We start from the raw sequence: 288,358 nt of genomic DNA, 5'->3' as shown, positions 1-288,358 counted from the left end.
GTATAAAAAAAAACCATCTTAGGCACAGTACCTAAATATTATATCAACTTGTATTCTGCTGTATATTTTTTTTCGCGTTAAATTATTTCTTGGCCCGTAATAAGTACGCCTACCGTTAAACTATCAAATTCAGGGCAATTTTTACCTAGGCCAATCCGTGTGAGTCATAACAAGAAATTGCCATTTTCACGTGTAACTAGACTTAGTATTGGTTATTTTCCTTCGTTTTTTTTTTAAATTAAAGAAATGAATTAAACCCAACGACGCTGTCGGTACGCATTATTATACATAGTATACAAAAACGGTTGCCGGTGCAATACAGTGGAAGACAACAGCAGCACTGGTGGTCCTTCATTGGAATATCCCAAGTGTGTCGCACTTGTGACAAAGGTACGTTGGAAGGAAAATTATTTTGGCTGTACAGCAAAATGTATGCTACACATAATACCAATATACCGATTGACTGAACCCAAAAGGTACCGTCATAGAGACTGAGTGTATTATATTACCATATTTTCTTCTAGAACATCATGTGTTTTATATCAAATAGAAATTAAGAAGCGTTCTAAAATGCTTTTTTATTGAGGTTTAATGGAAAATATGTCAAGCATAATAATTGTTTGTCGTTTTGCAAATAATTCAAGTGTATAATATTTCGGAAACATTGTTGAAACAATCCTTTTCATAGTAATATTTAATTTTCTGTCGAAAAAAAAAAGAAAAAAAACACTATCGTCTTGAACTGATCCCAAACCATCGTGAGAACTCAATGGGGGAACTTCACTACTATTTTGCACTGTTGGAAAGGTTTAAACGACAAGTAGATCCGACAGAGAGTATGGCGAGGTAAGGCGATTGCTTCGGCTGCAGGGAAATTATATTTTTAACATGGGCAAACAACATGATAGCCCTGAAAGCGCATATGCGTTTGTTATAACGGTAGTTTTATTATGAAAGTAAAATTTTAACGTTTTATTGTCCAAATTAAATATTATGTTAACCGCCGCTGCGTTTGTATATACTTGTACACTCGAAATACATTGTATTGTATAATATTATTATTATAGGTACAGTGTACACTGTACCCACTGTAATGTGTGTGTGTGTATAAGTGCATAAACGCCGTACATTGATGATGAGTTGAATAAACACCCTGTTGTCGGACAAATACCTACCTAACCCGGAGACAATAATAATAATAATTGTGACCCAGTCACAATAGTAATAAAATACAATAATATTAACCATTTTTTTTTTTATTGTAATAATAAACTACCAAAATATGTACACACAAAGAGAAATCTAAGGGATTGGAAGACATTTTAGTATTTTTTATAACGCTTTTAATAGCCATGGCAAACCTGCACGACCGACTCGGTAAATACTTGCAGATGATCTGCTTTTGAATTTATGACCAACCGTTTTACAATCAGTAAAAGGATTTTTTTTAATTCCAGTTGGAATCGAGTATGAGCGTTTTGTATTAAGCAAAGACATATTATTGTATAGTAATTACATCAGCTGCGTTTCCAACCAGGTTGGAAAAAAATTCAAAAGGAGGGCTTTGTGTAGTAAAAATGTTCTCGGCAAATGCATGATTCTATCTGCTGTCAAACCGTACATAATTAATGTGAATCAGATTTATATCTCGGTGCGTTTTAACCTCGTTTATCGAAACGGTTAAATCACAGATCAAAATTCTTGAAAACATCTGAATAACGGTAATAAAAAAAAAAAATTATTCGTAAAATTTCACCGTTAAATTGAAAATGTATAGTGTACATGTATTTAACATAATATCCAACAATGTAAAATTACAACGATTTCAACGAGAAGTCTACCGGCTGAACATTTTTAGGAAACTACCGAAAACAAGTACTATGTTCATACAAAGTAATGAAACGCTTTATGCATTTTTGAAATGTTTCAACAAATAAAAAAACAAAGCAAATTATTTTACTTGATAGTGTTTTTTTTCCTGACAAAAAAGTTATAAAAGTAAAACTAATAAATGCAAAATTATTTAGATAATTTACATCAGAATTTAATATCTGACAATTTTCAAGTTCAACGTGATCTAATTAATTGATAATTTCACAGAAAAATTAAATCATTTTATTCAAACTGCTACAATTTTTTATGTGAACTATACATGTAAGAAGTTAATGGACGATTGCATATGTTTAAAGAAAAAAAATAAAGGAACTATAGTCAAATAATTTAATATACCTGTATGGGTTTTCAACTATAATTAATCTTTTTGTTTTGTTAATCATTGTAATTTGTATCATTATAAACAGTTATTAATCATGTAAAAATTCACGAAAAGTGCACTAAAAAATTAGTTTTCCCAATTTTCCAGAAAATCGTAAAAAGTATATAATATAATTTTTAATATTTGAAAAAAAAATTGTAAACACCAAGGAATAACAGTTTTTTTGTAAACATTTTCTTATAGATTTTATAAAACAAACATGTTTATTTTTTTCCCAATCAAATTATATTTCTAAACTGGATCAATTTTTTTATTTTAACATAGATTTTTTTGGATCAAATTTTCTTAATTTTTTATTAAAATTTCTGACGTTTTAATTATATTGGTATTTAAAAACTGTAATTCTTTAGTTTAAAATAAATTATTAAAAAGTAGAACGAATTCTTATTTTTACAGAATTCTGGACTAACTAGAATTTGCTGACTAGATAGTTAAATTTTGTTTTTATTCTATCGTAGTCTGGAAGTAAAATTCTAGACTACGAGGCGTCGAATCTTTGAAAATGGATGAATTTGTTTGAAAAGAAAGCGCCTAGCACGGGTTGGGTTGATTTAGTTTTTTGTTTGGTTAACGACATTAAGTAACCTCTTATCATCTCTTATGAACTCTCGAGGTTTATCTATTGCTCGGGATAGCCCAGTTTCGGCGGCGACACTTGTCGTCAGAACATTCGAGTATTTTGTAATCATTTAAGCCGTGCACTGTTTTTGCCGGTTCATAGACCTCTCCGTATGTAGTGAATGTAAAAAAAAAAAAAAAAAACAGTAATTTAAGACAACAAAAATTAGTCTAATAATATTTATACTCTAATCGCGGTAGGTAAGACCGGTGTTGTAATATTGTAAATAAATAATGATATGTGTATATACATATATGTTGGTATTGTCTTAGAGACAGCCCAATAGGTACCTACCTAGTAGTCTTAAAAATGATTCAAACAGTAGGTACACATGAATGTTTATTATATTATATACTAATATTGTTGCTATTACCATTATGTTATGTGACGTACAGAGGTACGACCCACTCCTGGTCTGGCCACGGCGGCGTTTCCCCCCCACAAGGACTCTCTTCTGAGGTACCGACGAAAGGAGGTATCCGTCTGTCAAAGCCACGTGCTCGTCTAGTTCGCCACAGACACCGGCAGTCTCCCGCGTTCCGTTTGCCCGAACCGTTCTGCACTGACCAAAATAACATACATAAATAATAATATCGTATAAAAAAAAAAAAGTATAATCAAATGCTAAAAAAAAATTAATCATACAGTTATTCGCGGTAAAGTATTTTTTTTTTAATTTTATTCAATTTTATTATGCTCGGCGTCGGGTCGACGGTCATCGCCAATAGCTGTCGTAAAGTTGTAAATTTGTTTGCATTCGTTTTACTTAAATCCCGTCGATCGGCCACCGTGAATGTTTCAGTGTGTCATTAGTTTTAGGTATACAGTGTGCGAGATCGTTGTAACCGTTTTGTAGTAAATCGCGTTACTTTTTTTTCCCAAACTGTGTTTTGCCTATACTTGTTCAACTTATCAAACAAACGGTTCTTCTTCATGTATCCGCGACAAGTTCAACGCGGACTATGCGGCTCGAGGATATTGCACTGAGGGCACAACAGGCGCCGGACACACCAAGTCTATGCAACAACAACAACAATTGAAAAACTAAACGATAAACAGGTAAGTGAGTTTTGAAATTTATAAAATTTGAGTTTTTTTTTTTTTGAAAACGACCGAAATGTGCTCAAATGAAATTAATATTATTAAAACGTGCCAAAAATATGTTCAACGTATTATTATTGTTGCCTCTAAAAAGAGTTAAAAACGTTTTTACTGTATTTAAAAAACAAAATATTTATTTTGACGTGTAGTCAGTTTTTTTAACTCTAAAATAACTTGTACAAGTAACAAGAATAATGCAAAAATAATATTTGAATATGATAACACAGTATCGCACTTAACAATTTCTACCTAGTTTGCACTTCGTTAGAACTGTTCATTTTTACAGAACAATTTAAATACAACTAATGTTTACTACAATTTTAATAAATCAAAAACCATTTACATTTTCCGCGTTTATTAAAAAATACATTTTTTTCTTATGAAAGTTTGTTAAAAAGAAAGTATCGGTTTATGATAAAAGACTGTAGTTTTTGTATTAAAGTTTTTTCAAGTTTGTCAGACATGATATGTACGGTCATTGAAGTCTCCAAACACAGTGTGTCGTAAAAAGAGTTAGAATTTTTTCTTATAAAAAAAAACAATTGCCTATATTTTAACAAAATTCCTAAAAAAATGTAATGTTAAGTTAATATAAAAATGTAAATAGTATAGAGGTCACTATTTTTTATCAACTAAAATAAAATATATATTTGAGAGAGCAAAATAAAAATGTTTTTAATTTATATTCCTTCTTTTCATTGTAGTCAACAGTTTTTGGTTACGTACTAGGTAGTTTTTTATGTGTAGAATCTTTTGAATGCAAAATAAAAAAAATAATTACTTAATTTTTAAAACCTAACCTATCCAAAACCTCCACCTTTTAAAAGGTAATAAAAAAAGTATATCTCTGACAATCGAGAGTATAATCGTTGCAATCATGACATGACTCACAACTAATTCTGTACTCAAAAGCCAAAACTTAATAAATTTAAAGCAAGTTTGCAGTAGGTACAGCAGTTAAGTAAAGTATAACATTAATGTAAAAATTCACTATTAGATATGTTTTTCACCATATTTAAAAAAAAAAAGTTTGTTAGTAAAATAATATTTGGGGTACTATTTATTTTGATAAATAGTTGTCCATTTCCTAATCAACTTTAAAAATATGCTATAACTTGTGATACTGTTGAGCTACAGTACACTCGTTTGACACGAGTGAATTCGAATTCCAGCAATCACATATATATATTTAATTTAAAACCTTAAAATTTATTTTTTGCACTTATCATGTTGGGTCTCTCGAGTACTGGACTATTATGATTCCACAATACCGTTCCCCGTTTTGTTAAGATTAACAATTAACACTTGTCTTGGTTGGAGAATAGGTTTTTCTTTCTAACGAACTATAACGGATTTATTGCATTAAAAAAAAAAAAAAACGCTCAACATTAATAGAGAGCATCCGAAAAATGTAAAAAACAGTTTATAAGTGTACCTACTTTTTAACGAAACGGCAAATCGCGTACACGGATTGCCGCGATAATAAAAACGTCAAATGGTCGGAGAGGACGTGTGCTGTGCAGATCTACAAGCAAGAAAGGATTGATACACACACACAATCTACTTACGGTATAACTTATAGAGGAGAAAAAACCGATCAACCGGTTCTGGCCAGAGGCGAGTGGAATAAAACACCGGTAAACATACCGAATAAGAAAATAATATTAATATATTTATTATTTACTACGATACATACTATAGTCTTAGGATGGCACGTGATTGAAAAGGCTGACGCCACAATCGCACGAAACGCACAAGTTGCATCTTATGAGCTACAACAGGATTTTACCAGGCGGGGACGGCCCCGAATCTCGCTTGTCTGTGGACTGTAATTGATCAAATTGGTTTGGAGAATATTTTTTCTTCTTTGCTTTCTTTTCTTATTTGTCTTCCCCCGGGGTAGACGAGCCGGCACATATGCGTTTGGGCTTCGACTCGCCGACGTGACACCTTTTTTTTTCGGAGACTTCCTACCGGTCTCGGTCACGGACTCGCCTCCGGTCAGCATTACACAGGCCATTGTCGTCCCATGTAGGTAAGGACACGTTGTGACGGTATAGTGCACACTGCACAGTATTTGGTCGCCGCAAAGAGTCATAATAATAATCACGGTGTATGCCCTAAGACGTCGCAATGGTCATAATTCAAATCGGCTGTCGTTTGTGGAATATTTTAAGCTCGGAAGTCAAATTTATTGACTTTGGAAACAACATGTTGGCGATAAATATGTCAGTTGGAATACTTGAACTATGATGAAAAAGTAATATTCTACTACTGCCAGAGGCTTTTTCACATGCGACGTGGAGATGTAATGTGATCATTTAATATTAGGATACGAGTAAGAAAAATTCCTTAGTTTTCCACCGACTGTGATGTTGTACACTAAAACACTTGTACATTTTGGTCGAAATCTGCCCGAACACTTACTCACCGAAGAGTTAGTTGGATTAGGTTAGAGAACAGTCGTTCTAGAACATAATATTATTGTTGTTGTCTGTGTAACATGACGATGAAGATGATGCGGACATCAGTCTCCAAAAAGGATGTGTGTGTACACCTAAGGCTATATGGCAGATGATGAAGTATTTTGATAATTATACGACCGCTACAAGTTCTTTGTAGAAAAAAAAAAATAATAAAAAAAAACACCGAAACTAAAAATTGTAAATGATTAATAATGTATTTGGGATACGATCCGCGCGGTATTCTTTAGAAATCATTTTGCATAGACCACGTCGTTAATTATTACAAATTTTTATAACAACTATTATCATTATCCGTTTTTTTTTCTCGTGTGTACCTACCGGCTTAATTAAAACATTTAAAAAAAATAAAAAATAACCACGCTCGTTTGCACAAACTTTCATCGCCATTCTCACGGTCGTAAAATCGACAATATATTATTATAATTATTCTCATTCGGACTTGTGTCTGTATGTGTCCACTATTATAATAATATTATATTATGTATATTATACTAACTTGTCCGTGCACTTTAAGGCTTGGGTCGAATTAATTACCAGATTTATAATATCACGTTTAATCGTATACGGGTCTTTATCGATTTGTTTTATTCATTTGGCCGGTTCGTTTCATTAACGTCCGATGATTTATCGCCGTTCTTTTACGATGATTCAATAAAAATATCATAATAATAATATTACAATAACACTATAAAATATGTGTTTCGAGGCGTTTCTAACTGAGCACAGCTGCAACTCGCATATGTGTCGTTCATTGTAAAAGTGGTGTAACTCCAATTTTTTTCTGTACATACAGTCACATTTTAGTCAAATCTTTCATTATAAAAGAGCAACTCCAATAAATGCAACAAAAAAAAAATGTTAAAAATAGAAAACACCGAATGAATACTTGTATTTGGTTTCCTACACATTTAATTTACAAAAAGCTCGTTATTTCAAAATTAAATTACAAGCAGATAATTCACTTTTACAATAAACGACACATCAAATAATAATAATATGTCCAACTGTATGGTGTACGGTGATCATGTAATGTAATATTAACGTTTCTAGTAGCTTTCTGGACCATCCAAAGAGGAACGGTTTTCGGACAAGGCGTTTGTTTACGGTGTGAAAAATGTACATATTAATAATTACTATCATTTGTGTGGCGAGTGCGTTTAAAAGCCAGTACAAGACCACCCATGGTGACGTCGCAGTAGTAGTAGCGGTCGTTGGTCGAACCGTGGCAATTGGTTTCTCGAAAAAATTACAAGTATGCGCGTGTGAAATTGAACGGCCCGAGGCTCGCGGTCTGGTGTTGTAGTCTCTTGTCTATACCGAAATACAGTCGAAGATAGTGTTTGTCCAGAAGAAGAACTCGCAGTCGACGAGAAGACAACAACCGGAACTCAAGCACTCCTAACCTAGCACATATTACGGAAGTGCTTGCCATCAGTTAACCCCTTCGGACCCTTTTGTTCATTAGATTCATTTCACTGACACCTTCACCATTTTTGGACGTATCTGCAGCAAACGCTGTTTTTTTTCTTCAAAAATACCCCTCGCTTGGTTGCCAGGGAAATGTACCTAACTTACCTTTAGCTATGAAGGCTAGGCGTGCAAGGGCCGATGGCTTTTACTGAAACACATTTTAATATGATTCGTTCACGGGCATTAGCTCTCGTCGGTCGATGTGGTTCTGGTACAATAATATGTAAGATTTCACATGTCCGCGTGTGCGCCCAGACAGCCAATTATAACTATGATAATAATAAGTTTATGGTTTTATTTTGCCACTTATTAATAGCGGCGTAACGTCGTTTACTGGAAAGAGTTGACCCCAACGCGCAAACCGAATGCAAACCTGTATTCCTGCAGATAATTTGGTAGCTCTCGTGATTAAGGTCGCTTTGAAGAGTGCACACATTAAACGCGCACCCACGACACATGTGTATGTAGGTAATAATATAATAATAATAATGATAATAATTTTATTATTATTACATGGCTTCCAGTAAAACCAAGATGTATTAGAAACGCGTTTAATAAATTGCCGACCAATTATACCGGGTAGTCGGTACGATAGAGCGACCGTCGGCCATTAGTGAATAATAATAATAAAACCGCATGTTTCTAAAATTAGAATTAGGCTCGTGGACATCAGAAAATGTTGTCATAAAAACATGATATTTTTAACGCCGAAGGAAATACCACGATTACTTCCTCAATTATTATTGCAGTTAGGTCAGGAGCGAGTTTTTTCCATCACAACATTTAGCACCGAGTGGAAAAAATTACCCCGGAAGTGATCGGTGAAAAATCGAATCCTTTAAAATTATATTACTTTTCAACTCATAATTGTAACTTTCCAAGATAAGTAGAATCACTTTCAAATTTGATTGGCGTACCTACTCTTCAGTCGAATGCCAATAAACGTGAACTACTCGTTTCGCCGGAAAAAGGTAGAAGCTATAATTTTTATTAAGGTTTTTCGGTGGAGTAGTTTTGAACTAATAACCATGGAGTAAACAATTTAAACTTTCCTCACAGTTATTACAACACTGTACCCATTTTTTGGGTAACGTAGCATTTTTACTTTCCATGTAATTGGTACACATGGCCGCTTCCCAGGTCGAGACATTTTACAATCTGAATACGCGTTTCATATATCGAGCTCAGTGCGTTCAATGCAAATAAACATAAATTTTATATTACTATTTCTTGTCTGGTATTATTTGTACAATATATCTTTTCGAAATGCACGACCGTGTATATTGTAATAACAAACAAATTAGTTTTACCAGCGACCGAACCGTTTATTAATTCGTTTTTTATTTGATCGTTTTTTATTATTAATTACTTTTCTATTTTACTTTCGCACGATAACGCCTCGGGCTGTTGTCTTGTCTAATCTTGTAATCCGTTTAATATCGGTCAACACGCGGTCGCGGTGCACTTGCCCTTGAAACTGTTCAATTTTGATCACACTTTGCACAAGCCGCACCTGGACTGCCCAAAGCGAGACGGGATAATATAAATTGTGTTGTACGTGCGCTTTTATTTTCCGTTGTGTGCGAATATAAACTATATTAATAAAAAAAAAAACCTGTCGGGCACTCAGGTTTTTTTTTTTTTGGATTAGAAATTCGAATTTATCGTACATAAATATTATTATGGGCATGTTAACGATTTGGCCAAAACAACGATGTGACTGTATTATTTTACTACTATTATATGTTTAGTAACATCATATTATAAAACGTGCCAGAGTTCATTAACACCGCGACACACAACCCCACAAAACAGTGCCTTGCAGTCGTCATACTATACGGCCATTACTACCGCTGTAGTGTGAAGGTATTCATAGGAGAAAATAATAATAGGGTAATAAAGCGCATAATATACCGGTCGTTTTGCATTTAACTGTGTGCGCAATCCTCTACCGTCGGACAGGCCTATCGTTCGGTTAATTATAATTGTGTAAATCATCCTGGCACATACCGTCGATTGGAAATGCATATGTTATTGGTTTAGCATACGGCAACGATTTAGTTAATATCCTAGAAAAGAAAACACACATATTATTACCCACTGCCGTTTGTATCCAGTAGGATTCCACAGTGTGATTTATTACATTTGCAGCACTATTAGGCGGCAGCTACATTATAGTCATGCGCGCTCGAGTAGTCGTGTACATAATATTAAAATGCATATGTATTATGTAATTAATTTGAGGCTCGAAAGTCGATGACCTAAAAAAAATGCTAAAATATCGCTTCGAACGCAATGAATTTTTGACCTACAAATGCCTGTAAAAATATCCTAAATGTTGCCTATGTGTAAAAAAAAAAAGTACATATTTTTAATACTCTTAAACGGATTTTGATCTTAACAACCGAAATTTCGTTGTAGTTTTTAAACAGTATGCACAGAACATACATTTTTGAACTCTAGTAATTACCTATTTTGCACAGTGATAGTTTTTCTTAAAATCAATTTATTTTATTATACTAGTCTACAAGCACCTTCTATGGATATAAAATTAATGGTTTTATGGCTAATCGTGATTCTCTTGTTTTATAAGCTATTTGTAAAATATCAAACGTGAATTTTGGCTTTATGTTTTCATAAACACTTTTCACTTTATCGACATTAATTAGTTATAACAGCTTGCAAAGTAATTGAATTTAACCAGATGAGTTAACGACAAAGAGATGTGTGAGAGAAACCCACCTTTTACTAGTGCTGCCTTACATGAAAAAGAACTTATTGTGATAATAATTTAATACAATAGCATTTAAAAATATGTGAACTCGGTATTTAACAATTTTATTTAAGTACTATATTATAGGCGATTACTTATATAAAACGGGCTTGTAATTTTAGAGTAGATTTTTCATCCGAATTCAATGACAAACCGGTTGAAGAGTTTGCTGAGAAATTAGTTGGATAGAGGAGAGTTGCAGTTATTGATATTGCATTGGCGAAAATTGGGGGAGGGGGTTCCTTGGAATACTAAAAACCTTAAAACTTAAAAATGAGTGTTTTTGTTAAATACTTACATTTATTTTTTAATGAGAGATTTATTAAAATAACAATTAAATTTACTACTAATTATAAGTTTCAAGAATCCCAAGCCCCTTGATCTCTTTCAATGTTGATATGACGAGTGTGTCACCAAGGAGCTCTAACAATAATACACAGTAGTAAATCGTACAGTTTGGAAATATTCAATCGTTGCATTTGAATCGGTCATCGACTACCTGTATGGCTTTTAATTAAATATTCTACTCGTATAAGCAGTATCCAGTAACCAGGATCGTGGGTCATCTTTCCAACGCAGATATGAACTTCTCTCTCGGTATACTTTTGGCGCCAAGTCACTTTGGCCAAATCGGTTGTCAGCTGACCCTTGCTGTGAACTCTTGTGTTGTGTATTAGACCACCGCAAATGCCTTGTGAGGATTAGATAAAATAGTTAATGGGTTTTTCTTTTGTATCAGACTATAGCGGCTTACGGTAGCCTTATGGGCTGTGTTAGGTCTAGCGTGTAACGTGCATATAGTTCTGTAGTAATGGCGAATCAATGATCAACGTGCCAAGGCACTCTCGTGGGGTATTTAATTCCAGAGTAAGTACTCGCGGTGCACTGGAGCATCTTAAGGCAGCGAAAACCGGTCGTCGTTCCAAAGTGAAAACATTATTAACAATCCAAACTCGGCGTTTATCGAATATTATTTTCAAATTATAATAGTGTTTCCACGGTCGGTTGTCCCGCGGCGCGTTTGAATACATTAAATACCGACACATTATCATAATATACTTACTTTAACTACCTTACAACACGGGTACTCGACGGCTACTTCCATTCAGTAATTCGACGGTTAATATCCCACCTATAATCGACCTTACACACACAATAACGTGATATTATTATATGTTGCGAGATAATGTCATATCCACCGCAAACGGTCGGGATACATTAATAATAACACCGGTAATATAATTTGTGAACCGTAGGCTTTGTTGCTAATCGCGAAACGTCATGCGCGTGACATTAAATAGGTATATTTTATTATTATAATATGTATGTATTGTATATTTATTTTTCCACTCATAAAATGCTAAATACTTGTGTCGCAATGCCAAATCGATAAGGCACATTTAGCACAAGACCGCGCGGTTTTTTCTTAAACAAAATAATGGTGCGATTCGTAAAGTGCTTCTTGTGTTGCTCGCATATACGTCTTGGATATAAAAACAATATAATTGATGTATTTCTTCTTTTCCAAAATCCTTCCACTTCACTTCTTGGTCCGTCATCTGCTCTCTTGTTACTATTTACACTGAGCTGCAAAGTGTGTTGTGTCACTTGCCAGAGAGAGAATTAAACGAATGTAGAAAGAAGTCGCGAATAGTCAGGTTGACTTAGGTGGTTAGAGGCTATAGGAAATGTTTGTGTCAATAAAGTAAGAACATTGGAAGTAACTGCAATAAAAACTTCAATGTAAGGAATCATTAGGTTAGGCACTTAGGCGTGTGTATGTAAGCCGACGTTAGCGAGTTGAGTCTATAGCAGAGAAAATGACTATGAACAGATTGGGAGAGATTTATGAATCCCTCAAGAATACTCAGTAGAGGCCCAATTGCCCTGCAAGTTTCCTAATCCATGACACGTTTAAAGGAACACAGTAATGAAGCACTTTATCGTATTCCCTTTCCTGTTTGAGCATCTCGTGGAAAATCCAATCAGACTTCTTAGTATAGACAAAGACTCTTTGGGAACGACTCCTAAAAGGTAGTCTTATTTTGGCAACTTACAGGGCTTATAGATACCCGGCCTCGGCACCATATCGTTCGAGTTACACACTATTTGTATTAACTGTGATCAGTCGGTATGCTTTTAAACAACAGCTGTTCGTTTGTCGCCCGAAAGAAACCGAAAGTCAAGTAGGTACTTGGTGTGGTCAATAGAATGACAGTAAAAAAAAAACCATTTAACAATGCGGTTAAACGTGAATTCTAGTGACTTTGACTTCTTAAAACTGTTTTTTTTTATGTCACACGTTATACTCTAGTGACTCTATGCAAGATATACAATGTACACGATACACGATCATCGCCGATGGGCTGATACTACCTCTGCGATTTGGATTTTGAAAATAAGACGGTAAAACAACAGATAACTACATTGTCATCCGCTATAATATGTATATATCTTCTATATCACCTCATCGATCCGGTCACACGTTCACAAAAAAAATATAATATATCAACGTTTCTCCTGTGCCCAAAAACATTCATCAACGTTACCGACTGAGCCGGTTTATTATACACACACACACAAGACGTATCCAACATATATTATATAGATCGCTGTGCGACCGAATCGTTGTGATGTATAGAACATATAATATAGTTTGCGTGTGTGTGTTTGTCGAAAAGAAATTGAACGGAACACACTGCACGAGCAATGTTGGGGATTTGTAAATCAAATTTCCCGCAGGGTTCGAATAGGAAAACAGAAAAAAAAAAGCGCGCGAGGACTTAAGGGGGATCTACTTGTCTTTCCGCGGCGTTCCGTCCGACGTGCGATTTTCTCTTGCCACATTTCTTGCTCTCCTCTGCCTCAACCCCTCCCCCCTTCTCTCGTATATATATGTATATAATATTATCATTAGTATTGTGTGTTGTGTACGGCCCACTCCAATTTCTTTTTCGACAACCGAATTTTGATGGCGTTATTCACAAGAAGCGTTACTACTCGTTCGGTAAACAAATTCGCAGACTCGATACATTGATCGTGCTTTTGTGTATGTGTGTAAAGTGTACACGTGTGTGCTCGGGGTAATGCGAATGGAATACTTTGGGGAAAAAACGAGTTTTGTTGTGTCCCAAAAGCATCGTATAAAGTACCTGTTTTCAAAAAATGTATTACACGCGGTTTTTGTTTACATTTAATCACTACATTAATTACACGCGGTAAGCGTACCGTTAACAGGCAGCAAATTTACTTAAAAAATTAATTTGTGAGCCATAAAATATATAGAACTGTACAAATGATAGATTATGCACTACACTGAACCATAAATTAAATATATACTGTGTATATTCTATGACTGAACCAAAAATCATTTGTATAGTGAACAAATAGTATTTTACACATTTTTAACAATAAATTGCTAAATTAGATTATTCTATTTAACGATGAATTAAATATTTTAAAATGTTCATTGCCATTTAACAAAAATAATGTTATTATATTATTAAATTGATAACTATTTTATAATAATAAGTATATTTTCTGCGCCAAAAAAAATTGACAATCAACAATATTATGTAATAAATAAAACAATATTGTTAATTTAATGAATTTATCAATAAAGTCTATAATGTGTACTGTGAAATCAACAAAGGGTTTTATTGTTCAATTGTTTTTGAATCAACCGTGGTTTTTTTTTTAATGTTATGCAGAAATTCTCCAAAAGATGTTCAGCAATTAAATGTTTAACGCTGACTGTATTATGCACGACGTGTACCAAATTGTATAGTAAACAGTTAAAAAATACTAATATTTCATGATTATTAATCGAAAAAATATACTTAAATTAACCCATTAGGTCCAAAATTTTGTTTTTTTTGTTTTTCATAATTTCTAACGTTGACTCCTTTCTATTTGTTGTTACCACACAGTAACAACAAATCTCTCTTTACCATAATATGGAACTTTTGATTTAGGTTAGAACGAAGAATGGCCAAAAGACACGTTAATTGTTGGATTTTGCTCGGACAACGTTGCCCATACGTTTAACTCTTTTTCTAAAAAAAAAAAAATATTATAACTTCACAACACTCACGACTTTATGCCATATTAAGTATATAGTAATAATTATATATTGAGTTTTGTCCTCGGGCCTGACATTGTTAGCGCGGTTTTTTCTTTAAATTGAAAATTGGCCGTACCTAAGTTAAATCCGTGGTTTGCAATCCGTTTATCCGACCAATGATTTCTGCACATGCGAACCGGAACCGGGAAAAAAAACGACACGACCCATATAATATTATATATATATACTGCTACGACGAGCGAAGAAGAGCAAAGATACAATTAAAAAAATATATATATTATCCCAACAACATTCGTAATTGCGGTTTATAAGATTTGTAACAGATGGCTTTTACGTGGATCACAGATTGCCTGACAAAGCAATGTTAAATATATTAAAAAAAAAAAAATAATTTAGTAAAATTTCGTTGAAAAATTGTAACAGTTAAAGCGCGGTTTTCACAAATCACAACATAATATTATAAAAAATAAACAGCAAGACTAAAATTATTATCAAACAAAATATAAAGCTTACAATTGTTTGTAAAAAATTTTAAAAAATCAAGTCGTGTGAAATTTAAAAGATTTAAAAAAAAACCGGCAATTCTGGTAGTTTTCTAGTAGAAATGTTGAAATCATTAGAATAAAAAAATTAAGATTTTTTTTAGAATGCTCTATGTAGTTGTATTTAATCTGTGCTATTAATAAATAGTTTATATTTTTTTTTATTTTATTCCAACTTTCTCTAATATTTGTTTTATAAAGTTTTTTTTTTTTAAATACTTTTTTAACCCTGCCATTTTATATACAGCAGTTCTCCAGTAGTAAAATAACAGCCGCTGATGATTATTGCTAACCGTTTTATTTTTGCTATAATTTTCGAGTTAAGTTCAGACAGTGGGTTCGATGGTTTTTCTATGATTCCGTCTGCTGTGCTGGCCAGTGGAAGTGACGGTTGACGGACACATTCATTAAAGGCGTTCTTGTACGATAATAAAAGCGTTTGGCTCTAATAACTCTTGGCGACGATTAACTCTCTTATTGTTTTTCCGACTATAAAAAAAAAAAAAAAAAATAGAAAACAAAAAAAGTGAGAAGAAAAATGGCATAATTAACGTGCCACATATTATAACGAATATGTGTACATATAGCTGTTGTAGTAATAATGTTAAGCCAGCACTCTCACGTGCACGGCCCAACGAATAGATTACAAGAGTGTTGTCTTTTGATCTATTTTGGATTTTATTTTACTTATACTTCTTACTGGTTGTCGACTCGGCCGTGTCTTTTGAGTTTGACACTGTAAATATATAAGTATACACTATATTATTATAATACTGTAACGGCAAACGCGCTTTTTTTGACAAATGTTTAAAAAACGGTAAAACTTTTTTAGCGAGATTTACCGACGCCGATTTTTTTTTGCTCTGTTATCTACCGTAAGCACTGCGTTCAACTTTAAAGCGTTTTTACCGACCAAAGCGTGCTTGAACAAATTGTTTTCTAAGATAATCCAACGAAAACACGTTTAAAAGTTTGTTTTTATTATTAAGCCAAACATTATGACACAGTGTTTTGATTACAATTGGAAAACTTTAACGCGCTCCGTAGATATATTTTAATCCTGAATATCATTTTTTATTTTTTAAAAACATGATTGGGTTGGTTGATTATATTATCATAGTATAGTAGTGTTTAAATATTGGCAAATTGTGTGTGCAATCTCTATACAATGTTTTAATTAACAAATTCTAAAATATGTTTTTGACCAATACTGGAAAGTTAATTAATTATCTCTTTATCGTTTAATTAAAAAAAAACAATGCTGGTTTCTTCGGTTAAATACTAGACGCTTGTATAGTTTTCTCCAAAAACATAGTATGGCCTATTGAAGACAAACAGCTATTTTCATAACAGCATTATTAATATATTGACAACGTATGCGTCGTGCGCGGCCCATTAGAATGGACGTTTTACACGTACAATTACTATACAAGTACACTACTATATTACTATACAACCTATTGGGTTAATAATAGTATAACACTTTTTTATGGACTTGTATTTTTATCGGTGACACGACGGCCACGCGACACACGATATTGGCCAATGTAATCATTAGTGTACTATTATATGAGTTATCGTGACCAGACAATAAGGTACCGGAATTACGCATTTCTCGTCTACTTCAAATGTAACAAGAACGGTTACAAACACAGGCTACATTATGAAAATAGATAGCTTACTCGGCCGAAGACAAAGGACATTTTCAAAAAGACAAATTAGGGACAAATTATTGTGCGGTAATTTCGCAGTATTATTGTACAAACTCCTTATCAATCGTAAGATTTCTCATTTCGACGATAACTGCCAATATTGTCACAGATTATATAATTACTTTTTATCTATATATATATATATATTTATATTGTTTAATACACACATACGACATAAATCCCACAAAAATTGCCGTCGGCGATCTTAATTCTTAGCACTAGTTAGCAATCTAGTTTATTATATATCTGTGTGCCTGTGGTAATTTTAATCGGTTTCCGGAGCCTGGTGTAACTAAAAAATTGGTTCCATATAGTAAGCTTCCCCCGGGCGTGGTGTGGTCTCTCCAAAAAAAAAAGATAACACAATGACCGATAGAATTACCGGCGGGATTTAATAATTTAATAATATCGTATTATTATTTGTATATATGATTATACTATTATTATGTGAAAATAACCATAGATACTCACGAATAACGCACCACCAAGCCCGGGGGGGTGGTGATAAGTGATTTGTGAAATTCAAATACTTAACGAGACCGACAATCGCGGCAAACCCTGAGGACAACAAGGCGTTCGCCAAATTACCGGTTTCCACGACCGTCTTGGCGGATAGGGCCGGGAGATTTAAAAAAATGATTTGCAAGCTGTGCGAAAAGGCGGAGACGGTTCTTTTTTTATATTATTATTTCCAAAATGTGTGCCGTTGACCTAGGCAAAATATATATATATATATATATATATATATGTCAATGTGACGAGGTCAAAATAATTTTCTCTATACAGTTATGATATGGCATCGATATGAGTAGTAGAGAACGAGTAGAGTTACAATTGTTAATGAACAAAATTAGGAAAACGACTCGAAAAAAATGGTTTTGATCTTTAAAAAATCAAGACAAATAATCCCAAGACAATTGTAAACAAAGATATTAACTAATGTCGAGTTTATGAAGTTGCAAATAATTATTATTATCAACTTAAAATAGTTCTAAATTCTGTAGAAGTTTGTAGTGAAAATGAACTGTAAGTCGAGATTTTCAAGTAAACACAATTTTCAGTTTTTCTACTTAAATCACATAATGTTGTATCCAGGGAAAAAAATTCCGAATACAAAATTTCCAACCTAAAATTGGCCACGGTGTAAGAGTGCGCTCTTATTAGAGATTTGTTTCTTGTCAGGTTAGGTTGGCTGTGGTTAACCTGTCAATAAAAACTGTTACCAGTAATTAGGTATTACAAAAATGTTTCAGTAATATTTCTTAAATAATATATATTTGATTATTTAAACATTTTTTTTTTAAACATATAATTTTGACTTGTTGTGTGAGCTATTTAGTCCGATATTCCGGTTTTATAACCGTTCTATGGTTCTAGGAGTATTCTACTGTTATTATACATATTTTATATAATAATTATTTTATATTTTACACTCTCAGTTTAGGGAGCCATTCAGTTTTTATAATATATTATGACTCCGTTCATAGTATAATAATAGTACATAGGCGTGGCTATTAGTGTAATATATTATAATATGGAAATTATATATAATTTAGTTTTTAACATCTTACAAGCTGTATACTTAATAATATCATGACGGATAGAAAACTAGTATTCCTGAGGAAAATACTTAAACATGCATTTACTCTATAATTATTATACTTGACCGGTTCAATACATAAAAAAAAAATCAATTTTAAAAACACTTTATCGATACAATAAAAAATGAGATGAATGAGACGGATGAGATTTTTTGAAATATGATTTTAATTCATGATGAGAAGTTAGTATTTCACTGTTTAGACTTTAAAACAACAAATGAATTATAATGTAAAAACCGTATCAGTATTTTATGTGAGCTTTAGTCAATTCTGCTGTCATTTGTATAAATATTTGTTTACTGATGTTGCTGTATTGTTTTTTGTTACAGGTAAGTGAACAAGTAGAATACCAAATCATCTTAAGTAAAATCCAACTCTCAAATCAATCTACAATTGCAGATTTTTAAGGTAAACAATAAGCATGCCAATAGGCCGGAGCAAAAAGAACGAAATATCTTTTGAAATTTGACAGACTTACAATATTCTTGTTGTGAATATTTTTAAAGGAAATCGTCTTAATACAACCCAAATATAGTTTTTATTTGAATGATATTATTTGTTAACTTAACATAGTAAGAAAGTAAAACAAGATTATTTCTTTGTTTTTGTAGTTAGCTTAGAAAAAAAAATCAATGAAGATCAGTACTGTAGACGAGGAAGATTTCTATATATTTTTTTAAAAATAAATGGGGTATTCCCCTATGAAATCAAATGTTTTACTTAGCCTGCCTCTATTTACCATGTTGAATTATACAGATAGCGGGTTAACATTATTAGGCTACAGACACACATTGTTCACAACCGGCCAACTACATATTAAGCTGCATACTACACAGCTGTTTGTCGGGCAATATTTTTGTATGATATTTTTTATTCGCAGCCGATATTTAAAGAAGACGGTACCAACGACCTAGTGTTAAACCTGTTGGATAGGTTAGCATATTTGGCGGACCCGTTAATTTAATAGTTCATAAAAGCATTCGAAATGATAACAATCGTATGCACTCGAAACGTGTAAAATCCAACGCGGAAAAATATGGTTATTTAAATGAGGTGTGATAAATTTCACTTATCTCCAGCCGATCGGATCGTTAAACATGTAAAAAGACACTAACCGATGACACTTGTATAAATAATTCATGGAATATTCATTCGTTGGGGTTCAATGTTTTGTTTTAATTCGACTACTTATTGAGATTTTTAGAATGCAACTCAATAGGAATCGAAATGGTGGAAGTTACTACAATAAAATTTTGCATGAGAGTACATTTTTATTTCTATGAGTTCTGGTGACGATTAGTTTTCTCCAGTGTCATAAAAATGTGTTCATCAGTATAATAAAAAATCTAGTTTTAAAATTAAAAAATATGTCACTTTTATTCTTTTGGTTCTCAACACTTAATTTATGACCGATGACGAATCAGGCATAATCAAACAAGAATATAATTGCGAAAAAATCAAACAATATAAACGAGTTTAGTTAATTGGGAAACGCTAACCTAATTTATCCTTAACCGTGTAAGCTCAAGAAGTAAAACTCAGATAATAATGAGCTCGTGTCAGATCAGAGTGGCATAATATTTTATTCAGAAACGAAGACGTGGTTTTACCTGATTAGTTTTACATCAAGAAAACCTACTAAAAACGTAATCTTTACAATATATAATGTGGATCATGACACTTTTGCAAAGGTAGAGTATATTAGTCTTTGATGTGTGATGCATTGTATGAGAATGCAAAAGATAAGTGCTGACTGACACGCTGACTTGAGATTATTGAAGTGCACACCCTGGGTCTATGGTTAATCTTTGATAATATGAACTACTATTTTTGGGTACATATTATTATTGTATAATAATAATAGTTGTACACAACTGCAACCCGATTCCGAAGATGTGCTGTCGGTCGTTGTATTTTGGCGGTATATACATTTAAACAAACCCAATGTAAAATACACTTTGCGCGACGGTTCGAAAACGTTACATAGTCTCGTGATCACGAGCCACAACTGTACTATATTATAATATTGCTGCTGTGTTACCAGATATAATATTACTACATGGTATTTTGTACATTTTGCAGTACACCGGAAACTCATATTTTTACATTTTTATAATCGAATCACTACGGCGATGGACCATTATATGCTGTTTCGGTGAAACGTAATCTCTTAATCTGATCAGATCCGATTCGATATGAGTTCATGACACATCCAACGGAGGAATAACAACAACAATACAAAAACGTTACCTCGCGGCCTTCGGCCATATAAGTTTTTCAGGTTAAGAGAGCAACGAGTAGTCGTCGTTATGTTAACAACAATAACAGTAATACAATATTATTGCCAATAACAATAATAATAATATGGCACCGTGTCTAACACGGGCCGAGGACCGTGTCAAAACGAAAGACAGCTGATCCGGCGCAAAATAATAATATCTTACTACCGTTTTTTTGTATTAGAGAGACGTTCTCGTGCCGTTTTCGGTAATTGGCTAAACAAATGAAGGAACCCCCCCCCCTCCCCCCGAATAAAACACATCAAAATCGTGGTGATCCGAACAAAATAGGAACACTACGGGAAACGTTAGGTAAATTTTTTACTGCAACGATCGGTTCGATAACGAAAGTATTCATTTTTGGCGTTTACAAAAAAAATAGATTCTCAATCTATCCTGTTAATAATCTGGTCACATCCATCGCGCAACATTCCATACACACCATACAGTTTTAGCTGTATCCGTTTTCTTAAGATTTATATCATTTTGGGTTATGGTTTTCTAATTTTTTATCGCACTCCTGTGTCAAATCACCACGAGCCGCCACTGTTGTGCATATATAGTAAATAACAATATAATGAACATGTATTTCACTCACATATAGCAACCTAGAAATTGACTACTGTCAAAGAGTAATTTCCCCTGTCTTTTGGGTTTTCTTTAATAAAAAAAAAAAAGTTTGACTACAGACTTTTGAGATAATTAATTATTTTATAGCTCCATTCTAAACCTACCTTCTGTCTGATTTTCAGACCTCAATCCCAAAAACGTCAACTGAAAAAATGTAATAAAGAAAAAAGTTTCCATCCCTTCCCCATAATTCGACTTTTTTTTTAGAGCGCAGTAATTTTAGTCGAAAAATAAGTAGGTACATTTTTTTTAGTGTTTTTCTCGATTGTGATAAGTGAAAGGGTGAACTTTTTACATTTTTTAGCAATAAAGTTCATTCCAGGGACAATTTCTCATCAGCTGTTCACTGGCTCCACGAATAAATCGGTTAAATAAAGCTGATACTGCGGGTTAGGTTAGGTTAGCTCTGCAAAGAAGCTAAAACCATTGACTTTGGGGTGTAATGTACTTGACAAGAGGTGTATAATACAGTATGATTTTTTTTTTGATAATCAATTGTTATATTTTTTGTTTGTTGCCCGTGTGATTTGTGCCGTTTGCGGCGAGCCGGAGGTCAATTGTATTTTTAAGTTTTTTTTCTCTTTTACCGAAATTTCACTTTTTCCTAACGGGTGACCGCACCGCGGTGTGCTTTTTTTTCTTTTTGTCTCGTGATATCGTTGACAAAATAATTTCAACGGTTAATTTTCGAGATGCGTACACGACACAAGACGTTGCAATTGCCCAAGACGTTTTCTCTACAGTCTCTGCAAGTGTCCATAAGACCGCATTGACAACACGAGCGCGCGCGCGCCGATAATACACCGTTGTCTTTGCCGACCATTATTATTATTATTATTATTATACTGTCGTTATACGGTCGTGGTCACCGCACTGCTTAGGTAACGACCGACCAAATAATAAATTGTTGTCATCGTTATTCATATTATCATTATTATTGTTTTCCAAAAAGAAAGTGAATCTCGCCGGCGGTCGATAGGTCTTGTGCAAGCTAATACATTCAAAAAAAAAAAAAAAATAGCCAAGGAAGATTCACAACAATGCACATTTTGCCATTGTCATGGAAAGTTCATACTGTTCCCGTATAATAATGCAATGTTATATTATAATATTATTATGCTCTACACGTGTGCTGTCGGCGGGCTGTTATGTATTATGATGCACTTGTATACACACTCGCGGCCTTCTTAGGAGACGACGAAAATTTTGTTCGTTATTTTGGACAATATATGAATACAAAAAAAAATTAGAAAAACCAGAGAAACCTTTTCCGCTTACATAAGCCCGGCGGCGGGGACACCACGCATGCAATTATGCAATACCATCCGAAACCATCGTATCGTCATATCATTATTAAAGTCACATCTCATATACTTATTATTATTATTATTGTTGTCGTCAAAACGGATATAATAATATGTTTGCGAGGAAGCGTCGTTTGTTCGGCGGCGGACGTGCAAGACGCCGCCGGCGTCGCACAGTAGGTCAAGTATGTAAGTTTTTTTTCTTCTATTGTAGTAAGTATTACGGATGGCCAGAAATATTATTATCCCCTGGCCACCCTCTGATGAAAAAAAAATAAAATAAAAGAACGTAATATAGTATGTATAATATACACGTTTCGTCGACTTATCGAATTATACCTGCACAATAGTCTTGTTTTTTTTTTTTTTGCTATGTACTTACGCTTTTTTAAACGCATTTCCGAGTAAAAAAATATATTAAATTATCATTTTTTTTTTTGTCATCTTCTTCGTCTCCGATGTTGGTATACAATCGAATCGGTTATATCCGTATTACATTTCCAAACTATATTTTTATTATTATTATTATCATCATTGTTACGGTTCCATTGTGTACAAACATATTATTATTATACTTGGAAAATTCTGATTACTCGCACGCGTTTCGGATTCAGATTAAATTTTCTTCTTCTTCTTCTTTTCATAGTCGAAACATATAATAATAACATAGTAATGATGATAACAATAATATGAACCATCGAAGCGGCAAATTTAACGTGAATAACGTTGTATCAGTCGATATTTTGTATTGATGTTATTATATTAAATAGGAACCGACGGCCAACGTGTTCTTCCCGTCAAAATTATTTACTTAAGTCAACTGTGAATTAATTGGTCGCAATATCCATTACAAACTTTGTCTACAATACTAATTCAGGTTTCCGGTTTTGGGCGCCGAGACTTCTATCTATAATCCTGTTTAAAAATAAAACAACCAAAACGATGATTATCTTGAATATAAAAACAAGTACACGGAATATTTTTTCTGTGAATTAATATTGTCAGTTTCACATAATAAAATCCTTATTTTATCGATTAATCATCGGAGAGATTTATACTGTTTAAATTAAAAATATATATATTTTTACAAAGGTAGTTGTGAAGGGTCAAATATTAACCTGAATGGTCGACTTGCTAATTAAAAGAAGAATTATATTATTATGAAATAAAATAAGCTGGTCGATAACCAGTTTTGAAAAAATACCTGTAAAGTTATGTTCACATTTTAAAGATCTAATTATGTCTCAAATTAAATGATTTAGCCAATAAGAATCATTGTATAGTTAAAATGAACTCTAACTGTGTTTTGTTGTCGACCGGATTTATATTTTAATATTAAATCAAAATGTAATTAACTGGACGTTACAACGACTGTTTCATACATAGATTGAAATGAAAATTAATAACAGTTTTCTATATTTATTGTTACGCTCGTAGAGTTAGACTTGACTTAACGCGTTGACCTAAAAAAACAAAAGTATTTCTCATACTCTTTCCGCGTTTTTAATGCGCTAATATAATAATAAAACTGTGTTTTTTACTCTTCTTTGAAATGGAAAATAATATAACGAATCGGTTGTTTGCAATATGTTTTGTCCAGCACTACAGCTGTACAGTAGCTCGGTTTGCTGACAAAAACATAAATCTTCGACAGAGTTATTTGTTGTAAAATACCTGTTTATAATTGAAAGACGTTTGCGTTTGAATCACTTGACTTGAGTGCAATAATTACATATTACTGGCAGTGTGTGTAACGTTTGTGTTGGTCTTTAGAGACTTTCTTCGGCAACGCGTTAGTTGCGATGATCGTCTATAATAATGATGAAGGTAATATAATTATAACACTGTGTTATACACAATCGGTATGGACAGTAGGAATCTTCTTCGACCGAAACTCAATGTCTATGATTTATTGGTAACGTCCAATTATTATGAAGCCGGCAATCACGGTTTAAATGGCCCGTGGAAAATAATATATTATTATACACTCTTTTACAATACATATATAAACCTATATATATCCAATACAATCGTGTTTTCATAAACTCGGGTCAAGTGAATTATTCAAAAGAAAAGGAGATAATATTATGGTCTTGGGATATTTTAATAAGTGAAACGTCTGTATCTACAATATGGGTATATACCTAGGTAGGTCAGTATAAAGTCCATCTGGAATACTCTAGATGATGTGAAATAACAAAAATTTTCAATTAATCCGTCGGTTAAAATATTAACTATGTTTCATTTTTTTGTGTGCGATTATATTTTTATTCCAACAAAATATCCTACTAACGAATTTGGTTAAAAATTGCACAACATGATATTATTATTCAAGAGGACGTGAACTCTGTGCTTACCTGTTTTGAATTGCCATTATTGGCGGCACGTTTCTATTAAATGAAAACAAACTAAACCCCACGTTTAATGAACCGCCAGTCGGCTAGACACTACTACAATAAATAATAATAATATCAACACCTGGTGAAGCGCCAGTCATGTATTATTCATTGAACATAATATTAGTTATGCCTCAATCTATTATGTATATCTTATAATGCTATACTCACAGTATACTTCTATAAGTATACTGTGAGTATACTTCTACTTATACATACATAATATGGTACCTATATCTCGACGATATTATTATATGCTAAGTTTATTATCTTAATAATTTATTATATATACTATGGTGTGGGCAAAAATAATCACAAGAGCACAGTGCGAGAATCTACTAATTGGGTATATAATATAAAAACCAAATAGACATGTATTGTTACATCCATTTACAGCGGCGTGATTTACCGCATTAAAAATGAAAAAAAAATCACTAATAGATCTTAAACGCTGATAGACAATGATTTACGGGTTAGTCCCGGTATAGGCACTGCCATGCTTTCTCGCCGTTCGGTAGTCGATGCAACTTATCAAGACCGTATGTACTTACATTATGACTTGGGCAATTTGTCTACACACCAGTCCGTTGATCGCTATCCGGATGACGAACTTGGCTTATTAGTGTGTGTGTGTGTGCAGCCATTTAAGTACAAACCGACACTATATACCAGTGACTTGGACAAGATGATAATGAAAATTCGCATTACACTTTCCGAACGACATAAATATATTTAAAAATTTATCATAATATTTTATAATAACAAAGTAATTGTTTATATATTCATTTTTGTTGTAAAAAATTGTGTTTGTTTTTTTAAATTTTTATTTGGTTTGATTAACACTCAAATTGACCAGTCGGTAAAATTGTGTTTGCTAAATGTACTCACGTCACCTACTTTAGTATACTTATAATAATTTTTTCCACCAAATCTGAGCAAAACCTATTTTAGAAAAATATATTTAGATACTTAATGAAATATACGACATTTCAGAAGTATAAGTATTTCATATAATATGTTTTGAGGTTGAAAATTTAAGGTATAATAATATTATTGTTTTGTTAGCGTTTTGAAAATAGTTTTCATTAATCATTATTAGAAATATCTAATATATTTTTTCTAAAATGTTCATTCCACAAGAAGTCATGCTTAAAAAAATAACTATATTTCCATAAAGAAGCAGTATACAAATATTAAACTTTGCCTTGACTGTTGTTTTATAAGTAGATGACTTAAGTGTTTTAAAATGTCTTGTAAAATATTATAAGTATAATAAATAGTTTTTAGAGTTTTTTAGTCATGAGATATTATGAGTTAAAGTTAAAAAAATAATGGCTTGTTAGAGGTACACTAAGTGCACATACCTAAGTGTTAGGTATGTACCGAAAATAGTTGTGGGAGTTAATTAAGGTAGGTGTTTTATCTGTGGTGTAGGTCACAGCTCACAAATTTACATTGTGTGGTTGTGTTAAATCATTTTTGGAAATCATGAAAACCAAATATGAGCGTTATCAGTTGGGAACTTTGCCATTTTTTTTAAAAATATAATACTAATTTTGTTATTTTTGCTTTTTGTTACAGGTAAGAGGACGTTTTGAATGATCAAAGTGGTTGAAATGCGACACCCAAAATGTATAGGTACCATTGCATAATTATTCAAGTGTCAACAGGTTGGGGTATAAAGAAAGAAACAACTTTTGAATTCTTAAAAGATTCTTGTAATTAATTCGTTTTCAAACTTACTTTACTCGGGTTGATACGAACTAAATAGGGTATAATTTATATGTTATGATCGCTGTTGGTTTTCGATAAAATACCATCCAAAAATAGTAAGTAAATCGAATATGGTTAAAATTTAAAATGTATTGTTATATGACTGTCGGAAATAATGCTGACTATTTTATTGTGGAACTTAAAACACTTATACTTAGCAAACTAACAACGGTCTTTGTCAAGTCAAAATAAAATTTGTTCTGCTTTTATCGTCGGAAAAACAACATTTGTAAGCCGATTAAGTATCATTCACATTGATTGTTGTATTATTATTATTTTGTATAATTGTTTATTGAAATATTTTGTGGGTTGATAAAATCTCTTGTCCGTAGTGCATATAAGGAAGACATTATTTTCTTGAAAACGAAAACGTCTCTTACTGATTTTCCATTTCCTTTTTAATAATAGTACCTATATATATATATATATTATTGTTCTTTCACCGCGACCTAGTCTAGGTCGTATCGGGTCTGTATACACTATAATAAATTTATATACCTATATATTATTATTATTATAAAGTGGTGATGATGATAACGCCTATAGTCTATTGTCCTTTGGTTCTCCTAAAAAAAAAATTAATTGCAAGGCGTTGTCCCGTGTACATATACCTATATATATATATATTATTGACGCATGTATTTAATTTTTTTTTTTTTGCCAAAGTTATTATTATTATTCTGGTAGGAGTGTTTTTTTTTTCATATCGTTTTTCTTTGCACATCTATACAGTACCTTCGTCCGGATGAAAACACACTACACCATCATCGTCTCTCGGCAGGTTATATTCTATTGCGTTATTATTGAATATCACGCTGATTTGTTTAAATTGGGTCATTATTCACGGTTTGTTTTTAACGTGACCACAGGGCGGACGAGACGAAGAGACCGCACGGATTTCGTTATATGATATTATCATTATATTATATATATATACCTCTTACTCGTCTCGCGCCAGGTATACCAGGAGGCCTACTAACACCACTCGGGCCCTATATATATATTTATAAAAAACATATTTTATAAAGAAAAATTATATTATAATATAGTAATAATATTAATAACAATAATAATGACATTACACTGCGGCGATCATACGGTCGTCACACGAACGCTTCGTCACTCCAACCCGGTCTCGGTTTTTCTGTACACAATTATTATTGTAACGAGTTTTTTACGCGTTATTTTTTGAAAACACGTTCAACGTATGCTGTTGTTTAAAGTAGAGACAAAAAAAAAATTAAGGTTGTAAGGCGCTACGTTACACACGAGTGTAACGTATAGTGGGCCCCCGGGTAAGGTAGCATAGACTTTTGCTCTAAATTGTCTGTATCTCGATAACTATGTAAAACGTATACCTAATGTTTAAATAGGAACCATTGAAAAGCCCTCGAGTTGATGAATGTAGAGAAAAAATAAATTCAAAATCTCAATGAAAACAAATTACCTATCGCATCGTTAAATGATTGCCTTAAGTGACTAGAGTAGCCTATGTCATTGTTTTTCCTAGCAATAATATTTTACATAGTATTATAAATTTGTTAAATTGGAAAGTATTTCGAATTGTTGAGAGTATACTAAAATTCAAAACGCACAAGTTTATTGTGACATTATTGCTCACATATTTTCTTTTACTCTTTTGAAAGCATCTGAGGAGTATAACGTTGTATTGTAGTATCTTCGTCTTCCACCAGCTATTTCTTCTCACTCAACACGGTTCATCTCGATATTCTCATTTCACAACTTGTAATCAAATGCCCTACGCTCAATTCCGTTGACATCATTACTGGCCACATTACAGTTTGGTACGCGGACGGTTAGCTAAAGTTTGGTTCGGTCGAGAAGCAAGTTAAACAATATTATCTGTAATATCATTTATAAGACAATAAATAAATTCGTGTGGGCGAAAACGGTTCGGGAACTCAAGTGTGTGTAATGTGTATGTGATTCGATCTGGATGAAAAACGATCGGTTCGTTTGTCAGGAGTCTGCGGCAAAACAAACGGGACTGAGGGTGGTGTGGTTTGTAGGTACCTCGGCCGTCGTTACACGGTTTTGCATTGTAAATATCATATTATAAATTGTATTGTATTATCGCCCTGAAAACCCGTTGTCGGTGATTTCTTTCAAGAAAATAGTCGAGAAGCTCAATAGTGGCGCCTACCCTAGACGTGGATAACGCGCAATTTATAAAAGAAAAAAGGGTTTTATTTATTTTATTACTATTGATATATTTTGTTTTTTTTTTGTAAAGGCTACCGATGTGAAACGAATGGCGTTAGCGTATCCGACCGGCGAGGCTATTCCCTTATATTATTACCTATACGAAACACAATGTTTTATATTATAATATTCAACACATAAAACGTGACCCGTTGGTGTGAAAAGAATGAAAAATAAAAAAAATCTCCTTTTCCCAAACCTTCGAATTATTACCACTTCGGCAGAAACAAGCCGAGGCGCATTTAGTTGAAAAATTGATTAACATTTATACAGCTAAAACGGCGCGATAGGTACATTTGGTTTTCAATTATTGCCGGTCATTAGGCGCTATGGAAGCATTTGGGTTTGATCGTTTTGCAATAATTTTTACTTTTCTTATTTACCGACACCTACGCAGCTGTTGAGTCCGAAGGGGAAATCCACTGGGGGGTCGTTTAAGCCTACCGGAAGTCCGTCGGGAAAAAAAATATTATTATTTAAAAATAAATATGAACAGCTGTTCTTGCTTGTGAACAACGTTATAACAGTGTTGTAGTAGTTACTATAAAAATATTGTTATTTCACTATTATGCCCCAAGATAATATGTGCATAATATGTAAAAACATGAGGCCAGTTAAGAAAATAAATTGTATTATACATGTGAACCTAACAACACTCGTTCAAAGAGAGATTGCGCAAGCTGTAGGAGAACATCAGAAATTGAAAGTTCATAATAAACTTGGTCGATGACTTTGTGTCAAATTTATTATTATTAATATTTTATGTCCGAACACAGGACCGCACCATGTCAATCAGTCGGTCATGGGTCGTTCACAAGTTTGTGTTAGCTTAGGTATACAAATGAGTATTTATACCCGGAAGCTAATCTTGTATAGAAAGCGGATGCGTGTTTCCTTTAAGTTTCGGCGTTAATCGCGCAGCCTTTGACGTCTGTCAAGTTGGAATTTCGCTGAAGTCTTGACGTCCAGGCGTTCCCTGGGTGCCGATCGCTCACTCCTACCGGAAATGTATGTCATACACACAATGGACCTATACACAAAGTGGGCAGAGAGACACATCACATGCGCGCCGGTACTTACGAGGCGAAAAAAAACAATATTGTTTTTGCGGTCTCTCGAAAATCGTGCGAGGGACCGAGCGGGGAAGTCCAATTAAAACCGAGACCAGAAAACGATCCCGGAAAGACAAGAATTATTATTCTAATGATCACGATTTCTATTCGCAATCAAATTACCGATCAATACACTTACTGTTCATACGGTTAATCGCATTTCAGTATTTCTCATTCCCCATTTTCCCTAGTGTGTGTGTCTGGTCCGTTAACGTCCACACGTGGATTACTATTTTTCTGGTTCACGATTCGGCGGTGGTGAATGTGAAACACTAGAATGCGGTAAAAAAATAAAAATAAAAAACCTAACCCGGGTACTGCACTTGCGCCCGTTTCATACGTCATCTACATAATAATATGCACTTGGACGTGAGCCGCACAACTCAGCCGAGAATACTTATTGCATTTAAGATGTTATAATACATTATGATTTTACTTAAACAAGGCCAACTCGGAATAATTTCATCGTTCCAACACGGTATACAGTAAAATATAAAACGATATTTATCATTGTTATTGACCCGGACATGTTTGCAGCCCGTTTTTGTATTGTGTACTAGTTTTCGAATCCCAAAAATAAAGTATCCCACTCTGGACGGACCGGGGTTAGGGCCCGCGTTAAGGTATTTTAATTTAGACGTCCTTGCCTTGTTCCCAGGATTGTCTCGAGAGACCCCAAAAAGGGTAAATTGAAAACAAAAAGGTTGTAGCCTATTGGGGTTTTCTAATGGATCAGAAAGATGATCGTGTTGGGCTTATAAAGAGTATCTTTGAGGAATTTGTCACATTTGCATACGAATCCTCAGAGGTACAGAGGAAGTTTTTAAGTGCCAGTACATTCAATTAAAAGTATCTCGAAGAATTTAACGGAAAAAATTGGAAAAATTCGAATGCTCGTGTGTTGATCATCTCTTCAAAATCAAATGCTAACTTGTTTCTATTTTGGATTTCACTCGGTAATGATTCTTATAGGGACAACGGACATTACTCTTAATACCTACAGGTATTTCACTTGATTGTGAAATCTTTGATCATCACCCGCGTTGCCTTGTAGATCAAAATGTAAATTTACTGCAGATTCACAAACCCGTTTGAACAAACACCGTTTCAAAACCAACAAGATTGCTACTCGAGATTTAACCGATTTGGCGTACCCAACGTTAGGTTTTACAACAAGTCGCACGGACGGTATTGGTCATGAACGATATAAGATGTGAAAAAAAGAAAGAGAAACACAACAATAACAATAATAGTCGTTCCGACGACTCGTGTGCATTTCCCTATAAGAAAACGTGCTGCGATTGTGATCGGTTTGCACGTCAAAACTTAACGCGCCAATTGTGTGTTTTTGGCGTTTGCCACAACAGATTACAATAATACTATGACAACAAATGTGAAAACAAAACGTGAAAAAAAAAACCGATTTACAATACAACAAAGTAAAATATAATATGAATTCAAGAACGCAACAGCTATCGTTGAGAAATCTCAGCTGAGCAAAATAAAAAACATTTTAACGGTGGCGGCGTCAGCAGCTACTTGTTGCTTGCGGCCTAAACGTTGTTTGTTCACCGTTGTGGGTCAAAAAAAAAAAAAAATCAACTATTTGATAAAAATGTACATACAAATATACGTTTACATCTGTACTGCGCGCACTCTTATTATTATCAGTATTTGGTTGTATAAAATATTTTTTTATTTAGTATAATCATATACATAAGGGTCTACTGGTGAGTGAAGGCGATAATCCCACACAATATGGTTTCTATATAGCTTTTGGTCATTAAAATATATTTTATATACTACAGTCTATCAAATACATTACAATGTACAATACTACTCCAATGCTGTTGAATTGTTTTAAATATTAGGAACTAATAGATTTCAAGTGTAACTAAGTTAAACAAATTGATTTAAAATACTTTCTTCGCATTTAATCTATGCTTTCCTCTGATTTTTAAATATTTATCATTTCTTTCTTTGGTCAGATTAGTTTAGTAGTTTCATCGCGTCGATAAGTATATAACAATACCTTTTTAAGTGCAACGCATATTTTTAAATGTAATTGGCAAGATTTATTGTATGTTCAATGGTCGTAAAAAAAACGTGTTCTCTAAAAGCTATAACATCTAATTTATAGTCCAATTTTTTCATAAAACTTTTGAAAATCTACAATATTTATAATGGTTATAATGGAAATATAACTGATTGTCCTTTGCTGATAAACACCTTTTTTAATTTTGTGCCGTTCCTGGCAGAATGGTATAAGACCAAATTATAATTTTTTTCAACTTTCAGGTTATTTTAAGTGCTCGACTGTTAAAGAAAGTCATCATTTGTATTTTAAAATATACACTGTATTAATGTCAAACATTGTGGTTAAACGCTAAATCATACTAGTCTAGCTAAAATAAAGGGGGGAAATAATAAATGCGCCCTTTTTTGCTCAAAGTGTGCTTTAAGGTGAGGGCAATGGTAAAAAAAATATAATAATTTTTACAACTGTGGCCAAGTGGTAATAATAATAATTATACTCTATAAATTCTTGCGATCATCTCGTAGGCTGCATATTACATATGTGTATGTATATAATATAATATGGCATATATAATGACATACATAAATTGTATATAAGACATATATATATATATACATTACTTATGTTAAAGACCGTGCTTTCTTTTGACGTGTTTATCGAGCATGGAAACGTCACGTCGTATCAACCTGTAGGACGGACGAGGGTCACGATTATTCGCAGTTCCTAAGTCAATTTTGTCTTTCTTATTTATACATTCTCTATCTTTTTTTTTTTTGCTCTTTGAGGACGACTACAACGGTATTATTATTATATTATTTTGCGCGTGTGTTGTCCGGTTATGGATTAGTAGTCGGCACGAGATGGGGAGGGGGGCAAAAAAAATGGTTTTATACTGTTTTTTTGTTTGTTTTTTTATCTTTGAATCCTCTTTTATCTCGGCCCCGTTTCAAGGTATTCGGGCCTTTTTGTTCCAGATTGCCACCGGATACATTTATATACCTAATTATAATAATAATAATAATCAGAAACAACGACTGTGAAAGCCACAGTGACCGCCGCTTTGACGTTGATCGATAATTTACATACAATGTAGCGGCTATTATATGTAATAACGCATACACTATACTGTATACTTGAATCATATATAAATATATGCTGTGTACATTAGAAATAGTACAACTTGGTAAATAGGATACAGACGGTATACCTTTTTTTACTCGTCTGCGGTTAGGTTAGGTTCGGTTCCCTTTTTCTCACTACTTTTTTTTTTTTTTTACTGTTTCCGTAGGTTTTACCTATTTATTTTTTGCAGAATTCTTTTTAAGCCGCCGTATAGTATCTTTCAGTGTCTATATTATTAACGTATATACTGTACTACTATAGAATATCGGCCATTAAGGTCGGTTCTCATCGTCGTCGAACTCGAGTCGCATATATACATTACTGTATACAATAAGAGATGGGGGAAAAAAATCTTAAAAACTACTTTAAAGTAAAAACAAAATTACCACTTCATTTTTACCCTGAGTACGCTATTTGTACGCTTGTTTAATATTATGATCAGTATTAGTAATTGATATAATAACATATAGCTACTGTTAGATATCATCGGGCTGCCAAAATAAAAAATGTCTTTCATTGGTTTTTTGTAAGAGGTATTGAAGAAAACAAATGAACATCGCCTGAAGGAAAATCTACTGAAATTATCACTGTCCTATAACTTATTCATTTCGCTCTTCTTTTATAAACTGTATATAAATTACTTATTTCTTTTGATTCTCGTCACAAGACATGAAACGATATAAAAGATAAGTAAATCTTAAAGACTTGTGACCTCCGCGAATCCACTCGACTGGTTCCTATTATTCTACTCTAATTGAGACATATAAACAGGATGAATTTTTTTTTTTAAAACAAACATATTTTAATTTTCCCGGAAATGAGTTTATATTTATTACATTCGTTTGTTGTTTCTTTTTTTCGTGTAGTTAAAATAGCGTTGAAACAATTCCAACCCCACCCCCTCCCTTCCCCATATCGCATCCCGCCCTGTCCAGCAATTACCCGGTTATATTTATGAGTTTTCTCTCGGTGGAATTTCACTCTCTGGCCTGCGGTAAATTCCCCGTTGTATAAGCAATCCCGAAACGAGGGTTCGGTATGAAAAATGCATTTGGTCGCATCATAATATCATTTTTTTTTACCGGACGCCAAACGATCAGCAGTCGCCGAGGGTGCACTTAGCTGCGCACTTCCTAGAGAACTAATAACGCCATCATGTCTAGCACTTTGAAAAAAAAAAAACATTTTTAGCATAATATTTAGCTCTTGGCTGAAGCCTGTAACACTGATATATCGGCTGTGTGTGGAACCATACGTTTTGAAAAATACCTACACACTAGTATGATGTGAAGCGAAAACGCAATAAAAAAATACCCTGTCAAAACTACACCTGAGTTTCGTCGTTTCTTGATATTTCGTTAAGGTAAGTCCGTTGTATACATGTCACATCTTTGTAAAATATCGAAAGACTTCATAATACAAAAACACCGTATAAAAGCCAGCGTACTCTCTTAGATTAGGTACATCTAATCGTTTTTTTTTCTCAAGTGTCTGCCAGAATATTGTTTCGAAAAGAAACCGTTTTTTGGGTTAGGTATTATGTTTTTTTTTGTTGGACATGACTTTCCGCCGTTCGATGTCTTTGTTATATATTACCTTTCCTTCGGTCGAAAGTTCATTGCATTAATCTTTATTCCAGTAAAAAACATAATAGATCCGGTATTTCGTAATAACGGTACATAAAAAAAAATTGTCCAGCTGTATAAGATCAATGACTTCTATAAGCGACATTTTTTTTTTTTTGGTTTGTATTAGTTAAGCAGTTTTGTATTCGACAAAAAAAAATTAACGAGCAAATTCTAATTCCCATTTACAGCGTAGCATAAATTACTAACCAGTTGCGGTTATTTTAAGTTGAGATCTTTATAATATATTATTTATAAAATTCGTTTTTTATTCGATTTACATTTAATCGCCGTTTTTATTCAAAAAATATTCTGAAGTTTATTTATTTACATATTATGTACATAAGTATATATGTATGCATATTGATACAGCTTATTAAATACCGGTCGCTTGTCTCGAGAACGTTTAGGTCGTGTTTACCGTATCAATTACTTCTACTGGGAACGGATATCAGGTAGAACGTCGCTGTTTCATAATAATAATGTAATGTAATTATTTTTTACAATTACCCTCGGCCGTTAATGAGTATTCAGAGTGACATTAAAGCGTGTAAGACCCGCCGGTGAGGTTAGGTATAATATACATATATAGCCAGGCGATTAGTCCGAAGACGGGTGAAGTCCGATTTGAATAAATCAAAACCGTCGCGTCGCCATAAATAATGTACGGAAACGTTATTTTTTTAAATTGGCGATAAACCGATGTCGACTGTTGTCATTTAAAAAACACTGTTCAGCAGAATTGTCTTGCATCAAAAATTAGTCTCGGTCTCGACTCGGACTTAATACACAACCAGTGGAACACCAACCTGAATGGACTACTTGCCCGTCCCATTATGTATACTCAAATGAACGCAGACGACAAAGAACATAATCTACCGGCGATAAACTGCAACATGTTATTATTATATTATGATATTAGGACAGAAAACATGAACAAACAAAAAAAACATAAGTGGACACTGGACACCCACAAAAATGGGACTTCTTTCTCGTTCTTACTGAATTTTACCTTAAAAGCTACCTTCGGGTTGTTAATTTACATTAATCTAACCTAGCTTTTAGCCGAGTATGGAGCATCTGTAATACGGACAGCGAATCCGTCTAGAAATCATCAACTCAGGATGACAGCGTTCAGTGTTGGGCGTTAAAGGTCCGTTGATCCGATGATGAGATGGGCATCTGTAATATGGACTACCGACATTGATATTCATGTGTTGAGGATAAAAGTAGAGTTATTACGGGAAGGACGTGAAATCCTTTGCATGGGACAAAGAAAAAATAGAACTGATTTACAGTTTATCACTCTCTAAAAAGCCAACAGCCACAGCATAATAATGTATGAGCCGCTCTTTTTTAGAAGTGCAACTTTATATGTTCCGGATCCGAGAAGATATGGGTCGACGCGAAATTCAAAACGCGCCTAAGTCAATGTAGTTTTTATTATTGTGTGTACTTACATGTTTTTTTTTTTTTTACACGTATAGTAATATATTCTCATAGCCGTTCGTGGCTCGCGTGCTTGCCTACAACCGATTTGCGCGGCTACCCATCGAACACGGTGATTGCTATGTGGTATTGTTAAACCGCCCACGACATTGAGCTTCGTGTGCTGTGCTTGCAAAGTATCCGATTGCGAAGACCTCCACCAACGTCTTACGTCCAATTTTCTCCAGACTATACGAACACGGTCGTCCCGTAAAACTATACGGCTCCTATATATTGTAATGTAACGGCTCGACAACACGTGTTGTGCACAGCCAACGTGATGGCTTCTCGTTTAAGTTTAAACGGTCCGATTGGCGTTTATCCGGATTTCTCGAGACAATTGATTTCGAAGAGAAGCCATTTTGTGACATCACGGTGGTAGATCGTAGCTATATGCGGTACGGCGTGAAACCGCGAATGATATTATACAATTCTAACACATCTGGTGATGGATCATTCAAATTATTACCCTGGCATCGTTGAACGTATCAATGGTTAAAATAACCTAGTTATAAGAGTGGTGACATGAAATTTCTTCTATCCAGCCCAAAAACTTGTCCATGTTAAAAATAGTTAAAAACTCTCCGGTTTCGTACGGACTCTTGCAACCATCTATACTCTGTCTCGCGAGAGAACGGTACTGCGCAGACAAAGAGTAACGCGTAGTGGTGTCTGCGCAGTACCGTTCTCTCGCGAGACACGTTACAAGAACCGTTTAGCCCTCTCGTGGAATTTTCAAAAGACTTATGTTTCACGGACGGTGCTAACTCGGTTAACTCGATTTGTATTGTGTTTCCCAGTAATTGTTCCCAGAGTATCGGCAACTATTTTAATTACACCAGTTTCTTTTTCAGAATCTCTTGGAAAATACTGTAGATGAAAGTATCATCGTACATCGGTTATGCTTATAGGTATATTGTTATCTGTTTCGTAAACGCCATGAGGGCAATACTGTTTAGGCTTAGATATATATGTAATATACCTACTGCACACGTTCATCGTTCGATTTTCTACAGCTCGGATCAGGTTTTCGATCAACAATATTATTGCAATTACAATGCCGACCCGGTATCATTACCAGAGCCTAGTAGCCTAGTGATCGGTATCGTTGCTATTGGTCGGTCGTTACTTGCACGAATGCGGGTCACACACATACACACTCGAGTGTCTTGGGTCTGGTTATATACGTCTTATCAATAGTGGTCGTCGGTATTATTATTGTCTATCGGACAGTTTGTTCGTAGTGGAGTCGTTATTCAAATGATTTCAACAGTAGCAAAACGTTATGATGTACCCGAAGCTCGGAAAAGGTCAATAGGAAAGTATTACACTTCACTGGCGATTCGTTCGACCTTTTATTTTACTGACAAGCCACTTTATTATATGGATTTATGTGGCACCTAATAATAGATGAGATTAAAAATGCACTCGCTTGTTTTGTTGAGGATAAGGCATCGTTCCAATCAACAAATGACAAACGCAATCCTCTGTGGCAAGAGTGATAAATGACATTCATTTGTCTGGCTGTTAATGATTGAAAGAGTTCCTTTTTTGGTAAATTAATATCTTTTCACAGCTTTGTTTTTGTGTTACGTTACCACTATACTGTTTAATATAGGTATGCAACAACTACAGCTCGCCAAAAACAATTGAAAGCAAAACGCAATTAATTGATGTTATTCAAGTTATAAGTATAACTGACGATTGATGTGATTCGTGATTAAATATTTTGGTTGATTACATATTTTAAACTTTGGCGGCGATTGACAAACGTATTAACTTCAATTTTCGAAAGCGTTTTTTTTTTTGTTGGTGTTTTGTTTATATAATCAGTTCGAAAGGCATAACAAAGGGCCCTTTCCAGATAAAATTAAACGAGCGTATGAGGCAATATGTGCTATTCGTCGGTTGCCAGAAGGTACCCGTTGGTAAAATGAAAAAAAAAAAACAACAACAACTTTAACACCTAAATTTCGAAGAGTACAAACTCCTTTCTATAGAGCCGAGCCACAGGTGCGTGCACCGGAATTGAACAAACCGAATTGTCCGTTTTGTGTGCTTACAAAACTTTGCATTATAATATTCGAGCGCGTTTTTTACGGGATGTTATTTTAGGAAATAAATTCAGACGGACGAGGATAACCAGAGCCGTCGTATGCTATGCAAGGGCACACAGAGTTTGGGGACCTTTTAAGAAAACCAAAAAAAGCGTATGATGTAAATTCGGTCACAAAACTTCACAGAAAAATCGTTATCAGCTGTACAGATGAATAGAAAAATTTGAATTTCGTGTGATAATATGATAACTTAATAACAACTAAGATAAGTCATATGTACCGGAAAAGTTCAATCTCGTCATTCTGGTCACAACGCAGCTCGTCTTATCGCTAAGTTCTTAATATTTTACTTATTGCGACCTCCCGTAACAAGCTACACTATACCTACTATCACTGAACTCAGTATAATATGGAACGCGTATCGCCGGCGAGTCGGCTATAAGTTTCAATGGTTTATCATAAATCTGGAGGTGCTATCGCATCACCTAAGCTAACATTTTAATATGTATCATGGAAAAGTAACGTAGCATTTTTACTTTCCATGTACACACAAATGGTTGCCTGAGACATTTTTCAATCTGAATACGCGTTCCATATGATATTGAGTTGTTATCCTTCATAGTATGTTGTTGATTATATTACTTCCGGCCGGGAATCCCGGGCGGTGGTTACACATTTTTGGAGAAAACGATTCAAAGCAAACAGCAAAACAACTGCCTGCACGCATAATCCGTTGACATAGCTGCTGCTGTGTGTGTTGTTATTGTCGCTGTAGAATAGACGATGGTGGTCGCATGCCGGTTTTGCACGTACCCCGACATGTTTTCACGGCCGCCGTTTTCGCGTCCCAAAACGCATCATCCGCTTTGTCCGATGACCGTGCGGTTATCTATTTCTCTATATCTGTGCACAACAACGGCAGCTAACGACGCTCTCTTTGTCCAAACGGCAGCAACGCACGTGTACATACACAATTATTATCGCCGGTGGCCGGTGGAGACCCGTCACGTATCCAACCGCGGTATACTTTCACTTTGGTAACCTTATAGATCACGCGCGCATCCACGGCTGCTGTCGATCATTATCGTCGCCGGGTTATCGATAGGCCGCGGCTGCTGTCACGGCTACCACCAAAAAGGGGCCGAGACCTCGGCTCAGGTGTATACATACAATAATAATAATAATATATGCACACCAAACGCGTATTATAACGATGGTACACAGTGTCTCCGGGGCGCTGACACGTGAAAATCAAGAGTAAAAAAAAAAAATATTAAATAAATAACGAAAAAAAACAAGCTATCGCTTTTCATCTCGGCCGCCGCCACTCGAACGGCCTATTTTTTTTTTATTCGGTCGGTATATTTTTTATATTATATGTAATTCCAAAACGGACCGCGCTATTTCTTAGTTTTTTTTTGTCAGCCCGCACAATCGTCGGTCCTGGGAAATGTGGAAAATGTCGAATGTGCGATAGGAAATTAAATATAATACGATAGGGATACATCCGCAATAAAAACAACAAAGCCTCCCTATTTCCGATATGAAAACGGATCAATAAAACGTACAAACATAGTTTTGGCATGTTTTTTTTTTTTGACGTGAGAACGTCTTCATTTGTTTTCGTGCACGTACGCCGAAGGAACACTTGTAGGGATATAGAAAAACCGCAGATGTATAAAACACATTATTCGAAAAAAGAATACTTTCACGGAGCTGTGAATGCCTATAGCCGTGTGTATGTACACTTGTCGGGGCGGTTAATAATATCGTTATCGGTACAACCGACAAACACCGCACAACATAATATTTATAATAATATATGCACAATATTACATATTATTATGGACAAAATAAAATAAATTATAGCTAGACGGTAATATTGCTTTCTCGTTGATATTTACATTGCATTTTTCTTATTGTTGTTATTATCACCGTGTACACGGGTCGTTAAAAAGAAAACGTTATCGCTGTGTATTATCAACCGGTCTGGGAGATAGATCACGGATATTGCTTGTACAGGGTGTCTATGGAAACGAGTCCCACCGTATGTGGACACATGTTAAACTTGATGTTTTTTTTATTTTTGCTAAACATTATAATGTCATTAGTTTCACGGTACATAAAATTTAGCGATTGTAAACTGATTTTTGACAAATATTGGCTCTTATTGATCCGCAGCTGATAGTATATTCATTGTACTTTTTTATATATATATATATATATATATATATACTATGCGTATTTGGAGTCTGTGAAAAATATGAGAGTGATGTATTCAGATGTATTCAGTAAAACGGGTTTGAAGTAGTTGCCCGAAACAATGTTATTTGCAATCGGAGCATTCACAATGAAACTCACGATTGTTCGACAAACGTTCCCACGTTGACACAGTGTCTACATTTAAGTATACGATATATATTTGCTGTTATTTTTTACATTTTTTTTTTTTTTATTATTATTTACATCTATACAATTTGATACGCGTTTACTTTTCATTTCTATACTCGTCTCGTCGGAAAAGTCGTTGACGTTAAATTTTCTTATTTTCTATTTCATTTTTTCCTCCCCTAAAAAAAAATATACACAAGTAGGCGCCAATATAGAGTTGATATTTCAGCGGTATTCGTTTAATTTTGTTTGCGCAAAGTGTAAAGAAAAACATATTTTTTCCCCCAGAAATTATCACGGCCAGTATTGCAATATTGCCTACTAACCGTAGAGTTAGGAACAATCAATAGACAATATATCTGTTAAAACTAGACGAGTCAATAGATCTCAATATCGCCAAAGTCATTGCATACAAACGTGTCTTGGTTAATGTGTACAATTTATTCAGTTTTTGTACTTAAACAACGTACCTTATTTAACGTGGGTGATTAGATTCTGCACAGTCGCACCACTTGTCAAATCGGCTGTCATCAGTTGTCACTTCAATGCGGTTTGTTATGGTGATAACAATTTTGCCTCTAAAATTTGAAAACGACATCTCCAATTTGCGTCACCCTTGCTAGTTCCATCCCCAGACTTTAAGATTTTAAAAATCGGATGCACTGTGGAAATCAATAACAGCTAATCATCGAGTCGGGAACAATATAATAATTTAATGTACAATGTGTATACACCACCAACGAACAAACTACGCTCGTGTATTATACAATATGGGCACTAAACCGCAAACAACATACGATACGGGATAACGTTTTATTTTTTTTTTCTTATATATACACATTATATATTCCCCGTTCGTTTAATGGTTAGATCGTACGATTTTTTACCCCGTACATTGCAATGTGTAATATTATTATAAATAATAATAATATAATATAATATGTGTGTGCAGCCATTACACCGTGTACAAGCACAATCGGCTGAACACACGGCGGTAACCGGCTTATATTTCATCCGGCGCGTTAACAGCCGGCTTACCAGTGTATACAGGGTGTCTCGCGACTGACAGAGCCCTCTAAAGTATGAGTTCCAGGCATATTAAGTAAATCCCGTTGGTTCCCGTTTGGCAGATATCAACTGTGGCGTTTTACAACAGTTACTATTGATTCGAATAAAGTGTAGAAAATCTGTCCAGCTCAAGTTTCGGCCGAAAATTAACACTCGAGCGTAGGTCGAGAACTTAGGGCTTTTAGGTCGAATGTCAATGTTATTGTTTACCGTGGCACGGCGACTGCGAAAACACATATTATCATTGTCGAGATGCGTTTGACACGAGGCCGTCATAAAAAACGGATAGGAAATTGATTTTTTAGAAAGCAAGAGCGGACAAAATGAGTTTTTACAACCTACCTCTTCGGCCCACGCCGTTATAAAATCACATATTGTAAGTTCTCTGCCGGTTCGTTGGCCTAGCTAAGTTAGCTTCTGCGGGTCAGACGTGTGTATGCGTGTTGCTTCCTCAATGCTAAGTGCATGTCAATGCATGGCGATATCATCAGGAACAGCTGCAATGCACACGGTCATCCGTGACGGATCTGCCTGCAGGCGAGGTTTCGGTGGACGTGCATATAGGTACATCATAACGATAAACAACAATAGTTGTTTCGTTTATCACTTGTTGTGTGTTATGGCGCTACGTTTAACAGCTATCGCCAAACGAGCTCGGAAGATTACTTAAAAGGCATATTATTGCTTAATCCCCCGACATTGTTTACTCCGAGATCTTCTCGGGCACTTACTTCTCCAACTAAATTGAACATATTATGTTATTGTAATCTGGAGCTCTGTCCAGGCTTCCTAATCGATCCGTACGCAACCAGGTTTTGCATCAAGTCAATTGCTTAATAAATTAATAAAACTGCCAAAATGTCTGAACGCCCAACAGCTCATCCCAAAGATTTAGACCACTCCGAAAGCCGGTCCAACGACAAACGACGTACGCGAAATTCTTTTCCACCAAACCAGATTACTAGTACGTTTAAAAACAGTTGAGTGACTTCTCCACGAACCGTCTGACCGTTAGATTTTATAATTATTCACCGTTATGTTCTTAACGACTTGTTTGATTATTTTGAAATTAATCGGCACCGATGGAAATAATTAATCGTCTATTTAGATCAAACGGTTGGCTAATTTTAAAAAAAAATCGTTTTAAATGGTAGACTTGTGATGAGTTGTGACTGTGCACACTATTTAAATCTGGTCTCGACGCGACATCTCGTTAGGTACTACTACTACTTTTTGCCACCCGGTCGGTCGCAGATAATTAAATTATCGCCATTATCGGCCTCGAGTTATTATGTCGCCAACGGTGGTGTTCCGGTTGCCTAATCGGTATTACCGGCCGGCGAAAAGGGAAATCGTCGCCGTCGTCGGCCGCGGCTAACGACTTGCGCGCGTTTGTTCGGATCTATAATAGGTGAAAATGTCGACGAACTGAAGGGAAAAAAAAAATAATTAAATTAATCGGTCATTGTCCTTATGAGAGTGTCTAATATCTCAGTAAACACTAGTAGACGCGCGAAACGAGGTCAGACTTGTGTACTACAGGAACAGAGCAGGGATTGCAATAATTATTGAAATACTTGACAATTAGGACTCCTAAGATTGACCCGTTTGACGTGTGAGCCGGGAAGCAAGATAATTGCTGTCTGCCTTTTGCTGCGATTATTACAATCGTTTTGATTAACCTGCAAGCATATTTTGGACACGGAAAAACTTTGATGTGTAACGCGACGACAAGCCGAGAAAGTCCACAAAACCCTTCAAGCTCTCGTAGAAAATGATCAATAAGAAAAGAAAAAAAAATCTTATTCATTTTTGTTGCTAACGGTTAGGATTGGAAAAACGGCCAATAGAGACGCACCGAGACACAATTACATGGAATAAAAAATCACTCAGAATTGTCACTATATTACACCACGACAGACGGCTTTTACATGTTTCCCCCCTTGCAGTAATTGTATTTTTATTAAATTTCGGACGTCCGGTTTATTTGTCGGCTACAAAATCATCCGTCACCCTTTAAAAACGACTGTCCGGATCTTCAAAACGCCCGTTAAGTCTATATGATTGCTCTATAATTTCATTGCGCCAGAAGAAAAGTTGTAAACAGAGCAATTACACGAGAGGTTTTTATACATTTTATTTTCATACAGAGGTATCTGTATTATTTAAGGCGACTGACTATAAGATATTATGATCTTTTAATATAAATACTATATAATACTGCGGTGACAAGTCATGAAACACGCTAACAGTAAAACATTTTTAAACGCTCCCAATAAAAACGAAAATAAGAAAAACAAATTTATAATACACATTATGCATAGCCTATGGACGGGTTCTTTAATTAAGCTTGTCAACCAGCCGCTACATCACATTAACCTAACCTAACCGTTTGATTGTTTCAGGTCCGTGCCAGTATGAGAATAGCGACCTCATGGATCGTCATGTCTCTGCTGACCGCTATATTTGAATCGTCTCAAGGCCATGATCACCACAAAGCGCTCAATAGTAAGTTTCGTCCACAATCATGTATTAGATTTCAGTTTCTTTTGCCATAATTTGTATACAAATGTTATCTTCGTAAATACAAGATGGACAAAAATTCGCACAAACAACTAAACCCTAGTAATAAAAAATGTATTTATTTTTTGTATCTTTTTGAAATTTGTACGATTCACTCACAGCCTGAAGCACGCTCGCACACAATCAAGTACAAAAGTTTCGCCATTAGGATTTTCCGTTTGGAAATGATTTGATCAAATCCGGTTCGTTCGACTGGAAACGCTACAAGTTTACAGACGGCGTAGTTCCTTGTTAGACATAATAGGAGAACAAAGAACAAAAGAAATTAAGACAATTTCGTTATGAAATATTTTAATAATAATGCGTTACCGGGATATTCCATAACAAACATTTGATTGTTCGTTGGACACAATATTTGAATACTTACCGACTATAAAAAAAAAAAATAGAGTTTCATTATTACAAAATCGTTGTGCCGGAAGATACTAATTATTATTATTTCAGAGTGTTATGCATTGTATTTTAGTTTTAAACAAATACAATGTTTTATACCTAGGTACAATGAGCTGCGTGCAAAACATGAATTTTTTTTTATCACAATGGTTGTGTAATATACTTTATGCTATTATTTTTTTTTTTACTTTTTATTAAGCACTATACAATTAAAACGAAATTTCTTTCCGTAAGGATGTTATAATCAAAGAGTAATAACAATAGACTTTATGATTTTTAAAGGCAAAAACAAATTTAACAACAATATTATATTTTGTGCACATAATTTTAATGCACTATTAATTGATTTTATTTAATTTTCTCTAAAATTCTGTCCTTTTTAATTTACAAACATTTAAATATTATTATCAGTTGGTGGTCTTAAATTGTAACTTTACTCTCCTCCGTCTAATCTCTCAGTTTAACCTTTTTCCAATGATTTCACATTTTTTTTTTTTTTTTTAATGGACCTCGCGACTGTGATAAAATTTGGCGAATAAGATCCTTGGCAATTCCATTAATTGGATTCCATTAATCCAAGTTCCCATTTTGTCAGATTTTCATTTTGAAAAAGAAGTTTTGAACTCTCTTCTGTGGTTTGGCGTATCGGCTTTAAGCTGCTATTATTTTCAAATATTTAAGAATAGTTAAAAAATAAATTGTTTTTACAAAAACTATTTTACAATGAAAATAAATACCGCAAAAGAGATGATGAGAAATTCAAAACTTTTTTCAGAATTGAAATCTGATAGACAGGGAAATTTGGATTATTGGAAATAGAAACATAATATTTTTAAAAATATTGTTAAAATGCGTTATAAGAGTAAAAAAAAATCAAATATAAAACCAGATCTCTCTTTCCTGTGTCAATGTACATGTTTATAATTTTTAATTTAGTTTTAAGTTTTAAAGAAAAATTGCCTATACAATCCGCCTTAATAAACGAACTTTTATCACGGTCGCGAGACCCCTTTAAGTGCTCTTCCATACTTTCTTATCTTCTCTACCCATAAATTAGGTGTTGGCTATGTCCGTTTTTAAACGCTACCTAATCAACTGATGTAGCTTAATTAAACCTAATCTAGACTTAACCTGCAGCTATTTTTGACCCGATCAAAACAAAATGCTCTTACATTTAAAACACTTTTTGAAAGTGTATTCAAGATCACAATTGATGTGATCTTGACGACCAGCTTAAAACATCATATCTTGCAAATCTATCTCTACTATACTATCTCTGCTGGACCTTTGATGTTTATAACTTCTATCGTAACTGTTGTCCCTATTGTAATTTTTTTATCACTAGATCTTCTAAAAGCCCTGTCTCTCGAAAATGACATATGTATTTCTAAATGATTTGTCCCTTTTGCTCCTGTATGAATCTGAATCAAACTTCCTAGATTAAGGAGTTTTACTACTGCAATCATTCCTTTTCCTTAATCTTCTCCTCGGCTCCACTAGCTCTTTCGGTCACGTTGCTTTGTCGTTCTAAGCCGTTTCTCTTTTTCAGATTATAAGATCAACAAAAAGCCATGCTCGGTCAACGGTTTAGAGGGTACTTGCATGTTCGTGTACGAATGCATCAACAGCAACGGCCGGCATATCGGCATGTGCGTGGACACGTTCATGTTCGGCAGCTGTTGCGCGCATAACTTAACCGCCTCTCAGATGGCCATGCTGCCGGACTCGTCCGAGCCGGCCGTGCTTTTTACGCAGCCAGGAGGCAACGGGGTGTCGCAGAAACCCATACGACCGCACCACCGGCCACACAGGCCTTCGCAGGTGATGATGCGACCCAACAACATCGATCCGGATGCTTCGGTATCAGCGTCGGGCGTCGACAAAAAATACCATTATCAACCGTCGTCAACGCCTCAGCCGCATGCGATCAACAGGATACCGTCCACCAACTTCATATCCAACAGCCGACCCAACTTCATGTCCAGGCCGGCTGCCATGCCGAGCCAGCACATCACGACCACCACCACCAGCACTACCACTACGACTAGTCAACCGGCCTCCCAAGTGGACGACAGCGAAAACAAGGTTGACTCCATTTGGTCTCACAGGTATGCGTTTTGGGAGAAATCTCAGGTATTTGTAGAAACGGGTCGGAGTTTGGACAAAAATAGCAGAGAATAGATTGTCAGAAAAAGGATTTATGTCAATAACGGAAGCAACATTTTGTTTGTGCTATCCAGTATTGAAATATAGAGACAAAAAGGAATATACGTCATGTACGATTTTTATAGATAGAGACGGAGCAAATCTGATGAGGAAAAGCGTCCCTAGTGTGTGTATCAAAACAGTAGATTATATCTTTGAATAGGTGCGAAAACGTGTGTTAAAAATGTGTATGAGACGGATGAATTCATAAGCATGATGTAGCTATGGATGATCCATTTTTAAAATATGAGAGTACAGAGGTAAAATGTTTACAGTATAGTGGGGTGTTAGGGAAAAATGGATATCCAAAAAGGACAAGAAAAACGGAAGTACCCACTGTAAGTTCTTTGGACGGTCACAGAGGTATAGAGAGGATTTAGCAGGCAGATCCCGTTTGTATGGGACAAGGTTGCAATTGATTGTGCCAGAGATTTGCTTTTTGTAGCCAGTGGCCGCCAACGTATATTCCACCCTTGCATTTCGTTATAGGCCTAGTTGGAGTTCGAATGCCGGCAACCATCATACATTCATCACCAAACCAAAACCCCAGTCCCACCTTAAACCCTATTACTCGCACACCACGTCGACTTCAACGACCACCAGCACTTCGACCACGACACCTACTGCTCCTCCTCCTCCTCCTCCGACTACTTCTTCTACTACTACTTCTACGACTACTAGTACTACTACTATTCCTCCACCGCCTTCCACGAGTACGGTTGTCCCCTCGTCGACTTACGAATACAACGCGGAGACTACCGCGTCTGTGACCGCCACCTCGGCAAGCAGACCAGAAAAACACACTGCCAAGCCGGGCGTATCGGCTGAAACAAATCAAAAATCAATACGTACGTTAAGTCACCCTACTTATATCGTTGATCGTTGATTTTAATGTTTACACTTTTGGTTTAAAGCCTGCGGTTCGGCGCCGTTGCATCCGAGGCACGAAGTGCGCATAGTCGGCGGCAGAAACGCTGCGTTTGGCAGTTGGCCTTGGCAGGTTGGTTCAGCTCAAAAACGACATTACCCAGAGCGTCTTTTTGTAAAACGTTATCTTCTTTTCTTCAGGTTTCTGTCAGAAGGACGTCGTTCTTTGGATTTTCCAGTACTCACCGTTGCGGCGGAGCGTTGCTAAACGAAAACTGGATAGCCACAGCTGGTCACTGTGTGGACGAGTGAGTGTTATCTTAAAACGATTGACATAACAAAATATGCCAACGTGTCGTTCCTGGCCTTTGCTCGTTAAATAATACAACCTAACATTTGACGATTTGTTTTACTACAGCTTGTTGACTTCGCAAATTCGTATACGGGTCGGCGAGTACGACTTTTCGACGGAACACGAACCGTACAAATTTGCCGAACGCGCCGTCGCCAGGAAGATAGTCCACCCCAAGTACAACTTCTTCACTTACGAATACGACCTGGCCATGGTCAGGTTGGACTCTCCACTGCAGTATGCACCGCATATCGTGCCCATATGTCTGCCCGGGTCCGATGATTTGCTCATCGGCGAAAACGCCACGGTGACCGGTTGGGGACGACTCAGCGAAGGAGGCACTCTGCCGTCTGTCTTGCAAGAGGTCAGTGACAACACCGAAAAGATCCAATTTAAGTCATATGTACAAGAACTTTAACGTTTTACCGTTAAAACCGGACATTTTTTCGAGTTAACAATTCCCCTGCCGTTTCGACCTTTTGGACTTTTGACCCTTTGATAAAGTCATAGAAAATTCAAATTTTAATATTCTCTAATATCATAGTACAGTGTAAACAAAAATGTTTTCAAAAAGAAACATAACAAAATTGCATAAACCTTTTTACCCGTCATCATTCTTATCACTATCTTGATCGTTCAATCGTTGGATATTATTTCCTAGAGTTATTTTGCTAATACCTGCTGGGTTTGTTTTGACAGGTGAACGTGCCGATCGTCAGCAACGACAAGTGCAAAAGCATGTTTCTGAGGGCTGGCCGACACGAGTACATACCGGAAATATTCATGTGTGCCGGTTTCGACGACGGCGGCCGCGATTCCTGTCAGGTAAGTTTTGCGCGTTTCCCAAGTCGTTTACCGCTTCGACTTTGATCCCGGACGGCTCTGCGCTAGAAATCACATCTACATAATAATATTCTATTCTATGTGTATCTAATTAAGTTTCTGTTTTGTGTGCAGGGCGATTCCGGCGGGCCGCTGCAGGTGAAAGGCAGGGACGGCCGGTACTTTTTGGCCGGCATCATCAGCTGGGGTATCGGATGTGCCGAAGCCAACCTGCCCGGCGTGTGCACCAGGATATCGAAATTCGTGCCTTGGATACTTGAGACTGTCACGTAGGATTTATTACATACACGGGATTCCGCTTCTTCTTGCGAGCAACTCTCGCACCTCAAGGACCTTTCCGTCTTAGTTTATTAGACCGTTGTGCGCACATTACGACCTTACCGAGTCGGTGAACGTGTCCGCGAATTATATTCATCGCCGGCGTGTACTTGTATTGCATACTTGTAATATCGTACGACCATTGACAAAACGGCAGCTATACATACATATTATATAAATAGTTGTATATACAATTTACATACACATACGCTATATTATTTTTACTTTAAGTCTCTGTCTGCCGAGAGAACGGTACTGCGCAGAAGCCAATACGCATCACTCTCTATTGCGCCTGCGCCGACAAGAGTGACGCGTTTTGGTTTCTGCGCGGTGCCGTTCTCTCGCGAGACAGAGTACACTACTCTATACTATCACAGTATTATTATTAGTACGACCTTGTAATGAATCTATCTTCTGTACGAATATAAAAACGTATACTTACTAAAAAGAACTGTATTGTTTTTTGTGTGTATTCATTTATCACGTGTGGTTGTAAACACAATTTGTGCTATTAAAAAAAAAATTAAGAACAAAAACTGAAATATGTCAGATTTGAAGAATTTTTCTCAATCGATCATCGACCGTTAGGATTTAATCGCGTGTTAATGTGTTTGGAGTTTCTTGAAACTAAAAAAGTAAACCAAATTTATACATACATATATATATATATATATATATCATATTTTTTAGGCTTAATCTTCCCATTGTTTCTGTCCTATTTCCTACTTCTATTAACGACAGGCCCTAATGTACAAAATTTGATAAACCGATATATATATATATATATATATATATATGTATATTATATTTCGTTGAAGATTCGAGTTTGAAAATTATTATGTATTCAAAACCAAATCTGATAAAACCTATTTTTGTTGTATAATAAACAGAATTAAGGTCAATTTAAATTGTACAATTGTGTTTATATTAAGAAAATAATGAAGTGCTATTACCCTTGGACTTTTATATCGCCACAATAGTTGGTAATATAGCAAACTATATAAAGTACGAGCTGAGGATAAGTTGATAATAGATATGATAGTGATAAGAATGATGGCGGATAAGGACATACTAGGTGGTTCTTTCAACGCCCTACATTAGTTTATTCTTAAAATAATTGAATTTTCGTAGTTATTCATTTTGAAAACATTTTTATTTATGCTATTTAAAGTATAAGAGAATATTCAAATTTTAATCTTTTTACTATTTTTCATGGCTTTATTAACTTTTGAAACTTAAATTGTGACATATATATTTAATTGACTTTTTCGATTAAAAATAGTTTTGAATAAATTGTTTTAAAGCTATTAAAACATAAGGGCGAGAAGAAGGGTGGAGTGTATAATTACCTTTATCTGCATGCATTACTCAACCACACTTCACCTCCTGTCAAAATGTTCAGCAAATTATTTTTAATCTAAAAAGCCAATAAAATATGTACGTCACTATTTAAGTTTCAAAAGTCGACGAATCGCTAGAAAATACTAAAAAAAAGGTAAAAAGAATGTAGTATTGTCTAATACTGTAATAAAGAACCTATAGACAGAAGTGTTTTCAAAAAAAAAAAACTGCAGAATTACAAAATTTAAAAGAAAAAACTTGAGTGGGGCGTTAAGGAGCCTCTAAATTAATATTTTTTAAGGCGCATTGTATAGGCAATTTTTCACTAAAACAAATAGCCAAAATTTTTAAACCTCCACATTACTATAGAAAAGAAGTAACTAATTTGATATTTAATTCTTTTTTTAACTTTTATAACCCATATAGGATCTATTTTTGTATAAAAACATAATATGTTTTTACTTCAAACAGAACTTACCTAAAAATACTGTGATGTAAGTTTTGAAAAAAACATTTTAACTCTTCGTAACGTTTTCGAGGCATCGATCGTGGCACAATTTTAAAACGACTAAAATTGATTATTTCCATGTGATCAAACTGCTATTTTTAACTTTCTTAAACTGAAATAATTAACTAACAAAAAATAATTTTAAAATCAGAGTTCAAATATTTTTTCAAAACTTAAACCGGAGTATTTTCAGGTAAGTAGAATAAGTTGTTTTCGACCCAAAATACGCAGGTATAGAATGGTACCTCACAAGAATCTGCCGGTATATATTAAAAAAAAAAAAAGCTAAGAAAAATATACAGTTTGTCACAAACACAAAGTATGTTGTTAGTCGCAAACACACAAAGTATGTTGTTTGTTTGCAACTTTCCATAATATGTTTGAATTTTCTTCTGCTTTTTCAAATTGATATGAAACGACGAGAAATGTTTCTTGTGGATTTCATCAACAACAGTGCACAATTTCAATTTGGCTAACTCGCTGTGCGATAACACCGGCTTGGGCCGCATTGCTATTGAACTGTCCGATTTCAATTATGCGTTTAGTCTTATATTTATTCGTGGAACAATAATAGTTCACGTTCAGAGCAAACGGACAGGGCAAATTGGGTGCACGCGAACATAGTCATTCGGTCGAAATCGATTTTGGCCGCACGTTCATATTTTGTAGCCAGGATTAATTTTCCAAACCATTAGACTCGAAAACGCTGTTGGCCAAGAGATATCCAAGTTAGCTAGAGCTGTGTATGCTTTCTGAGCGCATCGCTCAAGTCCTAAATGCACCACAACAGCATATGGGCCGATTCCAATATTGTAAGTCATTAATCCGTTTACATCCGTTCACTTCCAAGGCGGTGATTATAATTTATGTTAATTACAACTACCGTAGTTATCGTTTAAATAGAGTTTTGTATACATGTTGTGTTGTTAACTTATTTCGGTTTAACATATTATTTAATTACTGTGTTTTCGCCTGGTGCTCAAAACGCTAAAATTTACATATTATTTGTTGAATAGGTACATAATAATATGTATTTGTATGAAATTATCAAACGTTTATATGTGTCAAGAACCAGTATCTAAAGCAGTATAGAGTTTTAACGATTTTTCAGTTCAATATTACAGGGATTCTAATCAATGTGTTGTGTAAAGTTGATGTAAGTTTTGGCTTTGTAAGGTTTTCGGTTCGTGATTTTGGAGAGTCGGTCAATTCGATATTGTTGCCTTTTTGTGGAAACGAGATCCGAAATAATTCTTGTGGATATTATCAAATTAGATTTAGTCGGTTAAGAGTTTTTTGCAGACACTATGATACGTATTTGGTCGGTTTCTGTGGCTGTTTGATGTACATTTAATAGGTTTATCGACATTATTGCTATTGGAATGTTTTGATTAATTGCTCTTTAACGTTAATATACTGTGGTAAAATAACAGTTGTGTTCACGCCATAATAGTGTCCTCTCTGACTTTAAACATTTCTTACTTACTAATGTGTTTTTTTGTGGTAATTCCGGTGACGAAAGCGTGGTTTTCAAAAATGAAAGGAAAGGTTAGATTAGGGTTCAAAAAAAAAAAAGATTTTGGAGCAAAAACCTGTCTGTATACGTTATAAGAAAATGGCACGTACGGGTCCACATATTATCTCTTTGCTCTCTGAAAACGGTTTTTTTTTATAAATTCGGTTCACTTGGGAAATTATTGGCTTCGCTCGTCTTACGTGAGAAATATTTCTTTTTTTTTAAGTTTATTATCTTTCTGCCATGTGTAATCAGTTGACAAAAAAGTCAAAAGTCAAAATTTCTCGTTGTGTTACCGCCCACGCTTATTTTTGCCATTTCAATGGTTCCATAATAATTCCAATTGTTAAAAAAAATAATAATATATAAACAATTTTTATATTTTTTCGCCATACGTTAATAATAACATTATTATTAAGATAAACGTTATTATAAATAAAATAACACGTGTTAGTTATGGAGCCGAAAAACACCAGCCAAACTGTTTGACGTGTTTTTTGGGCCATAATTTTAGACAAAGTTATAATTGTACTGTATTGTATTATTTATTATGTTGACAATATTCACACAAACGCCATGCTGGTGGTTTGTTTAAAAACGCACTAACGGCGTTCCATTCAGCGTGAAATTTGTCGTAAGAAGTCTATTAATAAAACTCGAATTCATTGAATGTATTATAAAAACCGTGTTCGTTTTGCCAAAAGTAATTATTGTTGTGTTCGGCGTATTCAGCTGTGTACCAAAAATAATATTTTCATTTTAACATTACGGTACGGTAATGATTAATTTCCTATTGAAAAATACATTTTACCGGTTAAATCACATTTAGATGGTCGACTGTGTATTTTTGTGTATTATATAATAGAATTGTGTGTACACATAATTACTTAGAATGAGGGGCTATAACATATACAATTTTCCCAAAAACGGTAAAGTTACGCAGTCCATTACCAGGTTGCTGTTGACGTGTGAGTGAATCTACAAGTCAATGGATAATGAAAATATGTTCATTATATTGCTAATTACGATATTATACGGATAGCTATGGCAGTACATTTTTATAGACATACGATCAACCCGCTAATTGGTGTCCACCCTACTACTAAAAATGAATTTCACTCAAGCACATCATTTTCATTTGGTACAATGATTTTTTTTTTATCGATACTTGTACTTTTTATCTGTGAACACTGGACAGGGAGTGTAAGTACTAACTACTAAGTGAATGAGTAAGGGAGTACTTATTCACTTAGTAGTTAGTACTTACTACTACAGGGGTGGGCGGCGGCCGTTTACCGCGCTTTGCCCGCCGTCAGCCGGCATATTTGCACCTATTATTTTTGTATATTTCCGCGTTTCGCGACGGCGGCAGTGGGGGCGGCGGCAAAGGCTGTAGTCACCCTTCGGTTAGGCAACGCGGCACGAGCTCAACAGTCGCAACGCGCCCGATGTGCCGGCCACACGTACGCCATTGTACACCCAACGACCGGGCAAGAAACCGCCGAGATCGCCATCGGGACATTTTTGTAAAAGCGCCATTTTTCGGCAACGATTTCAATTCTTTTCAAACATTTTTGCTCCAAAAAAATTAAAATGCCGACGACAAAAACGGTTAATTCGGTACGGTAAACGTTCGTTTTACTGCCGTCCACCGACCATGCGGGCCGTACACGCGGTGTTGGCCGCCCTCACGTTGGCCTGCTGTCCGCCCGCCCTGCCGGTCCGGGCCGTTTGCTTGCACACTTCCCGCGACGTACAGGCCCAGACTCGGGCCACCGAAGTGGTGGGCAAAGTGTTGGCCATGAGCGTGTGGCCCGAGCCCGGCGGCCTGGCCGGCGGACACTTTGCCGTGATGGCCGTTTACAAGGGCGCCAAGACGCTGAAACAAATGTTGCACATCAGCGGCACCGACCTGTTCAACATAAGCGACAAGTGAGTGTACATAATATATATATATGAACAGTATAAAACTTTTTACCAGTCTCTAGAAAAAAAAAGCCCCAACCGTTTCAAGCGGTTGATAAACTTTGCAAATGTCACGATTTTCACGAAAATTTGTTGTCAAAATTATTTTTTTACTAAAGAAAAACCAATAAGAATAAAATGGAAATATTGCCTAAACTTAAACCGTGGTAAATTTCTAAGTTGCTATGTATGAATGAAACGATAGTCAACAGGTAGATATTTAAAAAATAATTTCATTATAAAGTTAATATCGATGGGGTCAGTGGATAATGGTGTTAAGTGAAATTGTTTTGTAAAATAGTTTGAATGAATGAAAATGTTAGTATATTATATTACACAATTTAGCAAAATATAACGGTTTAATGTGTGTTGAATCCTAATCATATCCAATTTAGCACTTAAGATACATTTTTAAGCGCATTATTGTTATTGCGTACGATGCTTTTATCGATATTGGTAATTTTACCATTACAGATCCGCATGGAAGTATTTATTTGAAAGTGATTGGTTTCATCACTTTAAGCTGTAACAATCTCTACTGTCCTGAGACTCCACCGACCTGACTACGCTCCAAACAGCAATTTTTTTCTGAACAAATTTGAGTTATTTCGTCCAAATTTCGACGTTTTTTACCTAAATTAGTCCTATGATGTATTGTGTACATAAATCTTCATATATATTTTGTATAAAACACTTTTCAGGATTACACATTTAATATCTACATAAAGTACAGGACTTAAAATAATGTATTTAGTTAATTTAAGTACAATGTAAAATGTACCCTATGGCTTCTGTGGGACTTTTAGTGTACATGAAATATGTAGGTTTTAGTAATTATACTTATTCCATTTAAACCGGTTACTTTGATGTACGTTTTTTGCGGATACGAAAATTGAATAATGTTTGTTCTAATGAGTTTTATTGAAATTATGAATTTCAAATAATTGAGGCATCCAGTTTCACAACCAGCTAAAAGCAATTTTTTGAAAATGTCCACAAACAACAAATAATTTCTTAAGACGGGCGATTTTAAAACAAACCAAGATTTTCTCAACACACACTTCGAGTTGATTAAAATCTTTGTTTGATATTCAATAATAGTTTTACATACCGTGTACAGTGTGGCCACTTAAACAATTAAATCAAAACTATTTTCCTAAGCTATTTAAGTAGAAAACAATGCTTTATTGCAAAATGTAACACTTGAACGTGTGCAGAATATTATTATTGCATTTGTTGCAACGAAAGATGTATATTTTTAAATCCAGTGGGTTAGTCGGTTAATACACAAGCAACTAAAATTAGTTGTGTACATATGTTTGCGTATCGTTATAAGACTACCATGACGTGATAAGATGTAGTTTTTTTGTTGTAACCTATTGTGTTATTGTATTATCTACATAATTATACATCATTTATAAATCGTTACCGTTACTCTACAACATACACTAAAAGTGATTGCGGTCGATATTTGTTTTAACACGATGACTTCCTATTTTAAATAATGAAAATTTATTAGAATAAACAATTACTGAAGAGCGAATGATGACAGTAGACACGGATGGAAAAATGTACTTGACACAAAACGTTTTTTTATAAGTATATATTTGTATATTACACAAAATATGTTTTTAACACTTTACAACTGTTCTCTTGCGGATCAACTGCGGAACGTATTTAATGTCAAGCCAATTGTCATTGGTTTTCCTAATAGGTACTAATTTTTTAAACAAATACAATTTGACTTCATAATTGGTAACTTTGAGGGCGGGCAGTGTTTGGTCGGTGAATGTAGTTACCAAGTCCTGTAACGATTCGCGCAGCTTCTTAATCATTGTTAGCTCTGGCGCAAATTTAGCCTTCCACTTGTCATCGCAAAGCTTAATGATTCTATCCATAAGGTGGCATTGTCTCTCAACCGGTTATGCCTTTATAAATAACAGTCAATATTTCGTCTCTTTTAAAATTGGTTTTCGACCGTTGTTCCTCTAGAAGTTCATATTCTATTGACGGTGTAGTAAGAATGCTGGGCACCGGATTTTCTATTACCCACACCCACACTCCTTCGACATCCTGTTTCATCTCTATCAAAAAAATTTTAACTTGGAACTAGAAGACTATTCAAATCATTTTTTTTTTATTTAAAAATATTAACAGTTTTGTTAGCGCTTGTTTAATCTGAATCTACAGCGTTCAACAACCCTTTATACAGTACTGATTAGCATTGAAACTGTCTAACAAGTCTTGGTACTCCATTCACAGCTTACTTGTAATACCGAAAGGGTATGAATATAAATTATGTACTTCCCAAAGAGTTGTAGTATTCGCCATACAACAACTATAGCGTAGTGTCTTCTTCTTCGACTAGTGTCGTATGGTAAATATAATTACCTAAAGAAAATAACTACAACGATAATAATTTCAAATTTTTGTCATTCGTGCCGTGCACTGACCGTGACCGAACAAGTACGTTTACACGCTAATGGAATCATGGCGGATCCCGAGGCCGAGGCGGTTAAGGCTTGGGCAAAACAATATTATGATAAAGGATTTAACGGCGAAATCAATTAAGACGCTAAACGCGGCCTACCGGAGGAACGGCGTTAAGCTAATGAACGGACGGAATATATTATTATTGCGAGCCGTTAACTTGTTGGGTCGTCGGCAAGCTGTTAATGACCGGCCAGGTCGAGTATAATTCGATTTTATTATTCATTTTTTTTTTTTGTTTGAATTTTTTCATCCCCCTCCCTTTCTCTCCCTCTGCCGCGGTAATCGAATACACAAAACCGATACACATGTACACGTTTGCATGTGCACGTTTTTTAGCCGGCGTTAAACAAAAAAAAAAGCCCCCCAAGAAACTTTTGCGAATATCCTTTAAGCGGTAAAAACTATTTCGATTCCGCCGTGCACCGCCGTCGAATGAATAGCGTTTATTTACATAAGACTCGAGCAATACCCGTACACAACTCGCATGGTCGAATCGCATAATATACTATAATATTGTTATTGAATGGAAAGTTGACGAGATTGCGTTGCTTATACAATGGCAGAACAATAACAATAATATATTGCGCTGGCCACTTTATATTCAACCCGTGGATTTACCATTCTTTTCTACCAACAAGATGATACGATTCAGTTTGTTTGTTGTTTTACAAAACTCTAAATGTACCTACGTATTCGGCGAAGAAGAAAACCTAATAATAGTATATAATATTATAATATAAATATGTTACAAAAATGTCCCACGCAGTATATTTTAACTTCGACGAGGAGCCGAGAAATTTTGTTTTTACAATGCTGTGTTTTTGTTATAATTTTTTTTTGTTTTTGTGTGGCTGGACCAACGATATTTTTAAAAACCGCTGAACCGATTTCTCCGTGTAGCAACTATATTGATCAGAAATCGTACCTGAAAGGTACCTTATTGGGTCAAAATTCTCCTCAAAATCTAGAAAAACACCCAAAAAGTTTACATATTTTTCAACTTAAAATTGCGACGCTCAAATAGATTTTTTTTAAATAATCACATTAGATCCAAATGTGTACGGAATATTTTTTAAACACAGTACTACCGATAAACATTGACAAACCAAAAAAAAAATATCATAAACCCTTTCCCCTAGAAGGGATATGGACATTTTTTCTTTAATTCACTTTTTTAAGCAAAGTTTTAGGGATTTAGGTCTGAAAATTAGACCGAATAAAATAAGACAACTTTCTCAAAAATCTGTAGTCAAACTTTTTTTGAGGAAAACCCCCAAACGAGTGAAATTACACACCGACCATAGTCAATTTACCGGTTGCTAAGCGTGAGTAAATCAACAGTCAACCAGTTTCATTACAATGTTAATTACAAGATATGGGTAACTATGACAATACATTTTTCTAGATATAGAAACTTTACCCTGCAACTGTAGTATCGGGCGACTTTCTTCACTTATCCACGCTTTTGTTATCCATTAATCGCCAAAAGTTTTAATCAAGTTAATTATTTTAATTAATTAGGAAGTAAATTAATAATCTGTAACTAAGTATCACTAATAAACTAGTGTCAATATGAGATGTAATTAAAATTGAGTAAAAAATTGATGTCGAGTAGGGTTGTTTATACTAAAATGATGTACAGGTACCTAAGTAAATTATCTCAAACAGGCGAACGCTTTGATTAAGAAGTAATAATTAATTTCTAAACAGACTACACATGTGCATAACCTTTACATGTGGCCGACTTAACATAAAGGTGACGCCATGCCGCAAGAATAACTTCTTTAGAAATATATATGTATAATTATTATTGTTGTAATATTATCAATACACAATTTTCACGATGAAATTAATTTTCAAACAATACAGTACTGACACGCGTGTGTGCCCTAAGTATTTATTCCAATTACAGCTTTGGCGTGGTAATAACTTCAAAGAATCCAATCAAACGTCACAACACATTTGTTGCAGAGAGCAGATGTCGAATTGTTATTTTTCATTCAAGCACTAACCGAACTTGAAGCCAAGTTTTCGACAAAGAAATCAATTGCTCAGAAAATGTACAACGTTTTATTTTTTATAAAATATTTCGATAAATACTAAAAGTACATTTTTTAAGACTTCCGATGTTCAAAAGATATGCACGTTATTATGGTTTCTTCGGTCCATTTTCATACGAAATTATATTTTTTATAATATTATTTACATTTACATACGTTGGATACACAAACACGGTATGTGTTCAAAACAGAATTCAATTTGTATTTAAATAACAAAAATAATGTAATAACAAAAAAAATCCCAGTTATGCGTTTTAAATTACTTATATGTTATTTATTAAATTATCATAATAAGTGCTCATTCAATATTCAAAATGGTATTGCATTGAACTAGTAATTACATTCACTACAATGTCATTGGGTTGCCATCGTTTAAAACATTTTTAATAAATAATACAGTAAATAACTAAGTAAACATTTTAATCATTCCAATATTATTAGATAATGAACAAAAATGTGTTTATTACAGCTAATGACAATTTATACGACTGATAAAAACTTAATAATCAATTAACTAAAATAAAATTGCTATCTAGAATACAATTTCATACTAAATGACCAGTGACATAATCAGTAACTAACAATCATCAATGAATTAGTTTATACTCACATTGTTTATATGAGTATAATTATATAATAATTAGGTAAAATTTCTAAAAAAAATTGTGTTTGTTTTCAGAGTACTTGTCAGAACTCTGACAACTTTTGAAAGTTTTACTATTATGTGTATATTTTGTTTACTTTTTATAAGAACAGTAAACTATTAAATACTATATTACAAAACTTTTAGAGTTATTAGTATTTTAAAAGTAAAGAAATGAGAGAAAGACAATTATTGAAATAACCGCAAGATTTATTATCGGCCAGTCAACACGTCTCTTAGTAGATTATTATTCTAAATTAAAAAAGTTAATAAAATATATTATATTTTATCATTTAAGTTTTAAAGCTAACGGACAATATGATTGAGTTTTGTAAAATGTATTAACATGTGAAATGTTATTAATGTTATGAAAAGAAAAACTAAAAAATGTCAATTATGAAAACGAGTGAATATTATGAGTTCCTAACGTGGAAAAAGTAGTAGATAATTATTTCTGAGAAATTGTTTGAAAAATTTTAATTTTTTCACAATAATTTTCTTTAGTATGATGTACTAAGGTGAATGAATGGCTTAAAATTAATTTTACGGTTAATTCGTATACGTCGACTTCGACCTTTGAGAACAAAAATCTGCATTTTTTAACACATTGTTTTTTGTTAGTTAGATCCATTTTTTTATTTTTTTTTTTAATAATGTTTGTTTATATTCTTCCGGTAAGGTTACGCCCCGTAGTGCACATTTTTAACCCAAAAGACAACAATATAACGTTGAATAAACAAACAAACAAAATTTAAATGAAAAAGATTGCGTTTTTTTATCGTACAGCTCACATTTGGAATTTTAATTAAAAAAATTAACAGTCAACAAAAATGTCTTGGCTTCGATGGTTTGTACACTTTTCGTACAACGGTAATACGAATATTATATATGCACTGGTCTAGATTTTACATAGTGAAACGGATTGGAAATTTAAATCGCCCTCCGGCACGCCAAATCATTAGACGGAAGACCGTGTTATCAGCATAATATATTATTATAATAACGTCATAAGCCATAAGCTAAAACCCGGCAGGCAATTACCATATTAAATGGTACCAACCCTACTATGGGGGTAACTGCCGGTACAGCTGTATATATTATATATATATATAAACTCATTTAGGCGGACTGTGTTGCAAAACACGAGTGGCCATTACATATAGTAGCATAATATAATATTATACAAGTCTGTGTGTGGGAACCTTCACACTTAAGGTCCATCTTATATATATGCGCATACACACGAGAATGAAATTATTGTTGGCCGTCTTACTGTCGTCATGCTGTGGCACGGTGAAAATTTATTATTTTTGACACATGCAGTAAACCCTCGAGGGTTGAGTCCGAGATGTTTGCCCCTAGAGAACGTTACATTCATTCGGCAAGACGTCGTTTGTTTTTCGCCTGACCGTCTCGTTTTCGTACCAATAAAAGGTCTACGAGAGCAGAAATATGAGAAAGAGCATTTAACTACTTAAACAGGTTGGCACATAGCATTATAGGAGATCCGCTGAAAATAAAAGGGGAAAAGTAGTTTGGAAACAATTATTCTAGCTTCATAAATTTATCAAGATTTTGTCTAGGAAGGTGAAGTTAAAATCAAAATTCTAAAATTCATTAATTACAATTTTGCTTATTCACATAAAACTATAAATATAATAATAATAGCTACGATTGACTACGGTTGTGTCTTTAAATCTAATTTTTAACACCATTTTGAATAATATAATGAAAAAAACATATAAATACATTAGTCGAAGAAAGGATAACAGCTAAGAACTTAATTTTATTGCCCCGTGTATTATAAATTAAAGTAAAACGTTAAGTTAGGTTTGGAAGTATAATAATTTGTGCATCTGCCACACGAGCAAGGAAAACTTATTTTACAAGATTTATTGGTGCTAGCAATGTTGGCGTTTAGCTCCACTGCAAAGTCCAACTGCAATATTTATGAACGTTAAGCTGTTGTATTTTTATTATAAAAAAATATATATAAAAACAATAAATAAGTCTTAATACTATTTTAGTAATAAAACCATCGAATAAATATTATGGTGAATTAGGTGTAAGTTTTGGCAAATAAGTCAATCCAAGACTCAATCTCGAGTTTAAATCGTTTCAAGGTTTTTTTTTTTTTTTTTAATAATATTTCTTGCGAGATCGATGTCTATCGAGTGTTGAATTATGATTTATTTTACAAGAAACTATAAATACAACACCAAATGATTAAAAAAAATAATAACACGGTCTAATTAAGTGGCCATTCCGGAACCCGGCCGGTATCCGCAATGCGACGCCCATATTAAACCCCAGTGGGGCGGCTAAGGTGTTTAAGTTCAGACTTTTCGGCATAGCGCAATCTCTTCGACGCAGCCATTTATAGGTTTCAAACGAATAGTATTCCAAACGAACAATATTCAATCACAATATTAATCGACGCTGTGGCAGCCTATTTCCGGATACAAGGAGAATTAATTGAGAATTAAATTACATCAAATTTCACCTTATGCGCGACGTTTGGCTACAAGCAATAGCATCGAGCGAGGCGTTAAGTAGTAAAAGTAATTACAAGTCAAAGAAAACCAGCTGTCTTGCGCAAAACTTTTCAAAAGCAACATAATATTAAATACCTCGCAGCTTGAAATCAAAATGTTCGCGTTATAAATTGTACAGTAAGTATTGTACAAAAGAAAATTTGATGAAATATTTTTGCCAAGAAAATGTCTGTGATAATAATCGTCATTTATCTTTTTTTTTTTTTGTTAAATTGTCTTAATAACTGTAACTGTACTTTTTTAAAAGCATTTTACACGCAACATACCGAGTAGCATAAATTGTTTTCTTTTGGTTATAGCATAACGAATAAGCGGTGTGCACCACTTGTCTGTTTAAACATTTTAACCCCAATGTCGTTGTCAGGTCAAAATAAAATAAAAAATTGTATAAATACGTGTCTCGCCGTCCGGTAATTTGCGCACAGGTGTATTTGCTCGGGTACATTGAACGGTGAAGAAATATGTCGTATATCCTACAACAGGACTCCGGAGAGGACTTGATTAAATAAAATATTTATACCGTGTACTTAGGATAATGTTATGCGAGGATCGTTATATCCGACCGAAGAAAACCAAAATGTGTCAAGACTCGAGAGAATTGTGAGACTTGAGTGGGTAGCGTCTTGCGATTACGGTCCGGTGTGGTATTACACATTCACCACGTGTATGGCCTTAAACGTGATGAAAGTGAAAGATACTTATACTTATAAAATAAGAAAATGCGTATCTCGGTGGTAGAGCTACAAGGAAAAGCGTGGACAGTCTTACAAGTGTTTTTTTTTTTTGCCGATAAATAAAATTATTTTTTAATAATAATATATATTGATAATTGCAATCATATTGTAAGTGTATATAGTCTTTAACGCAATCACCATTATTTACAAGGTAATTTTTCCGGTACATTGGACTTGTATTAAATATTGAAATAGAGTTGATGAGAAAAATCGCTACACCGTTTTGCTCAAAAAGATTTCAAAGACCGAACGGTAAAAAAAAATTAATATAAAAGTATTTTTATAAAAAAAATGTATCCGAGTCTATTAAGTGACCGTATATACTTTTTTATTCGGCACAACGTCGAAGCTCAAACTCTTTAGAAAGTTAAAAGTAAAAACTATACTAAAGAAACAAAACATTTTAATTTAAAAACTATTGTTTTAAAAGCTGTGAAAACTTTTATCTCAATTTGAATACAAAATCGTATTTTAGTTTAATATTATTATTACAAAATCTGATTTCAACAATATCATTATTCATTCCTTATCATTGGACAATTTTCGGCTGTATATTCATTTTTCAAAATTGTTTTTCTTCAGTAAGTAGAGAAGATGCACGTCAGACTATATTACCCTTCGTTCGAATAACGATTTATGTGTTTGCATATTACCTAATAAAAATAATGCCCAAAAACTATTTACACTAGGTACTATGGATAGAAAGCATCTTACCTTAACTAAGTAAAAAAATCAAATCAACGATAAAGAAAAATTATATCTCCCACACGGGAATTTAAAAAAAAAATGTTTTGTTGAGGTTTGATGGGAATTATTTTATAAGTGTAATATACTTAATTTACTATAGTCTAAAAATTATTGATAAAGTACACATAAAATGCGCGCTTAAATGAAACTTATACTTATAATAGTCGTCTCAGCCAGTTTGGCTTAACATTAAATTATGGTTTAGTCAAAAATGATAATTTTTTAACTACACTTACAACGTTAGCCACACAACTGTGGGGACAACCGACGCCAATCAGTTTAATTATTCATATTACACTCAACCATTGGGCCGACTATTATTTGAAACGTCCATTTCAATTGCAATAATGTACGTTTTACCCAATTACTTTGACGTGGATGTGATTCCTAATGAATGTATCAGAATACTTATATTATATATGCACAAAATATGTTTATTTAATGTCGACAAACTACACAGTCTAATGATCCAATGAATGTGTGCATGAGTTATATCTGAAAACATTACGTTAACAATGTAAATACAATATACCAGTCTGTATGTAAATTACAACAAGAATACATAATTAATGTTTGAATCCATACAAATAAGTTGTCGTTTCATACATGTAAATATTACCTATTATTTGCACATTGTGTTGTCAACCAATTGTTAGGTACCTACAGAGTTAAGCACAATATTATAATTGCTGATATTTTATAATATGCATTATTTAATAAATTAACTCATTTTTTTTTTTTTTTTTGAGAAATAATAAGTAAAATAAATGAATATGTATTTAGTGTACTGAATACGAATATCAAAATTATTATTTTAATCTATATAATAAATAATTGTTTATGGAAGAAAATTTGGAGTGTACAAAGCTAACATTTAGAACTGGCTGATTATTCAATTAATAATTTCAGATTTTAACAGTTCAACTTTAATTTCATCTAGGTTTTCAATAATATTTCCAAATTTAAATACTATAAATACATTTTTTTTTAACAACAATCAATTACTTACATTACTAAATTTCTACAAATTATACAAAAAATAGTGTAAATCTATTTATTGCTGTTTGAGTAGTTGTTTTTTGAGAACAAATAAACTCAACACATATAATTGATTTCTGGTTTAAATTCATAATAGCTATATCTAATTGATATTTCTATTAAAAAATATTATAACTGTTAAATCATAGACAAATTCAATGTGTAAACAATTGGTTATTATAGATTAAACAAAGCATTTAATACTTATAACTTGTCATAAAAAATCAAGGAAAAGTCATTAACTCGCCCAGCCTTGTACATTTGACAAATGATCTAAGTATAGTTTTTATTGGAATTAATAAAAACCTCCAGTTTTTGGACGATATAATATTATATTTTGGAATAGCTTCTTACATTTTGAGAACACCATATTAATCATCGTTAGAACTAAGGAGTTTCGAAGTTTAATTATTCAAATCTTCTGGGGTTATTCAAATTGAACGGATCTATACATGTATCCAATCCATTGAGCTCTGCAAAACTTCAAACGATTCATCAAACTTGATTGCGTTGTACGTACTTGTTTAAGGGGAATTTTTATAGAGTCGCGCGGACAAATAATGTACATAATGATAGTGTTTTCTTTTTGTAGTTCGAGGCGTTTGCATTATTAATCAAATCCCTTCGATGGTATGATATTATAAGAAAATGCGCGTCTACGACGGACGAAGGAAAACGGGGTACAGCCGGTTTTGAGGTTCAAACCACACAGATAATGTGCCTGGCGTTAGTAGTCTGAAAATATTCTTGCAAAATACAATAATTTCCAACCGTAGCAATATTTGAATGTTAAGGCCGAGAAAGCTTTACAAAGGCATTTTTTTTTCCTGATAGCCCATTGTGCGCCTTCCGACCGGAACGACGACGGTTTCCCTGTTTCCACCAGACACACACACACACAAATCTTAATTACTATACACATAAAGCGCAGTAGCCGTATCATCCCCGGCATTTGTTTCTTCTTATTAGCAAAAATCAAAACCAATCCGAGCGTGTGTGTGGGTTTCTATTTTGACAAATACAGCATTAGCTATTAATTTTATAGGTTTTTGTCGTTTTCCTTTTGGACCCGCAGAAATCTATGAAAATTAATGACCCATGGGATTTTATGCGTTTCGGTATACCGGCAAACAACACAGTCTACCCCCGAGACACACACCCTCTCGCCGGCCTATCAGATCTGCCGCATTCCTTTAGTACAATACCGGCGGCGGTAAGGTACCCTATATTGAGTTCTCTGTACAATACAATGTGTTATCACTTATAGATTTATTCCGTATTGATTTTACGGGTAGTTTAACTTTCATCGAAACTGTATTCGCAAACTTTACTAAATCAAATAACACAACATTAAAAAAAATGAGAAGGGGGAGTGGAAAATAAGAATTATAGCTTTACAAAACACAGCATGAAAACTTTTGGCTTGTACCTACGATTTAGAAAATATTTCTATGACTAAAAAATTATACGACTCTGAACTTCATCAGAACTTGTATGTAGTTTGCTATACGCTTACAAAGCAAAAAAAAATGCTGAAGCTTCAACACATATTTTTCCCACCCCTACCCTCCACTCTGACATAAACTAGTTTGGTGTTTTATATTTTAAATAAAATAAATGATATTGTTGTGTTGGCGTTAACAAAAAAAAAACCTAATCAAAATACCGTTGCATAATCTTGATTTGCTTACCTTTAGTTTTTTTTTTTTAATTAAAATTTAACTAATTCGTTTTTGAATAAATTACTTTTGTTGAACTTAGTCGTACAAACTTTAGGTAACACATAAAACTTTTATTAAAAAAGTTTGCACTGTACCTCTTTATAATACTTAGTATATTATTGAACACTAATATTATGATTTGAGAACAAGTAAATCTATTGTTCATATAGCGATTACTTTTATTTGGTAATAACCAAATCTCAATAAACATTTAGAAAATATTTTGCTACCGTGTTGCATTCATACCTTTTTTAAACAAAATTTAATTACATATTAATGGTACCATTCTGCATATTATTATAAGAATTGTGAGTAATTGATATTTTCATAGAAAGTATTAAATTATTGTTTTAATTATTGTTCACTTTCAGTTTAGTTTAGTTTAGAGAGCACATTTTTCGATTCTACTCGCTGTGGCTTTTTTTTCTGCCTTTCTAAATTACATTTAAGGTCAAAAATTATAAATATTTTGAAAAAAATACAACTAAACAATTATAATTTTTTCCAAGTTTTGCCGGCTTTTGGCGTTTACTCGCCAACCGTAATATTCGTTTAAATAAACGCATAAAAAAAAAGAAACTCTTTTAAACTTTGCCGTGTACTCAGCATAAACTCGCGTCAAAGTAGTTTCAATCAGATAAGGACCAAACATATTGTATGGGGATTTTCTCGTTTTGCTTTGAATACTTTTCGTTTGCACAATCACACTGTACAGCGCAACCAAGTGCACTGCAAAGCTGTACTTACCAAATCTAGCTGTAAAACATTCGCGGGTTTTTTTTTTTACTTTATCAAAAATCGTTATGCGTTTACATATCTTTTTTTTCAGCGTGGAATAAAATAAAATTACATTGGCACATTATTGGCTACATCAATATAGTATATAGTATGTACTATATATATACTATTACAGTATGTCAGAAATGCAAATAAAATACAAGTTGATGGTATTCATTCAGATGGAACGAAATTCTCAAAAAAAAAAATATATATATATGTATATACATACAGGGTGATTTTTTTAACGCCGCACGCTAGTTTACTCTTAAAATAATTACAATTTTGTAGTATGTATTTTTGACGACATTTCTGTTTATTTTCTAGTAGAATATTGGACGGTTTTCAATGTTTTATCTATTTTAGCATTTGCTAGAGCTTTATCGACCCTTGAAACTTAAATGGTATCATATATATCTAGAGAAAATTTGAGCAACTTATATCATACATATATACATACATATTATATTTTACATATACATATTATATTTTAGTTATTTTTTAAATTAAGAATAATTTATTGACACTTTGTAACTGGTCGAAAGCCAGTAATCATGTTTAAAATTGTTTAAATAAAAAATTTAGGAAGTGAAAACTAGTATAGGGCGTTAAAAGAATCACCCAGTATACATAATATATTAAATTGTACAATTTAAAACTGAATTGCTATTCTTCGCATGTCAAAAAAATTTGAAAACACAATATTTTGAACAAGTTTAAAAGTGTAAAAATGAAAACCGGTATATTTTAGCGAACCGTCAAATATGATAACCGTTTGGTCGTTTTTTAATGATAAAAAAATATTAAAATTACACTTCTATTTTTCTATAGGCTTTAACCGAAAATAGTACTTGCACATTAATAACAATATTCGTGTAAATTCAAGTTTAGTGTATGAAACATGAGAATGTAGACTCGTCCTTGTCGCTTATGTGCTTTTATCAAAATCAGTTCCCAATGCCTAAGCGTTGACTTTCACGCAGTGACTAAAAATGGGCTTTTGCCAATTGGATTTTACAACCGGAAACTGCATATCGAACCTATACTTACTGTGGCAATGTACAGCTATACCGACTGCACTATAAAACGTAACGACCCATTATAATAAATGTTGATTACAGCTATAGCTTAACGTCGAGCAATGGCAGAGTTGGGGGGGGGGGGTACCATAAAACTTACAGGTAGTGCTTTTTAAAATACTAACATTTATTTTTTAATGAGAGATTTGTCGAAATAAAAACAAATGTAGCACTAATTTTTAGTTTTAAGGTTTTTAGAATCCCAAGCCCCCCTCCTCCTCCCGGATCTTCACCAATGACGTCGAGTAAGGGCTATAAGCGCGTGCTTTTGCTATTACAATAATATCATATTATAGAAGGTGTAAACTGTTATTATACTTATGCTTTGTGTCGTTAACTATAAGTATGTACCGTACACCTTTGTGCTGTTACACTGTGTACTTACATAATATCTCAGGTCTGATATTATGTTGTTGTATAAAGTTCCATAAGGGATACCATACGCCGTTTGTAATAGATAAAAAAATCCGAATATGCGAGGCCAATGACTTTATACATTCGGTATATTATTATATAATTTGAGTAAGTATTTTGTAAAATCAACAACAGCTAACAACCGACGTATAAAGTGACATTGTCACGTCAACTACATTATTACTTATTAGCGTGTTCCAACTTCCACTCTGTAATATAATTCGTTTCCGTTTCATTTGGTGCTACCCAAAAATAGACTATATAACTTGGGCACCGTTTATCGGGACATTTTATAGAAGAAATTATTTATAATTTCCAAAAAGGAACCGAATTTTGAATTTTATTTCAAATTCAATCTCAGTAATTTCAGGAGTTCCACAAGGAGATCATCTCTCTCCTTTATTATTCAATTAACGATATTGTTTTTTTTTCTATTGAATATTCAAATATTATTTTGTTGGCTAATGACGCAAAACATATTTAAATGTACCTATTAATAATGCGGTTGATGCTGACGGTATGTCGCTTTAATATAAATAAATGTCAAAGCATCTCCTTTTATAAAAAGCGCAATTTTATTGCTTTCAATTATACTTTATCTGGTCAACATTTTTATCGATCCACCCAAACTAAAGATACTCGAGTAATCTTAGATTCAAAAAGTTTATTAAATTTCCATGTATTCACACTGAAGAAAAATTAATAAATAACCATATATTATTATTATAATATTAGAAATAAAGGCTTATTTTATAATGCTCATTATTCCCAAAACTATATGGCATTCGTTGACTTGTCGATATTTTAAGTAGGCCAGCGTCAACGTGTCCGTGGGTACATTCCATTATTGTGTAAAGGTACGATGAAAATCAAATTAAATTACGGTCTGCATATTTCGTTTTGAATCCGCCGACTAAATGTAGCATTGACAAAATAGCCATTCTCGGCCGGCCACACCCGTTTAATCCCGTCTGCCTACAATGTGTGTTATTCGGTTCGATCATCGGTGCGACGACAGACTGATCCCGGGGACACACACTCCTTTCGGTTTCCTTAGGTAATAAAAAAACGTCCGACACTTTTTTAACGACATTAAACCCGTTTGGGCTGATGCCGGGGCCAACATCCGTGTACTGTATATATATATATATTTTGTACACATAAACGGGGTTGTTAAATTTCATGAAATTACCTTTTAAGTTTGCACCGTGTGAATAATTCAGCTGTTCAGTCAACGGGCCAACGACTTTGCTGATAAGTGTGTTGAGAAATGATCACCACTTAACAAACCAATAACTTATAAACTAATACAAAAAGAAGCAACGTGAACGCAAATGGATAGGATCGAATAATATTGTAACGAGTAGAATAAATTGTTTTTGAACGCATGATTGAAGATTTTATTTAGAGCGAAAATGAAAAGCCGACGGAGATGTGCTGGCTATTATAAATAAAAAAATGTTCTGTATAGAGCCTATTTTCAAAGAACTCTTTTTTTGAGAAAAAAAAACTAATGTAGCTATATCCATCCTAATAACATAATTGTATAAAAATCCTGTTCTTTTGAAAAAAAAAAATGTGTGTTTACAAAGGTCACGGTTGTGACCGAGAACAATATGAATAATTAACACAATTATGTTTTGTAAAGCGGAATATGCACTATAAAAGCATCATTTTTTTTTTTTGTGGTGTAAAGTTATCATCAAGACGTTGTTTTTTTAAATTAATTATTTGCTGTATTTTTATATGCGTACAAACAATTTCAGGTCGGATTCTCTCGGCTGTAGTCTGTAGATTTCTAAGGTTTTTATTTTTATTTTTTTGTATCCCGTTTCTTACGACGTCAAACGTGATGTATGATCTCTTTCGCACTCTTCCGCACCGACTCAAAACGTTTTAATCACCCGACGGCAATGGGAAAAGGGCCGCCTTCGTGACGAGGTCATAATGATAAATAAGAAAACCGTTTCTGAGACATTTTAATATTCCACAGCGTTGCCGGCGACAAGGATGCGATTCTCATGTAAAACTATTTCTCTGGCCCGACGATCGGACAACCCAATAAACACCACAGATACAATAGTTGATTTTTTATATTCGAAATTTACACTCAATATCAACAATATGACATTCGCTTTAGCTAACATTTCTACACCGTCTTCTTGACAATGCCAACATTGGCCATGAACTATAATAGCTGTTATTGCCTATTGGCTATATAAATGTCAAGAAATATATGTTAAATATTCTGAAAATTCTACCTCAATGTTTTGATTATTTTTAACCAAATTGTACAACAATTGTATTTTATATTAACTATTATTTTTTAGCACGATGTACCCGTGTGTGTTTCGTGTAACCTTTTAGCTTCGATGCGGAGCTGAGAAGGTATTGTTTTTACAATGATGTGTTTTTATTTTTTTATTTTTGTGTCTGGACCCACGATATCTCGTAAACCGCTGAACCGATTTCTTCGTGTAGCAACTCTATAGATCAGAAATCATACCTGGAAGGTACTTTATCAGGCCAAAAATTTAAAAAAGTCACCCCTACCCCATCAAAATCGAGAAAAACACCTAAACAATTTACAAATTATTCAACTTAAAATTACGATGCTCTATAACTTTTTTTTTAAATAGTCGAAAGTGTTCCAAATTTATATGAATTGTTCTTCAAACATAGTACTATCGAAAAACATTAACAAACCAAAAAAATATAATAAACCCTTTGCCCTAGAAGGGATAGAATTTTTTTCTTTTTTTCACTTTTTCAATCAAAGTTTTAAAGATTTAGATGTGAAAATTAGACCAAAAGTAGATCTAAAAAGGAACTATAACATATACAATTTTCTCAAAAATCTGAGTCAAATTTTTTTTTATTAAGGAAAAACCCCAAAAATAGGGTAAATTTACACTTTATCCGTAGTCACTTTCAATTATAATAAAATCTGTAGACCTGTGACTTCTCCGTCCCCACTATGCCCCGACCCCACTGTACTGGCTTTTTTTATATCATGGTGAAAAGTCGATTTTTTAACAAAATTGGTATTGGCACATTTTCTTTATCAGAATTAATTTAACTTGATTTACTTAGTTACTTGAATACATTAGTTTGGAGTTAAATTGTAATTACATTTTTAAGAAGTAATTTTATTATAAAATGTGATTTTCTTAATTTTTGTAAACCTAACCGACCAAAAGAAGCACAATAAACTTTATTCGAAGCGAGGGTTTGTCGAATAACATAAGATAGCCATTGAATTGTTTTGAGTTCTGACTGAAAACCAAAATGAGACAGCGTTGTCTCATGGTGTAGGTAAAATGAACCAAACCTTCACAGCGAAAGACTTGCACTTATTTACTTTCTGGTTAAATTTACTTTTTTTGCTAACAAAATCAATTCTTATGTCGAATTCGAACAATTGGTTTTTACACACATTTTTTGGTTTTTAGAAAATTTATTGAACACAGTTATCTTTTTAGACTACCAATCGCATACAGTTTCTAGAAATTGGCCAACGGTTAAAAATAAAATGATAAAGCATGGTTTTTCACGCCACTCATACTTTCTCAGCAGCGCCATAACAGCACTAGACGAATAAAGTAATTTTTTTTTTTTTTGAAAACTTTCTCTTTTCTCAGTAAAGGCAAAAATGTACACACTTATAATAATATTCTCGAGCTCGGCATAATTAATGAATAGCGAGTTAACTAATTTTCAAAGTTTGTCGAGAGACAATTATTTTTCTTCAAAAAACTTTTCACGGCATACGAGCGGCCCGTGGCAGTGTTAAATAACAGTTTCTGAGGAAAAACCAAACACAAAAAGGGACCGGCTAAAGCCAGAGTGTTCTGAATTAATGTATGTTTTTTACTTCTTCCAAATAATGATATTTTAATACATTTCATTTTTATTATAAAGTGATATTTCTGACATTAGACAAGTGTTTTTTTATTATTACCAAAACGTTATGAATATATGTATATAACGGTTATGCGATTGGCGTTAAATCTAGGTAAAGGTTTGTGGTATGTGTATCTATAGCTGTTGTTGTTGTTGCCGATGGAAATTCTCAAACAAAAAAATCATATAGGCTAAGATCAACAGCGGAGAACCGATATTGCCTATACGAAACGCCGCGTTAACGCCATTGTTGCCGTCCCGAGTTTTTAATTTCCTTTTCGCATTCGTTTATGTTTCATCGCTAGCTTGTATTAAAAAAAAAAAGTAAAATGGAAAAAAATAAAATAAAAGGTACTCGGGTTAATCCTTCATCTGAACTTGACGTTTGAAATAGAAAAAAAACATGACCGGAAAAAGAGGAGTAAATATAAATGCTTTGACCTTTGAAGCGAGTCAAATTAAAAAAATAAAAATACTCTGTAGGTTTTGATATATACATATGATTGTTTCAAACATAAATTGTTTTTAAAAGGTCCAATTTTTTTTTTTTGGTAGAATTCTATAGTACTTCAGGTGGTTAGAGACCGAGGTCTTAGAACTGCGAAGTCTACTAAAAACGGCTTCTAAGCAAAAATCTTCGGTTGCTATAAAAATATTTCTTTACTGACCTGAGGTTACTGTTCAACGGTGGTTGCTATTTTGTATCTACTTTGAATTAGTGAAAATTTCATCCTAAGTCGGCACCTGACTGTTTAATATACTTGGCTTTCGACTATATATTAACCATTGACGTTGGATTTTTCGCACGAGTAAACCATTCGAACCGACGACGGTTAAATTATTATCTGCTAAACGTGCCAATAACCATTCTGAACACGTTTATTTTTTTTTTTTTGGAATGTTTTACTTGAGCACTCTCGTCGACGTGCACTCGAAAATATTTAAATATATTTTTTTATGTCATTTGGATGTGTGTGTCTTGTGTTAATAGTCGCTCAACGTATGAATTTGCGCTAAAATAGAAAACATAATAAAACATTTTTTTTTGGAAAACTCGTCATACATAATACGAGTTCCGGTAATAATATCAATAATATTTTTTAAAAAAAAGCTATCAAGTAAAGTAATAATATGAAATCTTATATAATCTTGAATAGCTGAAATAAGCTAATGAAATCCAAGCTTAGCCGAGAACATTCACTTGGTCAACTACTATTTTTTCTTATCGCTTTTTTGATTTACTGGATTAAAAATAATTTTAAAAAAATATACTTTACAAATTTTAATACCTCTTGATTAATTAATATTCAATAAATTGTTATAATAGTTTATGGCTACTATCAACAGTTGGTATTTGGTCTAATAACTAATCGAATAATTAATTGTTGTCTTATAACTGCCTAAATTTAGAGGGGGAAATTTGGTTTCGTCCACAACATTTTTATTGATTTATTGACAGCCAAAATTTTAAAGTTAACTCTAAAGTGGACTTTACTAAATAATAAATATTCTCAACAATTTTAATGTCACATTTTTCTTAAGTAAGTTTAAATAGTTGACACATTTAAATTTCCTCTCAGATTCAATTGTTAGATTGAAAAAGTAATCGCTATCATAAAGTCATATCTTAATTGATAATTTGCTCGAGTAAAATATATTGAATAGTTTAATGCTAACAGCTCTGCCATGGACGCCATTAAGAAAAAAGAAAATAAAACCATCGCGTTAGACTGTTACTGTTAGGAAATTACAATTTTTTCCATTTTATTTCTGGAATTTTGCGCGACCCGAAAGGCGTGGAGGTATCTTATTAAATTTATAAACTAAGTTATTTAAATTTCCGCAATCGTTTCTTCTAAAATCTTTATTTATTAAATTCTTTGTTGTTAACATTTTAGTTTAATATAACTATCTCGCAGTAAACAAGTTCAAAATATGCAACATTTCTGAAAATAAACTATACAAATTACAAATTTAGAACATCTACAGTTGTGTTAACTAGTTTAATATTTTGTTCAATGTTTAAAAAATATAACAGTAAGCAAACTTGTTTGGCCCATGCTAAAAACGTTGTGAAAATTATTATAAAATCTTACAATGTTCCATTGGAACGTTATTCAAATACATTATCGCTATTATTATCAGCAATCTTTAATCGCAGGTTAGCGACCCATATACTAATGGAAAGAAAAGATACCTAGTCAAGTTTATTTTTAGTTTATTTTATGTTGCTGATAAATTCTGTAACGATTAGTAAACTGCCGTCAGTTGGTTTCGAAATAACGACTCCGCCACAAAAAGCGTTTTCTCTCTCAACGTTGGAATGAACGTAAAGGAGACAATGATTTGGGGATTCATCCATGGCCACCACGTTCCCCAGACCTCACAGAGTCTGATTTCTTTTTAAAGGGCTATGAAAAAGATAAAGTTTATACACCACCATTACCTACAGACTTGAAAGAGCTCAAAACTAGGATTACAGAGGCTGTGAATGCCGTGACACAAGATATGATCAGCAACAAGGAATTTGAATACCGTATAGATGTATGTCGGGCGGCCTGTGGGGGTCATATTAAACATTTGTAACCAATAACTAATTAAAACTTGATTATTTTAAGAATATTTTTTACTTCGTTCCACCCTTATATCTTAATTTTTTAAATAAATATACATTTTTGAAATCGGACGAAGACTTTTGAAACACGCTGTATATTATATTATTTTGTCCGACATGGCACACTATAGTTTTTCGACGATATTTTTGTTTTTTTTATATATATATATATATATTTATACATGTATTTACAAGTTGTATTATTTATTTGTCGTTAAATTTGGTAGAACGATAATTTATTATCCAGAGTTCTGCAGTTTGTTTGGTCATCTAACCGCGTAAATCACTTTGGTCGGTTTATTCCAGGACTCGGCCGAAGGAATAGAGTTGAGCTGAAAATCCGACTTATCCCCCGGCTACGGTGGGGAAGGCCGGCCAAATAAGGGATGTCAACGAAGCGTACACGCACTGAGGGTGTGACGATGAGCAATAACGGTCGGGGCACGCGCGTCCAGATAACGTTAGCAAATTTATTACACATAAAAAAAACTATATATATATATATATATATACACTATACGTTTGGTATAATGTCTGATTTTTTTTTTCAAAATTCTTTTTCCAGTCCACGCGACCAGTACAGTATTACAGTATATAATATAATGTGTAACGGATAAATTGTATAGAAGATATTGTTGTGTATGTGCCGGACGGGTGAGCCGGGAAAGACTTGGCCGTGCTTAAGGGTATTTATTTATTTATTTATTTTTTTTTTTACACATAAGCGCCTTTACGGTGAGACTTGAATAAATGAACCGTAATAAAGTTATAACGCCGTATGATATACGACTGTGTACGTGTGATGGCAATACACACGATATATGTATGTGTATATAATATAATATATATACACATACCGTACAGCGTATATACCAAGTAATATACTTTGCTGTCGGCGAAAACGCTTGGTCTCCCGTGTTTATATAGATATATTTTTTTTTTTGGGGGGAAGAAGTATAATTCAAAAAATTACGGCCAAGAGGAACGAGTAAGCTGCAGGAAATTGAACCAATCATCCTGCGGCGGCGGAACAGTCTCAAGAGAAATCCAAGACGACGACGACGAGATTGACCTCTCTTGGACAAAAAGATTTAACGAACAAGGGGGAAAAATACTTAGTCGGTCAAACTAAAACTATGGTTATTTTAGGGGGACACAACGCATTTCCAGTTGGAATAACTAAATAAATAGTTGACCCAACTGAAACATTTAGTTGGGCCAACTACTTTATGTATGGTTGCTTTAACTAAAAATGTTGGTTGGTCTAACTGTTTATTTGGTTATTCCAATGTCTAGAAATGTATGTACAACGTAGGCGGTTTGTCATTTAAGTCTCAAAAGTCTATGGTAAAATAATAATAACAAAAGAGGGGAATTGGTTTTGTGGGAATTGAGCTGTCTGAAAAGATAGCGTTACTGTTTTCTTTTTCAAACAAATAAGGGAATGATTAAGTCTGCCGTTAACAAACTCAACTTTTCAACAAATAAACTAACATTTGTGTTGTATCGGAAAAGGTAAATATTGTTAAACAACAGATGTGATAAGTATTATTGTAGCCGCTGAATTTAGTCAGAAGTTTGTGTAATAAATTCGATTTACTAAATCTTATATTGTATTCTTAATTTTGGAAGAAACAAAAAACTAACAATAATTTGTACAATTCTAATATTGTCGCAAAAGTTGCGGCCACAAATCTGACGTTACAAAACCGACTACTTACTGCGGTTTTTTTGCATTATTTTTGGAATGAAAAAACAAACGAAATGTTCGATTAAGTTTACCAAAGCCAGAAAAACAAAACAAAACAAAAACTCGTTTCAAACACTAAACGGTTAATTTATATATGAACACGGACGACACGATTGGATTATGTGAAAGTTTCGGTCGTTATGAGGCCAACCACGCCAACGGGTAGTATTATATATGTATTTGGACGGCAAACGTTTACTAGCCATGTTTTTTCACTTGGTCTTTAGAGGAATATTTATGGTTTTTAATTAAAATCCGTAATGTACGTGGCCGATACGGGAAAACCCTAGCCATAAGTCTGAGTTCGAAAATAATCGTTATTCACCTGTACGTACCGTCTGTGTATTAGGTATTCCCCCTCCCCCCAAACTTAATTGTGGCAATAAAGTTGGGCGAGGGAGAAAATTTGTGCCGCAAAAACGTTACTCGGCACCTCCAGCTCGTTGTCTACTTTGTTTTTCCTATTCGACCCATTTCTTTCTTACACTTGCACGACTTTCTTACTTCCTTCCTTTCAATGGGACGTCTTTTGCTACACAAAACAATCAATAATAATAGCAGCGATTCCGTATGGGATTTATTGGTATAACTATAAACAGTTTAATTATAATTTAGGTAGCTTGGTTACAACTGATTTTAGTTTTTAGTCGAACTCGAGCGTTTAAAATGAAAGTTTATTTCGAACTAATGAGTTCATTTTTTTTTATTTCACCTCAAATGTTTGTTTTATTAAACTTTTTTTGATAAAAAATACGATTTATTTAATATTAACAGAAAAAAAGCCCAAAAACTAAAATGATTTAATATGTTAATACACATATAGTTTTTGACATAAAAAACATAAACAAACGGTGGTTAATAACTAGAGGTAAGCTACAGTCAACATTTGTAATCAACTAAACTTAAATATAGACATCTTAACTGGTATTATCCGGTTTGCTATAATCCGTCCATCCCTGTTGAAGTGTTCGCATAATATAGAACATGATATTACCAACCACACATCAAATAGGTTGTGTACAAAAATAAATATAAGTACCACAATTTGTTTGCTAATAATAATTATTATCAGCCGCGTTAGGTCGTTTTCGGAACCCAAACCAATCAACGAGCTTCGTTTATATTCAAGCGGTGCATGACATTTTGTCGGTACTGTCCTTTTTTTTTCTCTAACAATGTATACATAACCTTCAGTTGCATTTTTCAGTCCTCTAGGGCTTAATTTTTTTTTGTACATATTTTCCCCGTATCCTATCCGATAATAAAAAAAAAACTACGGGCTTTATCCATTAGTATCCCAAATATCAGTCAAAAGGGATGGGTATAAAAAACACTCGGGGGTTTTTTTTTTGACGGATCATCCGGCTATCAACTTTTTGTTAAAATAAATATGTATATGATACGGAAAATTGAACGAATATGGAAATTCCAACTGGCCGGCTGACCTTCCTTGCTCGATAAAACTAATTAATTCATTTTTTTTTTCATTACCCCTTAAAAACAACGAAAATAATTACTAAACAAGTATATCGTTGCGTTTCATCGCAAACCTTTCTATATTAAATTGAAAATGAAAATGTCATTAAAACCAAATAACAGTTTTCACATTCAGCAAATCAAACGATTCTGCCTAAGGGTAGTGTTTTATATCAGAATAACTACAGAAATTATTGTATAGATTTGCACAAATGCTTTAAGCATAATTAAAGTATTTAAATTGCATTATAATTTACACATAATGGTATAAAACACTTAAAAATATAATACTTTTAAAAAGTTTATTTAAAAAAACGGTTGTATGATTCTTTAATAGAAGTTTTTTTATCCTCTTTAATTAATGTCGAAGGGTTGAGTGGTTAAAGATACCGAGAAACTCTGTGAGTAAGGATCACCGCCTTTTTTTTTATGTCAGAAGAGGTAGCGTTAAAAAAGTATTTAGTTCAAAATTGTTTTTTTGTTAATCGAACGGAGGAATAAACTGATATTAATTTTTTTAATGAAATAAAAAATATTTCTTTTATTTCCTCATTTTTATTTGACATAATAATATAAAGTATTACATAAACTACTTCTTACTAATAAAAAACTATGAATTTCATAATCCCTGTTTGACTGGATAATATAATATAATACTTTTACTAACCTATGTAAACGTCCAGTCTTCGTTGGAGAATAATTTCAAGTTCTTCTTTTTTAAAGGCTAAGCCTTGTCATAGCAAAAAAATAGACTTCCACTCGTCTCTCTTTAATGCTAGAGTGTTCTTACATAATTTCAAGTTATAAAAATACATTTTTAATCAAAATAATTACAATAATAAAAAATGAAAATAATTTTCCGGGACGAAGGCAAACATATTTTCATATTAGAAACCACAGTTTTTCAAAACAAAAACCAATCCCATGTAGTTGGGAGTGTAAGGCGATGATGAAAAAAAAGAAGAAGAAGATTTTTTCAAAACAAAATTATTTTTGGTTTTATTCACTGAATTTATGTATAAGATTGCATTTGTGTCGTTTGTTTATTTTCTTACTTCTTAGTTCCATAATGTATTAATTACCTAATAAATTCCATTTCTAAATCTGCCCACCTACTTTCATCCAATTTTTGCCGTCGACCACGTTTCACAGACTTGTAAGGTTACTGAGCAAGAAAGTTGCTCCAGAATCTTATAACAATATTTTATCTGATTTCTGGGATAGCTGCTTCGATTGGAACATTTTTTCTTATGGTGATTGTTATGGTTATTCTGGCCTTGAATCTCTTTTGGCTTACCTATCGCTTAAGTCCATTAATTTTTACCGTCGTGTACTTTGTGTTCATTTCGTGCATTATTAGTCCCGTGTTCGGTTACAATAACAGCTTTCGCGTTGTTTCTTTGATACCTATCTTGTTTATACTTGACCCTAATATATAGATTAGGCGTTACCTAGGTTCAATCCTAACGGTTACCTCGACCATTTTTCTGAGCGTGTCGACTTTGCACATTGATCAGCGTTCTTTGTCTATGTACTAATTCAATTATCGAATACAACTTTAAGGCCATTCCGAGGCAATGCGTTTATACGGTTATGGCGTGCAATTACAGCGCAATGCTGTCGCTGTACGGATAACAATATTTATACCTACTGTCTGTGCTGTAACTATATTATTGTGATAAAGAAAACAAAAACCGTGGGCCGAGTGAACAGGGGGGGGGGAAGCAAACCGGCGAGGTTACCGGCAATAAAAAACGACTTTATTCGGACCATTTAGTCGCACATACGCGCATACTCCATATAATATATTATTATTTTTTGATCCGGGTTTGTTTTGTTTTTTTTTTTTTAATTTTTTATAACCTTAAAAACCGTTGGACCGGAATAACGCAAAGTTATACGCGCGATCACATTAGTCGCTACATCGTTTTAATGTGGACGGGGAACGTGAGAGCTGGGGGTGGGGCAAGGGATGAAATAATACACGAATGTAAAAGGTATTCGCCTCTGTCTCTTATCCGCAGCAACCGACACCGCTGCTGGCGGCCTGTGCGCATATAAATCTTAATGGGTCTCCTCTCTCTCTCTCTTTCTCTCGGGCGGCGCTCAAATCCAAATTTACTGCTTTCCATTTGTTGCCCTAACCGTAAGTCCGACAGCGTTCGCCCCGCCGCGAAAAAACTACATAAATACAGCCGTAAGGTCCGCTAACGATTCCGTCCGCCCCTCGACGGACACTGCTGTCCGTCTTTTTTTTCAAACCTCCCCCCCCCCCCAAAAAGGCAGTGGATAATGCCCCATTTTTTATGCACACACACACACACACACCTATCTCGTTCTTTTTTCTTTTCTTTTTTTTGCCCATCAAATCCACGTCGATTCATTTGTCACCCGAACGTTTACAAAAAGTCAATAGTAGCTCTTTTTTTTTTCCTCCGTTGCACGCCCCACGCGAGAGACACAGGGACTCAAACAACGGTCGACGCGATCCCTAAAAACTGTCTTCAGATACAATATGTACAATAGTATTCGTTTTGTCTGTAGCTGAGAGACACAGAAACGATTAAATCTAACGAAAACCATTTTTTTTAATTAAGATAATCCTTTTAAAAAAAAGAGACCACCCTTTCTCAGGCGATAGTTTCTGTAAAGTTCTTGGGAAGATTTTAACTGTCGGATCTTATCTCTTATCGGCTTGTCTTTCAATATCAACTCTATACTTATCACGAAAAATTGCCCAACAATTATGATAGCAAAAGCAATAATATGGTCCGTGTTAAATAGGTTTTCTCAATTTGGTTATTTTAATTGCCTAGCACCGTAAGCCTTGTTGTTTAAATAATTAGACAAAGGGAACAAATTATTTGATTATGTTGTGTTGGTAATCTCGTTTATAACGTGTATATGAGTTGATTAAATACATCATAATAACGCATTAGGTTTAGTATCGCCGATATGATCTGACTTCCTGATGGTTGCTTCGTCTTCCAACCGGAATTGCTGTTTTGTTCAAAAACAAATGGTGCCAAAATACAGTGTGTGTGTGTGTAATTATACGGTTTTCTAACATGCTACCCCGATACTATTATAGTGGGGGAATACTTCCGTGAACGACGTTTGAATAATAAATTATTAGAACCGTTTAACCCTAATGGGAACGCCCGGCATCGGTGTGCGGACCGTCGTCAATGTCAAGCGTTATTCAACCGACGGTACATATTATAATGAGCTTTATACAACATTAAAAAAAAAAAAAAAAAACCACTAAACACTCGGCCTGCAATGGTAACAATTATTATTACTGGGTAAGGTAGTCATTAATTTTATAAAAACATTTTAAAAAATCATACTCACCTGACCTTTGCTGGTATCCACATCATCGAAAATGGCCCCGGAATTTCAACCGTGATCTTTAGGGTCGACTGAGAGTCGCATTGCCGATGGACCGAATTTTTTATTGCAGGAATAAAAATATACACAACTATATGTGAACAAAATCAATCGGTCTCGATGCGGTTAAAGCGTGCATAAAGTTAATACTATTTTCGGTGTGAACATAAATTTCGGTTGTACGACACAAAAAACAAAAATGGTTCTGTGTTCGGAGCGCAAAAAACATAACTCCACTACAAAGACTTGAGATTTATTAGTTTGCTTTTTTTTTTCCATTCTTCGGAAAATAAGCGGTTCGTTTTATTTTTTCCATTTTCCCCTCTTTTTAATATTTTTAGCTTTTGGCATCGCAGCCAATACGCGACGACCCGTTGAACCGACCGAGTAAAAAAAACAAAAACTCCAAAAATGACTGCCACGCTTCGGTTCGTTTGCAATTAACCGGTTTTTAAAAGTGTCTCAGGGCATAAGACTGGATAACTAATAAATACAAGGACGAGGTAATAACGTGCAAATGACAGCAACAGACGGCTATATTTATTTTATGTATACAATTTAAATAAATAAAGGAGAGGCTTTAGCTTACTTTGAAGTATGCAAACTTCAGGAATTATTTCTGAAAAAATATATTAAGTATGTTTTTTTAGAACTTTGATATAATTATGGACAACGCAAATTTGTAGGTAAACTAATATTATGTAATTCTTAGAATGTTTTCGTCAATTTAAAACAGAAAGGTGTGAAAATTCTTAACTCATTAAAGATTGTTTTGTGAACTAATCAAGATCCATACCTAATAATCTGGCCTTACTCTATATAATAAAATATAAAAAAATCGGCCTAGTCGTTGAACAACTTTTAATGGTCGCGTTGAAGCTAAAAAAAAGGTTATAAAAACAAAATATAATATTTAAAAAAACGCTGCAATTTTCGAAGACTGATTTTTTATTTTTCGATGTTTACTCAAACCGGACCCAGTTGAGAAATTCGTCTGATCCGTTTGTCTCTACCGTATCGTGGAATGAACGGTCACTACTAATAATTGTTTATAACAATATTGGAAATGACGGTATGGACTATATTTTAGGTAGTTAAATCAAACAATATGCCCAGGGTGAACACACCCGATTCTTTTATAGTCGACATTCTTGTATGAATAGCGATGGCCTCTATAATGACATGACACCCATTGTAAGCCAAGCCATTATTGATGTATATATATAGATATTGAGATAAATTTCGGGTACGGCCTGAGCTTGTGGTTTTTGGCAGTATAGTGACGGGATTCTCTCTTGGTGAGCGCCCGACAAAGCTGCGGTGCAATGTATACATGTATGTGTGAACGAAATGTGTTTTTAAAAGCCGGCAATTAGGCCCTTTTTCGAAAAACACTGTTTGCATGTGACTCGCCGCAGTTGTTGGTGTGCCGTTTAATTGCTTACAAACTGCCGAAATCTGTGTGTGTGTGTATATGTGTGGTGTACACAGCGAGCGGGAGAGACCCGGGTAAGTATAAATATTTTCACAGCGTCGGTGGTCGTCATCCCGTCTAAGCCGCTGAACTCACATAAAAGCTTCGCAAACAAGATTTCGTCCAAAAGCTCGCAGTTAAAGCACAACGTTAAATCTCCCCCCACGACAACGACTCGTCGTGCAGGCTAATAAGGCCGAAAAACACTTAGGTACCGTTCAAAATATCCTTACTGGAAAATATTATACTGTTACACGTATTACAGCTGTTCTGATAAACACAATTCAACAGAATGGTACGTTTCTAAATAATTTATGAAGCCAATTAAAAAAAATTCTTAATAGTTATTAAAACATAAAAAAAAAAAACACAATGGTCGTTTTGTAATCCGAGCTTATGTAATTGAAGTACTCGTCGAATCAAAAACCACCTGAGAAAATAAATATGGGGTGAATATCCAGCTATTTGAATAATTAGTTTTTGTTTATAATTGTATAAGAGAGAGAGAGAGAGTAACAAAAGTACCGTTGAATAATTATTACTGATACAAAAAAAAAGTATAATACTACACTTCTCTTCCGCCTATACTTTAAAATGCTAATAACTTTTGAGAGTATAATTATTCAAAACCGATTATCGTTTCGAGCAAACAAAATATTCAGCGGATTTTTTTAAATTTAAAAATGTAATAAAACGCTATGTAGGTTAGTTAATATTCAAATAAAAAAAAAAAAGGTTATAAATAAATAAAGTGGTAAATATTTGCATTTGATTTTATTCGTGTTCATTACAATCGTTCACAATGAGTCAGAACGTTCACGGTTCAGCGGTTTAGACCTTTTTTTTTAGATTTATATGAACGATGAGATTGGACGTTTAATTTTTAATAACCAAAGTTATCCGGTGTAATAAAGAGCTAAATTAACTGCAGGTACTAATATTACTGTTTAGTAGCCCAACTGTTTATAGTTTCCAAAAAAAAAAATGTCTTCGGAAAAAAAGTAAAAATGTATTGTATTCGCTGTGTACGATTTCTGTATTGTATAACAATAATTATTGCTGCTTGTAAAATTTGTAATCGGAGAGTTCAAGCGTTTCCCGTCGATAAGACATTTAACTGTATCGAACGTTAATCTGACATTATTCTCAGTTTATATATACATATATAAATTGATATCGATTTATCACAAAAAACATTTCCGATAATGTAAAAAATAAAAAGTCGTCTGCAAAAAGAATGACAATATATATATATATTTTTTTTTTATCTCGTTGGAAAAATAGACAAAGATAACGGGACGTTGAATAATGTAAGCTCCTTTCTCTCCCTTTTCCCGCCGTTACCGTGACTGTCATCATACCGAAGCAATTTTTCAAATTTTGCGTTCATCCATTTTTATTCTCGTGAAATTTATACGGAATAGGTACACACAGCCAAAAGTATAACAATATAACGTTGCAAGCCATCAAGTGAACGGGTACGAATGAAAAACGCTATTTATAGGTAATTTTAATTAAAATCGAAATAACTTTACTACAAAAATTAATAGGTTTTTTTTTAGACAATTATATAAAATAATATGTTGAACAAAGTATAAAATACAAAATGTAAAATACTCAATAACGACTTTATCGTTTAGAAACTTTTATAAATAATGAAAACCTGTCTTGTACAAAGCTAAGTATAATATTGGTACATTTTTAGAATTGTTTTTGAATTGAAATAAAAAATCTGAATTTTCCAAAGTTTAAAGCAAATTAGTTTCACCGAACAGACCTTAGAAGAAAAGTGTTTTTGAAAAGTATTTTTCGAAGTTGTATATATGATGATGTTTAAGACTTATCTTAGGTTTGGTGTATTATACTATGCTGCAAATTGGTGGGCGTTCTCTGTAGCATTCAATTTGTCGACTGAGAAAATAGATTTATTACTAAAATTTAACTAAACAAGATTGTGAGTTCATAAAAACATTATAAAAAATAGTTTTTTTCTTACACGAGTTGAAGAACAAAATGAAATAATAAAATTGTATATAGTTTTTATTATTTTCAGTAACAATTAAAAGGGTGAGTGGATAAAGGTGATGTCAAGAATTTTCCAATAAAATATATTTTTAACATTTTTGTTGCTACGTGGGAACTATAATTCACACCGATCACTTTCTAAACAAGTTTTTTTTCTTTTCTATATTTTTATGTACAGTTATAACGTGCTGGGATTCTCATTGCCGTTTATGCTTGTCACGGCGACCACGCGAGAGAACACTAATTGCTGTCCTTATAGCGATAAATTTTAGACTAACCAGTACACAAAGTGAGGTTAATGTATTCAAATATTTATTACACCGAAACTGAGATAGTGAATAAGTTGTATAGCAGATGCACAATATCAACTCGTACCTTCTACCTGATGTTTCAAGAGTTATGTTAACTTTTGGGAGTGCTAAGAACGTCCACTGATATCAGTGAACTTACATTGGAGCGTAAGATGCACAGTATAGCTAGTTAACGCGCGTACCGTGAAATTAGCATATTAAAGTGTCGCCTAAGTTTGTAGACAATGTTATATAAACACTGTTGCTGGCCGATAAGCGAATTGATAAATTGCTATCTAACGTTACATGTAATGTATTCTAATTAATCACTAAAATAATGCCGTGTCAATAATTTGCAGAATCAACTTCGGTGAGCGAGCAATCTGCTATATGAAATCTATATTATGCAATTATAGATATAAATCTATAACTTAAAGCTTACAATAATGATACTTATTTATAAGCTGAATTGATTAAACGATTAAAAACATGTAATATTTTTGTCGATAAATAATTAAATTTATGTTTGAAAAATTACAAAATTTAGTGAAATTATTCGCGAAAAAAAGTTATTCAGTGTTAACAATATTATTAAACTTTTAATTAAACCAAATATTTATAAATAACTAACCACGTTGTTTGCGCATCACATTCCCGTGTACGTTCTTGTGGTTATTATTTTAATATCATAATAATTATAAACCCTGAGGAACTCGGAACTTCTAGAATGGTTTCATAATAATTTGTATACAGGAATGCACCGAAATTGCATAACTCTAGTGCCGTCTACTCTGGTTTACATTAATTACTTGCTAGACTTGCTAGTATAACACGATACCGTTGTAGACCGCCTAAGTTAATACTATGCAAAATATCAACGTTATCAAATTAATATGTGTGTTAGTAATGATGTCGTACTTTGCTACGACAGCTGTTTATGTACATGGACCATTAATGAGAACAAAGGAGCAAAACTTCATACAAATAGACTGAAACGAGGTCAAAATTAATTTGAAAAAAAATTCTATTAAGCTTAACATAATTTTCTGGGAACCTTACTACATAAAAATGTTTTTTATATTTAGTTATAAACGTTAATAATTTAACTTTTGTTTAAAGTTTTTATAAAATGACGTAAGTGCCTATGACTAATTTTCTAATAACAAAATTATAAAATTTAATTAATTAAATAAAATATGCGTTTAATTCTTACACTAACCAAAATCCAAATGGAAAACGTAGTAAATTAAAAAAATATATTAATTGATATAGTATAAACAAAATTTAAGAATACATTTAGGTACTACATGATAAATTAATAAAATCCTTTGTTCGTTTCTCGGTAGATACCCAATGTTTAGTAGGTACTTAGATTTCTTATAATGGTAAATTAGCTAAGTCATAACCGGTTGCAAATTTAGCTGCGACTTAACGGTTTTGAGTTATTAAATTAATAACCATTTAAATTAATTAATTTAACAACTAATAAAAACGGTATTTTTTTTGCATAAATCTATCTATTATTTTAAGTTCAATAATAGTGTATTTATTTTTTACCAAAACGATAAACATGTTGTTAATTTTCCAAATTAATTTCGTTTAAACTAAAATTGTATATATTTTATATTGCACAATGTCCAGTTCTTAGTTTAATTTAAACCTTTTAATTTACTAATTTAACAAGAACGAAAAACAATTTGTGTAGGGTAATTGAAATAATTAAGTGGTCCTCCACAAGCCAACTATCCTTATTGTATTTATTTATACAATTATTTTTTATCAAACGTTTGCCAATAACGTCGGTAACAGGCACAATGTAAATTAATAGTTTTACATAAGTCGGCATATTCAAAACGGTTCTTCCGATAAGTATTGAAATTAATGGTAAATTTTTAATAGAACGGAAAGAGAGGAATTATAGTAAAAAAATATCATCCCGTTCATATAACAGTTTTTTTAAATTCCCGGAAAATTCCTGGGTGTCCACAAGAGTTTCTCGACGCCAAAGGATATGACTATAGACTTTATTTATCGTTTTAAAGCCCGTGCCTGATATAGCGCATTTATTTGGCGTGTCTAGGCGGCTTAGGTAATTTTAAATACCGAGAACTCGGAGATTTAATTTGAAATTGAATTGTCGTCGGCGAGAAAATCGTTTCGAATATTTCCACGTCGCCAAACGCACAGCCGTATTTCTCAATATCTTTATAACATGGGTACCTGCGCCTCTTTAAGTCATCGCCAAGTCGGGCCACCGCTCATTTTCCCATTCTCCGGTCGGTTAGATTAATGGCCGCGTCTCTCCGGCTGTCATCTCCTCTCTCTTCTTGCGTGTCTATACAACGGTTTTGCTGTAGGGAAAGACAATGATAGAGAGAGAGAGAGAGAGAGAGTAAGACATTATTCAATTACCGCTAAGGCCATAATTTGTTTCGTTTCTGGGATTCCGAAACCGATAAATCGTTTCCCCTCAGTCGCCAAAGTCCGACGGCCATGATTAGACAACCGCGAGCGATGCCACCAGCTGGTACACTCCAGGGAAATTCGGCTATCAAAAGACAACTTGTCGACAACTGCGTTTGTCGTCGCCGGATAAACGATGCCGGCCCGATAAATTATCATTATATACCACAGACCCGCGACGTCGTCGATGAAGCAAAACGGTAATTAATTGTATGTACTTTGTTCGTTGCGTCGATTCTCTTATTGTACAAGCCGTTTTATCGGTTAGAAAAAAAATAACCGAACACGTTCTCAGAGGTCGCCGCCTCACGTGCGCTATTTACGGTATAATAATCACACGAGTTGGTTTTCTCTCTAAGATTTTGCATAAAATTACCTCTACTTTTCTATTTCAAGTAGTCAGGTTCATTCATAAACTGCCGATTTTTTAAAAAAAATCCACTCCTTCCAAGTCAAGAAAAACCGCCTTGAAAATGATACATGCGAATAATCTTCAATATTTCTCAGTTTACCAAAAAAAAAAAACTAGTTTTAATTTTTAATGTTTTTAAAATCCCAAGCCCTCTCCTCCCCCTTCTCAAATCTAACCAAAAGTCATCGGCCAGATTACATAAGTCATAGGCATGTTGGCTGACACCGTTTAATTGCGACCCTTATAAGATGCCACGCCAAAACGGGTGGACCGAGATGGCCAAAACGGAACGTACCGAGGCCAAAAAAAGTTGATTGTCGCGAAAACGTATTGTATAGGTTTTTCCTCTTCTGCTATACTTCTTTGTTCCGTTGATGGCCCGCCGCCGATTAATTTATTAAACTTTGGCAGGACGCTGGCCAAATATCCGGTCCTTTCTCGCTCCTTTGAAAACCGAGAGAGGCAAAAAATACACACACACACATAAAATGAATTAAATCGATCCGTCCAAAGTGTAAATTAGGACTCTAGCCGTTTACGGATAGGCAAGGTAAGTGCTTTTGTCTGTAGCACGGGAGATCCGGTGCCAACAAATACCATAAAGTACCATAGGTACATATACTACCTACTACGTACACGCTTTAACCGTCCTTTTCTTCGATGAACCTTTTAGAATAATATCCGCCGTCGGACCTTTTGAATAAAAAAAAATAAAAAATACCTATCCGCTATCCTTGGTTTCCCCGTTCGGTTTTTTACAAACACCAGCAAGTGTCGATCCGTAATAATATATAAGACCGTCCGTGAATTATAATGCGGTCTAATGTTCAAACTTTAAAAGTGGTGTTTTTAAAAATAAGTATGTACTTCGAATTTATTACAAGCGTAAAATAAAAATATATACATTCGTTAATAACGCGTTGCATGTATAATTTGTTTTATAAGAGACATTCCTTTTGACCCAACCATTAATTTGTCATAATATTATTACAACTTACTTTTTGTAACGTCAAATTGTTTTATGTCTTCCGAGATACTTAGTATTTACTATTTATTTTTATTGTCGATAAAAAAAAAAAAAGACACTAATAACTATTTTTATTTTTATTTTGAAACGCGTTCAGAATTTGACGACTAAAACTTTATACAGACATGAATAAAAAAATTATGATATACTTAGATGGATTATCTTTACGCATACCTGCTACAAACATAAAAAAAAAAACACTGAACATTTTAGATTATTTTGCTTCGTTGCATAGCTAAGGAGGTATTTTTTATTCACAATAATGTTAAAAAATAAAGATTTTTTTTTAACCTTTTAGCTTCTACGTTTTAAGTTTTAACATAGATTACACCTTATTGTAAACATTACAACAGCTGTGTTTGTCTTAAGGCTTTAGCTGTACCCGTATATGCATACAATTTTACATTGAAAGGGCGTATCATGTTTCTCCTTATATTATGTTTACTATCTCGGTCGCAGTTATCCTGGACAATTAAGGCTGAATATTTGTCTGGACTTTTTAAATATTTTTTTCCCCAGAGATACCTAATTGAGCTGTTTAGTATTCTCGGAAGCATGGTTTATATAATAATAATTAATAATAAAGCTTACTCATACAAAAATTAAAAAACTATAAAAAATCATTTTTAAAGCTTTCAAACGGTTAACAGAAAACATTTGAGCAATTACATTTTATAAACCATACTTGTTAGTTTTTAATTGTTCACGGAATCTCTGGTCAATAAATCATAATTAATTATTTACATTTTTTAAAAATTATTTTAATTTTATTTATGTTTTGTAATGTATTGCGAAAAATGTTTGTTGTTGCTTGTGCGATTTTTAATGCTATATTTATTAGTATTGTTGATTTAAAGAACAATTTTATAGTTTTCATAATGACCAGTCTGTTCGCATGAGCCGTTTTTTTAAGATCAGTATATTATTGTGTTTTTGGTGTTAGTTCTAGACTACCAGTGTAAGATGGCGATGTCACTTATTTCGAAGGTCTAATCCATCGCGGACACACACATTATACAATAATATGGCGCTTCATACTGTTAAGCCATTTTTTACTGTATCGGTTTGGTACTTGTACGTTGTAGGGTTTGTCTGTGTATATAATATATATACACATTTGAGATAGGTACATGCTATGATATTTTCAGAGGAATGGTCTCTGTTTTCTTGTATCCCCCGTAAGTGTAGTGTTTTGTCAAACTGTCAAAGCCCACGAGATTGTGTACGGAAACAACAACGGGAAAGAGGGAAAAAATATGTCTGACTGGTTGATATTATTATTATATAGGTATGTGTGTGTGTGTGTATTTCGGTCTGTCGAGGCGTATGGAAGGGTCGGTGTATATTATGGCTTTGGTCTGCCTCGGGGTCCAATGGATGCAATCAATTTCCTGGGGCGATGACGGCCAAAAGGCAATTGTCATAAGCCGCATCTTATAACGCTGTGTGTGTGTGTAAACTATTATTATGTATCTGCCCATCGGCCTATTTCTTAGTATTTCACAGTAACATTATTTTCGTTTTACCCTAGCACACACACATATATATATATATAAATAAATGTATAGGTATACATGTGTGTAGTTTTGCCGGAGCTCGTTTCGGAGAACTACCTTCTTGTGATAAAATAAGGTGAGAAGTTTCTCCGGTTTTATATTTTATAATAATAGTATAAGACCGAAGGACAAGCGCGGAAAAAAGAGGAGAACCGAATGAAACTTTTAAAGGAGGCGTTCGGTGTTGAATACCGCGATTTATTTCCCAGATAACGTTTGCCGGGGTTATCCCGGCACGCCCGTTTAAGCGGGGGGCATTATCCATTCTTATCGGATGCCTGGGATTTTCCACGACTAGGATTTCTAACTTATTAGCACCTTTATCGCGCGGTTTAAAAGGATGAAATTTGTATAATGGAAGGGATTATATTGCGTTTCGTATGCACCACCCGTCAACCCCTATTTTGAACCGCGACCTGGTTGTCGGGGCCTTTTCGTGTCGTCACTCCGCACAAAGGTCGTTCCTCATTATTTACTTTCCGGTCGGCTTTGCCGTTAAGTCTCTCTCCCTCTCTCTCTCACTCTTTCCCTCTTTCTCTATTTCTCTCCTCTCTCTTAACTATCTCTCCGACTTCGTACGGTAATGGTTCATCGTTGGGTTAACATAAAATTACTGAAAACCGTGCAGTTTGTCTGGCATAAATTCCCTGCTTTCTAATTGGTGTGTGTGTGTGTCCTGTACTTGATCCTGTATCCGATTTATACAATTTTTTTATATTGAAAAGATCACCCCTTTTCTCTTTGAAATCGAAAAAACATGTACACGTAAAAATAAGGCGCGCTACAAATTTTTTTTTTTTTTAAATAGTCTAGTTAGTTCCAAATTTGTACGGAACTAATATTATTTAGTTGACAAACCGATAAAATATACATGTAAACCCTTTTCTCATCCCATAGGAGTGGAAAATTTTTCTTTATTTCGTTGTTTAGCCGTAGTTATAGAGCTATTCCGTTTTTTTCGTTTCTATAATAGAATTTTCTCTTATTATAACCAAAATATTTCAGAGTAGTGTAGTTGCTGTTGAGAAATTATGCATATTGTATTTTTTAGCTGAGAAGGTATTATTTTTACAATGATTTGTTTTTTTATTTATGTATCTGCAACTCTATAGATCAGAAATGGCCCAGAAAAATACTTTATTAGCCCAAAAAAGTTTCTCCTTAGGGACTATAAAAATATATCAATACAATTCTCTCAAAAATCTGCGGTCAATCATTTTTTTTTATCAAACCCCGAAAAAATAGGAAAAATTTTATCCATCCTAATATACTAAATACACATTTTTAAGAACATCATTCTTATTAGATACAATAATTGCTTATATCGATTTTGTATATTTTTTACCATTACAGATTGCCATCTAAGCGTAGAAATTCATAATATATAGATCTGTAACCTTTCCCGCCCAAATAGATTGCCCACTGTACTGGTTTTTTTTTTAAATTCGCAGTAAAAACGATTAGACATTAATAACTGTTGTTTATTCGTGAGATATTTAGATGACTTCCGAAACTACATGTGTGCGTCTAAATACACACTTTGACCGGTCTGCAGTATATATTTAGTGTAACCAAGTACTTTTTTATTTTTGCAGACGAGTAAACGTGACCGGATTTCGAAACGACAACTCGGGTGACGGACATCGAGCTTGTGGCGCCAGTTTAACGGTAGGCACGTACTTTGTGTTATTTGCGGACGTGGCGGACGGCCGTTTGGTCGCCAAAGAAGGGCAAGGGGCGCTGGTCGAGTGGACCGACGACAACGAGAGATCCGTTTGGCGTGGACTAGGTGAGTACACGATGGTGAAATAATATTAATATAGTGTATAATATACTCTAGCGCAAAACAGCGATCAACTGAAAAACAATAAATTCCCACGTAAAAGTTTTGGAATTCACCGGAACTACATTTCAGTGCAGTTTAACCGAGTTTGGATGTCTAGTCCAATACTAGCAGCATGTTCGCGAGTGTTCACCGCACGCATGACTCCTATTAAATAATCGTTAAACGTGCAAAATTACAACAATTTCAACTGCCAACATTGAGTAAATGTAATAAACCTTGTATAAATTAATAAATAAATAAGTGTCAGCCGTTGTTTTACTAAGCGTCGAACACATTGCAACATATTCGCTATTCATGATTATAGATTTAAATGAAAATAGTCTTTGCAAGAATATTTTCCAGTGGATGGAATTATTGGTTATTAATCTTGACAGAAGCGCTCAGAATTTAAAAATTAGTATTCTACTAGGAGACAATATGGCAACGAGCAAATAATTGCAGAGTAACAGGTAAATGATGAGAATTAACAACTACTATGCGTAGAGAATAAAACACCACGTGGATTACAGTGATAGTTAAGTACAAGTCGAAGTAGTCGAAAGGAGCTGCAAGAGACAGAATGAGAAATTTGAAGTAGAAAGTCAACTAAATAACATTAGCTTATGGTTTCTAACATTACGGAGAGTGCAGTTGTAGCATTCACTAGACTTTTTTATGTCGACAGGAAATCCAAAAAAAAAAAAAACCTCTTTGTCCGTTTACACGTTTAAGTATTGACTTAAACGTGAACTTTACCCGTCACCGCATTTGCACGAGGTCGTATCGTTAAGAGGAGGACAATGAACAAAATTTCGACCTTTTAGAAGCTCGCCGACACACTCCTAATCGCCGGACGTAGGTACAAAGCAAAGAAAGAAAAAAAAATAGCACATAACCCTCTTGTGACAATGGCGGCTAGCGTGTGGAAGTAGTAAGAACAAATTGACTCTTATATCTATTAAAAGCTGACGATTTCTGAGAATCTTTTCGAATCTACTTCGAAAGTAATAAAAAACGTTAAACCAACTTTCGAAATTCGCGTTATTTGCTTTTACTTTAGAAATAATAATATACACAGTGGTTGACGTCGCAACACTGTCATCCTGAAGTGACATGCCGCCAACATAAAGTCCCTGTCTGATATATATTATAATACTACAAACGAATCCACCGTGAAACGTCAAAATTTGGCATCGAGTCTGTCTGTTTTACTTGCTGAAGTGTTAGCCGACTTTTCGGAAGCTCGGGTTTATTAATTTTGAAAATAACATGTTTACAAGCGCGAAGTTGTCGGAGACCAAGGCACTAATGTGTGACACCTATGACTGCGCATACAATCCATCCATTGCCCCCATAAAAGGTTAGGTCGACAGCGGTTAATAAATCAAGTCGCAAGATAGATTTATCTTTAAAAAATATCAGAAAAACAAATAATGGGTTTTATTATACAATATACATATTTTAGTTTTAAAAACTCAACTGAAACGATATTGCCTTTTGACATTTATTTGCGTTTACCCAAACTTTATTGTACTTACTAACGGGTCTTTAAAGTTCATTGAAACGCTAATTATGTTTTTTGTGCCTTGCAATAATGAAAAGTTTACCACACTGAAGGACCAATCTCACTTTAATGAATAGTGATTGTATTTCCTTTTAGTGAACAAAATAATAGGAAAAACGTTCCGCCTTTGCTCACTGATCTCAATAGCTTAGAACTTAATGTCTACAGATAATGGGTACATCTTAAGAAGACGTTTAAACAGGAATCTAACTAGCTGCAGGAAATTACAAATGTAGCAAAATTACCAGAAGGCAATAATAGATTAATAGACAGTGTGTTCATGTGAAAATAAATAAGACAATACATACTTCGAAGTCACATTTTATAATAAGTTTATTTCCCAGAAGTCATAGTCAACAGAATTTAATAAAGATGACATTATATTTTATTTCCCTGGTAAGTAACTAGTAGTTATATCAATATAACAATAATAGTACAAATGTCATCAATCCACTAGCCAGAAACTATAATGTATTTATGTATATAATATTATCTTCCAGACAAAAAGGTCATATATTTCCTAAATATTTTCGTGGAAGTGGTTTATTATAAGAAATTTAAAATTACTTATAATATTACTTGCTTTAAGCTCCGACCCGGCCATTTGGGATATCGACCATATGTTCCTCCGTCCTTCATTATCTACTTCATGAAATTCTCTCTATAATTTCATCCGTTCTTTAAGTGTTTCCTTTTAATATTTTTTTTAAATATAAAATATAAAATGTCTACAAAAAGTACAATTTATAGTCGTATTTATTAACAGTACCATTTGGTATTTCCATACTATTTTTTAATTTAATATCAGTTAAGATTATAATAATGTATGTGTATTGTGTACACTAGAAAAGTGTAATTTAAAGTTCAGTTGAATTGATTTTGAATAATGTTTAGATTTATTAATGTTATTGACAAACAAACAAAAGTCAATAAAACTCATAGACCCTTGTCTTGTTTAACACATGACAGACTTCTAAAATAGCAACCAAAAAAAACTTATTTCTGATTTGGTTATTTTGTAATAAATTTCGATTTTTTGTTTTCAAAGTTTAATTTGTTTTGACAGATTTTGCAAGTTATGACACATAAAAGTTGAAAACCGGAAATATTTTGATATTTTTTTTTGATAGTTTTTTTCACAATACAAGGTGTACATATAAAGTAACATGGGTGGACTTTTAGCGCTTTCCAATACCCAAAATACCAGCAATATATTTTTTTTCTTTATCACCAAAGGCACTGAAGGAAAAATTGGTTCTATAAAAAGACACGACATTGTTAAACCTTCGTATTGAATCTAAATGGGATTTTGGAAAAGTAATAAAATGCGCTCGATTAAATTTTCTATTTCGAAAACGGGACTTAGCCAATATAACGGGGTTGTATAACACTGGAAACTTACCGGAGACTGTCGTTTATAAGTTTAAACGTTCTCTGATGTTAAAAAAAAATTCGAACAAACGTTTATTGCATAAGTTTTCAAATATTTTGTTTGCTAAAATGTCTGTAAGCTCGTTAAAATGTTCACGGACCAAACATAATTACTAGGCTAGTTTTGTTTTTTTAAAGTATACAACCTTAAACTGTTATAATATCAATATTTTATTAATTCAAATGGAAGTTTTCAACAAAACGGTGATAACCGTAAATCAGTAAGACAAAAATATATATTCTTTGCTGAGTTTTAAACTTTAAAAGTAATCATTTGAAAACCGATTATGGACTATTTATTTCTCTACGGACGTTCTTTTTTTCCTAAGAAATCGTTTCACCTTTGTTACGTGACAGTCTGGTGTCGCGTCGATCTTAGGTACACTTAATCTGACAATGACGATATGAATATTGTACAAGACTCCGAAAGGGATTACACGGAACCGTCAGTTTGTTAGTCTCTTCTCTCACTCCTTTGGCCGGGGCACCGGCAAAAGCGGTCGTCTTCACTGCCAGCGAAATAACCTTTAGCGCAGGATTGGATTAGAGCCAGAGACAAAACCGACTATGTCTCTCCTAAGTTGGCATAGGCTAAACACCGATTGTGTTTTGACGTTTTCGACAATTTATTGCGAACACTGCAACCGCCTAAAGTCGACGGTGGCTAAAGGAAACAATTGTTACAGGCTACAGTGTTATACACACATATATTGTGTATATATATCTAGGTATATAATATGTGAACACTATAATAAAACGGCATGCTTTTAAAACCATTGCCCAAAATACTTTTTCTCCTCACAAAACATTTTTACGCAGTGGTTTTGTAACTTGCCCCACAAAGTCTAATATAATACAATCATGGTAACGTTGGAAGTTCGTATAAGTCACGATTTCGAAAAAATCACGATACCTAGGCTACCTAAGTATATTTCTTGATTAAAAAACAAACTATAGTCACTTTATCAACAACAACCTTATCCAATCCATTTTGTCCACAAATAAATAGAGATTTATTATGTCCAAATCATCCCAATCTCATTGTCGCTGATTGCTTATGCTATTGGTCCTTCAGCTATCCCCAATCAATTTCTGTCTCTTTTATTATATGGTTTAAACACCATTTTAACACAGTTAACGTGCAAAAAAATTTTTTTTTATTGATCTTAAAATAAAACCCGGCATTTATGGCCATCAGTTTTGCAAAAAATTTAATTTTACTCTATAAGACATTTTTATATTAAACGACATGTTATCTATTCTCAACCAAGCACAGATTGTCTTGGTCTGACAGATATGTTAGCCACACATGCACCTTTACTTATAACTTGAAAGGTAACCCGGGAAGTAATCATTCAAAACTAAATGTCAACCGTCCACATACGGAAGTTAGGTTAGGTAAGGGTTTAAAACTTACCCTTTGAGAAATCACTTTTCAACTCGACCGGTTAACATTTTGTTTTACAATTTTTCTACGAAATTCTTTTTTAGATAATAACATTTTTTAAGAAACAATTACCATATCATAAATTCCTGGAGAGTGAAGACCCTGACCATTTTATTCAAGCTGAGTAGATTTATTTTTTCTCTACAACGATAATACCGGCGTCGATATATGAATAATACTAACAAGAAAAACTTGTAAAAAATGATCATCACTCTTGCGATGCCGGCGACCAGAACGTCATCTCGGGACCGGCTCGGCTCGAAAGTTTGCCGTTTTGTGTACTTCTAATAATAATAATCATAATAACTCTTTTATGGTATCGACGACAAACGTTTTTTTTTTTTTTAGTTACATCATCTTAGCATGTATATTACACGCTTCTTACCGTATGTGCAGACTATAACAATACAACATATTATTATTATATGTAGAAAGCGGTTGGGACACAGCGAAAAGACGTTCGAATTTCGGCTCATACGACGGCAGTGAAGGCGGGAAAAAAAAATAAAGCTTTTTGCCGTTGCCCGGCCTTTGATGAATGAACGGCGGCAAGCAAACTAAGGATCGTCCGGCCGTACTTCGAAAACGCATTGTGCCAAAAAGCGAACCGACGCCAACACTGTCTCGGCCATCAATCACCTCTCAATCTTTACAAAATGAATAACGCATTCCAATTTCGCACCTTTTCTGCCGGCCTTATCCCATTAGAGTCTCGGGCCTTTTTTCCGATCATTCGTATAGAACTTATTCAGCTTCCGTTTTTTTTTTTTATCTCCTTTTGGCGGGCAACCCGCACCGACGACGTCACGTCGCCTCGAGCGATGGCCGAAAACAAAACCAACACAAAAAACATCTTATTACCAATAATATTGACAGGCCGACATAACGACGACAAAGATAATATTTTTATGCTTGCATAATATTAATTTCACTCCTTTCTCTCGCTCGCCAAAAGATCCGATGGGTATTGTATTTTTTTTTTTTAATTTATTTGCAAAAAATAAATAAATTTGAATTAATCATAATCCACCGAGTGCTACGCTGCGGTTCGAGGAGAATTACTTTTTGAGCCGTACACCAACAAAAGAAAATAACAATATCGTTTGCGTTAGCGAAATTAGCGGGACGTCTGGGTTCCAGAATTTTGAGCACCGTGGTGTACGACTACCCTAAGCAGCAGCAATAATGCTGTATTTGCATTTGAAATTACTGGTGTACGTTCCGCAACAAGCTGTTGAATTATTAATACACTGTGTTTTTCGACGTACAAAGCACTGCGGAAGACAAGACAATAATAACATAATACGGGGAGACACAATATTTTCCTTTTGGAAACGCTGGGCCAGAAACCTTATACACAGTTTGAGGAAATAACAGCAATGTTAAAAAACAGATTTTTAATATTCCGTAGAACTTATGGAACATTCTTACACTCCTCTTGAAAGCTCTGTTCCTATTTTCATCACTATTTCTTTTTTGTTCACTCGACACCTCGGTATTTATTAATAACATCTACCCACTTCTTTGTCGGTTCACCTAAACATCTGAATACTGTTTTACTAATTCTCTACGCGGATCGTTCAAATTGAAAAGTCACTGTATTGACGTTGGAAACCGTTAGAATAGCAATAAGTGTATAATATCTTGTGTTGTAAATAACTAGTATATTAAATTCCAACAGCAATAGTAAGAAAACAATATTATACTGTTGCGACAACTCAATTTTTTTGTAGTTTAGTTTTTGGAATTTCCTCCATAAAACGGTGTCCTGTGAGTGTAATATTATATTTGAAAATAAATTAAAACTATTGTGTAGAATACAACACTAGCCAATAACCGTCTGTTCTTATTATACGAGCTGTGCAAGAAGAATCAAATTATAGTAACGAAGTAGCAATTTTTGTTAGAGAATATTATGTCAATATACAACTGCTACTGGAAACATCCAAACGGTGTCAAATTGTCATTTATTATTATGACTTGCCCGGGGAAATAATAATAAAATATTTCTAGCGACAACACAGTTGTTTGCACTGGATTTCAACTGAACGGTCCAATTGTTTTAATGGCCTCTCGAATAAAAAATAATAATTCTATGTACTTAAATACCTAGTTACCTGGAACATAATATAGCTGTTATTTATTTAAAATATACATCCTAATATTTGGTAGGTATAACCGACGTGAAATGAATAATAAAAACCGAGGGTAAATATTATTAGAAGTAAAAAGCCAACCGAAGAACAACCATTATAATGAGTACCGAGAATTGCGGCAACACAATAAAATTATTCTAATACTTAAAAAAAACAAAAAAAAAATATGTAGTGTGTAGTTCTTTTTTTTTCTTAAACAAATCGAGACAAACATTCACAGCAGTAATTTTGGTGTACAGGTGAAGATAATTCAGAGTAAAGGTATATATTAACGTCGATGCGGCACACTTTTGAGGTTTTTTATGTTTTTAACTCTAGTAGACATTTTAATAATATGGATTTTAATCTGAAATTCTCATTTTTATTTTTTATGTGATAAAGAACATTGAGCAAAAAAAAAAAAAAAAGAACAGCTACGTTAGGTTGATAGCACAATAATTAGAAACATCAGCAATATTAAAAAAAAAAAAACCTTCGGCTATAGAGAAACGTGGTATCCCCAAGTCTACGGTCTAGAAATTCTATTAAAATTACTTTTCCCCGTGGTAGTGTACCGTGCTTATAGCCGTCAAATCTTCCCTAAACTCAACTTCAACAAAGGTTGAATAAACTCTTTTTCCTACTATTACTAATAAATAATCAAAAACATCTAATGTCTTTGGGGGTCTTCTTAATCTCGCTTTATTCTATTCCATCCGTCAATATTGCTAAGTCTACCCTTGTGGGTCCAGATTTTAATCAACCATCTTTATTCATCATATACCCTATTGAGGCTGACAACAAATATAATGTAGTAATCATTCTCACTATGACTTTTAATCCGGAGACTATAACAGATGAACGTCTCAATTGTTTGTACAAAACATAGCAATATAAATTTGAAAATTTTTGTTTTTTACAATGAAGCTGATTGTGTAAACAAAACAAAAATAGCAAGCTTGATATTGTATTACACTTTTGCAATAATATAGGTACTTAACAGCCAAACCCGGCCCTTTTGAAATCATTCGGGTAAGCAGTTAGAGTTGAAAGTTAATAAGTACACTTACACTTTTTTTTTTCTCGACGTTCTTTTCCAAATTTTCTATATCTTAATTAGTGTTTAATGTGGCAATTGAATTGGCCGTCTTGAACCTTTTCGAACTTCAAAAAAGCCAAGAGTTAGCAAAATCATTTTGTTTTTTTCAATGCAAGTCAAAACGTTTTTTTGTCTTAATTGACTTGGGCACGTTCTGATGAGCTACATCATACTAATCAGAATAGTTATCAATATAACAGAGGTAGTGAATAGTCCTGGTCGATAAGGTGATTAGAAGGACGTCTACTCGATCATATTTTGAATAGTAACAGATAGTGCATCTCTATCAACTACCACAATATCAGCTTCTACAATACTGTCTCAGAGAAGATTTTATGAAGATTAAAAACGAGAAGTCGAGGTAGACGTTTCTTTTTCGTTTTCCTGCGCTGGCAACACGATTTTTTATCGTTACCTAATTGATTTTATCACTCGATAATTACTACTACGGACGAAATTGATTCGAACTTCAGTCCTGCGACGGTTCAGAACCGGAATGGCGTCGTTCGCTTCCAAAACGTTTCCGAGTTCTTGCAGTAGTTAACACGCGTGGATACACGATCGCGAGTATAGCTTAAATAACTTTTACAATCACCTCAGAAACTTTCTGGTATAGTTTAGGCGGAGACGGTGGACGGGGGGGGGGGAGATATAAATACCGAGTGTGTAATTGGCAATTTCCTTCGATTCGTGCGCTCCAAAAATTAGAGCTTACCGGAAATCGAAATGAATACCTGCCTTTTACCGTGTTCTAGAAGTCATTATTGATCGTGCGGAGGTGTATTCAATTACACACCTCTGCACGCAGTAGAGCATTCGGCGTTGGAAAACCGTAAAATAATACACTTCCAGTCAATTTCGTCCCTTCTCCGGTGTCCTACACAATCAAAGTTTCATAATCACTACATTCAAAATCAGCACTATCGATATTGCAAAATTACTTCAAATGTTTGGTCTTAGGGGAAATCCAAAGAATGAATGAAACTATTAAATTTATAAAAGTGTAAAAACGGTATGACCTTAAAAGAAAAAGAAAATTTTAGTTATATTTTTTAAGCAACAGGACGGACTACACTTAATCGGTAAAAATAATTATTTTGTTCACTTATTTTTAACTTTCTACAGATTCGAGTATAACATGAAATTTAAATGAAACTATTTTTTTTTTTTTTTTTAAGTAAAACTACAATTTGTATAAAATATACATTAAGCATTTGTGATAAAATACATATGACTTTGAAAAAATAACTTCTGGAGAGACCACCCAGTGGCTTTTACTTTAGTCAAACTTAAATAATACACTAATAGTTGGTGAAAAATGGCATACGCCTCATAATATTCCACGAGTTCAATAAACCAATTTATCTGGTTATTCAAATCAGACACTTGTAATCTGATAAGAGGTTGGAAGTAATAAAAGCAAAAATCGGATTCGTTCGTTTCAGAAAATTGACACATTTTCAAAAAATGCCATAATATAATATGTTAGTATATTATTTTCACAAAACAATATTCTGTGGCGTTTGGCCAAAAGGACATATGTCTTAATTAAGATTTTAGGACCATATAATATTAACTAGGTAAGTTTGGTTTAAAGGGTACGTTAGCATAAATAACACTTAATTATTCATAAAAGGGCGAATGTTAAACACTAAACCATACCGGTTTAACAAATAGAAAATTCAAAAGGTCAAGTGTAATTATACCCTTCTGTCCAAACAGAATTATCTTGTTATGTTTGAGCTATGTAATGAAATCTTGTATGCAGAGAGAGAGTGAAAGAAGCGGGAGTGAACTTTGAAGGTAATTAGGGATAGGAGACTAGGAAAATCCGTTTCACCGGTAAGAATATTGGAGAAGAAAAAGAAATTGTACGCACGTCTGCGGTCGGAGAGACTAGGGGATTAAGGAGACTTTGGGCTGGGGAATAGCCATGGGGAGAATGAGAGTTATTGATTCTCAACACAAGCGCACAAAGGAAGCATCTCTGGATCCTTTCAATCATGAAACTTTCATATCCAGTAGGGGAGTCCCATTGGACACTTTCGTATAATAGGACAGACTAGAGTGCAGTATAGGGAATTGAGGGGGGGGGGTGTTAACTAGAAAGCACCCGTGGTACGGAGAATGAAGCCCAAGAGCTCGAAGGCCTGGCAATAGGATAAGTAATAGTTTTTGCCATATTGGATGATGTTCGCTTTTTAGAACCTGAGGCGTCAGGCCCCCGACAGAAGCCAGTTGGTCATTGCTCTGACAGACCGTTCAAATCACCCGGTTTCCCAAACCATGTCATCACAAATTCATATTAATGACTCAGTAATTTATTTCCATCAACCATAGTTTATCATAATTCATATCAGCTGTCAATGTGGTGTGCGACCAATCATACTAACAGCTACAAGCATGAAACACTAACAGGGTACCAACAATCCCATATTATGTATTTTTCTTTACTCATATAGATATGTCCACGGTGGAATATTATTGTAATTAGAAAATACTTGTCTGGAAATAAGATCTAATTTTGATTAAGCGTTATTACTTGGTAATAATCGGTCATACTATACACATTGTTAGGGATGCATACTGTGCGTCCATTAAAATAACCCCACGGTCGGTAGGTATAGTATATAACAGCGTTTATACACTCTGTTCGAAAATATCGAGTTCATCGAATGGTCTGGCCGAGGGCGCGCGTGTCATTGGCTTTTTCCAAAGTCATTAGTGACGTTGATTCGATCGAGCACAGAGGAAATCCCTGTGCACATTAGGTTTATTCGATTGTGCGTGTGTGTGCCGACTTGTGTGTTTATTGAATTATCTCGTCGGAGAGAACTTCCGCGAGCTGACAATGCGAGCGACGGCAATAATTATACTTTACTTTGGAGTTATTGAAACGCGCCAATGATGATAATATTATGATCCGCACGCAGCAGTGCCTGAGCAACCGCGATTAATTCAGACCCGTCAGGCCGGAATTGCAGTATATATATATATATATATATATATGTGGGCCATTTAAAGTTGCCGTCGTGACTAATATGCCAGTTCAGAGTGGTTTTGCAAAATGGACGGGTTTAAAACTTACCTCAAACCGGCAGAAACTTTTCGCCCGATTATATTTTATGTTACGCCCCTCCGCCGTGTTGATTCGTCTGACAAACATTAAGACGTTCGCGCACGCCAAGGTAATGTCTGACTGTAACAGTTTCGAAGTTACCGAGCGCAATGAGGAGAGCACACAATGGTAAGATTGAAATAAACAGTATGAAACAATACCTTTACCCTCCTCCGCCACTGCCTATACACGTCTAACACGGCTTTTTAAGCTTAAGCGCCAACCACTTAATGTAAATGTGTTCATCAAACCGCAAGTTCCAAACTGAGTTGCCAGTGGAAGTGTGAAAAGCGTTAGAAAGTCAACTGGTTAGTTGGGTGCGCGACAAAGTAACGTGCCAGATATTCGAAGAAGTAATTATTTAATGTAATTTTTTATTAACTTCTGGGAAATTCTGCGAAAAAGCAGTGGAGAAAGAGCGTAGGAGTATAATTGGTATATAAGATGATCAATTTGGCTTTATGCCAAAAACGTCAACAATAAAGTTACTATTTTAGTGAATGAGAGTACAGAAAAGTTATGTGTTAAGTTTAGTAGTGAGAGGTGTCTAAGTAGAAAATAGAACAACTATTTTAGTTATTTTCCTTGGAGATCAACTGATAATATATTATAGAATAGAAAAAAATAAGTACTTGGGATCAGCTGTTGTACAAGAGAACAAAGGAATAGAAAAAAATTTAGTGAATAGTAGAAAGTATTGTATTGTGAATAAGATGGAAAGAGATAACAAGGGTGTAGTGTGACAGGAAAAATGCACGGTGCCATTAGGTTAGGCAGAATCAGCAATGAGTGTATGTAAGAAGAACTCTGGGAGTGAAGATTGGCGCTAGCAAGTAAAATAAAGGCGGTAAGGGCATAAGAAAACTGATCAACTAAATAATAATAGTAACGAGTTAGAATATTTGTTATTTTTTTTTGACATACTAGTCACAATGAATCTCAAACGCATTCGTTCGTTCTCAAAAACAGGCTCAACCAATTATATTATAAATATTTTTTATACTTCTATCTTATACCAGAAAGGATTAAGATGATTTTTTGGCTATCCGTCTACAGAAAAAATAGCTTTTGTTGAGGTTAACCTTGAAACAAATACCTTTCTTTCATCTGTATCTTAGTTGAAACCGACAACATTTAGTTGTTTCATGGCTGCGGGGTCGAATAATCCGCTAGTTTTTAAATCAAATAAAAGATACACAGACCGACGATGTTAAACAATTCGATTTAAGAATTAAAAACCAACTCGGTTGCCCTCACACAGTGTGGTCACGATTCTCTGTAACAATATACGTGTACAGAATACATGTGAGGAATGCCATTTCAACAAAAAAAAGAAATACTATCTTAACACAAAGTTCGAAATTAAGGTATTCCGAAGAATTAGACGAGCTACAAGGTAATCATTTTCAAAACCAAGATGGTCTTATTAACTGTTGCCTGACTACTGCAGTATTTCTGAAAAATTGTTGTCCCCACTATAATATATTTTATTATGACACTCACCATAAATTACCATACATCAACAAAATACACTTTTGGTTCCAAAAAAATTATCACTACTAAAATAATTTATACCCCACCAAAACTAGTTTTTGAGATGTATTTCAACAATATTACATAATAATAATTATAATATTGTCAAATTATTTTAACACAAATAATAATGTATATATTTTGATTATTAAAAACGAAAGAGGTATTTTAGAAAAAATATCATATTCTTTTCTTCTTTTTTTTTTTAATACCGTAGAAAAAAATTCTCACAGAAAAAATGCCTTTTTCCAACATTAATACTAAGCTAAATACTTAACATATTGACGAACGGATTTGTCAGTCCTCAGAAATATCATTATCTTGCTATTTCTTATTAAAAATATAACCATATAATATAATATTCTTTATGTATTATATCATAATATTTTAAAATATATATATTTTTTTTAATTATAAAATAATTTATTATAAGTTGCGCCTTTTATTTCAGTAAAATTATAATATCAATAATAAACTTAGCAGTTTATAGTAATGTTCTTTATTTATTGGAGTTTGAAAAAATAACTTTGAGAGGAGTTTTCAATTTCAGTTACCCATAGGTGCAGTTTAGAGGGTGCTTAGGCTTGCTTAGTACTCCGGATTTGAGATTAGCATTCTAAAAATTGATTTTGCTTTTGTACTCCAAGTAGTGTGGAGAGGAATATTTTTAATATTGCCAATAAGAGTAAACGCTGAAATAAGAGCAGCAAAATTGTGCCCCTCGCTTCTACCTTCAAACAAATCACATTTAAGATGAAGATTGAAACAAACGTGTCATTTTCAAAATAAATTTATTGTAAAACTTTTGGCACTTTGTTTAGCAGTTTTCTTTTGTTTCGTATACTTGAAAATTTGCGCTTTTTTGTTTTTGAAAATTACTTTTAATGGGTATTTTAATTTTTACTCTAATAATTTAAGTTTATGATATTCTTTAACACCAAACTTTTCCAAACTAGAGCGGTTTGGCCATGTTAGAAGGTTGCGTTAAAAATATTATCGAAAATAGAAAATGTAGTATTTTTAGTTTTCTCTCCGTGATGTAATAAAAAACATAACTGCTGTTCGCCTTGTAGTGCTTGCATAAAACATGTTAAATTAAGTCTTAAACGGGAAAACGTTAATAATAATAATTATCAATACTATCAAAACAATGCTATTGTTTGTACTGACGTCTACTGCTCCTTATGAACATATGAATCATTATGTGAATAACAAGTAAATTAGTTTTGCTCGTGTTAACATCAATAATATTATACTGAATTTGAATTGTATACAACGGTTTTGTCAGTTGTTGTAATTTACTAAACTCAAAATTCTAATAAAACACATTTGGATAGATTTTAACATATAAAATAACAATTTTTTTAACTAAACAATTAATTTATGTATTTATTCATTATTTTTTGATCCCAAAATGCTCAAATTGTCGTCAGTCGAGCAATATCTTTTGATATTTTTATTTGGGGGGATGAGGCATTATGTAGCTAATGAATTTTCAAAGTGCTGAACATAAATTTGAAGTACGAGTGGAAATTTAAGTTAAATCTGAAAGTATTGTAGGTATTATTAAAATAAAAATGTGTTTTTGTGCTGTATGGGATAAATTTATTAATACAATGAGTTTTCTTCTGTTCTCTTGCGAAACGGATCATGAGACCTATTTCCCTAGAAGGGTTCAAAGGTAGAATAGAGGGTGACCATCGTGCCACTTTTCACCGACATTGACCGGCTGTCGTCCAAAGTTATTTAACCCGATATAAGCTTTGACACATTTATGCCAAATTGTAAACTTGGCCGACTCTTGCACTTAGGTAGTTATTTGTTTCGTAACGTCTCAAATCAAAATATGTCCCTTTTTGAACGGCATTATAAGCTGTTATTTTCCCAGTCAACTGTCTTTTGTTGTTTTTGCCATTCGTTACTTACCAAGACGTGTTACTTGATAGTGGCATTATTGTGACACAGAACAACAATAAATACCTAAAAAAATTAATTGCTTCCAAAATACATATTATTTTTTACTTAAATCGTTATAAAAAAAAAAATATATATATATATGGATTTATTATTCATACCAATACACCGCAGTTATATAGGTCGGATTAGGTTAAGTCGGCGAGGGTTAGGTTAGGTATAATTGTAGGCCAAGTAAAACGGCGGAAGTTATTGTTGTTAAAAAATGCACCGGGATTGGTTCGGTGAAAAATGACCGGCCAAAAGGGTCAAAGGGTATAAGTAACCTCGGTCACGGTAAATGTTGTACTTACATTGACCGAGTTTAAATATTATAATCCTCGGGTCGGTCGGTGGTCGTTATACCAACAACACTGTTCCTATAATATAATGTTACACTAGCCGGTCTCTATCTAAGTGTCTTAGTGTAACCCAACCAAAGGCTTACCGTTTGAATTATTTTGTAAACGAAACGTCAGCCAAGCAAATTACACAGTGATGGTTTCGGGTAAAGGCACTTTGAATACATTTTAAGGCCGAGACCGAAATGGAAGCTATGTACAAATAAACGCATAGCAGAATAATTATTATCGTTGCGATCAAAGAAGTATTTTCAAAGACGCCGAGAAGTTTGTAACAAAACGGTAGACGAGTGTCTTGAGAGAGTACACGGTACGAAGCACAAACAAATATGTATATATTTTTTAACTCTTGATGATATACCATTCATAAAAGAGTTCATTGGCATTTTTATTTATAATAAAATCGAAAACACATATTTTAAATTAAAAAAAAATATAGAAAACGCTGTCGAATTTAGCGCCTTCCAAATTGCTTTTTTTTTTAAATAATTTAAATTTTTGAGAAACCTTATGGGAAATCTCAAACGCCGTAAACGCAAGAAAAAAACAATGTGTAATACAATATATTATATATGTACATAAATACTAATTGTAAAAACAGGTAAAATATGTTTTTTTGTAACTACCCTTAAAACTAAATATCTTCCAACTTTAAACACTTTAATAAATTCGTTTTTAACACTTAGCAGAACGAACATTTTTATTCCCTTTCGTTTCGCATTAAAGCTTTAATTGTTTCTCTCATTTTTTTTTTATAAAACAATTTAGATTTTTTTTTAGGAAAATTATAAAAAAACCTTCTTTTTACGTTACATTTCTTTATTATATTGAATATTTACATCTATACAAAATATATGCACAACAGTAAATAGGTAAACAGTAAAAAAAAAATAATAATATAGCTTGAATAACATGCAGTAGGGGGGCGCTCAATGGAGCTACCTACTTTGAATTTTGAGTTAGTTTATCTACTAATTCTTTTTAATTTTTTTTTTTTTGATTTATAGGAGATACCTATAATCTACACCATTTCCTTTTTAATCTTCTTGACGGATTATCAGGGATATGATTAGACTAGAGGTAGTGTATATTAGGGTTAGGGTGAGAGATGAATTTATTATGAAGTTTTTGGTAAGCAGTTTTGGCCATATCGTTCACATAACTGGTTTGGAGATCAGAATGCAGAGTTTTATTAGAAACATACCAAGTCGGTTTTTTTTTATGTTAAAAAATTATAAGTACATATGATTATATCTTCTTTACGTAGTAGCCAACTTAAGTAGAGCGGTGCGGTGTGGGCGGACTTGAGTGAAAAATTATTTCTACATAAATAAAACACCGTCTCAAGATGCTCACAACGTTTTCTTCCGTTTATTGTACTCCGGTTACATAAAAAAAAACCCCAAACATACCTCGGTTGATCGATTAAGTAAAAATATGCGGAAAACACCCGTCGGCGGCTCTAACGGATCCGCTTAAGTATTATATTTTTCTGCGAATTTCGAAACGTAAAATAACAGGAAAACCGTTTTTTTTTTCACCTAAGAGTAGTGCGATATTTGAAAATTCCTTCACTACCGCGGGGACGGTCTGTCAAAAAAAAAAAAACGTTGAAAAATATACGGTTTGTCAATGCGCGAGTGTGAGGGCAAAATTTATACTCGTCGGGGGACAAATAAAAAATATATATATACTCCCAAATGATCATCTTGTGTGTACCGCAAAATGTCTGCAATGTATTGGGGTTTTTTTTTACAGACCATAATGTAACGGGCCAATAGAGCTGGGAATTGATATTCCTTCATGTATTGTTTTCCATTTCTCAAGATATTATGTATGTTTTTGTCTCGTCCAGGACAAAATATTATAACCGTTTTGGCCTTTACTGGCGTTGTTTGTACACCGCCAATCGAATAATAATACTATATATTTTTTTCCGCATTGCCCATCATAATAATATAGGTACGAATAGAGGTCCCCCCCCCTAAGAGTCAAAAGTATGTAAGTACATCAGTTTACGGATCCGGTTTTTTTTACCATCTTTAGCGTTGTCTCAAGCAAGAACTCGTGCACGAGCAGATGACTGTTATTGTGTAACAAAAAGTTTAAAAAAACATTTACACCTCTCGAGAAGGGTTATGTTAGGCAAATTACTAACGACATAATTGTATTTTATAGTATTTAATTACTAAATGTCAATTGCAAACCACTTAATATATGAGTAACAAGCAAAAAAAAATTCTAGAAATTCAATAAATACAACTGAAATATTGTTGTATTAAAAATAAATTGTTTTCGTTCAATGTTAAAATGGATCATTTCACTTCATTAAAAATCGAAAAGAACGCCCAAAAAATACATAAAAAGATATCATAACTTTTGGGTTTAAATTTACAACAAAAAAAAACACTATAATACTTTTTTTATGTTTTGCAAAAAACGACACTGTCAGAACAATAATTGAAAAAGTTTTGTAAAAAAAATAATAAATGAACGCCTTTTGGAATATAAAAACGTCAAAGCTCAATTTTCATAAGTTGAGATTGACCTTTTATTACTCAATACATAGAATTAATTTTCGTACCATTTATAGAAAATATAAAACACCTTCTTAGAATATAGAAAATACATTGAATAATATAAACAAAACTCTGCGGTAACTAGTAAGGTCAAATTAATATTAATTTGCCATAGACAAATACCACAATAACTATTTCATGGTATTGCACTTTTGAGTTTAAGCAGAATTTGTTGATTGCGCTTCCGGGCTTCACTTCTTAAGACAAACTGCTGTGTAAAGTTTCAAACAAGTACTTAGTTTCTATAGAAAATTATGAAAAAAAAAAACACAACAAAGTCATCATTATAAAATAAATAACAGTCGCTAAATCAAACAAAACTGACTTTGTAATTGGTTCGGGTTGCAACAAGAATAATAAACAAAGACCCGGCGTTATACGCAACAAACAACTATTTTTGTTTATTTTGTTAGCTCAATAGGTAATTAACTGCAGAATAAAAATATATTGAAGGATTAATTGTTAAAAATAAAAATAAAAATGTAGTAAGTGGGTTATTGTTATGTAGATAATTGGCAAGATAAAATCAATAACATTCTATCGTAGACATTATACAATTCAATTGACAGAGGTATGAGATTCGCTATAACTGATTTATTTATTTAAGTCTATTGCAGTGTTCAGGAGTAATACTTCTGAAAAATTTGTTTTTTTTTTTTATATTATCCTAAAAAATATCACGATGTTTGAACGATGTGTGTTGAAATTTTAAGTAATCAAAAGTACTGTTTACATTTGAGCGCTGCGAGTAATTGAAACGAGCCGAGTGCAAGTTTCTGCAAATTAGGTGCTGTTTTCTTTGGCTGTGTTGTTTCGCAAATATTAACTTGTTTATCTCCAAACGGTTGTAATTGCTAAGGTCACCTTCAGGGTAATGCATTTAAACCAATCGACCGTTAACCGATTGGTACTAATCCTATACTAGTACTTTTATCAAACAAATGTCAAGTCAGTTTTGTATGTTGAACAAACTGTTGTTTGTAGACAAACCAGTTGATTAAACAACCGTGCGATTTTTTTTTCAATGTTTAACCGATTCGGTTTGATGATCGAAAACTGAAAAAGTAAATATTGTAGGTAAATTCTGATTTCACTAAAATATTTGCAATACAAAACTGAGTAAAAAAATGTTTCCTCGAAAAGATCAAGCTGTATTTTTTGTATTACCGTCGTTTTCATTGTAAAAAGGTTTAAAGATTTATAAAAATAAAAATATTGTAAAAATACGGTTTTTATCAATTTCAACCCGAAGAGGATTTAAAAAAATGATTTGGTTTTAATTTTTTACTACAAATTAAAAGTTAGTACAATAGGCCAGTTCTGACTGCACTTTATGATTTTGGGTAAAGAGAACACGTTTTGAGAAGAAAAAAATCGACATAAGTGCTACACTTAATTTGTTCCATTAATTATTTGTTACTTAATTAAAAAATGCCAGTAAAGTAAATGAATTCAATTTCACTTTAAATTTATTATTGTTTATTTTTTCCATTAATTTATGTATTAAACTGTTTTTAACATTATTAATTGTACAGTTAATCTTTCATTAACAACATCATTTTGTTTATAAGTATATTGAAATTAATAATATGCTACAACTAAATTCTACCTAGCTTTAGAAGTAAAATCATAATACAAATATTTTTAGGATTTATCCATCTAATTCTAAATCTGGTACTAAAACTTTGTCTAGCGCGTTTAGTTGCTTTTCGAATCGCAACGCAAGTTTAAAAAAAAAAACATTTTGTGATATTTTTGAGACGTTTTTAATAATTTTCTAATCTGTATCTGAAATAGAATTTTATAATATATAGTTTTTTTTTGCTAAAATCAAAACTACTTTAATGAACAGTTAATGTAGCATTTTCAATATTCTTTAAACGAACAAATGTATTAAAAAATTGCCTGTAACTTTGGAGGTAGTTAAAATAATAACTTGACGAGCTAGAAAAATCCTGAAGTCAGATTCGGGTTCATTGAAAAAATTCTATATGATGTAGCTATATATTTTGGTTCTTGTTCCAAAATCATTCTGTACAATATAAGCACTTATTTATTTAGAACTAAGTACAGTTTACATTGTGATAAAACAATTATAGATAATTGGATCGACCACTATAATCTGTACCTAATTTGAATGATATAATCATTCGATTGACAAATAACCAACTCTATTCAGTTCATCCAACTGTTTTTTGTGTGAGCAAGTCTTAACTTTTAATTATCCTCTGTTGTGTTTAGGTTGGGGCGATTGGAGTGATTGGTCTGCATGCAACGTTTCGTGCAACACCGGCTTACAGTTCAGACAGAGGCGATGCCTGAAATGCGGACAGGGGCACAACAAGGAATTAAGAAAGTGCAACGACTTCCCGTGCAACGGTAAGTAAATGATTAATGGTTGTTGTATTGGCAGTTTTGAATTCAAAGTTAATAATTGTCTTAAACTTCCTAAAGGCGCCATGGAGCTCGTAGCGCCAGGAGACAACGTGCGCACTGTCGGTGGCAATCTCGAAGGTCTCCACAGAGGGTTGAGCCTACCAAGTAGAACAAGTTTTCCTGACACGTTTTCTCTAATAGTTAGCCTCAGAGTACTGCCCAAAGTAAGTTCGAATCTAAAGTAATGTTTTTTTTTATATAGCTCATAGGAGGTACGTTATATATATATATGTTTTCATCAAATTAAAAAAAATATATGTTCCAAGAAAACTATTATTGGTTAATTCTTTTTTATTATAATTCGACTGTCAAGAAAAATTGAACCATTCATTGAAAACGAATTAAGTTTAACAGGTTAATACTTGCACAATCCCTATAGTTTTTATACTATGTTTTGTCTGTGCATACCACTTGATTTTATACCGAATGCGTTTAACCTCTAAAACAATAATAATAGTGTTCTATTTTTTTCTAGTTCTCATTTTTGGCAACTTGATATTAGTTTTTATTGCAATAATTATTACCGTAGTTGTAGCTGCTGTACAATATTAATATTGTTTTTTTTTTCACTTATCGAAAGCTCGTCCGGGACGCAGTAAAAGTAGGAATGGCATTAAAAAATAACAGTAATTCCGTTTTATTGTTTTCGGGACGAATCGACCGGGCAATACGACTTCCGAGGGATCGGCCATCATAAAATCGCCGCAGGACTACTTTCTTTGGAAATGTAAAAAAAACGACCGAAAAAATAGCGAACCTTTTCCGAGCCTTCGTGGAACAATTAAGTTTCTATTAACAACCGAATTCGAATTTTTTCAACTTGATCAAACCAGTATATTTTTCCCCAGTGTATCGTCTAGTGTAAATAAAAAAATTACGACCCATTTAACGGGTATCGTTTGGGCCACCCTCCCCCAACCCACATAAAAATAAAAACCGCTAATAATTTCACCGTTAGTCCTGAAATATCTCTGGTTACACAATCGTCATGACCCAGTGACCATAACTAACCCTCTCTACGAATCTAGACTTATTGTCCGGCCTACTGATCATTCAACTTGTTATAAAATGACTGCACATAAATTATGTAGTATAATAAAATATATCCAATGTCTCTCCTAAAACATTGGATATTATGATTATCATTTTTTTTTTAAATGAAGACTCTTTAGAGCTGTGTAAAAGTAGCTGATAAAGATTTTCTTTTTTGTAGTTGTTGTAGACTATAGTTATAAGTAATCTAGATAAAGAGGACTTGACCTTTCAAAATAAGCCTTCTTGTCATTATTATCATATCTCTTATCAATTTGTCGTCCCTTATCACTATTATTTCTCTTATCAGCTGATTTCGTCTTTAAGAGTTTCTTAATGTTAAATTTTGTTTCCATTTAAAAACAAATATACTATTTGAATTTCGGTTACGATTTCAGAACGATTTTTTTTGGAATGATTGCGTTTACTATTCAACATTTGGTAAACAATATTATTAAAGATTCGACTATTATTATGTGTTTACCGTTTAAAAGGGTTTCTGTTTGTAAAACAATTGATTTTGTGAAACGACCTTAAGCAAGCGGTTGTAATTGTCGTTGATATTATTTTCTAGTAAGTAAAATTCAAAACTTGCTTTTGGAAGTAGCATGTTGTTTTAAACATATTATGCGAAATATAATATGAGGAATAAAAAAATAATCCCTTGTAAAACCTAACCTATAACTCAACTAGGCGTATAACATAACAAGTAACAACGGTCATTAAACGAAAGGGGTTTTGTTAAGTATACTATATAATATAATATACCTCTATTTTTTTACTCCTGGGAAGTATAAATTATAACGAATGTGCCGTTTCCGTTAAAGCACGTGCCACTTGACAGAATGAAAGTTGTTAACCGAAGAGCTTACCGTGTCCATGATAACCACGCTTTGACATAAGATCTGGCGTGTAAAAAAAAAGGCGTTAAGGAACAAGCTTTTTATTCGGTATAATAATAGTAATAATGTGTAATCTACTAAATAATTTTATGCATCGGTAATTTTTTATCAGCACAACTGTAGCATAGCTTGTATACTCGGGTTTTTTTATACCCAACCAGGCAACTCGTTTAAGCAGGGTATCATTTTTTATTTATTATTCGTGGGTTTAAGCTACAAACCAAATTACGCCTTGTTGCCATAATCCAATCCGTAAACAGCTCATACAATATGTATAACCACGTTATTATGTCACAATGCTGTAGAAACATAATTTTATGTTAACAACATGCACACAACATAATAGTACAAAGTACGGTTACTGAACAGTTTTTTTCTAAAAAAAAATGTAACTTTAAATTAAAAACGTCATATTATCATAACATAATCACAGTATAAACAACAAAGCCGTTTTCAATTGTATCTATTTTGAGTTTTACCAAATATTTATCTACTGTAAACACTATAAATCAATCTTCTTCCTTTACTTGTACACATTTGTATTAAGTTTAACACCAATTTACTCAAAACTTAAGTATTACTATCAAAAGAAACTACCTACTAATTTTATGAATAATTGTATTGAAGACTGGTGAATAAAATAAAAACTGTTTTTTTAATGTGTTCTTATGGGCAATGTTCAATAATGTTTTTAATAACTCCTTCAAAAATTGTAAAACAAGCATAGCATAAAGATATCATTGAAAAATATGATTAGATCAAAAACTCATTTGTGAGAAAAATGTCACCTGTACCAGTTATTTGTTCTAATCATTTGAAATATAGCTTAACGAAATAGTCATAAATAAATAAAAACCTAATTATTTTTTAAAGAAATGTTATTCTGTATTTTAAGTAACTATAGTGTACATTTATTTAATAATTTATGATTAAAAATTAAAATATCTGTCCATTTTTTTTTTATCAGTCCTAATCAGTTATATAATGAAACCCCGTTTTTTTGTAAATAACTTTAAGAAGACATCACACACCCGTTATTTTCTTCAAAAAATCCGCCTTGCGCGGACTAATTTTACAGAGGCTATAATCAAAACTAAAAAACCAAATGTTTACATAATATAGACAACAACATTGTCTGTGTTCTACCATCGCCCTTTTTTTAATATTTCAACCAGTTAATGAATAATTAATTAAGAAAGGACTTTTTTTACTTTTTTAAAAATGATATAGCGTTGGTTGTATTTGGTATATCGAAAAAATACGAATGATGGAACACAGATAATTTTCTCATAAATAATATGTATGAATTTCTTTCCTTAATTATATATGAAGTCTGAGAAAAATTAATCCGCGCAGTTCTGATGAAAGCAGTTTTGATGTCAAAAAAATTGTATTTTATCCTATAAATTGCCTATACTTTACTTCTTAGAAATGGCCGGTGTGGCGTCCTCTTAATATATAAATAATTGAAATAAACTATGTATTTACTATAAAAACACAAAAATGTAGACGAGATATTTTTTTTGTAAATTTGTGATTTTTAAAGTTAACAAGTTCGTTTAAATAGAAAATCTTATTGATGTATGAAATTTCCTAAACTTTTTTATCCAAGCATTTTTAAACATCTTTGCAGTGAACTTAAAAAGTTATTCCAGTGATTATTAGTAGTATTGAAGCTATTTTGACAAAATAAAATTGCCCCCCTCATACCCCCGAAACAATAATACAATTGTATTAAGTATACAGGAAGAAAAACAGGAAAAAAAAACAAAAAGTACTTGGCCCATGGGGGGATCGAACCCACGACCTTCGCGTTATTAGCACGACGCTCTAACCAACTGAGCTAATGGGCCAGACGATTTCCACAGCTAAATCAACTATATTTAAGCATCGTTACGAATTCCAATGCAGTTATCAATTTTATTAAAAACTATATTTTTATTAAACAGTTCTGAAATAATTTATAATGTATAAAAGAAAAATTTAAGATGCAAATAACATTTTCTTTGTAGTATAAATTAATATTTTTCGACAAAACGGCAAAAGCCAAATTTAGTAATAATTTAGTGCACAATTATTAAATCAAATATTGGGTAAAAGAATATACTATAAGAATTTTATTTATTTTAATTAAGTATTAAATAAACAAAAAAAGAGTGTAAAAAACTAATTTACGGTGAAATAACAATAGAGTATTAATTTTAATGGGTTTAGTCAAAATCAGACATAGATACTACATTTTTCAATAAGTTTACTCGTGTAAAGATTTAATTATTGAAGAAATTATTCAATTATCAGTTATCAATTCTATTATGATTTATGCAAAACATAAAAACCCCGTTTAAGTATGATTATTATTGTTTATAATTTTTACTGGAAAATGTACAACACAACATTGTTTAGTACTTATAAAAGCAAACATGATCGAAAATCATTTATACAATATCAAATGCTAAATTGCATGTAAAATTAAACAGAATCTTAAATATCTATAATGTACAAATTATAATAATTACTTAGATAGAACCTTCTATCATTATAGTCATTATTAGCACCACGATGCCGCTACATTGAACCAATCAACGCTTTGCTTTAAGGAGTACGTTATGCAACTGAAATTACATATAAATGTATTATGCTGTATTTAGCTGGATGCGGATGCCTACAAAAGTATCCATAATACAATTATTGGAAGTCAACCAATGTATCTACATTTAAAGATGATGGAGAGGGGTTAGGTTAGATTAAGGAGTGAAAAGCGCTTACAAGATTTTACCTAAGAATTAGATACATTGGAATACACAACGTAGACAATTTGGAAAATAAACATGACACCAAAATATAAATTTTGTTGGGAGTGTTGTTATTTCAGTACTGTTCTTTTGGAAAAGTATTTATTTGTAATCAATTTATTCAAAAATAATATTAATGTAGACAATGTATTTTTCGATAAAGAAAAATTACTTAGAGTAACAAGCATTTTGAATAATTTTTAGGAAAAGTAATTATTACTAGCTAGGATAGATTATTTAATTGGAATAATCATAATGGTTAGGTTAGGTTAGGTCACTCACCTAAATAACCACCTTGTAACTACTCCCTTTGAATAATATCAGTCTCGTTTGATACCGGTCCTAATAATCACTTGCAGCTGAATAGCTTCCAACTTTTTACAATATCCCTTGCAAATTTCTATGTCAAACGTTTCTTCCCTGTTATTGCTTCACGGTGTATTAAATATCAAACAATTTAACTTACAGGTTGATTTTGGCACAGTGTTCCATTTGTCTTCGACGGCTGGTCCAACCAAGACCGTCATACTCGAAGTCAGTGGGCCAGATCTACTACGAGTGTCGGTCAACACTCAACAATCCAACAGGTCGGTGCTGATCGCCGCAGTTCTAGCCGATGGTGTTACTCATCAGCTGGGTTTGGGGTGAGCAATTTTTTTTTTGTTTCAATTTATACGTTTTATATCGTTCAGTGATTGTGATTGTAAATCAATTAAAAAATCATATTAGGTACATAAAATCGCAGTATATTTTTTTATAATTCGGTCATCAGTTCAATCGTGTTAATATTCTGTTAAAGAAAACACTCTTGCATTTTTTAATACATGTAATTAAAAATATGATGTAGGTATAAGTGAAAAGCGCAAAGCCCATTTAAAAAAAAACACAATTTCCTGCTATTTATCTTTAAACAGCCAAAAGAAAAACTAGTTGATTATTTGAAGAAACACAAAAAAATCATAAAATACTGTTAATATTGAGATTATTAGCTTGTTGGGCTCAAAATTGTGTTACAATATATTACCATTTTTCGCTGCGAATCATTCTAAATAATTGACAATCGCTATTTATATTAGAGTTTTGTGTACGTTAAAAACAGAAATTAACTTATCAAAATATGTAATGTATGTAATTTTTTAGTTTTCAAGACGATGAGGTTATTGCATATATGGATTGTCGATGGGTGACTACCGAGACGTTGATGGAAAATTCATTTGCCCCTTCGCCTGAGTACGACACGGACGTTTTTGAAGAATCGCTAACGGTATTGTTAACATTTTTTACATAACACACTGATACTTACGTCACGCTAGATACCGATTTTGTCTATGTTATTTATCAATTTCACAATAAACTCGGATCGACACGTTAATAAAACATGTTGCTAGAAATTAATATTACGGCCGTTTTGTACGGATTCATATTATGCAATAAACTGTTTTTAGCGAAAATAAAAAAATCATCCCCATTGTCATCCGCGGCCTAGCCTATAGTGTTTTGAGCACATCGGGGTAAAAAGTGAAAACCCCATAAATACTTATTATCGGCTTTGGCGAGGTCAGGGCGCGTGGTCAACAAAACAATAGATACAGCCCATTGAAACGGATTCTGACGCTGCCGGAGATTAATTGTCACGGACGTTATAGTACCGCCATGGTTTTATCGCATAGCAATAATAATCACCGAACGTTTATAAATCGTCGAAAGCTGCAGATATTTTATTTCCGCACAATGCCCACATAAAATACGGACCCGGCAATTGGCCTATAATAATGCAATTAGAAAAACAAACAAAAAAAACCGAACACAATAATAACAATAATATGTTCTAGGAGAGCTTCGAACGCTGCAATTATTTTACCGTTAACAAATAAAAGTGACAATTAAAATGAGTGAAAAGGTAATTTCGGAATTTCCATTACATTACAAAGAGCAAAGCTGTCAAGTTTGTTAAAAAAACGTCCACTCCAGACAACATGTTCTTGAATTCCGAATAATTACTGTAATGGAACTCGTATAGGGGTAGTGTTTTAAATTAAAAAAAAAAAATTACCGAGGGACAGTTGCCCAGTTAACTGTATTATCAGCTATATTGTAGAAAAATCGTTATTTTATTATTTCTGTGGAAATAATTTACACACTCAACCCTTTTTCTACGAATGCATCCCCTAAATGAATTTTCCCGAAGTCGACTCGGAGCTAGATCGTTTGATCTCTATAACAGAAATCATCATCAGAGTGTTTTTTAACATTTAAAACGTCGATAATAATTAAAATATGTCTATTACATTTTATTTTGTAAACAATACTAGTAAAACATTAATTTGCTGTCCAAATTCAAATATTAAAATAATAGAAACATTTTTAAAGTGTCAAAAAATCGTTCTGATGACTTTCTAAAAATAGTTTGCTGTGTCAAAACTGTGTTAAAAACTGTTTCTATTTGTAAACCGTGTTTTGAAAAAGTTTTACCAAATTTTCCTAAAATTATGCTTGCAAGTAAAAGAATTATTGTAATTGAATCTTTACACGAAGAAACTATTTTTTATGAACATTCGAAAGATAATAAACAGTATTTGACTATACTTTTTTTTTTGTTAGTAGATAATTTTTTTTTTTTTTTTAATTCGGAACACCCTAAATTGTTAAGATAGAAAACATATCTGTACACTATGCCATCGACTATTGTGTGGTTTAAATATTATATCATAACAATAATAATCGTTGATTGTCGTTTTTAAGGCTGATCTGATACAACTAATTGTCGTACCAGACTCAACGGCGGTTTCTGATCAGTGTACGGTATTCAGGATAGCAGAACTGGACTCGGAGCTCATCAAACCCAAAATAAGGTCAGTATATTTTATACAAGCAATGCCATTAATTCAAATAAAATATATAGTATAGTTTTCGTTTTGGTAATCAATACAGTTTTAAATTTATTTTGTAACAATATTATACATCTTTAAATGTTATATAAATACGGTTTACCAAGCTTTATATTTATACAAATTTTGTATAATATTTTAAAAAGTGATAGAAATTAAAAAAAAAAATGACTTAAAATAATTATGCATTCAAACAAATAAGAAATAAATAATTCTACCGAACAAAAAATAAATATAATTTTTTTATTTATTGCTTTTTTTTTTTTTGTGATCAACCCTAAGGTTGGTTTTGCAATTTTCCAAAATTTCTTCATAATTTCGGTTCATATTGCTTACTAGGAGTTCTAATGTGGTGGTATCCTTCTCCTTCCACATCGCAGTTGACAGGCCAGTGTTTGGAATATGCCCAAATTGCCTCTGTCAAATCCTTCCATTGCCGTTAGTTCTGCTGTAAAACTCGCCAATGGTCGGTAGTAGCGGTTACTGCTGCCCTCCGCTACCTCCTTTTAATCGCCTTCTACGATAAGCAGGAGTTACTGTGGGTCTATTCTAATCCCCGACCCCACAGGGGGAAATAAATAATGGTTGTTAATAATATGGTTGTAATATTTATTGCTTTATCTAGATAAAAAATGTTTCTAATAATGATCAGTCAAAAATGATGCGATCCCTTAAAGGTATGAGCATGTTTTACAAATTCACTTTGTGTGGGTTTTTTTAAAATTTGGTAATTATATTGACAATTAATATATTTAACGAGTCATTTTGAAAACATTAAATCTGAGAGACGAAAAACATTTGTCTGTTTTTACACACTTTAATACAGAAGTAACAGACATCATTTTAAGAAAGAAACTGTTTTTCTTATATACTTATTCTATCGAGTAGAACTCATGACGTTACAGACATAATATATATGTATGTACTTTTAAACATATTACGCAAAACTAAAATTCACAAAATTACTGCGAAATGTCTTGAGACTTGACATGATATGTATGAACCAATCTGAGTGTTCCTGGTAGAGTTACTTGTGCATTATTTATGTAGTATAATAAAAATGTAACCTTGTCGTTGAATACTTTTGTCACTGCCATAATTCCCGGGTACCTACTACAAGAAATACTAAAAACATACAGCTACAAATAGATACAGTGTATTTCCTTGACACATCGACCTGGATTATTTGAATACAATATATTATATTATGTTGAAATTACATCACCGGTGTTAAATTTGAACTCCAGAAGTTTTTCTACTATGCACATTTTTTACATCAAAATTAATTATTGTTTTCAAAAACTATTTTACCTTATACGTTTTGACAGAGTCGAATAGCTTCTAAAAATTGTGAGCTAAGGAGCTGAAATTACTAACATATAGGAATGCAGTCGATCACATAAACTGTGAAAATGTTAAGACGTCGAGTGCAATAAATCTCGAGAAGAATAAATATATTTTATAACTATTAAACACAAATAAAATTGTACTTGATATTTTAGTTTTTGTTTATGTACATTATTATTTTTAAGGATTATTTTAATTTGATTTAAATAACTGCCAAGACTAAACGCGATGAGAGGACCAACAAAAAAATAACAGCACCGGTGATTAGAAGTTTTATCTCACTAAAAAAAAAAAAATACTAAAAGCAAAAATTTTTAGCAGAGGAAAAGAAACATTCCCTGTAAAATATACATATAATAGACGCTCGTGTAATTTAACGTGTCCGACCATTATCGTTCTTTAATTAGAGCGATAAGCATAATTTACATAGCTAATACCTTCCAATTAACAATTTTTTTAGCTCTTAATGAATATAGACGCTAATAACAAAATTAATATGATTATGAATGTTTTAATATTATAATTTATAACGTTCAACGTCTATAACTTTTTTTTTTACTAGTGTTTCCACTATTTTTCTGTTTTCATAACTAGATGCTGTAAAAAAAATACAATTTTTCTATAAATTGCAAATATTTGTTTAAGTATAAAAACGATTTTTTAAGGACGGTAAAAACCGTTGAGTATAGAGTTGTATGTTTATGATATATGACCAGATTCACAGCAAAAAATATGTAAAAATCCATATCGTGATCAATACAAAAATCAAAAACAAATTTTATTACAGTTTTTCGTGGACGGCTGTTCGTTTTAAAATATTTTATTGAGATAGTATTCTGTTTGTTTCATTTACAGAGACAAATCTCATCGTGGCGGCAACGATTTGGGCAACGATGAAGTCCAATCGAAAAGACTATCAAAACATTTCAGTAAGTAATTTAACAAGGTTATTACAATGTAACATATTAGATAGTGTGTCGATAAGCTGTGTCACTTATTATACGCATATTCTATAGCAATAAAACATTTTAAAAATACTTCACTGAAAAATGGCATTATACATATTTTTTTAGCTATTGCTTCAGCCGAGTAAATGAAGCAAGTGCTGCCAAAGCTAACCTTAAAAAAATGACCAATTCACTTGAATTTGAAAAAAAAACAAATTTATATTTCTGTTATTTATATTACATATTTGAGTGTGATTTTTTCTCGAAACTTTGGTTGTAATATTTTATTGAAAAATTTACAAAATTATCTCAAAGAAGAAATCTTCTTCGAGAGCCCGTTTAAATATTTGATTTTTTTTCAAAATGCTAAGAAACCACGTTGTTTGTCTGAATTTCTCAGTAGGTAAATCTGCAATACTAGGAAACGATGGCGGTGTTTACATAATAATTAATTTTCGCTCAGAACGATGCGAAGTGTTGTCTGTATTGTCCAACGACGAAAAAATCTAACTTAGAGACGAATTTAATATATAATAAAGTCCCCTTCTCGGACCCGTAATTTCTTATTACAATAGGAAATGAAAACTTTTCGGTGCCCCATCTAGGCCACTTTTTTTTTCCTTTGCTTTATTATTATTATTATTCTCAGACAATTCTTCCGTCGGTCCGCCGCCCTGGTCTGGCTTTCCGTTGAAGAAATACACTACGACTACCTTTAAACGAACAAACTAGTGGGGAGGGGAGGGGCGGGCAGGTTACAGGGCTTTCGCAAATGTCAGGTAAAGGAAATATTTCCCCTCGCGCACCTGACGCGCTCTCCACGTTATTAAAAACCATAAATTCTGTGCATTTCAACAGCCACTCGACGGCTCTCCGCTCTGTCTCAATCCGAGTTTAATGGCAAGCTTTTGTTATACTTATACACATACATACATACACGGTACATACACGCGCAGTCGAATAAAGCACAGCCACCTTGAATAATATATGGCTTAATATTATGCACACGTGAAGTGCGATAACACATGCCTAGTTTTGCGTGTGAGTATATATTTTTATAAAAAAAATATATATATATGTACATACTTACGCGGAAACACGGTCGGTACCGATGTAGGCCGGAAACGCAAAGTGTTTTTCTGCTAAGAGTTTTCTGCAAAAAAAAAAAATGTGTTGCCCAAAAACAGTATAAGGTTATCGCTAGGTTTCCCTGAGTAGGTATCTGTGGATTGCATGCAGTCATGCAGTTTTGTAAGGGCAATATAGTTTTAATAAATTTCCGACTATGTTAATTTTCCGTCTAATTTGTGGTCCAGTTTCAATTCTGTAAAGAGATTTGAGTTTCTTGCAATTAAATTAATTCATTTTGCAATTTTTTCAATATTAAAATCCAATTTTTTTACATAACAAAAGGAAAATCTCAAAAATCCGTTTTCTACATGACCTAGTAAAGTTGCCAAAGAATTTGTATGTTCTTATAAATCACAATTTTCTTCACTAATAACTATCGAAAATTAGCGCCCGAGTAACTTGGTTAGATTATTATTTATTTATGCGTCAAGTTTTTAAAGTTTGAATTCTCTTTAATAAAGTGTCAATAATTAAGCGTACATTGTTGGAAGTGAAAAAAAGAGTAATTTTTTTCATATAAATAGTCTTTGTTGAATATTTATAGCCTTGGGAAAAATGAATACAAAAAATAAAAAAGACAAATATAATCTTGTTGTATTGTGTATATTTTGGTCAACAAAAAGAGATTCGAGACACTTTTGGATTTTTTTTTTTAAGATACACAAAAACGGTTATTTTTTAGTCACTTGTAATTTTGACTCCATACACTATTCCCTCCAGTGATTTTACAGGCGTTTAAAACTTGTTCATATTTTTGTTTTTATATTTTTCTCATGCGATTTCAAATGAAATATAACCATATTTATTCGAAAAAAATGTACTTGCGTCCTTTTGAGCAAACAAAAAACGCCTGTATCGACATATTACCAAACGGGTTTGACGATTTTTTGATAACCAATTATAATTTATGTGAGTGACGGTACTGCCAGTTTGATGATCAGGTGGAAAATTTCCTAAAAAATTGTAGTATGACCCTAAAATAATTTGCATCATTTTTTAACGGAAATCCGTCCAATTATTCGGGAAACGATGTCATTTAAGGCACCAAAAATGTCAACTGAAAATTATTGATGTTGCGAGGCACGTGCCTGATTGTCAAAGTCGTTGGCCTTGTGTCCCTTTGTTCGAATCTAAATGGAATCAAATATAATTTATGTTCCGTTAATAGACAAAGGACACATTTACAATACCCAATGGTCAAAACACTTTTAACGCTATTTTTATCGTTTCAAGTTCACAAAAGTCATGTGAATATGTGACTTTGTACTTATGCTTAGTAGTTCTTCAGATGCAATAGCAATGATCTTGTTTGTTGGTTAAAAAAAATTTAAAAAATTTCCCTTAAAATAAATTGTTTCGTCTACCGATAATAAAATACACAAAGCTATTAAATTAACTTTTATAATGGAAAATAATAACAGAGGATATTGGTTTTAAAAAGTGGGTATCCTCAGGCATGTCATCTATACCATAAAAAAATTGAATTTACATATTTCAATGTATTAGCTTTTAAAAAACAAACGTTTTTACTTAAAACCGTTTTCCTGTGTTTGTAAAATTACTTGTAACTACAAGTCGTTAAAAGCAATGAAAAGAACAAACACAAATAATAATAATTTTTACTTTTCGTTAAAATTGTATGATAATTTTAAAATTTCTATTATTTGAAAACTCTGAATTTAAGTACCTGTTCTTGTCAAGTTTAATAAAACATAAAAATGTTTTATAAGTAATAACAAAAATGTCATACTATATGAATATTAACGAATTTCTATGAACTTAACCAAAATTGGCGGCAGTGTCTCTTCGCCATAAAACAAGTTTGTTCGTAAGAAGTTTGATCAAAAGTGTAAGTACAAGTCGTCGGATAACGAGAACAATGTTTTAGAATTATAATAAAATATTAATAAACGCCCACAGCTGTGAATAATGAAAACTGCTCGTTATAGTACTTTCGCGACGCGCGAAACGAGGTAAACTAAATAAAAGTACGGTTTTTACATGTTAACATTTCATTTCATTTAATGCAATCGCTTAGAATATAATACTTAAGTCTTAAGTAATACTTAAGTCTTAGGTGTTTTTGTTTGCTTGGTAAAACGCTTGACACTCTCATTGTAATAGTGTTGTAATCATGTGGAATTTAGCTGATCCTTTATTGGTCAGATGCACTGTCAGAAGAATGAAACTTTAAAAACAATTCGAATTCCATTCGCATAGTTCTTTTTTGAACTTCCTGAGACATTGTTGCCTGTTATTTTTAATAATCTTAATGTACACTGCGGGTTAACCGAATGAATTTGTATCTAAATATAAATCCACTGGCCTGGAATGGCAAAAACCTTTTGGTTATAGCGAATGACCAACTTTGCCCCCTCCCCACTGGACGACTGTTACTTGAATTAGTACACCAATACCTAGGTAAACGTTTTCCGGGTAATTTCAAACCGAACAAATTGTATGTAACTAAAGTAATGCGCAAAGAAATTCCGTCACGGCCGTACAAGTTTGATGGGCCATTGTTGGAATAATCATTAAAATGCGGGGAAAAAATCGAATAGGGTTTAAAACGGATATCGACTACACGAGTGCGTACTACACAACAATGGTAGCCCTCGGTGTCTCTTAAGGTATCTGTCTCTATAGCTCACTTAAAATAGATTAGATAATACAGGACCTGAAAGATGAAAAAAAATAAAAATGTTTATACGTCGTACTCAAGTAAATTGAATGAACTTAGTAAAACTCCTTTTAGTACCCCTTTGTCTTGGTATATTGTACGGACCAAAGGTAGTTCAGCGTTGACAATATAATGTACAATACGGAATACGCAGAACCGTCCATAAAAAAATAGTCCATATATATATATACTTTATAGACAAAACTAAAAGACAAGTTTTAACTTTTACAAAACACTAGGAACTTGGATTAGAAATAATATCCGTACGTTATTTCATTGTCCGGTTTCAAATAGTAATAAAAAACATTAAAAAATAAATATTCTTTTTGTACGTCACTACTAAACTAATAATATTTTATAAGAAATACTAATATAGTTTAAAAACATATAAATCATTTGTTGTTAACGACCGATGCATAAACATGATGAAATTTATATAAATCACTAAGTAATTTTTTTTTGGTAAACTTAAAAATAAAATACAATGTTTTTTTCATATTGTTTTTGATTTTAATTACAATAGATTATTATTATTGATTTATTAACAGAACATGTGTATAAAAAAAATGTATTCGACTTGACTAATCTCTTTTCGTTGTACGATTTTGAACGATAAATATTTAACAGATTAATTATCATTCTCAGTGTATTATAATAATAGTATCAGTCGTATTGCCGATTTTTTTTTTCTTCAATCAAAGCGACATATTTTATTTCTAAGAATACTACATATATACATACATTTCAAATAAAAGTTTTTAATTTATTTTAATTTTAATAACAAACATTTGCCGAGTACCGATTGTTGTTTTTTTTGTATTATTATTTACACCGTTTATTACTGATGTTCAAAGACATCATATAATTTGCAGAGAAGCAACCCGCAAGTACACGCCGAGGACTTAATTAATGTGAATAACGGCCGCCGTGTAGTAAGAAATTGCACTTAGGTCATCAACGGAAGGGGTTTTATATTGGAAGGAACTCGGTAATATTTCAAAATACTATTTTGAAACTCTCACGATTTCCGGTCTATATTTACTAATACAGTTTACAGCTGATGACGTTTTCCCGTTTGCCATTATCCACAACGAAAACAATTACTATTGTGTCTTGGATGATTAGCCGTACAACGGATTGACCGACCATACAATTATCAAACACAATTCAACGGTTATTCCACCAGCTATATACTTTGGTTATCAGTTTTCGCCGAGTGAATATATACTGCTGAGAGATGAAAAAACACATGTCTAACAGTGATTCATCTGCGGGTTTCCCAAAAGCATTTATCGCTGAAACAATAATAATTATGCGTTATTTGTTCGAGGAGTAATCCCTTTTGGCACACACGATGAACACTTAATGCGCGGTTTTTGCGAGATTGACGAAAACAAGAAAGGTTTAAATGATGTGAAAACTTTGAGATTGTCAAACGAAAGTCTCGGAATTCCACAAAACTTTTACACCTCTCATACTATACGTATCATGTCGGTCGCGTTAAGTCTCGAAAATCGGTTAAAACAATTATAAAGAGTTTTGAATAGATTTCCAACAAATATAATAAACAATACACGTTTAAGTACGACGACGTGCAAGAATTTGAAGTGAACTTGCGGTTAACAACAACAATGTGTATTTGCACATTCTTTGCAAAGACTTACAACTTTTTTTCTATAAGTCGTGGCCGTAGTTTTGCTTTCTAAAAAGTGTTAATTGTATAACAGTCATAATATATCATTTACAGTAAGTTTACTCTAAGAAAATTTAAATAAACCATTTATGATAAAAAAAATATTTCACCTTAATGAGCCAATAGCCAACGAGAAAATTAATTTTTTTTTTTATTATTACGTTCCCATATAAATTACAAAGTTGCCGATATGAACCTTATGTGAATTTTTATGGATAAAATCAACAGTCAGCTCAATTAGGATTAGATCAAACCTTAGTTTGACATGCTATTGATTAAGTTGACCTCTAGTGGTAATACGAGCAACAGACAAGAATATTAACATTTTTTTTTTTTTTTTACTTGTAAAATAATATCAACAATGATAATAGCATAAGAATAATTTATACAACGACAAACAAATCCGGGTTATTTACATAAGGTTTTTTTTCTTCTTTATTAATTAACGGTTTTAATACTCTCTCTGCCGAAGTTCTTGTTTAAACCGAACTGTGAAAATTAATTAAAATGAACAAAACCCGTAACTCCGCATAATCCTTAAGTTAAACCCAGTAAAACAACATAATATTTCCGAGAAAAAATATTGCTCGAAATCGAAATATAAATTTCAAAAAAAAAAAAATACAGACCGTAGAATGTTTACCATGCGGTAAACCGCAATACATTAAAAAACAGTAACATGTGTTAAGAAGTATATTGGTTGTACATATTGTCATATAATAACGTCCGTCTGGCATTGTAATTAAAACGTCACGCACTCTTTGTACATTATCTACCGACGATAATTAATTTACTTTGATAGAGCAAAATGTACCGTCCCTGTTGCTTGCGTTGACATCTCGAGAATCACCACTTAAGAAAATTACTGTTCAAAGACTCCAAAGGTGGGGGTGAACCACAATACATAGACTTATGTGTATAAGAATGATATAATAAGATAAAATAACCGTACAAACGCAATAACGCGGCTTTCAATTAAAACGTTTTGCCGGTCGATAGACAACTTTAGTCGTTATTATCGTTACACCCCTCTGGGGAATGCGAATGGCGGTTTTCGTTTGGGCAACGCCGGCTTTAATCACATTAATATTGTTGCGGTACACTGTGCTCCTCGCCGATGGTAAACATGCATTACTCGCATCAAAATCATCGTACAGACAGTAGTAACGTACTCACTACCACACTGTTACTGCTTACGACATAACCGTCGAACCGTGTAAATTTCCCTATACAACGGTAGTTGTACACCTAAGGGTAAAATATTAGTCTAGAAATAACTAACCCCCCCCCCTCTCGTTTGCGGTCACCGCTAAAATCAGCTACAATTCTGACACTCGATAGTATAATAGTATGCCAAAAGCCAAAAGGAGGTGTACTCTGAAAACGACTCATCATCCCACTTCAAACGCACTGTTCCTAAGCATACTCCGATTTAAGATTGGGAAAAAACATTTGAATTCTTCATTACCTTTTCAAGGCATCGACTGTGGCACAGTTTTAAAATTATTTTTCGTTAATTAAATATTTCAGTTTAAAAAAATTTCAGGTTTTTACATTGAAACAAACTAAACATAATTTTAAAATTGTGCCACTATCGATGCCTGGTAAATGTCATGAAGAATTCAAATGGTTTTTCAAAACTTAAATCTGAGTATTTTTAGGTAAGTTCTGTCCGAAGTAGAAACATGCTTTTGTACAAAACTAGATCCTATACGCGTTATAGAAGTTAAAAAAAAATTATATTAAATAACAAAATAGATCCTTCTTTCCTATTGTAATATTATGTACGTTTAAAATTGTTAGCTAAATGTTGTTTTAATAAAAAGTTGCCAATACAATGCGCTTTAATAAAAGGGTATTCGGTCTGTTTTTAAGGAGTTTCGTATAGGCAATATTTAAGAAAAAAAAAGAGGTTAGGTAACCAATTTTCATTTAAAAAATGTCAGTTTCTTGTAGTTAAATAAATTAAATTCGCAAATACGAATGTCTTAAATAAAAATAAAAAAACCAAAAATCCGTTACCTACAAAACCTAGTAGAGTTGCCAAAGAACTTTATGTATGTCTTTACACAATTAAAATCGGACCATCCTAAGTAGTCGACATTTTGTCTGGCTTTTTGGTCTAAAATGTTTGCCCGGTTAATATACATTTTCCTAACCGGAAGCCCGCTCATCGGCCGTGTGCTAATAGCTCGCCGTAATTAATCGATGGTCACTTATAAGTCTTGCAAAGAATATATATATATACCTGGATAATCTCGAATAATTTAACATCCCTCTCACCCGGAAACCCTTGTCCGTTATCGTCGACTATTATTCTAGCCGCACCGGTGTGGGTCGGTTCAACCAGCGATATTACTTGAATTTGGCAACGGTTCTCGCCAAACTATCTTCTACCGACGGATAGTAGTTTCAACACTAATGATAATGTTTTCCAACCGTTTGGTTTAACATAATATCAATACTTACACTGGCAAAAACGGAAAGGACGTCTAGATTTAGAATAATATAAATGTATGTAGTTTTTTTTTTTGTTTAGCGGGGATGAATATTAGAGTAGACAATCAAATTAAGATTGAACAATGCAAAGCAAAATATTTTTATCGCTTCACATAAATCTGTATTTCGGAGCCGAGGCTAATTTAAATACAGCTGTTATTGTTATTATTTTTTTTTTTTGAATCGATAATCCGTAATAATAAAATATGCAAAGCTACAATATTTTAGAATAACTTTTTTACAAACGTAAGTACGGCAAAATAAATAAAAAGCAAAGTAGATCAATATTTGTACAGTTCACATTTTTATTTTCTCGATATTTGTCTTGTTTTTTTTTCTGTAGAAGAAACATAATAAAAAGAACGCTAAACCAAATAAAATTCACAAATATTCGCAATAACTAAGTTTTTTTTCTGTCGAGGGCTTTTATCATTTCAAACTTCTTTCCGTCCCGCTGAGTCGTTTACCGCGTTAACAAAGCGACGTTTCCAGCGCGTTATCCCAACTTTAATTGCACATTACTTGTATACCTACCTTCAATTTTATTTTTAAACTTGGGCGCAGTCTTGGTGAGTCCGGGAAAGAAAAGAAACTTGACTCGCTTCGCAGAAAACGGGTTTAGGTCCGTTTGATTTCGACCGTGCCCGGATAGAGACTTGTGTAAAGAATAAATAAAGAAAATATATTAACACAAAGGGTTTCGATTATTTCCTGCAAAGTTTTATAGGTTTTAAAAGTGTAAACTAGTAAAATCTGTAAATTGTTCGGGGAATTCCGGGGGAAACGATGGACTTTTATTTTATCAATACACCTTCAAAATACTTTCCGCATAATAGGACTTCCGGTCCATAAAAGATACCGATCGGAGAAACGGGTCCTGCGTAAAACGTTTGCAGAGTGAACGTACACGCCGACACACATACGGAAAACAGTTTTTACATAATAAATAACTTTACGGTTTAGCAATAAAAAAAAAACTACAGTTCTTTGTTAGCATATTTTTCATTGTATTTTATTAGAAAACGTTTCAATAATATGTATTAAACAAATCGAACATGATATTATGAATTATATCTGAATTGTTTTTTTAAATGTCAAAGAATACATTCGATTGTTTGAACCGCCACTCGGCTCATTTCTATGGAGTAATATACAAGCAATGTTTTGTTTTGACAAAATTGAACGGAAGCACCAAATTGTACACTAATATAGACTAAAACGCGAAGTCCCTTTCTGTGTCTTTATTATAAGCATTTATATTTTTACCTTTTTTCATGGTTTTTTTCTAATAAACTAACAAATTTTCTGAGAGCTAAATAAAAAATCGACATTTTAGTCCACACAGAGAAAATAATAAGCTTTACATAGAGTAAAAAAGCAATTTTCTATCAAACTTACGCCATAACTTGGAGAAGAATGACTTTTAAAGTTTTACAACTGGAAAAACTCAATATTTTTTCACATTACAATTAGTCGGCACGCTCAAAACGGCTACTAGTTCAATTTTTGTCAAATATTGCCGATCCTTTGCCCCTTAATAAATAGTGCCTTTGAAAAAAAAAAACTGGATTTTTTTCAGTTTTTCAAAATTCTGATTTACAATTTTCTGCCAATCCTATACTTCTAAATACTGCCGCGCGGAAATCAAACCCCAACATCTTATAAAATATCTTTACGCGGAAAAGGAAATAATAATAATTACCTATGTGCAAAACAACCGTTTTTTAGCGAAGGTCACGTAGGCCTGGTCGAATAAGAAAATGACCAAACAAGTTTTTTATCCCGTGGGAAATTTGATGTGTGTGTGGGTATATACATTATACATATCGTATATATATTTGTTTTTAAATTACTGTACTTTTTTTTTATTTTTCTCCTAAAGCAATTTGCATCTTTAGCCGCAAAGTACACGTTCATATTTGGACGAAGCTCACGTGAAATACGGTTTTTGATTTACATAAAGTCCCCCCCAGACCCCGGGGGCCGCCCCAGTGGGGTGGTGTATGGGAAATTAGACGCCGTAAACTTGTCTAGCCCGTGTTCATTTGTTACACATGCACCAGGCGTACCGTTTACTTTATTCATATTCTCAAACAAACATTCATAATAATATATTATAATAATATACTGTATCGTGCACAAAATAACGGTTAAACCGTCCGTAAAGCGAATAATCTTTTTTCTGTAGCGACATTTATCTTCTTGTTTTTTTTTTTATCCTTCAAACAGCAAAATATAATAATATCTTTCCCGCACATGTGCGCCGTAAGTCGCTTAAATCACTCTCGGGTGAATCGGTTTGCCGGGGCTTTGATTTAAATCAATTGCGCTCACTTAACAACGCATTTTGCAATATTAAACGCACGGAAACCCCCCTGAGGTGGAATCAAGTTTGCGGTTCTAGGCAAGTACCACTCGACGGCGATTAGTTTCCAAAATCCAAAATCGAATTATGAACGAATTAATAATCTTCTACGCTTCCGGTCCGGTAGCGCTTAGCTCACAATGCTATTATGATACTTAAGCAAATTAAAACCCTTCTCCAAAGGGGATAGCCTTGATTTTAAAAGTCAAATTGGATCGGGATAGTTCTATTTTATTTTTTTGGCAATCATCTTATTACGGCCGTTCTTGGCGTTACTACGGTACAACACATATACTAAGTTTGGTTAGGGCAGGGCTCTCAATCTTAAAACATCTGAACCTAAAAAAAACACAACTCTACTACAAGTAAAACAATGACCCGAAAAAAATCATATCAAAAATAAAATAACATTGAAAAAACCTAAAAAATATTACTTGTTCAATATCTGTTTCTATTTTCGTCTTTCAAGTTAGCTGCTTAAAAATTTACCTATAACATAAGACTATATTTTTAATATATATATATATAAAATCTTATTGTATGCATAATCTATTAAATATTATTATTTTTATTTTATTTAAAAAAAAAATTCCTCCTTTTTTATTACAGTTAAGGATGATTTATACTAAAAATATATTTAATTATGTTACTTGCGACTTAGTATTGGTAATAGTTAAAGGTTTGTTTTCAACTCACGTTTAAAAGGAATGTCTATTAATAAAAAAATACTCTTAAAAAAAAAATGTATTAACAAGATATTATAAAACGAGTTAAAAAGAAATTAAAAAAAACTAAGTGTTTTTATTTTCTTTAAACTTTAAACTTTTACTCTAACTCCGTCCGAGTCGTTTAACAAATTAAAAAATCGTCAGATTAGTATCCGTAGGAATTTTATGAATTAAAATAAGAAAAAGTCTTTGTAACTTTAAATGAACATTGTATCTAAAACGTCAGTAGAGAGAGTAAAAGAACATAACATTCAATTACAGTGTATTTCTATGGAAAATAAAATCAAAGTAGCATACACACGAATCCTCGATACGGTTCGGGTAATATAATTATTTATTTACAAAAAATAAACTGTGGCAATTGAAACATGAAGAATATGGAAAAGTAGAAAGTCAGTACATATATGTATTATAAGAGCTGCAGCAACTTGGCTGCTTCGTCTTAACTGTGCCAGCTTAGCTTGTTTTACTGGCCATTATTAAGACACTCTAAAACAAAAGATGGGAGGACTACATAAAATCAAGTGTGCAATCTTTATAATTTTCCAAAGTCTTTTGTTCTTTAGAGTAGGTATGTGCATTGTAAAACTCTGAATTGAAAAGTTTATACATTACCAAACTTAATTTTGGTATTTCTTCGAAATACATACATATATATATATATATATATACTCGTACTTAACCACCAAAAGAGATAATTACTCACGCAATAACGACCATCATCGTCGTCGTTTCACCGTATAATATTATTTTGAAAATTAATTAGTTTTAATGTAAAAAGGAAAAAAAAACGAGTCGACTCGCGTGCAACTAACCACATTAATTCAACACTTGTTGCAATTTTTTGTGTAATTTCTAACGTTGCAATTTTTTTTTTTTATAAATTTTATACTTTTGTAATGGGAAATCGCGTGTCAATGGAAACCCACGCAAACGTTAAGTCTTAGCTACTTAAGTACACCGACCAAAGATTATTATTCATTGGCCAGTCACATCGGCCGATATAAATCTTATTGGTCAGGACGTCTTGCGCTGGCTCTCCATCCGGTCGACCCAGCTTTCTGTAACCTAACCGGCCGGCCGCCATGTATATAATGATATTCATGACCTTGCAGTGAGTCGTAGATATTAGACAATTCAAAAGTCATACACAATACAACAGATGTTTTTCGTCGATAAATGCTCATAATCATTTTATGGTTATGACACAATAATACATCAGTATTCGCAAGCAAGCTTGCTTAACATAACGCCTCCTTCTTCTTCCGAATGCTTTGGATTTGAAATTATTTAAAAGTTAATAAACGACTTGGGCACGACAAACACAAGAAGGACATAAATACATACAAAATTAACTTTATTATGAACAAGAGTTTGACAAACTGTAGTTGACCTAACCAAACCAATAACCATTAAAATCTAAAACTAGTTGAATAAAATACTAACTTGAAATGATGAAAACATAATATCGCCTTCGATTAAAAACATTAAATGAATAAGTTAAAAAAATAGCATTCAACTATGACATTTTTATTAGAATGATTGATAAACTATAAATTGTATCAATCGTTCTGCGAATATGCCCAAATCTGCTTGCCAATAATAAAAATATATTCTCTGATCATTTTTTATGACCATTCACGTGGATTGTATTTTTATAATAATACTTTATTGTAAAATTTAAAAAACTGTCAAGGAAATATGATCAGCATAATTTATATTATATTCAACACTAACAATCCCCACGACTGCACTGCTACTAAATTGCATACACAAAACGCCTACCACCTTACGTAACCGTAGAATAATGCAAATATTCTATACTCTTAAGTAATTGTTTTTATTATACACATCTATTCAGCTATGTACACAGGGTTTTCAATTAAGTTAGAAAAATTACCCGTTTGAATACTATATATAAACCATTTTCCAAACTATTCGACCACCGCTATTGATAGTAGACATATTCAGTTTTAAGTAAAAGCTTTAATATTGTCTAGAAAATTATATTTTTAAGGAAGTAAAAAATGCTCATTTCTTTGACCATCTAACTTACTACAAGATAATTACAAAGCCAATGACTATGATTTTACAAAATGAGAATTATATATAAAACATGTATTTTTAACGTGTTGTTTTTTCATGTTATTTTATTTTATTCAATAATAAAATTAAAAACAAATATTATAGTCAATAAGCGGTTATTAATTTATTACTCGTCCAATTGCAAAACTTAAAACTTTAGTCAGGAAACACTTTATACTGCGTTTAAATAGTGAGCGCAGATAAAGAATATAATATATAATATAATACCATTACAGTGCACTCTCAGCGCCTTTCTCTAACAGTAACATAAGTCACAGTACTATTTATAATATTTTTAGCATAAATTATAGCATTTGTCGTTTCAGAGATATGAATAACCAGTAAATCAGGTGGTAGGATTTAATATATAGAACGAAATGGTTTAACTGTCTGCGTTTAAAACGTTAAAAGTGAAGATAAATAGGTAGCAACTTTTTAAATTAAATACTTTACGGGATTTATAATTTCGCATTAATCTATGTTTTTTAACGCTTTACCTACATAGTAGGTAATAACATAGTTTTCGTGAAAAACGGTCCTGAATATAAAAATGTAAATTAAAAAAACGAATAGTTTTGACGAGGTTAAGTAGTAAATATTATAAGGGTCATAATGATGATTGTTTGGTGTTTTAAACAAATTTGTAATTAAATATTTTAAATTTATTCTTGAAACGTTAATCGTATCATCAGTGCAAAAAAACTTTGGTCGTTAATTTAATAATAATTTTAAAAAATATATCTAGAAGTAAAAAACATTAATATTAATAAAAAAAAAAAATAATAACGACATAACTAATGGCTAGGCAAAAACATGATGTAAAAAAATAGTTGTAACGATATTAAAAAAATTGTCACAGTTATTATATAAAATATAATTGTCGTGTGGAAATTATTAGTTGCATTGTTTTTTTTTCTGTTTTAAGATTACTTACACAATTAATAAATTCTATATATTTTTTTCCACGAGTAGATATACTTATTCGGTTCAAATAAAAAAAAAAATCATAATGGGGAGTGGGCGGTAAGTTTTTATTAAAACAAGTTCAATGAGAGGCAACTACCTACTTTTAAACAGCTTTGTTGATTACATTAGAATATTAATTATTATTATTATTTTTCAACCGTTTACAACATATATAATATGATACGTTGACATTATCATAGAAATATGTGATTGCTTGTTTTAATACAGCAGTCGCGTCGCATACATATTTGTAGCCTGTAGGGGAGGGCAGTGGGGGGGAGGGACAAGCAAGTTTAGTAAATAGCAACCACTGTAGTGTACACGGTCTAATATTTTTCATAAGCTTGTCAGCTGTTCTGTGTGGGATTTTATTGGCCAAAACCTATTGTACCGTGTGAGCAAATAATATGTGCACAGAATTGTTTGAACTTTTTTTTTTTCGACAAACTCCAAAAAGTAACATTTCTGCCAAGCGAACCGAACAAAAGTCTCCCCGTTTTTTTTTTTTTTTTAATATTACCTTTATTATTTAAACACCAGTAATAAGTACGTTGTTTTTTATTTGTGTGTATTTTTTTTTTCAGAACTCGTGTGATCTGAAGCGAGGAATTCTACAGTCAACCATTAAGTATAACAAAGCTGTCGTGTGCGACTTTCATGATGTCTAAGTATAATCATTTTTGTAAACGCAATCCATAAATTTTATCTACACTCGTGTGTACCTACTTGGATACATACATATATATAATAATTAATCATAACAAGAACTGTACATGAAAATAATTATTATTTTGATTTTTTCGCTGTATAAGATATTTTGTACATAATAACGAACAAACTGCTGTTTGTGAATGAAATTCACGTCCAATCTAAACTGGTCTTATCTCGATTTACGTTTGTGCTATAATGTAATAACTGTAATTATAAAAAAAATTGAGAATAATCTCAAAACGGTTATTGCATCTATTTATTTCCGCACTTGATATTTCACAATACGGACCAAAAAAATAAAACCAAATAATCTCATATATTATTTTTTTTATTGTATTTAACATTAAACAATCGTTGGTAATTATGCAAAAGTAATCCGATATCGCTTCAAAAGAAATAATCCATTAGCATTCAAAGGTCAATATATACATGGACACAACAATCAACCTGTTGTTTAAAAGCTTATCCGACGTTATGTAATTGACAGCCTATAAATGCTGCTAGTGCTCATACTCAATTTATTAACAATAATTTATACTATAATATTATATTGTATTGTCAAAAACCCTTGAGTACTTTTTACGCTCTGTATATTATCTTATTATGTATATTATAATATTGTATAAACACTATTTGGTTTAGCCGAAACTCGCCGCTCGACAAGGTATACAGATTTAAATTCAAAAACGATTATGTTACATACTATTTTTAATGATTATTATTAAATTTATCACTCAAGTAGTTGACTAAACCACCGGTATAAAAAGCGAAACTTCATAAATATTATAATATTGTAAAGTGTATTATGTATTTACTATTGTTGTTAACTTCCTAGGCATAGCACTGCAACGGTATGACATAATTATTATTGTGTAGAATATAAATAGCGTTTTTTATTTTAGAAATGTCATTTTAATTTCCCTTTAATTTATTGTGTACATAATATAATACCTAATTAATAAAATATGTAAACCATGTTGACATTATCCAGTTTTTTTTTATTTGTTAGCTAATGTTGTACAATGTACACCTTTGGCCACAAAATTGGTAAAAATCCTTTTAAAACTATTCATTCTGTATCTTTAATTAAAAAAGTTTTCAGTACTATAACACACAATGTTAGTTTAGCAAAAACGATCGGATTGACACTGGGTTAGATAAAAACGATAGACGATAGTTTTAAATTTACTTTTCATTGGGAAATCTCACAGGAAAGTTTTTTTTTGTGGCGATTACTGTCGGAGATAAAGGCTAAGACCGAATTCGTTATTTATGAATAAAATATTTTTCAATTCTACCTTTGCAAACCTACAGGCTATCTATTACTACACTGTGATTCGAGTCTCGAGGTAAGATTTAGAGTATAATAATATACTCTATGTAACCTCTATTTTATGGTGTATAGTTATAATTATTAGCCAACTAAACAACTGTTTAATTGATAAAACAAAAATTCAAAATTGCTGAGGCGCCTATTCATTTTAACATAAGATTGTAAAGACTAAAATATACTATAATAGTGATTAGAACGGTGATCGATATTTTAATAGGACCTAACCTAAAAAGCTTAAAAATTAAGGAAAATTATAGTGAAAAAAATAGGATAAACTAAAAATAAAATAAAATAATTACTTATTTTTTGTGATTTCACCAGGACCATTGATCACAAACACTTTTAAACTTAAACACTTTTAAAACGTCAAGTGCTTATATCAAAATCAAAGTTACGACTTGCATAACTGCGGCGCCCATAAGTCTATCCTCCTGTATAATGAAGCGAAGACCAAATCGCACTTATAGATAGTTGTATAGACCTAACCTTCCAATATAACCTAACCTTACCATATCATTTTGTATCTGTAGACGTTTAATGGTATAAGTGTTAAATATCGATGAAAATCATTATAAAGGCAAACGTGTGTTTAAATTGTGTTTTACTTAATTTTTTGTTAGATTTAGTTGGGTTAGGTAAGGTTAGTTGCTATTGTTACCAATAGGCAATATCTAATCAACAATATGTTAAAATATTTTTTTAGTTGCCTATATGACGGTTGGTCCGCTCGCACATGGCAACCGAGAAATTTAATACGGTCAAAGTGTAATTTCCCCCTTTTTTTTAATTTTCTTTACACAAACAAAGTTTGACCAAAGACTTTTGAGAAAATCGTATAATATATTATAACCTTTGAAGTACCGATAGGGAATTTTCCCACGTTGTTTATAGCGGCATTGTAATGGCGTATGCCAAAATATAGGTTGAAAAATTCCGAACTGAAGCCTATTTTTCATATTCAAATTCGACCGGACTACAAGTTGAACTAGGCGGTTTTGCGTAACAATTTAATATCGTAAACGGTGGATTAAACGGTCGGGGTTTATCAATTTTGGTCGCCCATCGTTTTGGCACGTACTATACACATACAATACTATTACATTATACAGGATGCGATAATTCATCGATGCGCCCGTCAACAGCAACGGCGAAGGCGACGGCTGCGACAACCGCACAGAGTAGGGACACGCGTCCCACAAATACAGGGTTATGATTATTTTTAAACCCGGGGGCGCCAACGGATCTACAGCCGCCTTGGCCGGCCGGCGACCATTTCGACGGGCGACACGACCGAGCATACCGCGTGCGCGCCCGTTAGTAAGTAGTACCCTGTGGATACAAGGTGGAATCGTTCAAGTTCAAAGTTCAAGTTCAACACCGAGTGACCGATCGATCGGTATCGTTTTGGCGCGTCCGCCGACCGGTTTCGATTCAACCGGAAGGGTACAACGACAACGTTGCAAGGATATAGTGTGATCGTTTGGGACCACGAGGTAAGGGTTTAAATCCGATTTAATATGTATTTCAATAGAGGAACAATTAAAAAGAAATATCCAAATCCAAGTGTCCAATACCACCAACACTTCATCTTTTAGTTTATAAAAAAACATAGAACATTGCAATTGCCAAAGTTTTTCCATAAAGCTATGTTTTATTGGAACAATTCTGATGTCCGTATAAAAATAAGAATCAGTCGTAGAACAAATTTTATTTCAGTAATAAATTATTTTCTTAATATTACACATACAAAATCATTGTAATTGAACTAATTCTCAAACTTCATACAAACATAATAATATTGTTCGTCAAACTTCAACAAAACATTTAGGAAATATTATTTTGTTTTAAATTACCAAATCTAATCTAGTATAATAAACAGACTTTTCAATATAACAATTTTTGATCACAAGGTACAATTATATTAATTTTTATTTTAAGTCACACAATTTACCATTACCCGTTTAGATCTATTAGAATTCAAAACAGCGCTCTAAAATTAAAATTAAATTATTTTTTTTGATAGAGTGGACAGAAATGTAAATTATCACGGTTCTTTATTTCTAAAGATAAAATTAGTCCGGTTAGTCAGCTTGTCACTTAAAAGTATGTCTGCTCAACAACACAATGATTCACAAATATCCATGTATAGTAGACCGTATAATGAACAAATACATATAAACAACGTTTTACACTGATGATTTTAATATTTATTCAATTACAGTTTTCTATAATATACATATTTTTTTATGAGTTAAATTTGAAGTTTAGCCATTAATTTTACATAGACATATATATATATATATATATATATATATATAACATAAATAACAAGGCATCTCTGCGTATGTGTCCATCAAGTATAAAAAAACATGTATATTTATTTTCGATACTATTAAAAATTAATTAAATTGTAGATTTTTATTTATTCGGTAAAACAATATTATGATGTAATCGGTTCTCACAATCAGTTTTCTACAACAAAAATGATGAAAAATCTACGAAAAAATTAAAAACCCAAAGATATATCTAAAAAGGCAGCAGCTGTTGTTCTCATTAGTCACGATAATTTTTTTTTTCCATTTGCTTTTCAAACATCCGTTTTTATATTTATCGTTTCCGTTTTGAATCATGTTAAGGAGACATTGAAATCCGCTGGTCGTGTCCCCTTGATGTCCACCATGTTTTATAGGATATTTAAACGATATCGTAAAAGCACATAGTCTTACATAACATAATAGTATGCTATATGCATAGTATAGTTGGTACAGTCGGGAGGAAAATAGAAATAAAATCTGCCTAACGGTGTAGATTCGTGCTGAAATGTCATAAAATAAATTATAATCGTGTGAAGATGTGTGGTAAAAAAAAAATTAATAAGAATGCCCAAACAAGTCGATAAATCGGCCATATTCTCCCTAGCATTTATTACACTGTCAGGATAATGTTTTCCCTGTTTTATTGGATTTAAAACAGCGACATTGGCGTGTCTACAAGGTGTTGTCAGTGCGAGCAAACGTCTCGAGGGCATATAAATATATGTATAATGTATACACATATAATGTCGAATCGCATATAATTGCTTATATTACAAGTATAGGAATTTTAAAATAAAATAAAAACAGCTTGTATAATAATCGTTACATCTAACGCAACTTTAAGCATATAAACGTATAATTATTTATTACAATATAAAATAATAGCGCGAACGTGTACACGAGTATTAAATTTCTGTCCGCCAATACATGTATGCAATATTATATACAAGACTTAATCAGATATAGCCTATAAAGTTTATAGATAAAATCGTTTAAATATTTCACTGCGGTTATTTGTAAAAGGCTAATCGCAATAACAGTAATAATAATTTCCTATACAAATCCGGCAAAACCGTTACCAGTAGTTTTGAATGATAACAAATTTGACAAAAACATAAAAATTAAGCGTTTTTTATTCGTATACGGAACGATGAAATCACCCTAATTATTATTGTTTATTTTAAAAAAGTTTAGTGCCGAAAAAAATCTTCAATATATTCCTAATATGGCGCAACTTAAGTGGGACTTTCTAAATTAGAATAATTTACAAAAAGTTGGATGGTACTATTTTTATATATTGAAAAATAATCAAAACTAATTTGCCTAAATAGTAATATCGTACAAAAATATTTTTATAAACAGTACTTAAAGAAAATATTGGGTTTATCATTTAATTTTAATTTACCTTTTCAGATTTTTTTTTTTTTTAGTTTAGGTAACTGCCTACAAATTAAATTTTAAATGATTAACTACACGATTTGTATGCATTTATAAAAAGGTTTTAGTACAAATTCCTAATAGGAGGTACCAATTCTATTTTTGTAATATTGTATAAGTGAAAATGTGAAGTCGTACTATAAAGTGTTAATGTATAGTACAACATGGTTCATTATTTTTTTTAATTTTAAATCTATTAAACGCATTTTTCCACGTCTCTAGAAATTTGGGAAACATGGGCTATGTATTAAAATTATTGTTCGATTAACATTCACGGTGGCCGTATAATATTACGCATTTATTTGTATTTTATTTACAACTTACACCTATAATATACGTGCTATTATAATAAATGATACGAGTATTCATCTAGTATTTCAATAGTGTACTCAATGATTTATTGAGTGGTCTTCAGCTGGCCACATACACTATGATAATACACAGTTAACAAGTACCTATTCATAGGATTGCATGTTAATAACATTGTATTATTATACATATTCATTCTGTTGTAGTTAATTATCTAACAAATGTTCGACCTCAATAAAGTTCATATAATACAAACAATATACACTATTGACAATACAAATACAGAATGTTCAAATATTTTACACTTTATTTACATTTAAATGTATCAATAGCCATTAATTAAAATTACAGAAAACCTCCGCTTGAAATCATTTTCTCGGCCTATAATAGTGATTGCCATTTTATTTATAAAAATAAACCTACTAATGATTTTTTCAAGTTTCATAATCAGCTCTGTGATGTAACAATTCCCAACTTATTTGCGTTTTTTTTTTAATTTTGTTGGCTCACATTGTTAATAAAATCCGTCCTGACCGAAGTTTTAAGACTTATATAGTTTAAATTTTACAATAATGAAAAATGAGAGAGACAAAACTCATATGGTATACTATGAATTACTTCAAGTATTAAACAGTTAATTGACGCTTCTCACTTAATAATCTCTACAAAGTAGGTAAGACCAATAAGTGGACAACTCAGTTACACTGTAGGTTAAAAATTAGAGTTGATAGTTTTATAACTGTTGAGCGATTACATACGGACAATATCGGATGTTTTTAATATGGAACTGCATGTAGCTGTTGATGTTCTGACCATTATTTATTAGTTATTATTATAATATGTGTTGGCGACAATATCACTCGAGACATGCTCTACTGCCGTTTGCGTTTTACCCAAAAATATAAAACCGTGAAGACCGACTTTTTCGATTTCACTGTACATATAAGAAAAAAAAAACTATAGTTTCCACATTCAAGCCGTCGTTAATTTGTCGTCGGCAGAGACAATAACTACCGTAGTCACATTCAGACCTTATGATGTGTAAGAAGAAAGAATTTATTTTAACGTCTATGTACAATAATTATAAGCGGAATGTTATTTTTAAAACGCACACGAGTGGATCGGCGAGGCAAGTCGCTTTTTGGTATACTTAAATTATTGAAATCGTACTTACTCAGTGCGGCGTCAAGTTACTATTGTCCAGATGAGAGAGTAGCCTTCTTATCAGTGAGTCCTAATCAATCACTTTTCCCGTTACTTAATTCCTCGCTCATCATCTTCCTGTATCAATCGCATCAATGATAACAGTATCTCGAAAAGAACAATAACATTTTAAGATAAAGGGTAAAAACTTATTTTATTATACCGAGTACCAATCGCTTAACAATGAGGACTTTTTTTTCTTTTGTGTGGCCATACTGGTTTTACTTCTACTGTTTACTTCACTTACGCATACAATCTAGCATAAGTTAGTTATTATATTAATTAGATATTATTATTCAATTTAAATTTTTAATAATAATATCTCTTATTAGTTAATTTTCCCCCAATTATCATATTTCTTCCGGTCAAGTACTACTTTTATCTTTACATGTCGTTTTTGAATGATAAAATGTTTGAGGCTGAGTATCATACATTATCATTGCATAGGTAATGCGTGACGCTCTAATTACTGATAAAGGGTAACTGATAAGATATAGGAAATAGGTGATAAGGGAGTCGATTTCTTTCGATTGATTGATAATAATTGTTATATATCAAGACTAATATTCAGTCGGCGTCTACTAGTAAATGCGGTAAGTGAAGGGGTCCTGTGTTGAACCTGTGCCCCACAAGAAGTAAGAGATGCCATTAACTTAAAGATTAGATTGTTAATGGCTTTCAACAATAGTTCAACAATGGCGGCACGCAGTTCGGCGTGTAATTGCCAGTGTAGAACCGTTTCATTAGAATCACTGGGCCGCTTTATAGGTTTTGGTTTCAATATTTCATCCTATTCCCCGTTCTGTACTTCCTCGTTTTAATGCCGTTGAAAACTTTACCTGTAACTAATATAATAGGGTCTTTTCACGCTAAAAAATATCAAGAATGGGTAGTACAATGTGCACACATATAAAATTCGCATCAATATAATATTTCCGACTGTACTACACAATAATAGTATACTGAAAGTTCGTTCGTCTTATTATGCTTTCTTATTTTTTGCTTGCCTTTTTGATGTTTAGTTAGTTTATTTTCTACAACAAACCTAATCATTGGCATCGTTGTTTGCTGAACCGTTTGTACTCTTTTTTTCAAAGCAGCGGCAAGGAATTTCACATTGGTTTATCGGACACGAGTCTGAATTTCTACAATAATATGTTGCCGTTGAACCGACTTGAGAGCACCCGGACCTGACGTATAGGCCACCGTTCTAATCCGCACGCGTTTATGTATACCTACATGAAAAATTACTTTGCACGACCTCGGGTAGAAAAAAAAATACACATGCCTATGTGGAAAGAGAGACTACCCCTGGGATCTTGAGCACACACACACATACACATTGTGTTTAGTCTGCCGATGCCGTTCCGGTCAGTTGACAAACAACAGTATTGTCACGTACTCTGGCCGTGTGTCGTTAAGCCGGCGAAATGGTCCACTACAGTTGCCACGACTCCTGGGTTCGCCACTTTGCTGTTGGACACACTCAACAGTGTTACTATTCCTGACGCGTCCTGTCTAAGTCAGAAAATAATTTTCGAACACACATTGTTACAACACTATAGTGTAATCCTTTAGATAAATTGTACGTACAAAATCCCAATAAAAAAAAAAAACCATGATAACGTCACACGTTAAACCCAGGGATTTGGCCTCGGCTGTTCGAAATGTAAGTAGTCGAAAAACACCCCATGTAAATTTATCGGAAAGCAATTTCAAATCGTTTAGTAATTTGCCGAAAAAAAAATGTTAAAAATGTACAAAACCAATTTGGAGCACAAATTATGCTCGCACAAACAAGCAAATCGAAAAGCTACTAAAAGCGCATATTTTAAAAAACTACAAAAAATTGTAAGACAGAATATTTTACTTGATATTTATTATGAGAAATTTTAGTACTTAACAATTATCAAACATAACTCGTTAATGTAAATATTATTTAAAAAAAAATTAAAAACTACTTTTATTTTATTATATTTGGCAATGTCAAAAGACTACTTCATTTTACTTGATCCAATTATTCTCAACTCTAAAATGATAAAAATCAAACGATTCTTCTTACTTTAAGTAACTATGGCAACAATACTTACTAGTTTTTCATTAGAATAATATTTTTCTCTTGAATTTCATAATAAATATTATTAAAATATTGTAATTTAGTTGGAAAATGTTTCTTAATAATATTTTGACTTTATTTTACAAGCATGGTAGGATATTATTTTTCGGTATAGACAAAAGTTCTGATCAATTTATTTAAAAAATAGTGAATTTTTGGAAAACCAGATTTTTATCGAGTGTCGAAAAAATAATTTGTAAAATAAAAATGTCTAAGTACATCCAATTTAAATTACATATCATTTTTCCAAAAAACGCGGGTATTTTTAAAACGAATTTCTTTGAGAAATGTTGTCACAAAAGTGAACAAAACACTTAAATCATTTTTTATTATTAAAAAAAAATAGGATAGCGATAGTACCGTATAAGGCAGCTAGAAATAAATATTATATGAAAATTTAGCGTCCGTCATTCCGGCTATGATCTATCAACGGCGCTCTAAGATTCTAAAGGAACAACTTCGTATGGGTTTTTTTTATTATTTATTATTTTTTTTTTTATATACAGAAACACGAGCACGTTTACACAGGATGAACTAAAAATTGTTCCACGTTACACACACCGAGCCTTAAACACCCACCGGAAATGTACGGTCGTCGAGTAATGCACGTTAAAGACAAATGTATATAAATACTAGAGCACCCGAGCCGTATAGCTTCTCTATTTATGGACATGTCTGTCTGTGCGAAGATCATCAACCCTTTTTATTATTTTCTCCCAGAGCAGGGCACCCAAGTGTATAGTACTACCGGCACATGCACGGTGGCCGAGACGAAATCAATTTTTAGCGCTAGACGGCCGCCTTAAGTGTTATATTACACTAATACTATAATATATATATTATGTTTTAAGCAGAAGCACGTTGTGGTTGGTATAAAAAATACTATCTGTCTCATGGCCACATTCTGAGTATTAGCTTAGTTCTGAAATGAAAACGTTGTCTGAAAAACCGTAATATTATTATGAACAAGTGATAGTTTTTTTTTTTCAATTAGCGCATATTGTAACGCCACTAAAATAGACAAAAATGGACATTTTTAATTTTATTGTAAAACCTAAACTTATGTATGGTTATTGTTTATATTGCTCGTTTACAATAATATAGTTATCAATATGCACTTGTAGAAATTATGGATTTAAATAACTTCAAAAATTATTATTCAAAAATGGTTATCGACCAGTCAACATTTTCTGTAAATTATTCTTAATTAAATATATATACGTTTACCATTTTATACTAGAGCTCTAGGGAATACTAAAAAGATAAAAAGTTGAATATTGTCGAAATACCGTACTGTAAAATAAAGTAAAAATGTTTCCAAAAAGAATCACTATAAAATTATTGCAATTAGAGTTAAGATTCAACTCTTTGTGTTGGGCGTTAAAAGAATCTCGCCCGGTATAATTAGTGTACGCCTATGAATAACGTTAGGGACACCGTTGACTTGGGTTAACCGATTAATTTGTCGAGCAGAATCACCCGTTAAAAATCTTAAACGATTATAATATAAAAAAAAATCCTCTTCAACACGTGGCTTCTTTTTTTTTTTACGGAGATTATTTTAACGGTTATGTGAATACCGTGCCCACGACGGCGTTTGGTGGTGTCGCATGCTTTTAGCGGTTCGGCCGAGGCGAGAGGAACGGCAGGGCGACTGACATAGTTTGTCAGCTCCCCCGCAGAGCTTGTATACACACAGTGTACACGCACATGTGTTACACATAATACGGTTTCCTGCGTCACTTTTATTCGCCATTTTCCGCTTTCGACTTAGGTTATGGCATTCAATATTCATACGATATTGCGAGCCCGTACAATAATAAATAATAACCACGCCGTAGGTTCCGTTCTATAGCGTTTTCACTTTTGCACGAGACGTACGTTGCCGGTTTGACAGTTGAAAACGTTTAGCAAGTCCAAGAGAGAGTATAGGACTGGCCCCGAAGGCCCTCCTAAAGGGAACGTCAAAACTCAAAATGGTACGCCAATGCAAAGTTATAGTTTATATAATCGAGTAATAGTTTGCAAAATTAACTAAAAAAAAAAATTCATATAAATATTATAATTTGTCTCCTCATTTTTTTTTTATAATATTCAATTTTTTGCGATTGTTTGTATTAATCGTCAAAGGATTAGTGTCTTTAAACAATCTGTGATCTTTTAAAATTGCAAATTTCCACGTTCGAGCCTCGTTTTCGGTAATAGTGTCTTTATTGATGACGCTTTAACAAAATAAAATATATAGAATAGAAAAATATTCGAAAGAAACACTCCCAATACACAATACTATTATTATTATTATTATTATTTACTTTTTATTAAACCTATTTGTATTGCTGTCATAATAATAATACTAAATGTAGCCGTTGGCGTGATAGAGAGTTATAATAATTTTATGAATGTCTTGTAATGATAAAGTTAGCTCTGGGCAATCTTCAGGTCTAAGCCCACGCGCCGGCAACAGCAGCTTCCAAATTAGAATCGTTTATTTGCATTCGAAGAGTTATTGTTATATATTATATACAAAAGGCTGGCGTAGGTTTTGCGCAACACATCCGCTGTAAATTAATAGTGATTTTGCAATTTAAACATCAACAGTGACCCGCCATCGTAAAATGACAAGTTTTATGTTTTATCTGTCAATCATTTCATAGCTGTTAATTATTATCAATTTTATAGGTTTACACGGTAGTCACACAAAAAAACATTCGCACTTAACGTAACAGTCTATTATAATACTTTATTGCTGCTCGATGAAAAGTGAAGTTAAACAATAATTAGGGTTAGCGCAATCGAAGCAACTGTTTGAAGGACTTCACCAGAATGCTAACAGAGGTTTTAAACCAAAATAGATGTTAATATGGAAATCAGAACACAAACTTCTCCTGTTGGAGTTTTTTTTATAAATATATAATTATAGTTCAACAATTTGAATCAATAAAAAAATAATGTCTAGTTGATGTTAAAGTACAAGAAAACCATGACACGCAAACAATAACCTAACTATTGGTTTTATAACAGTTAAGGTTAATCATACCTTTCAAAGTTTTTATTCGAAAAACCAGTAGCTTGCTACTTCTTACTGTTACGATTAGATTTTGGAGATAGGTCTAAAACAGTTTTGAGAAACTCAGTGCCGACACTTTGGTTAAATATTAACACTGCAAATCGTTTGAACTATGGTGATGTTGGTACAATAATATTGTATAACCTACTGACAAATAATCGGTTAAGTTAGATCATTAGAACACTATGGAAAATAACAGCCCGGCGAACGAATTTAATAGCCAACTAAAATCCTATAAAAAGACAAAATGTAAATTACAAATACTAATATTATAAAAAGTTACCAAACAATTCTTTTGGGCTTCTTAGGGGGACAGAGTCCTCTACCTACCCGTTTGGCTGCTATCAATTTTTTTATATCGAATACAAAAAAAATATCTATATATTTTATTATTAACTATTGTGGTGTAATGCAAAAATATTTTCACAGATCGGTTGTTAACGTCTATAGCTGTTATAGTCATCGGCCGGTCATGTAATTGTTAAATTAAAAACGCTGTACAAACGGGGAATGTTATGATATTATAACGAATATTATTATTATCCAATACTCGTGTGTAATAATAATCGTTTTACGATGTACATTGTATGGTATATTATAAATTTATGTAAAAAAAAAAAAAAACAGTGCCCGTGTACACGTATTATATTATTATTGTCATTACGCGTATATTATCGTGTGCACTGTCGCCGCTGCCCACCACATCCTTTTTTACCGGTTTTACCTGAGCTGCCCACACCCCTTGCTGCATTATTTATAATATAATATTGTAAGACTCGTGCAAAATTTGTTTGTTTTTTTTTCATATTATTTAAATGTAGTCTGCCTGGACATAACGCGGACTACTGCGAAGGGGAGGAAAACGGGGGGGAGGGGGGTGAACAAAATACACAAGAAGAGATAAATCATAACGATATCGTATTATCGGAGCAAGGGAAGGGCTTGGGAAGAAAGCTTCGCGGTGGGGTCTCTGCCGTCTAGACGTTTTGTGGCGATGAATGAGTTAAGACGACGATGCAAGCGACGTTAATGAAACGGTCACCAGAAATAGAGAGAGAGAGAGAGAGAGAGAGAGACTTGCTGCGGAGACGATTGTTTTTTTGGCATTTGTACAGCCACAAACACGGTGACGATGAACTTGTATAGTCACTGTGTGTACACCGCATATATAATTATATTATCACGGCGAGGTTAACGGAAATAGCCGAGTGTCCGAACCGCGTACAGCAGACACAATAGGAATTCTTTTAAAGGTCTCACCGACTCTGTGCTTTCTTTTTCTTTTTTTACCCCGGCATTCGCGCAGATCGTCCGGTATTTTTTTAGTTTTTTTTTTATTTTTCCAAAATCCCCAAGCCAAATACGCGTCCTGCTTTAAATATCTTAAGCACCGTTTCCACTCGATCGGTCTGATATTGCAACGCGGTATAGGTGTACAATACAGGGTGATCGTTTTATCGCGAACCGCTCAATATCTCATTGATTTGAATAAGAAGTCAAATTTTTGGATTTGGCTATTATCATAAAATAATAACGAAAAATTAAAATAAAAATGTTAAATTTTATCTAAAACTAAACGCTGAAGTTTGGGGAACCCCCTCCCTCGTTTCCTTTGCAAGTAAATTATTTTTTAATTTAACATTAATTTAAAGTTATGAATGTACAATTTATGTTAGTTGTGTACATAAACAGTATTATACACTATTAGATAATCATAAGAGATATAAGACTATATTGTCGAAACGTAACGCTGAGCTCGAAGATTTGTGGTTATATGAATAACATTGTCTGCAGTCATGTGTTATTTTCAAAATATAATAGCTTTTGAGTCTAGACAAGCTACTGGCCACCTATAGCAATTATAAACAAATCTGAAGCCGAATGTATAATAATATAACGTTATCGCAATCGTCTCAAGTCATAAGGTGTAATGTTTTAAACTAATTTATGGACAGTAAAACACAAATAAACGTTATAAGACATACCTATAATTAGATAGTGCCGAAATTTAATTGTTAAACCGCAAATAAAGAGTCTAAAGAAATAAATAATATAAGAAAAGCTACTTTATTTAGGTATATTTTTTCAGCATTTTAAAACCTACAAATTCCTGTTAAGGTAATAATTACGTAATAAATAGTGTTGGGAATAAATTAAACCTAGATTTACTCTATTTTATAACTATATCACCATTTAAATCATACAATGAATGGTATAACTATAACATTAATCAATTGTTATTAAACACAAGGTAAAGCTTACATCACATTGGCTAATATGTCACCTGTAATAACAAGATGCGTACATACAGGATATTATATTTTATCTATATATTTTTTTTTTTTTTTGGAAGAGAGCGAGAGCACAAAAATAGGTTTTTTTAGCAAATTATTTGGTAGAAAAATGTTTGCATTCAAAGCGATGACGGTTTGAGAAGGGACCTCTCTCAAACTATCCACATTGTTACAAACATAACGGTAGAGGGAAAATACTAAACAAAATCTCAAAACCCACCAGTGATGTTGAAAATATTGAATAGAACACACAAATTAGTCTTTAGTGAACGGACTTTTTACGATTTCGTATTATTTATAAAAAAAAAAACGTAATAAAAATATCGCAGTGTTCAATATTTTGAAAATATAAAGTAATTTGGTAACTTGGGACCATCTTGTATATATATTTATATTAACTTGCCGGCTGCTTGGTACACAATTGGCTTAGGCAATTTCGTTTTTCAACTTGAAAGCCGCTTCCTCATTAGACGTATTTTGACAGAGAATAACTATGATGATTCCCTTTCCGACGGTCTTTGCTTCCTTAGGCTTGAGACATTCACTTTCATTGATTTTTTCATTAGTTCACCTCTAAACGGCATTAAAAAAGCGTTGGAATCATTATTTAATTTTACAACGATAATACAAAAATATATTTATAATAACATTCAACAGGCGGGGCGCCTTTTTTTAAGAGACGCTTAAGGAGACTTGACGGCTACCATCTTTAATTATATTCGGAATACTAAAGAGGTTTTTTTTTAATATCGAAAAAACATATACTTTATTGTGATTTACATGAATTTTTAACACCCGGCAATGATAGATTAAAATAATATTTCAATCAAAATATAACTCTAAACCCGCCAATCCTCGACAGGTTAGATCAACATTATATTAGTGGAGAAATGCTAATGAAACCGAAAGACGGTATAGCTGTGTATGAATAATTTCCATTCCATATTATAATTCGAGTAGTAGTAGCAATATTATAACTGTATATAGATAAATGTGCGTTGTAATACATGTACTTAAATGTTGTAGGCGGTATAAAGTTTTAACACATAATCCCATACGAATAGCTGTAACTTAATTTTCCTGTATAATGTTATGTAACCCTGTAGGGACAACATAGGTGACCCGAGGCAAAAACTTAAAACAAATAAAATTATGTTATTTTATTATGTGATATTAATTATGTTATGTCACACATATATTTGTCGTTTTGCAAAAACAAAAAACTTATTTAGTAACCGAGTCGACTTATTCGGATCTGGCCTGTAAACATTTAATATTGAAATTAATAAACTTTCCATTGTGCAACCAAAATCCATTAACCGGTAATATGAGATATTATTAATACATTTTTTAATTGATGCTGGGTAATTATAAAAAATTCATAAAATTGCTGTAGACCACTCATGTAGCGGCATTATTCATTCACCAGACTAATGTACCCGGTCAAAGTTTAATTTTGACGTTGTAGAGTACCAAAACTGAGCCAAAATATATCGTATTTTGTAAAAGTACTCGTTGTAATAACTATGATTTTATATAATTTTTAATTACACTTTTATAATAATTTATTCAAATACAAAATTCTAACCCGACTTTCGCTAAATTCGTCTACACACATATTTCCATACGAAAACAACCTCAGAAACTGTCGTGACAGATTTTAGTTGCGCAGCGCGTTGTCTCATATTGTGTTAAATGGTTCGCATGGTTTGTTTCTTTAAATCATTTTGAAACCAAACTCTATTACAGATAGAGCAAGCGTGTCCGATCTGGTATTAATTCATTAATTTTTTGTACATTTCGTTGCCAGGATTCTGTTTTCCCTTGGTTGATTTCTTCCCTGTGTCGCTCTCAAAATTTTCTATAATATTACTTTGTTTTATTATTAATAATAAACTAACCTTTGGCTCGAATCACTTAATTGTGTGTTGTCGTCCTGCAATTTATTATATATTTTTTTTTGGCAGGGCTCTGCGTAATGTGACTCATATTAAATTTAAATAATAAATATGTTTTTGAGAGTTATATGAATAAAAACGTACTAATTAGTTTGACGTTTAGCGTTAGAATTCATATAGCGACAGATTCCTATAATGAAGCTACTTTAATACAAATAAAAATTCATTTTTTTTATGCTAAGATTTTTAAAATTATAATAAGTGCAATACGATTTAAAACTTGGTATATTTTAAGTGAGACAATATAAATAAATAATATTAGGAAAACGCATCAAGTATTAACATCGGAACACGATAAATCGAGAACGTTCGTTGATATTTTGACGGAATCGAATAGGTTTTGTGTGAAAAGACAGAGGACTTATTAAATGCATCGTTAATTGCAATAATGATAATTGACACATATGTACAATACAATACACATAAGTTGTACACGAGAAGAAAGAAAAATAACTAACTATAACATCAAACGTCAACCAGAAAGTGCATTTTGATTGTGTCGCACGAAACCAGAAGAACGCACTGATAAAAAAACTTCGGTGATTTTGCACGAATTTAAACATAGTATATTTTAAGTGAGCCGATATAAATAAACCATATATATTAACAATGGAGGACTTGAATGCCTCGTTAATTGCAAAAATGATAATCGACACGTACAATATTATAATACGGTATAAGCATTATGCATGAGCATTTCTACACAAGCAGGACAAGAGACGCGGAACGCAGACGACGGTGGTCCCCATTATTGAGGCGACGGAGACGGCCAGTATAAGAATTGTAGTCGAACAAGCGGCCAATAGCTTGATGAACGGACGGGCGTGCACATTCACCGAAAGATGGTAAACTAAGGGCAGTTCGGCCGGAACCTTTGAAGCGTTTGGCGTCAACCAACTAGTCAACTTGTAGGACATGTACATATTTTCTACGTCGTTTTTGGCCGTAAATTCCGCCTTCGGTCCCTCCTGTAATCCTACATTAACGACGATCTTAAGGTCCTTTTTGCTCGGCCGAACCATATTTGTCCAACCAATCTTCAGCGGCGCCGCATTACCGACCGTGACGTCGAAAACCACCACCATTAACGCCAAAGCAAACAAACACATTTTGTACAAAGTCGAATTAAAGAAATACAAAACAACAACGCCGCAACCAACGCAAACTGCCGTTTTATTAGTATATTTGTTATTATCGAAAACGTTGTCGGTTGCTATCGGTAATAATATAATACTGAACAATTTATGCCGAGTGTATAATATTGTATTTATTGAAAAATAGCCACAGCCTATGGCCTATAGCAATAGCCTATTTCTTAAAATGTTATTATTTAAGAAATAGGTTCGGTATAAATAATTATAAGAGTTACCGATTACGATTTTTTTTTTTTTAATATTAAATAAAGTTTATATATTTGCTCAACGACAAAAACAGTTCTATTTTTTAATCTAGTCTTCTGATTTTCAACTCGTCCACGGTTAGTCCAAAATAGAAACTTTTTTTTTTTTACCAATGTCTAATACGTTGGCGATTCGGTCAGGAATCAATAAAACTATTCCAATTACTGAAAACTAAGTTACATTTTACTTTGACTGAAATTCTGAAGAAAAGTTTAAAAAAAAAAACAAAAGGAAATAGTAAAACTTTTAGTTGGAAAATAAAAAATGTATGATTTATCGAAAAAAGAAATAGAATAATCGTTTAATGTAGGTCACTAGGAAATAATGTGCAACTCTGACAACTAGTATACTTTACAGTGCATTGCATAACATTACATACAAATAGACACTTAATTTGAATTTAAAAAAAAAGCATCTTAATGTATTCAATAAACGGCTCTACAATATTAAACACGGTAAAGATTTTCGAATTGTGAGCAAAACCTAATAATAAGCTTAAGCTGTACATATTTCGTATTAAATCTTTGAATTTGTATTTATAACGTTTTATAAACCCATTTTAAACAAAACTGAGTCAATGAAATGAAATATGATTGAAAATATACAACCGCGATTTTGCTTGAACACTTTATTTTCGAACTCGCGATTATGATTATAACATTTCTATAACAAATCGCTTTTATAAAACAAGCTGAAGTATTTTTGTGTAAAAGTGGCCCGGTCCAGGAATTCAATTTAATTCATTAATAGAATAGAACATTTTTAATAATTAGGGTTGTAAAAACAACCGTGAAGTTTAAAACGTTTTTCAGACATATTTGCATGGATTTCTTTGTTGATATTATAACTCCTAGATTATAATTATTGCTGGTGCAACTTTTCGTTCTCAATGGTTTACTGTGACACTTTGAAACTATTACAATATGTGAAACTTCATACTTCGACCTCGGCCGGTGTAGGACAACACAAACTTGGGCATTTTCCTAAGCCAGTAAAGTCAAGACGAATACATACCGCCAACCACCGCCTTCAAGAAAATATAGTTCGACAGACGGCTAACTTAGTTTCGGCCAATTTTGGTATTATATAAAACCTTGGTGAGTTTTCTAGAGGAATTAAACAAAAAGCAAAAGTAGCCTTGACAATGACACGAGTTCACTTTGAATCCCATATCGTTTGGCGGTACTTAATGGAACTATTGACAAAAACAAATATGTCTAAACTTAGCTATTTCAAAAACTGTTTTGGGACTAGATTTTAGAGCTGCACAGCAAAGATAAAGTGTCGAAAAATTCGTGTTGTTTATATAGCTGGAGTCACGCGAGCCAAGTATAGTTGATGGGATAGATTTGTCGTCAACAAGACTTGTAGTAAGTTCACCGAAGTGGCGCATTTTTCAGTTATAATCGAACTGTCCACGAACACTAGAAATACACTAAACCTATCGATACTAAATCGAAGAACTTAAATAATAATAATAGATACTTGTATTTTATTTTTTCTGACAAATAATCATTATCTTTCGGCGTTAACTGCCAACGATTGTGAGTCACACGACAACTGGTTAGAGTTAGCAAAGCACTTTATTAATTTTGTGACGTTTCAATAAAAAAACGACACGCGTTTTGTAAGTATTTTTTGAGAGAACCGCGTGACAAACCGCAATTTATTTGTGTTAGAAAAAATAAAAGGGTTGTGGCATGGCTAATGTACCGTTCGCACTTTCCAAGGACCTTAGTGTGTGAGGCATACCTCCATTGCGTGCAGGAGATAACGAGGAAAATCAATGATAAATACTTACTTACATGTAGATCCATTTGAGTGCACGAACTCACTGCAAATAATACTATGACACCGCGTTAAAATTGTTGGCTGAAAGTTTCAAACTGTTTTCTCGATTTCAAGTGTATTATGCATATTATTTTTGGAACCCGTTTTCGGTCCTCGTTTGGGTCCTTCGTTAAGTGTAAACCAGCTTTGGTAAAGTATTAAGGCGCGATTAGAATGCTATTAATGTGCTTAACGAGCTACTCGAAGAACCGCAAACAGGGTTGAAGTAAAAAACTACTACTCGGCTAGTATCATATTAACCAACCAACACACACACACGCAATTGTAGTTACTGTAATATTATGTTAATAGCAATAAACAGTTATCTCACGTTGCAAGTATGAAAATTCATTAAGCGCAATTCCGTTGTAGTGCTTTTTTTTATGGACCGCCGTGCATAATATTATTATAATATAGTTGCGTTTGGCTAATTAAAATAAAATAATAACAACCAACATAATACAAATGAAAACGTCAACCGGCACCAAAACGCAACTTAGAACAAAACAAAAAAAAAACCCCAAGCTCGCGTTTAAGCGCTTCGCATTCATTAATTATATGCTTTTGCTTTGTACAACAGTTTAACGGTTTCTTGACGATGACTTTTGGCGGCCATTTTCGCGGTCTTATCGCACACCAGCGCTTTTATAATCAGTAAAATGAGAGGACACCTTCATTTGCATTGCAAAAATATAATAATTACACCAAAAAAAAAAACAGAAACAGATAATTACATAATATAATATTTCAACCGTGAAGTTAAATTCCCAAAAGAAAAAAGATTTGATCTTAAATATTATAATTAACGTTATTACCTTCGTTAACGGTTAATTTGTGTTTTTTTTTGTTATGCACTTTTTTTTATCAATTTTTTAAAAAAAATTTTATCGAAACACTAAAAAGTAATTAATCATATTGTTTTGTACGTGTAACCTCAACGCTTCTTTTTATCATTGTCCCGCCTACAGTGCACAGCTATTGTCACGTATCACGTACGCATCATAACTTACATGAATAATATTGATTTATATTTCTGGAAAAATGCCATACCCAAATAGATTCGATGTAATAAAAAAAATAATAATAAATAATGATAATAAATTAAAAATAACGTCGACGAAATAATATTAATATGCGATCATGTCGGCTAAGTAGTTGTTACTTAACAAATAAATCATATCGCTTCCTTTGGCAATACATTTTAATCAGATCTATAATATCAACAACTACAGGAAAGAAATGTTGTCTGTTTTATGAGATATTGTCACCACCAAAACAAATTTTCACACATTTTAATGTATTTTTGAATATTTAAAAATAACCGTCAAGACCAAAGTTATCTCGAAAAGTAAGCCACCACACTCTTTTTACACTTTCATAGCAAATCTATTATTATTGACCAAAAAATATTGTCTGAATAATTACACAAAATTGTCAATCTTTTTACAAATAACCGCACAAGTCAATGGACAATTATGGACTACTATAATATGTGTTATTACAAATTTAAAAACCATTATAAGCCAAATATTTGTCATTAGAACATTTGTTATTTATTTATTTTAATAAATCGGTACAACCGTTTAACGTTAAAGCTATTTATTAAATATTTATTACGTCATTTCTCGAGTTCACACAAATGGTAATTACCATTTAAAAGTTTTCATTAGAAAATAATCGTTTTTGAAATCAGAAGAAGGTAAACTCTGTGTCGGACGAGAAAAACTCGTTTACTTGTACAAAAGTTAAATATCTCGCCAAAAGCCTTTGAAGGAAAAATTCGAAATATAGTCTCTCGCAAAGGTAGTGCAGTTTTTAAATTAAAATAAACTTCGGATCGCTCAAGGATACACTTTCAAGTCAGCATATTATAGTATAAATAACAAAATTGAACTTCCCCTCGGCGGCCACTATGCTTTAAAAACGTAGCGTACAGAAGATGGTTGAACTAAACTTTTTTGTTTAACCTATTATGTTAAGTTTAGTATAAAAATAAAACATAATTGAATACCGTTAAAATTGAGCTCAGTAAAACGTGTACTGTCAACATTTGATAATATAAAATTAATAATAATATGGATAGAAAAATGAATAAAGGGCACATTCGTTATTTTTTTTCAACACTACTAATTAAGTATCCTAATGAAAATGATTTAACATAATTAAATATTGTCAAAGAAATGTCTTCATTTTAAGCAACTAAATTCTCTCTGAAAAAGTACACTTCACTCGGCTAATAAAACATATTTGGTCTACTATAGATCTCAAAAAAAAAAAAAAGGCGCTTAATAGTTCAAAAATAGTTTTTTAATTATAGCTGATTATTAAACGTTTTGGATATAATGTAGTCATATACTTTCTCAGGGGCTGATAATTTTAGTTTATAATTTTTTTAATTCTCTGCATTGAATCGTTTTAAGAAATTATAAAAAAAACATGTTTATAATAATAATTAAGGAATAGTACAGAATATAGTATAGATAAAATTATAAACTTTCTAGTAAATAAAGTATATTTAATATTTACTAAATTTTCTATACTTGATGTCTTAAAACAAGATTCCTTGACTTCTTACTGTCAAAAAAAGCGAGTTACAATCATTAATTGTGTATACTTACTTAAGAAGCTGTTTTCAATCAACACTATCGAAGATAAATACAATAAGGAAAACAATTTATTTAATTTTTTAGGACTCAATTTTTGTTTTTTTGTCTCAAACTTTTGACGTTATTTTCTTAAAAGTCTAACAATAATGTGTTTGTGATTTTATTTAGATGGGTTTATACTAATGTAATTTTTAATATTACTTTAACGGGAATAACAAAATAGAATTGGATAATATTTTCGAAATCCAACAGTCTATATTATTATGTACAACCGAGTGGAGGTGTGTAGGTCGAATTACCGATATGGGATATTCATTTGGTTTGGATGTATCCGAGACGAAAACCACAAATCGGAACCGCGTAATGTCATCTTGTTATTGTTAACTCTGTAAAGTAGTAGTCTGAGAATGTAGACGAAAATATGTCAACTTAAAGCATACATCAAGACGTTACACGTCTGGGTCATTCGATAGTATGTGCATTGCGCGGGCTGTATTGTAATACAAATCCACGCTGATTAATATTCATCCCGTCGTACGTTAAATTAGTATCTATCACACCGTCTTCTTCTCATACTATAACAGCGCAAAGTATGGAAAACGTGGACTAGCACTGCCAAACCGTAGCCTCGGCAAATTCCTAAGGGACTATATCGTTTACATAAACAAGGTTTATAAACAAGAGCGAATCCTGTATGTTAGGTCAGCTATGTAGTATGTATATAGTTACAAAAGGGGAATGTTTTTAATTGTTCTTAAATTTTGTCTATGTGTTCTTATTGTCGTTTAACGGGTCACATACTGACTGCTTGTTTCAGAAGATTGGACCGATTACGGACTACCGGTTTACAGGTTGAGACCGTAAGTATGGACAGCTACGTTTTAACGCCTCTGGCCGAAGGGGAAGATGCAGATTCTTTGGCAATGGATTCGGCTACGGCACAGTCGACAAATGCCGTTGCCACTGCCGAGGACTACGTCCAATCGCTGGTCACCATCGAATCGAATTGGGCTAACGGTAAGTACAAAAAAATACATTTTAACACTACTTCTTACTGACGTGCATGGGAAACCGTCGGGTAATGGCTTGTGTGTACGATAACAACATAAGTAATATCCGAATGACACGTGGACGAGTAAAACGAAATGCAGAATACAATGTAGTCTGTACATAATATTATAAAATACATATACTGAGAATATTGTATAAACGTTAATGGACACAATAATAAGATCTGACCGAGGCTGATAGGACGCGGCCATATTAAAATTATAACCGTTTTTTTTTCTCTTACGCTTACTTCGATTTCATAACAATATAATTGACAGCTGATGCTAAGTGGTTCGATCGAATGTGCCTTTGTGCCGGATATCGCCGTTGACAGCGTAAATAAGTCCAAGTAGATGTTGGCTTATTATTATTGTAGGACCAATCACGACGAAGCAAGAATAATAATTGCAATTACCTTGCTTTCATAAACTAGAGTCCGTGGTGAGCGGCGATCAATAGTAGATTCGTTTAATGAACTTTGAATATTTCACCATCAAAATATTTGTTTTATACGGTTACACCGTCTAATGTCGGTTTTGGAATTTCAGAGAAAACATAATTTACCGTCGTAATAATGTAGACATTACCGTCGCAGGTTGTTTAATCTATTCGAAAAATAATTAGCATCATAAAACATAATTTACATAGTAATATTATTGTGCGATTATAATTAGCATGAGCCCCAAAAAAAAAAAAAAAATTATAATAAATTAATAAAAAAAAAATATTTACCTCAGTCGTACAACACATGCAAAGTGCTCTGAATTCCCGTGCGATGCATATATTAGGTATTTATGCTTTAATAACAGTAATTACTAAATTTACACAGCGGTAATGATCGGACCACCTTCTACTGTATTAAGCTTTACAAACATGCAAGGCATTTAGATATATTTGCATACCGACTACCTTTATACATATTACAGGTTTACATTTTTAATTACATTTTAATGGGAATGCACTGCGTTAAAAATAATAAAGAGACTGGTTTTATATTATTCAATCATAATTCTATTGTTAAAATTACTAAAAAAACAATAGCAAAATAATACACAATAATAAATTTAATGTATTTAATTTGATATAAGAACACCGATTCAGAAAAAGTTGTCTCGTTGTTCATAGTTTATAGTCTTTACAAGTTATCAGATAGAGAAGTTTTCACCTTATATTTTCTTGATAGACAATTGGGGTCGGTTAGATTCGATGTCAATTAAATTATCTCATTATAAAATTATTGTTTGTATAATTGACCGTGGCAACCAGTAAGTATGAACGGTATGTGTAATTTTTGACACTGTTTAGTTTTGTACGTACTGACTATATACATTTAAAAAACTGTACTATACAAAGATCATGTTGTAAGTAAACGAATAAATACCATCTGATTTTCAGTTTATTATTGTTTTGCTATTAGGTATAGCAATATTTATTAAAATTGTTACAAGAGTTTTCTATTTGAACGTGTCAATTATTTTTCAAGCTATCATATGATTACATTTAAGTAATTGTCACTAGCTTAGAAAATTGTACATGATCACATTTTACAATAGCGATAATGAAAATTTAATTATGTGCAGCAAGAACAATATGTTGTACCTATAATAAGAGTTGCTAGTAAAAAGACATTTACTTAAGTTATTTTAATAAGTATGATAGTTTTATAGGTGTCCGGTGACTATATCACACAATGTATAATGCACTGGCAAAGTAATTGAATATTTTTTGAGTATTCTCAGGCGATAGAGTGTCAATTACCTTTATAATATTTCCTAATTATGCCTTTATATAGAGTACACAATAAAACAGTACCTCGCCTGGGGAGCAATATCTATTATTATAATTGTTTCGCTCGAGCAGTCTTTGATGTAAATTATAACAAACGTTTTTGCCCTTTTTGTACACTTTACCGAGATACTTTTGTTCAAAAAAGTGCAATTTAATAACTCTACACTGGTAGAGCGCTAAGAATTTCATTGGTTTGCTAATAATTGCATATTATTTGAATACAATTTCCATTAACGAAAAAAACTAACGGAAAACGAATGAATACTGAATACATTAAAAAAAGAAAGATAAATAAATTCAGGTTACTTTTTCCTATCATGCTGTCATCGTATATGGTTATTTTTTTACAAAAAAAAAACTGTAATAAGACTTTATTTGCATACCTTTATAATTGCCAGATGCATTACAAATACCGTTCCATAAATAGTGAGAAGTGGGTTAAGTTATTAATTAACAATACACAATGGAATTGTACATTTAATATTTCAGACGTTTTTTTTTTTTTTTTTTAATCCGATATACGCTATCTTGTTATTATAATTATTATCATGCATATTGAACATGTTCCAATGTTTTTGACCCACATTTTGGAGAAATTCGAATTGAATCCATCGACTATTTGACCGCTTAGAATTCCGAAAATGTAAAAAATCAAAGTTCAGCTCCATTAATATTAGCCATTTATAGACCGTCGATTCTAGATCTATGGCTAAAACTAGTAAAGATTATTATTATTATTATTTGTTTTTTTTATGTAAATCGATTTTTTTTTTAAATGAAACTATTATTGTCGATGACAAAATAATATTGAGTTATCCCGGAGGTCAAAAGTAAATGATAGGAAAAATCTGCTAGCATTTTTGATCCCTAGCAATTTGGTTCACCGGCAAATTGGTTGATTTACTAGTAATGAAAGTCACGGGTACTCAAGGACCACGTTAATCACGCCGTACAATCCATTAGTGTACAAGAAAAAAAAACCAAAGACTGCCGTTGAAGGCCAAAAATCATTAGGGACGTGTACAAGACGATGTCCTAGGACCTAACTGGCAAGTCGCGTCTATCCGATCTGCCACAATTGGGTTCTCAAAAAAGAAACGTGTTATAAATATAAACGTGGCGCCCCTTCACTACAGGGTTAGGTAGTTATATATATATATATGTGAATCTTGTGAATAACGACGACTCGTTAAGATTTAGGTGAGAGTTACACGGTCTGGTCGCTAATGAAAGTCTACCGTGCTGCGCAAGCATCGTCGTCGTTGGTAACATGTCGTTCCAGACACGTTCCAAGATAATTGTCATGTACACGGTTTGACATTTCAAAACGTCTTAGCAGGCCGTCCATCGTCCCTTGGCCATACCAAAAACCCGTAGAGTTGCTGCCGAAATCTACAGAGGATTCCTATTCGGTGAATTCGAGGCGGTTTACCTTTCTATGTAAAACGCCATAACGCGCAATTGCAACGTCTCCGAGTTGTGAACCTAAAAAACAATGTGTACAACAGCTGTTAAGCACTAGCTAAACAATTTCTTAGTAGGTATCACTTAGGTCACCAAATGTATACTGTACCAGCATCGTGTTAAGTCTCACGTTTCGAACTAATTTTAAAGTTCGTCTTTAGGGCATAAATAACGCTGAGGGGATTCGATACCGGCCGTTTTTATCAGTCAAAACACATCATTTTTTGTCCATCGCACAGGCCAAAGCAGTAGTCCGATAAGTAATTTGAAAACAGATTTAAATTCGTCAAGGCACTTTTTCAATTTTGAATTTTAACCCTTTACAAATTTGATTTCAAAATTTGAAATTTTATAAAATCTTCAACGTTTCTTATTCATAGTAAGAAAAAAAAATTTTAAAAGTACTTCGTAGGATCCCAAGTAAACTTCATAACAAATTTAAATCTGTTTTCAGATTACTAATCGGATTATTGGTTCGGCCTGTGCGATGGACAAAATAATATGTACTATTATATTAGCTAAAATGACTTTTACTCATAGACAAAATGATTTCAATTGAAAATAATACCATGAAGCTTATACAAATTAACCGATAAATTAATTGACATGGTCGAAATTTATTTGAACCGCTTTTTTTTTTAAATATTGCCTATACAAAACTTAAAAATGGTCGGTATCGAATCCCCTTAACGTTAACTGTTAAGCCATCCCAAGACTTTACAAGCTGTTTGCGAAAAAAACGTGAAACAAATATTTCCCACAAATTCGATTTTTTTAAATATTGTCTTTTTTAGCCTCAAGCAGCATTTATAACCTCATTACAGACATGATTCTGACGCCATGCCATTCACACTCTGTACACGTTATAGTTTTGTTGTTCACTATGAACCAGTAGTGCTTAGACTACATCATAATACAGAAATGTATTATGAGAGCACACAATCGGTTTCATTCTTATATTCTTTCTTTTTATTTTTATCCGTAACCGAGCAAACCGTTAGTAGGCGAATCGTGATCGGTTAGGGGATACATTTAGACAGTTTGAAAATCAATAAGTAATTGGTCTCCACGTCGTTCGTTGTACACAGAGCCGGATAACGCGATTGACCCATTTATACGGTGGCAATCAGTCGCCGGAATACAAATTTGATTGAGCCAACGCTACCCTTATAAACGAATCAACATTTAAATACGGTATACGTTCGGAAATGCACCGCGCATTACTATTATTTCGCAATAATTCGTTCTGATCATTAGCGTGTACAAGAAAGTCACATAGGACTTGTACAGGAATATTCTTAAGTAAACCACTGGACTAGGGTTCGACGACTTAGGTGCCAAAATATACGAACTCGCTCATAACGAATAATATTTTATAGACAAAAATTTCGAATTACAGAATTATTATGGTGATTGGGAACGTTTGGGAGATGAACATTAGCATCGGACGACCGTACTGTGGCGTGTAAAGGATGGCGAGGGATTCGCGGATACACTTGAGCACAATGCGGATTACACGTGCCGTATAAGTCTCCCTCTAAACAAGAGAGCACGTTCTTTTGGGGGTTTACCCCTCTACTCTATCCCTGTTTTTCTCTCTCGTCCGGGATAGTTGCCGCCGGCCAAGTATGACGGTTTTAGCGCAGAGAGAAAACTTGGGGCGAGCACAAGATCAGACGACGTCTTGTCGTTGTTTATTAAGCCCGAAGGTAGTTTTTCTCAGGTAAACTCTCACGGTTTCTTATCGTTTTTTATCCGTCAGCTCAGCTCAGCCGTATAATATCAACCGACTGCTGGCGGTATATCGTTCACGCCGAATGAACAAGCCGGCCGTCGGCCGTGCGATAATTAAAATCGCCTAATGGATCGTTTAAGTCACGATTAAGAATGTTTTTGGTTTTTTTTCGTCGTCGTCGCGAGTCTCGAATTAGAGGAAAATAACTCTGGAAACGTTCCAGCAACACCGAGAGATCCGCCACCGCCGCGGTATAATCGTAATTGGACGGGACTAATGGAATTAATCGTCCGGCCTTATCGGCGTCGAGTAAATTTTCTCAAAACCTTTTGCGGCCGTTTTACAGCTCACCGTGTAACAGTCTGCGGAAAGTTTTTATAACGCTATATTATTATATTCATTGTGTATATACATATATGTACTAGCGCGCATAATGATGTACAGGGTGTCCTAATAATGCTTATTTGACTTCTATCTCAAGTAATGTTGCCGAGTAAACATAATATATATTATTTTGACTGCATACTGACTATCCTCATCGTCGCGTTGGCCGCAAATCCAAAAAATCAATTGCAACTGATTTAAAATTTTGGATTAGTTTTTTTTTTTATATAACCGCCATTATCGAGGGACATATGACCGCTGCATCGTGTATGGCTCGCTAGACTCAACCCAGGACATCCTGTACAAAGTGTATTATAACGGAGTATAGGCCGATGGGGAAAAAAACTCTTGGTTCGTTACGCCGAAAGTACCCCGGAGGGGGCGCTTATTGTATATAATATTATTATGTAAAGTATATGACCTTCTTACCGGCGGAATATGAAAGTTTCTGTTGTTTTCCTCGGCTAAACTCTTTCATCTGACCGTATTTGTTTTTGAGACGCCTCGACTGATTAAAAAGTTTCAGTCTAACCAACTCGCCGGGGTCGCTGTATAATAAGTATATTTATATTTTTTTTAATTATCAATATATACATATTCTACCTCAGTTTTTGAAACTTTATACAGCAAAATATAATATTATGTATATACTTTCTTTGTTCTTTCATCCGCGAACCGATAAAAGTGAAACGTTATCAAAGAAATAAATTATACTACCTAAGAAAATAAAAAAAGAAATACTTTGCAGGCTTAATGCGCGTTTCGACACTTCAATTCATTAACAATTTATAAATATGTGACAAAAAAAAAGTTTTTCGCTGCTTTTTCTCTTCCGTTCTTTTTTTCTTTATACGAAACTACAGAGCTTCTCGATAGCCATTTTTATTTTAAGAACGTTAATCTTAACCGAAAATATTTTACCTCGTTAACGAACAAAGTCGAGCATAACTCATATTGTTTTTTGTGTAATTACTTATACTGCACTTTTTGAACTTTTGCACTCATGCATTGTACATTTTGAGAAAAAAAAATATTAACTATTCATTGAACAAAAAAACGGATTATTGTTTAGATTAGAACTAAATTGGTTTGGTCGAAATGGAGAAATGTTCTTATTTAAGGGTTTCCCGAATTTCAAGTAGTCACAATCTTATTCTTTAGATTTAACGGTCCATATAGAATTAATGTTTCCACTACGTTCCTCCAACTGTGTCGATTCTTTCCTAATGCATTCTACATTTTTTATTCATTGTTAAGTGCCAAACTATTGTTATTCGCTATTCAATAAGAATTAGACATCCATAAGATGTTATTTGATCTTATGAAATGCGTCTGAGTCTGCAATATTGCATTCTCTTGCCTGTTCCTATATGCATGCTTAGACTGTATGTATACAGTAAATGGATTCAAACGGCGAGGGTTTTATTGGAGTACTTAGTTTTGTTATTGTAAATATAATAATTTTCAATTTTGGCGCTTCTGTGCAATTCCGTTTGGTACGATAAATGGCATGAATATCGTTAGAGCTTAAAACCGAATTTTGCGCTTGCCGCTTATCCCGGGGTACTAATTAAATTCCATATATTTCCAAGAATACATAAACGTACTTAGGGGGTCGGTCGGTGCCGGCGAGATACTAACCATTACAGGGCCCCCCGTCCGTGTATAACCGCCGCTTGGATCCGTCTCCGACAGATAATATGAGACCATTGCTGTTATTATCGTTAGTATTATTACAATACACACACACAGACTTTAACGACACCGATATTGGATTTTTTACTGGTTTCGTTTGGAGTCGGCTTGTTGCACCACTGCGCCTTTAAGACATTGTCTAATACATAATTCCGGTTTCTTATTTTGTTGGCTGTGTATTAGTCATACGGTAAATCCTTCTACGGTGAATACCAGCTAGCTACTCAAAAAGTCATGCAAAAGTAGTAAGATGTTCGGAAAAAACGTTGTACCCTAGAACTAATTAATCTCAAAATGTCAACTCAAAGTGTTTCAAAGGGATGTATAGGTTTGAATAAGGCCCTGCTTGTCCGGATAAATTAATTAAACTAATGTTGTGTTCGATGCAAATCTGACGAGTGTAAAATGGCTGATGAAATTATCTACTACGTATAACTCGTGAAAATTACCAGGAAGTACTTTTACGGTCATTCGATTCACAACGAAAATAATTAGACAAAGTCACTTTTTATGAGGCGACCAAAATTAATTTTTAATTATGGTTCATTTTTTATGTTCAATTCATTTTTGTATACCTACCGGATCTATTGTTTGATCCAAACCACAAAAAACTGCTTTCAATCCTCTTAAAATGTTTTGCATACAATGTGTAGAAGATTACTGAGCGTGTGAGTTGAACCCTTTTCATAAATTCTACATGCATTGGTACATGCTATTTAACAATAGTATTTGACATCATAAAAAATGAATGTACATACCTAATACATTAGAGCAAATTACATCTGAAATATATTTTAAAAATTATTTTCTACATATTGTCTATGCTGGTACATTATAATTGTTTATTTATATTGCTTTCAATTAATTTGAATAAATTAAATTTCTCTAATAATTTGTTGTACACAATTGAATAGATGTAAAATACCTCATCATCATCTTTTCGAAGTCATCAAGTATCCATTGCTGCAAATTAAACTCCCGTCCAGTTTCTTTTTGTTTCTCCACCTCTGCACCTGTACTGTCTTCGGAGCCGGTGACTTCCTTTTGAAGTCGAGATGGAGTTTACTAGCTCGATCGCTTTTGTCGAACGCTTTAGTTTGTGTAAATCTCGGCAAACCCGACTGTATTTTATAAAATAATTTAATTCAACTGCTTCCTGCCCGTCACTCTATTGCAAGGTATACCTACGTTTCACTTTCAAAGGAAATTATCACTAAATAATTATAATAATATTATCGTCGGGTTACAATTTTCGCATTTTCTCTGTGGCCGGAAAACCGCTAAAGTTATCCGAGTAAAACTTTTAATTAATAATTATTATACTCCGGATATCACCGCGCTCGGGTTTCTCTAATTTAAATCGATATCCGGTCACAGAGTTATTTTCTATTTTACACGCAGGTGCGACTAAGACGTTTTACTTACAGTAGATCTATCGGATTTCAACAATACATAGTTGCTAGTTTTCACTTCACCCGCGTACGCATCGTTTTTCAGTCACCTAGCCGAAGTGGCTACCTATTCTTATTTATTCATACTTACTGATGACTCGGAAAGTGCAAATGTGTTCAATAATAATTGTTCCACCGACGAAGACAGGCATTGGTGAACAGCATACTTATTGTTTGACGATTCCACACTGTTTGAGTGTACTACATCCGTGTCGGTCATCATTTGATGTCTATTTCGTGTGACTTGTGTGACAAATCAAACGCGCATATACCGCCCTCTTTTGTTGGCAAATAATTCGACCAAGACCGAAACACAATTAGTCCAGTTTAATTATTGTCGTTCTGGGCCGTTGGTTTTAATAGGTGTATTTTTCCGTTTGGCCACCCGATAAACCCGAATTGTCAGCGAAAACAAAGAGGCCACTTTAAGCGGAAACTCCCCAAAACAATTTAGATCGGTATTAGGGGATTTGGCCGACATTTATACCAAACGCATCCCCGTGCAATTATATTATTATTCTAAAGCGTCTCCCCGTCTCTCTCTCTCTCTCTATCTATCTATCTCCATCTCAACCGAGGCAAAAGAGTTGTGGTTTCTAGAGGAAAACCGCACGGACGGATAACTTGCTGAACGAAGCGACTTATTTTTACTATCCGTCGATAATTAATGCGACCCCCTCAAAAATACCATACCTTTCCCGTAGGACTTGTGTAACTAATGTAATTGCCATATTATGTATTATGGCTCGTTGTTTTTGTTAATTATCGTTCGAAGTCATTCATTAAACCTAAGTTTAATATTCCACTTGTCAAAACTCAACACCGCACTCACACCATACGGTTTTCCCAAATGTGGGCGTCAACCGTCAAACACAAGCTTTTTCACTCGCCAACAGTTGAATGAAAATCAAACTGATTACTATGTTCGGTTAAATACCTAAGATCAAATGGCAAACACAATATTAGGCTTAGCGACGGCAAAATTGTTAATTTAATCTGTCATCTACTCGTGTTTTGAATTATGTAAGCAAACGCTTAATTTCAATGTAATTTAAATACAATGCACTATTAGTATCATACAATACTTTCTACTTTACTAATAGGTAGGATATACTCATTAAGATAATAATATCCATCGCTTACTACTATAACGGACTAATGAAAATAATGACTTGGCAACATTTTTAAGTTTTGGAAATTTGTTTTCATGATTTATCATCGTAAAAAAGTTTGTAATTTAATTATTTTTAATATATACTTTGTCCGATTGCGTCACACCTGATGCCAATAATCAACCGACTATTTTTTAATTACAAACCAAACATACATATGTATAAATATACATAACATATAGACTTAACATGGACATTATTAGTTTTTAAAAAAATCTGTCAAATAATAAACAAATGTGTGACCATAGATTTTTTTTTAATTCTGTTAGCTCTATTCCATAAGCAGCTCCCCGTTTGGGCGAATGTAACAATTTTTAATTTAATTAAACAATTTCGATGCATGATAAAATCTCATTAGCAAACACCCTACTAATGAGGCGTACGTTAAAAAGCTGTTGGATGCGGATCGGTCACACCGCCAAGTATTAATATCATTATTACCTACTATTATCGTGATCTGGGCTCTTGATTACCTTCACCCATTTTTTTTCTCCCTTTTTGCTTGCTCGGTTAGGGAAACTAGAAAGTGTGCGGTCGGCGGAAACGACAACGGTCGTGTACTTTGCTCGACTGTGTTATGTAATATTCCAAGTATAATATTTCAAACGGCGGCGACGGGCGTTTGTTTGGTACATATTTTTCACCGGAAGAACATAACAGATCAGCCCGCAATGTGTTTGTACCGAGAACTGTCGAACCGTTTTAATTAATCACATTTATTAATACACTTGATGGTATAGCCTTTAGCCTATACTTTTCTTAAAGGTGTAAAAAAAGTATATCCGTCGGCCGCTTTGAATTCATTAGATCTCGTACCCAAGTACAGATGTTCAACCGAGATAACCACACCGGCACGTGCGGGCAATGTAAAAAAAAAACATTATAATTGAATCAGTACAATTTTTTTTTAACTCATAATATTATACTTAAAAAAAATTGTTTATTGCTCTCACTACCGGATGAATGAATACATCATACCTACGCATATTAAAACGCTCCAACAGTCTAGAGGTTAATAGATGTAATCGCTTCAAGATTTAAAAAATGTATTTTTTTAACACATAATTGTAAAATGCAATTTTTTTTTTTTAACGATTTTCTCTTCTTTTGCACACGAAACAAGGCAATTATAAATGCGTTTGTTGTTCGGATGACTATTTTACCGAATTCACTATGATTATTGTTCTAAGTAGTTAGTGAATACACAATAACAGTATTATTATTTCGAGGTTTCGCGTAGGATTTTACATAAAAATGAAATCATTTTTTCATAATATAAAAACCATAACTAAAAATTGTAATAGACCGATCTGTCCGTTTGAAAAATGTTTGCAGTACTTAAAAAAGCTGGCAAAAAGTACATTTTGGGTTGTTCAAAAATGGTAATTGTACATCCACTGAATTTGATAAACCTCTTTAGGTTACGTCGAAAATCATCCTTGATAATTTAACGTTCCATTCGGTCAGTAATCTATTCGACCTAATTCGTTTTGACTATTAAATTGTTTTACATGTTGTGCATAGTTCTTAGAAAATTTGTTATATAACCCATTCACGTCATTACAATTCGAAATAGATGAATTGTTTGTAATAATTATTGTTATAATATATTACATATATATATATAAATATACTTGTATTAACTAGTGATGGCACGTTAGATTAATATTGAGTTATGTAACTGTCTGCCGAAAACTATGTAAAATCTAAAGATAAAACCTACTAAAAAAACTATTTGAAGAAGCCTCTAACGGATGTTAATAAATGGTGAATTAAATGTAAAACTTTTTTGAAGCGCGCAAAAATTGAACAACTTGAAAAAAATAAACTTAGCAACGTGAAACATCCAAGTAAGGTTTAGACGGTAAGATTAGGAGGAGTACTTTAAGTAAACATAATATAGTAATGATAAATATTGGCCATCCGATTTGTTTCTCTTGATATCTTTATATTATCTTAACGACGTGCCACATAAATCATATTATGCCCACGTTGTTTAATTTTTGAAAAATAGTATTGTTAACGGCAATTGGTGAAGGATGCGTGAAGGGAATAAATTGAAAATGAAAATTGCTTTCATACATGTTAAGCGCCAAACCGAAATTCCTCCGGTGTTCTGTTTAATTGACAAATTGTTATCCATAGTGATTTACCTGTCGTTTTCTCTTTGGATTTGGTACACACGGTCGAGATTGAATGAAGGACTTGCCTACACCTTGTGCTTTAAGATGTGTTTGAAAAAAAAGAAAACCAATATACAAAACCTGACCGAACGTGACGGATCATATTTTGCGTCTCTCGAAGTAAAAGTATAGTATTACAATTTATATTTATTGTGGTTTAAGAAATAAATTAAATCACGTTTTTGTTACTTTATGACCAAACATCATTCATTGGCGTTAGAAATAATAATTAATATGTTTTTCAATCGATCAACGATGAAAATATAAATAACCAAGTATACTATACAACCATGTTTTAGACAAGTGACAACTGGGCTGGGAGTAATATTGCTATAGATGGGTTATTACAATAATCGAAAAGTACATCCTCTTTATTTTCCACCGTACACGTCAAATTATATACAATATAATCTGTCTGTCTGTTCCATATTGAATTTCTGAAATTAAGACATTCACAATACCTGTTTAATGATATTTTGATAATTACAAAATGAACGCCCAATAATTTCGCTTTAGGTAACACTCAAATTAATTATTCCGCCTACTGTTTTGCCATGTAATTTTTTCAATTTTTTTTCAACAAAATAACATAAACACAAATGACAAAAACGTTTTTATTAGTCTGGTTGAATTAACAACGGTATTGATTTTAACTACAAACAATTGTATTATGTATGACCGTTGTACAAAAACTACATTATTGAGAGTATTGTCTTTTATTAATTTCAGTCAGTATAAAGAAATTTTATCGACATACAACTATCATTAATATCAGCTAATGAGTTTTATTTATTTACAAGCAAAAGGTGTACTTAATGTAATTCGATCTCGACGTAAAACAAAGGTTAATAATATATTCTGCTTAATTAAATATAGAAGCGTTCAATAATATTGCAATCGCTATATTTCTAGCATTTTAAAAAATATACATAATTTGACTGTAAGTACAATTAGTTTATACAATAAATTGTACGCAAAGAAAACAATGCAAGTGTTACAACATTCTTATATTATTTCCATAAAATGTCTTAAAACAAAAAAAATAAATATAAACAATGCCAAATATGTATTTTAATTTTTAAATCGGGTGTACGAGAAATAACAAACTCTTACATTTTGCATTTACATAAAATATCGTTATACGCTTTTTTTTTATTGATCTAAAATGCCTGTCAAATTCGCAATTATGTCATATTCAAGGAAATAACGGTATTTTATTGTTATGATAAAACGGTCGTTTATAATGGCTATTTTTTTTTTATTATTATTATTATTTAAATGAAAATAACGTCGGAGATTGAATAAGATAATAATATAATCATGAAGATTCATTGTAGTAATTTTATGATTTCGTTCGTTTCTTGTTTCGCGTTGGCAATCATAACTTATTTAACTACCCTTTTCATTTTTTTTTTCTTTATTAAAATTCAAATAAAAACTGTACGCTCATACAATGGACTGTATATAAAGGTGTTTCGAGTTTAATAGACGACTAAACATTTTTTTTTTTTTAATAGCACTGAAAGTTCATCGAAATAAACTTTGTTTTCAAATTTACATAAACGGCAACGGTACTTTTTAGTTTTATTCTCTCACGGTTTTCAAAAAGGAATATAAAATACCAAGCGAACGCCTAATATACTCTGATTAGGGTCTTATAATAGGTGTATTTCTCGGCCTGACTCTATCGCATAAACAGTGTCGTTATTTTTTTGTTTTATGGCTGTGGTTTATCAAGTATAGTAGATGTTCCTCGGCCAATAAGAACACTTTATTAAAAAAATCAAATAAAAACGACAAAGTTTATATAAACTGTTATCACCTTTGAAATTATACGCCTTGGTTATGGAAATAGATATATTTTTTTTCAAATAGGTTTCATAAGCGTTGGACCGGACTTAATTGCACGAGTAAATATACCCAAATCCAATAAGAAGTTCGCCATTATTGTTAAGGTCCTACACGTGTTACACGTGCCTTTGACAATTACGGTAATAACAATAAAGTAAAATGCACTTCAAATGAAATGTTAACGCGTTCAAGTTTTTGGCCTTTAGATTGCGTTAATAAAACGAATCGTGTCCTGTTGTTGACACATTCTCGTACAGCACAATTTTCGTGTACGTGCCCCCCCCCTGACCCCCCCTGGACTCTTTATTTTCCACAAAACATTAGTAGTGTATAATCGTGGTAAATCAACAAAAATTGCCATACAGCAAAAAAAATGTTGTCAAAACATTTTCAAAAAATGTTTGAGTATTATGAAAATATCTTCATAGATTTGGAATTATTGTACTAAAAGTAGTGTTAAATTTACTCAAATATTTAATGTTCGAGTGGTTACTTAAACTTGTTCTGTTCCAGAACAGTAGTCCGTCTACTATAGTACCTATACTATAGTAAGGGAGAGATGGGAGATGGGTCAGATTTAAACGAGGAGTAGATTTGCATTGTGTTTATACAAAAACTGTTTATAGTAGTTGACAAGGTTTAAGAAAAGTACAGAAGGTTGGCCATACTGTAAAATATGACCTTATGTATTTTTATGTTAAAACTTATCAACTATATTATAAACTGTTAATTTAATTTCAAGTCAAATCTACCCCGTCGCACAACCCCCTCCCCTTCACACGGGAACAATGTTTTTTTAGGAATTGTCCGGTGATATTTTTTGAAGAGATCTTAATTTAAAGACAGCGAATTTGACTTGGGTTCAAAGTTCAAACACACAAAACAAATCATTGCACAACCAATAGCTACTTGGCGGACGGGGACAATTGGAAATTATAATTAATTGCTAAACGAGTCGTGTTGCACTTTTGCATTTTAATACTGCACAATCTCCTCGTGTGAGCCTGAAATAAGTTTATCGCTATCTTTACAATTGTTTCTCCACACTTATCAATTGTAAAAATGTACCTATACAGCTGCTGCTGCCGCTTGTTGTGCATCGTCAATCATTTGACTGACGTGTCGGGTGGTGCCAAGTCATGGCTTCAGTAGACGATCGAAAAAAATCATTTTAAACCTGTGCAAACTGTCCGTCCACTATAGATCATTCCAGTGGCGGATATAAATCCGTTTTGGTCATTCGGACCGGTTTTTTTCGCCGTGTTTTTTTTTTTTTTTTATCAACATAACCGTCAGAACCGATCGGCAAACGAAGGGTTAAGTCAGCAGCACTGTACAATGTGCTTATGATAATAGGATATAATATTATACGTGATAAATGATAATATACATTTATAATAGGTACTATAACGACGGGAGCGGCCGAATAAATTATCGATAAATATCAACAGGAATGAGTCGGTCCAACGGCGTTTGTGTTTTTTATTATTATTCATTTCCAGTGCGTATTAGTTACTGTTCGTGTACAGAGTTAATAAAATAGCCTAAATTTATTATCAGCAGTGCACCGTGTAGTCGATTTTGTCGTTTATTTCCCTCAGACTGTCTAAATCATTTTTTATAAGCATCATAAACATTAAAATATTATCTTTATAACGCGAGATATCGTTGTTTTCTATATTTTCCTTTCCACCGTCTATATGGCCGTCTTTTTAAACGCCTTTAATTCGAATACAAATTAACGGTATTTATACGCTAAGGGACAAAAGGGACAGGTCGCAGGCGGATAGCAGTTAAAGAAAGCTAGACGGATCCCAACATTTTCACCTGGGTCCGTCGGGGAAAGATAAAACCAACGTTTTTTTTTTTTTATACTTACAGAAATAAAATTTTAAAAACCCTACTAGATCACATAGCAATCAGCACATAACCTTTAGTATACCAATACAAAATTTGTTTTGTAATTAACGCTACTTAATATGTTTTTTTGAACGGCAATAACAACCGTACCGTGCCTTGAAACACAGAATATTTAATTACTTTAAAGTTTAAATATTCACTTGATCATCGGTGCATATTTTTCGAAGTCTGCTATTTTTTACTATGTCTACCCACCTCAGCTTCCTAGGTCATCTTTTCCCATTAATATAGTGCCCGTCATTGCTTCTTTTATTATACCATTGGATCTCCGTACACGTCCCGTCCATTTCGAACGTTTGCCTCTTATAAATGACTCGATGTCGGGCTTTAGGTACATTTGGTAGACTTCGATATTGATTCTCGTTGTATGTATTCCCCATGTATTATATGATTATATTATACATAACATTGTACCTACTGTGGCTAGGTTAGGTTAGGTCAGGTTTTCGCTTACCGTGTGCACGATGATTCGCACGCTGTGTCGTACGGACAAAAAAAAAGAAAAAGAAAAATAGATCAACCGAGTTCGTTGTGTGTTCGCCGTTTCCTTCCACCGTCGACCGGCAACGGCGTCAGTTTCCTGTGGCCAACAATATCATAACGTGTGGCTGTATTATTATTGTGATGACGACGAACGGTTAGGTTCGCAGAGAAAGACCAACGTAGTTTGCGACCGATGAATCATCTCGCGACGGACTTGGCCGCAGCAAGAAGTTTGTTGCCAATTTAGGATGTGGTCGGCCGAAACCGGTTGCTGCCATGGGGCGAAGAAACCGACCGCCGAGTGCACGTGGCCCCAGCTGCAGCAGACAGCAGACATGACGAGACGGTCGAGGAGCAACAGAAGAGGAACATTATCCTAAGTAAAAGCAAACCGAGCACAGAGAGAGAAAGATATTGCGCACGCACACAAACGGGCCAAGCTATAATATTATTATAACTACGACGACCGGTCCGTGTTGTAAATAAATTATTACACCGAGTGTGTGTCACCTGGAGGTCAAGTTTGCACCCCCTTCACACCCCCACCCCTCTCCAAAATGACCGATCGCTTCCTTTACAGTGTTTCGGATCCGCTAAACGTCACACGTTTAACGACTCGGACCCCAACGTCGTCGGCCGGCAGTCTTGGAACGAAGAAATTATTATGTTATTATTACTATTATTTAACCGAACCCGTCAACGGCTATAAAAAAATATGTTTTTTATAGTTTCAGATAAACGTAGAGGAGAGCAAGCAATAAAAAATATATTATACATACAATATGCCCGTGGACGTTTAATGTGATAACATAATTATTATTTATAACCCAGTATACATGGATGTGTTTCTAATTTGTGTTCATCTAATCTGTGATCATAACATCATTATTACTATTGTCATCTGTTCAAATTATATTACTACACTCGTTCGTTGTTTATAATAATATGTGAAATCCCTTTGCACTAGAACTTTACGAGACCGAAATGTCAGAAAGTTTAACCTTTCAAATTCGACCAGCTCAAAAAATTAATCCAAATTTATTGGGGTGTAACACTATTATAGATATACATTTTAATAACCAAAAACATATTATCTTAAGTCCATTCCCTTGGAGTAAAAATATAAAAGAGGAAATTAGATGATAAGAGGTATGTATATTAGTTTTCTTAGACATAATATTATAAGTATGTGGATTGATCAGAGAGCACAAGTGGTTAATATAGATATGAATGTTATCTATATCATCATAAGAAGTAAGTGTTGATACTTGATTATAACATAAAATGCTTTAGCTAGTGTTAGCGTCAAAATAAACAACTATTACAAAGCCTCGAATAGCTAACAACAATTATTATTATTATTATTTACATCAGTTAAATTACTTCGGCAACCCGTTTACAAAGCGGTACTGGTTTGAGAAACGAAACGTCCAAAGTCATAATTCGGTTAATAATTAATTTGACTTCAGTTATCATAATATAAATTATTATATGTATTATTATCGAGCAACAATAAAGGTAAACGTTTAACGCTTATTAATAATATAATATTGCTCAAGTATCCGCTGGCCGCCAGTGAGGATCTCCTACGCGAGTTTCTCGAACAACTTGTCAGATCACATTAATTAGATAACACAATAAACTTTATACCAATATAATCCATCAGGAGGTAGTAATAATTAAAACGGCTCAACCTAACCGTACCGAGAGTGTGTATCGCATGTTATAGCGATTGTAATTTAATGTTTAAGGTTAGTTTTTTATTTTCGAGGTTTAACTCTCAATCCGGTAAGCTGTTGGGTGTTTTGAAACGTGCCTACATCGAGAACGGTATTATTATCGCGTTTGTGGATCGCCCAGCGTTTGTCGCAATTAAACCTGCCAAGTGGAAACCCGTTTTGAAACGACAGCAAATCCAAAGTAATGGAAAAAAAAGGCACTGGTTTTTTTGCGGTTACAGTGGTCACAAAGAGTCTTTAAGCAAAACGGCTCGCCCAACCAATGTGGGTCGGCCGGAGAGATCTTATCAGCGTGCAAATAGCGCACGGAACGACATTGTAAGCATTAAAATGACACGTTATTTTGACTCGAACGGTAAGGACAATCTAAGTGCTTGTCAATATTGAAAACGGCAAACGTTCATTCGTTACTAGTAAAATAATATTCGACTTTGCGCGAGATGAGTCAATCAGTACCCGAGAAATAAAAATAATAAAACCGAAATATATTTCACAAATAAGCAGCGCTAGCGTTTTTGGACCGCAAGCCAATTCTCTATGGAAAACTATCTCATTAACAATTCACAATCAATCAACACCCGTTAAATGTATTATATAATAATCGATTACTGATATTACCTAGTGCACAATTAGGTATTATACTTTGATGTTTCACAAAACGTTGCAGTTTAACTAAAATAATACTATTTATCGCTAAAGTCACTTTGAATATTATTCAACGTTGTGCAACTTCTCGGCGTTTTTGATTATGTAACTTGGTTGGCGTTTTCGAGCAGACCGACTTGTATTCGAAACCGTTTTGTGCGTCACTCGCCGAAATAATATGTGTGAGCGGAAGTTTTATACGATAACAATTTACTAACATAAAGGTAACCGATTGTTGAAGTCGATACATAACGGTAGACGTGAATATACAAATAAGTTTTAACCCGAAAAGTACTCGAAAATAAGCAAAAGAGGCGTCTCAAGTACTCGCACGGTCGGTGCTCGAGGCTGATTGACATATTATGTACAACGGCCGTGGTAAAAAATATATTAAAATATAATAATATACAAAAAGTGTCATGTTAGAACTAACAGAGTAGCCAAGAGGTGTTGGGATAAGCATAGGCGCAACTAGACCAACATTTTTAGGGGTTGCTAAAATAATATTGTACACCCGACTAAACATAATTCTTATCCTTAAACCGTTAGATATAAAATATTATATTTCAAAACAAAAATATTCTAAAACAAAAAGTGTGTACATGATTAAAATTGTATGCGTACAAATCAAGGATTGGGGTATGATTTTTTTTTGGGGGGTGGGGGGGTACTAATTTTGAGTCTGTGTGTGCTAAAGCCCCGTAGCGTCCTTAATTTTATTTAAATAATTTATAGATATGATGAGTTTTACCTGGCGCGCGTTTACCGGATTGTATAAAATGATATTATATTATAATAATAATGTGTAATTGCCCCGTACCGTCTTAATGTCATCATCGGGTGACTCGCACGATTAACCGTAGAATTTTATCGACTACAACATCAATCAATAACGGATGATAAAGCGTCTGTCTGCCCGGTAATTCCGATCGGCGGGTAAATAAAAAAAGAGACTCGGGGGGGGGGGGGGTGTAAAAAAATACCTAACCCCCAGAGACGGAATTCCTTCGAGGTATACCGTCCGTCGAAAGTATTTCTCAGCTTCAAGATGAATTGAAATGCTGAGGTTAATTGACCGTAGAACCTTAGGACATGCGCCATTAAAAACGGTCTGAGGAAATTAAAAAAAAAAAAAAAACAAACACTTTTGCGCTTTTGCTGTTCATAACCGCCGATTTCTTCAAACTATATTCTCACAAAGTATATTGTGGATTGTATTCGGTGCTTTTGTTTGACTGACATAAAAATAACATGCATTTTTCGATTGACCACAATTATTATTATTATCAATACACGGAGAACACATAGCATTAAATTTAAAATGCCAACAAATTAATATTATACAAGTGCTTTTTTTTTTTATCAAATATAACTGATTCAGCTGTTACTATAACGTGTAGATCTTACAGTACAATGTGTCCAGTAAATACGATTACCGTTGTACAACACCGGTATGCGTTACAGACTTGAGCACCGGCAACAGACGTTACCTGCTAATCTACGTTAATCATCTTAATATGGTAAACGTTAAACGCAAAGCAAACGCAGGTGCTTAGGACATACCACGGAGATGTCGGTATCAACGTGCATACGATACAATATACAGAAATAGCTATTAAGATATCCGACTCGGTGCACACACAATGCTACCTATGGTCTTATCTTATATCAGCAAAATAGGTATAAAACATATTGTACTCTGTAAAGATAATGTCATTATTTTGTAATGTTTATACATTGTACATTATTTACCGTCATTTAAGTATGACTGTGTATAGTATTAAAATAATACTAAGCATAATATACTGATATAAGAACAATGCGGATTACTAATAAACAAATGAAACCTTAAAGAATGTAACAATACTGGTTTGAATTGTAATCTATTTTATGAAATCCACAAAAATTCACCAATTTTCTACACGATTAATTATTATACTTGTTTTTAAACAAACGTCGAGATTGTAGAATATAATAAAATAAATACACAATAAATATCGCATTAATTGCTACTGTACTATGTACCCCATTGATGAACACAATATGTACTAAATGAACGGACAACAGCGTTATGTAACATTCAAACGTGCACTTTCGTTAATAGTTAATTATAACTTATTAAGCATTTTCAAACATCGCATAGTTTGATTAAAACTGTTTGTACAATTAAAGAAAATAACACAAATAAATAAACTTCTATAGTAACATTAAATAAATGAATAAGCAAGTAATTAGCTACAACGTCACACCGAAGCTCAAATGTAGTTTAAAGAAATGTATTTAAAAATTAGAAACATCTTAATTTAATTCGAACTACTATTTAACTTAAAACTTACCCAATTTTATTTATCTTTAATATTTAATAAAAACATTTTAAATTTAAACATAATGTGATAATAGTTTTGTAATATTAAAAATACCTCTACAACTACCGTATTCTAAAATATTTGTAATGGATTTTTTTTTTAAATAAATACTATTGTTGTGCGGGCAATAACTGCATAATATTAATAATTACCATAATATCATTAAAGTCAACGACTATACCTGAAATGTGAAACAACAAAAAAAATACTTTTTTGAGAAAAAAAATGTACTTCCAAATTGGTTTCTATTTGCTTATGGGAAATGTATGCTTGTTTTATCCCAAGTATATACATATGACATCATATTACAAATATAAAATACGTGACTCGAAACTAGTATTGTTCGGTTGGTCGTTAGTATTATTATGAAAAATTGTTTTTTTTAGACTTTTCAATGGCTAATTTATTCGAAATATTTCCAACGATACAACTATAGGTTTAATAATAATAATTGTAAAGGCTCGATTTCTACTGGATATAGTTGAGAGTCTAGTTCGTGCCTATTCAACACCTTATCGAGTACACGGATTGTTCAATCACATACAGATTAACAGGTAAACCTGCACACGAGCTAGACTATAGTATACTAACAATAAGTACTTATAGTGTACAACGCGGAAATTTTGGAAAATGACACGTCGCCGAGATTTTGGGACCCAATATCGCGCATTTCCTTCTTAGACAACCGACGTGCGACAATAATATTTTTCAGAACATCACGTTTTCGGTACTCACCTTCTTTTTTTGCTTAGAAATCCCAAACTTAATAAATACCCGTGTGACGCAGGTGTATTACTACATACAACCATGTCGTGTAAACGCCCACCGGTGGTCTTATTATGATACACACCGTGGTGTGGGTCACATAGATGCGATGAAAATAAAAACTATAACAATACTATTACCATAAAAATATAGCAGAAAAACAAACCCAAGATCAATGAGTCACGACTTGTGCCGGCACCTAACCAGCTATCCCCACGTACGTGGCCAAACAATGTATAATATATATATATATTATATATATATATATATATAGGCTCAGTCGTAGATCTCCATTCATGAAAATCTAATATTATACAAACCGACAGATAAGGCTGGCACATTATCACCGTTATGATAATTATTAGAGCACGTGCTTCCCCGTGTTAACGGCACGATTATATTATTATTATTATTGTTTTGTTTTTACTTCTTAACTTGACAATATTAACGCGAGACGTTAATTATTGTTGTTTTCCACGCGCGAAAATTGTTATTATAATTATTATTAATATACACAGCACCTCCAAAAACTCCGAACAAACTCCCATTAAAATATTATTATTATGATTACAATAATAATAATAATAATAAACAAAATCGCACCTTAAGACAATACGGCGACAACCGGCGACTTTGGAATTGGTAACATTTTTTAGAACTTTGTAATTTTACCAAAGATCATAATATGTAAAGTTCCTCTGTACAGAGTTAATTACCATCAATTTTTTAAATATTTTATTAAAATATGATTATTAAATACTCACTCAGTGTTATCAAGTGAGTTATATAATCATTTTTAATTGCTTAACCTCTTCAGTTTGAAAACTTTTTAATAATTACCAAAATTTGGACGAAATATAAAATTGTTAACCCATCTTTTTAGTACACATTTTCAAATGTAAACATACTTTTTTTAAGAATCGATTTTATTAATTAGAAGCTAATTTTTAATTTTAATAACTCTAATAGTTTGGATGTTTCAATTAAAACCAAGAACATTTTATATAAAATTCAAGTTCGGATCATTTTATGAAGCTAATCATTTCTTCCCTTTCAACTAAATGACAGTATTTATATAGATGTATAACATTTTCAATATTTTCTAGAAAAAAGTGTGTTGAGTTGTATGTAAGATATTGAATTTTGATGTAAAATAATGAGGTATGTAGAATTGAAAATATATATCATATTACACGTTTAAGCGCTCAAATGTAAGCCAATTTTTCATTTGCCCGAAAACTTCTCAAACGCGCGTTTTCCGGTAACTTGAAAATTAATCGCCAAAGCATTAAAATACTAAAAGGGATGTGTAATTCGTACGCCAGGTCCATTCGCTCCACATATAAACTTAACTATATTTAATCGGCAGCACTATTCGAAAGTTTCAATCCGCCTTAGCGAGGCGGCTAAAGTGTATTTAGAGTTCTGTACATTGAAGTAGTTTCGAACATAACGCTTTCCGGCCAACAACAACAATTTGAGGCATTTATTTTCGGAATTCATTAGAAAACGTTATCCCGAAGGGACAGGTGTAAGTGCACAACTCAAACGCTTATTTAGCCGGTCGATTGTCTTCTTGTTCGGATATACATACAACGGTGAACGTCTTATCGAAGGCATATCGTTCACCATTCAAACCGACAACAATATAATTCTCTTAAACGTTGGTAAATTTGTCGGTTAAGTCGTCCCACACGCAACGCTAACCGACCATTTTATAATTTATGTGTTAGGTGTATTATTACATTTCAGGTGTATTTGCTGACTCCTCCAAAGAGTCCTGGAAGTATACATAATTTATCCTAATGCATTAAACGCAGGTGCCCTCGACGGCTATAAATAAATTAACAATTAAAGCTTGTTATCGATCAGTCATTATTTCACAGGTCAAACGAGTGATAACTAAGTATACGTTGTCGTCGGTGCGATTTTTGTATTTTTATTTTCAAATTTGTAACAAAAGATTCCCAAATTCGGAGTTATGGTCCCAAATCCCAATTTGCCAAATAATTTAATAATATAATGTATGTTATAATATTATACATTGGCAACTGTTTGATTCGTAAAATGTATCCGAATAACAATTATTAACGTTTATTTAACAAATAATAACGTTTTTTTTTACTTTAGATTTGTTGAAAAATATTCTTGACATGACAAATTTCATTCAAGGGTTATCCATGACATAAAGATAGAAATGTGTTGTATAGAAATATGGTATTGTAATCAAGCAGTTTTTTTTCTACAATGTGTCATATTTTTTTTAAAGAATCTGATAAGACAATATTAAAGTAATCCAAATTGTTATCAATTCCTATTATTGCATATATTTATTGTAACGGAAAATAAAATAAATCCAAAAAACGATATCAATCAAAACTACGGATTTTAAAGTACATACCTAGTGGTCATGGGTGACCTTATATATACATTTAACTGCACTATACCAGTTCATAAGCGAACAATAGGCAAAAAGGCAAATGCAATATTTACAAAAATGCAAACGAATGTATGTGTAACACATTAACATCTTGTATTATATAATCTTATAAGATTATATTAGGTTTGTTCATTTGTTTATAATTTGCTCCATTTGACCTTGTATACACCGTTATTGGCGATGTACATTAAAATGTCGATGAATGAACGCTATACATTTGACAATCTTTCAAAAGTACAGTGCGGGGGCGGTGGGTAAACTACAATCGGGTTTGTTGTTTACATCAAATCACTCGGACTTCCGGTCGCGTTCGAGACTCGTTCGTCCGGATGACTAAATAGTAAATACCCGTTTTGCTCTCAGAGTATCTTGAACCCGCAACACAGCTGGAAAGTCGTTCATAGGACGGCGTGTGTGCGCCGCGATAAACGCTGTTAAGTCTCTGAAACAACCTTTTTCTGGTTTTTTTTTTCATTACCTTCACATTGGTTTCTCTGTTGTAGTATTAGAGTTAAACGTTTTATCGTTACATCCGGTGAGTACCGCCGCCGAAACAAAGCGGAAACGAATTCGGCGGAAAACGTTTTACTTGCTAAACGCACTTACTTTTGGCCAAGGTTGTCGCGGTATCTTATGAATTTACCAGCAGAGTGGTTTATCGAGCACAGACCTTGTTTTACTTATGACCTCAAAACACGGTGCGATATTATTCGATTGCACTTACTTTACTTGTATTTTTATTACAAATAAATGTTTTTCCCATTTCTAGTCAGGTATACGGTTGTGTTATTGTATAATGCAAAAAAAAATATATATATATATATATATATGTACAAAATATTATACCTACACGTACACGGTATACCTACTTATACTTAAGTTAATTTAAATAACAACAGAGTGGGTCGATTACATGTATGAAATATAAAAAACTCGGTCTTCCATTAAAAAAAAAATGAGCTGTCAAGCCATCTCAAAGATGCAAAAAAATACAATTAACTAGCTATATCAAGTTCAAGCAAACAAAAACAAAAAAAATGCACAAGTTAGCGACACATAAATGGATGTAAAATACCATTGAGACCAACAACACAAGAACTTTAGTCTGTTGCATGTATAATAGTTTGCAACTTTTCAATTATGAGCACACCGAGTGTATTTTAAATTACACTAAGCGCTTTGACTTGGTTCGCTTGTATATAGTTACACATTTTTTATAAAAATATTTTATACAACGAATAATTGTTTCTTGTCTATTAAAAGTTTTGATTAACGTTTACAACACAATAGCTGTTACTATTTATATATATATATATATATATATATATATATATATATATATATATATATATATTTATATATGTATTTAAAATACTAACTAAACTGGCTAACGGCTAGAGCAACTTATATTTTTTATTAACTACAATGAGAGTATTATCTTATTCATCTTCTCGTTCCATAGAAACGATGTCAGCCTTTCTCTGTTCGGCACAGTTTTTTTTTTATCAAATCCTCCATATCTTTATATTTTGTAACATTCACCTACTTCCTCCTGCAGTCTACTTATAACTTCAAAACTCACATTATATTATATTATAATACCTAATTTGGATTCTCCACTGCTAATCGAGAGATCTTGAACAATCAAGAACTATCCTGTAGAATATTTTCATCACATATAACGTTAAGGTAGAATTTGTCGATTTCTTACTAAGTATCAATTATTGTTCTTTGGACTCTCTAGGATATAGTTCATAAGATAATAATGACCTTAATTAGTACATATTATTGATCTCGCGCAAAAGTGACCTCTTGTCGGCCGTCTACAAAGTCTCAAAATCGAAAGCGCATCTCGACTTGTTAATTTTCTTAGCTATTACAATAAGACGTAGGTACCAACTACCACGTCTCAAATCAAATATGCAAATTTATTTTCTCTCCGACACTCGGTTACCCTGTGGCATGTTATTATATAAATGAAATAAATGATATAATATATATATATTTCAAATCTTCCCTGTCCGTTCTCCGGTATGATAAATATAATATTTTCTCACTTTACATAAATACACAGACGACATCATATTATTATTAGTCGGGTACTTTTGGGGATGCCTCTGAGGATTTGTCTGCTCTAAGTGTGAATTATTTGCAAATTCCAAAGTCGCACGCTTCCTTGTTCGTTCGTTATACCTAACTGAAATCCATCCAACGGACGAGTATAAAGCGAAAATCGTTTGCAAAGTTCTTGCCGTTGACTATATGTACTTACGGGCGGCGTAAATAAATGGATTCCTAACGCAAATTCGATACCGATCGCCGCCGAGCCGAAGAGCTTAATATTATTTTTTTCCCCCCATCTCTGCGACTCGCAACAGTATTTTATAATGAACCTATATAAAAGTAGACGTACCGCCGTTGCTCTCCCTATATTGTATCCTATGTTGGGTCGCTTCCAAATTGATATCGATTTATATTTAAATATTTCAATTAAACCCGCGTTTTGGATTTTGTCGGCGGAGGCGGCCCTAAGTCTGTATGTAGTCTGTATTCGATGCAATCTCCGCAAAAAGAAAATCCATTATCCGTCGATAATAATAAACAACATCAATATAATATACATTTCAGATCAAAGGCTCGATTCGACGATAATACGGTTATCGAAAACAAAAAAAAAAACAAGGTCTTCCGGCAATCGAAAACTAATGGCCACGCCAACGAAGAGAGTAAAAGTGTTGCGTGGGAATAAAAAATAAAACCGTCCAATATTATTATTTGGTCGGCAAACAAAAACAAACAAACCAATATTGTATTATTAGTAATAGCAAACTTCAATACCGGTGTAATGACCACAACACAATACCTATATTTGGTCCGATAACTTCCGATAAGTATACACCTACCCCCGCACATCCGGTTTACCGAGTGGGCACATCATATATGTATGTATGTATCATATTTACATCCAAGTACACGAGGAGTGACGACCGTTCAACCGCATAAGCCGGGCTCGACCGAACGACTGGAAAATGGGTATACCGTTTGTGCGGTCGACTTTCAGCGGTTTACAGTAATTTTTAAATGTCCCGACTAACTGTCTTGGTCACAGCTCGGACTTTGGAAGGTTATCGAGGAACACAAGAAACAACAACAACATTCAACACTTCTCAAATTAAATGACTACATGATTTAGATGTTTACTTGTTTTTAAAACTATAGCAACGCTACTCGCTAAATTACTCACAAAAATCGAACTAATGTTATTTTCAAATGTTATGTGTCCACACCAATGACCTAGTTCAACGACTCTTCCCTGTTCTTGTTTAGCCGTTTTCTTTAAATATACAGCTAGAGTAGAATTTTAACTGTACATTTATTACCAATAATATGAGCCATTCAAGTACAGTTCAGATCTGATAAAAATCAAAATATATTTATTTTTTTCCATATCTCAATCTGGACTTGTGCAGCTTGTCCAGTGTTTCCAATCCTTTTTTTTTAGCTACAAAGGATAAACAAAAACGTTCGGTTTTTTCACACTTAACCTCAGATGCCGATTGACAACAGCAGCTGAGATAACCACTAAACCACGCCATGGCTGTTGATAATGATTTGTTTGTAATCAATCTTATACAAATATACTGGTCACAATTATTATGGTAATTTATTAATTGAATAATATTAATGCAACTGTGATCAGTTACCACGGCCGTGTATTTGATTTACAAATATAAAACTATATTTTTATATAAGCTAATGGAAAAACAGGATCATTTTAATATTTGTTCCGTTTCCGTTAACAAACAAAAGCGATTGCTTTGTTAATAAGTGGGTTTTCTTAAATGACCTCTCGCACCTAGACGCGTTCAACTGCGGCACATGTAATACAATATTGTGATATATATAACACAAGCTGTTCAGCACAGATATGCTCTCAGAGCGTTTATCATCATCATCATCATAATAATAATTGTATTTAATGGACAGAACGTTTTAAGACTTGAGTGTAGTGCATCGCTCCGTGGTGTTTAGAGTCTTATGGCAATTAAGGCGCTAGAGGAAAATTGCCCTTTGGGCCGTATACTATCCATTAGAATATTATCACAGGGCGAGAATGTGCGTTTTAATTGGAAGCTTCTATACCATTGGCTATGTTCCCGGACGCACCACACAAAGAAATTCGGGAAAAATAAAAAAGTATTCAATAGCGCTTTACAATAATGTCGACTGAAACATTGTCATTATATTTTATTATAATAGGTTATATTGTATTGAACAGTTTAAGTGTCGTGAAAACAATTAGCTATTGATTTAAGTATAGCTCACCGTGTAAACAATGCGGTTAGGTAGTCAATACCTACGACCGGTAACGGTAACTTAAACTTAGGCTCTGAATTTTTCGGAAATAATTTTTGTCCCCGAAAAAGTGATCAATTAGAAAAAAAATTTCCCACGGAAAAAGTAACATTTAAAAATTTTTGTTACAGCATACATTTTAGATAAAAATAAACAGTCTAGTACACCAAAAACATTTTTCTTTCTGTAATGAGTATTACTATTTTCTTATAATAATAATTATTTATTTAATTTTTAAATTATATCTACTCATTTAAGTGGAAAACGATAATAAAACGAGTAATAACCTTTTGATAATTTATAAGTTGTACTAATATATTAAACTAAAACAAAAAAAAAAGTGTTGTATTTCTTAAATAAAAGTTTCCTAATTACTATAAATAATTTATGATAAGTATAATTCAATTTACTACTCAGATTAAACTGGTTTTATTTTATTTTTTTGGCATAAGAATTTTAAATACATCCGTTGTACAGGAACTTTCTCCCTGTATCCGAATCGGGATGCAAATTTTGTGCTTATGTATAGTTTCCACTTTTGAAGTTGTGATGAATATCGCGGTTTTGTGCTATTTTCAGCATGTTTCAACTACATGAGCCTCGGAAATATTATATTATAGTATTTGCAATTTTAATACAATCGTACAATGTACATATTATCTACTATTAGAGCTGATTGAACTGTATTTTGAATATGTTTTTGATCCTGTTAGGTTAAGGTATGTTAACTGTTATGCTAGACTTTGTGATCATCAAAATTTGTAAATCTAATTATTGTTCCTCGCTAATTTCCAAACAAATTCGGCTTCATAATATATTTTTGCGGATCACTTATTCCTGCGGGTACATTATTCTGGGGAATATTTCATCGAATCACCGGTTATTGTCGTCCCTAAATCAACTGAGTCGTTCAATCCGTCTTGTGTGGCAGAAACTAATAGATGTTAGTTGTTACAAGACGTTTGACTGACTATATACAAGCATTGATGCATACACGGATTTTGCAATAACGTGTGAGACACAAATCACAAACGGGAAACGCCGGCGACGTTACATCCGACGTTCCGTTTGTATATACATACTTTCTTAAACCAATGGCAATACTGAGTCCACGTGGGCGTTATTAGGTATAGCCGTGGCATTACTCCATACAAAATCAGCTAAAACGTCCGTTAACTTTTGCCGCAAACTTTACTGACCGGTACTGGCCTCGATACAGCAGTTATGCCAACAGCAGCTACTTAAGCCAATAAACACCGTTTATATTAATCGCACAACACGTTTATGAATTAACCACCGTGTTTCGAGCAAACACATATTCTACGCCTACGGCTTGCAACCGCTGACGTTGATGTTTTATAATGAATATATTATGATATATATAATATAATATAACCGCAGCAACTCAAAAGATGTGTTTCCAACCCGCGTCTTGTCAATGCCTGTCATTGCGCGCATACGTTATGAAGGAAACGATGTAAAGAAATACACGTGAAACCGAACGAATATCAAATGTATCAGCATCTTAGGATTACGGTCGGTCTCAAATGAATATGAATATAGTTAGTTTGGTTTTTATTTACTCGATCAGTCGTTGCTTGCACTTCGAAAAAACGTACATTTTTATGTCTACCGATAAACATTAAACCATGACAATCTATTTAATATATCTATAAACAAAAAAAATCCCAAGGAGTAAATGAAAAAAAAGAAAATCATCAAATATGAACTTTATTTTTAATGCGAGTTTGTCCAACCTGTTTTACGAATTTAATCAAATGATTATTTTTTTAGTTTTATTTTAACATAATTCCAACATTATTTGCCTAATTAGTTGTTGGGATATGGAAAGTAACCCGTCCGTAAACAATTATAATGGTCAACATTGCTTAAGACTCGGCAGTAACGATGGTCGGCTCTGACATTTATACAGCGTGCCACATCCTGCCGCACTTTTTTATTATTTAAATATATTCTTTCTATTTAATTAATTTCCCAAGGTAAATGTTATCCGGGCATTCACATGAAATAAAAAAATTGTATCAAAAAACTCTAGAATAACTGTTTTTTACTTTTCCGCCAACAGTTAGTGCCCAAAATATAATTTCGATTCACTCGATCGGTGCTTAAGTTATCGAAAAACTAAAAACGCTACCCCGCGGATAAAGTTGTTCTCTGTAAACATTTTATACGGTTACTGTGAATAATTACCGGTGCTACCCACCTGTCCTGTTGAAAAGACAGTGCGCTAATAATATGTACTATTTTATTATATTGGAACGGTCATATTTTGCACGTCATTGATGATTTTACGGGCTTTTTTTTTTTTTTTAGTAACACTAATTATTATATTCGTGTCGATAAAAAGATGCCAAAAACATAATAAAAACCGTATCGTTATGAGAATCATTTTCATAGCCGAGTGATAAAATAAAAACGGAGGCGACGCGGTAGGGGTCAACAGGTTGGACCGTCGGAAGCGCTATCCTCGTGTGTTTGTGTGAGTGCGTGAGGAGGACCGTCTGCAGTTGTGTGTGTGTGTTGTTAGTGTCGGTTTGTGTTCCAGCCAGTGCATATTGTGTAGTGTGTGCGTGGACCGGTGCAGTGTGTATGTATGCACAACGACCGTTGGACCGTCGTGTAGTGTGCGCGTGCGTTGCCCGTTTTTTGATTTTTCCGTGCAAGTGCCAACGTTTTTTTTTTTGGGGGTTTTTCATCGTTTTTTTGAAACTCGAGTGTCGTTTTTTAACCCTACCGGAGCGTGTGCAGACTCCGTCGTACGGTTTTATGTATATATGCGGTTTATAAACTAAGTGCCGACAAGTGCTCTACATACAAGGATTACAGCGCCGCTCATTAATTGTTCACGACCGATAATTGTTCTAGGTGCGTTCAAACTAAATGGTAGCTGTACTTTATGTGTACATATATATGTGTATGTATTTGTATTTGTATTGGACCTATGAGCCATTGGCGCAACTAGAGGAGGAGGGGTTGGGGAAGTTCAAATCCTTCTAAACTTGTCCAGGTTCTAAAAAAAAATTTCAGCAACCAATCGGGCACAGTCTCCAAGTAATGGTGATAATATTGTTACTGAAATTCTGACGGAGCTCTCAAGAGTTTCTAAAAGGTCTGAACTTCCTTAAACCCCCGTCTAGTTGCCGCCAATGCCTCGAACGCCGGCCGAGGATCTGCATACTTTGTATTTAGCGTGCTCGGGTAGGATTTTCAAGTTTTTTCTAACGTTATCCGATCGTTGTCTTGGCTGTGAGTCACACACGTGAGCTAGGCGTGGCGAGGACATGCGACTTAAAGGTTGCGACACTTGGAAATCGCCCACGGCCGCTGTTGGAGTGTCGTGATCGTTTAATGGCGCTTTTCACGGCCCAGTCCTCCTCCTATTCCCCCACCTCCCCGTTGCACCGGGACACGGTGTACCCGAGGAGAAGGCGAGACTTAACGCTAACCGCCGGACCCAGCCCAGCGAAATAAGTTATTCCGTCACAAAAATACATATGAGAAACTTTCACGGTCATGAATTACAGGTGGGTTGTAAATTTAAAAAAAAAATACCGGGGGTAATAAAGTTGCGTTAATAATCCTTGTACGGAAAAATCTCGAAAAACTACGTTGAGCCGAATGTTATAACACTTTTTTTAAGTTTTTACTTTTATATTTGCATATAGTAATAATAATATGTTCTTTTGCTAGCTGGCTATGCATTATCGTTTTTTTTTCCCATTGTTCCACTATTGGCTTTGCTCTGGCGGTGGGTCTGTATAAACAAAAAAGGGGATGTAGATCAAAAGGGGCAGTTGGGTTTTTTTGTTCGAGTTGATGAACTCTTTTCGTTTGTCGGATGGCGCGTGCAAGCGAATACAACACGGTCATGTTGGATTTACGCCCAGGGCATGTAGGCGCGTTTTTCGAATTTGGCGCATACAGGTGCATCTGGCGGGCGATAAAAAACAAATTTCAAAAAGGGTCGTCGGCTCGGGGGATCGATATTGTTGTGTAGTACGGCGTGCAGTTTCGACCGGAGGGAGAGATCTGTGTGCAGTGTAAATCACGACCAAAACCGGGGTTCCCAAAATGTGATCTGCCCAGGGGTTCATCGCGAACACACAAGGCGAGACCGCGATTTCGTTTGACGACCGGTTTGGCGACGATCATTCGTATTTGTTTTACAAGCCGTTGGTCGACCGCAAACGAGGCCGCCGACCTCTCGATGAGATATGTTCAAAAAACCCAGTTTTTATTTTCCTTAGTTTTTTCCTAACCATCGTTAACCCTGTTGATTAGGTCCAAGTCATATCCTTTGTCTCGGTTAACGAACATAATTGATAGTTATGACGACGGACGGGCAACAAACAAAAATTATAAAGCGTTTAATTTGTCACCGTCGGTATAAATTCAAATCCGCATGAATTGTCTTTCGATTTCGACCAGATGGCCCTATTATGGGTGTGTGTGTGTGTATGTATATGTGTTTTAATAGGTACACTCCAATGATATTATAGATAGATAGTTGATAGACTGAGATAAATGTATGTGGCCTCGCCGTACCTCTTAGGTATCAATTATATATGACTCCTTGTTTCGGTACGGTCCAACCGCCGACAGTAGTACACCTAATGGTTTTTTTTTGTTTTTTCATTTATCATATTTTTAACTCAAGTTTCTCAGCGCTCTCAGCCTCGTCTGCCGCTGTAATGGGTTTCTTACGAACAAAAATTGGTTTCCTATAAGATATTATTACTGTTATTAATTTATTCCCGCATCAGAATGAGGAAATCGAATTGCTTTATAATACTCGGACGACTTTCCTCCCATTGTTTTTGGACCGAGCCAATACCTACGACCTAACCTACCAGGGGTGGGCAAATTAATCATAACATATAGGTACTACTCATAATGCTCTAAAAAATTATATAATTACAAAATTGTTCTTAAAACAATTATTGTACCTTTATTACATTAATAACCATCAATTTCTCTCAAAAAATGCCGAAAAACTAATAAAATGTTGTTGCATTAATAAAAAAGTTTAATAAATGTTGAAAAGTTCCTCCCTCTTTCCTTAAAAAGCGATAAGAATACTCTAAAAATGAATATATTTGGTAATTTTTAAGTAAAGTACGTTTTAACTTTCTAAGAGATTGTCGAAATAGGTTTTGTATACAACCCTAACCTATATAATATAGTACCTATACATAATAATTAATATAGTCAAAAACCAAAGAAATATTATTAATAATTTCCACAGATGAGTTTTACCTTTTTTTATTTATTTTTTTTGGTTTTAAGGTCTATACAATAGACTGAAAATATATCTAGAAATAGAAAAGTTTTCAAAATCTTTATTTAAACTTTTTTACCAATGAAATAACTAAAATAATATAATGCTTATTAAATAATGTACCGGGTTATGTTTTATTGAATACGGCGTATTATTATCAATTCCTTAGTGGTTTCCGCCATCATACAACCCCCCCATATTTTTGTCTAAAATTTAAATAGTAGTTTGTAAGTATCGGCTAAACAATTTTGCAAACTAACTGTAAACGAATGCGTTTAATTACCAATTACAATATGTTTTTGCTTGACTTGTTCAATATGGTAACTCAAATTATACTGCCCACCTCTGTGACATAATATAACATATTGCACACTGACCTGTTTTGTTTTATTCTACCTCTCTCTTTCTGTCTTATTTCTTACGTCTTGTGCTGTTTGACGAATTCGGGTAGGCGGATCCTCGTGGAATATCGATTCGAGAAACGATCCCAAATGCGTTTACGGGTACACGAGTCCGGGGGATGTGAATATTATATTTTATCATTGTGTCTCTCATATTATAGTAGATATATAGCGCCACTATTACATGCTAACAACACCGTACACACACACACAGATGACACAATTTCATTGACAGCACATGTGCCGAACACACGACGAGGTCCATTGAAATCCGACGCCGGCCGACCGACCGGAAAAAGAGTGGTACACAATGTATTATCAAAAACTTTATCTTTGAGGTTTCAAAAACATAAAAAAAAACCGTATCGGCTGTGTTCTTGTCTGGTGTTTCGTACATGTCCGGTATAATATACAATATAAGCACAATACAAATATACATACATACATATATACATAGTTATATAAAGCATTCTATGTCAATCGCATCCGATTTTGCGGTCGAGTAACAACTAGTGTTATCTGTTTTGTAGCCGGTCTTACAGGACATAATCTGTCACGAAATGCCCGTGCACCAGGACGACGAGGACGATTTCTGGCCGAACATCTCATCAGGTACATTTTTTTTTTTTTTTTACAATATTTCATATTTTGGAAAAAGAAAAAAGAAATTCTCAACAGTCGGCTGTCGGCAACAGTGCCAGGCCACTGATAAAAATTAACTCGAAGAAGATACTTATCAGTTATCACACAAACACGCGGCTGCCGTCTTCTTAAGACTACACCACTATAATGTATATAATATCCGTCTAAGGGTCTAAGTGACCCTTCTGCCGCTTTCATCTATTCCGTAACAATACTTATCCCAGCTGCCCCCCCCCCCGACCCCGGCTCTGGGAAACATTGATTTATATTAATACACAAAATGTTTGTTTGGCAAATCACGTATTCCGTCACATATATTATTATTATACGTCACATAATAACATATAACGTACTATGTGATGTTATTATTATTGTAATAAAATCGGCGTGCGATACTTTATGATATTTGTGTAGGATATTTTAGTCTCGCGCGCGTGTCCGAACGTCTTAAGTTCTCTCCTAGCGTTAGGAATTTTTATTTAAAATTTTTTTTTTGTCAAGTCGACATCATTTGGAACGCGCTCCGAGACACGTTCCCGGCGGTTCGTGACCGACGACCGAGGGTTGTGAGAACTTTGTCAGACGTTCCCCTTCACCCCACCCTTCCACCTTCACGCCCCCCGTTTTGGAAACAGAGCCGTGAAAAAAAACGCACTTGTCGTTTTGTTAACAACCATCGGAAGGATTAACAACGTATATCTATTTTAATACTTGCACTGTTTAACGATTACAAATTGCACAGACTCAATATTGTTAAACTGTGTACAACGTTGTTATACAGCGCATATACGCGTGGATTTGCTAAATTACCGACTTTCATAATATTGTTATTATGTCGACCAAAAAACGAAGCGAAGCCACATCGGCTTATCTACAACAGAAGTCATCTTTATGCACAGATATATATATATACAATAAACTAGATTACCAAGTGTATATACCACCAACAGAGATAATCAATTCTTATCACTAATTACTTTATGGGATTTATGTGTCGTATTATCTCATCAGTTATCACTGATGATAAATTTTAAAAAAATAATGCCCATTTTTAACGCCTTCGTTAATATATTTTGTACACTCTGCAATACGGCGTGATAAGAACTTATATCTCATAATAATTAAAACCGGCTTAGTGGCTGCGTTCGTTATTCTCAGTTATAGTTTGTGAACACACACGAATCCGTTAGAAAATTATATTTTATCATCATAATCAAATGGGATAGTCGCAATAAAATTAGCTATAAATACAATTTTTATTTACAGACCTATATTTTTTATTTGCGAATAACACGCTTTGAAACACTTTACCATCACATCGTTAAAAAAAGGCATTGTTGATTGTTTATTATTTTTATGTAACAATATTGCATCTTTTATTATTTACCCCCTTTTATAAGTGCTAGAAGACACAGGCGAGGTCCACTGCTTCGTCGGGCACGAAGTCTCGACGTTGGAAGTTAAATCATTTAATGCATCTGTTTGCACACTCTGTTGGGAGTGTGAAACCGATCCAAAATCGTGCATCTGCACCGTGCTGTAGTTGAGCAATACTGCTTAGCATATATGTTGTAAGTACCCCTCCGATGATCTCAATACGGCGACGAGATTACCTAAGTTCTTGCACGTTCGAGGCACTTTTTTTTTAGGGGGGGGGGGGGTGGTGAGAAGACTCATAAGAGACAAAGGTGTTAGCACGCGACGATCACACCAGCCTCTCTCGTTCGGGTCGTATCGCGTGTCTGGATATTCTTACCAGATAGTATTTTTTTATGCAGACCGATACAACGCGCCTCATCGATTGACTCCACTTACTTTGGCTACCACGACGAGTCGTTTATTTGTTTAGAATATTGTTTTTCACCTCAGGCGACCGCGCCGGTGGTATAGGTTTTTTAGTCTGGTGTGTTGTTTTGCGTTCGATTGGTCTGTTACAATAATTCCTTGGCGATACGGTCGACACCATCGATAATAATATTATGACAAACGGCTCGAGGGGTGTCGTTGGACATGTTCAAGGTGAGCACACACAGATACTATCCAAAAGGATTTATTACAAACGCCAGAGGTTCCCTCCGTTTACGCAATTACTACATCCGATACGCGCATTGCAATCAGATACCTAAGTGTCGCTTATAAACGGTTGACAACGACTATAAATCCCACCGTTAAACGTTTCCTTCATTAAAAACAAAAAAAAATCCAATTAATTCCAGCTTCGACGCGGGTACGGATAGTTTATTAGATTTACAATGTGACGTGTGTTGGCTATTCAAAGCGAAACTGACAATCTATTAGTTTTACAATAGTATGTCTTTTCCTTTTTTTTTTTTTGTGCCCGTGTGCAAGACTTTTTATCTCCTGGCTGAAGCTTGACCGGATTTTCTCGATCTGAATCCGAAATCGAATGGTGCCGTCTGATCAATAGTAAAATGTAAACAAATTAAGATAAGATTCATAAGCATGAACAGGGAGTAAGTTGGGTCCAATTCTCTGAGTCTAGGAAGGGAGGAGATACTTTCACGGGAAAGATGCAGTTGATGAAACCGTGGGAAATTATTGGGGGGAAGGAGATAGGGGTGATAAACCTGTATTATTGGACGTAGTAATGAGGAGGGCAGACCATTAAGCTTGTCAAGCTTTGTATTTGCAGATTTCTAAATTTAAATCCATTCGCTACAATGGCAAAAAGGGCCACAATCATTAAAAATTAAGACAAGTCTACAAGAAGATTATTTGTGTTAAAAGAGGATAATAATTTTAAAAACATCGTCCAGTGTCACAACAGGCTCGCACAGAAGCGTTTAATTGAAATTGGTTATTTGAACTTTTATCACAATTTTCTATTTCCGACCTCACTGTTCTGACTTCTTCCAGAGTTGGCTGTTCTAATTTTTAATAATTGTTGCGTGCCAGTTCACAATAATATTGTAATTTAAATATTTAACTTATTATTTGTGTTGACTGGAAATGGAACGGACCAAAGTATTACAACGTTCCAATCGCGTTAATCGAATTTAACTAGACCATTCTGGGTGTTATGCCACGGGACAAAAAAAAAAAAAGAAGCTTAGCACTATTTGAAAACAACTTTTCTTTTAACAACAATTGGGTGACCCGATTTCGAATGCACCTACAACACTTGGCTTATTGTTATTGCTATTTAACAATCGGTCTGTGGTTTTCGAGCGCAAGTCATTGGCAAATATCACTGCCAATGTGCACGGTAATTACCACGGTATCACACGTCTGGCGCCTCCAGGCCGACATGGGACTTGCAAGAAGAAGAAAAAGAAAAAGTTTCCCTCGTCGGTCACGCGCGTTACGTTATTGTTATTTATTTGTATTTTATCAATCGCCACGGTTGACGCCTGACCGCTATTAGCGTAGCCCCTGGGAATCCCATAAGCTCCTCCTTTCTCTCGGGTCTGGCGTTGTGACGAATTAGTGTTGGTTACTTTAAATAATCATAATATTATGTACTACCTATATCGTATCGGCGACGACTACTCTACGAGCACACAATAAAGATGATGAAAACGAGCCATAACAACCACCGCTTTCCACAATGTCCAGTGGCGGTTTTTCGATTTACTTCTCGTGGACCCGGCCGAATAGAATGACGTGGTGTGTACTATGGCGTTATTATCGGAATCGTATTAACGATATAATGCTTGTATACCAGAAGCAAGACGGCGATGACAAGGACCGAGAAACGCGGTGCGGATGGCCCCGGGGATGCATTCCGGTGTGTTCGGCTATAATGCATGTGTATAAGTATTATAGTCAAAAGAACAATACGAATTCCGGTACGTTGTGTCCTATACCTGTGTTTGTGTGTGTGTATAACAAGCGGTCCGGCTATTATATATTGTATTATATAGTGTCGGTTGTATGACATTATCTATTCGGGTAACGTTCCTGCAGAGCTCGATCACACGCGAGTATACACACAAGACCGTGTCATCATGTTTGGGAGCCTGCGTTAACGGAGAAGAAAAAAGACATCACGGTATTTTCAAAGTCTTTAACAGTGTTAAAAAAAATTATATTATACCGTTGCCGGCACACACACAGGTTAGGGTTTGTGTGGGTGGCAACGTTTCCGAGAAAGGTAATTCGGTTCGTTTGCGGTCGGGAGGGTACGTCCGATTTTTTTTTGATTTTTTTATCTACCTGACCAACATCGTGATTACGACCACTGACCACCGGCCGACCGATAGCAATCATTTCGGCCTCTGATTTCTGAAAATCCGTGACTTTCTCGATGACCGCCGGAGTTTAATTAAACATATTATTATGGCGAGCGGAAGAGGGCAAAAACCACAAAAAAACGGTAATAAATAATAAATATACGGATGTAGGCATAACGTGAAATAATTATAAAAAATAAATAACGTTCGCCCTCTGAGTAAATATACCAACTATAGTAATAATTGTACATTCTGCCAGAACCGGGTTATTGAACCTGAATTGTTGTAATTATTTCTTGGGGTTCAACAACTAAACAAGAAGTTTGGCTAATTCACGAAAAACCAATACCTACCGTCTAAATGAATGTATTTCCTAATGAAAGAAATAAGTTTTTATGTAAAGTCGGGGAAATCGAGTTAGGTGTTGTTAGAACTCACATGACGATAATATGTATTTTCCTACATAATCCCCTTCAGGTATAAGTGTTGTTTGGTGTTTCCTCTAGAACAAGAATTTTACATAACAAGATTATTGATCGTGCCTATGGGATATTACTACCGACGTTAATATTCGAAGTGATTTCAATTTTTCCGTTTCTTTTTTAGTACTTTTTCTGGAGTTTTAACGAAAAACGAACAACTAACTGTTTACAGCGTCCGAGAGAAACCCGAATAATACCTTGCTCAATCCGAATAAAAATTAAATAACTCATACAAGTAGAAAATAATAATTATCATGCTCTTGTTGATATCGAATATGAGCGCCTCTCGAGAACCGATTTATCGGATTTTTATAGTCGGTGAAAGCCGGTTTCCGGCACGATTATATTATGATAAACTTGTGGCACTATTATTGTTATTATTATTATTCAAAAATTGAAAAAAATTCAAAACGAAACCAGTATATACTAAAAGGGCAACAACAGCGGACGTCGGCAATAATTTACACGACCTATGCGTTTTATACTTAGCAGCTGTGCAGTTCAAGTTAACCATAATATATTAATATATTATAGCCATTATCTCCGAATCCGCACTACCATAGTATAATTATTGTTAAGGACTCGACGATCACAGAACTCTTTGGCGATCCGTTCGAACGTGCCTTATTGTTTTTTTACATCTTATCCTATACGGTGTTTATTAATGTGTATACTTTTGTTCCCTACAGCGCTTCCGTCGTCACGGTTCTCACCTATGCGTACGCGGTCGTTTTTGATTTCTAAGACGACTATAGGTACCGTTAGATCTATACAGAAATCACACTTCGTGGCCGTCGTGATCGTTACCCAAACCGCATGGTGGCGATCGTCTACTTGGCTTGGCTTGGCCGAGGAACGAACCCTCGACATTAATTAGGCGGTTACACACACAGCCAGGCTCCCCTATAATGTAAGTTTCGCCGCGTTATTCAAACAAAATAATATGCCTCTGTGTCTGTGTGTACAGCAGAGCAGATTCCTAAGCCCCAAACCGTGTGTGCCCTCCGCGGTAGCAGCATATAATTACCGAGGACAATAAATTAACGTTGCCCGCTTCTGGGCAATACATAATAATGTGTTATCCATTTGTTTGTTTTTGTTTTACAATACACCACCGCGCGTTCAATGAATGTGTTGTTGAACAGCTATTGTGCGTTTCGGACTATAATTGTAGAGTTATAATCTCATAGTCGCCTTGATGTTATCCAAATGTATTGTTGTTGTTTATTCTGCTTCGATACTGATTCTGACACGGCAGGTGTCAGTGCAGTCACGATCAACCCTTTTGGACAGTCATCGTTGCAAGTCGTCACGATGGACGTCTGAACCGTATAGGTTATAGCTGATAACGTCATCGATATCCTAAAAAAATCATCGAATCTACAACGTTAAGCCAACGCGCGGGTAATCGTTTTGTTGGCGCAAATAGGTTAGGCGATATAATTGTATTAGTCCAAACCACTGGACCGGGTAATTAATTGTGCGAGCCCTCCTCTATGATTTAACGCCAGGGCATAACTATTTTCATATCGACCGAGCCTTTATACCGCAACGCATTCACACACCATCGTCACCATATTCTATTGATTTCTATCAGCACATTGGAATAACCCGGGATAGAGACGTAAGGTCGCCTTCAGGAACCTGGCATCTGAGGGTCGAGGGCAGAAGGGTCGGATCGTTGTCGAAGAATGCATTATAGGTCGAGTTTTCTATCTCGGCAGAGCATCGTTCGCCAGAGCAGTAGTATCGTTTAAAGGTAAACGTTAAAAAAACACTGTGCGAGCATGCAACACCTGATCCGTTACGAGCCTCGTCGAGTGTCCTAATAAATTATATACGTATAAAAAAATAAAGTCTGAACTATTAACACGTTTGCGCTCAAGCCAACAAGCCCGCCGGCAAACTATATGCAAATGATTAAACCCAAGAAGTAACGAGTTCATATTATTATCTCGGCTGTAAATGCAATTAAATTTAATATTGGCACGAAAAAAAAAATGGGGATTATTGAGTTTTAAAGGGAAAACCCCGAGCAAATGTCTGTAACAACAGCGCAACGAAGGGTCGGTGGAAAGCGAGTTCTACAGATTTAAAATGAAAAAAAAACTGTATTTCCAGCAGTTATACAACGTGTGTTTGATGATAGCCAGATTACTATAATATTTACCCACGACCATGACCACCTGTGGCCTCTCTCTGATGGCGTTTAAATACACTGACGTGAACCTTCGCCACCGACGTGTGAAATACCGTTTGGCCACAAAATAGTCTTTTTTTTTTTTTTTATTGTATTTTTGGATGGCGGTGTTTTTATTTTTTTTATGATGTTTACACTGTGCGCCGAGATGATCGTTACCGAAAATTCCAAAAACAAAATCGTGCGTCGGAGTAAAAATTACACATCGTGTATTACGGTTAATATTCTACCTATTCATTTTGGACTACCCGCAAACCGGTCAAAGTCAACGTGTTCGGGTTGAAAATGTTTTTTTTCCCGTCACGTTCACAAAATACGACGACGGGCCTGATAAAAATCTGTTGAATCCGTAATTCGTCCAGTCCAAGTGACTTTATAATACTAGACCACACACTAGACATGTGAACCAAAACTAGTTACACGACGGTCGACGCACTTTTGTTTTTTTTTGGTAACACAAACCGTTGAACATGATTCAAGTCACTAACACAACGACATAATATAATATTCACCCTTTGTTTTCAGAACTATATTTCAAAACTGTGTTCCGGAACAATAAAAGTTAAAAAATGTATGACGTCATATTACCCAATGAAGATTTTATAACCCGCCTACGGGGCACGGTTATTAAACAAAAAAATATAATATGCTCTTGTTAATTATCCGGTTATCAGGTGTTATATACAACAACAAAAAAAAAACAATGAAAGTCGAGGATTCCAAACGCGCAATAGCTTTTCACGGGCCATTACAATTATCCTTTTTTTTTTTTTTTTATCTAAATCGTACACACTGTTGTTACACATATTATATTTTTTAATATCTGTTGAAAACACACGGGCCGCGGTCGGCCTTTGTGCGAACTGCGTAACGGGACGTTTGTTTCGTTTATGGGAAATTTTAACTTGCACAAATCACATTTCCACGGTAAGTTACTACAAAGCAAACGTTTCGTATTATTATACGGCTATGATGAGAACACATTTGTCATGATTAATGCCCGGCAACTGCCGCATAAAAACCGCCCGTCGACATTTTCCACAAAAACCAATTTCAACGATCCCTAACCTAACAGTGCACCGCCGCCGCCGCCCGACGACCGTGTATGGTTTATTGTCGGCCTGCCAAATCTTTTTCGGGGGCGAAACCGCCCTTGAGTCGGAGGAGATAAATCGATAAGGCAAAAAAAAAACAGTAAAAGAAAAAGATCTAACGGCATCCCAACACGTTATAAATTACCTGGTCGACGAGGAATCATGTTGGACACAGCAACAATGTAATGTGGTCCGAGCATATTATTATGAGTATTATGTGTAAAGGTATTATAACCCGCTGTCCGGCGTTGGGCAATAGGCGTATTTTGACGAGCTACCGCGGCCACGTTCGCCTACGGAAAGCATCACACACCGTGTAATCGGATAATAACATTACCGAAGTAAAAAAAAAATCAATCTTAATAATTGCCCGCCGCGGAAACAACAAGCGATCGAAACGAGTTTTGTTTAAGAAAACCTACTACCGTCTCAAACTTAATCTAGCCGGTCGGGCGTCGCATACCACTGAAAACGAGAAGTTAATGTTTGACATGTTTGATGATGCATTAAAGGTCCTCGGGAGCCTAGTCAATGGGTGGCGTTTAAGACGAGGATTGCACTGTACCACTAAGGTTGTCGAAGATACTTTTTAATTACAGACTTTGGGGCACAACAATAGCTGTCGCAAACGGCAGTTAAAATTGCTTCGCGGTGCTTGAGCGGAGATCCGAGCAATTGGAAACGCAGTGCGAGTAGTCTTTGTAAGCGAAACCAGTTTCTTGTCGGCCGTGTAATAGTAACGACTTGGTAACATGTGTCTGTTGTTTGTGTGTGTACGTGGACAATCGTCGAAATTCACGGTTTCCGATTCGGTATTGTTGTACGGCGATTGAACGGATTTAATTTGTATTTTTTTTTTTATTAGTTCCAGCAATAAATAACAGCATTCTCGTTTTGTCATTAACGTCGACCGGGTTCAAGCCTCGAAAGCGTACAAACACGTGTCGTACACCTTCATTCACCTGTCACACACCGTGGAGTCGGTTAAAACAGAACCAACTGGTACTCAACGGGTGCTTATAGTTCAATATAAAAGCTTTGTCTGTCTCCGACCAGCCCAGTAAACCCAGGGAAGAGACAAAGAAAACAGTTTCTGTTCCGTTTTAATACTTAGCCTACGATAGCTAACGTTTACGGATGTCATAGCGGCCCTTGAAGATTTTCGAGAGGAAGTAATGTAAGCCCCAGAAACAGGTAGACATGAAGAAGAGAAGAGTTCATTGGAGATGACATAAAAAAAGTATTCTCAAGCAAGTGGTCGTGAGAGCAGGAGAAATTTGCATTAAAGCAAACTTCTCTAATTGATAAACTGTGTAAAAATTGGCCTCAGAGTAGGCCTAGTCGAAAATGACTGGATAAATTAATTCAAGACATAAAAATGATTCACAGTCCATATAGAGAACGTTGACCTCTAATGGATTATAGTAAAATAAGATGCTACGGACTAACATTTGTCTTGATCATAGGTGGCCCTCCCTGTTGACTTGGTAGTTGTACTACGGTTAAAACTCACAATTCATTATCGACCAGATAACAATAAAAGTTATACGATTCTTTACGAACGGTCTTCTTAATGACGTCTAATGCGTTTCTCTTTCCACACGTCTTCATTAGCTTTCATGTTATCCGCCCGCCACCAGCACAGTGCATTTCTTATATCTCACCGGCGACCTTTTAAGTCAAAAATTAATATATCAACGCGCTGCAATTACAATGATAATAACCGTCGAGTAATGCCGACAAGTCGTATACTTGACCAAATCTTATATAATATGCTGTAACTTGGTTCGTGCACCTTGATCCTTGGCGACCGTCTTGGATTTTTTCAAATCCGGGATCACGAATGTATTTGACCATTGAACTCAATACATGGAACGCTCATTGCTAATATAGTCGGCTGCTATTTTGTGAACAGTTTTGTCCGTGATATTTATTGTATTTTCTATGACGAAGAGATCACCCTGTATGGAGGACGAGGGCGGCACTTATGCTCTAGAAGCAAGCATCGAATATTCTCGACCGTGGAAATTCAGAATCCGACCACAGCTGAGGTTCTTTCACTCGGAAGTGATGCAGCTGATCCGGCAATTCGAGTAATTATTATAGAAAGAGATTTTGACGGGCCAAGGCGGAGACGTGGAACGCGTGAAGACATCACGTTACACTTGGCCGGGGGCACGCTATGAGTGCGATGGTGTTCTTAGACGAAATGAACCCAGGTGTTCCACAAAAGGATCGTAGGTAAATGACTACCTGTAGCAAAACGGTGTGGAATGACAGGCGCGAGCAGGGGAAAAATGTGGACGACCATGAAACTAACTGCCCGCCGCCGCCGACGGCACCAACCGCGTCGAGGGTGACCGTACTTGGACCGCGGTGCATTGTGTGCGACTTACTCACATGAAAAAAAAAAGGGTTGTCTAATAATATTATAATCTGTGCCCGTGAGCGGGAACCGTTGGTAATGAAAAACTCCCTAGTATTATTATGTTTCGTTCAGTTAGGGTTCGGTTAAAACAACCCCCGTTCAAAACCGGAGATGAGATTTCAATAATTATTTTGACCACTGAACACGATAACTTTTCCATGATACTTATTAAAAATGTTAGGTTAGGTGATGATAACTCCGTCATTTTATTCTATTTGATAAATCATAGAAATAACAATGAATATCATGGACAAAATAGTAACTGTTCACCAAGTGGTAGTCGACTATAGGCAATAGGCGTTCCATATTATATTATTGAGCTCAGTGATTCTGACTTACCGCTTCTTTTTTTTAATATTATAATAATACGCTCATCACTAAAAAAAAAAGGATTCACGAATAATAATTTATTATTATCGACCAACGGAGATTATTTATTATAATTTTTTGTTTTTAGTTAATTTATGCACGGTGTTGGCAATTGGGCGGTTTTTTTTTTAGGTGAGGGAGATATAATAATTCTAATATTTCTAAATCATCGTGTCCCGAGGTTATAATAGTATTTCGACAAATAACTCATCTCGGTCCACGTCGAACCAAGATTAGAACGCCCAACCTATCACGACTAAAATGGTTGACGATACACCTTCATTAAATTTGTACAGAATAATGGCCCGTTCGATATACCTGCCGTTATTTCTGAACAGAAATTCCGTGTATTATAATAATATCGTTATTATAATGTGGTGAACACGGACATTGGCTATTCTCCGTCAAAACGCGATATTAGAATGTTGTTCAATAATCGATGTGATGAATGAAAAAAAGGAACGCAATAAATGCCTTTCGTTGATCAAAGCACGTGATTTCATAACACGCGAAGGTCAGTCTAAATGGAACTTAAAGCCGTTTAATCAGACACAATGCAATTTTTATTTTAAACGCCTTTTGACCCAAAGTCTATTCTAACAGTCCAGAGCTGGTGTACAGCCATCAAAGCGGTCTGATTATACCTTTATCATTTTGACCTATTGATTAGACTTCATATAAAAATACTTTTTACGCACATTGTATCTATAAATAACTTATGTTACATAAGATGCTAAGTAATTGCACATTATTAAAGCAACTTTTCGTACAACAGTACAGCTAAAATAGTTTTGTTTGCATATTTCCATTTCCTTCAAGTAGAAATTATTCGGAATCGGTCTGCGATACCGTTGCTGAGGTAGAATTCAAATGATATCCAAGAAGAGCTCTTAATTCATCAGAAACAAAAATAAAAACAACAAAGAAACAGATAAAAGAGTATAAAATATGATGCCATTAAAAAATGTTACTAATGAATGTACTCGATTCTATAGTGTCATTTTAGGAACTGTTTTAAAAGATCTTTATTGAATTGAATCAGTTGTTTTAATATGCAATAAGAAGTAATTATACAGCGGTAAATTAATTTAAATTATTTCTCTAATATTCCTTGAATTACCCGATTAGAGTATTGGTCTATTATAATTTATAAAAAAATAATTTTACATTATGTGTCTATTTATTGGACGAACAATTTCTCGTGGTCACTTATTTTATTGTCTACCGTAGCCGTCATTCGACTGGAAATGGTAGTCTGGTAAGTAGTAATTTTAAAAATTATACTTGTTGCGAACGACTACTTCGACCGTACACTGTAAAACATAATAATAATATAATTTGTAGGTAACGTCCGTCTGACTATATTTAGTTTGGTTTGATTGTCGGTGTAAACATGGAAATAAATGAAAATAAGATAAACATTACTGTGCCGTTTGCTTTAAACAACATACATTTATTTGACCATAAAGCAATTTAACGGCTCGAGGTTTCTTTTTTAAAAAAAATGTAACATCATTGGTATACAGGGTGATCGTTTTATCGTTAACCACTCAATATATCATAGTGTTTAATAATAAATTACAATTTTTTTAGGGCAGGAGGAAAAGTGGAGTGTAGTATTATTTTTATACATGCGCGCACTTCCCCTCCCATCATAAAGTAAAATGTATGCGTTACCATTTAAGTTTCAAAAGTTGCTATCGAAAAAACTAAGTTGGGAGGGGGTTAATAACAAAAACAAAATTGTGATAAATTGACATCACATACCTAATATAAGAACATAATGAAAAAAAAATTAAATTTCTTATTCAACCCTATGAGATACTGAGTGGTTCACGATAAAATGATCACCCTGTATTAAAAACAAATAAAGAACTTTACTCGTGTTTAGTTTTTTGTTTAATAATGCGAGAGAAAATTATAACCATCCAACCAGTCGTCTGCTGGCAATCTATCTTGGCGTTATGACTTCTACAGCAGCTGTAGGTATAGACAATTATTGTTAATCCGGCCCGATGACGTTTGGATAAAATCGACACAATACCTTTTACTCGGATCTGATGGTGAATTGTGTGTGTGTGTTGGATACAACCGAGAAGAAAAACTATAATTTCAACACGGAGAAATCGCAGAGGCCCATAGTAAAGATGTGTGCACGGACAGACAAGATCCCATTTTAAAGATTCGTCATTTCGGACCATCTTGATGGTGGTCGGCCGCCACAGGAGACCGCCGGTCGCCCATCAGTCTGCCTCGGTCTGGTTCACGTTCACGGGCAAAGGTCATCCGATTGACACGATGCCGTCGTTTTATTTTTTGTGCTGTTTTTTTTTTTAAATACACTCACGAGAACATGTCGAACATGTCCGGGAAGAGAGCAGAGAGAAAGAGAGAGAGATTTTTTTTATTGTAGTTTTACTGCCGATGACCCGACCGCTGTAACAGTGTTAACTAATACAAGCCTTTCGTTTCTCAGTATGGTCGTAATTCGATCAATTACAGTATTAAATCGCAGTCCGTGTGTAATTCGAGAATTATGATTATTATATTTTCTACTGTGCGTTTAAAATTTGAAGATGAAAAAAATATACACCAGCGATAATCGAACGTATAATTTATGCATTGGAAAATAACGGTCGCGTCGACAGCGTTCTAAGATGACCGGTTTAATGATAATTATTAGTTTTAGGCTCGTCCGGTCATGCATGTAGATACTTTGCCCGTGTCAATTAATAGTTTTACTTGTAACATAATTGATCGAGAGAGAGAGAGAGACAAAGTTCTTCAAAACGGTCGCAGTAGTACCGGAAACGAGACTGTCAAAATAGACACGAGGAGTAATTTAGAAGTTGGGTAAAACAGAGGCAAATCACAATCATAATATCATTACTACAAAATATAGCAATGAGCATCACCTAACCGAGTTGGCCCAAATCAAATTGTTCATGGATACCTCTTAATAACTTGCTCAGCAAAAGATCTTCAATCTTCAACAGCTGTTATACTGATACTAAACCGACGTGTTCAGGAATGGAGTAAACAACAGAATTGGTCAAGTGAAGTTCAAATTAAAAGTTTAAAATGTATGTGAGCTGACAGATAGATTAACTTTTTATTATTGTAATTTACCAGGAGAGTATAAAACGGGACAGATTAGCAACTGCTTCCCTCGGTTTCTTGGCCGTTTATTGTTTGGCTAAATCCGCACCTGGAAATTTACGATTCTGACGGACTTAGGGTCACATCGGCGACCGTGTAATTAGCCGTAATTACTAAAATCCCCCGACACGGGCCGTACCTTGTTGTACATTGTATACTTAAGGTAAAATGTGTATGCAAAATATTTATACCGCAGGTGGGTCGTAAAAACAACGTGCTGTTTTTTTATATAGAAGTATACACCTACCTTACCTACCTATATTATTGTGCTTTTTTTTTTTTGTTGTCTCTCCACTGGGCTCTGAAAACGCTACCGCAGTAATGAAAATCAGAGCAGGGATGTAGTAAATCCTATACATGCACAATCTGGACGCGGTAATGACGGTATAATGAGACCACAGGACGGACAATAATAACAACATACATATACATATTATACAGACACATATATTATAACACACGGCCAGAGCTGTATTATGATCACAGGCATCATCTGCCTTATACGGACCTCAATCGAAACGGGCTGCAGACTGCAGTGCTCGCCCCCTTTTGTAGTTTTCCTCTATAGTTTGTGTTACATGTTCTTGTTTTATCTGTCACGTTTCTTCTGGCTCTTCTTCGTTTTCTATCTCGGCCGACCGTATTATAGTGTCTTTGTTGGTCGTTTTATCCGAGAAAGACGTAGGAAACAAAATAGCCGTCCTCGAAAACGACCAGAACCGAGAAACATCCAAATGCCCCAGCAAAAGTAGAGAATATTCAAAGTCTAAAAATCCTGGACAAATTGATTATATTAATTACAAAACCTGGATTCAGACTTTGATTTTTTTTTTATTCGGCGATTTGAAATCATGATTTTACCTGTTCCTAGGCCAAACATTTGTGACAGAGATACAATTAAATTTTGCTTAAGAGAAATTAACCTCAACGTATAAAACAATAGCTAATGTTTACACTGTTTACACAGCTTGCGGTTTCTCCCACTTGAGTAGTTTGACTGATCTGTCAACGTTTCGGCACACTTGCACATTCCGTCTTCAGAGCTGTGGTTCGATGTTGCTCGTACCGTGATTTTCTGTAGACTGTTTGAAGTATTAGTCATTTTTTAGTACCTAGCTAATGTCTTATACTATTTCGAGGCTAGCTATATATGAAAAAAGTCAAAATTGATAACCCGAACATCAGCATAAACTCATGCTTGGGTTTCTTCTAAGACTATGCAAATTTAACGTGCCTAAAAAGTCTTTGAATAAGTTGTAGAATATTACATTACACTTCAAGTATAAATTTTTCCTCGGCATATACCTTTGTTTAACTGCAGGCTCATATAATAATAATATGTTATTAAGACTGCACGCATTTTAATTTACAGTAGGTACACAAAACGCGTGTCAGATATCAGAGTACACATTATGTTAGATGCTGAACGCAATTCGATATTGTAAAGCGTATGAAATGTTTGAAATTGTGCCGAGGGGAACTTCTGAACGACCGTTTTCTCTATAAGCTTAGCATTCACAAAATCAACCCCTTTGCGACATCGTGTTTCAAAGGAAACTCATTTGTTTAAGCAAATCGTATACATTCATCTTTTGATGTCGTACGAAAATAACCAATGACTGCGAGAAATTACTATTTTTCTTAAATTATTATTTATTTTGTAAAATAAAGTAAATTGGCTTTTTTTTTTTCTTGATTGAAACTGAAAATACGAATAACAAAAATTGGCAATTCAGTTTATTTATGACAACTTAATTAACCATTGGATAGGCAAAAAATATATAAATATATGATTTGTGATAGTTAGTTAGCTCAAATCAAACTGCTAAAGTAAATTTTCACCCATCAAAGAGACTGTAATCGAGATCGACTTCCAAGTATCGCCCTTTTGATGTACGCAGGAGTATTTTGTTGATGTTATTTATTTATTAAACGATATTTTAATGGTAAAACGAGTGACTGTAGACATGTTTTTTATAGAATCGATTCGAAAACAACTTATAATTTCAAGTAATGTAAAATGTTAAAGGTAAACACTTGAAATTATTTTCAAGACAGTTTTACATTTACAAAGTTTAACATACACTTCGTATATTTTTTGAAATTTATTGTATTTCAAGTGTTTTCTTTATTGAAATATTAAAAAATTGATGAAATACTTACTATTACACACATTAATCACCGATAAAAGAAAGCAGATACGGTTAAGTTAAACCGTTTAATTAACATAATTTTTGTACTGTTCTTATAGCCGTCTTAATACATTGATAATACAATATTTATATAGACTTTGTCTTGGGCTTAATGAGGACACAAATTCAGTCCTTATAGATATCTGCTATTTAACTTATATAGCAAACGGTATGTAAGTATTTTTAGATATTTAATGGGGACTAAAGGCAATTTTGAAAACAAAAGCACCATATTATTTTTTATTTAATTGAAAAAACTACTTTACTGTTCGTTTGAACTGTAGGAATGTAAATTGTGCGGTTCTTCTGTTGCAGCGAAATCCCGACCAGACACATTGTAATTTACTCTGACAGACGTCTGGAAGTTTATTTTAACAATAAGAATAATATATATTCCATTAAGTACAGTTCGATCGGTGCATATATTTATTCGTGTGCATTATGCAGTCGGTTTCCATGCAATTAACCAGTATTTTTATTTACAAGCATAAATATTTATATCACGCTATCCGAGTCATTGTGTTCGCACAAAGCAACGATGAATTCGGGAACTTTACGTTTATGATGTCCATTCAATACAAAATAAATGTCTTTTGGAAGTATGTTAGGGTTAGAATAGGTTGGACTGGGTTTTATAATTTAAAAAAAAAATACATAGTACTTATTTCAGTTTTGGTTGGAATCTATTAGAGCATATTTACAGTGATATTGTTGGTCTAAATTATATTATGAGATTCACATTTTCTAATACTTTTATCGAGTAATGTCCGTCCGACCGATTTCGAAGAGTATGTCTTGTCCATAAATCACTCGTTAATTGTATAAGTATCACACTAAGAGCTGAAAGGTTTTTTAATAATAATAACTCTACCCAAAAATTCAAATCAAATCTCAATCTTGATGAAAATGGTCATCGATTTGTACTTTCCTGCGTTCCATTTAGGTCAGATTAGGTTTGTACTATTTTCTTCAACAGCCCAATTTCATAAGTGAAAAACACCGAGATGACCGTTCAAAAAGCAACTTAAAAGAGTTGGAAATCTTTGACATTCCCACAACCATTGCCGCCGTGTTTACCTAAGTATAGATAATTAATGCCGATGCGAGCGTCGGTAAATAATAAACTCAAACCAACCGCTATGAAGTTTTTCTTGCTTACTTTAATCGCGACCCAATAAGATAATACCGTTTCCCTGTTGGTATGCCTGGTCGTACTTAAGCCTGTAGTTTTTCACTTGGGACCGACGGCGGCGACCGTGAGACATGCACAATTGGACTCGGGCCAGGATGCGTAGGATGACCGTCGCTTGTGGTGAAATCGTAGGTACGACTTACACGCTATCGTGTTAAGAGCCTGCAAACACACACAAATTGCGTGTACAATAAAGTATACATTATTTGTATTGTTTTATGCAAAATCAAACGCATCCCAGCCAATTTATAACAATTATCCTGGCCGCGAATAATGTGTAATTGCGCTGAGTGCCGGTGCCAAAGCGAGCTCCACATGGTCCAACAGCCACCTCCCATTATTTGTATACCGACTTAGAATGAGTAATGTCCTACAACCATATAATAATTCATTGAAAAATAATTAAAATTCTTCTTCACCTTATCCCACTCGAATAGGGTCGACCAGCCAAGTCCTCAAATATGTCAACACATTTGTTCTTCCACTCTACACACCCCATGTATTTGTTTGCAACATCCATACATTACATTCTTCTATTTCATCATATCAAAACAATCTTAATCTATTATTATTTTTTTCAAAAATCTGTCATCTGAAATACTCAATAGTTATTCTGTCTAACTTGTAATTTTCCAATCTGAAAAAATAAAACAAAACAATTTGCTAAAGTAAATAACACTACACTGGACGATAGAGACTTTGTTCTGCAGTTACAACACAATTTTTAGAATAAAATTAGTTCATACTTACTTTAAGGAAAAAGGGTTCTTGAAATTTGCTCAAAAAAAAAAAAAAAAATACACTTTCATGTGTATTCATTCAGAACTAATGTATTCTATTTATATTTTACTTTTGTTTTAAAAATAATTAACATAACTACAAAACTAGACGGTAAAAGTCATAATGGGCCGAACTATATTCTGAAAACCGAAATTGTACAACAAGGTTTCTCATTGCATTATCTCATGAACACACAGTGTATAATAACTTTGGGGAATGGGAATACCGAATGACGACGGATTATCTACTGCCCGAATTCATCCTCGGTCCAGAGGCTATAAAACAATTAAGTGGATTCTGATAAAACCAATATAAATATTTTCAAACCCGATAGAAACGCGTCTTAAGTGCGGTGTGTTTTATAATGAAAGTAGGTTCATGTTTATCAGTTTCGAACGAATCGTTCAACAGCTGCTACCGTGGACCTCCTCGGCCGAATATGGTAATTATCGAATACCTATCATGTTTTATGAGCTCAACAAATCCCACGTGCGTCCCAAATGGAACTTGAAACAAAATTAAATACTAATAATAATATGTTACAGTTTTGTTCGCCGCTATTGACCGATATAATATTTAAAAAATAGTAATTACTTTGGATAACAGGGTGTAATCGAAGTTATGTGTATTGTATATAAACTGATAGCTCAGAGTTGGTCAAAATCCAGGTTTTTCAGAATTTTTAAAATCCCTTACCATATATGCATTAAACAAGAATGATCAACAACTTACAATTTTCAGTATTCTATAAAAAAAATTTTATTTGAATAGTTTCAATTGATTCAAATCCCAATTACGGTCAATATTCTGCCAATACTAAAAAGTTGTTTTCAGTTTTATTACTTTAATATTTTTGTTTGGACTTGATTTTTAAATTAAAAAATTTAAACATAATAGATTTAAATATTTTTTGTCGAATTCTCTTTTAAAAAAAAAAGGTTTTTTCAGATAAAAATAAACTTAATATCCCAATGCACTTCAAAAAGTGTTACACCCTGTACAATAATTCTAGGGTAGACCGAACGGTTATTCATATTATTATCATACTATTTACGGCATTTGTAAATAAAACACAAATTTAACGTTTTATTGCTATTAATTAGTATTCTCGCTCGAACCGCTTATTAAAATACTTAAGTCCGCCCGCCCGTCTGTTAATTATATAATTAACAGCATAATATTATACGACACTCTAGAAACATATATATATATATATATTTACACTACACCTTATAATTAAAAGTTTTAATAAAAAAACCGCTCGTTAACTTTTTTAACTAGTACACAAAAACACAAAACGCCCGTAAGGCTGTTACCTTTGTCGTTGGTGAAATAAGATTTTCAACGGAGAAACGGCTGATATTATAATATATTAGAAAACGGTCCGACGTTTGGACGACGCTTAAAAAATTTAACGAATTTTAATACCGAGTAAACTTTACGCCGGTGAAACTTTGCCGGTGCTTATGAGAAAAATAAACTAACTAACTAACTGCTCAGGTTTTTCACACACACACACATTTCAAGAAAACGGCGTAAAACTTGTGCGAGCATAAAGTTTTTTCATTATTATAATTTGTGTCCCACGCGATTTCAACTACTGCGGTAGTGTTTTTTATTTTTTATTTTCTCATAGTTTTTTAAATAAGACCAATACACAGACATCGGTTATTTCTACTTGTGTTGGCCAGTCCTAGAAAGAATTATGAACTTTCGTTGCGTACATTTTTCTTATTTTTTTTTTAAAAACAAAAAAAAACATACGGAATGAAAGTTATACAACGAAAACAAACATCGCGATATTTACCTGTGACTTTTGTTCGCAGAAGAAAGAAAAGACAAAACCCGTTTAGTTGAAACGTTGTTTTTTGCGGTTGTCCGAGAAATCGATTCGACAAGAATTCCAAATATAATATTATGTTATGTATTCCGATTCCGCGGAAAGTCAATTAGCATAAAATATTAATAATAAAAAAAAATATGCATGAAATTTCGTGCAAAAAACAAGCTCTGGCGGTTTTATTTAGTTTTGTTATTTTCATTCTCACGGTTTGAATATTTTGAACCTTGACCTCGGTCGATGGTCTAACTGAAATTGTTAATAGAGTTTCTCATAGTTCACACCGTGGCGATTATATGTTTAACTCTTCCAGCATCGACTGGATAATACCTAGATAGGATATAGTATTATTATTTTATAAAAAGGAGACAGGAATTCGAAATTAAATCAAAACCACTCCGACCGGCGTTATAACCGTGTTAATAGCTACTTTTACCTAGCCTACATCGTAAGTAGTTAAATATTTATTAACCAAACTTAATAATAATAGTCATAAGTTTTCACTCGAAGCAAACTGATGGGCCTAAAAATTATAATATAAAAAATGTCTTAAACAGGTACAACGATCTCTTCTCTTCCTTATTATCCATTTTACAAGTAAGGATTCCCACCACACCTTCCACGTGTGCTGCTCCCATGAATCCATTTACACTTGCAACGTGGCCAAACCGTTTCATTAAATTCTCTCTTGTTTATCATTATTCTAATTAGGTTTTAACATTTTCCACTCATCCCTCTCGTTATTTCTCCCAATTTTTTCAAACCTACACCATTTCTGACTATTTTCTTTCACCTTAAATCATACCGCCTATTGGTTCTTAACTCTTCCAACCACACTAATAATTCTACTTGCCAATTGTATTGAATTTCTCTATTCTCTTGAATAATCTATCTCGTGACTTAATTTGCACTGCTCTTTTTACCAGTCGCTATTAAAAATATTACGAATGACGGTATATTATTCGTTTTTTTTAATATAATTTAATTAAAAGTAAAATATGAAAAATTGTATTCGTTTATTTGCCGAGAAAATGTTATAGGTTAAAGCGAAATTCGTTCAAGTAAAATCCAACCGGTTACAACAAGCGTGATGTGTTATGAACTCGAACACAGTACACTTGCCGGTTCTCTTCGAATAAATCAACCGGTCGGTCGTGACCGAACATAATATAGATACAATAATAATTATTTACAAGGATTAGTATTATTATACTCTTCAAAAATAATAATTGTTCACGTGGGCGTACGCCGAGAAAGAGCAACTAACGGTTATACATTTTACTGACCGTTTTCCCGTCGTTTCCAGCGTACACTTTACAGAGTTTATCGGATATCGATGTACGGCTTTAAAAACAATAATAACTTATAATAAACCTATATAAGATATATAGGTCGTTTAGTGTAATTAACCTAACCGTTGTCTACCATTTAATGTGTCGAGATAGCGTCCGATATTGTGTTATATCTTTTTCCCCTCCCAATACTTATATAGTATTATACCTTCTCTCGGATACCGTCTGGACGGCTACTACTACGATGGGTAAAAGTAATATGAATTTTAAAAAGGTGTAATATACAGCTAGACGTGAGATAATTAACGTTGAAGGGCAATGAATGAATAAAAAAAAATAGAATATTTTTTAATAATTAGTGCTACATTTATTAACATAGATATGTTATTGGGTTGGATACAAGAAATTTAATATCGTCATTTTCGCGTTACACTTTCATTTTCAGTAAGAGATAATATTCCACTATTAAATGTTTATGGAGCGGAGAAAATAACTAGGTTTTTTTTTAAATTTTATTTCAATAAATCTTTGTTTGGTATAGGCATTTTTTTGCAAAATCTTAATTTAAAGCTTAAACTGTAATGTGTAATTATTGGGTTAGTTATGAGAATTTTTTTTAAGAAAGTTTTCGGATTATCGCAGCATCTTTGTCATGTGTTTAAAATAGTTTTTTCATCTAAACATAGTATTCTAATTGTAAAACACGGCTTACTGGATGATTTTAGAAGAGAAAACCTTATTATAAAAGTTTTAGGTGAGAACTTTTTCTATGTTTTGTTGGAAACCAATTTTCGATAGTTGGTTCGGAGACGGAACAATATGGCATAAAGAGGAAAGGGCATAGTTTTAATTATTAAAATGTATACATCTTAAAATTAAAATGTTCCAACAGAGCACAGTTAAAGTTCTCATTATTGAAACAATTTTAATCATTTTTATCCCTGCTGCGTGCATTGTAGATTTTTCATAGCATTGGAAATACAAAAGTACTATTTTGGGTATTATTTGGTAGCGTCCCCTTAAGAGTGTATTTCCGGTCGAAATAGTAGTGTTATTATTATTATTTTTTATTAATGGGAACGTAATACGCAATAGGTCGTCGTGTGTGTGTGTGTACATCGATAGTAAACGTCGGTGTGTGAGTGGGAAGTCGTCGAGCCCACCACCGGTTCTCTCAATGAACTTTATTGGCGGCGACCGCGACGATCATTCGTGTGGGATCCGCGTGAATGGACGGTGCAGTGTTACCGCGGTTTATAAAACATGTGCCATAGTGAGTGAGTAGAGTGTATGTGTGTGTGTCATTTGCACGATGATAACCAAAACCCAAAAGCCGAAAAGGCCTTTAAGCGGTCTCAGCTTCAGCGTACTCGGTAACGTACAAAAATTGCCAAATTAGTGTTCTCTTTTTAATTAATGCCAGATGACGAATTTCCATTAATCGATCAGATGTGTTCAGTGCTGTTAGCGTTCATTCGGGTTTTCTTAGTCTTTTTTTCGTCCTTAAGTCGAGTATTGATTTAGCGTTTACGTGATAATAGTAACTACTATTGGAATTAATATTCCAAATGATTAAACAGCTAACGTGCATCGTCGCTGTTATGCTGTTTGCCAACGTCGGCGAACTGTACTTACTCAAACAGACAGTTAAAGTGGTGAAATTCGACGTGTGCGTTGTCGACCGCTTTCGGTGGTTTTGCGTTTAACCGCATTAGCGACAAACGGAAGAAAAGCTCTTTCGATTCGGATCCTTAATTGTCGATTGAAGTTAAAGCACTTGTTGTACTACCGAACCGCCAAACGCTATTTCCAACAGCAAAGTTTACCGGGACCGTCGTGTGTATTATTTAAACAAGCGTTTGTTTCCAGTTGGTAATGAGATTACTGCGCTTTCCCCCAAAACGCCGGCAATATTATATATTATTTTTTGTACCAATTTCTCGCTATTGCATACACTTAGACATCACGTGTACTATGGCTTTCGTTTAAAAGTAAATATCTATACACAATATCGCAGTTAAGCGACTTTCATTTGCGTTATTCTTGTTAAATTTGTTGAATTCATACGACTGAAGTAAAATCACACTCCCTCGGTCTGCACAGGCGTTGGCGGCTGAAAGAGCTGCGGGTTGATGAGACCGGGAGTGTGACTTGGAAGAAAGTAGTTGATTTGATGTTCCGAAATGTATTATTGTAGCCACCTAACCTGGTCGGGATGACCGGTAGCATCGAATCCGTCGAGGAGACTTCCTTCCTACGCGTCGATGACTAACACCAGCTATATAGGTAAAGCGTGGGAACTGTAAGGCCGTTTTGGCCGCGGTAAAAGTGCACCCGAAAATTTCCGGCCGCGATTGTCGGATCGTCTCTACCGCGTGTATCTTAACAGCTAATAAACCATGCGATTTGGAAATTTAACAAGTCACCTGGTACGCGACAGACAGTCAGACGGTACCGACGCCCACGTAGGGATTGGATTCGCGTCGACCCGCCACCAAAACCGGTAAAACATAGTAAAAACCGGATTTACAGTCAATCGGCGCAGTCTCCGCCGCTGTTGTGAATGGACCCGCCGTCTCGTTGTTATTATTGTCGTTTTCACCTGCTCCTCTAACCTTGTGCGCATTACATTACACTATTTTACCCACCCTACGCCGCAATCCAACCTAAACACAGGTATCTGGGAGAGCTAATACCTCACAGCCTTCCTGCGTTCCCGTCCCTGTCTAGGTCAACCCTTTAAACGATGATTATTATTATTAAACAATAATTTGCGCCTCCGCGGTGTACACCTCTAACTAAAGCCTTTTGTTTTCTCTTTTGCAGATTTGGCGGCCATAAGAAAGCTACTGGAAGAAGGCGATGCCGACGAGACGTGCCCGAGCTGTGGCATGCCGTTCGACAAAGGCAAAAAAAGAAAACTGATAGATTCTTGCGGCCACGAACGGTGTTATTCGTGCATGTTCCGGAACGAAGGATGTCCGTTGTGCGTCAACGACGACGACAGCAAAGGTAAGGAATACCCGTATTATTCTTTATATTGGCCCACACGTGTTAACTCCCTAGGACGTAGACGGCTGCCGAAAATTAAATATTACTGTACACGTTTAAATATGGGCCTATCGAAAATCAACAATCCCTTCTCGGCCACTGGCTAGGAATAATAAAATAGGTTCGATCCCAGTTTTCCTCGATTTACCTGATTCATTACTCACTGGGGACTAATGATATAATACACAAACAAAAATGAACAAAACTGACATTTTAATACTCTCTCCCTCAAGACGGGAAAAAACATAAACCTTCGTAGACAATTCAAGAATTTATAGCCATTTAATTATATTTTATAAAAATATCCCTTTAGTTTCCCATAAATTTATTTGGTTTTTAAAAATATTATAAAATTTAGTTGATAAAAAAAAATTCAAAGCGCTGTCTGAAAAAACATAATTTATGTTTTCATACATTCATATTCCATACTCGCTCAGTTGTTTTACAATAGTTATCCTTATGGCGCACATGTTTAATTGAAGTGGGTTTTTTTTTACCGGCGTTCTGCCACAATGGTTAGGCTAAGGTTTTTAATCTGACGTCACTGGAACGTTAGCTTCCCACGGTTGTGCCACCAGACGGCATTTCCTCTGGTCAAAGGAAGTCAAAAACATATTATATTGACTAAAAAAATGTATTTAAAAAAAAAAAAACACTTAAAAACCTACATGCGTGGCGAGGGAAATTGTAGTATTTAATACATGTAACGCGCAAACCTGTTTTCTAACATTTCCCAGTAAAATTTCTATACGTTCAATAACGAGTGTGTGTGTCTGTGTTTTTTTTTTTGCAGTGACTAAAAAGTTGTCAGTGGACGAACCAGCTTACGTGCAAACTACAAGAACCACAAGATCAAGGGTCAAGACGAATGGACATTTTTCTCCTTACGTCCAGGTAATACTATTCACTCGACCGCGCTTCCTGGTACTTATCCAGCTACAACGGTCTGTTATTATTGTTATTTTTTTAATATAGTCCAGACAAGGTTCCCAGGAGCTAAGTCATTCGCCCAGCCGACTTCCTATACCCAACAGAATGTTGGAGACCAACGACGTGATGACTCAAAGTAGGATTTTGATCAATCCGCTTAACAAAAAAACATTGGCCACTCACGCAACATGACTAAACAATTATTTTTTAATCAGGTTGTCCGACTCCCCCGCAGAGTAGGAGACGTTTTTTCCTCAATCCCAAGACGATAAAAAACCAATGGTCTATGCGCAGCGGATCCCGGTCGCCTTCCGACAACGCGCTTTCCGGTAAGTTAACATCAAATCAATCGATTAATTAACAATGTTTATCATTCGGCTGATATACAGCACGTTTATACAATTCAGTAATGTCAGCGTCAACGTCGACGGTAACTGATCAACGGAGATGGTCTTCGGTGGTGTTGGGCAAGATTAAATCTTTGTGGTCGCTAAGAGGTTTGTTAGGACGTTTGCAAAAAAAAAAAAAAATAATAATGCGTGATGTGTTCCTTAATAGTGTGTACACTGTGTGTGAGCCTCTTAATAGCACAAACAACTTTTTTTTAATACACCGTCGTGAAGTAGTATTGCAGTAAATTTTGTTTTGCAATTAAATTAACACTATTTTTTTATTTGACGTGAAGGTCAAAACTATTATTATTTGACAACAGTTACTGCGGTCACTCGTTTTGCTAACGAAACACTATTATTTATTTTATTTATTTAATCTTGAATATTTAACTTCTAAATTACTATGTGTTTTTTTTAAAAATGCATGCTTGTAAACCGCATGGACAGCCGAGTAAATCTTTTGAGCACCAACCAGCCTGTGTTTTATTATGATATTTCGGTGTATGAACGATTTATGTTTGCACAATACAAATTAAGTGTAACGGTTTATAATAATTATAAACCGTATTTCAGATGACGAAGGAGGCACCATCAAGCCGAGGGGATCGCTAAGCCAAAGGAGTTGTAATTCGGATACACTGTACACCAGGTTGGGATTACTGTTGTCGAGGGACAACAACTCGAGGTCTTTTACCGAGGACGTTTCTTTGGAGAACATCAATAATTCTAAGCCCGTTTCGAGCAATGGAAGCCCCGTGTCTACGCTGACGGGCTCTTCGGAGACTGATACACATAAAGCGGCAAAAGAACAATCTTCGGACAGCATTGGATCTCTCATGTCCATGTCCGGACAGAGTAACGGATCTGCCAGTCCTCTGACCCGAAGGCATTCCGTCACCAGTAAGTAGCGTTCGCTGTGTAAATTAAAGCTTAAAAGTAGTGTTGTATAAAACGCAAATTAAGCTAAAATAAATAATCCCAATTAACGAAAAGCGTTATCCATGTTTGGATTACAGTCGTTATAAAAATTGTGGGATACATTTGCTTAAGCTTTTTTTTTTTTCACTAACATCGAATTGTCGTGTTTGTCTTTGTGAATTTAGCGTTACAAGCAGGCTCTGTAGATGATTTGAGTTCGTTTAAGTCGAGACGGCAGTCGACCAGGCGGTCTGCTAGGTCCGGAACTATTAAAGGACCTATAGATCCCAAAGGTAGGGTTACTACTTCAGTCACAATCACAACCATATTATAATACTATTTGAAAAAGATGTTCACGAAAGCAACGTTGCTTGTATTTTCAGTGAGGTTCGCTCAGTATAGAGTGTCTCCGCAACAGCAACAGCAGCAGCAACAACAACAACTGGTGCTGAAGCCTCTGTTTTTCGAGGTACCCCAACAAGAATGTGACCCGATATTCTTGGGAAGAGAATGGCTGGTTCAAGACATCAACAACACGCTTCACTCGGAATCGGCCGGTGTCGCAGTAACCGGACTTCCCGGCACGGGTAAAACGGCACTAGTCCTACAACTGGTCGAGCACAGCTGCTTCGGCCGTTCGAAATCGAACCGTAAGTGTAGCGAATAAAATATATTGATCGATTCCGCATGCAATAACTGTACTCTTGACATCCGCGTTTCTCCTGTGTGTTTAGTCGATGCCCCCACGGTGAACGGGAAAGACAGGCCGTTAACCGCGTCCCAGTGCGGAGGAGTATCCGAGGACGTGAAGTCCCTGGCATCACGAGTAGTCGCCTATCACTTTTGTCAGGCCGACAACAACAGCACTTGTTTGATACCGGAATTCGTGCACTCGGTGGCGGCTCAACTGTGCCAGGCTCCTCAGCTGAACATGTACAGGGAACACGTGCTCACCGAACTCAACTTGCAGGTAAGATACGCGGGTCAAATGCGTGTCCCGCATGCTCTCGGACGTTCTATCCTTATGTATTAACCTTGTGCAAATATAATATTATTTTCTAACCTAATCTTCAGGACTCTTTGTCGATGCGCGAGTGCATAGTGGATCCGGACGCGGCGTTCACCAGAGGTATTTTAGAACCTCTAAACACGTTAAGTAGGCTGACCAACACCATAGGGGCCGACAGTTTGGTAATCGTCATCGATGGACTGTGCGAAGCGGAATACCATCGACCCGACCACGGTGACACGATCGCCTCGTTCCTGATAAAACATTTACCCAAATTTCCGGCTTGGCTCAAAGTGATCGCAACTTTAAGGACAAATCTGGAGGACGCCTTGCCGCCGTTGCCTTTCACGAAAATCAGGTAAGCACCGTCCGACACGTCTTGAGCTTTTGTACACGATTGACCTTTTTTATTGATCGCCGCTTTTCGTTTCTGCAGCGTGGATGTAAATTCGTCGACCAGAGAAAACGTGATCAAAGACTTAATGGAATACATCGGCTATCGGGTGACCAACAGCGCTTGTATCCAGAACAATTTAATTTCTGGCACACCGGGACAGTACAAATTTTGTCAGCATTTGCAAGCCAGTTGCTTCGGATCGTTTCTTTTTGCCAAACTAACGTTGGACCTATTCGAAAGAGGGCATCTCGTAGCCAAATCCCAGAGCTTTAAAGTCTTGCCCGTTACGCTTGCCCAAATATATCAACTACATTTCAATTTAAGGTTTCCCACTACTAGTTCTTTTGAGAAAGTCTCGGACATTTTGAGCGTGTGCCTCGCTGCACTGTACCCCTTAACGATTTTAGAAATATATTATTCGGTAAACGCATTGCACGTCGACGAATTCGTCTCGTGGGAAGCTTTCCTACAAAGATTTAAAGTAAGTACCTTTACTTCAAAAATAAAATAAAAATGTCATGCCGTTTTGACTTGATGTTAAATTCTTTAATATTTGTTTAGTTGCTATCCGGTTTACTTGTGAAACGCTTGGACAATACATACATGTTCTTCCATCCTTCGTTCAGAGAATGGCTGATCAGACGCGACGACAGCGAGTCTAAGAAATTTCTGTGCGATTTGAGGTTTGTATTTTTATTTTTTTTTAATTTTATTTATGCGAATTATAAAAAAAAACTATTAATTTGATACTGTAGAAACGGACACGCCGGCATTGCCCTGCGGTTTTCAAGACTCCAAGCGCCGCTAGACAGCGAAAAAACCTTAGAACTCGGCCACCATATATTAAAAGCCCATGTGTATAAGAATATGTCACTACACGACACTTCGTCTAGAGATCTCCAAGCCAACTGGATGGCATCGGTTTCGGACAGCGTTTCGTCGGCACTGTGTTCAATGAGGAACATTTATGCGCCAAACGTTAAAGTTTCGAGGCTATTGTTGCTCTCTGGAGCTTCACCGGACGTGATAACTGATTTATTAGGACAAGCGCCCGCCTTATGCGTCTACGCCCACGAAGGCGTTTACGATATGGTGGCATTGTTGTTGGAATTCGGCGCTGCATTGAACGTATCCAACAGCCAAGGCAGAACCCCTTTGTGGATGGCTGCTAGCAGGGGTCATATAGACGTCGTTAAACTGTTGATAGAAGCCGGCGCGTCACCTGGTCTAACGGATTCTGCTAGGAGGTAATTTTGAAAAAAATATATTATTGGCTATTTGACATTTGAGAGGACTTTTCTGTAAACTTGTACTATTGGTCATGGTCATAGGTGTCCCTTGGTGGAAGCGGCCAAAAATAGCCACTTCAACGTAGTAGCTTTCCTATTGGGCTGCGAGTGGAAAGTGACGAATCCAAGAGTAGAAATCGACCATATCGATGCCTCTCAGCAAGCCTTGGTTCAAGCGGCCGGCCAAGGAGTGGACGAAATCGTCGAATACTTGTTGGACGTTGCCGAAGTTGTAGTCGACGGGCAAGACAGTCTGTCAGGTGAAACCGCTTTAACTCTGGCCGCTTCTAATGGACGCAGATCGACGGTTTCCTTGTTGCTCAGCAGGGGAGCCCAAGTAGCATCGCCGAACGTAAAGGTTAGAGGTCTACTTGTACATCGTACTAGGATAGAAAACAAAATATATGATACTAATTATTTAACACGCGCAGAGCATGAACGCACTGGTGCTGGCAGCTCGGGACGGTCAATGGGAAGTGGTGGAGACGTTATTACTTAACGGAATCTCAGCCGATCTTGTAGATTCGGAACAAAGAACACCACTAATGATGGCTGCATCAGAAGACCATTCTAGTATCGTTGAACTTCTTCTCGACAACGGTAAGATTTATTACACCTCTGCCTTATTCATTTACCGTAAAAGTGTATACAATAAAAAAATAATAATGAATGTAGTACCATCTCGACGACACAATAAACATAATGAATAATGACTAATGGATTACTGACAAAAGTAGACAGGTTAAATATTATTCGAGTTACATCTCTATAGAGTACGAGTAGATTCCCCCTAAACGTGTAATAGTAATAATAATAATCAAAATAGTTGTTCGGATAAATTTGTCTTCAAGCGTTTAACTTGAATTAATTTAAAAACTAATATTCTAAGTTTCTTTCGCAGGTGCTAACTTGAGTTCCCAAGACCGTCTAGGGCAAACCCCTTTGAGTTGGGCTTGTCTTAAAGGTAGAGTAGCCGTCGCTCAGTATTTGTTGGATCGCGGGGCACCGCTTGACCACGCAGATAAGTCGGGGAAGACGGCCTTGGACTTGGCTACTCTAAACGGAAATCCGGCACTAGTACAGGTAAGTCTCACGATAGCACAATGACAGCACTGAATAAATTACTAATAAATAAACACGACAACATTTTTCAGCTTTTATTGGAGAGGGGAGCGTTAATAGAACACGCTGATTTATACGGAATGCGACCTTTGGACAGAGCAATCAGCTGCAGGAACATCCCGGTGGTACAAAACTTTTTGAGGAGAGGTGCCAAGCTAGGCCCGACAACGTGGAACATGGCTTCGGGAAAACCGGATATAATGTAATTATCTTGTAACTATATTGCGTCTGCTATATTGGACGACGAAATTGGCAACGAAAGGCTTTTAGTTTAAACTCACTTCGCTGTAAAATTCAGGATTGCGTACCAATTGAGTTCTTTATTGATGTGGAGAAAAATGAATTTACCAATAATTTGACCAACCACACACCTTAGACACTGCCAATTTCATAATCTACAAAACCGTCGTTAGGTTTAAGTGGAAAAACTCTTATTTTACAATTATAATTTAAGAAAATATTTAACATTGAAATAATGGCATTTATGTAGGGCGTGATTGTGAGTTCTCACTCAAGACGTAAGGACACCCTAATTCTGTCTCTACTCGCCTCCAGTTTTTATTTATTCATTTAACGATTGTTGTTGATTGGTTGTTTTGTACGGTTATCGTTACAGGTTAGTTCTGTTAAACAAATTGCTGGAAGACGGCAACACGTTGTACAGGAAAGGCAGACTGAAAGAAGCTGCGTACAGATACACTTACGCTCTGAACAAGTTCCCTGCGGATAACGAACTAGACTCGACGTTCAAGCAGCTCCAGATTAACTTCTATCTGAACACGTCCCGATGCAAGAGAAAGCTGGGCGTAAGTACATCCTCGCAGGAATTTTCGATAAACGGGACACGCCGTAGTTAACATTTTTCAAATCGTTACAGGAAGTTACCGAGGCGGTAGAGTTTGCGGAAAAAGTAATGCAATTAAGACCCACGTCGTACGAAGCGTACTACGCCAAGGCAAAAGCTCTGAAAGACTTGAGGTGAGTATCGTCGACCGAACGAATAGCACGGTAAACGTACATACAATAAGGTTAGGTTAGGTTTCTAAGCTTCTGTTACCTACCCCCAAACTCCCCTTATAGGCATCCTACGTGCATTTGAGCTTTATTACTTGTTTCTTATCCATTTTTGTTGTGTTTCCAACAGGAGATTCGAAGACGCTCTGGCCGACATACAAGAAGCCATACGGCTGGTTCCGCCCGGCAACTCCGACATAAGACACGTTTTGTTCAGACTTAAAGACGACATCGCCAACAGGTTGGCCCTAGACCAGGCTGCTTACAACAGGGAAATGGCCGGCCCGTCGTACCTTTGAATGTTCCTAACGACATAGACAATTCGATACCTAGTTTTATATATCAAACGATCAACTGTTAAGAAGTGTTTTGCATCTTACTAACGGTGGAGACTAACGTTGATTGACTCAGAAATAGATTTATTGTTGACATTTTCATACTTTAACAACGGCAACGAAAAACTCCACTGTAATTAATTTATTAATATATTATATTATTTATTGACGTAGTTCAATGTTCCTGTTTTTTTTTTGTTGTTTAACTAATTTTATAATGTGATGTTTAAAATATATTCAAATTGACAAAATATTATTGTCTTTTTATAGACAAAAGATATTATTATATTTTGTTTTCTCTACTAATTCTATGAACTGTAATTCACGTGCAATCATGTTACTAATTTGTATTGATTTACCTAGCTCGTTTTTTTTTATTTGTCGGTTGAATAAAATATTATTTACCTACCTATTTAGTTTAGTTAGATGTTATATTATTTTATGAACGTTTTTTTTTTTATAATATAGTTTGTTTTTAAATAAATATTATAATTAATGTTTTTTTTATATATATTAAAATTATTAATTATAATAAAATCGTTAGGTAATTATAAACAATGGACTACAAAATCATTTCATAATATTAATATCAAAATCACGTTCTTTTTTTTTATATATATTTTATATATATTTATATTTTTCTTATAAGTTGGTTGGTAAATAGTTGTATGCAGTATTGGACCAAATACAGTAAAAAAAGTTACACACACACAAAACATATTGTAAGCTTAGTACCTTTACAGCTTCACATTAATGCTTAAAATCCACGAATATCATTTCCAAGCATTAGCCTAAAATGTATTTAACTTAATATACCTACTTGTATGTGTACTCGTTGAATACCAAAAGATTTAAAATATGTAGTATGTGTTTTGGGGGAAAATGTAATTTTTTGTTATTTAAATATTTAAAGGATATGTAAATAAGAAATAATTTTAAAGTATATAATTTATTAGCATTGCAGAAATTGAAACTAGCACTGCGCCCTATGTGATAACTTTTGAACTTCACGAGAATGTAAGTTTCGCCACAGTGAGTCTCTATACCCATTAATTTGTTATTGCCCTTAAACAAATAATTTATAATGTTTAGTAATAATGATGAGCAGTTTAATAAAGATAGTTGAATAATTAACGGTTATCAGTGACAATAGCTAGTGTTTATTTTTTATAAATGTCGCAACATATCTTATGAGTTATGATATGAAAACTTTAAACTTAAAAAAGCTAATAAACTGCTAAATATATTGCTTGTTCATAAATGCATGTACACATAAACAGGATTTATTTTTAATTTATCACTTGGGGAATTACTGAATATTTATGCTTATGACAATATTTTTGGGTTACAATTATATTTATTTCATACAAATTATTAGTTAAGTACTTATAATTTAAATTAGAGTATGTATATTAGGCTGTGTTAACATTTTTTTTTATTTTGTGATGTACGAGTACCACGATAAAAAAAAGTTCAGAAAACAAATATTTAGAGATCGTGCAATTTGAATGTTTTCTGTATAAATACTATTATAAAAATGATACATTTCATTTAATTGGTATTCACTTTGTCAATTTTATAGCTATATCAATTAAAGTAGAGCTATTTTAAGCGTATGAAGCCTTAAACCCACTGTAAACAGTGAAGAGCTAAAAATAGTTTTGAATGCATAAGACTATATACTTTATATTATTTATAATCAATAATATTAATACTATAATATAGAAGACGCAAAATAAAACTTAGAAGATAAGCAAGTGTACATACACTTACCACGAGGTCATTTCCGAGGTGACAGATTAATAATAATATGACATGAAAAAATTGTTACAATTTGATCATTCATTAATTAAATTTCAACAATTAATTAGTACTTCAAATAGGTAGGTTACAAAGAAACTCTAGAAGATTCGGCTGTAAACCAACTTATAAGTTATCTATATTTACAAATAAATATATCTAATCTTTTAAATCCAAAAATAAATAATATTTTATACCTGTAGATGTATTAAAATTCAATACTAGAAACTTGTAATTTTTAAAATCGAATTCCAACAAAACAGTTTATAATTTATAGCTCTGCTGCGTGCATGGTAGACTTCTCATAGCATTGGAAATACAAATGTACTATTTTGGCGTTATTATTTTAGGTATGTCGTCACCTAAACAGTGCGCTACCCAGACGATTTCTAAATAGTAAAGTATAGGCAATTTTTCGAAAACCTTAGATTAGAGTTTGAACTATAATGTATACTTATTCATACAGTAATGAGGATACTTTGATGATTGTCTTTTTTTTTTGTCAGACTATCACAGTCATTTTTATAGGATAAATTACTGGTGGGTAGCGTCCTCTTAAGGGCATAGGCATCTTGAAGATAAATACATTTTGTAATAACGAAAACGGCGACCGGTTAGGAAATGAAAATCTAACGCTTTCCGCTGTGGTCGCTACATAACAACATTATGTGTTATTTTATTTTTTCATTTTCATGAAAACGTTTGCAATTTTCCACGAACACTGTGTACAACATTAAGCTGCGTTCAATAAAAGCCCCCCCAAAGAGTTTAAACCACTCGGGCGTCTCATAAAAACGGACTGGCTATAGACCAGTCTAGGAAAACAAACCCAAAAAGTATATAAAAATGAGAAAACGACAAGACGAATGTCATTGCTCTCGAATGAATAAAATAAAAAAAAACAATAATTTTGTCAGATTTTAATCTAAAGCTTGAAATGTAAAAGCACAAAAATGTTTTACAAGACTTTTTTACGGTCGATAAACCAAGTAAATAAATTGAGATTGTTGTGTCGTTTATTATTATTACTATTTTTTATTTAGTAAACATATAGTAATATGTGAAAAATGTTATCATGTTAAAATGTCTTACAAGCGGAAAAGGTGAAGTTTTTTAAACAGCAGACGAATTTATCTATTACCTGCAAGTCTTGGTGTTCTGTCGGGTCTTAAATATATATATACATATAAATCGACTAGGTGCTAATGTCCGTGTTTTTGCATTAACTTATCAAAGTCAATTATTAGTCAATATAGCTATGACTTCATGAGGCCTGATGTTTTTAGCATCACCTATTACATACTAGACGTCATAGTTCCTTTGAACGTTGTTTATCTCACCTTTGACATAATGACGAAGGTCGTGAAAATTATATTTTATTATATTGATAAGTTCATTTTTACCGTTTTTAAGACTTGTGCGTCAGACGTAAAGGTTTTAACATAATATCTTTAGCAATACCAACTTGGTCGTGTGGCTAATATTCTATTAGAATAATATGAAAAAAGTAATCAATATCGTGTATTGAATTGTAAAATATTTCAACGATAAAACCGTCTTAAAACAAGTTTGTGACAATTCGTTCGAATAAGTAACAATAAAATAATATTGTTAACATGACCTGGCTTATTGTAGTTGTACAGTATACAAGGCTTAATAACTTAATAACATTATAGAAAAATGTTTCCAATATAATTTTAAAAATCATTAAATAAATTTCAATATTAAAAAACAATGGATTCGTTTTGTGCAGTGCAAACAGTTTAAATGGTTGTCCCCAAAGAACTTTCAAACAATAAATAACAATAATAAAACATATATAATCCTCGGATCAGTGGTGCAGTAAACTCTTAAGATTATTATCGTTAAATCGCATTAATGAAATAAGATTATCCAATTGTTACCCGCCAACGATGTACAGGTAAACAGGTAAATCAATAAAAGTATTAAGTATAGAATTATTTCTAACAAAATAACCCTAACACCGGTTTATTGGTGTATAAAAACTTTTCAGCGAGGATAATACGTTGTTTGTGAAATTAATTTTTATTATGGGTACAATATATAGATTATATATTGTAGATATAACAGGAGGTAAATTGAAAATGGGAGATCCGTCATTGGCAACAAATAACGTTGTAAAATTCACCCATGGATTAGATATATTTTTTTGTACTCCAACTCTTTATCAAGTTGAAAACTAATCCGGATGTGTCGTTTCATTTAAATGTATGTAGAAAAACATTACTGCGTACCATTGATTTCACTGTAATAATATACAGGCCATTTGTTAGTAAGAAAAGGCAGCTAGCACACAAATTCAAGAGTGGTGCGTATAAGGAGAACAATGCGGTGATGTACCCGGTTAAGAAGCCAGACTTACTTCACTTTGTATATTGCAAAACCAATGGCTGTCCACATAAGTAATTAAAATAGGACTTTGAATCCTAACAGCAGAATGTCTGTTATATTTTAGCCAAGATTGAAAATTCGTATTATTAAAATTAAAATAAATATAATAATTTAGAGTTAACGCAAATTAATTAGCTATTCCACTTGACCGCAACGTGTAGCCGATAATTGACGAAGATGATTAGTGATTACTTTAATCGTAGTTCTTTAACCATAATATTTACAAAAAAAATATTACTGGTTACACTTACAGGTAACCTTACTTTAGAGCGAGCAGATTGTCGGACAAGTCGTGTGCTTGTTATATTAAAATGGACAGGTGAAATACAATTACACATGCACATACTTAGACAGAACTAATTATTGTCCAAATAATATTATCTTGCGTTTGTTCAACCCGTCCAACTAATCGTCCTTCGTTGTTATTGAACTAAAAATCGTCTTAAAATTATTCCAACGACAGACTTGTAAAATTCCTAATTAATTCCCTTCATATATTATTCCCATATAAAAAAAATTATAATACTTCAGCTTAATCAATACAATCAAGTTATAATTTAATTTTAAAATACCGGTTTTTTAAGCATTAATTAATAATTCAATAATTCCAGCTTACATTACTTATGAACATCAGTGTAATTTATAAACAAAGAGTATTAAAACTTTATAAGATATATAAATAAAAACCAATCTAAAATTTGTTCAACTTGACTAGATTATTTTTTATCTTGATCAGTCCTTAAACACACATTATTTTTAATTATATAAATGTCTTTAACCAATTATAAAAAATTCAATTTTTTTTTGTGCAAAAACTGTCAATAATTGTAAGATTATTAAAATAACTAGTAAAATAGTATAAGTTAATTCAGTATTAATAAATGCATTTTCATTTATTCTTATACTATTCTCACGAATTAAATATAATATCAAACATATGAGCGTCATATAAAAAATTAAATATTAAATAGAACTTTTTTAATCCAAATAAAAATAAATTATTATATTTCAATATACTTCACGCCCAATACACAGGGGTACTCCATTTAATCATCAAGTTAAGTATACACAGTTAAGTTGAGAAAAAAACTAGATCTAATTGCAGCGAACCGAAACTGTACGGATTGAATTATCTTATAATACAGAAGTACATAAATTCCTCAATAACTTTACTGGTAATTCATTTGCAGCTACAATACATTTTTTTAAATGGCCTAGGCATAACTTCTACAAGCATTTTCAAAACCAGATTCTCACTAATATGCTCCATCAATCTGTACAAGTAATGTGACTAATAAAAGTTTTTTAATTGCATTAACTCACGGATGCTACTTGTAACTAACTTTTAATGAAAACAAATTCGAATACTTTTGTAAGAGTAATAATATAAGTACCTACTTTAGCAGCACATTAACGTTTAGTGAATCTAACGCGGCACCGTTTTTTTACTAATACGCAATACAAGCACTTAGGTAAATTAAAAGACTCGACTTAACGTTTCAATACTAATCTCCTCTAATAAATTAAGTAAATTTTATAATACTTCACTATCAAACTCTCGTTACCATCTTCAAACGTTTTCGCCAAGGTTATTATTATCACCTTACTTTATGTAAGTTATTATCATTAAACAAATGTTGCAATATATATTTCTGTTACTTAGCCTCCTCGATACTAATTGAAAGATTATTGCTCTATTTGATGATGATTATTAATACTGTTTATTGGTTATTCATAACTTGGTTGAATTAAATTATTTTATTGAGCTCACAATTAGCTATTATACTGTTCATCAACTAAATACAGTTTATATACAGTTTTAATGATCAATAATTTATAGGCTATGTTTAGTTGATTTATTAGCCGAAACATGTTAATTTATTTATACAGTTAAGTGCAGATATTTGTACGTTTTTAACATTAGTACAATACACTGAATATTATGAATTACCAAAGTTAGTAAGTGTTCTATTGAAAACCCGTCTCTAAGCAATCAGAACCGATTTAAAGATAGAATAAAAACCATTTGTTTGTAAAATCTCAAAATAAAATCATATTTTATTAGGTTCTGCAAAAATGATTTAGAAACATTTTTCGAGATTTACTAAAGACAAATCGTTAACGCAGATAGACTTAAGTCCTAACCCATTTGACACAATATAAATAACGGACTTCTATAATACTCCTAACTACGTTATCTCGTCTTCCAACGTCGGTCGCAGTCAATATTTATTTTCCTCCCTCGTCCCTTTAAAGTTGCTCTGACTGTTTATTATTATATTAGCTTCGATGCGGATCAGAAAAGGTATTGGTTTTACAATAATTTGTAATTTTTTTTTTTGGGGGGGGGAGGGTTTACTTGAAGGATATAGGTTAAGTAAGGTTAGTTAGATAAGTTGTCATGTAGAACAGTTGAAAATCTGTCACAAGATAGAACTTATATTATATATTTATAACATATAGGAAAAAAAAAATTGTCGTGTATAAAGAATTTTTTTATCAGACTTAGTTTTAACATTAATTTGTTATAAATTCTTCAAAAAAAAAAATCGAATTATATTATTATTTTTATGAACACGTATTTTGAGTGCGCCTATTAAGTTTCCACATTTTCTTAGATTTATTTTTTTGTGGGTTATATATTTTTCTTTACTTGTAAACGAGTAGACACTATGCATTGAAGAAGACTACTTCAAACTTTCACAGGTGACTTGTACAACTTATACTGAGACGCGGCCCTAATGCTATTTTGTTTGATCATTATTAATTAAGAAAAGTATATATTGTTTTTTAAATGGACTTTGTTTTTCTACGACTAATATTACACTGTCAACAGTGTAGAAATGGTGGTGTTTTTTTTAGGGTTTGCTGCTATGAACTACTAATGTTCAAGTGTTTGATGAGATATCCATGTGGGTCCCCTTAAGTAAACAAAGTGGGAGCGTTGCCACCGAAATATCGGACTTACTGTGACGTCAAGCATACCTACAACAGCTGTAATAAGTGAATGATGGATTTTGTAAAAACTTATTATTTTGTTTTTCCAATAACTGAGTAATGATCGCGTTTGGCGAAAATTACCTTATTGCGGTAGAACGTTTAGAAAAATGTTCATTGAAAAAAGGCAACAAAAATATACACAAACACTACGACCTATGTTTTATACTGTAGCTCCTGGAACATGTATTGAGCGTTAAGACTTAAGTTTATATTTGTAATCATTGAACTCGATGGCAGTTCCGGTCATTTACAACATACTACTAAACGCCATACATGATTTTCCGTCTTAAAATACAAGAATGTGCACATTCCATAGCTGATACTGTTTGTAAACGCGCTATAAAATATATGTTATGTGTACAACAATAATAATAGTTAATAATTTACCGGTGTAAGAAATATGATATAATTTCACTTGGAAATAAAATAATCTTATAATTCTTGGTAGGTATAAGATATATGAAAGTATACTAGTGTATGTTATATTCATCGTTATATCTTTATGCATTTATTCACGTCTGCAGCAAATTAATTGCGTTATTATTTTTGTAGATTTTTAAGTTAAAAAAAAAAAAATCTAAAACAATTACAAACGATACACAACTGACACATAAACTGAAGACCGATAATTTCTACATTATTTAATATTTTATCATTTGATAATTACATTAAAAGGTTAAGTTTTTATAGGTATTTTTTAAACGTATATTTAATGAAGTTTAAATAAAATTTTAATCATATTTCCTAATCCACTAACTATTTTTGTTAATTAGGATTTTTGTTGCACATTTTTAGATCTGTGTACTCGTGCAAAACATTGTTCATTTAATTTGTTAATTAGGAACTTTTGTTCACTCATAAATGGGAATAATTATTCGATGGATAGTGAAAATTCAAGAGGCCTCTACACTAGCATTTCTTAAGGCGCATTGTATAGGCAATTTTTAACTAAAACTTAACATTGGGCTAAAAATTGTTATTTAAGTTTTGAAAAAAAAACATTTGAATTTTTTATAACATTTTCTAGGCATTGATCGTGGCACAATTTTAAAATTATTTTTAGTTAATTAAATATTTCAATGTAAAAAACTGATGTTTTTAATTTTTTAAAACTGAAATAGTTATTAACGAAAAATTGTTTTAAATTATGCCACGATCGATGCCTTGAAAATGTTATTAAGAATTGAAATATTTTTTCAAAAATTAAATCCGAGTATTTTTAGGAACGTTTGAAGTAAAATGAGTTGTTTTCAACCGAAAATCCGCAGGTGTGGCCTCTTAAAAAAATTCATGCATTATATGATATTATTGTGTTTCGCATAACATAACATATTATTTGTTTATTTTATAACGCCCCGGTTTGTAATTGAGGCTATTAAATTTAAATTATCTTACTCAACATGCGTTTTACAACGACCAACGGTTAATCTATTCGTTTTTACTATAATGCGCACAATTATACGTCGACTACGATAAAGAAAAAACATACAAACCGCAAACTTTTCTTATCAGACAATTTTGAAGAAAAAAAAATCTCAGTGGACAAGTACCGATTTTACCGTTCCGCAGACAACAGACGTCTTTATTGGACGAGTAAAACTGAAAACTGTAATATAATTATTATGAAATTGATGTCATAATGTCCATCCCACATCCGCAAATAGAAAACTATATTTACATACCTGTACTACACACAATAATAGTATTTTAGTTACAAACCAAGGTTTTCATGACATATAAAAAAATGTCAACTTACAATTAGAAAAATATTTCTAATATTTTTCCTACTCAAAATACTATACCTATCTGTATTATTATAAAATTAATAAACATAAAAACACAGTGTTAATGCATACAATTACAAGGGAGAGGCTTCAGCCCCCATCCTGATGATATTTATTTATTCAACATAATAAAAAGCAGCTACCCATACAATGGATACAAACAACTAACGGTTATAACTCATATACTGTATAAACGTTAATTACTTCTGAGTAGGTTTTAACCGTAATTCGTTTATACCTGTTTGCTCGGTCGTTGTTTGCAATGTCAATGCCATATCGTATGTTTTGCCTAAGCACAAGAAAAGTCATATTTTAACAACTATAGCTGTAGAAAAAAACAACAGTCGCACAAATAACTTCTTATAGCTTCATATTATACAACGCTCTCATAATATGTTTTGTGATAAATCATCTATCAAAAATCTAGTAATTAGGATAGGTTAAAAAATCCCAAAAGTTCAAATCAGTGACCGCAAAACTGATATTTTTTAGTAGGTATTTTATTTGTCGGTAGTGTGACCTTCAGATATTTCGTTTGTCGTTTTTCACTTCTCATCCAACAGTTAGATAACCTACTGAAAGTTAAATAAAACGTGTTAAATGGATGTTGTCGATTATGGTAAACACGAACTTAGTCTAGAGCACGGTTATCTAATAACCGTGGTCTAGAGTCAAGCAATTCTGAAAGAACAAAGATTGAATGTATTGGTGTTATCTAGTGATTAGTAGACTTATGCAACATCTCTTCTTGATGTAATATTAGCAATGATATAATGTTGATATATATTATTTAGTTGGATATCTAATTTAATGTTTTCATGCCAAGAAAAACAATAAAAGCACAATTATTATTATAGAAAAATCTTGTTGGAACAATTTTTTTTTTTTTTTAAATTAATTTATAGTATAAAAACTTCGTATAATGTAGTATGAATTACTTAATGTTTGCATAAAAATTGTAAAACTTAATACATTTTACTATTTCACTTACACCAATTTAGTTATTTTTAATCTGTACAACATTGTTGTGTGTTGTATTTTTAGTAAAACGTGTTTGACCTGTTTTTAAGGTGCGTTTCGATGGATTTAATGGTCGTTCTCGCCAGTTTAGCTTAAACTTTTAGAACAGTTTTCAGTACTAAAAATTAAAATAATTCTAGGTTTAACTATATTTTAAATATTAAACCGAAGTCCGAACTGGCGAGAGCGGTAATAATTGATAAAATCGTTCTAATACTGTGAATGCAAACAAATATCATACATGGTATATTGTACGCATATATACTAATAATAAACCAAAGGCGTTTAGTACGATAAAAAGATAATACTATTATCAAAGTGTAATTTAAACTCTATTGCGACATCCGGACTTCCTTCAAATGACTTTGAAAAGTGAATGCGAAAAGCATAAAGTGGCCCCAGGCAGATTGCCGGCGTTAGATTAGCAGTAATTGGTAAAAATTAAAAAAAATCAAGTAAAATTATTTTTTCATTATTTTTTTTTTTTTTTGTAATTGATTTCCTGTTTGAGGTATATTATTTCATTATTATACTTTGAGGTATTATTATACAAATATATTTTGTACAAAACGTAAGTAAAGTAAAGTAGAAAAACTAACCGATAAATCATTGTTTCAAACAATGATATTGTCTATACAATATTTAGATCATGCTTATTTTTAGAAAACCAATCAAACTCTTCTTTCTAACGTGATGATATAAACTTCTGAGTTCAACAGTGAAATCAGCCAATTGCTTATCGTTACATAAACTACACTACGCCGATGATATTGATACTAAACATTTGGATCTGACTAGTTTTTTGTCTCTGCTTTAATTTTTGTTACGCGCAGAACAACAATAACTACAGAGTTGTAATTTTGTAGTGTTCTGAATATGAATTTAAGTTGAGTAGGTGAAACATCCGTGAAACTAAGATATCTGGCTTCTCGTGGCAGTTTGTCCAAACAACATGATTAATAATAAATATTTAATCTAATAAAACAGAACAATGGGTAAAAGTAAAATGTATCTAATTCGCGTGCACGCAATTACACGTGTAATTTGTATTCACGTGTTAATGTTCGTGTAGTTACAGATTTACCGTTAGTGCCCAAAATGTGCACTTAAATTATTAATATAATATGTACAGTTGATATTTTAGCTTCCACGCGATAGCTGAGAAGGTATTTTCATGATAGACTTGGCTTGTGTTTACTTTCAAAAGCAATACAATTTTTAATCACTTTCACAGAAATGATTTGACTGAATTTTATTATTTTTTCACAAAGTTGTCAAAATTTAATGATACATTAACGTTTTTGTGCGTTTCAGAGTTTTACAAACGGTGGACTATTTCCACTTTCGATTCTCTCCAGCGGTTTCAGTGATAGGTACACAATATATTGTGCGGACATTATTAATTTAATACCTTGCAAGTTTCTACGTCGTTTATGCCCGTGTAATCCGCAAAGTAATTAATACATATTTGTTATTAAGACCAAAACTGTAGAACCGTCGAAAGTATCGAGCTTTTGAGTATATTGCTTAAGTAGCAAAGATTAGGCTTGTTATGCGATACTTTGATGTGAATCTAAAACGTTTGTAGCCACATTGTATTAAAACAGCAAAGAGAAATCCTTATTGATATTTAATATGTTTGTATTCAAATTTCATAGTAGGGATATTATTTTACACGTACAGTACAGTTTACTGCAAATAATAATACTAAGACTTGTATAATTATTATTATTGATCCATCGAAGTACATCGGCCTAAACATCTTTAGTAAGTTCAATCATTATTGCCTGAAAATCAAGTATGGTTCACCAGACACACTTGTCATTTTTAGATACATTCTTGGGACACTTTTCCTCCTCAGATCTGCGCATAATTACACCTCTCAAAGTACTCAGCTTTTATATAATATTAAAAAACAAATTTATACTCGAAACATTAACTTACTTATTCTTAAAATAAAATAGGTAAATAGTGTTTTTTCTATTAGTGTCTTTGCAAGACAACTAAACTGACTGTTGACATTTAACTGTGTAGGATTTATTTACAACAGTCTTTCCTATAGAAAAGTCGCACATACCTAATTTATTTATTGTGATACACTATTTAATAAAATATCGCATGTTGTATGCGCGATTAGCTGTATCACAAGTGCGTTACATAACTGTTTACAGGTCGGATTACACTTCATCGCCATCAATCGAGTTGAGGATTCTAATTTGTGTGTAAAAATAAACCCAATGTCACGACACGACCTATAAATAAATAATCTAGTCGCGTGAAGACACTTGCGGTGAAGTCAAGAAACAAGAAAAGATAATCGAATTCAATGTATGAAGCAGTGCGGTGTCTCAGTCTTTGTTCTAAATTTAGTTTTGAAAAATATTCGCGTTGAGTAGCAAAAATACAGGTACTTGTCTTTCGACTTACGAACAGTTGTGCACGACAAGATTAAAGTAAACAGATTGTGTATAATACAGCCAGGGAAAATGGGGGAAAGGGCCAGGAAGGCCGAAGATGGGAGGACAGTAGAAAATAGAAAATTGTCGTTTGTCATTCCGGATGACGATTGAGCGGAATTTGTGTTGACTTTTCTTTTTTCTTATTTTTTTTTCAAACCAAGAATGTCATTCATTAAACGTGCAACTTAACGATAATTTAATTGTGTTGCTGCGCAAAAACACTACCCACGACGTCAGCAGAAAATATTTAAAATATTATATGGGAGACATGTTGTTTTGTGAAAAAAAATTCCCAAGACACTAATGCTGAAAATGAACTATTCATCATCAAAATAAATTACTCGACACGTCATTTCTCAACAGGTACAACACGGAATGTAAACATTGAATAACATTCAATCCCAAAAAGCCGGTTAGGTCGTTGACTGGTTTTAAAACTATGTGGCATTCATTAAAAACCAATTGGTTGCCCATCCGTCTTCAACAATTATTGCGGTTTGTTTACTTCCACATCTTTCCACCACAACTCAAAATTGTCGATTATTTTTCTGAAAAATGTCCCTATTACCTTTTTTATTTGGCTCTAACCAAAATGTGTTTTATAAAATAATCAGTTTTTTTTACAGGCAATGCCAATTATATTTTTGAAAATTGCTCGTCTCACGGCCATCAACTTCTGTACAGAATAGAGGTTTGATGAGATTTGAACAATTTTGGATTCTGGAAAAAAAATAATCTGATAATTTTTACTGAAATTGCAACTACCCAAAATGGTTATGAGTCATGAACGTCCACTTACCAGACCTACAGTAGTTTTAGAGTTTCAATACACTTTTCAACAAAACTAACTAATTGTAGTAAGTATACTACACAACTTTAAAACATTCATATTCAAGCCTCAAATAATTTTTTTTTTTTATATAATTATCTTTATTTATGTAATTATATAAGAGTGCACAAAATGGAGCAAATTTGTTGAAAACCATCGATTACACCTTTTTCAATTTGTTATTATATCAAGTGATTTTTGGCAACACAGCAAATTACAACTATAATTCAACTTAACCTCCGTTTTTTCACGATGCATCCAATCTAATCATACATGTATGTTTTAACCCTAATCACAGCCAATGTACCTGTTGTAAAAAAAATGTTATTATACCATTATCTTTTGGTTCCGCGTTGAAAGTAAAGTACACACGTTAAATAAATTACAAAAAAAAAAATATCCTTCAATATATTTTATATAACATTTATTACTATGTTTGTATATCAGTCATTTTTACAATGTTTTGCGATTAATTTTCTCCGTGACCGTGAACGGTTGTTTACACAACAAAGTAACCTCTATTATAGTTTTTACATGCATATTATTACAATATACCAGAAGCCGTAATTCTTCGTATTTGCTTCTTGGTCAGCTAACCAAATAGGTTGTCCAACGGGCAAATGAAAAAAATAATTTCCCTGTTGTTTTACACATACGATATTTTGATATCGTACAACAAATTGTAACAGTCGGAAATAAAAAAAATTATTAAGAAAAGGAACAAGGTTAACGCCGTTCGTTCTTAGTCATAATAATATGATAATGTTTAACTGATTTTGAATGAGTTGTTTCCGCATTCGTTTTGAAAGTGCAATAATCATCGATGATTCATTAGTTCATAAAATCACCTTACTCTGAATTCGTTTAGACTTCCATGAAATGTGTTAATAGTATTTTTGTTTTGAACATACACACTATCTACAAACAAACGTTACATCACAATTTATCCAAACGCCAATAATTGCAATCAACCGTATCGACATCAAAGCCTTTGGTAATAGCAAACGATCAATCAACGTATTGCGATGATTCTTTTTATGATTTTCTGACATTGTAAAGAGAGAACGTTGTGTTTCAATTAAAACACAAAGTTTTAATTAAAAAAAACAATTGCGCACTAATCAAAGTCTAGACTACTTTGTGGCACGACGTTAAGCATGCTTAACGGGACTTAAAAGACTAACAACGAACGAGTGCTTTTTTTGTAATGGAAGGGAATATAAAAAAATAATAGCTATTGCGCTTATAAGCTATCAACATAAATAGTCATATTTATAAAACAATAGCAATAATGATGTCGAAATTATTGGCGACCAATATAATTATTCGTTTTTATGAAATTGAAAAACAAAATATTTGTCATTTATATTAGAATGTATGAACAAATATTATATATTTGTTTATAATTACTTACATACAATATTAAATGCAATGACAATAATATTAGCGTTTGCATTTGTTTTACTCCCAGAGTAGTTATTCCAGGTACCAATAGGATGTTAAAAAAACAAAATATTTGACTAAAAAAATATACATATAATAAAAAGTACTTATGTATCATAAATATGCAACGTTTAAATAATATTCCAATGAGTAAAAATCTAAAATGCTTATTATTTTTATAAATAATCATCTCATTATAATCATATAATACATAATATTATAATTATCTAGTTATTATAATTAAGGGGATTGCATGCGGTCTGTTTTTAAGGAGTTTGGTATAGGCAATATTTAAGAAAAAAGAGGTTTTAATAAATTTCTGTTTGAATTCTGTCGAAATGTTGTCTGGCTTTTTGGTCTAAAACGTCAAAAAAAACAGACCGCATGCAATCCCATTAATGTTATTATTTAATAGTATTGTTGTACAATTTATTAACTCGGCGAACAAGAGAAATCAATTCTAAATTATGTCCACTTGACTAAACGTTGAAATTTCGAAGTTCATTTACCTTTATTCCATTAATATGTTAATGCAAAAATGGCTAGAAGCATATATAGCGTCGTCCTAATCTACACAAGTATAGAACATGTATTTTTGAGTACTCTCATTTTTACTGATTATATCGTTGAAGTATTTTAAAATTGTACAATATAACATTTATTCTGTATTCATTCACTACACAATAAAAAGTATGTCCCAAAAGATAAAATTAGATTAATTAGAGGATTCAAAAAGCTGAAATATTATTCAGTTATAATTGCACATATTATTAATATCTTATTATATTAGATGTTATTCTCTATTGAGTAGGGTATTATTTTCGCCATCAATAGTTAATTATGCGTTTTAAATGAACTATAGAAATTATTTTTCAGCTACACATTCGTGCCTTTCCAGCTGCTGCAGCTTTCGGTAATAAATCTACCGATTAGTAGTCAATTTCTTTTTTGATTTATGTAAAACAGTCAATTAACAGTGGCGTATGTAAGTACAAGAGAAAATATTGTGTTTCCGAATAATTGGATTTGTAAACAGCATTACAGTTCAACCGACAACAGGGCGAACCACAAGTTCACGAACAACGTTGAATAATAATAATATATTTTCGGCTAAAAAAAAAAAACATTGTAATTGAACATGATTCAACTAATTTGAAATGTGGAAAACATTTTAATCAAAACAGAGTAAACGGGGGGGGGGGGTTGAATTGAACAAGTTATGTGTGTATATAATACTTGAACAAGTTTTTGAACAATTTTTTCGATAGCCTTATTCATACCTAATTGTATTTAATTTGAAAGAAACGCGTAATAAAGTTGTTCTCCCTAATACTCGAGTGCTATCTTCAGCAAAATCAAAACATCATAATGTAATTAAAAGTATAATAACGGATAAACTGTGTTGCACCGTAATGAATCATATCGAAGGTTAATCATTCATTGAAATGTATATTATCTGCTCAAACTGATTGGCGATTAAGCGCAATCAAATTACTACAACACAATGAAACGAAGGTCGTAAAATTGTTCTATTAAATTATTGTTGGACACTTGTAAACAAATTTACCTTGAGTTCTCTAACAACAAAAATGTTCCAAAACCACAAAAATATCCGAGACCACATTTACTGTTATAAATAGAAACATTTTTTGCATTTCCTGCCAATAATTATTACAGAAATAAAATTTTAAAGTACACGTGCTCGCTTAAATTATAATATTTATATTGTTTTGTATTTGTTTCTACATCATTGTATGTAAATGAAAAAACTACCTCTTTGCAGTATTTATTGAAATGTTTGTATTTATTGTTTACATAATATGAAAATGTAAATTGCCTGATTTTAAAAGGCATTGTATTTTTTTTATTAAAATTGAATTTTAACGCGTTTGTTGTTCATATTTTGTTATTTAATTTTAAAGCGTATGACCTGTACAAATAGTGAAAGGCTCGTTTATTTTCCATTTCGGTTTATCCAACAATTATAGTAGCCAGCTGAACGTCGACCAAACAATTTTTGGAAGAATTGTTATATTTTATCAATTAGTATAACTGTTTGAACAAGGGCAAATCAATAAGGGTATATTATGTGATTTTTTTTTTTTACAGCAATTTTTTACACATTGCTGTCGGCCAACAGCTATTGTTATCGATTTCTAATTTCCTACCTACAGTAAAAAAAATAATGATTAGAATAACATATATGATGTGAGTAATTTATTTAATTTTTTTCCATTTGACTGAAACGCTGACGCCGGCAGTCTAGATTAGGTATCTGAAGCTTCCGCAGAGAGTGTATACATAGACAGCTATAAACCATGTACACATGTATTATATAGGTACACATCGGCTACACCGAGCGGCAATAACCTGTACACGGCAATATTGTTTCACGGACATTGGAAAGCGTTGGTTTAGTTTTGACTTTTTAACATATTTTGTAATAGCCTAAATTGTATTCTCAGACTACTGCAGTCTGCAGTGCACCGCCTCGGTTATTGACGACGACCACCTGTTAACACAGACACACGGTCATAATATTATATACAGCATATATGCCATATCGTTAGGTACGTTGAAAATCCAAAAAAATACTATGTGCTTTTTATTATAACTTGAATTGGCTAACGCGTTTGTTTAAGTATTGCACTAATACTGCAATCAACGTTAAAAAACGCCAATAGGTATTGATAAAAATCTAAAACAGAAACGAAACATGACAAGATTTTAGAGTCATATCCTTTTTTTTTTTTGAGAAACTTAGTATATTATAATATCACAGTTTTTTAGAATAGCTATAACTTTTATCTCGTTGTTATTTTCAAAATCGGATATGTCTCCAAAATGTTGTTCTTTCAAAATGTTATCTTTCGATTTCATAACAGGTGTTTTAACATATGTTTAGATGAAGAAAATATTTAAAATCGCCGACAAAGATGCAGCGATAGTAGTTATGATATCCTTGCCAATGAAAGTCATAATACGATATATATAATTAATTATTTTCGTAGACTGAACACCACCTTGTTTGTTTAATTGGACAAAGATCACAAGTACACTATATCGGTTTGGCCTCGTGACCTGTCCGGTCATCGGTCAACGATCGGTTTCCCGATTTTTCCCCTATTGTTCGCCGTCGCTTCTGTCTGTTAGCCGTTCGTGTTGAGAAGTTTATAGAACATACTCGACGGTTTCCCCGTGGTAACTGATAAGTCAAAAGTCACAACTGCAATATTAGTATAGTAAGGCCGACACGTGAGTTCCGGTTATCGGTTCGGAGCTGGTATACTTGTGTACAGTGTACACACACAATATATTATCGTTTTTTTTTTTTTTTTTATAGTCGTAGTTCAAAAAGTCTAGCTAGCCGATACGCAGTTATTCAGAGAGATAAAAACACTCGAGTAGGTGTATTTATTTTGTTGCAATGGATAAATATTTGCCGTGACCGATGCGACCGAAATGTTTTCAATCGTTGTATTTACATAATATTATAATATTGTTACGAATTTATAAAACGATCCCAAACTCGTTTTTCGTCCACGTGTTTTGTGACTATTTAATAGTAATAATAATAATAATAGTAACCTCGAATATTATACTAACTACTAAATTTAATAAATAATTGATTGTACAACAGCTATATACACCTAAGAAGAAGCTATTAAACTATTTTAACCTACAAATTTGCAAATTACATTTTGTTAACGGGAAAAATTCGATAGGGAAAACCCTATAAAACCACTTCAATATTTACATAAACGCTATTAAATTGCAAATTATTTTTTAGAGAAAAAACATAATTTGTTTTTTATCTAATGAAATAAAAAAAAACAAAATTTCCTTCAAAACGGCAAAATTGTTTTAAATTTATCAAACAATACTTTGTAAATATCATTTATGAAACATATTCCATTTCTTTATAACATAGATTTAAAAAATATTGAAAACATGTTTGATAAAATTGTATAAAAACATTTTTGCTGCATGGGTTATAGGTCACATGAACTATTCTTAAGGTATTTTATATATATACATATATATATATTGATATTTGATATTGACCACTTGTGGTAATATTAAAATAATTAATAGTCTTGTAATTAATCTCATAACATTTTTTTTTAGATGCATAATCTATAAGACTGTTAGTGAATTAGATTGTATTAAGTGCTATAAAATACCACGACACACTCGATATGGGCAAAATTCTAACCTTTTTTTTTTTCATTGTACATAAAATATTAATGCATATTGATACACTACACAGAGTGATCAATTTACTAAATTTCATCAAGTCACTAAATTTTTAAAAAAATAATTACATTTTAAAATTTTTCGATACGTTTGAGTTATGTTATTTAACAATATTAGACAATATTTATCTTTTTTTAGTAAGTTATTAAAACTTAGGACGGCAGGTGTAGTACGGGTGAGTAATGAGAGTGCAGTGAAAAATAACACTACACTTCACCCTTCACCCGGTCCTAAATTTTTAACTTTAATAACATCAAATGTGATTAGTAGGTAACTATACTGAAAACTGGTTATCGACCAATAAAAAAATTGTTATTATTTTAAAAAAACTTTAATTGAATTCATACGCTGTTTCATAAATTTCTAAAGTCGATAGTGCTCTAAAATTGTTTAAATGTTAAAAAAATAAATAATTTGTAGTTTTATAATATTGTAAATACCATAAATAAAAAAAAAACGTTATCGAAAAGAAAAACTAAAAAATTGCAATTATTTTCAAAACCAATTAGCATTTTAGTTTCTACACTGTATATTATATACTACCATAGATTACGCTGTGTATAAGTTGTCACTACTAAAACGTAGTAGTAAAAACCCACAGTTTATCTATAAGGTTACAGATTAACTTGGACTTGTCTCTCGTTGCGCAATTGGTTCAGAGGTGAACGATTTTTTTTTACCTAGATCTAGGTCAGATTCGGTATTTGCGAATTTCAAATAACCTAATGAGAACACCAATGACGGACAAAATTAAATGCGAATAACTACAGAGAAGAAAATCGCTGATAAACCAATAAATTCATAATAATAACAACAACAACAACTTACACTGTTTTCCATAGTTATATATATATATATTAAAAGCTATCGTTGGACCGTGGCCGTTCGGTAAACAAATAGAGATCAACAATGATTTTATTGGTCACAAGGTCCGTTGGCAATCATATAACAAAAGTTGATAATTTAGAATAGGTTAAGTTTTTTTAAAATTAATCGTTGTCTAAAAGGCAACTTGCTGCTAGACGAACTTGCCCTACTAGTTACAAGCGTTCTTAATGATTATTGTATCTGTAAACTGCAATTTCATTTATAATATTATAAAAAAGTTTTACCGGTAACCGCTATAGTTACCTTTTCTAAAAAAAACCGAGTAACTTATATTGAATTTATTTACACGCTGAGCGTTTTACTAGACTCGAGTAGCGAAAAACGAAATATCTTTATTTTTCCTTAAAAAAAAAAAAAATAGCTCAACACTGATCGAGCTTTGTGGCACCATCTTGCGTGAAGTCATTGTCATTTGCAGGGAACCAATCCCTTAGCTGGGCGAAAAGTATCTGTTTTGCGCTCATTAGGTCTAATAAAACGCACACCTCTGTATGTTTAATTCGAATTGGCAGTTCGGATACATCGGGATAAATCCGTTGTTAAATAAAATCGTTTAGTAATACGGTCCGTGTTACAAAAAACTCGGTGTAAGTACAGACTGCGGTGTGATCTTGTGTCGAGCTGAGATGGGAAAAACATGCTCGGACAAAGACTGCAAAGACGAGCCAAAAAACAAACGCACGATTGTTGACCGCGTGTGTTGTCGCTTGGAAAATATTACAGAAATAGACACTGACATGGCGTTTTTAGACCACACCGACCACTACCAAGGCCGTTAACGTTTGTGAGTTTATCTGTCGCGTATCAGGTGGATGCGCATTAACTAAACCGCCGTTTGGTTAGATTTCCTCTAATTTTTTTTTAAACATTTTTCCACTACATTGTCCGCGGTCGTTAAACGCTTGCCCCGTTGGCCCGAGTTCGTGATTTCCCTTTCGCGGGGTCTGCGCAAACTCCTTCGCCCAATGGCACTTGACCTAGTTCAAGAAATCCGAGAAGATTTCGACCCTAACCCAGTTTCCAACAGCAAACGCATCGTCCCACACACTCAATGTGTGCGTATTGTAATATCATCGACATTGTATACTAATTACTATTACTAGCCCTGTAAATGTCTTATTCAAACTTATTTTAGTTTGTAGAGATGTAACTAAATAAATAAAAACAAATATGTGCTGAAAAAGTTATTGGGATGTCATGACTGAATGACAAAAGTTATAAAATTAAAAAATGTCGAATAATTTTTACCCCTTTTCCCGTTTCAGTATTGCTTTTAAACACATTTTGTTTGTACATGGTACTGTGGTCTATTTATTCATTTCATTTCATTCAAGACTTACATACAAATAGTATCTTCAATCTTTTTTTGTAATTCTGGATTTTCTGGAGTCCCACTAGCCTTCTCATCCGGCACAAACCTATCTTTATTGCCGTTCTTATCATGATTTTTTCTCTTATCAGACTGTTCTCACTTACCATTCACCATCGTTATCATATCACTTATTATTAGCTATTTCCTCATATTTTACCATAAATAATCATCATTAATTAGAAGACGCTACCCATCCGTGATTTATCCGCGAAAAAGGTTTTGCAAGGGACAAGAATGTGAAGGCGGTATTTACAGTAACCGTATACAATTTTTAAAATGGATAGAAAAGAACTTTTTCTATTGGGTACTGTTTTTAGTTTAATCAAAATTATTCATTCGTTAAGTTTTATTTTTCATTCGTTTTTAAAAAAATATCGAATATATATATATCAAAAAACTAAAAACGCTACCCCATAGATGAAGTTCTTCTGTATACATTGTAAACATTTGATAAATCTACTGTTGATACTGGCCTCACATACGTCTTGTCCCACGCAGAGCAGTTTTGATGGAATACAAAATAGTAATTTATTACATAACAATCACTGTGATAGTATGACGAAAAAAAAATGGCAATCATTAAATTATCCTCATTGCTGTATTAATGAGTATACACTATAGTTCAAGCTCTAAATTAAGATTTTTGTAAAAAATTGCCTATACTTTACTCCTTAGAAATGGCCTGAGTTCTTTTAACCGAATGTTATATAATATGCCGTTTATTTGTATACATATATTATCATATATATTCATTATGCCAGACAGAAAATAAACATGATACAATTCAGTCAAAATAATTCTACATTTTTTTAGAACTAATGGCCTAACTGTGTGTGGTTCGAACAATGTTTAACTGAATCGCTATAATTATTATTATTATATAATTACCCACAAAACTATAAAATAGTATTTCTGGAATTTTGACCTGCGACCTTAAACAAAACTATACCTAAACACATTAACATCCATCTCTGCCCGATGTTTAATATGTTGGTTCTATTAAACACACAAAACGACGCATTACTTTTTTTTTTTTGTTACTTAAACTACTATTATAATAATTATAAAACAAGGGTTTTTTTACAACTTTACACGGTTATAATATATAACACACGCTTTATTAATTATTAAAAAAATAATAATAATAAATAAACGTTCACTGTTCAATCTGTTTAATGTAGGTATCATATATTAGGAGTTTAATTGGTCAAAAGTGGTATAATATTTTCACTTGTTATAGCAGTGTGATAAGTAACTATTCTATCGCAAATTAATAAAATATAGCAGCTAATGCGTTTATGTGTAATGTAGTGCGAACTGCGAATTGCAAGTACATACTATATAGTAATCGATTTAAATAATAACATGTAAACTCTTATTTTGTTTGTTATCTCATTAAAATAAAACCTATTAACGTTTATGTTATTATATAATTTAGATGTCTTGCGAAACCAACGTTAGAACGAATTTTTTAATAATTATTATGCGTGAAATGTAGAAAAATAATTTTCCAGATAACGATATCTATTGTTTATCAGAGTTGTAATTTTAATAAGTATATTACATTTAAATGTAAAAAAGCATAATCGCTCAATATGCGGTTTTATTGTGTTAAGTATTACATATGTATCACATTTCTATAACGCAACATTGCAAAATCATTTGACTTATGAACTGAAAATTATGATGATCTATTTTTTCGCTACGATGCGAACTCAATGAAAAGCTTTGTTTGTACTTAAAAATTTACTTATTATTATTTTTTGAAAAACTTGCTTACAATAAAATGTCGGCTAATATCAGCCAATTTTTAGGTATAAATCGAACATAGTTAAAGGAAATCTATCTATGGTAAAATTTACAACGAAATCAAGAAAAAGTTTCCACCCCTTCTGGGGAAAAAGAGTTATTTTCAAAAGATATTTTTTAGTTTTGACTTTAGTGCTTTAATTCTGTGAGACTATTTTTCAAAAAGTTATAGAGAGCAGTATTTTTAATAGAAAATATTAATAGCAATTTTAGAATTTCCTCATCAGTTTTGAAGGAAAAGGGGTGAACTTTTCCAATTTTGGCCTTTTAAGTAACTTTTGTGAACGATTTCTAATCCCTTTCTTTGCAAAGAAAATGGTTAAGTTTTCATTAAGTTATCACAGGTCAGACACAAAAATAAAAACATATCATTCTCAAGTTTTTAACACCAAAAATAAGTTAAATGTGACCTGTAAATCTTCGGTTTACTGTACTACTATAACTGCTATTACTTCTTTTGTTTATAAATATAATTGATGTTTTAATACACAATAGTTAAATAGTTGAATTAATGATTAACAACTATTTATTCAGAAAAAAGAAACTAAACTCGTTTGAAATTTAAAATGTTCATTGCCACCATCGATTATTATTATTATTCAGCAATAGTGTAAAGTAACAGCTTAAAAGGTGTGAATGAATTAAACAAATATATTATATTAACTTTATTGGAGAAAATATTATAAGACATTTAATATTTTGGTGTAAAATAGTATGTTGATGACCTCTCGTTTTAAACTTGATAACTCCCTCGACTGGAATAATAAGTAGTCCAAATCTACTCTCTACTCTACTATTCCTCAATAAATAAACAAAAACAAGTAATAAATATCAATGATCTCATTGATATTTTTTTAAATATTGCCAAACTCACAAGACGCGTAGTTGATGATATCAATTTCTCACAACAACAGAGATTTATTATTACTTTTTTATTCGCGAGTATTTAACAAATAAAAAAACACAAAAAAACTGTTGTTTTGTTTAAACTTGCACGCATAACGTAAAAAAAATACTAACAGTAAACGTTATGCGTCAATACAATTAGATGTTGACCGTTTTAAGGTAAGGCCTAAATGCTGAAGCACAGATAATGATCATCTTTGATAATACATATTATGTGTATGAAAATTATAGATTCCGCAATGAAGGATTATAACTTATAAGTAATCCTTATGTACCTACCTAATTATGTTATATTAAAACAAATTTAAACACATATTTTTATCCATGAACAATTAATTTGTATTTTTTGTAAATATTTTGTTGAGGTACGGTGGATAATATAATAAGTTTAATCTAATCGTAATTTGTTTGTACTTCAACAATAATAATACATTTTTAATTATTTAATTTTAAAATCTCAGAGAAGAAAAAAAACGTTATTTTAATATTTGTAATAGATATTAAAAATTAAAATTTGATTATTCCTGTTAAAACGTACAATGTTAATATATCTTGACAATATATTATTATAAAACAAGAAATACATTTTCAAAAGTTTTTGTAGGGGGATTGCTTTTCTAAAAAACACTATTTTTTAAATGTTTGTCGTTATATTTATAAATTTTTTAAAAACATATTTTGTTTACTAAATGAAAAAGTACAATGTTTTTCTACTAATGTATACGTAAGATAATATAATATAATATACGTATATTACAATACTTGTTTAGTCTTAAATCTTAATGTGAATCCGAGATCATACTGGGTTTTAAATATAAAAGTTTAAGTTTTGTTTTTGTCTGTATGCACAGGCCTCAATATACTTTTTGACCTTATTATCGTTAAAAGATCATATTATGTGGAAGGTACTTGAATTGGTAATAAATAAAATTTAGGCGTTTCCCAGTAAACACGATATTTAACGCGATTCAGAGGGTCCTTGAAATTATCTGGTTTCAAAGTTAAATAATAACAATATTAATACAACGTATTCATAATTTCTACTTAAATTTACAATAATAAATTAATAAAAATCAACACAGCAACTAATTATTCAATAAATAAAAAATATATTTTAAAAAACTACATAGTAAATATTTTCTAACATCCATTCAGATTACCATCGAAACGACTTAAAGTGATGTTTATCACTTTCAAAATTATTATTAGTTGCCAGAATTTAAAAAATATGACGTACAGATCACCTTTACACCGTGTCAGATTTTACTGTAGCTAGTTACTTGATTTTTATTCTTATTCTGTTTTAACGATTGTATTTTCCTATTAAACAGCTTCATTCTTTCCTTGTTGTGACATAACGATGGTTTAAATATAAGATACATAATAATTATTTGTTAAATAGTATAATAATATTTATTATAACATAATAATATGAACGTATTGAAATTGCATTTATTGCAGTAAATTAATTGTATTTAAAGTTCTTTACATGATAATTGTATAAATGTTGATTTATTTAAACGACTTGTCTGTAGTGTCACTTACAATTATTTATAGGTATGTTTTTTTAAGTGAAAAATTAATATAAGGGGTTGAGTAGGATTGGTTTTCTTAACTACTACACAGCATTTTGCTTATATTATACACTCAAAAAATCGTATACGTTGAGTACATTTATAAGGAAAAAAAGTCCTAAGAAAGTAGCACTTTTATGAGCGAATTTTTAGGTCTTCAAGTCTGAAAATTAGTTTGCGAGTAAATTTAATGTGTACATTTTATATTATAATATAATATTTCGATTGTAATTTTAAAATAAATGTCTAAAGCTGGACTTGTTCTGTGGCGCAAATAACTTACCGGTGACCCCTAGAGCTCAAGGTCGTCAAGGAACTTGTGAATGTTATTTTACAATTGACGGATAATGATAAGTTTTAGCCAAGTTCAAGAATAAATTTCCCCTCGGAATTTCAAAACCCAGAGGAAGAATACGTCGTTACATTTTGAAATTGTGTATGAACCTGTACAGCAAATTGTTGTATTTATCATACTGTTGTATGCACACAAATTAGTGGCGCACGGTTTCGTTCGAAGGCCGACTGCCATAATTTCGGTAGACAAACAATAATACAAGATTATTAATTTAATTATTATAGTAATTATACTTCGTTCTGTCAATAATTTCAAAAAAAAATCCGAGAATTCGTTTAGACTTAAAATGCTAGTTGTTCTTTTGTGATCCTTGCTTCGGCGATACCAAAATATTGCTACCAGCCAAGTCTTATATGTGTATATATAAATGATACAACGAACGCGTGTAGAAATTATTCGCACTTTAACCTTGAACCACGACGGTTCTGGCACATACCTTAAAGAGAACTACGTAAAAGGTAGTTATCCTTGATATGAGTTGCCACCCTAAAAAACTGCGTCTTCGAATAACATAATTCGGACCACTTTTTTTTTATTTGCCGCGCACTTTATTTTTTTACATAGGTTTAGCGACAAATATCGTACCATAAAAATAATATATACATTATATGACCAATTATTTTACTATACTAGGTACTACTCTTGTAGCAGCGACGAGGTGACGTTAAAGTTGAATTTACATAATATTTGAATAATACACGTTTACCGACTGAATTTTATCTTAATAAAAATAATTAAGTACATAACTAAGTTTAATTGGAACATAAAACGAAATACGCTGGCCGAACCCTTGTTCTGACTTAACATTAATAATTATTCTACCTCACTTGCAGGTGGCAAGAGCTTTGATCTTTACTGTGAACATTATCTAATATCTAACAAATTTCTAGATTAGAACTGATTAGATAATATAACATACTGAAAAAAATTATAATTAAGAAATTATTAATAATTATTGATGCTCGGAATGTGATAAAGTTTATGCGTACTGTCATTAAAAAAAACAACGGTGTTGAGAAATTAATAGTTTTGTTAACAAAAAGGAATAAGTATCTTTGGTAAATTTGACTATTTCCAGACCAAGTAGACCATCTAGCTGTCATTAATACCTACCACTATTGCTTAAGCCACGTTTGTTTACACAAAAACAAATTATACCTAAAATTTACAGGTATTTAAAACAGCATAATTAAAAATCATTGTATAAAATTATGTAATTGGTTGCAGCTGTAATTTGTAAACTGTTCAGTGGGGCACGTTGGATTTTTTTCGGAGGAGAAGGAAAATGGTAAAATAGTTGTATAATCATAATTATTATATAAGCTGTATTTTTAATATTTATAAGAAAAATTCCATAAGCGGTTGACGTTTGGAATATGATTTTGGTTGTAGGTAGTAGGGAAAGTTACCAAAAGGAGCAGTAAAGTGGCCATGAAAGAGGAGAATCTGTAAAATCGTTAATTAAGTAATTTAACCCACGTGGAATGAATTGTTCTTCAACATATATTTAAGATTTATTTTGTACTGACACCTAGACGCTGTATCCAACAAATTTAACAATTTTTTATTTTTTATTTATACATTTTTTTCTCTTATCATTTTAATTTGTATCAACAACTTTTTAAAAATACTATTATAATTATTATTTGTTTAATATAGTAAAATGTGTACTTATGTAACAATGGTCATAGCTTTTCCGGATTGAACCTAATTACATAAATGGCTGTTTATCACATAGAATTTTAATTAACTCAACTCAGTTGTATAAGCTTATACAATAAAATTAGTTATTCGTATTAATTTTAAAACTAATATAAAACATATTTCTGTACTGTCTATGTACCTATTTGATGTTATAATGCACACTTGCCACCCACATTATTTTTGAAAGGGGGTAGTAGATAGGGTAGCATAGTTTTACCTCAGCAAAAAATATTTTAAACAATCAATTTCTACTTCCTAATGTAGTAAATTCAGGTATTCCATCAAATGCATTCATTTTTTTAATAGTTTAATATGAACTTTGTTAAAATTTTAAAAAGAAAACGTCTACGACAACAGTACAATAAACAATTAGGTAACTTATGTTTCCAACTACAATAATACCTCGAAGTATGAATATATTATATTTTCTATGATTTGTAGAGGTTTAGCGGAAATATGTATTACAAGTAGATAATATAATGTTTGTTTGAAGTTTAACACTGTATACATGCATAATTAGTTATTATATTAAGGAAATATTATCGACACATTTGTGTTAATTAACGTTTGATTTCTCGTTAAAATGATTATGTAAAAAATATGTTGTGACAATTATTGTTTAATAATACATTTCCCATTATAATGATCATAATAAATCTTTATTTCATCCGTTTTAATAATGTCGACAGATACACTAGTACAATACGACGAGTAACTTTTATTCAATCTTGCCTACACATAAAATGTAGATATTTAATTTTTATATTTTTTTTCAAAAAAAAAACAACAGTATATCTACCTTAAGTCTTAACCCACTTCTGTGCCGTGTTCTTATTAATCGTTTCAACTTGAACGTTTATACTATTATATTTTTATGGCTGACTTGTACACAGAATATTACTGTAATAGTGAATTCCATCGCCTTTGACAAAGCATCACATACACACACAGACACACACACACACACACACCATGTAAAAAACTTTAATAGGTATTATTATTGCTGGAGCAACGTTCAGTTATTGTGTAGATGTATAATTTTTATGCAGTTTAAGTTCAACGCAAATCGGTGGTACTGTAATGGTATTAAACACGGTAGCACTCCCTATGTATCCGTGAAAACGCATAAATGAATGGCGTTCAGTAATAGTATTATTATTATTTTATTATTACTATACTCGTTGCACAAAATCGAACAGCACGGTAATTAACATAGATCAAACACCATTAGTCCGCAGAATGTGTGAAACAGATAGAGGTAAGTACACGCGATGCTTGCAATCACGTTAATTAAACACGTGATCACTTAAGCTATTATCGGAGTTTATCGTGGTTCAACAGCAACAGGCTCCCCCTGTAAAGCTCAGGTATATTAAATAATATGTATACAAACTGTACTGTAATTTATGTTTTATCAATGCACATGTTACTCTGGATTCGGTGAGAAATGTTTAAGCGATAAAGAAGCAAAAATAAATATGTCAATACTGTTATAAGGCCCGGAATTTTACGAGTTAAAAATCCTTTAAAAATGTAATAAAAAAATGCTAAAGTTAGTAAAAATAAAATGATTTCCAAAAAGACCCAAAGTAAAAAGTAAATCCTTAAAAATATCCTGAAATAACAAAAAGGTGACTAAAATTTCCTTAAAAAAAAATTATTATTTACATAGAAATATTAACAACTGATAAAAGATTGTATATTGAAGATAATGTGTTTTTTTTTAAATTCTATTTTTTTAATTAATTTTTCTGCGAACAAAAAAAGGGTATAATATTAGTATTAGACGGTGATAAATTATCATTTAAATGTAAATGTAACTCTCATATCATTAAATAATTATATATTAGTTTATACAAATAAATACAATTACTATACAAAAAAAAATGTAATAAAGCGAAATAAAGAATAAACTTCCACGAAGTTAGCTTCCTTCCAATAAAAAAGGTTGAGAATACCGTTCGGCGTACCATAATACACAAAAAGATGTAAAAGGTGTCATTTTCTTACAGGAACATCTTTACAGGAAAATTGAACATTCGACGACCACAACGTTAATTATTATTTTACATTAAAAAAAAAATTAAATTAGCTGTATTCGAATAAAACAAACAAAATATGAATAATATCCAACAGCGCTTACTGCTTTTATTTTATGCTTGTATCCGTTTAAGTATATGACACTTGGTAACGCCTCTTGCACTGTAAATGGTGATATCGCTTTTACATTTTATTATACCATGCATAGTGCATACTTGTCGGTTACTCGGTTTATGTTGTGGTTTCCAACCCTTTTTGACGTTAAATAAATTATTTGTCGCTAAGGGAAAATCTAAAAAATTATCAATTTGTAATCGTTGTAACACTTAAGCGTTTTACAAGTGTATGTATTGGATTTTAAAAATAGTTTTGTTGTCATTTTCGACAAAAGCCGCCGGTAAACTTATACTTGGTTATTATACAATATTAGTAGTACCTAAACCGTAGACAACCCGTTTTTCCTTCTTCAGTTAAAACTCATACATGTACTTATGTACCTATACAATGACCGTGCATATATGTACCAATACATTTAACTTATCCTCGATCACACTTAAGGCGCTTTATATAAACAAACAAAAAACCGAATTTATATGGTGCAAAATTCAACAGCCAAGTCATAAAACAGCTAATCGACAGCCCCATAAAACACGCTTGTGATAATAATTGGTTTTTTTTTTGCATCGCAGTATCAGACTCAAGTATTTGTTTTTTACTACTTACCAAACAAATATCTAAATTTACAATAACAATATTTTACTTGTAATATTTAATCGGCGACCGACGACAAAGAGGATGGTGGTTTTTCGTTGAATTATTATATTAATTTACAACACTTACATAATATATTTATGTAGATATTGTTGAAGCTTAACAATAATAACTGCGGTAGTTTATGGCAATTACTTAATAAGATTGTCTTAAAAGTTAAATAGTACTCTTCAATAATTAGCAATTGTCTACGTTCTATGCTTTTGTTTTGACTTTGGAGTTCAGATAATAATTCAGAAATTCTAACATATAATGGTAACTATTGCTGTTGTATGTACATTTGGTCTGCACCAACCAACAAACCTAAACTTTGACAATACTAAAAAAAAGACATCAAGTCATATCCTGTGCTCTTTATCGATAGTATTACAATCATTATTCATTATACATGATGCGAGAAGTCTTTTTAGACTTTAACAATTGAGAAAACGCAAGAAAATTCCAACAAAACACGAAAAATGTGTGTTTTTTAAGAACCATAGATGTTTTTGAGTTAAATTCATTTTTTTATAAAAATTGTCCCATTTTGTAGATTAGATATTGTGATATTATTTTTTACAGGATATTATATTTGCAGCAAATGTCTATTAAATGCAAGTGTATTTTTATACACCTGACAAAAACTAATATTTATATATTTGTACACATGTTTTTCATTCACACGTGGTTAAACACCGTAATCGAATCCTTTTCGACGCACGAAAAAAAAAATAAAACAATTTTGATTTCGATAATATTGTATAAAATATGGAAAGTTAAAATAAACAATAAAAAGGTTGTGGTAAATTGTTTAAAGCATTTGCATAACTTGCAATCGTTCTTTGTGCTTTAAAATTATTATCACAGAATAATAAACATTTAAATAAACGTTAAATCAGTTAAATTCAACAACTTTTTTTTTTAAATCGCTTGATGTCTTCAAACTTAATTTCTTAGTACATACATGAAAGATTAGTATGTATACACTTTTGTAAATGCCTGTTACTAAGAAAAGACAATTTGCATCAGGTAGTAGTTTGTTGCAGAAATTTTAATTACTCAACAAACGAACACGAACAATAACACCTGTTAGTTATTTACTAATGAATACGTTTTGCCGTAATAATGTAATTTATTATTTAAACAACTTTGGTGTACTTTTTTTCTGTTTTTTACCACCAAATGTAATCCCAAGTAATTAAGTTTTATTGTAAATTTGTTAATAAAATATATAAGTATTTTTTAAATAACATACTAACAGCTAAAACATACAAAATTCTAATAGTGTTTAAAAATTATTTTTAAAATAGTATTATAATGTAGAAAATGTATACATTTACCTAACAAATCTTTAACAGATTTATTAGACAAATATTTATGGTATATTTTATACATAAGTTTTCAGTTGAATATATTTATATTTATTCAAATATCTATTCTAAATAGCAATTTAGAATTGTTTTATTGGAAGGCCCACAGCAGCGTAAATGTTAAGCAGTTTAATATTTAACAGTGTTAAAATTTTCTTAACTTTTTTTTTTTTGGTTTAGTGGAAAATGTTAAAATATATAATACTTCTAAACGAATCTGGGAATTTTAATTAAATTAACTTTTAAATCAACAAAAATTAATAGAAGTTATGTAGTTTTGTAGTTATTAGCATGCAGGAAGAATAGGCATTAAGAAAGTACAAAGTTATACTGACCATATTTTAATGCTGTCAAATGGCTTGGAATGGAAAAGTAATAATAAAACAAGTTCTACAGTCATTTGCTACAGTTGGGTTCCATTGATATTCTGTCAATCGGACTTTGTAATTAAATATACTAAAATATAATATAATACATAATAAATATATATAGCTTTTTGTGTTTTCGACTAATTTACAAGTTTTATTTTTTTTTTTTGTTAATACTATATTTTTATGTTGTTTTTTTTTTAAACAGTATATCAACGCGTTCGGCGTTCACACATCCAGACCGTAGACCAGTGCAGTGCCGTGTGGTCTCAAAGGTCCATTTAATAGCATGCAATAACCATTAACAATTTACAATACATAATATGTTTACCATTGACAAGAGGAGGCGGATAAGCGAAAGGTCACGTGGACACATGTTAGCGTTATCAACCTACCACCGTACGCTCATTGAACGATAATTTTGTAAATACTGCACATGTGTATTAAAAAAAAAATAAATAATAAAATCCATTATAATTAGGTATATCATTACCGAACATGTGTATAGGAATACCTAGTAAAAATACAGTAGGTCCCGAAAGTCGGGTGACGCTCAAAAAATGTGTTTATAGTATTTCAAGCATAACGAAAGTTGACAGTATTTTAGAGACCATGGCATATGCTTTTTTTAATAAATCTAATATTTAACGTTTAAAATCACATTTTTTTAAAATAGCTAGATTAGGTTAGAAAAAAGTTCGAAAAATAAATCGACTACAAAAAAAAGAAGTCTTAACCACTGAACTAATAATTACACATCACAGTCTAACATTTAAATTAATATTTGCAAAAAAAATATTCCTAACTCCTTAATAAATATTTTATAAGGAATAGATCAAATTAGGTTATCGCGTCATCTTGAAGAGTTTGTCAACATCAAAATGTTCTTAACATGAATGATGTAGTAGGTATTTTAATTTAGTTTGAATATTAGGAAAACATCACTTTTCGCTTTATTTTGCATCAGCCATCGAGACCGCCTCAACGCCCCCAGTTTTCTCTAGGCATCCTGAATGCTTCCACGGGGGGGGGGGCGCTAACGCCCACTTTGAGAAAGACTGCTTCAAAACAATGTCTTCGAATTTCGTCAACTTTTATGCCGAGTCTGTGTCGCAGCACATTTGGAGTACCCTGTAACCGTACCATACAAATAATATTAGGTATCTCGGCCGTGTTACTTTTTCTCTCTCTCTCTCTCTCTCGTCGCACCACACCCGCACCAGGCCTGGCTCTTCGCTTCCCCCACCCCCACCCACCCATCTCCTCTAAAATCCACCACCTCTACTTATCCCGGGCCACATCGTCGCAGGTGGGCAACCGATAACTGCGTACCGGCGTGGTCGCGTAATAATATCATTATACGACTGGTGTGTGTGTGTGTGTGTGAGCCATACATAATAATAATAATAATAAATAATGATAATATAGGCACTGCCTATATTATCTGGGCAAAGTGGTAGGGACGGCTCGTTAGCGGTTTTTATATAAGACGCCGCGCCGGCCGGCAAACGGTCTCTGTGTCAAGTCGCCTCGTTCGGTAAACGCACACCACGACGACCTTTGTGCACTTAGCGAAAGGGAATAAAAGCAATAATACTTCAAACTTACACGCAAAAACCACATTTTGTTTTTTTTTTCTTTTCCCGCGCGTACTCTTCGACAGGCAAAACAGACAACATGAGGACCAAGCCGGAAATGATGGGCCAACTCAGGCCGGCGTTCAGCGAACTGAACATTTCCGAAGGGTTCGAATTCGACACCGAAATCGTCACCAACGAGGTAAATTCATATATTTTTGTTTTTGAATATTTTTGTTCCGGAAAAAAAGAAAAATAACCGACCTTGAATTATCGTTTTTTATCGAGAAATTCCATTATAGAAAAAATTACTCCTCCGGTCGGTGAGAAAAATTGTACATTTTTTTTTTACCTTACACCGCCGGTAAACGACCCGGATTGCTAGTATAAAAAAAATTGTATTATTTAGTCTGAAAAAAACGTCAAATAATAATAATAACGCGAGTCGTCGTCGGGCCCCGTGCTTACTATAAACAAATATTTGGTGTAAAATTTAAAACAACAATTTGGACACGGGTAATCCCGGCTAAATATTCTTTTCTTCACTCGGGTTAGCGTTTTGTTTTTTTTTCATTCTTAAATCGTTATTTCACGTACACGTTTCGTTCGAGATTTATTGGCGGCAGAAGATCAACCGATAAGCCCGCAACTATATTGTTATAGTCTGTCTACCTTTTATATGATAAGATATTTTGACGCCTGTCAAAAATACGTTTCAACACATTCGCAACAATAAAATAATAACATTGCGTGCAACATCGGCCACGGCAATGAATCTAATTTGCGTTTTGATTTCGTCCAGTTTATTTAAAAGAGGGTAGTTTAATTAATTATTATTACTGTTGTTGTTGTGACATTGAAGAAATGCACGACTCCAAGGCGCTTCCGCAAGGAGCATTTCGCCGTTTGCTGCTCAAGGCTTCCCCGTGTAATCGACCGATTGCCATTTCGATTTTAGCCCGTAGACCGTAGTAATGGCATAGTAGATTAGATATTGAATAATAATTATTGTTGTTATTTTGTTGCTGTACAACGCACATTATGCTAAACAGCTAAACGACCCGGCGGCGGCGGTGGCCAAGAGGTCATACGAAATCGCCTGATACCGGCGACGACGGTGGAGGCGGTCGTAACGGCCAAACGCGGTTATTGTATTGAAATCGATCGGATAGAGAAATAACACACACACACACACATGCATACACACTGCTTATACTTGACACGGGTCGTAATGACTTTGCAACGACCTTTAACGCGTCACGGAGTCCTCGGGTTTCCGGATCTCCGCGTTTGTATCCCGACCTCGACCCCAGGACTGGCGAAACCAGGTACCTAATTTCCCGTCGAGTTTTTCGGCTCGTCCGACCACATTCGGTCGAATGATTTTCTAAAATTAACTCTGCCCGAAACCGGCAAACGATCCACGGTGTGTAGTACCCACTCGACCGCCCGACGACAGTGAACCACCCCACCATGTAGCTGTCATATCGGCGCGGTACAAAAAAACCTATACAGCCGTTTAAATTGAGAAGACGTGATACCTACCCCCCCCCCCACCCTATTTATTAGCGAGTTGGGTCGAGTTGGGCATAGGTAATTTTTTGCAAAATCTTAATTCAACGGTTATTGGTTTAGAGCAAAAAACGTCTATTATGAAATCGAAAGATAACATTTTAGAGACATTTTGTCGTCATATATAAGATTTCGAAAATAACAGCGTGAAAAGAAGTTATATTTATTTAAAAATGGCATTTTAAATGTTAAATGTCTCCAAAAATCTTGTCATCTTTCGTTTTTGTTAGAGGTATTTTCGCTCTAAAATTAAGGTTGGAAAATGGGTTGTATGACGTCCTCTTAAACAATTAAAAAATGATTTCTGGGTTGAAACCGAGACTGGGTTTTTAACTGTTGACCGCATGTCAACAATATTGATCCAACAACAATTAGTAGTAAAAACAATTTCAAAATTAACAATCGGTTTCGTTAGTTCTCCTATTTTTTTTTATTTTTTTTTTATTAAATGCATTACAATATTGTTTGGTCTCGTTTAACTGCCGCAAAAACCGATCTGGAGTTTCTTATCATTATTGTTTCAATAAAAATATCCTAAAAATCTATTTTATACTGTTGTCACAAACATTTTGTTTTTAAACGTCTACAATGCAATTATTATTGTATTGTATTTAGGAATGCTCGACTGACTTGCGGTCGATAACCGGTTTTTGGATAATCATCATTAAATATGTAATTACTAATTTTCAAGTTTAGGCGGGCAAGAGGTGGTGTAATGTGCATTATCTTTGTCTACACACACACTCTCTTCTCGCCCGCCCCGTATTTCCTGCTTAATATATATATAGGCCAATTAAATACTATATAAGCCGCCATCAGCTGTGACGATTTACAAGTAAATTAAACAGCATTACTTGTAATTAAATAAGTATATAATAACACAATAAATGGGATTCCTAATTCCATTAACTTTTCTTTCCACTCCACTCTACTTCGAGGGTTCCAAATGTTATGTTTGTTTTGTTAAGCGAATTTCGAATATCGTTTTTCATTTTCATTTATCATTTTATTATTATTGTTTCAAAACGGTTTCTTTACTAAATAGGTCACTGTTCGCGTTACTAGTATATTAAGATGTACATAATATTTTTGCATTTATTGCATAGTCAGCGAATAAAAACGTCACGGCTACAAGATTAACGACCTCATCGGCTCGGTAGTCATTTAATTACATTTTTTTTAATCCGCCGCCGATTAAAAAATACTGTTTAGGTATTTCGCAACGTGAAAGTAGTCTTTGCGTTTCGTTAATGATAAGTTATTTTTAGAACAACTATTTTCGCAAGTTTATATTTTTTTTTGGGGGGGGGGGGAGTATCGTTTGCTATATTATTATTGTACGTTCAGAAATAACAATATTATGCCAATCACTTTAAGTACCGTGCAAATAATTGTAATTCTTTTTTATCAGGCTCGGCACGTGTCAATCAACAAACATTAACATTATAAATATCGAACGTGGATAAAGTAAAATTATTATTATATTATAATTTCCAGCGCAATAGTTGGTGAAAACAATTAAAATCATGGCAAAACTGCAACCGATAATTGACGGTTTCGGTATGGCGATTGGTTCTTAAAATAATAATAGGTATAATCAGGTCGTTAAACACAGACCGTATACCACAGAGTAGTTTAAATCAGAGAGGACACTTGAGGTAATAAAAACATTTTCGCCATCTTCTTATTTACCCTAAAATTATAATATCTATACACGACTAATGTACACAAATATACATTGTATTGATTATTAAACGAGAAGATGGCCTTCACGTTTTTTTTAAATAATATACATAGGTATAAAACCTTGTTAAATTTTAAGTATCTGGGCTCAGCTTATACTAACAGACATGCATGTAGTTCCAGCGGGCCCACGTGAGAGCACTGTCCGTCTTGACCAGATGATCTGTGCTCATGCGCATTCGAATTCCCAGTATAGATTCCCAGTATTCGAATTCTCAATATACAATACCTAGGGGCATGCCCAAAACCAACCAAAAGCAATCTGAACACTATGACTAAGTAAACAAGCGTTTCTGTTAGTTTCTCACCTGGATGCTCCGTCTAACAATTATTAGTACAAGGCCTTATGGTCGTACTACCTATGCCCCCCCCTCTTTCTTTCTCCTCTCCACAATATACCGCTGTTCGTCGTTAAAAGAAATAAATTATCGCCGTTATTAACCGTTGGCACGTAATTCAAATAAAAAAAGAACGGTCTTTCCTCATTTCTTTAGTCTTAAAACCGTTGGCGAATAATCTCGGCCAAAAAACTCTTTTGAACGGAGTTCAAGAATGCGCGTCATATAAATTATTGTATTGTTTTCATAACACCTATTATGTTGTTGTAGTAGCGCGTTATGCCGTGTTCTTTTGTTGAAAATTGCATTTTATTTAAATCTTGTCCAAGAGATAAATACAAAAACCGATTTAAGCGAATTTAAAATTCTCTAGCGCACAAGTTAACTTAAAATGATCGTTATTACTTATTTCATAATAAAAAGAGGGTCGGATTAAGCGGTTCGGTTCGTAGTTAAGTACACTCTCACTTTCTGTTTCCCATTTTTAAAAAAAAAAAACTAGTTTTTTGTAAGACATGATTTTTTTTTTTTTTTTTGACAGCTGTCAAGTCAGCACACCAGTCTTTGTTGTACAATCAAATGAATCATCACTATTAAATCAGACCGTCCCGTCACTTATTAGGTTTTATTCTGTTTTGAACATTTCTCAACGAGTATCGTTTACACTTTTTGAAACCGCGAAAAATACCAAAGTTGTACCGCGAAAATCCTACAAAAATAATGTACAACAATATCAATTATTTAGTTTCGGGAGCTTTTATATTAAAGAGATGATAACAACGATCTGAACAGAAAATTGTATGATAAATATTTCGTTATAATATTACGAAGAGGCACAACCGGTCGACGCCATCCAAGGACAAACGATGGCGTTCTCCCCGGTATGTTGTATGAGATTTGTTTTGCTGTTTATTTTTTGTGTCAGTCGCGTTTTTCGTACTCGGGCCCTAATGTCGTATATTATAGAGGTTATGGTATTGCAGAACATAAAAAAAATAAATAAATAACTATAGACACGGGTGCTCAACGGACCTAACGGACGGTTAGGTGTTGACGTTACCGGTGAAGACAGAAGAGGATTCCACGCCGCATTCCTTCACACCGCTTCTACCGTCTCTGCCGTCAGAATATAATACACACACACAAACTCTTAAGCCCAAATATGGATGATAATAAATAAATTACATGTTGGTTATTTTGTGCACAAACAATATTGAATACCCGAAATTCGTAGTATTAAAACTGGAGAACACTTAACAAAGCAACGCTTACCGAATAGGTTTTTAAGGCGACCGTGTAGATAGTTTTAATATTCGGTATTGTAAGTGAGGGATAGGTGAGCCCAAAATTACTTTCAGCAAACATTAGCTCGTCATTTTTATACCATAAATAATAGTATTATGTAATTTTTCATGTTAATTATAGTGAAGCAATGTTAATTGCATTAATAGTTGCAATACTAATGTAATTATAAGATAACATTAGGATGCAGTTTCAGTGTTTGATAAAAAAAAAAAATCATAATTTTTATTTTAAACAAATTACCTTTAGGGTTAGAACTAGTAACTTTTACTTGTCAATAAATTGGTAACTTCTTGTTTAAAAACGACCGTTTAACATGCTCGTTCTCCAACAATTTAAAAAAAAAACTGTAATTGGAGGAAACAAGCATATTTAGAAGATCTAAAGTATAAAAATGGCAGATGAATATACAAATAAATTAAATATATTATTATTTTACAGTCAAGATAAAAAATGTGAATGCAAATATATGACTTATATTTAAAATTAATTGATTCGTAATATTTTTTAATTAAAGACTTCAAAAAACCCCCTGTTAAACTTGTTGTGCTAAAAACCTTTACATGCCTTTTATGTAGTTACAGAGATATTAATCAAAACCGTTATATGCCCGTGCCTTCTTGACACATAGACCTTTGGTAGAATTGAAAAAACAGACTCATCTCAAATCTAACATAACCTCCCCACTCTGTACTCTTCTAGCGTGTTGCTATAATGATACTGCTAATTTTATAAATAACAGCAGTACAATATAGTAATGACTTTGCACTAAGTTTGTAACTGAATTATTATTTAAGAAAAAAAATGTGTCAAGTGGTTGTATAAAGAAAGTTAAGGTAAGGTGATTTAGATGTAAAGCCGAGACCTTTATTACGAGACGAATTTTTTTTTTATTTGACATAACATCTTTTTGGTTTGTTTGCTTTGATCGTCTTGATAGGTCGAGAGGTGTTTACTTATCATACTATTATATCTAGTAGAAAACCTAATCGAAGAGAGGAACAGTTTTTTTTTAGTTCAAAAGCGTTGGTTAATATAAATGTAAAAACATTTTTTTTTGTTTATAAAGTGATACAACAACTTTGATCATTTCTCAAGCTTTTCCCAAGCTATTATGCCACTATTGACGGTTCGTTTTGGGTGAAGTACGTTTTACGTGTATTCGTGTAACATGATAATAATGTTTTTTTTTTTTTCAAATAATATGCGTTTTCCGGTAGTACCTACCATCTCTGTCGTTGTACATTGGGCACGATGTTGAAAAGGTTAAAAAGGTCAGGGGTAACAGCGGAAGAAAAAGATCTCTACAGGGGTGGTGGCAGTGGTGGTAAGGTGGGGAGGAGAAAATCGTTAAAAATATAATCCAAGGTCGGGTTGGGCGTGTTATAACATTATTATTATTTTTATTATAATTGTTGTTATTATTACAATGCAAACGGACTACCGGAAACGCTTATTAGTTGCTAATACAGTATTAGATTAATCATTATCCTTTATTATTTTTTTTTTAATACTTGTAACTTTATTCCCGACGGTGGGCGGACGTTTTATACTTTTTGCTCAAGTATTAATGTTATATTTATATAAAAAGCGTTGAAAACATGCGCTGACCTCGAAATGATCGATAGACTAGCGGCCAACTGGACTAACTAGAAAAAAAAAACACACATTTCTCCGGTATAGAGTGAAACCGCCTTGTTCCCAACGATCAGATCGTGATGTTTGGATAGACAGACACTCATCGATAGTAGTTCAGGGTTGTAAGTGTTTTGTTTTATACTCGGCTACCGATTTTATAAAACGAATGTTTAAAGCATATAATTGAAAAAAAGCCACTGAGCCGTTTTCAAGCTCTCACTTTCTCAGAAAAGTACATCTCCCGAGAAAACGTTTACACTAAAAAATATATTATTACCTACGTTTAAACCTGAAGTATTTTATACAAAACAACATTTAGTTGTAGTCTTGTCGAAAACAAAACAAAAAAAATATAATAAAATAAAAAAAGAATAAGTAGCCTTTGAAAGGGGAATAACGTTTGTTTAATAAGACCCATTTTTTTTTTTGCGACATTAGTTTTATTTTCGCATGCATTTAATTGACTATGAAGTCGGTACTATTTTTTTTTTTTTTATAATCACATGCAACTTGTAATTTATTATCGATAAAGCGGTTTATGACCCGCAATTGGTTTTAATATGCGCAGTCAGTGATGACTCGACAAACGATTGTAATCTCAAGTGCCGTTTAATGCTCTTAAATTATAAAAAAAAAATTGTTGAAGGCAATTTATATAATAGTCCCGTCTATATTATACAAGTTCAAACGTTGCTCCTTCAAGATGAGGATGACGATGAGTCAGGAAATGTTTAAAGGTTAGGCTATAGTCGCTATTGTTGCGTTTAGTAGAGAAAGCTATTTTCCTGGGAGACGATATCTCCTATGAGCAACGATAGGGTAAAAGGTTAAAATTAATAATAATATTATAATCTTTATACCGTTTAATTAGTATTGATTATAAAAATAATTGTATCGCTGTTGTAATATTTTATTATTTAATCAATAGGTTTCATGACATACAGGATTGATACAAATCAAATTGTATTTTCAAGACAAAACTTCCGTAATTAGGCAATACTCTATAGTAGTACTGAGCACCGTCAGTAGCTTTAGAACTTGACCATTTAATTATGTCTCTAAAATTTGTGTAATTCAGTGACCAATAGGTATACAAGATTAGGATCGTTTATGTCTAGCCGATTGTAGCAATAATAAAATAAAGATAATTATTATTAGTTGTACGAACCCCTAAATAAAAACTATTATAGCCGAGGTTGGGACTTGGTAAGGTTAGCGTAGTTTAACAGATCCCCCGAGATTTCCGAGTAGGTAGGTACTTGTAACAAAAAAAAAAAAAAGGATTAGAGGTTAGGTTAGGTTGGACAACGCAGCTGAGATTTTGAAGGGTTTTTTTTCGTTTAGTAAGTCAACTTTGCAATTAGGAGAATTATGCGTCGGTTTACAGTTTTCTGCTACCTACTTAAATTTTTACCACAATACCAGACTTCAACAGCCACCTTGTTAGCATTTAATATATTATGTAGCTGTGACCGTTTAAAAGCTCTGGGGTTTATTATTTTTTTTAATATCCGTTTTACCTATGGTCCGGTCAGGAATGCGTCGCGGTCGACCGAGTGTTGAAATCGTCTTCGAACCGTTTTATTGACCGCCTACAGCTATATACATATATTTATAGATCTATACTTAGGTATGTATATATACATGTATAATATAATCTACATGTCTATGTATAAACGACCAGGTTTTTTAAAATTAGACTCGAAGCGGCGGACAGGTGGTTCTGACACGCTACGCCTCGAGCACACGACCGTCATCAAAATGTAACTTATTGCGTAGTGCAACTAACAACAGTCCTAGTAAGTAATAATAATAATAATAATGTTAAGAGAACGCCAGACAATCCGTTTATTATAAGGAGTAAAGTATAGGCAATTCAAATCTTAATTTAGAGCTTCAACTACAGCGTGTACTTGTCGCCAATACAATAATGAGGATTTTTTTTTTGTTTTGTCAGACTATCGCAGTCATTTCTATAGCAAAAATTACTAATTTTTTTCCCCATCAAACCATTTTTCTTAGTTCACAATAGTGCAGTCAAGTTTTGAGTGAACAAAATTTGTACTATGGGTACGATAAGTAAATTTGAGGAAGTCTTGACAGGGCAGTGAGGAAGAGCCTGACCTATACATCATAATATGTGTTTAAGTTAAATTAAATAACATCTAGTTGATTTCTGGACCAATAATTGCGGTTAAGACTTCTGTTTGAATTGCCCGGAAGTGTTTTTGAGTGAATTTTCCACCAAAAAAAAAAACCAATATCCGCGACAGGCCCCAACGGTTTGGTAAATTAGCAATTTATTTTTTTGCTCGTTTACAATATATATTAATATAATATACATGTGCCATTTGCCATGTGTGTGTGTTGCTATCAACTTTCACTAATAAAACCACTAGTCGGGCTTCTTTGGTTCAAATGGCCAATGCACGCGCTCTCCGTTGGTTTCTCATTGTCGTTTTTTGATTAATTGTGCTCGACTGCGCACAACATGCACAAAAATAATATTAAGTGAAACCAAACCAATCGAGATGTGTGTGTTATTTTTCTCTTTTTCCATTTTTACCTTCGACAAATGGCACGAAAAAGTTATTGGCGGTTAATTTTTAACCGTCTACCAAAAAATAAACGATTAGTTTAGGTAAGATTATAAATTATTACTTAGTCTAGGACAAGTTAAATCAAGAAGTTAGATTAAATGGTTTCAACCATACCACATATATATATATTATGGTTTAACTACTTTTGCTCATCAAGGGGGGGGGCTAGGGATGTTTATAACGTTATTAGGGGAATACGCTGACATTTTTTTTAAGAACAGGAATTAAAGAACAGGAATTAAAAAGGATTTGAATTTTAGTAGCTTCGCTTTAGTTGCGTCAATGGGGGGGGGGGGCAGATTTTTTCTCTGCGTAGATCCGTTTCAATGTGACGTACAATTGGCGGATATTCACCCTAGTTTCCCTCATCTTCCTAATCCCCTGGCTTGGGATACTAAAAACCTTAAAACTTAAAATTAGTGCTTTCAAAGTACCTACATTTATTTTTAATTAGATATTTTTTGAAATAATATAAATGTAGCACTAATTTTAGGTTTTTAAACCCCAAGCCAGTACTTTTGATGGCAGGCCGAGGGACCCCTCCCGGAATATGACTTAACATTTTAATCGTCATTTTTTATCATATAATATTAAATTCTACAATAATAATCAGTAACGGACAGCGGTTACATCACGTGGCGTGGGCGCGGACGTGGAGGCTAGGGACGACACTCCTCGGTGGACGCGGTGTGGAGGGTAGCTTTCGGTCGATAGCGGCGGCCACGCCAAAACCCGGTATGTCCGTGCATGAGGTTTTGCCACAGTGCCACCCGCCGCCACCGCCCGTTGACCCGTTTGGCGCGTATGAATGGCGACACGGCAGCCACCGCGTCGAGACACGGGAAGGGCGAGTAGGAAACGGGGTAAACGGTGGTCGGAGGGGGGTAGGAGGAAGGCCTGCAACGCGTGCACACACACACACATGCGCGGACGTGTGGGATCGAACGCGCGCGCGGGCCAACAGACGGCGCGATACGAAATACATGGGAAAATATTTTCTACGTTATTTTGTACTCACGGGCGGCAGCCGGCCACTGCCACAGTCTCAGCCCGACCCCTTCGGCCGTTACGCCGTTATCGTCGTTATCGCCGTCTGTCTTACTGTGTCCGCGTGCCGCCGAGCGTCGTATACGGCTGTTATTATTATTATTAATTATTTAAACAAATATACATAGATATATTTAATTGTGATTGTTACCGTTCGTTTATTACACGCCGTTATCGGTTTTTAATCGGTCTCTATATCTATTTCACTCTCGCGCACAATATCTCGGCTCTCTTTATACGTCGTCTCGATCTCGGTCCGTTTGTTTCTTACAATAATATTTTTATTACCACCGTTTATTGTTGCACTATCTTTATAATAATACATAAACATGTGTATAGACAGTATATTACATCCGATCCTGCGCACGCTGTGCGGTTTCTTTACGGGGTCGTCGTGGACGACTAAAGTGACCGTAAGTAATAATTTACAATCCGGAGGGTAAACAATTTAAAAAAAAAAGTCAATGTTGTCATGTGGTCGCCGTGAAGGGGATGCATTTTTTTTGAAGAGCCGGGGGGATGGGGCGACCGATGGGGGTCAGGGTCGATCCCTCACCCTTGGGGATTTTGGCGCGACGATCAGAACGCTGGATAGGCGGTGCGTTGCATCACAGTGTGACCGAGTATTGCATCCACGGCGGCGGGGTTGGCCACCACCGCAAAGGCCGCGTACGCACAGCTGTTTGGCACGCCAATGTCAAAATATCGCGTTGTTGTCATAGGACGGAAAATGGGTTAATGTGAAATCAAAAGCTACACTTGTAAGTACGAAATTTCGTGCATTCCCATTCCCGCGGTTTGACGACGGCTCCGTTTGTAATGGGAATTTCTTTACTGCAAACCTTGTACCCGATCACCGCCGATTGTTTATCAACAATAATTATTACCATCGACGGTTATAATAACGTTGGAAAAGAGCGACTACCGTAATGTCTCCAAACCGATGACTGCGCCCCCCCCCCCTTTGCGTTGATTTATTTTTTTCCTCGTCCTCGCCGCTACCTGTTTTGCATTGTAATGCATATTTTTTTTTTCCACTCTAGTTTCTGTAATTTTTTCACACATTCAACTCCACTAAATCCGCCGCACCGCACACGACATTGGCCGAATGTTGTGACCTTGTCAACTTGACAGTGCGCGCATTACGCCTTTTCTCCTCCGTACGGGAAGGACACGAAAAACCTTTGCACGTTTTTGTTTTGTTTTGTATTGATATATTTTCTGAACTTCTTTGTCTGATTGAAATGTAGGTTTTTTTTTTAAATTAACAATATAAACAACAAATTTGTGATTGTTGTACTTGCAGAATAGCACAATCGCGTGTTCCACATTCGCTAAACAACTATATTGCTATACAACTATATTATTATATATATATAGCCTCAGGAATCCAGGCTTGAATATTATGCAACGTCGAGTTGATATTATTATTTTATGTGCAATGCTTTGCCCGAGGGTGTCGTAAAGCATTTTTACCACGCCTTCTTCTCCTCCGCCGATACCTTTATCCAGAAGCAGATCTAAATGACAAACAAAATCATGTTTCAGTAAAAAAAAAAAAAATAATAATAAACCACAGCCACTCAATCTATTCTCTGTATTTCGATACACAAGTCATAAATCGTTTTAACCCCCCCCCCCCCAAAAAAAAAAACAACGGTTTCGAGTGAACCTCATCAATGTCGTCTAGTCTCGTTTTAATTGTATTGCAAAAGAAATAATAATGATAAAAGCCATCATTGTTTGTTTTTTTTGTAATAATAACGACTCTCGTTTATACGTCTAACTTACAGAGCAAAAAAAAATCGTATTATTGTTGTAACAGTTGCAAAAATCGTTTTAATATTCTAGCCGCGCTTATCGTTTTTTACATTTAGAAAAATTAACCATCAATACTATTCCTACGGTTATGACTTCCGTCGCACGTGCGCAGTAATTTATTTAGGAACGAATGTTGTGTATTTTCTAAAAGCGACTACTTGGAAATTTTAGGTTATTTTCGCGAAATCTATATTATGGTGTCATTTGCACATTTTAAACTTATTATTAACGCACGATAATCATCATTGCACTCTACTTTTGTTGTTTACTTCTAATTACCTGCACAAACATATTATTTTAAAACATTTCACCTGTTTCCATGTTGTTAATATTTCCATTGAAATTCAGTCGGTTACAGCGGCAGGGCGTCCCAAAATATACTATCTTATTAATATCACAGAATAACCAGAAGGGCAACTTTAAAAAAAAATTGCACGGGTTCTTACGAGCCGCCTAAAAAGGCCGACTGCCATATTGTTTGTGCAGTATGTGAATCCAGACTATATTAAAGATAGACTAAAGAATATAATTCCAGAAAAATGTAATCTGCACAAACTAAATGTCGGACACTTATCAGTCCCAGTCTAGGTTTCCCTTCTGGTTATTCTGTGATAACAATATATTGTGTTGAATTTCTTCGTTTATGATAAAGAACTTTTATAATTATAATATGTAAAACAAACTCCTACAAGGCCAACACAAAAGTCAGCACGAGGCCTTTGGTTGTTGACACTGAATAAATCATGATTGCTAGTGGCTTTTTTGAATACGAAATATTTATCTGGTGACGTGTGCCAAAGCTGTTATTAATATTTTCCAGTGTAACATAAAAAATCAATGTAATTTCTTCGAGAAAAACGATAATTCGGTTCATATTATTCGAACCTTATAATTAGCCAACTAACTACAACTCATTATTAATATGATTTGTGAATAATAAATATTCACCTATACTTAAAAAACCAAATTTAAACTTTGATGGTATTATGCAAGAGACAAACTCGATAGATTCTTGTGCTATCATTTGTTGTTAAATTATTTATTATAATATTATCTGTATTAGTATTGTTGCTAACCTATAATACATTTTTTTCTTTCTGTAGATTAAAGAAGACTGCAAGCCTCTTCTTTTGTCCAACGAACAGTTGACCACCCTGATGAAAGATATGAATGACGCAATCAACAAGGGTTTGTCAAAAGACACCAATCCGTCCTCTGTCGTAAAATGCTACGTTACTTATGTACAGGACTTGCCAAACGGCACTGGTACGACAATATAACAAAATATTATACATTTTATATTATCCCTACGTATTGTGTATTTAATATTGTTAACTATGCTTTCGCTCTGTTTAGAAAGGGGAAAATTCTTGGCTCTGGATTTGGGTGGCACCAATTTCCGCGTGCTCTTGATTGAATTGGGAGAGAACAACTACTTCCATATGGACTCGGAAATTTTCAAAGTGCCCGAATATATTCAAACCGGCAAAGGAACAGAGGTATATTGATTTTGTTTTTATTTTCTTATTTCATTTTTTCTGTAACTCAACATATAATTTTTTCTTTTAGCTATTCGATCACATTGCTAAGTGTTTAGCCGAATTTGTCAAGAAACACAACGTAGACAGCACAGTGACATTACCGTTAGGATTCACATTTAGTTTCCCGCTTAGGCAAGTAGGACTTACTAAAGGATATCTCAACAGCTGGACCAAAGGATTTAACTGCTCCGGTGTAGTTGACGAAGATGTCGTCAGACTCTTAAAAGAAGCGATTAGAAAGCGAAAAGTAAGCAATTACCAAAGAGATCTTTTTAAATATTTCTATTAATTTATATCACAGATGTACTTTATTTTTGACTTCTCTAAATAATGTCTATTATTTTGAAGTATCAATATTTTAAAGACCGTAGACTATTAATCTTCGTATCGTAGGGCCTGAATCTTCAAGTAACCGCAATACTGAACGATGCGACTGGAACTCTTATGAGTTGTGCTCACAAAACACGTTATTCGAAAAACTGTTTTGTAGGTTTGATAGTTGGTAAGTTCGCTAAAGCAAAGCGATTTCCAATTTTTATCGGGTCGTTCTCATTGGGTTGATTTGACGTTTAAATACAATATTATGATTCGACAAAATAAACTGTACGTCTAAAAGTGCTTTTTCGTCCGTGTACATATACTATAAGTACATATTTATAAAGACAATGTTTACTGTGCCGTCCTAAGTATATTTATAATATGTATATTTGTACATAATCAGAGCATGGATAATGTACTTGTGCTTGTCAAAAAGTCTGTGGTTGTTTTACCGAAATCGATTAAGATCAATTTCATAATTGGTCTATGTCTATGGTTATAGTTGGATAACTCGGCAATATATGCTTTTGATCCTAATTATTATTGTACAGTAAAATTGCTTCAATTGCTTATTATTTTGTTTATGATAAATATTTCAAAAAAGGATTTATCAGTCCACCATTTGGTTTGTATAGTCAATCTGACTATAGAAAAAATTATTTTGAATTCCCATTTCAGATTTGCAAAATAAACTCAAGTGTATTTTAGAAAATATTTTTTTTACAATTTTCACAGACTAATAAATATTTATCGATAAAAAAAAAGTACGGTCTTTTCAATTATAGTTAGGTCAGTGATGCTATTATTAGCGTATTGATTATTATTTCATGTATTGATAAATTAATGTAACAAACACAAATCCTGTAATCTATTTAAAGTAAAAGTAGCAATACATAACAAAAGGTTTGTTTCAATGGTAATTAGGACGTCGAGATTGATGTATGTGGAATATTGAACGACACAACCGGTACACTCATGTCCTGCGCTTGGAAGAATCCAAACACCAAAATCGGAGTTATTGTCGGTATGTTAGCAATTACCTAATTATTATTAGTTGATTTTTACCAGAGTTCAACTGATAGTGTGTGGTAGTAAGTTGCACATATATTTTAAGCTTATTAAAAATAGATAATATTTTACTTGATTTTTCTGTTTGACAGATTGATATTAATTTATTAATAAAAAAATGAACATGTCATATATTAAACAAATAAATCATACCTTGTTAAATACTATACATTTTTATAAAACTTAAGAAAAATGTTTTTAAAGTTCATGTCATTTTAAAAAAAATGACATTTAACTTAAAAAATACAACACTCAGATCGCGTAAATCACATTCGTATTTTTTGAATTCCAGCCAAAAAAAATAAATAATATATATATATATAGTTGGGATAAAACACAATATTTGGTGAGATAGGTTTTTTTTTTAATATTCATTTTTACGTTCTAATTTAAACATTGAAAACATGTTTTCTCTGACATCATTTTTTCTCTGATAAAGTTTTCTCCGAGATAATTTTTTTTTTTGTGTTTCTTCTCGTTATGTATACATCTGACATATTTTTGAATCCTGGAAAAAAGGTATGCCCGCTCCAGATATTACATAAAGCGACCAGTTGTACATTTGTCGCCATTGTGTTTTTGAGCAAATTCTATAAAAAATTTTAAAAAAACCTGCTTTATTTGGTTTATTTAGTTGGTTGCTTTATTTATTAATTTGTGTCTATTGCAGTAACCATAATTTTTTACTTAAAAATGGGCATTATGATGACATGGTTTTAAGTTTAAATTTGATTTTTTTTTTTTGCTGCAATAAGAAAAATTGTTACAAAGAACCTGTTTTGTTTATTTATTGTGTTGGCGTGACTTAAAATTTTGTACATACATAATAATTAATTATGTAACCGTGTTGTGCTTTAATAATACACCGATGGTTAGATTCTTGCCTTGACCCTCCGTTAGTCAGCCGATTTTTGGTCACACTTAAATAAAGTTTGACTTGTGTACATTTCTTACCTGAGTCCCAGTGTGACTGGGGTACATTCTTACCCGGCGTGACTAACGGAGTGTTAAATTTAACAGCTGGCATGCACTAGAAAGCAATTTAACATCATTTCAATATTGTACATTATTTATTTATTTTTTATTATACTTCTTTAGGAACTGGGTGCAACGCTTGTTACGTTGAAAAGGTCGAAAACGCCGAGCTGTTTGATGGAGATTCGTCAAAACCTTACGTGATCATCAACACTGAATGGGGTGCGTTCGGCGACGACGGTAAATTAGCATCGATCACCACAAAATACGACCGTGAAATCGACGAACTCTCATTGAATGCAGGATGTCAAAGGTACTTAATTCAACATTAAAATAATATAATGTTGACGATTATAAAAAAAATGTATATATTTTTTTTAGATTTGAAAAAATGATCAGTGGAATGTACATGGGCGAGATTGTAAGGTTAACCATTGTAGATTTAGCAAATCAAAAGAAGTTGTTCGAAGGAAGACTATCCGATCAAATGAAAACCAAAGGAGCATTCGGCACATCATTCATTTCTGACATCGAAAGGTAAGTTATTCAAACAAATCGAATTCTAATTAAAATTTAAATCTAATTTATTTTTATATTTAAAAAAAAAAAATGTTTTCTAGTGACAAAGCTAACTACAAGGAAACGTTGAAAGTCCTCAATGAAATGGGAATCAGCGATCCATCATTAGTTGACTGTGCCAACGTGCGATACATCTGCGAGTGCGTGTCCAGACGGTCAGCGCACTTAGTATCTGCCGGTCTGGCTGTGCTACTCAACAAGATGAACGAAAAATCCGTTACCATCGGAGTGGATGGTTCGGTTTACAGATTCCATCCGTACTTCCATAAATTAATGGTCGAAAAAACTAAACAGTTGGCAAACCCAGACATCAAAGTTAGTACCAATATTAGGCGATACAAATGGTGTCGTATCTACGATTGCACCCCTAGTGTTGTTTACTGTTTAAAATTCAATTCGGTCGTCCTTTGATTCCTAAACTTATGCAAATATATATTCTATTTACAGTTTGATATGATGTTGTCCGAAGACGGAAGTGGTCGTGGAGCAGCGCTAGTAGCAGCAGTAGCCGTCAGGGACGAGTTACCAAAAATGAACGGAGTCGCAGCAGTATAATTTGCGAAGACAGTCAGCTAGTGAGTCAGTGTTACCAAAAAAAAAAAATGCTCGAAGTACAGAATACATATAATTTTAGCATTAATTGATTCGATGTTTTATTATTATTTTTTTATTTAAGAAAAAACGTTTGGTGCTAACGCTATATGTGTCTTAGGCGTTTTTACACTATACGTCGAGTGTTGTTTGTTTTAGAGATGTCATTGTTGTCGAGTGTTGAATTTTGATTGTTCATTGTTAAATACTTTTTTTTTAGACTATAGATCATAATAAATTTATATTTACATCAAATTCCCACTAAATGCATCCAATATAATTTTTTATACCATAAATAATATATTTATATATATTTTAAACAATATTATCTATATATTATAGTTTTTTATGAGAATCTACAAAATTTAATAATATGTTATGTAATTTATGATATACAACTCGGGTGTTATGTATCTACGACAATAATAGTGATGAAACCCTACATATGCTTATATAAATATTAAATTATACGTATATGTGTACGATCTAGTTATGAATTGTTTAATCGGTTCAACTTTATTTTTTTATTAATTACAACCCAAAAAAAAACTTAGCCGACCCTTTTGCTAAAATAATTATTAGTTCTGTGAACAATTTTTATACAGAAATTTTCCCCCTGTTTTTATTTTAAAAATAATTACTATACTAGGTAACAGTATACCTATCCCCCATTTGTTATTTGTATGTAAACCATAAGCTGTGTTAGTTATGTTATTATTTTTATTATTATTCTATGTAAATTATTTTTTATTTAAACTAAAACAATTGTAAAAGAAAAAAAAGAAAACTAACATTTATATATTAAATATATTTATATTTATTTATTTATATCAAACTAAATAATTTGTAATTAAGGTTGTACTAGTAAAACCCTACTTATACTTTAGATGGAATATTATAATAATAATAATAAAAATGATATTTTAAATGTAAAAGCTTTGGTGTTTACTATTTATTATTGAATTAGCTCTGTACTTAACCGGTACATTTATTGTATATTATAATGATTAATAATGTACTCTTAAATACAAATATGTTATTGTTAAAAGAAAAAAAAGAAAAAAAAATTAATAACTGGAAAATAAACAAAAACATGAAACTGGAATTAAAGGATTTTTTTTTATTTAGACATTTTTTATGCCGCGGTTTTTTGGCAAATACTATATTATTTTGACTATAACAATCCATTGATAATTATTTTAAAGTGGTAAAGTTATTCCGAAATACACAACGATTTCAAAAACAAAATAATACACCGAAGGTCACAGAGGGTGATCAGGGTGACTATTACCCCCACGGAGCCTTAATTTAATATTATTACTAATAATCTATATATGTTTAATAGATAACCCTTTTTGTTAGCGAAGAAGTTTTGTACGAAAGTAAATAACACTTGATTAAAACGTCACATAGTGTTAAAAAAAAAAAAGTAGAGCAACGTAAATTTTAATGATTTCATTTTTCTTTCATCTTACCAACAGGCATTTAAAAAAACTTATTTTTTCTTAATAATCATTATTTGAAAAATGGATACAAAATACATTTTGTTCGATTAAAACGCCCCAAACACTGTGCACAAACAAACTGTTGTCAGTTGTGGTAAACTGTTGTTAGGAAAATAGCGCGGTTACTTCCCTTTATAAGAAAGACTTGGTTTTTATGGACCCCTGGTATGCGTTCCGCCGTTATAGAGGTCTCGCAATAGCCAAATACAACATAACCCCGTGTGAATAGGCAAAAAATACACGATAAACAAAAAAAAAGTTTTAAACACGAGAAGTATTGTATAAAGATACAATTTTTAAAACGCATTAGTTTTTAGCCTAGAAAATGTTAAGTCGAAATATTTTTTGATTTCTATTAAGTTAAGAAAATCAAGCTATTGCGGTATTGAAGCAAAAAAATAAAGAGATTCAGATGCAAAATGAGGTTTTATCTCCGTGAATAAAGAAATTATTATTATTATTATATTACAAATTTCATAAAACGCAAAATTTTTCTCTCCTCAAAAATTTAGAAAAAATTTATTAGAAATTACGGCACTCCGCAAAGAATAAATTAACATTAACCATTCGAATCGATATAAGATTAAAATTTAACTTCGGGGGTAGTTTTTGGATTTTGAGTCTGAAAACCGACCTGGTGGACTATTGGTACCTTAAAAATTAGAAATTTTACAAAAAAAAAAACATTATTTTTGACATTTAAAAGTCTCACTCAATTTAGTAGTTACTACTCTTATATATTATGTGTCTAAACTAAAAGTATTAATTGCTGTAAGAATTTAATAAAAAAAATACTCAAACCCGAAATCCGGAAAACCACATCACTAAATGCGACACAATGACTTATAAAAATAACATGAAGGTTATAAAAAATATATAGTTCAGTAGTGTATTCTACCAAACCCAACCAAACCTTGTATGAACAATTTTTTTTTTGCTTTCTGAATCGTGATAAACTTCAAGGTGTGATAATTGTTTTTATCCTTAGACGAATTAGTTTGCACTCATGGTCATATTCATGTACATCGGTTTTTTCTTTTACGTTCAAGTATTGTTTCTTATTTTTCTACAATATTTCTAGTTAGACATAATTGGTTAATTAGTCTTGATTTTTCGAGCCTTAGAAAATAGTACCATTTATATTTTTTTTGTGAAATAGTATTTTAAAAGTTCCAACTCCGCTGTGTAAGGTACAAAACAAAATTATAGTCTTTATTAATTTTTTCTATGTGAGTAAACCTAATTGCACCATTGTAATTTGTAAAGCTTGTTGTTTTAGAAAAACGTTGTGTATCGAGTCGGTGATGAACGGATAAACTACCATTACAGTTGTCGTTTGTATAACATTTTAACTTAAAATCCAATTTTTTGGCGGAAAATCGCTTGTACCCGCGACTGGCGACATCTTACAAAATAAAATATATTTTCTAATCTAAAAAGAACACTGGGCAACGTCTCCCAGGAGGGTCTCTTGTTTGTGCTAATGTGAATATGTTATGCTTTAATTAACAAAAAAAAAAAAAATAATAAATGAAGATTCGAACTGCAAAAACATAAACAATATTGTAAATTATTTCTCAAAACGGTTGAAAGTTTAACGGTGGCGACTGGCGTTTATCATAAGCTCCTGGTGGAAACACCGGCAAAATGTTTAAAAGCTGAACACGAGCAAACCTACACAATATTGATTTAACCTGGCCACTGATTATCGTTAAATCGTTAAACTGGAAAATTTTAAACGCAATTTTCTTGTGCTTAAACATATTTTGTCGGTTGTTACGTTGTTGTCTCGATTAAAAATTAAATTTTTTCGATTATTCACATTGAACACAATTATTGCATTCCAATTTCGACCCGTTTGTCGACAATATTATACCTATAGAAGAGTATTAGTATGCTACTGTCCTTAGAAACTCTAAATTATCATAATTATTATTATTGGTACATTAGGCTAGCTGAAAAGTATAATAGGTGTAATCAAAGTTCGTCGCGTAGTATTAATCCCCAACAAAAACCTAATCGTGAAAAAAGGCCAAGTTTCAGACCCTCTCCCAAAAATGTCAGCCTAATAAAGTAGTGATATCTACATTGTGGCCAAGTCTGCTATTTTTTTTGTTCATAACCACACTTCACTCAAAAAAAAAAGAAATACACTTATGCTTACTGTATAAGTCGTCCTGTTTAAGTACTAAACATGTATGTACTATATTTATTAAAACTTAGACGGACTCAGTTTGGATAATTTACTTTGATCAGAGAAAATATATTCGTTTGAAACTACCTTAGTAATGGCTCTCCCATACAAATAGTAAAACCGCCGCCAATCTTTAACGGAGCCAAGACAGTTAGTTCAAGAATCGAGTGGTCACATTGTCATTACGACGTTTAGCCCTAATATATCAATTATTAACGAAATTATCTATTAAATACTATTAAAAATATATTTATATATCCACTAGTAGCTGCTAGGCGACCGGCTTGGTGACAGATTCCAAAGGGGGTTGTGGAGATCAGTGTCCAGCCGTTAGTTTAGCTACCTATTTTTTACTTTTTGATTAAGTGAGAATCACAATTTGTATACAATAAAAATAATGTTATTAAATGTAACAAATTGTGATTATTATACCCCAGTAAGCTGTAAGCATAGTTTGTGGCGGGGTATATGAGTTACTATTAACAAACATTTTTACAATTAAAAACGTTCAAAAAACATAAAATAGAAATTGATTTCGTTATATATAGCGCTATAAAATTAAAATAAACAATAAATTATTACAGATTATCTAATAAATACTTCCGGACAGTTTTCTTATTATATAGATTAACAAATAATTTTTTTAATACGTAATGGCAAAGAGTTAAACATAAATTGATCTAAGTAGTCTAAAAAATGTTTACCAAAATCTTTTTTTGTGAACCATATAATGTCAAACGCTCTATGATCCCGCTTGGATTCTAGGGATGTACTAAACTAAATTCGACTCATGCAATATGGCAAATTGTTTGTACAAAGATCTTACTGGATATATTTAAAATTTTTATAATTTAAAATAGTGGTGCTTTGCATGTGTTTTTTATTCATACATAGTCAAACAACAAAGTTTTGTTGTACTTCTAGAGGTCTTAGAGAGTTATCTGCACACCTCCCGCATATGTATTAATTTTGGCTTTTCCGTTAAATTGCAATTCAAACATTATAACACTAAAAATTAGTCCCGAAGAAACGTTTAGAAAATTGTTGTTCTGAAAGTTTTTGTGTTTGGCCTGTGAACTGTAGTGTGAATTTCTTTGACGTACCTAATAATTGTACACCCACTTGACGCTATTCTCGCTTAAAAAAACTATGCTGATTGTTGTATTTTTTTTATGGAATATATTTTGTCTACCACACAAAATGCTACAATTTTTTTTTTTTTGCAAACGTTCCAAAATTTGTGCGAAATTTAAATACGACCTGCTGTGCGCTTTTGATGAAGCTAAATATATAATTATTTACTAGTTTCATAAAATCGTCGCGGATGATCGATTGTGTGTGCACTAATATCGTAAGTAGGTATACTAGACTTTACCACGCAACCCAAGTACCAGGGTTCCATGACATGGTCTTACTTTACCAAGCGAACAACAATAAAGGCTAAAAATCAATATATATATATATATATATCGACTGCCTCCACGAAAAGGGTCGTACCTCGTTTTTCGGAACTTTTCAGGATGGACCAAACATTCAAGTTTAAATTCTTATTCTGTTTTTAACATATCAGTTTGAAAATTTGGATACATGCTATAAGATGTATCCAAATTTTCGTTGGGGCAGTCGATATATATATATAAAACCGTTTTCAAAAGCCTTTCGAAAAGCTAAAACAAAGACCGAAAACAAAATCGCCATTGTCCAGCCGAGGAACAATAATAGCTTTAATCAATTATACTAATACAATAAAAAAACAGTTATATTGATTTTAACATAGGCTCAAATAGGGGGGGGGGCTTAGAGGCTTAGATACCCAATAGAGGGTATTGCACCCCAATTAAAAAAAAAAAATTTTATGTTTAACATAAAAAAACTAAAAATTGTTTCTAAAGTTGATAACAGTAATAATTATTCAATATTATTTTCAGGTGGCTCTTACACTTCCCATTAGTTCTGCATCTTGTGAACGTTCGTTTTTTGCTTTAAAAAAAATTAAGACTCGGCTAGGATTACAATGGGGCAGGACAGACTTACAAGTTTGTCAATATTATTATCTTTTTTTAATTTGCAGACAAGATAGGCATATAACTCTTGTATAAAATTCCTGTAAATTGTAATAATTTTGATTACTTTTTGTTATAAAATGAAAATGTCAATAAATCAATAGTATACAACATCCTAGCTCATAAAACCACTAATTTAAATCCCTGGAAAGTGCAGAGCTAAGCCCCCTTAATTTTTTTATTGAAATTGTGCCTATGAATTTTTGTAAGAAATAAAGTTTGACTACGAATTTACAACTAACAGTTTAATTATCAGACCTTAAGCACTAAAAACTACCCCTTCTGGAGCAAAGGGATAATGGTATTTTCACTGAATATCATTTTTGGAAATCATTAGACTACTAAAAAAAATTAATTAGTGTACTGTAATTTTAAAACTGTATTCTACTAAAAATTAAAAATATTTAGGAGACTTTCCAGTCAACCTCCACACGTTGTCTGTATTTAATTTTTATCTAGGACACAATTTACCATTTTTTTTTTTTAAAGTTTGGACTCAATTTTACTAAATCAGTTTTTATTTGTTAAACTTAGAATTTTTCCTTACATCTACATTCTACAATCTATGTATATCCTTCCTATAAAAATAAATCGAACAAAATTAAACAGGTCTTTGCAAAACTAATTTCTTTCCTAGCTCGGCATTGAAGCTAAAAAAAGCAGTCCTATCAACAAAAAACAGTATAAAATATTATTTGTCAAACCAATTTTTTTTTTTTATAATTTTTAATAATAAAATTTCATATTAATATAATAAAAATATAATTATCTAAAATAATAATAAAAAAAAAAATAATCCTTTGCAGACCGCGTAGTTAGTTTAAAGGCAGTATTCTTTTCAATAAAAATTATTATTATGATCAAAATTAAGTATACATTAATAAAACCATTTTTTCTTATTAATTTCAATACAGTTAAATAATAACAAAGAAATAATGATCGTTTCTTCAATCAAACTAGAACAATTCATTTGCTAATATAAAACAATATGTACAAGTATAAATAATTTTTTTTTATGTATATAATTCTATCACAATCAAAACATTTCTCATAAAGCTACGGGTCAACAAAGTGATTCGTATTATATATTGCAATGATCAAATTGAATCTTATAAATCATTTTACTCGGATGGACATTGTACATGTACATTTATTGAGCAAATGTCCAAACATTTTAATAACTGATAGCTTAATACAAAAATAATGCAGACAAAATTAAGGTTAATATTTACATATTTACTATTGAGCTATAAAGCGATGGGTAAAATCATAGAATGCTAAACAAATGAACACATTAAAATTGTATTTACAAGTATTAAATAATAAAATTAACTTCTAATAAAATAAGTCTTAACATTTTTGTTAAAAAGGAAAAAAAAATGTATTTTTTGGTACTAACTAAATATTAGTTTTCTTTTAATAATAAAATTATAAAAAAAAAAAAAAAACTCAAATTGCACATGGCAAATAGTAAATTTTATACATATAATAATTTGTATGTATTTCATTAAAGAAAATTACATTATCAAACCAAACACGAAAAACGGATTATCGAATTAAATAATTTTATGCTTTTGGAAACTTAGGTAACAGTGCTTTTTGTTATTGCATCATCAAAGTTATGAAAATTGCACTGGAATCTAATATTAATACATCAACACATCAATTTTTATTAAGTACAGGAAATAAAAAAATAAAATAATAATAATAATAATAATAATAATAAAAAAGGAATAAATTGGTTAAACGTTAAAAAAACTTACAAAAAGGAAAAAAAAAATTGCATGAATAAAATTAGAGGCAATGTTGTAATGATTTATGATAATCACTTAGGTGCACCCCGATTAAAATCCCAATCGTTTTAAAGTAGTTTTACTGACGTTTCGCGATGTACTAGCACCATCGCCGGCCCAAGTTTTAGACTTTGATCTAAACAATCTGAGTTCTTTCGAATGTGCAGGGTCTAACATCATACGATAACACGACGGTTCGCACAACTGACTGTATTGTTTGAAAAATTTACAATAACCTCCGTCCAACAAATACATTTCGGGGTAGTCTAAAAACGGATAAGCGTTCTTCTTGCGGTCAGCGTTACGCAAGTATCGTGATCTAAAAAAAAAAAGGTTTTTAAAAAATCTATAATTGTTGTTGCATAAGACTACACCGTTGATTGTGCTACTTACAAATTTGGACCTCTCTCGGACGAAAATTCACAATGGAAAATCAGTATATTTCTCTTTCCAACGACCCCGTCGGTTTTCGGCGATTGTTTGCCCAATTTATCTTCCATGTAAAATTGTAATAGCTGCTCTTTGGTAAAGATGTTAATCGCTCCTCTGATATGACCACCTTCAAATTCGTACGGATACCTAACAGAATCGACAAAGTGATAAAAACGGTTTTTTTAATTTTTAAGGAATGTATCTAAATTTGATAAGTCACTAAAACACACCGGCAATCGATTATGATGTACGAGTCAATACAATCGTCATAAGCACCTTCGAGTAGTTGAGCTAGTGTGTCTGTGGATATACTTCGTAGATCGGCATGACGACCAGACAACAATGGCAAGACAAACGATCGACTTTTGTCACCTATTAGTACTTCTCCAGTATCCTCTGCAAACAAATACGTTAATTAGGTAATTAAGTAAAACTACATCTGTTTATTTATAGTATTACCTTTGTCAAAGGCAGCTTTTATCCAGGCTTCACTGGTAGACAACGAACGGCGAATTTTCGGGACCTCTTTTTTACAGAATCCATAATGGAAAAGCGTAGACTTCTTTGACGATACGGGAGCCGTTAAAGAGATATTCATATTTTCAAGTCTCGGCGAATCGAATGACATCGAAAGGCAAATACTGGGTCTTGCTTTTTTTGATGTTACGGACGGCTCTGGAGTAGTCGCTTCATGTTCAATGGTAAGCTTACGTTTTCTGACCACACCATCATTGTTCTTAAGATCCTCAAATTTCGGCTCCTAAACAAATCGTTATCCGTTTAATAGATTGTTATTTGAAATGACAGTGAAATTTTGGGGAAAACTTACACTTTTCCGAGGGGTATCGGAAGAAGAGTGTCGCACATTCCTCCGTTTGACGATTGGCTTTATATTAGGTGAAGTTTGACTAAAAATATCTCCATCAATCAGTGCATTAAAATCAGGCGGAAGCGAGTTCTGAGACTAAATGAAAAAACAGAAATAACATGGTGGTTTCATTTCAGTTGACTAAAAAAATAAAATCATTACCAATCTCGCCGGCGATACAGCATTATCTAAAAACACATCTTCAATTGGCGAGTATGGAGTACTGCTCTCGGATCTCAATACATCTGACGAGGTTCTTTTTTCTCCGACTTCAAGTAATCTTTATAAATGAAACATAAAAAATGTAAGCAATAACAATTAAAACGAAAACAAACAAGCACTATTTACTTATTAAGCGATCTAGAATCCTCAGAAGGTACTGAAAAAAAGCCACTGTCTTGTGAATTTGGATCGTGATCTTCGAGAGGATTTCGTCCTCTTGCATGACGACTATGCATCGTAAACTGGAAAAAATATGAATTTTAATATTCATAAATTGTAAGCTATTGTTAGCTTCGATGCGTATTAATATTGGTTTAATAATGATTTATTGATCATTTTTATCTAGACTGTACATGTTTTCTAAAAAAAAAACCTTATGCAAAATTTATGTATTTTTGAGTGTGTTATAAGTTTTTTATTTAATAAATAATTACATCATTTTTTTTAATTCAAAATTATTTGAAAGTTTTGTTAATGTTAAAGTTTCCTACCATTTACTTTAACACAGCTACGGTGTATAAAGATAATCAAATATTTATTGAAGAATAAAAAACAACGCTGCAGCACAACTTTTCAAATGAAAAAACTTTGAAAATTGTTTGTGAATTGATTTAACCACACAAAGTTCAAAATAATTTGTTGAAATTGTGCCCCTATTGCCTTTTTTATTAAACGCCCTCGTAATATTTTAAACAATACTTTATAATAAATAATAACAATAAAAATATTATATTACTGTTGGACTAGCACAAGTCGGTGATAATGTTTTCGACATAAAATCTAAACATTTTGATGAATTCTCTTTTTCAATTGGACTATTCAGGTGTTTTTGAAAAATCAAACATTTCAATGGGCTATCGTTTATACTTCTTGAATTTCCCTTGAACAATCTGCAAATTAAATAAACAAAAACACATTATACTAACAATATTTTGAATAGAAACATTTTTGTTTTATATATATATTCACCGATTATTTTCAATTCCAGGCGAGCCATTTCTATCAAAATCTGTAAATTTAATGAGTTGAGTTTATTTATGGGTTTTACAAGTAACAGAATCCTTGTTTAACAAATATACAATACAAATGTGATAAACATATTAACAG

General features: G+C 33.2%; 5 protein-coding genes, 2 long non-coding RNA genes and 1 other non-coding gene across 18 annotated transcripts in view; 5 read left to right on the top strand and 3 right to left on the bottom strand.

Annotated features, from left to right (window-relative positions):
• The first annotated feature begins 3,399 nt into the window (after positions 1–3,399).
• LOC126833587 (serine proteinase stubble) lies at positions 3,400–50,179 on the top strand. The gene is made up of 9 exons (XM_050565010.1): positions 3,400–3,953; positions 44,575–44,677; positions 46,695–47,253; positions 47,840–48,198; positions 48,265–48,350; positions 48,419–48,525; positions 48,636–48,933; positions 49,269–49,394; positions 49,527–50,179. The coding sequence occupies exons 2-9, from the start codon at positions 44,587–44,589 to the stop codon at positions 49,683–49,685; spliced, it is 1,785 nt and encodes a 594-aa protein (XP_050420967.1). The 5' UTR covers positions 3,400–3,953; positions 44,575–44,586; the 3' UTR covers positions 49,686–50,179.
• Positions 50,180–54,543: 4,364 nt separating this feature from the next.
• LOC126833500 (uncharacterized) lies at positions 54,544–138,930 on the top strand. Its single transcript, XM_050564884.1, has 9 exons — positions 54,544–55,027; positions 93,297–93,490; positions 112,989–113,126; positions 113,202–113,347; positions 118,378–118,553; positions 119,050–119,173; positions 120,652–120,761; positions 123,000–123,073; positions 137,823–138,930. The coding sequence occupies exons 1-9, from the start codon at positions 54,753–54,755 to the stop codon at positions 137,831–137,833; spliced, it is 1,248 nt and encodes a 415-aa protein (XP_050420841.1). The 5' UTR covers positions 54,544–54,752; the 3' UTR covers positions 137,834–138,930.
• Trnai-aau (transfer RNA isoleucine (anticodon AAU)) lies at positions 116,897–116,970 on the bottom strand. Its single transcript has one exon. It is a non-coding gene; the product is annotated as a tRNA-Ile (tRNA).
• A 1,640-nt stretch (positions 138,931–140,570) lies between the features above and the next one.
• On the top strand, positions 140,571–227,723 carry LOC126833397 (protein TANC2). Of its 7 annotated transcripts, none has more exons than XM_050564706.1 (22): positions 140,571–140,775; positions 160,638–160,834; positions 219,694–219,879; positions 220,712–220,812; positions 220,894–220,984; positions 221,064–221,177; positions 221,238–221,345; positions 221,814–222,140; positions 222,344–222,451; positions 222,542–222,808; positions 222,893–223,128; positions 223,233–223,525; positions 223,604–224,045; positions 224,126–224,247; positions 224,320–224,811; positions 224,896–225,211; positions 225,285–225,453; positions 225,755–225,936; positions 226,008–226,177; positions 226,592–226,781; positions 226,853–226,953; positions 227,120–227,723. In XM_050564706.1, exons 2-22 carry the CDS (start codon positions 160,684–160,686, stop codon positions 227,286–227,288), a joined length of 4,335 nt encoding a protein of 1,444 aa, XP_050420663.1. In that variant the 5' UTR covers positions 140,571–140,775; positions 160,638–160,683; the 3' UTR covers positions 227,289–227,723. The 7 variants fall into 7 exon arrangements, with proteins under 7 accessions (XP_050420663.1, XP_050420664.1, XP_050420662.1 ...); XM_050564707.1 differs by having other exon boundaries at positions 160,635–160,834; positions 221,256–221,345; XM_050564705.1 differs by having other exon boundaries at positions 160,635–160,834.
• An 11,915-nt stretch (positions 227,724–239,638) lies between these two features.
• On the top strand, positions 239,639–240,675 carry LOC126833736 (uncharacterized). The gene is made up of 3 exons (XR_007685009.1): positions 239,639–239,747; positions 240,163–240,294; positions 240,426–240,675. It is a non-coding gene; the product is annotated as an uncharacterized LOC126833736 (long non-coding RNA).
• A 12,244-nt stretch (positions 240,676–252,919) lies between these two features.
• LOC126833563 (uncharacterized) lies at positions 252,920–259,757 on the bottom strand. Of its 3 annotated transcripts, none has more exons than XR_007684967.1 (4): positions 259,432–259,757; positions 257,080–257,268; positions 253,161–253,321; positions 252,920–253,040 (listed from the first exon to the last, which is right to left on the bottom strand). It is a non-coding gene; the product is annotated as an uncharacterized LOC126833563 (long non-coding RNA). The 3 variants fall into 3 exon arrangements; XR_007684968.1 differs by lacking the exon at positions 259,432–259,757 and adding an exon at positions 257,413–257,519; XR_007684966.1 differs by lacking the exon at positions 259,432–259,757 and having other exon boundaries at positions 257,080–257,513.
• A 1,212-nt stretch (positions 259,758–260,969) lies between these two features.
• On the top strand, positions 260,970–278,979 carry LOC126833511 (hexokinase type 2). Of its 3 annotated transcripts, none has more exons than XM_050564900.1 (9): positions 260,970–261,243; positions 274,206–274,368; positions 274,459–274,601; positions 274,672–274,890; positions 275,037–275,145; positions 277,128–277,317; positions 277,386–277,541; positions 277,625–277,898; positions 278,031–278,970. In XM_050564900.1, exons 1-9 carry the CDS (start codon positions 261,142–261,144, stop codon positions 278,136–278,138), a joined length of 1,464 nt encoding a protein of 487 aa, XP_050420857.1. In that variant the 5' UTR covers positions 260,970–261,141; the 3' UTR covers positions 278,139–278,970. The 3 variants fall into 3 exon arrangements, with proteins under 3 accessions (XP_050420857.1, XP_050420858.1, XP_050420859.1); XM_050564901.1 differs by lacking the exon at positions 275,037–275,145 and adding an exon at positions 275,886–275,985 and having other exon boundaries at positions 278,031–278,964; XM_050564902.1 differs by lacking the exon at positions 260,970–261,243 and adding an exon at positions 271,299–271,694 and having other exon boundaries at positions 278,031–278,979.
• Positions 278,980–285,468: 6,489 nt separating this feature from the next.
• LOC126833510 (M-phase inducer phosphatase-like) overlaps positions 285,469–288,358 on the bottom strand; it is a 5,934-nt gene continuing 3,044 nt past the window's right edge. The window contains exons 3-11 of the mRNA XM_050564899.1: positions 288,221–288,260; positions 287,988–288,141; positions 287,378–287,493; positions 287,192–287,309; positions 286,991–287,125; positions 286,621–286,921; positions 286,392–286,557; positions 286,123–286,308; positions 285,469–286,048 (exon numbers count right to left, since the gene is read on the bottom strand). Of these exons, the coding sequence (XP_050420856.1) occupies positions 285,781–286,048; positions 286,123–286,308; positions 286,392–286,557; positions 286,621–286,921; positions 286,991–287,125; positions 287,192–287,309; positions 287,378–287,493; positions 287,988–288,141; positions 288,221–288,260 (1,484 nt within the window). The 3' untranslated portion in view covers positions 285,469–285,780. The remainder of the gene's footprint in view (positions 286,049–286,122; positions 286,309–286,391; positions 286,558–286,620; positions 286,922–286,990; positions 287,126–287,191; positions 287,310–287,377; positions 287,494–287,987; positions 288,142–288,220; positions 288,261–288,358) is intronic.

Source organism: Adelges cooleyi, unplaced genomic scaffold (genome assembly GCF_023614345.1).
Source record: "Adelges cooleyi isolate 19-005CV unplaced genomic scaffold, UGA_ACOO_1.1 ACOO_flye_CR_arks_rails_tigmint_CR_PRNA_2, whole genome shotgun sequence".
Taxonomy (NCBI): domain Eukaryota; kingdom Metazoa; phylum Arthropoda; class Insecta; order Hemiptera; family Adelgidae; genus Adelges; species Adelges cooleyi.
Note: the sequence above shows the minus strand (reverse complement) of the source record. Positions and strands in the feature narration are given on the sequence as shown.

Bases quoted from the DNA above. Each gene is read 5' to 3' on its own strand.
- LOC126833587 (XM_050565010.1), top strand. From the start codon at position 44,587: ATGAGAATAGCGACCTCATGGATCGTCATGTCTCTGCTGACCGCTATA. The intron at 48,934-49,268 runs GTCAGTGACAAC...TTGTTTTGACAG, and splicing joins TGCCGTCTGTCTTGCAAGAG to GTGAACGTGCCGATCGTCAG. The intron at 49,395-49,526 runs GTAAGTTTTGCG...TTTTGTGTGCAG, and splicing joins GCGGCCGCGATTCCTGTCAG to GGCGATTCCGGCGGGCCGCT.
- LOC126833500 (XM_050564884.1), top strand. From the start codon at position 54,753: ATGCGGGCCGTACACGCGGTGTTGGCCGCCCTCACGTTGGCCTGCTGT. The intron at 93,491-112,988 runs GTGAGTACACGA...TGTTGTGTTTAG, and splicing joins ATCCGTTTGGCGTGGACTAG to GTTGGGGCGATTGGAGTGAT. The intron at 113,127-113,201 runs GTAAGTAAATGA...AACTTCCTAAAG, and splicing joins CAACGACTTCCCGTGCAACG to GCGCCATGGAGCTCGTAGCG.
- LOC126833397 (XM_050564706.1), top strand. From the start codon at position 160,684: ATGGACAGCTACGTTTTAACGCCTCTGGCCGAAGGGGAAGATGCAGAT. The intron at 219,880-220,711 runs GTAAGGAATACC...TTTTTTTTGCAG, and splicing joins CAACGACGACGACAGCAAAG to TGACTAAAAAGTTGTCAGTG. The intron at 222,809-222,892 runs GTAAGTGTAGCG...CTGTGTGTTTAG, and splicing joins CGGCCGTTCGAAATCGAACC to TCGATGCCCCCACGGTGAAC.
- LOC126833511 (XM_050564900.1), top strand. From the start codon at position 261,142: ATGAGGACCAAGCCGGAAATGATGGGCCAACTCAGGCCGGCGTTCAGC. The intron at 261,244-274,205 runs GTAAATTCATAT...TTCTTTCTGTAG, and splicing joins CCGAAATCGTCACCAACGAG to ATTAAAGAAGACTGCAAGCC. The intron at 277,318-277,385 runs GTACTTAATTCA...TATTTTTTTTAG, and splicing joins TTGAATGCAGGATGTCAAAG to ATTTGAAAAAATGATCAGTG.